At 37.6% G+C, this 288,358-nt stretch overlaps 2 long non-coding RNA genes across 32 annotated transcripts in view; one reads left to right on the forward strand and one right to left on the reverse strand.

The window, feature by feature from the left end:
- The first annotated feature begins 51,403 nt into the window (after nucleotides 1-51,403).
- Nucleotides 51,404-219,285, forward strand: LOC140515336 (uncharacterized). 16 transcript variants are annotated; one of them, XR_011970951.1, is made up of 18 exons: nucleotides 51,404-51,726; nucleotides 52,593-52,644; nucleotides 56,356-56,459; nucleotides 60,024-60,089; nucleotides 63,066-63,212; nucleotides 119,612-119,677; nucleotides 122,989-123,063; nucleotides 126,291-141,440; nucleotides 143,081-143,218; nucleotides 144,007-144,145; nucleotides 144,984-145,118; nucleotides 146,242-146,379; nucleotides 147,168-147,306; nucleotides 147,916-148,058; nucleotides 149,292-149,432; nucleotides 150,759-150,902; nucleotides 151,703-151,843; nucleotides 154,580-213,907. It is a non-coding gene; the product is annotated as an uncharacterized lncRNA (long non-coding RNA). The 16 variants fall into 16 exon arrangements; XR_011970952.1 differs by having other exon boundaries at nucleotides 126,328-141,440; XR_011970959.1 differs by lacking the exons at nucleotides 51,404-51,726; nucleotides 52,593-52,644; nucleotides 56,356-56,459; ... (2 more) ...; nucleotides 119,612-119,677; nucleotides 122,989-123,063 and having other exon boundaries at nucleotides 125,001-141,440; nucleotides 154,580-187,824; nucleotides 188,804-188,857; nucleotides 190,862-213,907.
- Nucleotides 219,286-247,263: 27,978 nt separating this feature from the next.
- Nucleotides 247,264-288,358, reverse strand: part of LOC140515338 (uncharacterized) — a 107,919-nt gene continuing 66,824 nt past the window's right edge. For 7 of the 16 annotated variants that reach the window (XR_011970966.1, XR_011970978.1, XR_011970975.1 and 4 more), the window contains exons 11-14: nucleotides 286,909-287,022; nucleotides 280,515-280,603; nucleotides 261,281-274,226; nucleotides 255,326-259,506 (exon numbers count right to left, since the gene is read on the reverse strand). This is a non-coding gene — a long non-coding RNA (uncharacterized lncRNA). Of the gene's footprint in view, nucleotides 247,942-255,325; nucleotides 259,507-261,280; nucleotides 274,227-280,514; nucleotides 280,629-286,908; nucleotides 287,023-288,358 lie in introns of those variants that run through there. The other 9 variants (XR_011970972.1, XR_011970981.1, XR_011970968.1 and 6 more) reach the window with 9 other exon arrangements.

Here is a 288,358-nt window from a genome sequence, read left to right on the forward strand (position 1 = left end):
TAATTTTTTGGCTAGTTAAGAAATACAAAGAAAATGTAATAAACCAACAATATAAAATGCAATTCCATGAAGATCCCTCTTTGATAAAGACTGCCAGTCATATTATTACTGTTGATAATGAATGTAGAATATTTTCTAACAAAAAAACCCTACTTAATTCTTGAAGCCTAATAAGAGAGAAAACTAATGTAATAATTATCCAACAATGAAATTAAAAGGCAAATCCATGCAGACCAGGGAAGCATAAAGCCTTAGAATACAAAATATCAGCTCTAGGGAGCCTCTTGGTACACTGATATTGGGGCTGCTCCTGAAACCTTTCAAAAATGTATGCTGAAGGGGTCCTGGAGCTGAAAATACGGAATTTCCTAGAAAGGGGATAAGTCCTGCCTCTGAATTTCATATTTTGCATGAAAAACTGAGGATAAGATGGGGGATGGTTCATCATACATAGAATGTATGAGCTTGAAGGAAATTTGGAATTCAGGGTCATGAGAAGGATGAAACTGTAGAATCTGCAAGGCAAGATTTGTGAGGGTCTTGAGAAGAGAAAGGGGGAGATGTATGAGGGCTGGGAATGGATATTTCGGGAACAAAAGGATTTGGGCACATAGTGCCAGGCCTAGGAGTTGCCATGGAGATGAAAATGAGAGAGCTAGCAGTACCCATAGAAGGTGGGACTGCAGAGAAAAGAGAGTCCTAAGGGAAGAAAATGTCAGATCTTGTAGTTTCCTGGGAAACAGTATATGTTATAGGTGGGAGGGTACAGAGAACACAATTCATTTCTTAGAGAAGGGGCCTCCTAGTGGAAATCTCCCTATTCACAAGGATTTATTTTCATATATCTATTGTGTGGGATCAAATATTGGCAATTTTTCACTTATTTAAACAATAAAAGGGTAGATTTTTGGTAGGAGATCATTCACTTATTCCAACATAATTTTTATGGGGCATATATAAGAAAAACAAAGTAACCAAAATCAACAACGACAACAAAAACAACAAAACCCTCTATGTTCAACTACCCTTTTGAACATGTTTAGTGAGATTACTGGCAATATTTGGTTAGTTAAAAAAAAAAAACCTCAAAACCACAACTGCACATCTACAAAAAGGCCATTCACTATATTTCTTTTATTTAGTAAAGACTCCTGCTACTATTGCTATTAATAAAAATGCATAAAAAGCAATTTTGAATAAAAAGACAAGGTTTCAGAATAGAGAGTATATTAGAAAGAAAGCTTCTATTTCTAAATCAGCATATTGCTAGAACACATGCATGTTGCAATAATAAACTAATTAATAAAAATACCTTCACCCAAATTAGCATGAAATGGCTTTATATCCCAAAATGTCATTTCTTTGATATTCCCTAAAACACTAATAGTTTACACTTCCAGGTACCTTTAATGTGGGAATGTTGGAAAGAGTTGGGATCAGAGATCCTGTCTGATCTAGGAGTTAAAAAAATATGCCTCTGAATGTCTTAATGGGGAGTGGAAAGTGAACCCACAATACCAGGTGATCATGGAGGGTACTGGAACCCAACCAGTGTGGGCTTGACAGAAACTTTGAATCTTGAATCCTGAGCATGATTTTGTTGTGGAATCTCCAATGTCAGTGTTTAGATGGACTAGAAGTGGGAGAGTAGGAAATGTTCAGGAGCTGAGAATGGAAATTGTGAGAAACAGGAGGGTTTTAGCACATAGGGTGATATAGCCAAGAGGTAGGAGAGCACTCTGAAGAAGGAATATCAGAGCAGAGAGTGCCCTGAGAATCCAAAGGGCAGATCTTGGGATGTTCTGAAAATCACCGTGTTTGATTGCTAGGTGATCTCTGAGAACAGAAATTATGAGCTCTGAATGGGCCTCAGAATGGAATTGTCATAGATGGCAATGATGTATTCTCAGATACATTCATAGTTGTCCCAAATATGGAACTGTTGTAGGTCATTTAAAAAACAAGAAGGTGGAAGATTTTTCTTATGAGATCAAACAGAAATTCCAATATAATATTTGGTTTACACTGGTTATAGAAAAACGAAAAAATTGGACACCCTTAACCTTAGAAACTTAAAGGTAAAGGCTGAAAAACTATCAATTTCATGTCCACCCAAATTAACACTGCAATCCCCAAATATCTGTACAGGATAAAAAGCAAGATCCTCTGCAAGTGCTACATTGATAAAGACATTCATTCACTGATAAAGATTTTAGAACAGCCAATGTTAGGTCCTGGAAGAACCTTGCAGAAGAGAAGGAGAGATTGCAGGAAGCTTCTAGAATAAGGGATATCTGATCTAAGAGAGAACACCAAAGGTCAGGACTCGCATGTCCTCGAATTTTCCATGTGCCACAGCTCTGAAGGCTCTGGGAACCTACAATAATCAGCTGTAAAATGGGCCTTCAAATGCAAAATGTTGCCATTTCTAGCATTATTTTAAATGCATTCTGAGTGGGCAAAAATATTTTAGTGGGAAAAAATTTTTCACTTCAAGAAACCTAAAGAAAGGAGGAGAATTTAGAAGTTCTAGATGATATCTATCACTTATTTCAATTTACTTTATATTATAACCTTCTGTACCTCAAAAAATATTTCAGTTCTCCCACTACACAACCAAAATGGTTTGGTACAAATACTGATAATATTTTGGCAACTCAAAAATATAATATACAAGCTCCAGGAAGAAAAATGCAATTGTAAAAAAACCAATGATATTGGCATAATTATTATTCATAATAGAGTATTTTTGGACAACAAAAAAAGAGAAAACCTAGATGTTAATTCCCAAAGCCTCATAAGAAACAGAATAAATGTTTCCAGGTCATGAAATCTCTAACTTATTAGGTACAGTGAAATAACATTCCCTTAAAAAAACTTTTTGAAATGAGTTTTAAAGATCATAGAATGGTGTTTCTTTAGAACCAAAAATATTATATGTTGGAATGTCCTTAGCACATTGAATACTGGGGTTTTCAGATCTCATTCAATGATGGTTGTTGGGGATGGCTTAGAATTGGCAAGATGAGTTTCCTAGCTGGGCATAAGCCCCAACTCTGAATGTCCCACATTGGAGTGAGGATATGAGAGCAAAGCAAAGCCTTAGAACACAACAGGTCAGATCTTGTAATGGGCTACAAAACCTCCTCTATGACAGCTAGAAACTCTCTGAGAACATGAAATCAGAATCTGCTCAGCTAGGGGCCTTAAAAAGCAAAATATCATAAATGGCAAGGATTTAATCTTATATATATTGTACCTGAGCCAAAATATTTTCCAGTTCTAGGGAATTTCAAAAATAGGAAGAATGAGATTGCACCTGGGAGAGCAGTCTCTTCTCACAATTTAATTTATATTCCATTGTAGGGATGCTTTGAAACAAATAGCCCATTCACAGCTACACAGCTAAAAGAGTCTGTTGAAAATACTGTCTATTTTTTGGCAATGCAAAAAAAAAACCTCTCCCACACTGAAAACCCTAGGACATCAAACCAAATGTATTTCCCTGTAGGTCCTACTTTGGCCAAGACTGCTAATAATGGTACTAGGAAGGAAAAGGAATGAAGAGTGGGTTTGGGCCAAAATATAAATGCTAGGGACTTGGAAGAGTCATGGGTTAATTTTAGAAATATGAATAGAGGCAAAAATCCATGTTTGTCATAATAATTATCCAATAAAATTTTTTTAAATCCTTATAGAACATAGGAAGGTGTGGCCTTAAAATTCAAAATATCAATTTTTGGTAACCCCTTGGAACATTGAATATCGTGGCTTCCCAGGATCTTTCAAAGACATATGTTGGATTGATCTTGGAGTTTAGAATACAGAATTTCCTAGCTAAGGGATCAGTCCTGCCTCTGAAGATCCAGATTTTGAGTGAAAAACTTAAAGAATCTATGGGATGTGTGATGGTTCATTGCTCATAGAAAGCAGGAGTTTGAAGGAAATTTGAAATTCAAGATCATCAGCTGGCTGAAACTAGAATCTGCAAACCCAGAATTGTGAGGGTCTAGAGAAGAGAAAGGGTGAGATGTATGGGGGCTGGGAATGGACATTTTAAGAAATAGGATAATTTGAGCACACAGAGTGTCAGGTCTGGGAGTTGTCACAGAAAAGAAAATGAAAGAACTTACAATGATCATAGAAGAGGGGTCCTCAAAGCAAAGAGAGCCCTTAGGGAAGAAAAGGTCAGATCTTGTGTCCTAGATTATTTGCTATGTTTAGGTGAGAGGGTTCAAAGAAGAGAAATCATCTGCTGGAGGAAGGGGCCACCCAGTGGAAAAATCTCACAACTAACAAGCATTTATTTTCATGTATATACTGTATGGGCCCAAATATCGACCATTTTTTACTAACTTAAAAAAACCAAGAAATTAGCTTTTTTTGTAGGAGATTCTTCATTTGTTCCAATATGATTTTTATTAGGCATATGTAATGTATAAGAAAAACAAACAAAAACTAAGAGAAAACAAAACAAAAAAGTCATTCTATATTCAACCTGCCTTTCCAAAGAATTGTGAGATTACTATCAATTTTATAGATAGCTCCTCCTGAAAACCACAACCCCTGCACAGCTAAACAAGCACAGATTCATGGATTTCTTTCTTTAGTAAAACTATTGTTTCTACTACTGGTGATGAAAATGCCTATCTAGAAATTCTGGACAAGAAAACATCACGTGAAACATAAAGGGTCCATAAGAAAGACAATGTCTATTTTGAAATCATCATACTGGTAAGACATATGTACATTGTAATTGTTATAGAATTAAAAAAATAAAAAGAATATCTTGACCTAAATTAGCATAATATGGCTTTAGAACCCAAAATACCATGTTTTGGATGGTTGTGCTAACATTAAAGGTTGAGGTATCCAGGTGCCCTTCACATGGCAATGTTCATTGAAAATGTGGATATAGAATGTCTGAGCTAGGAGTTAAACCCCGCCTCTGAATGAACCAATATGGAGTAGAAATTGAAACCAGAATATGCGAACAGGAAGGACTCTTAGAACCTAGAATATCTGACACTGATGAACACTTCTAATCCAGAATCTGGGGCCTTTTAAAACTGTAAAATTTAGAATGTCAGTACTGAGTGTCACTAGAACAGAGAAAGTGGAAGATGGGGCACAGCAGGTAGAGCACCTGCTGTAGAGTGAGGGGGATCTGAGTTCAAATACAAACTCAATTCCTCTTTCTGGAGTCCCAATTTTGAATGGAAAATGATACCAAAGTATCAGATCAGGGAAGATAAATAGAACTTAAAATATCTGAGCTAGAAGGAAATAATGAATCCATGATGATGAAATCAATCATATATTTCAATTTTTCTTTATATTATAAAATTGGGAAACTAAAAAAAATCACATCTTCCACCTCACATCCAAAAAAATTTGATCAAATAACTGATACTTTTTAGTGGAGAAATTCCCAGACAAGGTGATTTAAAAGCATCATTAAAAAAATTCAATTTATAAAAATCCTTCTTTGATAGCCTGTCATTGATATGATTATATTGATAATGAATGTAGAATATTTTTAACAAAAATACCTAGGTTTTAATTACTGAATCCTTATTGACAGAATTAATGTCTCCAGATCATGATATCTGTAAGTCATTAGGTACAGTTTAATAAAAATCCATTGAAAGCTTTTTAAAGTCAACTTTATAAATCATATAAAACATTTCTTTGGAACCAAAAATGTCATGTCTCAGAATGTCCCTAGCACTCTGAATGCCTGGGCTGTCAGTTCCCATTCAAGGGCAATTGAGAGTCAGCACACCAAATTTCCTAGCCAAGCATAAGTCCCAATTCTGAATGTCCCACTTTGGAGTGGGGATATGAGAGGAAAAAAACTTAGAACATAAATGGTCAGACCTTTGAATGGGCTACAAACCACTTTATGTGGGAGATGGAAGCCCTCTGGGAACATGGAACAGAATCTGTCCTGGTAGGTGCCTCAGAATAGAAAATACTACAGTTTATTTTCATATATATGCTAAGTGACCCCAAGTATGGTCTATTTCTAGGGAATTTCAAAAACCAGGAAGGAGATTTTTGCCTAGACAATCAACTCTTTCTCCCAATTTAATTTATATTCTGCCATGGCAATCCTTTGAAACAAATCTCCCTTTCACAACTACACAGCTAAAAGAATGAGGTGAAAGTACTGTCTATTTTCTGACAAGTCAAAAAAAAAAGTCCTGAAACTGAAAACTCTTGGACACCAGTACAACTGTAATTGTCTGTAGGTCCTACTTTGTTCCAGACTGCTGTGTATATTACTAGAATGAAAATGAATGCAGAGTAAGTTTGCATGAAGGTGTAGCACGTTAAGGACTTAGAAGAGACATGAATTAGTTTTGAAAATCTTTAGACAGGTAAGATGCAAGTGCATTGTTATAATTATCCAATAAAAATACAAACAAAAATCCTGATAGGTCATAGGAGGTTATGGCCTTAGAATTCAAAATATATGGTATTTGTAGTCCCTTGGAAAACTGACTATTGGGGCTTCCTGAGTCTCTTCAAGGATATATGTTGGAGAGACACATATTTGTTAGAATACAGAATTTCCTAACTGAGGGATAAGCTCGGGCTCTGAGGGTCCAGTTTTTAAGTGAAAAACTGAGAACCAGTATCAGATGGGGGATGGCTCAAGGAACATAGAATGGATGAGCTTGAAGGAAATTTGGAATTCAGCATCATCAGCTGGATGAGACTGTACAATCTGCAAGGCCAGAATTGTGAGGGCCTAGAGAAGAGAGAGGGGGAGATGTACAGAGTTTGGGAAGATTTTCAGAAACAGAAGGATTTGAACAGTCCTGGTAGTTGGCATGGGGAGGAGTTGATAGTTCCCATAGAAGAGGGGACTTCGTAGCAAAGACAGCCCTTCGGGCAGAAAAGCTCAGCTCTTATACTGAGTCCAAGCCACTACATGTTAGAGTTTGAAAGGCTCAAAGAACATAAGTCACCTACTGGGGACAAGGCCATAGAGTGGAAAATCTCACAAATAGGAGAGACGTTTTCATGTATACACCAAGTTGGCCAGATGACTGTCCATTTTTAATTAATTTAAAAATAAGCAAAAGGTAGATTTTAATCGATTATTTATCTATGACAACATATTTTTTATTGGGCTGCACTTCTAAATAAATAAAACAAAGAAAAACAAAAACAAAAATCTCCCATTTTCAACCACACTAACAAAAGGGTTTGGTGAGATTACTGTCAATTTTTGTGCTAGCTTTAAAAACCCTACAAAACCACAATACAGTACAACAACAAATGAAGTTGCATGTATTTCTTTCCATAGCAAAGATTGATTTTTATTTTACTGTTAAAAATTAATATTGAACAATTTTCTACCAAAAACTCCAGATGTTCAGAATAAAGAGAATACTTCTATTTGGAAGTCATCCTATCAGTAAGACCAGTGTACATTGTGATGTAATCCAATTTGTAAAATTAAAAATAAGAATGGGACACAAGTTATCAAAATATGGCATTAGAACCAAAAATGTCATGTCTTCCATGTTGCCTAGAACACTGAAGGTTTAAGCTTCAACCTACCTCTCATGTGGGAATGTTGGAAATAGTTGAGAGCAGAGATACAGAATTTCTGAGGTAGAAGTTAAAAACTATCTCTGACTTTCCCAGTAAGTAGTAGAAAATGAAGTCAGAATAGTGAGGCCACTGGAACCCACACTGTGTGGGCTTTAGGGAACTATTGAATCCAGAATCATGAACTTGACTTCGCTGTGGAATCTCTGACGTCACTGCTCAGAGGGACTAGAAGGGAGAAAATGGAAGATGTTCAGGAGCTGAGAATGGAAATTGTCAGAAACTGGAGGGTTTTAACACATAACATGGTGTAGTGATGGAGAAGGAAGGAGGTGGGAAATCACTTTGAAGAAGAGATATCAGAGGAGTGAGTTCCCTGAGACTCCAAAGGGCAGATCTTGGAATGTCCTGAAAATCACCATGTTTGATTGCTAGGCAGTCTCTGAGAACAGAAATGAGTAGCTCTGAATGAGCCTTAAAATGGAAAATATCATATTTGGAAAGAATTTACTTCCATATGTACATTGTCCCAAATTTGTAAAATAAGTAGAAAGTAGATTTTATGTGATCAAAAATTAATTATAATTCAAATTGTAGTATGCATTGGTGGTAGGGGAAAAAATCTCACATCCTTAATCACAGAGCCTTAAAGGTATGGTAGAAATACTATTTATTTTATCACCACACAAAAAGACATCGCAAACCCCAAAGATCTATACACTACAAGCTATGCAATCCTCTGTAATTCTGTCATTGACAAAGATAACCATTGATAGTAGTGTTAATGACAATGGATATTCTGCATTATTTGGCCATTATGTAATAAGGACTTATAAATGAAGAAACCTTATGTTTGGAAATCAGGATATATCTAAGATTCAAGAACACTAGTAAAATAAAAGAATAAAATAACCTGAAGCAGGAAAAGTCCCCCCAAAACCTTAGAGATCTTACGAAGCTATTCCTTTGGACATGAGACTCTCATATCCGTGAAAGTCCCTTAGTAAACCGAATGTCTAGACTTCCAGATACCATCTAAGCAGCCAAACTGGTCATAGGCTGGAGTTGAGAATCAAGAATTTAAAAGCATGGAATTAGGGCCCTCTGAATGAAACAATTAGAAATGGATTGTAAAGCCAGAATTCTTGATTAGGTCTTATACTAGGAGCCTTGAATGTTTGAACTTGATGGATTTCTATAATCCTGAATTTATCCTGAATACAATTCAGAAATATATAGTTGTGAAATCCAGAGAAGGATGAATTTGTAGAAATAGGAATGTCATTTGGGGAAGGACTAGAAAAGATAGAATGAGACATGATCAGAGGTTGATGAGGGAAATTGTCTGAAGAAATGGGATTTTAGAAGAGACAACATTAGGTCAGAGAGGAGCATCAGAGAAGAGAATAAGGGATTGAGGAGAGCCTTTAGAAGAAAGGATATCTAATCCAGGAGAGAACACCAAAGGTCAGGACTGGAATGTCCTCCAATTTTCCATATGCCATAGCTAGGAGAGCTCTGAGAAACCTTTATGATCCACTGTGGAATAGGCTTTCAAATGTAAAATATCTTCAATTCCAAGAATTATGTTAGATACATTCATATTAGAAAAAATATTTCCAGTTCCAACTAAATAATGTATAGCATGCTAAGGAATTAGAAGAAAATGTTTAGTAATATAAAGAAAATTCCTTTTGGAACATATGATGGTACTGCCTTAGGATCCAAAATATCAGTTCATGGTAGCCCCTTGGAACACTGAATATCTCGGCTTCCCGGGACTTCGAAAGGATCTCTGTTGCTGGAATTCTAGACCTGAGGATACACATTTTCCCAGCTAAGGGATCAGTCCTGCCTCTGAGGGTACAGATTTTGTTTGAAAAGCTTATAGAGAGTACTAAATCAGGGATGGCTCATGGAAAAAACAAAGTACGGACTTTAAAAAATTCAGGGTCATAAGCTGTCTGAGAATATCGAATCTGCAAGGCCAGAATTGAGTGAGCCTAAAGAGAGAGGGGGATATATACGGAGTCTGGCAATGGACATTTTCAGAAACAGGAGGATTTGACACACAGAGTATCAGGCCTGGGAGTTGCCATGAAGATGAAAATGAGAGAGGTAGAAGTGCCCATAGAAGAGGGGAACTTAGAGCAAACAGAGCCCTTAGGAAAGAAAAGGTCAGATCTTACAGTGTCTTGAAAAACAGGTTATGGGGGCGGAGCCAAGATGGCGGAGTAGAAAGACGCATATACACATAGCTCTGAACCCACAACCCATAGAATGGCTACAGGGAAGTAACTCACGGCGAATTCCGCACCCAGAGGCCACGGAACATTGGAGCGAGGGAGATTTCTGTTCCAGAGAGACCTGCAAACCTCTCGCGGGGGGGTCCTTCGCGCTGCGGACTGGGCGCCGGGACTGGGAGCTGAGTGCAGCCCTGCCGCGGCCGCACCACCGAGAGGAAAAGATCCGAGCAGGCTTCACAGACAGGATCTCCAGCGGCCATGCGGGTCCCTCCACCCACAGAGGGATCTGCAAACCTCTCGCAAAAGGTCCGTCGCGCTGCAGACACAAAGCCCAGCCCAGACCTGCTGTGGCCACGGCTGCGGCACCGAGAGAAACAGATCCGAGCAGGCTTCAGGGACGGGATCTCCAGCGGCCGCACAAGTCCCTCCACCCACAGGTGACAGGGGTGGGTGAGAGAGTCTCTTTGGCGGGTCGAGAGGGGAGTGGGGTGCCCCCATAATTCAGGCCCCCCCCCCGGGAGGTAGAAGCTGAGAGGCGGCTGCAGACAGGGGCTCCCCAAGCGGGCGGGAGCCTGAATCCATTGCGGAAGGTCTGTGCATAAACCCCCTGAGGGAACTGAGCCTGAGAGGTGGCCCTGCCCCGACCTCAGCACCAGAACATAATCTCATACTGAATAGCAGCCCTGCCCCCGCCAAAAGCCCTGAGGCTGGAAGCAGCATTTGAATCTCAGACCACAAACACGGGCTGGGAGGATCAGGAGGTGAGGTGGGTGTGAGGAAAATATTCAGAGGTCAAGTCACTGGCTGGGAAAATGCCCAGAAAAGGGAAAAGAAATAAGACTATAGAAGGTTACTTTCTTGGCGAACAGGCATTTCCTCCCTTCCTTTCTGATGAGGAAGAACAATGCTTACCATCAGGCAAAGACACAGAAATCAAGGCTTCTGTGTCCCAGCCCACCCAATGGGCTCAGGCCATGGAAGAGCTCAAAAAGAATTTTGAAAATCAAGTTAGAGAGGTGGAGGAAAAGCTGGGAAGAGAAATGAGAGACATGAAGTCAAAGCATGAACAGCAGATCAGCTCCCTGCTAAGGGAGACCCAAAAAAATGTTGAAGAAATTAACACATTGAAAACTAGCCTAACTCAATTGGCAAAAGAGGTTCAAAAAGCCAATGAGGAGAAGAATGCTTTCAAAAGCAGAATTAGCCAAATGGAAAAGGAGATTCAAAAGCTCACTGAAGAAAATAGTTCTTTCAAAATTAGAATGGCACAGATGGAGGCTAATGACTTTATGCAAAACCAAGAAATCACAGAACAAAGAGAGAAGAATGGAAAAATGGAAGATAATGTGAAATATCTCATTGGAAAAACAACAGACCTGGAAAATAGATCCAGGAGAGACAATTTAAAAATTATGGGACTACCTGAAAGCCATGATCAAAAGAAGAGCCTAGACATCATCTTTCATGAAATTATCAAGGAAAACTGCCCTGAGATTCTAGAACCAGAGGGCAAAATAAATATTCAAGGAATCCACAGAACACCGCCTGAAAGAGATCCAAAAAGAGAAACTCCTAGGAACATTGTGGCCAAATTCCAGAGTTCCCAGGTCAAGGAGAAAATACTGCAGGCAGCTAGAAAGAAACAATTCAAGTATTGTGGAAATACAATCAGGATAACACAAGATCTAGCAGCCTCTACATTAAGGGATCGAAGGGCATGGAACAGTATATTCCAGAAGTCAAAGGAACTAGGACTAAAACCAAGAATCACCTACCCAGCAAAACTGACTATAATACTTCAGGGAAAAAAATGGTCTTTCAATGAAATAGAGGATTTTCAAGTATTCTTGATGAAAAGACCAGAGCTGAAAAGAAAATTTGACTTTCAAACACAAGAATGAAGAGAACCATGAAAAGGTGAACAGCAAAGTGAAGTCATAAGGGACTTACTAAAGCTGAACTGTTTACATTCCTACATGGAAAGACAATATTTGTAACTCTTGAAACATTTCAGTATCTGGGTACTGGGTGGGATTACACATGCACACACGCTCACATACATAGAGACAGAGTGCACAGAGTGAATTGAAGAGGATGGGATCATATCTTTAAAACAAAATGAAATCAAGCAGTGAGAGAGAAATATATTGGGAAGAGAAAGGGAGAAATTGAATGGGGCAAATTATCTCTCATAAAAGAGGCAATCAAAAGACTCATTAGTGGAGGGATAAAGAGGGGAGGTGAGAGAAAAACATGAAGTCTACTCTCATCACATTCCACTAAAGAAAAGAATAAAGTGCACACTCATTCTGGTAGGAAAACCTATCTCACAATACAGGAAAGTGGGGGATAAGGGAACAAGCAGGGTGGGGGGGATGATAGAAGGGAGGGCATGAGGAGGAGAGTGCAATTCGAGGTCGACACTCATGGGGAGGGATAGGATCAAAAGAGAATAGAAGTAATGGGGGACAGGATAGGATGGAGGGAAATATAGTTAGTCCTATACAACACAACTATTATGGAAGTCATTTGCAAAACTACACAGATATGGCCTATATTGAATTGCTTGCCTTCCAAAGGGAAGGGGTGGGGAGGGAGGGAGGAAGAGAAGTTGGAACTCAAAGTGTTAGGATCAACTGTCGAGTAATGTTCTTGCCACTAGGAAATAAGAAAAACAGGCAAAGGGGTATAGAAAGCTATCTGCCCCTACAGGACAAAAGAGAAGATGGAGACAAGGGCAGAGAGGGATGATAGAAGAGAGAGCAGATTGGTCATAGGGGGCAATTAGAATGCTTGGTGTTTGGGGGGGAGGGGATAAAAGGGGAGAAAATTTGTAACCCAAAATTTTGTGAAAATGAATGTTAAAAGTTAAATAAATAAATTTAATAATAAAAAAAATAAAAAAAAAAAAAAAAGAAAAACAGGTTATGGTATAGGTGGGGTAGGGGGTTCAGAGAACAGAAATCATCTGCTGGGGAAGGAACCTTCCAGGGGAAAATCTCACAAGGCACAGGGATTTATTTTCATGTATATACTGTGTGGGCTCAAATATTGGCTATTTTTTACTCATTTAAAAAATTACAAGGTAGATTTTGGTAGATCATTCATTTATTCCAATATATTTTTATTGGGCACTGGTGATGTATAAGAAACAAAAATCAACAATATCAATGACAAAAATAACCCTTTATGTTGAACAACCCTTTGGAAAGTGTTTAGTGAGATTATTGTTGATATTTTGGTTAGCCAAAAAAACCCCCAAAACCCTCAAACCATAACTGCACACCTACACAAAGGCTTTTTGATGTATCTATTTTATTTAGTAAACACTGCTGTTACTACTACTATTAGTAAAAGTGAATATCTAGCAATTCTGAATAAAAAGACAAGGTTTCAATATAAAGAACACATTAGAGAGAAGGCCTCTATTTCCAAATCGTCATATTGGTGAAACACATGTTCGTTGTAATAATAAGCTAATTAATAAAAAAATAATACTTTGACCCAAATTAGTATGAAACGACTTTAAAACCAAAAAATGTCATTTCTTTGGTGTTTCCTAGAACACTAATGGTATAAGCAGCAAAAAGAAAAAAGAAAAATAATAGAGAGAGAAAAAGAGAAAATCCACTTAAAAATACAGTAAGTAATGTAAAATACTTGGGAGTCTACCTATCAAGGCAAATCCAAGAACTATATGAACACAATTACAAAACACTTTTTACATAAATAAAGATCTAATCAATTGAAAAAATATCAATTGGCTCATGAGCTAATATAATAAAAAGAGAATTCTGCCTAAACTGATTTACCCATTCATTGCCATATCAATCAAACTACCAAAAGATTATTTCTTAGTTAGAAAAAATAACAACAAAATTCATCTAGAAGAACAAAAGGTTAAGAATATCAAGGGAATTAATGGAAAAAAAAACAAAGCAAGGTGGCCTAGCAATACCAGATCTCAAACTATATTATAAAGCAATAATCATCAAAACTCTCTGGGACTGGCTAAGAAACAGAGTGGTGGATTAGTAGAATAGATTAGGTACACAAGACACAGTAGTCAATAACCATAGTAACCTAGGGTTTGATAAACTCAAAGACCCCAGGTTTGGGGATAACAACTCCCTTTTTCCAGAAATTTCTGGCAAAACTGGAAAACAATAGGATACAAACTAGGCATAGAACAACATTTCACACCATATACCAAGACAAGGTCAAAATGGGTCATGATTTAGATATAAAGATTGGTACTATAAGCAAATTAGAAGAGCAAGGAATAGCCTAGCTGTCAGATCTAAGGGGAGTAGAAGAATTCATGATCAAACAAAAGATACAGAACATTAGAAATGTAAAAAATTTTAATTATGTGTATGTCATTTAAAAACAAAAAGTTAGGTACTTTCTTTTGAAACATAAATTCCAATTTAATATTTAGCATTCATTGATGATAGAAAAATTTTAGAATCTGACATCCTTAACCTCAGAGACTTAAGGGTAAGGTGAAAATACAATCAATTTTAAGTCCACCCAAATTAACTTTGCAATCTCGAAATATCTGTATTGGAAACATGTGTGATCCTCTGCAATTGTTTCATTGATAAAGATTTTATAACAGTCAATGTTAGGTGTTTGTGGAGCCTTAGAAAAGAGGAGAGATTGAGGAGAGCTTGTAGAAGAAGGGATACAGATATCTAGGAGAAAACACCAAGGTTAGGACTGGAGTGTTCTTCAGTTTTCTTTATGCCATAGCTGTGAAGGCTCGGAGAACCTTCAGGATCTGCTATAGAATGGGCCTCCAAATGCAAAATATCATCATTTCAAGCATTACTTTAAATATATTCTTAGTGTAAAAAAAAGTATTTACCAGTTCAAGGTACCTAAAGAAAGGAGGAGAAATTAGAGTTTCTAGATGAGATCTGTCATTTATTTCAGTTTATATTATAACCTTCTAAAGTTCAAATATATATATATATATACACATACGTATATTTCACTTCTTCAACTACCCAAGCAACATGGCTTGGTGAAAGTACTGATAGTATTTTGGCAAAAAAATACTCCAAGTATAATATACAAGCTCCAAAAAAACAAATGCAATTCAATGAAGATGCTTAAAGACTGATATTGATATAATTATTATTCATAATGAATATAGAGTATTTTTAATAACAACAAAAAGAAAGCATAGATGTTAATTCTGAAGTCTCAAAAGAGACAGAACATGTTACCAGGTCAAGATATGTCTAAATTATTAGGTACAGTGTAATAAAATTGCCTTAAAAGCTTTTTTTAAAAAGATGGTGTTGCTTTGAAATCAAAAATGTCGTATCTTGGAATGTCCTTAGCACACTCAATGTGAAAACCCAGGGGCTTTCAGATCTCATTCAATGATGGTTGTTGGGGGTGGCTGAAAATTGGCAAACTGAATTTCCTAGCTGGGCATAAGTCCCAACTCTGAATGTCCCACATTGGAGTGGGGATATGGGAGCAAAGCAAAAGCTTTGAACACAAAAGGTCAGATCTTGGAATGGGCTACAAAACCCACTCTATGATAGCTGGAAGCTCTCTGAGAGCATGAATCAGAATCTGCTCAGCTAGGGGCCTTAAAAAGCAAAAATGGCAAGGATTTAATCTTATACATATTGTATCTGAGCCAAAATATTTGACAGTTCTAGGGAATTTCAAAAATAAAAAGAATGAGATTGTGCCTGGGAGAGCAGTCTCTTCTCACAATTTAATTTATATTCCATAGTAGGGATGTTTTGAAACAAATCGCTCATTCACAGCTACACAGCTAAAAGAGTCTGTTGAAAGTACTGTCTATTTTTTGGCAATGCAAAAAAACCTCTCCCACACCGAAAGCCCTTGGACACCAAACCAAATGTATTTCCCTGTGGGTCCTACTTTCTCCAAGACTGCTAGTAATAGTATATGAAGGAAAAATGAATGAAGAGTGGGTTTGGATCAAAATAGGGACTAAGAAGAGACATAGTTTTAGTTTTAGAAATAGGGTTAGTTTTAGAAATATGAGTAGATGTAAAATCCATGTTTGTGATAATAATTATCCAATAAAAAAATTAAAAATCCTTATAAAACATAGGAAGGTGTGACCTTAGAATTCAAATTATTAATTCTTGCTAACTCCTTGAAACACTGCATATTGGGGCTTCTCAGGATCTTTCTTAAGACATATGTTGCATTTCTCTTGGAGATTAGAATACAGAATTTCCTAGGTAGGAGATAAGTCCTGCCACACTAAATGTCCTGATTGTGAGTGATGAGTTTAATGAGATGTAGGATAACTCATGGAACATGGACTGTATGAGCCTGAAGGAAATTTGAAATTCAAGATCCTCATCTGGTTGACACTGCAGAATCTGGAAAGCCAGAATTGTAAAAGCCTAGAAACAGAGAGAGTGGTACGTGTACGGGGGCTGGGAATGGACATTTTCAAAAACAGGAGGATGTGAGCCCACACACAGAGTGTCAGGCAGGGGAGTTGCCATGGAGACAAAAATGAGAGAGGGCTAGCAGGGGAACCTCAAAGCAAAGAGATACCTTAGGCCAGAAAAAATCAGATCTTGCAATGTCCCGGAAATCAGGTTATGCTATAGGTGGGAGGGTTCAGAGAAGAGAGATCATCTGCTGGAGGAAGGGGCCACCCAGTGGAAAATCTCACAACTCACAAGCATTTATTTTCATGTATGTACCGTGTGTACCCAAATATTGGTCATGTTTACTAATTTAAAAAAGAAGGTAGACCTTTCATAGGCAATCATTCACTTATTCCAATATAATTTTTTATTAAGCATCAGGGATGCTTAATAAGAAATACAAATAAACTAAATAATAAATAAACTAAAAACAAAACAAAAAAACCCAAAAGCCCTTCTATCTTCAACCAGAATGTTCAAAGAATTTAGTAAGATTACTGTCAATTTTTTGGCTATCTAGCACCCTCCAACACAACCAAAATCCTTACACAGCTAAGCAAATGCAGTTTCTTGTATTTCTTTAGTAAAGACTGTTCTTTCAATTACTATTAACACAAATGACTATTGAGAATTTTTTGACAAGAAAATATCATGTGAAGTTTCAAGAATTTATAAGAAAGATGACACCTACTTTAAAATCATTTTATCAGTAAGACCCATGTACATTGTAATCATAATTGAATTAATCAAAAGTAATATCTTGACCCATCTGAGTGTGATATGCCTTTAGAACCAAAACTGTCATATTTTCAATGGTACCTAAACCACTTTAGGAACACTTCCTGTGGGAATGACGGAAGTTGATAACAGGGAAACAGAATGTCTGACCCAGGAGTTAAAGCATTCCTCTTGATGTACCAATAGGAAGGGGCAACTGAAGTCAGACTATGTGATCAGGAAGAGCACTTAGAACTTTGAACATAAGATAGTAATGAGTATTTCTAATCTACAATATGGAGCTTTTTTAGGCTGTTAAATTTGGAATGTCTGTATTGAGAGATACTGGAATAGAAATGGTGGGAGTTATGGTGCAGTGGATAGAGCACCAGCCCTGGAGTCAAGAGCTCAAATGTGGCCTGAGACACTTACTAGCTGTGTGACCCTGGGTAAGTCACTTTATAATGTTTGTCTCCAAAAAAAAGTTAAAATATTCAGAAGTTGAGAATGCAATTTATCACAAGAGTGGGATTTTAGTACACAGAATGTCAGGTCTGAGAGTAGCCATAGAGAAGAGAAGAAAAATAGGAGCGCTTGGAAAAAGCTAGATCAGAGCAAGAAGAGGTCTTAGAACATAAAAGGGCAGACCAGGACTGTCCTAGAACCTTCCATATATCAAACATAGGAGGGCCTTGAAAAGAGAAATCATGAGGTCTGGAAGGGACCTTAGAATGGCAAATATCATAAATTCCAGGATTGATGATTATATATTTTCTTGGCTGAAATATTGGTCAGTTTGAAGGAAATTAAGAAACAAGGCAATTTTAGATTTTCCTAGGATGTCAATCTTTTAATCTAATTAAATTTATATTACACTTAAAAGAAAATCTCACGTCTTTAAACAAAATACAAAAGGATATCATGAAAACACTATTTATTTTTGGACTATCTTCTTCTGCCCCCCCAAAAAGCCTTAAATAACTTTAAAAATCTGCACATCAAAAAAAAATATTAATTTCATGCCCTTCCTTCTTAGGTAAAGACTGCATTGATGTTACTAGTCATTCAAATGAATGTAGGGTCTTTTTCCACGCAAAAAAACCCAAGGTATGATATATAATGAGGACTGATAAAGAACAAAACTTATTTTTCAAAATCAGGATATAAGTAATGCTCCTGTGCATTATAATAATGATGATATCAATTTTTTTGAAAAATTAAAAACTTTATAGATTAATAGAGGCTATAACCTTAGAACCCAAAATGTCAGGACTTGGAAGATACTTAGAATACTGAAAATTTGGTTTTCCACTTGTATTTCAAGAGGGTATTTTGGAGATGGCTGAGAGGTTAGACTACAGAATTTTCTTGCTCAGGGTCAATTCCCCCTTCTGGAGGTGCCAATTTTGAATGGAAAATGAAGCCAAAGTCTTAGATCTGGAAAGACACAAAGACGTTAGAATATCTGAACTAGAAGGAAATACTCAATCCAGAATCCTGAAGCACATGAGGTGTAGAAGCCAGAAATTTAGTGTTGGGATGTCCTAGAAGAGAGAGGAGTTGCTCTGCAAGTGATCAAGGAAATGGTCAGAAGCAGTGGGATTTGAGCACACAGAATGACAGAACTTGGGGTATCTGTGGAGAAGCGAAAGAGAGAGGCAGGAGCATACTGGCAAGGAGGGATATTAGAAAGAGAGGAGATCTCTTAGAATATTCAGAACTTGAAGTGCTCTACAAATCACTGCATGGAATAGCAGGGAGGCCTCTAAGAACATCAATCTTCTGCTCTGGAATAGGCCTTAGATTGGAAAATCTCACCTATGTTAAGGATTGATTTTCATTTCTACTTTTAAACCATTGGACAGCAAGGAGATCAAAGCAGTCAATACTGAAAAAAATTAATTCAGGCTGATACTGAAAGAAATTAATTCAGTCAAATACTAAAGGTAAAGTTTGAATACTTTGGCCATATAATGAGAAAATGGGGCTCATTGCTTAAGGCCCTGACACTGGGAAAGACTGAAGGCAATCTTGAAGTTGGCAAAGGAAGAGATGGACAGGTAGTGTCATGGAACCAACAAACATAACTTGCGCAGACTGAAAGAGAGTTGAAAATAGAAAGGAAGGGCCTGGCATGCTATGAAACATGGGGTCAAGAAGAGCTGGACTCCATGGATCAACTGAAGAACAACACATATTCTTAGTGGGTCCAAATATTGGCCACCTCTAATTAATTTAAAGTATAAGTTAGGTTTTTCATGTGAGATCATTCATTTATTCCAACATAAATTACACTATTTATTGATGATGCATAGTAGAAATAAAAAACAAAATCAAAAACAAAAGACTCACACGTTGAACTAAACTCCCAAAAGATTTTGGTGAAATTAGTGTAAATTTTTTTTGCTAGCAAAAAAAATAAAATCCCATAAAACCTGGACACCAGGAGAAGTCCAATTGAATGTATTCCTTTCTTTAATAAACACTGCTATTTCTATTCATATAGAGAGAATTTGATATTCTGTGATTTTGGACAAAAAAGTAGATGTTTAGTATAGAGTTTTTTTGGGAAGAAATCTATTTGAAAGTTATATCAATTAAATCAATGTAAATTGTAATAATAATCCAATTAATAAAACTAAAATTAAGAATTTGACAAAAGTTATCAGCATATGGCTTTAGAACCAAAAATGTCATGTATTTGATATTCCATAGAATGCTAAAGGTTTAGGCTTCCAGGTACTTTTCACGTGGAAATGTTGGAAGAAGTTGAGAGGCAAGATACAGAATGTCCAAGCTAGCAATTAAATCTTGCCTCTGAATGTGCACATGGGAATGGCAAAGCAAAACCAGAATAGGTGATCATGGAGGGTACTGGAACCCATACTGTGCGGGTCTTTGAGGAATACTTTGAATCCAGAAACTTGCACGTGATTTGGTTGTGGAATCTACAATGTATGATTCAGAGGGACTTGTGTTTGTCCTTTGTTCTCAAAGAGGACCATGACATCAAGATGATAACATGACTTGCAACTGACTTTTATTTCAGGGAGGGAGAGTTGTGCAAGGGCACCAATCTCACTTTCTTCTTCTGAGTCATCTGGATCCAGTGGCCTGATATTCATCAAGATGACTAGAGATGGCCCAGGATAGAGGGACTAGAAGTAGGAGAGTGGGAGATATTCAGGAACTGAAAATGGAAATTGTCAGAAATAGAAGGCTTTTAGCACATAATATGGTGTAGTCATGGTGAAGAGAAGGAAGGAGGTAGGAGAGCACTTTGAAGAAGGGATGTCAGAGCAGAGAGTGTCCTGAGACTCCAAAAGGCAGGCCTTGGAATGTCCTCCAAATAACCATGTTTGATTTCTACGTAATCTCTGAGAATAGAAATGATTAGCTCTAAAAGGACCTTAGAATGGAAAATATCATAAATTCTTACTTGGCCCAAATATGGACCTGTTATAGGTCATTTCAAAAACAAAAAGAATGTCAATTGCCCTTGTGAGATCAAAACTAAATTCTAATTTAATTTTTAGGATGCACTGGAGATGCAAAATTAAAAAAAAAAATCTGACATCCTTAACCATAGAGCCTCAAGGATATGGTGAAAATACCATCAATTTTACATCCACCCAAATAGTCTTACAAACCCCTATGTACAGGAAAAACCCATGTAACCTTCTGTTGTTGTTTCATTGATAAAGACAGCTATTGATAGTAGTATGCATGATAATGAATATTTTGTATTTGGGGGCATTACAACTTTGTGTTGTGTAGTAAGGACTTATAAGGGGATAAGACTTCTGTTTGGAAATAAGCATATGAGTAAGATGGAAGTGAGGTGTTAAAATAAATCAATAAATAAAAATTAAGAAAAATACCCAACCAGACCTTAGGAGGGTCTCTCTCTCTGTCTCTCTCTCTCTCTCTCGATATATATATATATATATATATACACACATATATATATATGTATATGTATATATATGTATGTGTGTATATGTATGTATGTATGTGTTGGGGGTGTAAGCTCTGTTTCATGTGGACAGTCTCAGGCAGGTATAGGTGAGGACTTCTATACCTCAGAGTTCTCATGAGGCCCCCCAGGGAACAGCTGGGAATTGAGGCGTGAGACCCGGGCTATCTCATGCATTTCTGCCTCTTCTCCATGGGAAACTTGCTGGGGAGAGCATCCCACCCTTGAGATTAACCCATGGTCTGAGCACACCTGTTGTTGACTAGCTAAAGGCTGAGAGCAGGCATGGTATTCAGGTGCAAACTATGCAGTGGGAGAGCTTAAGTAGGGTCAGGAAAGCCTGAAGGGGCTCTTCGTGCTGAGGGGCCCTTAGAGGACAGAAGGTCCCTCCCCTCTCCCACTCCCATTCTCTTGCTGTACGATCTTTGCCTCCTTGGGAGGAGGAGGATTCCTCTCTCCTGAGGAAGAATTCACCCTGCACACGTAACTAAGATCCTGAATAAAGCCTAACCCTTGTTCGACTCTGGAAAGTCTCTTCTCTCAACACGTTTATCCAGTTTGGCCCACCGAAGACCTGCGACAGGTGAAAGGTAAGACTTGGGTAGCCCTTCGGCCTCAAGGCCGAACATGTATGTATGTAGGTATGTCTTGCCTCCATTTTTATTTTATGGCATAAAGATACCAGCAGGGAGTAGAATACCTCTTTTTCTGATTTCAGGGAATTATGCCTGTTTGCTCTTTCTTCCCAGTTTAGAAATTCCCTAATCTTTTCTCCAATTCAAAATCAAGTTACCTATTTTTTAATGCTGCTTAATGGTTTTCTCATAATTAATTGGATTTTAAAATTGTTTTTGTGTCTAAAAATCTGTCTCCCTCTGTTTTCTGGGTCCATTTAGATGAACATTTCTACTCCAGAATCTGGAGCCTTTTTAAACTGTAAAATTTGGAATATCAGTACTGAGAGTCATTAGGATGGAGAAAATGGGAGATGTGGTGCAACTAGCTGGCACAGTAGATAGAGCATCCACCATGGAGTGAGGAGGACACAAGTTCAAAACCAAACTCAAACTCATCTTTCTGGAGTCCTGATTTTGAATGGAAAGTGAAGTCAAAGAATTAGATAAGAGAAGAGGCATAAAACGTAGAATATCTGAACTAGAAAGAAATATTGAATCTAGAATCCTGAAGCAGTTGAGATACAGTAACTGAAAAGTCAGCATTAAGACATTTTAGATGGGAGAAAGAAAGGAGTTGTTCTGGAGCTGATAAAGGAAATGGTCAGAAGCAGTGGGATTTGAGCACGTAGAATGACTGGACTTGGAGGAACCATGGAGAAGAGAATGAGACAGGAAGGAGAACACTGAGAAGGAGGGATATCAGAGAATGAGGAGGTCCCATAGAAAACAAAAGGTCAGAATTTAGAGTATCCTAGAAAGCACTGTATGTAATAGCTAGGAGGACTCTAAGGAGATCAATATTCTGCTCTGGAATGGGCCTGAGAGTAGAAAATTACACCCCTGCTAAGGGATTCATTTTCACCTCTAGTATTAGTCCATTGGATGGCAAGGACATCCAATCAGTCAATACTGAAAGTTTAATTCAGCCTATTCACTGGAAGGCCAAAACTGAAGTTGAAATTTCAATACTTTGGCTACATAATGAGAAAATGGGTCTCACTGGAAAAGACCCTGATACTGGGAAAAGCTGAAGGCAAAAGCAAAAGTAGATGGCAGAGGGAGAGATGGATGGATAGCGTAAAGGAAACAATGAATAGAACTTGGAAAGACTTCGAGAAAACGTAGAGGATAAAAGGGAAGTACCTGACCTTCTATGGTCCAGAGGTCATAAAATGTTGGACACAACTGAATGACTGAACAGCAACAAATTTTCTTATTGGGACCAAATATTTGATATTCCTATTAATTTTAAAAAGAGAAGGCAAATTTTTCATGTAAGATCATTTGTCTATTCCAATATAAATTATATTATACATTGGTGATGCTTAATAGAAACAAAAAGTAAAAAATGTTTTAAAAAAATCTCAAACAAGAGACCAGACTGAAGCAGACCTCAGGGCGCTGAATGATGGGCAGCTGCTGAGGTTTCCTGATTTCTCAACCCACAAATGCCAGACAGTTTCAAAGATCAGTGAGAAAGCTTTTTCACCTGGTGAGAGGACAGCATGGTCTGGCCCCAGTCCCAACCCCAGGGTGGTGGCAGTTACTGCCACAGCAGCTGCAGCTTCTGGAGTTCTCGGCTTAATGGGTCTCAATTCTGAGTGATGGTCCTGAGGTGAAAAGGAGCGTTGATGTGGTGGAGCTGGTGGCGGCTGTGGAGAGGGAATCCTACTCGCAGTTCCAGGGCAGAAAAGAGTGCTTGTGGTTGCTCACAGACCAGAGAGCAGGGCAGGAGAGGAGTAAACACCTCTCCCTCATTCATACCATTGATCTTAGGAAGGTGTTCCTTTACATATGAGAATCTTCAATCTGTCAAGGTCCTTAGAGAACTGAATGTCTGGGCTTCCAAGTATCCAGGTACAGTGGGCAAGTTGGTGGTAGGCTAGAATTTGGAACACACTATTTCCCAGCATGGAAATAAGTCCCACCTTTGAATAGAACAATTAGAATGGATTTCGAAGCCAGAATACTTGGTACTTAGAATGAAAAATATTATAAAAGACAAAGATATATATACATACACATATATATGTTTATATACACAGGCATATATATACATGTATATATATATATATATGTGTGTGTGTGTGTGTATGTGTGTGTGTGTGTATATATGTATATACGTATATATGTATACGTATATATATAAAAAGTGACCCAAAATATGGCCCATTTCTTGGGAATTTCAAAGGAGGGAGGTTTTGCCTAGGCAATCAATCCTTTCTCTCAATTGAATTTATATACCACCATGTGGTTGCTTTGAAACAAATCTCCCATTAACAATGCATAGCTAAAAGAGTGAGTTCAAAATATTATCTATTTTTTGGCAAACCAAAAAAACCACCATAAAACTGAAAACACTTGGACACCAGAAATAAAATGTAATTGCCTGTAGATCCTACTCTGTTCAAGACAGTTATGCATATTACTATTAAGGAAAAGAAATGCAGACTATGGTTTGTGCAATAATGTGATGGTTAAGAATGTTAAGGATGTAGAAGAGACATGAGTTAGTTCCAGAAATTTTTATATAGGTTAAATGCACATGGATTGTCATAATTATTCAAATAATAAAGAAAATCCTTATAGATTATAAGAGGTTATGGTCTTAGAGTACAAAATATCAGTATCCTTGTAAAACTAAATATTGGGGCTTTTCAGGCCATTTTCAGGATATATGTTGAGGGTTCCTGGAGTTGAGATTAAAGATTTTCCTAACTGGGGAATAATCCCAGTCTCTGAATGTCAAGATTTTAAGTGAAAGGTGGAGAACTACTATCAGATGAGGAATGGCTCATGGAACATAGAATGGATTAATTTGAAGGAAATTTGTAATTCAGGATCATCAGTTGGATGAGATTGTCGAATCTGCTAGACAAGGATTGTGAGGGCCTAGTAAAGAGAGAGGGGAGATGTACGGGGCCTGGGAAAGGACATTTTCAGCAAATGGAGGATGTGAGCACACACAGTGTCAGGCCTGGGAGTTGCCATGGAGATAAAAATGAGAGAGCAGCAGTGCCCAAGAAGAGGGGACTTCAGAGCAAAGAAAGCCCTTAGGCTAGCAAAGGTCAGATTGTACAGTGTCTTGGAAAACAGGTTATGATATAGATGGAGGGATTCAGAGAATAGAAATCATTTGCTGGGGGAGGGGACTCAGAGCGGAATATCTAATAATTCACGAGGATTTGTAGTACACACACACACACACACACACACACACACACACATATATATATTTACAGTGAATACACACGCATATATAGGTAGATTTACAGTGTATACAAACATACATATAGATATAGATACACTGTGTGGGCCCAAATATTGACTATTTTTTGCTCATTGGAATTTAAGTGTTAGAATGCTTTAGCACACAAAATGTCAGGCCTGAGGGTACTATGGAGATGAGAATGAGAGAAGTAGGACAACACTTGGAAGAAGCAAGATCAGACCAGAGCTCTCAGAACACAAAATATCAGACTTGGACTGTCCTAAAAACTTTCATATGCCATACATAGGAGGGTCCTGAGAACAGAAATCATGCGGTCTGGAAGACTCCTTAGAATGAAAAATATCATTAATGCAAGAATTTATGTTCATATGTGCTCTTGGCTAAAATATTAACCAGTTTAAAGGATCTTAAGAAACAAGGTCATTTTAGACTTTTCATACGAAATCAGTCTTTTATTCCAATTGAATTTACATTATGCTTAAAAACCCCTCACATCTTTAAACACAACGAAAAAGGATGCCATGAAAGTACTGCCTATTTTTGACTACTCCAAAGAACCCTCAACTACCCTAAAAACCTACACACCAAAACAAATGCAATTCCCTACAGTTCCTCCTTTGGTAAAGACTTCCATTGATATTACTGTTAGTGATAATTAATAGAGAAAAATTTTGACCAAACTAAAATCACTAACAAGGTCTTATATTTTGAGGACTCATAATGGACAGGGCCACAAAATAATTGTATTATTAAGACCTATATTATCATAATATATTGTTATTGTCATGATAAATTAATAAAATCAATATGCCACTGTCATAATAAATCAATTAAAAACTTAATTTAAAAACAAATTATAGGTGGATGCCCCTCAGATTAGAAAATGTTATATCTTGGATTGGTTTTCAGAATAGTGAATGTCTGGGCTTTTAGGTACCATTCAGGGGAAAAGTTGGAAGTGGCTGAGACGTCAGAATACACAATTTCCTTACTAGGCTCTAAGTCCTGCATCTCAATGTCCCATTTTGGAGGGGAATGCAAAGCTGGAATTTTAGAAGAGGGGAGGCACTTAGAAGCTAGAATATCTGAGCTTGAGGAAATTTCTAACCCAGAATCCAGACCTGGATGAAGTTGTGGCAGTTGGAATATCACTTTTGGGAGGCACAGATAGAGTGGGAGATATTCATGGGCTGAGAATGGAAACTGTCAAGAGAGTGAAAATTTAGCACATAGAATGTCAGGTGTGGGATTAACCTTGGAGAAGAGAATGAGATGTTTAGGAGAGCATTTAGAATAAGACATTTCAGATTAAAGGGAGAACACAAAAGGTCAATATGGGAATGTCCTCAAAACTTCCATATGCTATCCGTGTAAGTGCTCTGAGAACATAAATTACTTCTCTGGAATGGTCCTTAGGATGCAAAATGTCACAAATTTCAAGGATTTGTTTTGCAAACAAACTTTATTTGAACCTTAAAAATTTGCAGAGCACAACATTATCTTAAGATCTAAGGGCAATAGTGTAGAGGAAAAATAATCAAAATGCTATATAAAATGATTTACAATCATCTTTGAAAAAATTAGTTCATAGAAAAACAAATAAAAGCTAAGCAAATGTAATGAAAATATAGCAACTAGCATCTTTAAATATGTTGTTTAAGTTCACATTAATGATCTGCTGGATTTGAGTGTGTGATATTGTCAAGGTTTGTATAAAGGAAACTTTTTTCACCAGTGATATACAAATGATTCTATTAAGTACGTATGCATTGTTTATATCCGGATCTAAGGAAATGGGCATCTTGAGCATCATTCTCACTGTAAATGGTGGTGTCATCTTTCTTCACCCTCTGCCTAAAAAGCCCCAAGAAGATGGCAATCGGAACCAGAGCCCTTTATTTCTTTGTGCCACCAATAATGGTAGAATGTCTGGACAGGATTCCCTCTCCTCCCTCCTGGATTAACAATGTTAAAAAAAAAAAAAGGAAAAAGGAAAATAAAGGAATTCTTCAGATGTTCTAAATCAGATATGGCTGTGGCCCAGGTAGGGGAAGGATGGCAAAATGGTTCCCTATATGATGAAATTCTGCTGCCATCTAGTGACCGAGTAATGTAAAAAGATTCTGGGAACTTGGGTCCACCAGAGCTTTCCTGTACTTGGATGTCTCTCTCTGTTTAGCAACTCAACTTGGAAAATCAAGTTCCCCTTGGCTTTTGACCTGGAAAGTTTCTCTTCAGGCAAAAGTCATCAACTTTTGCTAATTTGGTTTAGATGCTCAAATGTGTCTTTTTTCTTTTTTACTTTAAGACTAAGATGTTGATTTTTTTCTAAATTAGAGGACAATTTACTCTTTATTTTATTATTTTTGTATGTGAAATTAATGAAGTGGTTGGTCAAAAACATGAAGATGAAATACTCCCAGCAGTTTCAATATTGCTAAGCCCTGTCGTTTTTATAAATATCTTTTTTATTGTTACAGGAAAAAAGCAGAAGGAGGCTATTTTATGTCCACAGTTCCAATATATATGGATAAAGCAAAGAAATGAAGTGCCCAGGGAGGTAGTGTCTACTAATTTAATGCCTCATTGATGAGGTGCTAAGATCTGCTATAAAGAATTGTCCAGCCCCATAAGAATTTAAGGGCATTTTAAATGCCTAATAGCCATGAGTAATGCTGTTCACAAAAGGTAGAGGCTTACCCTGTAGCAGCCAGCTATCATTCAACTGTGAGGCTAATATCATCCACAAGTCTCCCTGTTGGCGAATGTTCAGAAGATTCCACCTAACCTCTCTGGGCCTCTTTGCCCATGTATAAAGTGAAATAAGTGGACTAGATGATACCAAAGGCCTTCTTCAGCTCTAAATGCATAGAATTTCAGGCTTGGGAGAAGCCATGGAAAAAAGAACAAGAGAGGTAGGGGGCATTTAGAAGGAATATTGGAACAAAGAGAGCCCTTAGAATACCCTGAGAGAGGTGAGAACTGGTGCATCTTAAAAACTGTTATAGATCATTGCTGGGAGGGCTTAGAGAACATAAATTATCTTTTTGGAAGGGACCTAAGAATGGAAAATGAGAATGGCAAGGATTTATTTGCTATTGATATTACTTTTAATCAGAATGAATAGAAAGTGTTTTGGGCCAAAAAAATAAAAAAAAAAACAAGGTGCTATATACTGAGGATTAATGAGAGAGAAGACTTAGGTTTTCAAATCATTATTGCAGTAAAAGACATGTGAATTGTAATAATAATGTAATAAATTTAAAAACTGAAAAAACCCTTATAGATCACAGGAATGTGTGGCCTTAAAAACAAAAATGTCAGAGATGGGAAGCTTCTTAGAACAATAAATGCCTGGCCTTCCAAGGACTATTCAAGGGGGAGAATTAAAGGTAGCTATGAGTAATGAATACCAAATTTTCTAGTTACGAGGTAAGTCCCACTTCTGCATGTCCCCATTTGGAGTGGAAAATGAAGCGGAAATAATAGATTGGAGAGGGCACCTAGAACCTAAAATATCTGATCTTGATGGGAATTTCTAATCATGAACCTGGATCTGGATAAGGCTATAGAATCTGGGCTGTTGGTGTTGGGAGAGTCTAGAACCAAAGGAATGGTAAATGATCAGAGGCTGAGAATGGAAATTTTCAGAAGCAAGAGGATTTTAGCACAGAGAATATCAGGCCTGGAAGTAGCCGTGGAGAAGAGAATGAGAGATTTAGTAGGGGATTTAGAAAAGAGCATATCAGATCAAGGACCACTCATAGAACAAGGAATGTCAGACTTGGAACATCTTAAAAACTTCCAGATGCCATAGCTAGATGGCTCTGAAAATATAAATCTATTCTGGAAGGGGCCTGAGAAAACACCAGAAATAGAAAGGATTTATTTTCATGTTTATTCAGAAAATGTTGATAAGTTCTAGGTAAATTTAAAAACAAGAAGACTTAGATTTTTCCTATGATATCAGTCATTTATTCCAACTTAATTAATATTCAAAGTGGTAAAGCTTTAAAAAATGCATGTCCTCAACCACATAGTCAAAAGGGTTTGGCAAAAGTGCTGACTATTTTTTGGTTAGCCAAGGGGACTCCCAACAACCCCAAAACCTGTACACTGAAGCAAATGTAATTCCATGTAGTCCCTTCTTTGGTAAATACTGTTATTGATAGTACTATTAATAATAATGAGTATAAAGTATTTTTGGCACTCAAAAACAAAGTGTTATGCTCTTATAAGGGACAAGACATGTTATGAAATCATTTTATCAATAAGACTTGTGCATTATGGTAATAAACCATTAAAAATTAAAAAAAAACATTATAGATGATTGGAGAGTATTCCTTTAGATCACAAACTGTCAAATTTTAGATGGTCTTTAGAACACTGAACATCTATGCTTTCAGGTGCCTTTCAAGGAGGTATGTTGGAAGTAGCCTAGAATTTAGAACACAGATTTTCCTAGCTAGGAGTTAGGTCTGCCCTCTGACTGTCCCAATTAGCAGTGAAGTAGAAGCCAGAGTATTGGGTCAGGAAGGGCACTTAAAACCTATCATACCTAAGCTTGAAGGAAATTTGGAATCTAAAATCAAGAGCTGAATGAGGCTGGAGAACCTGGAATATCAGAGTTGGGAGGCACTGGAACGCCAAGGCTGGGAGATGTTCAAGAGTTTGGAATGAGGATTGTTAGAAGCAGCAGAATCTTAGCAAATAACATATGACCCAGGTCTAGCCATTGAGAGATTGAGGAGAGCCCTTAGAAAAAAAGATATTAGAGTCAGTAGAGTCTTTAGAATCTAGTATATCAGAAAAAGGAGTGTCCTCAATACAATGATATGGAATTGCTGGGAGGACTCTGAAAAGATAAGTCATCAGCTCTGGAGGGTCCTCAGAATGGATAATCTGATAAATTAGAAGATTTAATTTTATTTTATATTTTTCATGGGCTAACATTTTGGCCAGTTTGGATTAAATTAAAAAACAAAGAAATGAGTGTATTAATCATATTTTTCCATTTTAATTTATAATAACCTTGTAGTATTATTTTCCAAAAAAGTGTATGTAAATATATAAACATATATGTGCACACACATATGTATATGTGTATGTGTGCATATATAAATACACATGTGTGTATACATATGTATGTACATATATGTCTATACATACACATGTATGTGTATACATATAAAACATCCTGAACCACACCTTGAAAAAAAGTATAATGAAAGTATTATCTATTTATTGGCTAGACAAAAAACCAAAAACCTGTACCCTGAAACATATGCAATTCCATATGACTCATTCTTTGGCAATGACTATAATGTTTATTATATTTCTAAGAAACAATATAGATTCTTTTGGGGGTATAAAATGTGTTCAACATTGAGGATTTCAAAGGGATACCATATTTAATTCAAAATAATTGTAGTGGGAATTGTGTTTTTATAATATAAAAATCAATTTTTAAAACTTTTTAAAAAACCTGTCTAGACCACAACAGAATATGGCCTATGAACAAAGTATGTTAGGGCTGAGAAGGTCCCTGGAACCATGAATGTTACAGAATGCTTCCAGGAATCTTTCAAGGGGGTATATTGGAGATGTCTGAGATCTTGGAATACAGAATTTTCTAACTAGGATATAGGTCCCACCTTTTCAATGTCCCAATCTGGAATGGAAAGTGCAAAAAGAATATTAGTTTGGGGAGGGGACCTTGAACCGAGAATGTCTGAGCCTATAGGAAATTTTGAACCCTGCATCCAAAGCTAGATTAGGCTATAAAATTTGGGATGTCAGGGTTGGGAAGAGCCAAAATATAGAGTGAAGGCAGTGAAATGCTGAGAATGGAAATGTTAGAAGCAGTGGGATTTTCTCACACACACACACACACACACACACACACACACACACACACACACACACACACAGTGTCAGGCCCAAGAGGAGCCATGGAAAAGGGAATAAGAAGGTTGGGGAGAGGGTGATGGGAGTTAGTAATAATGTGATAATAGTAAAAATGATGTCTGACAGATCCATCATAATATTTTGTGTAAATTCACACAAGGGAAATACAGCTACTAATATGACAAGCAGAACTGTTTTGAAATGAATGTATAGAATTATATACTTAAAGCAAGTGGTATGAAGTAGAATTCACAGTTTCATATACAGTTCTATTATTTTTGCATGTTTTATGTATGGAATTTTTTCTTTATGGTATTGAAACTTAGAGATAAATAAAAAACAGCTATAATTCAGCTTTTTAAAAAATGAAAAGAACATAGGGGAGAGGAGGAGGACTTAGAAGAAGGGATCTCAGAGAGAAGAGAAGCTTTAGAACATAAAAGGTCAGATCTTGGAGTGTCCTAAAACAACTACATCTGATAACTGAGAAGACTCTGAGAACATTATTCATCTATTCTAGAAAGGAACTTAGAATGGAAAATCTCACAAAATACATGGATTTATTTCCACATAAATTCTTAGAAAGGCCAAATATTTGCCATTTCTAAATAATTCAAAAAACCAATAAGAGTAGATTTGTCTTGTGAGATTGATAATTTATTCCAGTTTAATATATAGTAACACAGTGGTGATTCTTTTAAAAAGAATAACCAAAAAAAAAAACCCAAGCCTCACAATCTCAAACATACATCCAAAAGGGCATGGTGAAAGTACTGATAATTTTTTACTGGCTAAAAACCACCTCAAAAAAGGAAAAAAACAGCACATTATAACAAAGATAATTACAAGGACTAGTCCTTCTCTGCTAAAAACTGCTAATGAAATTCTTTTTACTGAAAATATATAATAGAGTATTTTTAGACCAAAAAAGTGTTTCATTCTGTATATTTATAAGGGACATGATTTATGATTCAAAATCATCATATCAGTCAGAATCACGTGCACTGTAATAAGAATCCAATTTTTAAAACTTTAAAAAAATTCTGATAGATCAAAGGGGGCTGGTCCTTGAAGTCTAAAAATCTCATGTCTTAGAAATTCATTAGAACACTGCATGCCTGCACTTCCAAGTAACATTCAAGAGGGAAAAATGGAGAAGAAAGAGAGCTTAGAATCTAGAATTTTCTAGCAAGGAGCTAAGTCTTACTTCAGTATCAGGATGAATAGTACACACTGAAGACTGCATATTAAAAGAAAGAAGTACACTTAGAACCTAGAATTTATGAGCATGAAGGAAATATCAGATCCTGAATCCAGAGCTCAAGGAAGCTTTAGAAGTTGGAATGTCAATGTTGGGAGGTACTAGAACAGAAAGAATAGATGTGGAGAGGGTAAGATTGGGGAATGTCAGAAATGGGAGGTTTGGGGGCACACAGAATATCAGGCCTGGGAGGAGTCATGGAGAAGGGAATGAGAGAGTAGGAAAGAACTTAGAAGAAGAAGGCATATCAGAAGTAGGAAAGCTCTCACAACACAAAAGGTCAGACCTGGAACATCCTAAGATCTTTCATGTGACATAGCAGAAAGGGCTCTGAGAACATACATCATTTGTTCTAGAGGGCCTTAGAATGGAAACATCATAAATGGCCTGGACTTACTTTCATATATATTGAGTGGGCCAAATTTAGGGCCAATTCTAATTAATTTGAAAAATAAGAAAAAAGTAGGTTTTTCATGCGAATAACAATTTATTCCAATTTAATCTATATTATCCTAGTGGCGATTTTTTTAACCCATATCTTCAATCACAAAGCAAAAAACATACTAGAAAATTATTTCTGTTTTCTGATGAAACAAAGAATTTCCTCAAAAAACAAAACAACTGAACTCAAAAATAAGTTTAATTCTATGCAGTTCCTTCTTTGGTAAAGATTACTACTGATACCACTGTTAATGATATTGAATACAGAGTATTTTTGGTCACAAAAACAAACTGCTCATACAGAGGACTTAAAAAGGAGAGGATTTCTGTTTTGAAATCATTTTACCAGTAATATTCATTTACATTTTAATAATAATCTGAGAGATAAAAACTGGAAAAAATTTACACTTCCTAGGAGGGTGTGGGTTCTTGAAGGTCCTTAGATGACTGAATGTCTTGGCTTCCAGGGATCATTTAAGGGGTAAAGCCAGAGGTGGCTGAGAGCTCAGAATACGTAATTCCCTATCTACGAGTTGAGTCCTGCTTCTGAATATCCCAAATTGGACTGGAAAGTAAAGCTGAAAATTTGGCAATCTTAGCAAAATGGACGAATATTCACAAAAATATAAATTGCCCACATTAACAGAAGAGGAAGTAAAATACTTAAATAACCCCATCTCAGAAAAAGAAATTGAACAAGCTATCAATGAACTCCCTAGGAAAAAATCTCCAGAGCCAGATGGATTTACAAGCGAATTCTACCAAACATTTAAAGAACAATTAATTCCAATACCTTATAGACTATTTGGGAAAATTGGTACAGTATAACCAAATTCTTTTTATAATACAAATATGACACTGATACCTAAACTGAGAAGAGTCAAAACAGACAAAGAAAATTATAGACCAATTTTGCTAATGAATATAGATGCAAAAAAATAAAACAAAATATTAGCAAAAAGATCACAGCAATTTATCATGAGAATAAAACACTTTGATCAGGTAGGATTTATATCAAGAATTCAGGGCTGGCTCAATATTAGGAAAACTATCAGCATAATTGATCATATCAACAATAAAACTAACAGAAACCGTATAGACATCTCAATAGATGCAGAAAAAGCTTTTAACAAAATACAACACCCATTCCTAGGAATAAATGAAATCTTCCTTAAAATTTACCTAAAACCTTCAGCAAGCATTATATGTAATGGGGATAAGTTAGATGCATTTCCAATAAGATCACAGTTTCTGAAACAAGGATTTCCAGTATCACCACTGTTATTCAATGTGGTACTAAAAATGTTAGCTTTAGAAATAAGGGAAGAAAAAGAAATTGAAGGAATTAGAATAGGCAAAGAAAAAACTAAGTTATCACTCTATGCAGATGATATAATGATATACTTAGAGAATCCTAGAGAAGTAAAGTAAAAAAAAACACTTGAAATAATAAACAACTTCAGCAAAGTTGCAGGATATAAAATAAACCCACATAAATCATCTGCATTTCTGTATATTGCTAACAAAGCCCAATAGCAAGAAATAGAGAAATCCCATTTAAAGTTACTGTAGATAGTACAAAATATTTGGGAGTCTACCTGCCAAAACAAATCCAGAAACCACATAAACACAATTACAAAACACTTTTCACACAAATAAAGTCAGATATAAATAATTGGAAAATATATCAGTTGCTCATGGGTAGGTCAAGCTAATATAATAAAAATGACAATTCTACCTAAATTAGTTTATTTATTCAGTGCCATAGAATCAAACTAACAAAAATTATTTTATAAAGCTAGAAAAAAAAACATCAAAATTCATCTGAAAGAACAAAAGGCCCATATGAAGGCAATTAATGAAAAGAAATGCTAGGGAAGGTGGCCTAGCCCTACAAGATCTTAAATTCTATTATAAAGCAGCCTGGTACTAGCTAAGAACTAGAGGGGTAGATCAGTGGAATAGGTTAGGTACTCAAGACACAGTAGTCAATGATTATAGCAAACTACTGTTTGATAAACTCAGGGACCTCAGCTTCTGGAATAAGAACTCACTATTTGACAAAAACTGTTGGGAAAACTGGAAAACAGTGTGGTAGAAACTGGACATAGACCAATGCCTGACACTGTATACTAGAATAAAGTCCAAATGGGTACATGGTCTAGGTGTAAAGGCTGGTACTATAAGCAAATTAGGTGAGCAAAGAACAGTTTATCTGTCAGATTTACGAGGAATGGAGAAATTTATGACCAAGCAAGAGATAGCAAACATTATGAAGTGCAAAATGGTAATTTTTATTACATTAAATTGAAAAGCTTTTGCACTTTACAAACTCAATGAAACCAAGATTAGGAGGGAAGCAGAAAACTGGGAAAGAATTTTTGCAACCAGTGTCTATGATAAAGGCCTCATTTCTAAAATATAGAGAGAACTGAGTCAAATTTACAAGAATACAAGTCATTCCCCAACTGATAAATGGCCAAAGGATATGAACAGGCAGTTTTCAGAGGAAGAAAATAAAGCTATCTATAGTCTTATCAAAAATACTCTCAATCACTATTGATTAGAAAAATGCAAATCAAAACAACTCTGAGGTACCACATCACATCTACCAGATTGGCTAACATGACAAAACAGGAAGATGATAAATGCTGGAGAAGATGTGGGAGAGTTGGAACACTAATACTCTGTTGTAAACTGATCCAACCTTTCTGGAGAGCAATTTTGAACTATTCCCAAAGGGCTATAAAAATGTGCATATGCTTTCACCCAGCAATACTACCTCTAGGGCTATATCCCAAACAGATCACAAAAATGGAAAAAGGACCCACATGTACAAAAATATTTATAGCAGCTCGTTTTGTGGTGGCCAAGAAATGAAAATTGAGGGGATGCCCATCAATTGGGGAATGGTTGAACAACTTGTGGTATATGAATGTCATGGAATACTATTGTCCTATAAGAAATGATGAACAGACTTCAGAAAAACCTGGAAAGACTTAAATAAACTGATGCTGAATGAAGTGAAAACAACCAGAATATTGTACACAGTAACAGCCACAGTGTGCGATGACTGATTTTGATTGGCTTAGCCATTCTCAGCAATGCAAGGACCTAAAACAATTCCAAAGGCCTCATGATGGAAAATGGCATCCACATCCAGAGAAAGAACTATAGAATTGGAATGCAGAGGGAAGCAGACTATTTTCTTTTTTGTTTTGTTTTGTTTCTCATGGTTTTTCCTATTCGTTATAATTCTTCTATGCAACATAACTAATGTGAAAATGGAACAGGAATGTATGTGTTATCAGGTTACATGCTGTCTTGGGGAGGAAGGGTGAGAAAATTTAAAATTTATGGAAGGGAATGTTGAAAACTAGAAATAAATTAATTAATTAAAAAAATTTTAAAAATAGGTGATTATAAAAAATTGAGCTATTAACAAAAAAAAAAAAGCCCAGGCAAAGGAGAAAGAATCCAGCCATAGTGAGCTACAATGAAGCAAGGAAACCCTCTTCTACCCCAAAGAGTAATGTCAAATGGGCACCTATTCAAAAAGAATTCATAGAAAAACTTTAAAACTTTAAAAATCAAATGAGAGACACTAGCTCTGAACCCATAGAATATATGTAAAAAAAGAACTCCCGGCGAATTCTGGAGCAGCAGAGGCCACAGAATGGTGGAGCGGAGGAGATGTCTGTTCCAGAGAGCCCTGCAAACCTCTCGCAAAAGGTCCATCGCACTGTGGACACAGAGCCGAGCCCAGCCCTGCTTCGGCCGTATAGCACCGAGAGGAGAAGATCCGAGCAGGCTTTGGGGATGGAATCTCCAGTGGCCACGCGGGTTCCTCCACCCACAGGTGATAGGGGTCAGTGAGAGGATCTCTTTGGCGGGTCGAGAGGGGAGTGGGGTGCCCCCATAACCCAGGCCCCCTCGGGAGGCAGCAGCAGAGGTGGGAGCAGACCAGGGCTCCCCAAGCAGGCAGGAGCCTGGATCCATTGTTGAAGGTCTGTGCATAAACCCCCTGAGGGAACTGAGCCCGTGAGGCAGCCCTGCCCCCACCTGAGCACCTGAACTTAATCTCACACTGAATAGCAGCCCTGCCCCCGCCCAAAGCCCTGAGGCTGGGAAGCAACACTTGAATCTCAGACCCCAAGCACTGGCTGGGAGGATCTGGAGGTGGCGAAGTGGGTGTGAAGAGAATACTCAGAAATCAAGTCACTGGCTGGGAAAATGCCCAGAAAAGGGAAAAGAAATAAGACTATAGAAGGTTACTTTCTTGGTGAACAGGTATTTCCTCCATTCCTTTCTGAGGAGGAAGAACAATGCTTACCATCAGGGAAACACACAGAAGTCAAGGTTTCTGTATCCCAGCCCACTCAATGGGCTCAGGCCATGGAAGAGCTCAAAAAGGATTTTGAAAATCAAGTTAGAGAGGTGGAGGAAAAGCTGGGAAGAGAAATGAGAGACATGCAGGCAAAGCATGAACAGCAGGACAGCACCCTGCTAAAGGAGACCCCAAAAAATGCTGAAGAAAATAACACCTTGAAAAATAGGCTAACTCAATTGGCAAAAGAGGTTCAAAAAGCCAATGAGGAGAAGAATGCTTTCAAAAGCAGAATTAGCCAAATGGAAAAGGAGGTTCAAAAGCTCACTGAAGAAAATAGTTCTTTCAAAATTAGAATGGAACAGATGGAGGCTAATGACTTTATGAGAAACCAAGAAATCACAAAACAAAACCAAAAGAATGAAAAAATGGAAGATAATGTGAAATATCTCATGGGAAAAACAACTGACCTGGGAAAGAGATCCAGGAGAGACAATTTAAAAATTATGGGACTACCTGAAAGCCATGATCAAAAAAAGAGCCTAGACATCATCTTTCATGAAATTATCAAGGAAAACTGCCCTGAGATTCTAGAACCAGAGGGTAAAATAAATATTCAAGGAATCCATAGAACACCGCCTGAAAGAGATCCAAAAAGAGAAACTCCTAGGAACATTGTGGCCAAATTCCAGAGTTCCCAGGTCAAGGAGAAAATATTGCAAGCAGCTAGAAAGAAACAATTTAAGTATTGTGGAAATACAATCAGGATAACACAAGATCTAGCAGCTTCTACATTAAGGGATCGAAGGGCATGGAATAGGATATTCCAGAAGTCAAAGGAACTAGGACTAAAACCAAGAATCACCTACCCAGCAAAACTGAGTATAATACTTCAGGGGAAAAACTGGTCTTTCAATGAAATAGAGGACTTTCAAGCATTCTTGATGAAAAGACCAGAGCTGAAAAGAAAATTTGACTTTCAAACACAAGAATGAAGAGAAGCATGAAAAGGTGAACAGCAAAGAGAAGTCATAAGGGACTTACAAAAGATGAACTGTTTACATTTCTACATGGAAAGAAAATATTTGTAACTCTTGAAACTTTTCAGTATCTGGGTACTGGGTGGGATTACACACACACACATGCACACGCACACACACACACACAGAGACAGAGTGCACAGAGTGAATTGAAGAGGATGGGATCATATCTTTAAAAAATGAAATCAAGCAGTGAGAGAGAAATATATTGGGAGGAGAAAGGGAGAAATGGAATGGGGCAAATTATCTCTCATAAAAGAGGCAAGCAAAAGACTTATTAGTGGAGGGAAAAAGAGGGGAGGTGAGAGAAAAACATGAAGTTTACTCTCATCACATTCCACTAAAGGAAGGAATAAAATGCACACTCATTTTGGTATGAAAACCTATCTTACAATACAGGAAAGTGGGGGATAAGGGGATAAGCAGAGTGGGGGGGATGACAGAAGGGAGGGCATGGGGAGGATGGAGCAATTTGAGGTCAACACTCATGGGGAGGGACAGGATCAAAAGAGAGAATAGAAGTAATGGGGGACAGGATAGGATGGAGGGAAATATAGTTAGTCTTATACAACACGACTATTATGGAAGTCATTTGCAAAACTGCACAGATTTGGCCTATATTGAATTGCTTGCCTTCCAAAGGGAATGGGTGGGGAGGGAGGTAAAGAAGTTGGAACTCAGAGTTTTAGGAACAACTCTTGAGTACTGTTCTCGCCACTAGGAAATAAGAAATACAGGTAAAGGGGTATAGAAAGTTATCTGGCCCTACAGGACAAAGGAGAAGATGGAGACAAGGGCAGAGAGGGATGATAGAAGAAAGAGCAGATTGGTGATAGGGGCAATTAGAACGCTCGGTGTTTTGGGGTGGGGGAGGGGACAAAAGGGGAGAAAATTTGGAACCCAAAAGTTTGTTAAAATGAATGTTAAAAGTTAAATAAAAAAAAATCAAATGAGAGAGATTGAGGAAAAACTAAAAGGAAGAATAATCCAAGAAAAGCAAATTATGAAAATAAAGTTAATCAATTAGAAAAGAAGATCCAGAATCTTAAGAAAGAAAATGACTCCTTAAAAATCAGAATTGGGCAAGGGGAAGCCAGTGAAGTTATAAGAGATGAAGGAATTTTATATATATACATATATTATATTATACATATAATACATACATATTTATATATACATATATAATGAAAAAATTGGAGAGAATGTGAAACATCTCATGAGAAAAACTGATTTAGATAACAGATCAAGAAGAGAAAACATAAGAATAATTGGACTACCTGAAAGCTATGATCAAAAAAAGGATCTTGATATAATAATATAAGAAATAATTTAAGAAAATTTTCCTTAAGCATTAGAACAAGAGGGGAAAGCAGAAATAGAAAAAAATCCACTGATCACCACCTGAAAGAGATTCTACGAGGAACACGCACAAGAATATTAGAGTCAAATTCCCAAAACCCACAGCTCAAGGATAAAATATTACAAGCAAGAAGAAAAAAAATAATTTACATATGGTAATGCCACAATTGTAATGACACAAGACATAGCATTGGCAACACTAAAAGACTGCAGGTCTTGGAACACTATGTATCTAAGAGCAAAAGAATTGGACTTCTGGCTGAAAATCTCATACCCAGCAAAGCTAAGCATAATCCTGAATGAAAAATAATGAATCGTCAGACTTTCAGTACTTTGTTTAAAAAAACAACAAACCTGAATTTAATAGAATATTTGACATATAAGAGTCAAGAGAAATATAAGGTACATACCAAAGACTAATTTTAAAGGACTCAATAAGGACAAACTGTTTACTTTTTATGTATGTAAAATGTATGTCTAAGATTGTTATTATTAATTGGATAGTTCATAAGAAAGATTGGGGTAGACCTGAGCATGCTATGATTTCAAAAAGAAAACTGTTCAGGAACAGCTAAAAAGAATAATTATCTTATACAAATGAAGTGTGAGATACAGAGGAATGAGAGGGGGGAGGAAGGCTGATATTCTGGAAACCTACTTTCACTGGGAATAGGTTCAAGAGGGAACAATACATATGCATTTAGAAGAGTATAAAAGCCTTCTAAATTTAGAAAGAAAACACTAAGGGGATAAGGAGAGGGAGAGGATAAGGGAGGAACTATTAGAGGAGAGGATGAGGGACTAGATTAAAAGAGAGTATAGAAGTTGGAAAAATAAATTAAAATTACTGTAGAGAAAACACAGCCAGGAACTATATAAACATAACTACAATACACTTTTTACACAAATAAAGTCAGATCTAAATAACTGGAAAAATATCAGTTGCTCATGGGTAGGCCCAGCTGATATAATAAAAATGACAACTCTACCTAAATTAATTTACTTACTTAGTGTCAAACCAATCAAACTACCAAGAATTATTGTTAGAGCTAGAAAAAATAATAACAAAGTTCATCTGGAAGAACAAATGGTCAAGAATATCAAGGGAATTAATGAAAAGAAATACAAGGGAAGATGGCCTAGCTGTACCAGTTCCTTTATTCCAATTTAATTTATATTATACAATAGTGAAGCTTAAAAAAAATCTGACATTCCCAACCAAATAGTCATAAGAGTTTAATGAAAGGATGGTCAATTTTTGTCTAACTAAAAATAAACCCCAAACCTGAGCACCACAAAACAAATGCAATTACATGCAGTTCCTTCTTTAGTAAATAGTGTTATTGACATTATTATTAAAAAAATGTTTTAAAGTTCTAGACCATAGCAGGGTGCAGCCTTCCAACAACTTATGTCAAGAGCTGGAAAAGAATGTGATCAACTAGTTCTTTTCTGTCCTTCCAGGTACTTTTCAAGGGGCAATGTTGGAGGTGGCTTAGAGATTAGACTACAGAATCTTTTTTAACTAAGAGGTAAGTCCCTTCTCTGAATGTCCCAACTTGGAGTGCAAAGTGAAACCAGAATATCAGATCCAGGAAGACACTTAAAATCCTGAGTATCTGAGCTTGAAGGAAATATCTGATCTAGAATACTGAGCTGGATAAGGTTATAGAAGCTGGAAAGTCAGAATTCTAGGGACTAAAGTGGGTGATGTTCAGAGACTGAGAATTATTGCTTTATAATACAATTTGAGATCTGATAGAGCTAGACCCCCTTCGCTAGCATTTCTTTTCATTAGTCCCCTTGATATTCTGCACCTTTTGTTCTTCCAGATGAATTTTGACACTATATTTTTCCAGCTCTAGAAAATGATTATCTGATAGTCTGATTGGTATGGCACTAAATAAGTAAATTAATTTAAGTAGAATTGTCGTTTTTATATTGGCTCAGCCTACCCATGAGCAACTGATATTTTTCTGCTTACTTAGATCTGACTTTATTTGTGCAAAACGTGTCTTGCAATTGTGTTCATTTTGTCCCTGGGTTTGTTTTGACAGGTAAACTCCCAAATATTTTATAGTGTCTACCCTAGCTTTAAATGGGATTTCTCTTTCTATCTCTTACTGTTGGGCTTTGTTACTAATATATAGGAGTGCAGAAGATTTGTGCGGGTTTATTTTGTAACCTGCAACATTTCCGAAGTTGTTTATTATTTCAAGTAGTTTTTTATTTGAATCTCTGGGATTGTCTAAGTATATCATAATACCATCTGCAAAGAGTGACAACCTAGTTTTTTCTTTGCCTATTTTAATTCCTTCAATTTCTTTATCTTGTCTAATTGCTACAGCTAACATTTCTAGTACCATATTGAATAATAGTGGTGATAATGGAGACCCTTGTTTCACCCCTGATCTTACTGGAAATGCATCTAGCTTATCTTCATTGCATATAATGCTTGCTGAAGGTTTTAGGTAGATACTGCTTATTATTTTATGGAAAGTTCCCTTTATTCCTATGCTCTCCAGTGTTTTTTAATAGGAATGGGTGTTGTGTTTTGTCAAAAGCTTTTTCTGCATCTGTTGAGATAATCATGTGGTTTCTCTTAGTTTTGTTGTTGATACGATCAATAATGCTAATAGTTTTCCTAATATTGAACCAGTCCTGCATTCCTGGTATGAATCCTACCTGATCTTAATGTATTATTCTCATTATAAGTTGCCGTGTTCTTTTTGCTAAAATCTTATTTAAAATTTTTGCATCTATATTCATTAGAGAAATTGGTCTATAATTTTCTTTCTCCGCTTTGGCTCTTCCTGGTTTAGGTATCAAAACCATATTTCTGTCATAAAAAGAATTTGGGAGGACTCCCTCAATTTTCTCAAATAGTCTATATAGTATTGGAATTAACTGTTCTTTAAATGTTTGATAGAATTCACTTGTAAATCCGTCTGACCCTGGAGAATTTTTCCTAGGGAGTTCTTTGATAGCTTGTTCAATTTCTTTTTCAGAGATGAGGTTGTTTTGTTCAGAGACTGGGAGCTGAAAATGTAAGAAAAGTGGGATTTGAACATACATAATGTCAGGTCTAAAAGTAATCAAGGAAAGGAGAATGAGAGATCGAGGAGAACACTTGACAAAAGGAATATTAGAGCTAGGAGAGCTCCTAGAAGCTAGCATATCAAAAATAGGAATGTCCTCAATACCATGGAATACAATTACTGGGAGATCTCTGAAAAGATAAATCATCTCTGGAGGGTCCTCGAGATAGATAAAATGTTTCATTTTATTACACATTCTTATTGGTCCAAAATGTTGGCCAGTTTGAATTAAAAAACAAGAAGAAAAAACTTTTTTTTCATTTTAATTTATGTTATCCTTGGGATGATGCTTTCATTGTTTTTTAATTTTAGTTTCTCCCCAGTTATATGTCAAGAAAAATTTTAGCATTCATTTTTACATGATTTTGAGTTCCAAATTTTTCCCTCTATCCATCCCTTCCCCTCTTCTGAAAATGGTAGGCAGTTTGATATACTTTATACATGTGCTATCATGTAAAAATATTTCCATATTAGTTACAGTTGTGAAAGAAGACAGAGATCAAAAGAAAAAAACATTAGAAAGAATAAAGTAGGTTTAAAAAATGCTTCAATCTGCATTCAGAGTCCATCAGTTCTTTATCTGGCTATAGACAGCATTTTCCTTCATGAGTCCTTTGTTACTTGTCTTTGATTATTGTGTTGCTGAGAAAAGCTGAGTCATTCATAGTTGATCACCACACAATGTTCACAATGTTTTCCTGATTCTGCTTATTTCACTTTGCATCAGTTTGTACAAGTCCTTCTAGGTTTTTCTGAAATCATCCTATTTATCATTTCTTTTTGCATGAAAGTTACATTCATTATATTCATATGCCACAGCTTGTTATGCCATTTTCCAAGTGATGGGCATTTCCTCAGTTTTCAATATTTTGCCACCACAAAAAGGGCTGCAATAAATATTTTTGTACATGTAGGTCCTTTTCCCTTTTTCAGTGATACTTTTGAGATATAGATGTAGTAGTGGTATTGCTGAATCAAAAGGTATGAACAGTTTGGTTGCCCTTTGGACATAGTTCCAATAGTTCTACAGAACGGTTGGATCAGTTCACAACTCTACCTACAGTGCATTAGTGTCCCAATTTTCCCACATCCTCTCCAACATTTATCATTTTCCTTTTTTGTCATATTAGTCAATTTGGTGTATGACAGAGTTGTTTTAATTTGCATTTCACTAATCAAAAGTAATTTAGAGCACTTCTTCATATGCCTATTGATAGCTTTGAATTCTTCATCTAAAAATTGCCCATTCATATGCTTTGATCATTTATCAATTGGGAAGTGACTTCTTTCTTACAAACTTGACTCAGTTCTCTACATATTAGAGAAAAGAGCCCTTTATCAAAGGCACTTGCTGTAAAGGTTGTTTGCCAGCTTTCTGTTTATCTTGTAATCTTGTTTGCATTGGTTTTGTTTGCAAAGCTTTCTGATATAGTCAAAATTATCCATTTTATATTTTGTAATGCTCTCTATCTTTTGTGTTGTTGTGAATTCTTTCCCTCCCCATAGATCTGACAGATAAACTATTCCTTGCTCTTCTAATTTGTGTATGATGTCACTCTTTATATCATGCACCCATTTTGACCGTATTCTGGTATATGGTGTGAAATGTCGGTCCATACCTAGTTTGTGTCCTATTGTTTTCTATTTTCCTAATAGTTTTTGTCAGAGAGTGAGTTCTTATCCCAAAATCTGGGGTCTTTGGGTTTATCAAACACTAGGTTACTATGTCCATTTACTACTGTGTATTGTGTACCTATTGATCTACTCTGCTATCTGCTTCATCCCATTCACACTCACAGTATGATTACTACCTACATATTTTCATCCTATTCTTCCTCCTGTTTGTCCTCTCTCTCCTTTAACCCTTTCCCTCATTATCAATGTTTTGCTTCTGTCTACCATTTTCCCTGATCTGCCCTACCTACTTGATCTCCTCCCCTCCTACTTCCCTGTCAGGTAAGATTTCTATACTCAATTGATTTTACATATATATATATATATATATATATATATATATATATATATATATATATATATATATATATATATATATATATGTAGGTATGTATGTATGTATGTATGTATGTATATGTACATGTTTCCCTCTTTGAGCCAATATTGATGAGAGTAACGTTCAAGCAATACTCATCACTCACCCTCCTATCTTCCCCTCCACTGCAATTGGTCTTTTGTGCCCTTCATGTGAAATAACTTACCCCATTCTACCTCTCTCTTCCTTCTTTCTCTTCCCTTAATTTTTTTGTCCTTCCCTCAAATTCACCTTATCCCCATATTCTCTGTCTATGTATATTCCTTCTAGCTGTACTATTAGTGATACAATTTTTGAGAATTACAAGTATCATATGCCCATATAGGGAGGTAACAGTTTAACTCTATCCCTAATGTTTTCTTTTCCCTTTTCACCTATTTATGCTTCTCTTGGGTCTTGGTATTAGAGGTCAAATTATTGGTTTAGTTCTGGTCTTCTTATGAAGGCATGAAATCCTTCTATTTCATTGAATGACCATTTTTCCTTGATGTATTATGCTTAATTTTGCAGAATAAACAATTCTTGGCTGTAGTCCTAGCCCCTTTTCCCTTCTAGAATATCACGTTCAGCTGCCAAGTACTGTGTGATCCTAATTGTGACTCTACAGTATTTGAATTATTTCTTTCTGGCCACTTGTAGTATTTTTACCTTGACCTGATAATTCTGAAATTTGGCTATAATGTTCCTTGTAGTTTTTATTTTGGGTTCTCTTTCCTGAAGTGATCAGGGGATTCATTCAATGCCTATTTTGCCCTCTAGTTCCAGGATATCAGGGCAGTTTTCCTTGATAATTTCTAGAAAGATGTTGTCCAGGTCCTCCTTTTGATTATGGCTTTCAGAGAGTCCAATGATTCTGATATTGTCTCTCCTGGATCTATTTTCCAGGTCAATTGTTTTTCCCATGAGGTATTTTACATTTTCTTTCATTTTTTCATTCTTTTGAATTTGATTGATTGATTATTGATGTCTCATATACATTGGCTTCCACTTGCCCAATTCTAACTTTTAAGGTTTTTCCTCAATTAGCTTTTGTACTTTCTTTACCATTTGGCCAATTATACTCTTTAAGGAGTTGCTTTCTTCAGTGGATTTTTGTATCTCCTTTTCCATTTAGTCAATTCTACTTTTTAAAGAGCTTTCCAAACTGTTGAGTCTTTTTTCATAATTCTCTTGCATCACTCTCATTTCTTTTCCCAATTTTTCTACTACTCTTACATGGTTTTTAAGCTCCTTTTTGAGCTCTTCTGTGAGTTCTTTCTGGGCTTGAGAGCACTTCTTATTTTGCTTTGGGGTTTTGCCTATAGGTGTTTTGACAGTGTTGTCCTCTTCTAAGTTTGTATCTTGCTCTTCCCTGTCACCATAATAACTTTCTATGGTCAATTTTTTTTTCTGTTGTTATTTTTTGCTCATATTTTTGGCCTTTTTCCTTTCTTTTAATTTGATCTCTGTTCCTGGGATACTGTCTCAGGCTTCTTGGGCCAGTGGCTACAGGCCCTGGATGTTTACTGTGCTGGAGGCTCAGTAGTGGTGTCTAGCACGTGCTGGGGCCCAGTGGGGTGTTTCTGCATGTTCTGAGGGCTGAAGCACATAGAGGTCTTGCCACTGAATGATTCCTGTTTGCCTGGGAATCTTGGAACCACAATGGTGGTTCTCAGACTCCAGTTCTGAGAACCAGGACCCCACAGTGTTAGCATTTGCCTGTTCTACCACACTGGGGCTCAGGATCTCCCACTGGTTTGCTGAGGTAGGCAGTGCATCTGACTTGCTGGGATGCTTCCTGTCCTGGAAACACTCCCCTTTTACCCAAGTGAGATGGACATTTCTTGCCAATCTCCCAAGTTTCTTGGGCTAAAAGATTGTTTCACCACATCCTTTTTGCTGGTTCTGCTGTTCCAGGATTTGTTTTGGTGGGTGGTATTTTATGGTTATTCAAAGGTGAATATGGAAGAGTTACAGTAATTTACTGCTTATTCTGCCATCTTGGCTCCCAGAAGTCTCCAGTGGTGATGCTTTTAAAAAGCAATCTCACATCCTAAACCACACTACCAAAAAGATATGGTGGAAATCTGGTCTATTTCCATGGCTAGCCAAGAAAACTAGGGAAAAAAATCCTCATACCAAAAGAAATGCAATTCCATGAAGTTCCTTTTTGGGTGAAGACTCCTATTGTTATATCTCTTAATGAAAAGCAATATAGAGACTTTTGGACAAATGAAGAGCTCTGAACAAAGTATTTCAAAGGAACAAAACTTTCACTGCAAAATCATTTTTTTGCCCAAACACTTGTTAAGTGTATAATAACTTGTATAATAATATACAAACAAAATGAAAATTGAAGAAAAAAACAGAAAAAAGAAAGAATGGATGGATGAAAACAACTCTTCTAGATGATAGTAGGTGAAAGCCTTAGAACAAAATGTGTCAAGGCTGGTAAGAACCTTGAATGTTATCAAGCACTTCCTGTTACCTAGAAAGGGGGAATGTTGGAGGTGGCAAGAGCTTAAGATCAGAATTTCCTAGCTAGGAGCTAAGATCCACCTCTGCGTGTTCAAATGTGGAATGGAAAGTGAACTCAGAATATCAGATTGGGGAAGGTACTCACAATCTAGAACGTTTGAGTTTAAAGAAAATTTTGAATTCAGAAACCTCACCTGGATTAAGCTTTAGAAACTGTGATGTCAAAATTGTGAGGAACTAGAAAGGATAGCATAGGAGATGTTTAGAGATCGAGAATCAAATTGTCAGAAACACTTGGATTGTAACCCACACAATGTCAGGTTTGGGAGTCACCATGCAGAGGAGAATCAGAGAACGCTGAAAAGAAGGGATATCAGATGGAGGAGAGGTCTTATAACACAAAATGTCAGATATTGGAAAATCGCTATAGGTGAGAGCTGGCAGGACTCTGAAAAAAGAAATTATTTTCTCTGAGAAAAGAAACTATTTTCTTGGGAAAGCATCTTAGAATGGAAAATACCATCAATGGCAAGGATCGATTTCCATAAACATTCTTAGCTGGCCCAAATATTGGCTAATTCTAGGCAATTTTTTTAAAAAGAAGGTAGGTTTTTAAAAAAATTAAATCAGCCACTTATTACAATTTAAATTTTATTACACAATGTGAGGCTAAAAACAAACAAACAAACAACATCCTCAACCATAAAGCCTAAAGTCTAAGCTAAATGTACTGTTTAATTTTTAGCCAGTCAAAAAGCCCCAGAAAAATAAAAAGCCTTCAAAGTAAACAAATGAAATTCAATTAGCTCCTTCTTTCATGAAGAATTCCATTGCTATTACTATTAATGATGATGAATGTAAATTATTTTGCCCCCAAGACATTTTACTCCAAGTACTCCCAGTAAGGGACATGACTTGTGTTTCCAAAAATCTATATCACTAAGACCTATACCTATGTTAATAGTAAGCCATCAAAATAAACTTTAAAAAATAAATCATAGGAGGGTGTGCCTTTAAATCCAAAAATTAAATGTTCCTTAAAACACTGAATGTCAAGGTTTCCAGATAGCTTTCAGGTACAGTGTGTCCTACTAGGGCTGATCAGACCAATAGGACTCAGAGGGCTCTTCCACAGTTGGGGCACAAATACATCATGTGAACATTTAGAGTGGAGATGTCTCTCAATTTGTGTATTTCAAGTTTCTTTGAGCTACTTCAATCATGTTTTGCTCATAGAGCAGCATCTTCTTTGATGTGGGCATGCCATGCAGGGCAGTCCTATGCCAGTGCATCCCATGTCTCACAAAACATTCCAGAGATCCTCAGAAAGACCTTGAGAGGGTCCTTGTATTTCTTCTTCTGACCTCCATGTGAGCATTTGCCTAGTGTGAGTTCTCTGTAAAATAATATTTTCAGGTAAACATATGTTTGGCATTTGAGCTACTTATCCAACTTATCAGAGTTTCACCCTCTGCAGTAAAATCTGAATGTTTGGCAGTTGGGCTCAAGAAAGGACCTCACTGTCCAGTACCTTATCTTGCCTGATGATCTTCAGAAACTTCCTAAGACAATTTAAATGGAAGTGATTCAATTTCCTGACATGGTGTTGGCATATGGTCCAGATTTCATAGGCATACCACAATGAGGTCAGCATAATGACTCTGTAGACCTTCAGTTGGGTGGGCAGCCTCTTCTCTCCCATACTTTCCTTCAGAGCCTCCCAAACACACTGATCTAGCTCTGGAAATGCATGAACCAGCTCCATCATCTATATGTATTTCCCTGGAAAGTATACTGCCAAGGTAAGTGAATCTATCCACAGCATTCAGAATTGATCATTTTCTGTCCCACATACGTATAATGCAGTGCAGGCTGGTCACCTTCATGGCCTGTCAGAACAAATCATTCACATGTATCTATTCTGCTGGAGAAGTCTTCATATTCTTGGGGTAGACAGTCCCTTTAGTCATCCATGGATTTGAGGTTCTTTGGTAACTTGGTCTAGCCTGTCTGTCTAAAAGGTTTACTTGGGCTGTGGTTGCTGTACATGCCACAGCTTCTTGGAGCCACAGGTGAGAGGTGGGTGGCAGGTGGACACCAAAGGTAGATAAGCAGCCCTAGAAAGGGCTTGGCAACCCTCACACCAGACATGTCAACTCTGAATGTCCCAGTGTGGAATGGAAAGTGAAGTCAGAATACCAGAGTGAAGAAGGGACTTAGAACCTAAAGTGTCTGAGCTTAAAAGAAATTTTGAAACCAGAATCCTGACCTGGATTAGGCTTTAGAAACTGCAATGTCAAAATTGTGAGGGACTGGAACAGAGCTGGAGATGTTCAGAGGCTGAGAATAGAAAATGTGAGAAGTAGGAGGATTTTAGCACACTGAATATCAAGCCTGGGAGTAGCCACTGGGAAAGAGAAAGGGAGAGTTAGGAGAGCTTTTAGAAGAAGGGATAGCAGGGCAAGGAGAGGTCTCAGAACCCAGAAGGGCAGACCTCCAGAATCCTAAATACTTCCATATACCATACCTGGAAGGGCTAGGAGAACATAAATCCTCTGCTCCAGAGGGGGCCTTAGAATGGAAAATGTCATCAATGGCAAGGATTCACTTTTATATTTATTTTAGTGGGTCCCAATATTAGTAAGCTCTATGTAATTTAAAAAACAAAAAGATAGATTTTGATGTATAAGATCAGTCATTTATTCTGTCATATTACATAGTGGTGAAGTGTAAAAAAATATTCACATACTCAACCACAAAGGGGATAGTGAAAGTACTGTCTACTTTTTGTCCAACCAAAAAACAAAACTCCTTCATACTTTCTTTGGTACAAAGTGCTATTGTAATAACTATTAACGATAATCAATAGAGTATTTTTTTTTGCAAATAAACCAGATATTCCATATGATATATTTAAAAGGGACTCAATTTAAATTTCAAATCCTTATATCTTGAAGACACATATGCAGTGTAATACTAGCCAAATAAATGAAAAATTAAGAAAAAAAACCTTCTTGACTATAGCCAGGTGTGGCTTTCAAACAAAACATGTCAGATTTAGGAAAGTCCTTAAAATAATGAATGCTATGGTGTCCTCCCCAGTTACCTTTCAAGGGGGAATATTAAAAGGGGCTGAAAGCTTAGAATACAGAATTTCCTAACTAGGGAAGTAAGTCCTTTCTCTGAATGTCCGAAATTGGAAAGGAAAGTGAAGGCAGAAGATGAGATCCACTTAGAATGCAGAATGTCCAGGCTTGAAAGAAATTTCAGATGTAGAATCCTGAGCTGCGTGAGGCTCTAAAAGCTGGAGTGTCAGTGTTGGGAGAGATGGAGATGTTCAGAAGGCAACAATGGAAACTGTCAAGAGCAGGAGGATTTTAGAACTCAGGTCAGCCATGAAAGTAGCCATGGAGAAGAGAAGGAGTCAATTAGGAGAACACTTAGAAGAAGGGATATCAGAGCAAGGAGAACCTTTAGAACCCAATGTATCAGAAATAGGTGTGTCCTCAATACCGGGGTATGTTATTGCTGGGAGGTCTTTGGGAAGATAAATCATTAGATCTGGGGGAACCACAGAATGGAAAATTAGAAAGTTTAATGTTATTATTTATTCTTAGTGGGCTAAAAGATGGCAGTTAGGCAGCACAGTGGATAGAGTGCCAGGCCTGGAGTCAGGAAAACCTGAGTTCAAATCTGGGCTCAGACACTCATTAGCTGTGTGACTCTGGCTGGACCAGTTGCCTAATCCTGCCTGACTCAGTTTCCTCATCTATAAAATGAGCAGCAGGAGGAAATGGCAAACTACTACAGTATCTTTACTAAGAAAACCCCAAATGTGAGTCACAAAGAGTTGGATAGGACTGAAATGACTGAACAACAACAGTAAGTTAAAATACTGGCCAGTTTGAAATATTTTTTTTTAAAAGAGGAAAGTACATTTGGTGTATGAGATTAATAATTTTTTCCAATTTAATTTGTATTAGCCCAGTGCTGATTTTGTCCCCCCCAAAAAACAACGTAACATTCTGAATCTCATGGGTAGGAATGGTGGTGAATGGATTGCCTCTGTAATGACTAAACAAAAAAAAAAACAAAACAAAAAAACCAACCCTAGGAAAACAAATAAATCAAATAAATTCACTTCAGTGTAGTTTCTTCTTTGGTAAAGACTGCTATTGATATTTTTAATCATTTCAAGTATCTTTTGTTGAACAGCATTTTTATACTGTATCAGAACTAATGAAGAAACTTTTCCCCAGGCTTTGAATGTTCTTTAAATGTGCATGTGTGTACATATATCTGCGAGTGTGTGCGTATAGACGTGTGTACATATATCTGCACGTGCACATATGCATGTGTGTACATGCACGTGCAGGTGTGTGCAAATACGCAAGTGCATTGTGTGTATGCATTGTGCAATGAGCACATGTATGCACATACGTGCGCATGCATGTGCACGTGTGCGTATATCCGCATGTGCGTGCACGTATGTGCAGGCGTGTGTGCACGAGCCGATGTCGCATGTGAATGTTGATGGAAAAAGGAAATGACATGGAGGAGGTAGAAGAGGAGCCGGGACGGAAGGGCCTGCGCAGCCAGAAGCTAACAGCACGTGTCCCTGCTGGCCCTGACTCAGTCCCCGAGGACAGGACGAAGGGGTCCCGGGCCGGGGCTGCTTCCTTCAGACTGCTTGAGACAGACGGGTGCTTCGGGGGTGGGTGCAGGGGAGGGAGCCTTGCCGGGGGTGCCCCGAAGGAGTCTGTCCAGGCGGGCCCCCAGCCCCGTCCCTGGGGCGGAGGCGGGGCTTGCCCAGACACCCCCAGAAAGGCCTTGGTGGCCAGGCCCTAGGACCCCGCGGACACCTGGCAGGCCGACCCCGCCGACCGAAGGTGTGGGTGCGTACCTGCCTTGGAGGGAGCGCCCCTCAGCCTGGTAGGTACCTAGGTACCGCGGTGTCCCATCTCTAGGGTGACCAAGGTCAGGGCAGCCCCGCCGAGTGGGCTCCGACCCTCCGGTGCCGGGCGCCCCCCTCTCCTGACTCCTGCTTTGTCCAGGCCAAGGGTGCGGGGGTTGGAGGGCTCTGGGTGCCAAGGCCCAGGACCGTGAGTGCTCCGTGGGGGCGGGAGGGAGGGAGGAGGTCGCAGTGGTGCCTTTTACGGAGACACCCATGAATGGGAAGCCAAAGGTACTAGGTGCCCTAGACCTGGGAGGGGAGAAGTGGAAGAGCAAGAACATTGAGATCGAGCCCAGGGGCGGGGGGGCTAGGTCCTCAGAGAAAGTGAGAGTGCCCCTTCTCTTATCTCTCCACAGCCTGGGCAGCGGGGTCCTGGACCCTCAAAGCACGGGGGGGGGGGCGTTTGGGGGGTTGGTGAAAGGGGGGCAACAAGGCAGGGTGTTTTTTTACCTAGGAGATGGGTGGAGATTAAAAACCAAGAATTCAAAAGGAGGACTGTAGCTCCCTTCTGGGCTCTGGCTCCAGCTCCACCTGGGAAAAGGGGAGAAAAAAGTGAAGGGAGCAGACAGGGTGACTTGCTTTTTGTCTTGGGGCAGGATGGCTCCCTGCAGTTAAATTTCTGGTTTTATTGTCATTGCTATTAATGCTAAGGAATGGCCCCCAAACCCCAGGTGTCACATGCCCAGGTCTTAAAAGGAACAAGCTTTCTGTGGAGAAAGTAGGATATCCCTGAGACCCCTGTGCATTGTAATCTAATCCAATGAATAATAAATAAGCAAAAAAAAAAAACCCAAATGTCATGTCTCAGAAGGCACTTAGCACAACTGAACGTCTCTACTTCCAGGGGGAAAGTGAGAAGTAGCTGACAGCTTGGGATACACATGTCCTAGCCTGAGGTAAGCCCCTCTTCTAAACATCCCAATGTGGAAGGGAAACTTAAGCCTGAATATTGGATCAGGGAAGTCACTTAGAACTTAGAATGTCTGAGTTTGAAGGAAATTGGAATTCTAAATCCTTAGCTGAATGAGTCTGCAGAAACAGTAATGTCAGTGTTGGGAGGGACAAGATCTAGAGCAAAGAGAGCCCTTAAAACACCAAAGGTCAGACCTTGCAGGGTCCTAGGAGCCCTCTATGTGACTGCTGGGAGGGCTCTGAGAACATAAAGCAAAAGGAGGTAAATTTTTCTTTTGAGATAAGTCATTTACTTCAATTTAATTTATATTATGCATTGGTGATGCTTAAAAAAAAAAACCCTCATATAGTTAAACACACTACCAAAGAAGGTATTGTGAAAGTACTGTGTATTTTTTTGGTTAGGCAAAAGAATATCCAAGACCCCCTCAAAACTGCACACTGAAATAATTTCAATTCTATGCCCTTCTTGCTTTGGTAAAGACTGCTACTGTTATTACTATTAATGATAATGTAATTAGAGTATATTTAGCTAGAAAAATAAGGCCTTAAGTTCTATGGGCTTATAAGAGACTCTTCTTACATTTCAAAGTCAGAATTTATTTCAAAGTCACACCTATGTGCATTGTAATAATAATAAAATTGTTTAAAAAAATTTTTTTAATCACCTTATTTTGATCATTGAAGGGTATGGCCTTAGAACCAAAACTGTCAGGTCTTTGAAAGTCCTTGGAACACTGATGTTCTGGGCTTTCAGGTACCATTCAAGCCAGTAAATTGGAGAATTAAAATACAGAATTTCCTAGCTAGCTGGTTAGTTCTGACTCAAAATGTTCCAATTTGGAGTGGAAGGTAAAACCAATATTTTAGATCAGGGAGTGCTCTTTGATTCTAAAATCTCTGAGTTTGAAGAAATGGCGAATCCAGCATCCAAACCTGGTTCAGGTTTTTAGAAGCTAGAATGTCACTATTGGGAGGAATTAAAACAGAGAATGGGAGATGTTTAAGGCTGAGAATGAAAGTTGTCAGAACAGTAGGATTTTAGTGCAAAGAATGTTAACCTTGGCATTAGCCATGGAAAAGAAAATGAGAGTTATAGGAAAGCATTTCCAAGAGGTTATCAGAGGGAGGAGAGCCCTTAGAACCCAGCATATCAGAAATAGGCAAATCCATAATTCCAGAGTATGTGATTGGTAGGAGGACTCTGAGAAAATAAATCATCTCATGTTGAAAGGGCCTTAAAATGCAAAATATCATAAAAGATAAGGATTTATTTTCACATTTATTTAAGGGCCCAGAATATTGGCCAGTCCTAGGTAAATTAAGAAACAAGGAGAATTAAGGTTTTTTAATATGAAATCATTCCTTTATTTCTAATAAATTCACATTATACAGTATTAAGGTTCTGTTTTTTTTTTATCTCACATTCTGCACACAGCCAAAAGGGTTTGCTCAATACTGACCACTTTTTGGCTGGCTTAAAAATCCCCAGAAAACCTAAAATCTCAGGATAGTGAAACAGATGCATTTCCACAAATCTCCTTCTTTGATAAAGACTGCTATGACTTTATTATTAAATTATTAATGATGATGAATATAGAGTAATTATGTCCAAAGAAACCCAAGGATTCATAAGAGACATGACATTTATCTTGAAATATTTATCTCCATTAGAATTCAGGGGTGGGGAACCTGTGACCTCAAGGTCACAATGTGGCCCTCTAGGTCCTCAAGTGCAGCTCTTTGACTGAATCCAAACATCACAGAACAAATCCCCTTAATAAAAGGATTTGTGCTATAAAACTTGGACTCACTCAAAGGGCTGCACTTGAGGACCTAGAGGGCCACATGTGGCCTCAAGGCCACAAATTCTCTACCCCCGAATTAGATATTATGTGCATTATAATAATAATCCAATAAATTAAAAAAAAAACTTTTTAAACAGAAACTCCAAGATCATATGTTGCTGTGAATTTAAGAAACAAATGTTATGTCTTGGAAGGGTCTTTAAAGACTAAATCTTTGGAGTTCCCATGGACGGTTCAAGTGAAAACAAAAAGTGGCTGAGGACTTAGAGAATTTCCTAGCTAGAAGAAAATTCCCACCTCAGTGTTTGAATTTGGAGTGGAAAGTGAAGCCATAATATGAAAGTGGGAAGGCTCCTGGAAGCTAGAATGCCTGAGCTTGAAGGAAATTTTGAATCCAGAATCCTGAGCTGGATGGAACTGTAGAATGTTGAATGTCAGTGTTGGGAAGGACTAGAACAAGGAGAATGGGAGATATTTAGGGGCTGAGAATGGAAATGATCCAAACCAGTGGGATTTTACCACAGGAAATACCAGAATTTGTTGTAGCCAAGGAGAAGAGAATGAGGGAATTAATATTTAGAAGTAGGAGTGTTAGAACAAATACATCTGTTAGAACACAAAAAGTGAGAATGTGGAGTGTCTTTTAAAAAAACAAAACATCACAGACAGTAGCTGGAAAAGCGACATAAATGCTCAGCTCTGGCAGGAGCCTGAGAATGGCAAACATCCCAAATGGTAAGAATTGGTATTATTTTTATTCTTAGTGGGCCAAGATAGCCTGTTCTAGTTCAACTTGAAAAATTAGAGAACAGTAGACTTTTCATATGAGATAAGTAATTTATTCCAGTTTCATATAGCTTAGGCCATTGTTTACACTTTATAAAGAGAAATCTCACATCCAGAACCACGCAGTGAAAGGGTTTGGTGAAAGTACTGTTTACCTTTTAGATATCAACAAAAAGGCATATCATGACAATGCAAGTCTAGGAGTTTTTCATTGAAGATGACTTCTTGATATTAATAAAAATCATAATGTGTATAGTGTATTTTTTTTTAAAAAAATATGTTCTAGACACAGGTTTTGAAAGGACGTGACTTCTGCTTTGAAATCTTTGTATTGGTTAAACAAATATGTAATGTTATAAAAAAGAGAAATGAGGGCAAAAACCTTAGCAGGATAAGGTCTTAGAACATAAAATATCAGGACTGAGAAGTTCCTTAGAACATTGAGTGTCTGGGCTTTGAGGCTCCCTTTAGAGGAGTGGAATATAGAGCTTTGGAATATAGACTATAGAAATGGTAGGGTAGTGTGAGTTCTGAATGTCAGAACTTGGGATGTACATAGAAGTCAGAATAATCAGAACTGGGAGGTCACTTGAAACAGATATTGTTGGAATTGTGTGGCATTTCTAAACCAAGATGGGGCACTCGAACCTGTCCTAACAGCATAGGGAGGAACCTTAGAAGACAATATGTGAGAGATGTCCAGAGCCTGAGAAAAGAAATTTTCAGAACCAGTGGGACCCTGGTACAAAGAAAGTCAGGACTAGGAATATCCATAGAGCAGAGAAAGACATAAGGAGGAGATCAAGGGCCATTAGAAGTAGGAGAGTGCTTAGAACACAGAATGTCAGATGTCAGAAGAGCCTTGAAGGCAGAGAATGTCTGAGTTGGGGGTGCCCAGAGATGGTAAATCATCAGCTCTGGGACACGAGAGGTTGCTTGGTTATGTGCTCAGTGGGCCAAAGTATAGGGAAGGATCAGATAATTTAAAAAACAAGAAGCCATTGTAATTTTTAGAATGAATTTATTCATTCATATCAATATACTTTATATCAGTCACAGCGTTGATGCTTTGAATAACAACTGACATCTTCATATACACAGATAACTTTACAAGGTGCCTGGACAGTGCTTCATTTATCTGAAAACAATAAAGAAAAAAAGGCAGAAATAGAAAAACTTGCAACAGCCAGCAGTCCCTTCAGCAGGTAAGACAGATAGTGATATTCTTCTTAATGATAATGATGGTGGAGTATGGGGTGGGTGGGGGAGGAGTAAATGTTAAGTCCTTGGAATTAAAAGGAAGAGGATTTGTGCTTTGAAATCATTGTAATGATAAAGCAGAAGGGAAGTGTATTGAAATCAATAGAATTGAGATTTTCTTTTTAAATTATTTTATTTGTTTTCAGTTTTCTACCATTACTACCATATATCTTAGATTTTTTCACCTCCTTCCCCCCCTTCCCACTCCCTCCCCAAGATGGTATACAATCTTACGTAGGTTCTACACATACATTCTTATTAAAAACATTTTCACCCTAGTCATGTTGCGTGGAAGAATTAAAATGAATGGGAGAAACCATAAAACAAAACAAAACGTAACACAAGAGAAAATGGTCTGCTTCATTCTGCGATCCAGTTCCATAGTTCTTTCTCTGGATGTGGAAGGCGTTTTTCCTCAAGAATCAATTGGGAATTTTTTTTAGCTCCTTGATTGCTATGAAGGACTAAGTCTACCAGAAAAATTCCTCGCACACTGTGGTTGTTGCTGTGCACAAAGTTCTCCTGGTTCTGCCCCTTTCACTCAGCATCAGATCATATAAGTCTTTCCAGGCCTTTCTGAAGTCTTCCTGTTCATCATTTCTTATAGCATAATAGTATTCCATTACATTCATATATCACAACTTGTTCAGTTACTCCCCAATGGATGGGCATCCCCTTGATATCCAGTTTTTGGTCACCACATAGAATTGAAATTTTCAAAAGGATAAAAGGACCATCATATATTTGAAGAAGTTGTGGCCTTAGAAACTAGAACCCCAGGTTTGGAAGTATCCTTAGAACCTAGCATGTCTGGCCTTCAAGATGACATTTGGGGAGCAGTATTGGAGGAAGGAGAAAAGAATATTGAGTGTTGCAGGAAATATAGAATACTGAGTGTCCTAGTTAGGATAGAAGTCCTAGTCTGAATGTCAGAACTTGGATAGGACAGAGAAGCCAGAACAGATTTGGGAGGACACTTAGAGCCCTAAATTTCTGAGCTTAAAGAAAATATTTAATCTGAAATCTTGGACTGGAGGACACCTTAGAAGCTTAGTATAAAAGTTAGTAGGAATTTTAGAACTTATAAAGTGGGAGAAATTCAGAGGTTAAACATGGAAATTGGCAAAAGCGGTGGATTTCAGCAGGTAGAATTTGATACCTGGGGATAGTCCTGAATAATAAAATGAGAGTGATAGGAGAACCCTTAGAAGAAAGGGATATCAGAGCTAAGAGAAACCTTAGTGCATCCCTTTGAATCCAAACTTCACAGAACAAATCTGGCCATACTTGAGGACCTAGAGGGCCACATGTGGCCTTGAGGCTGCAGGTTCCCCACCCCTGACCTGTAATATCTAAGTTATAAGGACATTTCAAATCCAGAATCAGAAGTTGTGAGCCCATAGAAACTGGAATTTCAGTGCTGAGGGAGGCTGGAACAGAAAAAATGGGAGACAGGCTGAGAATGGAAATTGTCAGAAGTAATGGTATTTGAGCACTCAGAATGTCAGGCCTGGGAGCAGCCCTGGGGAAGAGAATGAGAGAGGTGGGCACTTAGAAAAATAGATGTCAGAGGGAGATGAGCCCTTACAATCCAGCATCATATCAGACATAGGAATGACCTCAATACCCTGGAATGGAGTTGCTGGCAAGTGTCTAAAAAGATAAGTCATCAGCTCTGAAGGGTCCTCAGAATCAACAATATAAATCCGAAGATTTGATTTTATTATATATTCTTAGTGGGCCAAAATATTGGCCCAGTTGAATTAAATTAAAAATCAAGAAGAAAGTATTTTTTCTTATACAGTTAGTCTTTTTTTTTCTTTTGAATTTGTATTAGTACGATTAGTACGATTAGTACGAGAAGTCTCACACCTGGGCTACACTGCCAGAAGAGCATGGTGAAAGGGAGATCTAGTTAATGGCTAGCCAGAAAATTCCAGGAAAAAAAACCGTCACTGGAAAAAAATGCAATTCCATTCAGGGCCTTTCTTGGTAAAGATTGCTATTGTTATTACAATGAATGATCATCAGTATAACATCTCTTTAACAATCAAACATAGTGTTTTTTTTACGGAGTATTTCAAAGGAGCACAACATACTCATAAATGATTATATTGTCAAGACATTTGTGTGGTGTAATAATATACAAAAAAATAAATAATGGAGAAAAAGAAGAAAGCAAATATAAAGGAAAACCTCTACGCCATAGTTTTTCCACTAAAAGGTCAGGGTTGGTAAGTTCCTTAGTACAGTGAATGTTACTGAGTCCTTCTGGTTACCTTTCAAGGGGTGATATGCAATTGGGAGACACCTTGGAATGCATAATTTCTTATGGAGGAGCTAAGTAAGGTCTTTGAATATGTCGAGGTGGAATGGAAATGAATCCAGAAAATCAGTTTGGAGAAAGGACTTAGAATCTAGACTATCTGAGCTTGAAGGAAATTTTGAATGCGGAAATTTGATCTGGATTAGAGTTAAGAAGCTGCAGTGTCCAAATTGTGAGAGGCTAGGATAGAGAGAAGGGGAAATGTTTGGGGACTGAAAATGGAAATTGTCAGAAACTGGAGGGGTTTTAGCATGTAGAATGGGAACCTTTGGAATAGCCATGGAAAGGAGAACAAGAAAGGAAGGAGGGGACATAGAAGGTGGCATATCAGAGTAAAGAAAGCCCTTGCAACTCACAAGAGCAGATCTTGGAAAATTCTAAAAGTCACTGTTTGATAGCTGGGAGTGATGAGGTTGAGGGGTGCTGGGGACCCCAAAATACCAACAGTCCCGGTCCTGCTCAAATGAATTTGACTCAAGCTTTCTTAAAGCCAAAGAAAATAAGGTTTATTAAAGATTCGCCATCTTAGGTTGGCTTTTAAGGAGCCTAAGCATTTGTCATGCTTGTATTCACAAGCGGGCAAGATAGAATCCCAGCTAGACAGAGTCTGAACTGGATTGAATCTGAGTGCTTTCATGGAGGCAAGATGGAACTAAATACAGAAAAGACTATAGGAGGCATCTGGGGGTGGTCTGGTAGTCTAGAGTGATGGGAGGAGTGATTTAGGGAGGGTCTTGAGGAGCAAAGGTTGGAAACAGCTACAGGCAATCAGGAGATATCAGACCATGGAGGGTTTGGGTGGGAAGCAAGTAGGGCAATCAAGAGGTAACAGATGATGGCCACAGACTTGAGTATGAAAAGCCAGGTTAAGTGGGGAGATTCAAGGAAGTTCCCAGAGTCTGAACCCCATCAGGAGGACTCTGAGGACATAAATCATAAATATTTTTTTCAACAAAAATAAGATGTTAGATACTGAGGACTCATAAAGGAGACAAGTTATATTTCAAAATCTTTATATTCGTAATTTGAAATCATTATAATAGTCATATCTGCATTTTAATTATAATTTATTAAATTAAAAAATTAGGAAAAAATCTTTACAGATCATAGGAAGATGTAACTTTAGAACCAAAAATGTCAGAGCTTGAAAAGTATTTGGAACACTGAATGTCTGGTCTTCCAGGTACCATTCAAGGGAGAAATTTGGATGTGGCTGAAAGCTCAGAATACAGAATTTCCTACCTGAGAGGTGAGTCTCATCTCTAAATATTCCATTTCAGATTGGAAAGTGATATGTTATAGTATGTATTATATTATATTGGGGAATATATTGGGGAAGTCATGTAGAACCTAGAACATGTGAGCAGGAAGGAAATTTCCAATCCAGGATCCAAAGCTGAATGAGACAGTAGAGACTGGAATGTCAATGTTGGGAGGGACTAGAACAGAGAGAGTGGAAGATATTCATGGGTTGAGAAGGGAAATTGTGAGAAGTAGTAGGATTTTAGCACATAGAATGTCAGCTTTGGGAATAACCATTGAGAGGAGAATGAAAGATTTAGGAGAACACCTAGAAGAACAGTTATCAGTGCAAGGAAAACTCTCAAAACATAAAAGGTAAGAGCAGGAGTGTTCTAGAAACATCTCTGTGCCATAGTTGGGAGGCCTCTGAGAACATAAATCATCTTCTCTGAAGGGACCTTAGAGAGGAAAATATCATAATTGTGTTAACTTGAAAACCTGATTAAAGAAAAGAATCAGGCTAAAGGCATGTGTTATTAATTAATTAGTTAATTCCCTCTTAAAGATAACAGTCATAGCGCTATGGAGTGAGGTTACTCTGACTACCTGGTACAGAAGTCATCTGTCTTAAATACATTTTGCTGTGAGAAAGGAACTCTCTTAGTTGAACAAATCATAAATTTAGTAAGATAAGGCAATTAACAAAGTAGTGTCAATTGGGTTTTATGATCCCAAGCTGTGTGAATCTCCTTTCTGTAACATGTCTCTGTGACATAAGGAGAAAATCCCACCACTCTGATGACAGACGTCCTGTCCTAAACAGGCCTTTGAAATTGTGGACACAAGAAAGGGTATCTTAACAGAGTTGACAAAGCTGAAATTACAACCCAGGACATCTGTGTTTTTCCTTATCACTAAGATGCCAGGGGAAGGGTCTGGTAAGGAAGTCCCATTTGCTTGCTTGACACCAGAAGGCATTCTCTGAGTTTAACAAAGGAGACTATTAGGTCCAGGCTCTTCTTAATTCAAACTCTGGCCTTCAGTAAAATCTAAAGTTTATATCAAAAGATTATCAAGGTCCAGACTCTTCAAGCTCTGGCCTTTACTAAAATCTAGAGTTTATATTAAAGGATTATCAATTGGTAAAGATTTATTTCATATGCACTCTTTGCTGACAAAATATTGAACAATCTTAGGTAATTAAAACAAAACCAGAAGTATATACTTTTGATAACCTCAGTCATTTATTTCAATTTCTAATGTAATAGTTGTGAAGCTTTAAAAAAAATTTCACTTTGTAAACCACAAACTATTTTTTGGCTAGTTAGAATAATCTTCGTAGAACCTAAAACCTTCCACATAATCAAATGTAATTCCATGTACTTCTATGATAAAGATTAGTATAGTTGTTAGTATTAATGATAACCATTATAAAGATTTTTTTTAAGCAAAATCATGTTGTTCAAGTATTTAAATGGGATCATACTTCAAAAACATTATATCAATCACCAAGGCACATGTGCATCATAATGATATCTACATGTATAAAACATTGAGAAAAAGAAAACCTTCAATATCCTAACATACTGCAGAGTTAGAACAAAATATAGCAAGGCTGAGAAGGTCCTTAGACCACTCAATTCTCTGGAATGTTTCCAGGAGCCATTCAAGGGGCAGAGGTGACCAAGAGTTTAGAATTGAGAATTTCCTAGTTAGGATGTAATTCCTATCTTTGGATGTCCTCAATTGGAATGTAAATGAAGCTGCAATGTTACATCACTTAGAACCTAGAATGTGTGCACTTGAAGGGAATTTAAATCCAGAGTTCTGAATCAGATCAGGCTGCAGAAGCTGGAATATCAGTGTTGGGAGGGACTAGAACAGAGAGAATGGGAGATTTTAAGAGCCTGAAAATGGAAATAGTCAGAAGTATTGGGATTTTAGCACCCAGAATGTCAGGATTTGATGTAGGCATGATAAAGTGAGTAAGAGAATAGAGCATTTAGAAGTAAGACTATTATTTACATTATTTAGAAGTAAGGCTATTAGACCAAGGAAACACAAAAGGTCGGATCTTGAAGTGTTCTAAAAGCTATTGTAGGAAATAGCTGGAAAGGTTCTGGCAGCATACATCTTCAGCTCTGACAGGGGCCTTAGAATGGAAAATATTATAAAATATAAATCATAAGGATTTATTTTAATATATATTCTTAGGCCAAAATATTGGCCAATTCTGTTTTTTTTTAATATTTTGTAGATTTTTTGTATGAGATAATTAATTTCATTTTATTAAAGCTTAGCCGAGTGTTGATACTTTAAAAAAATAAATCTCACATCTAAAACTGTAATTATAATGATTATAATTTATTTTTAGAAAAAAATAAGGCATCATTTATCCAAGTTTTAAAGGGATACTATATTTGCTTTGGGGGCAGCTGAGTGGCACAGGGAATAGAGTTCCAGGCCTAGACTCAGGAAAACCTGAGTTCATAGCCAGCCTCAGACGCTTATTAGCTATGTGACCCTGGGAAAGTCACTTAACCCTATTTGTCTTATTTTCCTCTTTTGTAAAATGAGCTAGAGAAGGAAATGGAACACTATTCCAGTATCTTTGGGAAGAAAATCCCAAACGGGGGTTACAGTCAGCTATGACTGAAATAACTGAACAACACATGTGGCCTCAAGGCCACAGGTTCCCCACCTCTGACTTAGATCAAAGAACCAAAGAACCATGAGCCATCCTAGCCTTTAGAACACCTAATGTCAGAAGTCAGAGGGTCCTTGAAGGCAGAGAATGTCAAAGCTGGGGATGCCAGGAGATGGTAAATTGTCAGTTCTGGAAAACGAAATATTCTCGCTGGGATGGAGATTCTTTGGGTATATGTTCAATGGCCCAAACTATGGAGAAAGACCAGATAATTTAAAAGACAAGAAGCCATTATAATTTTGGGAAGAGTTTAATCATTCATATAATTTATATCAGCACAGCAGGGATGCTTTGAATGAAAACTGAGGTCTTCACATGCCCAGAGAATCTTGCAAGGTGCCTGGACAGTATGTCATTCACCTGAAAACAAGAAGGAAAAAAAAGATAAGAAAACCTTGAAACAGCCTGCAGTCCCTTCATCAGGTAAGACAGGTATTATGATAATGATTGTGGAGCATTTGGGAGGGGGCAAAGTAGATTTTAGGTCCTTGCAATTAAAAGGAAGAGGATGTGTGCTTTGAAGTCTTTATAATGATAAGGCAGAAGGGAAGTAAGTGTATTGAAATCTATGAACTGCAAAATGTAAAGGAATGAAAGTACCTTTGTATGTTTGAGGAAGTTGTGGCCTGAGAAATCCAACTCCAGGTCTGGAAGTAGCTTTAGAATCCTGCATATCTGACCTTTGAGATGATTTTCAGAGAAGAATAGTGGAGATCACAAGGAACATAAAATGCAGACTTCCCTTGCTAGGATGGAAGTCATTGTGTGAATGCTAGAACTTGAGAGAAAATATCAGAAACCTGAACTAGAGTAAGCCTTAGAACCTCCAATATCAGAGTTCAGAGTGACTTTAAAAATGAGAAAGTGGGAGAAATTCAGAGACTGAACATGGAAATTGTCAGACATAGTGCCATGGAGATGAGAATAAGAGAGGTGAAGGGATATTAGAGCAAAGAAAACCAATATAATACAAAAAGGTCTATGGAATATATAGAATATGTTAGAAACCATCCTACGGGATAGCTGAAGGGGAGCTAAGAATGCAAATCATATACTTTGGAAGGAACCTTAAATGGAAAAATTTCAGAAGTGTCAAGCATTTGTATTCATATGTATGTTCTTACTAGGCCAAAATGTTGGCCAGTTTATGTTAACTGACAAAAAAAGTGAAATTTTCAAATGATATTAATAATTTCTTCCAATTTAATACTACTAGGCTAGTGGTGATTCTTTTAAAAGAAAAGCACTATTCCACAGCTGAACAATGTATGGTGAAATCCTATGAACTTTTTGGCTAGCCAAAAAATCTTCCAAAATCTAAAACACATATATACCAAAACAAATACAATTCCATGCAGTTCCTTCTTTGTTAAAGACTGCCTATTACTTAATAATATTACTATTAATGATAATGGATATCAAGTGGTTATGGCTACAGAAACAAAGTATTAGCATAGAGAAGAACTATAAATATATTTTAATTTAATTTAAAATTAATTTAATTTAAAATAATTACATTTTAAAGTCATTATAACAGTAAGATAAATGTGCATTGTAATAACAATCCAATAAATCAAAAATTTAGGAAAAAACACAATAGAGGACAGAATGTTGTGCCTTTGGTACTAAAAATGTAATATCTTGGAAAGTCCTTAGACCACTGAACATCTGGCCTTCCAAGGACCTTTTAAGAAGTAAAGTGCGAAGTGTCTGGGAGTTTCGAATACTGATTTTCCTACCAAGGTAATAAGATCCTTCTCTAAATGTATCAATTTGGAGTGGAAAGTAAAGCCAGAATTTGAGATCATGGAGGGTACTTAGAAGCTATAATGTCTGAACTTGCAGGAAATTTTAAATCCAAAAACTTGAGCTGAATGAAGATACAGAAACTTTAATGTCGGTGATGGGAGGGACTAGATTATTGTGGTTGTTGGTCCTTCATTCTTGAAGAGGACATCAGGAGGATGATGTCTTGACTTGCAAGTGAATTGGATTTAAGTGAGACAGGACTGTGCAAAGTTGTCAGTCTCATTTTCTTTGCCAGGGTCATCAGAGTCCACCAGCAAGACATAGATCAGGAAGAATAGAGATGGTCCCAGATCCAGTGGGAGACCCAGGTTTTTTTAAGCTAAGGTCTTTCCCAGGTCTCAGTTTGTCTGAGGCAACACCCATTCAGTGATTAAAGTAAAAGCTAGATAAGAATTGAGACAAAAGATGGCCTAGTTTCACTTCCCAAAAGAATCAATCTGACCATAACAGAAACAATTTTTATTTATACTTACTCTGACCCCTCAAAACCTAAACAGTGAGCAAGTGAGACTTGGGCTAGGACCTATTGGTCAGTCTGTAAGATTCCATGTGATTTGGGTTTAAAGGCATAGTCAGGTAGTTCCATATGTATTCCAATTTATCGAAGCCTGGTTTACTAGAGCTGTATTTCAGGAAATCATAAACAGCAACTACATGAGACAAAAGAGTTAATTGTCCGAGTTAAAAAAAAAAAAAAGAAAACCAAAAACCAATGATATAATAAATAAAGAAGGAAAATAAATCTAGCCCACCAAACCCCAAGATGTATTCTGAAGTATATAGAGAGTAGGAGAGGTTAAAAAGCTGAGAATGGAAATCATAAGGAGCAAGAGGATTTTATCACTCAGAATGTCAACTTGGGGGTACACATAGAGAGGACAATGAGAAAGGTTGGAGAATGCTAAAATAAAAAAGTCATGTTTTGGAGTGCCCTTCAAACCACCATATTTGATTGCCTGAAGGGGTCTAAAAACATGAATCATCTGTTCTGGACAGGGGCCTTAGAGGGAAAAAATCACAGAAATGGTAAGGATGTTTATTCATATATATTTTAGAGGGCCAAAATATTAGTCAAATCTAGTTAATGTGACAAAGAAGAGTAAAGCAGATTTTTCATAATATTAATAATTTGTTCCAATTTAATATATACTATACAAGTGATGATTCTTTAAAAAGGAAAGCTGACTTCTTCAACCCCATATTCAAAAAGTATGGTGAAAATCCTATGCATTTTTTGGCTAGCCAAAAATAAATCAAAACAAAACAAAAACCTAAAACATAGACAAACCAAAATAGATACAATTCCATGCATTTCTTTCTTTGATAAAAACCATTTCTATAATCGTTAATACTAATGAGTATCAAGCATTTTTAGTCACAGAAACAAAGTTTTAGGTACAGAACACCTCTCTGAAAAAACACTTATATTTCAAAATCATTATAATAATGAGACACATCATAGTAATAATGATAATACAATAAATTTTAAAAATGAAAAAATATATACATCACAGGAGTAGTGCTGTTAGTAATAAGCATTTTCATATCTTGGATGGTCAGTAGAATACTGAAGGTCTGGTCTTTCACGAACCATTCAAGGGGGAAAGTTCAAGGTGACTGTGAGCTTACAATACAGAATTTCCTAGCTAGGAGGTAAGTCCCCTATCTGAATGTGCCAATTTCAAGTAAAAAATGAAGCCAGGATTTTTGTTCAGGTTGGACACATAGAACCTAGAATATCTCTGAGCTTGAAAGAAATTTCAAATTCAGAATCCTGATTGAATGAGGCTGTAGAATCTGGAATGTCAGTGTTGGAAAGCACCAGAACAAAGAGAGTAGGGGGTGTTCAGAGGTTGAGAATGGAAATTGTCAGAAGTTGTTATCAGTAAGAGAGCACTTAGAAGAATAGATATTAGATGAAGGAGAGACCTAGAACACAAAAAGTCACATCTTGAAGTGTCCTGAAAACTACCATATGTGATACCTGGAACTCTCTGAGAACCTAAGTCATATGCTTTGGCAGGGGTCTTAGAATGGAAAATCTCATAAATAGCAAAGATTTAAATCATATATACATATATGTATATTTATATATACACATATGTATATATGTGCATATGTATGTATGTATATGTATATATGTGTATGTGTGTGTGTATGTATTAGTGGGCCAAAATCTAGTTCATTTTTTAAAAAATAAGAGGAAAATAGATTTTTAATATAACATTAATAATTTATTTGAATTTGATATGAATTCTCATATTGTCAAACTCGGAACTGCAAGAATATGGGTGAAAGTGCTCTCTATTTTTTGGTTAGCCTAAAAACCCAGAAAACAAAACAACAACTGGTGTACTTCAAAGCCAACCCATTTCTCTACATTTCCTTCTTTGATAAAGACTGCTATTTCTGTAACTAGCAATGATAATGAATATGTAGTGTTTTTGGTCACAAAAAACAGGGTGTTAGATACTGAGACTTATATTTTGAAATCATTATGTGTGTATACATATATATGTGTGTCTTAGGAATTTACAATCATATCAGTAATTAAATGTGCATTGTAACAATAATTCAATAAATAAATAAAATATATAGATCACAGGAAAGTGTGGCCTTAGGAGCAAAAATGACAGAGCTGGGAAGGTCCTTAGACACTGAATGTGTTTTTGTTAAAATGAAAATGGCCTTTGTTAAAATAAATACCCTTTGTTAACTGCTAAAACAGAAGAAACCCCAGGTTCAAAAAGGAATGAGTCAGAGAACCATCACACTTGTAAAGATTATAAAAGCATTTAGTATCTGAGATGAAGCTTACCAGCTGGAGCAGAGAAGCAAAGTTCTCAGCTGCTCAAAGGAGAGTGGGAAAAGGGTGAGATATTTATACATATTTGAGATATTTATTACTTTTAAGTGGGAGTTAAGGGAGAAACACAATAAATCAGAAAGTCAGGTGGGAAGTAGGCGGGGTCTAGGGAGCAGATATCTGTAAACATAGTAAACATAGTAGAAAAGCGGATATTTGCTGTTCTTTAGGTAAGTCAGAAAGCAAGATGTTGCTCTCTCTGAGCCTGTCAAGATTGGTTTCAGCAGTTGTAGGCATCTCAGAGTTCAGCTAGTTTCCTCACAAAGGAACACTGGTAGGTCAAACAGTCAAACAGATCTTCTAAAGTCTTCCTGATTGGCTACTTGTTGTGCTACTCCTTTGTTCTGGTTCTCCTGTGAAAAAGGGAAACTCTAGAGTATTTAATGGGTTAGTACAGGCATTATAGAGCCCATGTTCACACCTTCGAGGTACCATTGAAAGACAAGAGCTGCAGGTGGCTGTGAGCAAAGAATACTGAATTTTGCAGCTAAGAGGTGAATCTTGTCTCTGAATGTCTCAATTTGGATTGGAAAGTGAAGCCAGAATATTAGTTCAAGGAGAGCACTTAAAACATGACTGTCTGAGCTTGAAGGACTAATCCAGAACATTGAGCTGGATCAAGTTGTAGAATTTAGAATGTCAGAGTTGGGAGGGAACAAAGTAGAGTGAATGGGAAATATTCAGGGACTTATTAAATATGTTATCAGAAGCATGCAGAATTTGAGCATGCAGAATGTCAGGCCTAGGAGCCAGCCATAAAAAAGGTAATGAGAGATATAGGAGAGCATTTAGAACAAGGGATAGCACATCAAGGAAAACTCTCAGAACAGAAAAGGTCAGAGCTGGATTGTTCTAGAAATTCCTATTTGCCATAGCTGGGAGGGCTCTGAGAAAATGAATCATCTGCTCTGGAACAGGCCTTTCAGTGGAAAATATCATAATGTCAAGGATTTATTTTCATTCATATTCTTAATGAGCCATAATCTTGGCCAAATTTAATTAATTTTTTTTAAAAAGAGGAAGAAAAAGAAGATACCTTTTTTGGTATGAGATCAATCATTTCAATTTAATTTATATCACACAGCTGCAAAGCTTAAAAAAAAAATCTCATCCTCATTACACAGCCAACAAAGAATGATACAAATGCTGACTAGTTTTTGGTAAGCCAAAAAGCAACAACACAAATCTCCCAAAACCTGCATGTTGAAACAAATGCAATTTCTTCTTTGATAAAGACTGCTGATGAGGTTGAGGGGTGATGGTGGACCCCAAAATACTGACAGTCCGGGTCATGCTCGAATGAATTCGACTCAAGCCTTCTTAAAGCCAAAGAAAACAAAGTTTATTAAGGATTCGCCTAATTGGGTTGCCTCTTAAGGAGCCTAAGCTTTTGTAATGCTTGTATTTACAAGCGGGCCAGACACAATCCCAGCTAGACAGAGTCTGAGCTGGATTGCATCTGAGCACCTTCATGGAGGCAAGGTAGGACTTAAATACAGAAAAGAGTATAGAAAGGATCTGGGGGGGGGGGGGGGGTAGTCTGGTAGTCCAGGGTGATGGGAGGAGGGGTTTAGGAAGGGTCTTGAGGAGAATCAACAAACATCAGACACCTAGGTGGGAAGCAGGTAGGGCAATCAAGGGATAACAGACAGTGATCACAGATTTGTGTATGAAAGGCCAGATTCTGTGAGGAGAAGCAAAGAGAGCTCAATTTGAGTATGAAAAGCCAGGTTAAGTGAGGAAATTCCAGGGGAGCTCAAGGAAGTTCCCAGAGTCTGAACCCCATTACTGCCATTGTTATTACTATTAAACATAATGAATGTAGGGTTTTTTGGCCATAAAAGCAAAGTGTTAAATAAAGAGGACTTATACAAGGCATAATTTATATTTGGAAATCAGTATATCAGTTAGGCACATGTGCATTGTAATAATCTCATAAATAAAAAATGGAGGGAGTTACAAAATCTGGAAGATTGAGGACTCAGAAACAAAAATTTCAGAGGTAAGAAGTTCTTCCATCAGTGAATGTTATGTAGTACTTCCAAGTATCTTCCAAGAGGGAAAATTGGTAGAGGTCTGTAAGAGCTTTGAATACAGAATTTCCTATCGGAGAAGTCTCTCTTCTAAGTGCCCCAATTTGGAATGGACCATGAAGCCAGAATAGTAAGATTAATTAAAACTTAGAATGTCTAAGTGTATCAGTAAGTACTCCGACATACAGAGGGCGGTCTGCTATCACAGGTTCTTAGATCTGCATTTATAAAAGGAAAGGCAACCTTTGAGGGGTCAGCAGTCACTTTAATCAAGTGAATGTATCATTTACTTAGTTTAGGGGAAAACCTCAGCACCCTGAACTTCAGAGAAAATACAAAGAAACCTAAATCAACAGACAGTGCTTCCAAACTGTCTGACAGTAAGCAATACATACATCACAATTCAACAAACAGATGCAACTGCCTAACCATACATACATAGTTACCAGAGAGGGAAGCACCAACATCTGGGTTTTCAAAGGGGGACGGGGGGGACGGGGGGGGGGGGGGGGGGGGGGGGGGGACGGTTGCTGCTTAGCGGCTTTCCAGAGTCTCATCTTGCACACAAAGCTTCCTCTAAAAACTAAGCTCAAAAGTAAAACTGCACCTCAGAGTCTTTATACACTTTTTGGAGCCAGAGGGCATCACAACCTTTGAGAACCAGTACCTCATTAACAAAAGGTGTGGGCCTTCTGACAAATCTTCCCAGGCCCATTAGTGGGTGGGAAAGATCTTCTTTAATCACATTATTCAATCAGAGGCACTTTATACTAAAACAAAAACAGCAAAAGATCCTACTTTACTTGTCCTTACACTGAGCTTGAAGGAAATTTCCAGTCCAGAATTCTGAGCTGGATGATGATATAAAAGCCGGAATGTCAGTGTTGGGAGTGACTAGAACAAGGAGTGAGAAAAGTCAGAGGCTGAGAATGTAAATTGTCAGGAGTAGTATAATTATACCACACATAATGTAAGGCTTCAAGGATGCCATGGAGAAGAGAATGAAAAAGGTAGGCAAGTACTTTGAAGGCTATCAGAGAGAGGAGAGCCCTTAGAACACAAAATATCAGATCTGGGATGTCCTAAAAATGACCCTATGGGATAGCTGGGAGGGCTCTGAGAACATAAATCAACTGCCCTGGAAGGGGCCTCACAGGCTAAAATATCCTAAGTGTCAAGGAATTAATTTAATATATTTTCTTAGTGGGCCAAAATTTTGGCCAATTCTCTTTAATTTAAAAAAATAAGAAATTAGATTTTTCATAAGAGACTTAATAGTTTATTGCAATTTAATATAGGCTAAGCTAGTGGTGATGCTTTAAGAAAAATATCTTATATCCTCAACCACACAACTAAAAGGGTATGTTAAAAATACTTGTTTATTTTGTGACTATCAAAAAAAACCCCCAAACACATCGACAACAATGTAATTTCATACAATTTCTTACTTCATAAGGACTGCTGTTTATATTACTAATAAGGATAATGAATGCTGTATGTTTTTTTGAAAAAAAAAAAACAGGTTGCCATGAACATAGGTTTAGAAGAGATATCAACTGTGCTCTTATATCATTATATTCATAAGACATATGTGTATTGTTATTTACAAAGGTGGGGAGGGGAGCCATTAGTCCATAGCAGGATGAGGCCTTAGAACAAAAATGTCAAAAGAGGTTCCTAAAGCATCGCATTCAAGAGGTGGTCTAACAGGGTGGGTTCTGAATGTCAGAACATGGATCGTACCTAGAAGTCAGAATAGCAGAACTGAGAGGTCCCTTAGAACAGGGATTGGCAAAGGTTTGGGTACTTTGAAAATCAAGGATCACATGATATGAGCCTGTACTAACAGCTCTGGGAGAGATTTTTGAAAATAGCATGTGAGAGATGTCCAGAGGCTGAGAATAGAGATTCCCAGATATAATGGCAGCCCAGGAGAGAGAAGGTCAGAACTGGGTGGATCCATAGAGCAGAGATTGGCAAAACCTGGAGAGCCTTGAAGAAGGGACATTAGAATCAGGAAAGCAATCAGAACACAGAATGTCAGAAGTCCGAGGGGACTTAAAGGCAGAGAATGGCAGAGCTGGCGGTGCCAGGAGATATTAATCATCAGCTCTGGTACATAAAATATTATCTCTGCCAAGGAGTTCTCTGGGTTATGTGTTCATTGAGTTAGATTACTGAGAAGGACTAAGTAATTTAAAAAACTAGAATAAAGTGTATTTTTGAGAAGAGATGAAACATTCATCTCCATATTATTTAGATTTCAGATATCAGTAGACAGTGTTGATGCTTTGAATGCAAACCCAGGTCTTCAAAGACCCAGACAAAGGGTCAGGGTGCAAGGACAGTACCTACATCAACAAGGAGGAAAGAGAGAAAGCACTTATATTACCCTGTAGTCCCTTCAACAGGTAAGAGAAGTACTGGTATTCCTCTTCATTGAAATGATTGTGGAAGACTTTTGGACAACAATTAGGTGTTAAGTCCATGAGAATAAAAGAAAAATGATTCTGCTTTGAAATCATTGTAATAATCAGTCACAAGTGAACTATACTGCAATCAATAGAATTGAAAAACTGAAAAGAATAAACCCTTGTGGGTTGGAGGAGGTTGTGGCCTTAATAAGGAGAAGGCCAGGTCTGGAAGCGTTCTTAGATGCTGGCATGTTGGGGCTTCCAGATGATTTTCAGAGAAGAATATGGCTGATGGCAGGGAACTTAGAATACAGACTCTCCTAAGTAGGATGGAGGTTGAGGCTCTGAATGTCTGAAGGTGGATTAGACAGAGCAGCCAGTAATAGGAGTATAACTAATACTATTACTAGCCAATATCTGATCTGGAAAAACACTTAAAACATAGAATGTCTGTGCTCGAGGGAAAGATCTAGTGCAGAATCCTAAGCTGGACAAGGCCTGAGAACCTCCAATATCTGAGTAGGAAGGATTTTAGATGTGAAAAGGTGGGAGAAATTCAGAAGTTGAGGCTGTAAATTGACAGAAACAGTGGGATTTTGGCCCATAGAATGTCAGACCTGGGAGTAAGCATGGAAAAGAGAATGGGAGAAGGAGAAGAGCTCTTAGAAGAAGGGATAGCAGAGAGAGAGCCAGAGACCTTAGAACACAAAAGGTCAGAACTTAGAGTGTCTAAAAAAATATCACATGAGGAGAATGAGGGGTCTGAGAACATAAATTATAAATACTGAAAGGAGCTTCAAATGGAAAAGACCATAAATGGCAACAATTTATTTAAAATATATTCTTAGTGCTGAAAATACTAGCCAGTTTTAGTTAATTTAAAAAAATAAGAAGTAGATTTTTCCTTGAGGTAATTAGGTGGCAAACTGGAATAGAGTGCCAGGCCTGAAGTCAGGAAGACTCATCGTCCTAGATTCATTCTAACCTCAGACACTTCCTAGCTGTGTGACCCTGGGCAAGTCACTTCACCCTATTTACCTGACTTTCTTCATCTGTAAAATGAGCTGGAGAAGGAAATGGCAAACCACTCCAGTGCCTTTGCCAAGAAAGCTCCAATAAGGTCACAAAGAATCGATACAACTGAAAAAATGACTCAACAGCAGCAACAACAATGATAAGCTTTTTCTATGAGATTTGTTATTTACTGCAATATATTATAGATTAATCTAATGATTATGCTTTAACAAAACTCACATTCTCAACCACACTTAACAAAAAGTGGAAGTATTGATTACTTTTTGGGTAGCTAAAAAAAAGGCCACCAACACAGAATGACAGCACACTGGAAGAAACAAAATACCTTACATTTCTGTGGTAATGATTTGCTATTGATATTTAGTCATGATAGTTGATATAGAGTAGTTTTCTCCACAATTTGTAACTCACATCCTAGTATGGTGTTTCTTTAGATCCAAAAATATCGTATCTTGGAGGGTCTTAGAAAACTGAATGTTTCAACTTCTGGATAACCACATCAGGGGCAAATTTGGAGATGGCTGAGAGCATAGAATAAAGAATTTCCAAGCTAGGCAGTTATTCCCACATCTAATTGTTCCAATTTAGAGTGGCAAGTAAAACCAGAATTTGAGATCTGGAAGGGTACTAAGAATGTAGAATGTCTGTGCTTGAAGGAAATACTGAATGCAGAATCCTAAATGGATGAGGCTGGAGAAGCTGAAATGTCAGTGTTGGGAGGGAATAGAGCAGAGAGAGAGAGTGGGAGATATTTGGAGGCTGAGAATGAGAAATATCAGAAGTAGGAGGATTTCAGCATGCCAAATGTCAGGCTTGGGAGTTGCCATAGAGAAGAGAAAGAGAGAGTGAGAAAAACCCTTAGAAGAAGGGATATCAGAGAGAAGAGAACCCCAAAGGACAAACCTGAAGCATCATAAAAACTTCCATATACCACAGCAGGAAGGGCTCAGAAAACATACATTATCTCTTCTGGAAGGAAAATGGTTATTGTCCTTTGTTCTTCAAGAGGTCCGGAATGACATCAGTATGTTAGAGTCAAATTCCAATGCATCCAGCTGTGGCTGATCAGACCAAGATGAGCTCAGAATGCTGTACCACAGGTCAAGCACAAATAGTCCATGTAAACATTTCAGGTGGATCCTCTAAATTTGTGAATTTCACATTTCTTTTGAGCTGCTTCAATTCTGCTTTGCTCATAGGGCACAGTAACTTCTCTGATGGGGGCACACTATGCTGAGCAGTCCTGTGCCAGTGTCTCCCATGTCACACAATCAATTCCCAAGTTCTTAAGAGAGACCTTGAGAGTGTCCTTATATTGCTTGTTCTGACCTCCATGTGAACACTTGCCCTTTGTGAGTTCTCTTTAAAATGGTCTTTTAGGCAAACATATGTTTGTCGTTCAAACAACATGGCCAACTCATCAGAGTTGTGCTTTCTGCAGTACAGTTTAAATACTTGGCAGTTTAATTCAAAATTCATAAAAGGACCTCAGTGTCTGATACCCTATCCTGCCAGGTGATCTTCAGTATCTTCCTAAAACAATTCAAATGGAAGCAATTCCTGGCATGGCACAGGTTTCACAGGCATACGATGAGGTCAGCACAATGGTCCTGTGGACCTTCAGTTTGGTAGGCAATCTAATACCTCTTCTCTTCCATGCTTTGCTTCGGAGCCTCCCAAACACTGAGCTAGCTCTGGCAATGCATGCGTCAACCTCATTGTCAATGTGTACCATCCCTGGAAAGTATATGGCTAAGGTAAGTGAACTTATCCACAGCATTCTCCATTTGCTGTAATGATGGTTCCACGTATGAATGTTGTGGTGGTGGCTGGTAGAGTACCTGTATTTTCTTGGTGTTAATTGTTAGGTGAAAATTAGCATAAGCAGCAAAGAATTGATCCATACTTTGTTGCCTCTCAGCTTTAGAAGTTACATTGAGGGCCCAGTCATCTGCAAACAAAAAATCATGCACCACCAGTCCCTCCACTTTAGTCTTGGCTTGTAGCCTTCTAAAAGTTAATTTACCATCAGTGCAGTAGCTGACCTTGATGCCATGTTCATCTTCATTGAAGGCATTTGACATCATGGCTGAAAACATCATGCTAAAAAGCATGAGAGCAAGTGCACAGCCTTGTTTCACTCAATTAGTGACTGGGAAAGTGTGAGAACATTGTCCATTATCCAGAATCCAGGCAAGCATGCTGTCATGAAATTGACTTACAGTGCTGATGAAATTCTGGTGACCAAATTTTGACATAATTATCCATACGTGCTAAATAATACTGATTTATTTTCATATATATTCTTAATGTATATTCTTATATACTTTCATGTGTATTTGGTGTGAGCCAAGATATTAGCCAGTTCCAGGTAAATTAAAAAACAAGAAAAATTTAGATTTTTCCAATATCAGTCATTCATTCCAATTTAATTTATATGACACAGTGACAGAGCTTTTTAAAAAATCTTTGGTCCTCAATCACATAGCCAGAAAGTGTTTGGAGAAAGTACTATTTTTATTTTTTGACTAGCTAAAAAAAAAACCTAAAACACAGGCAGCATTTTTTTAAACATTTAATTCTACACAGTTCTTTCTTGAGTAAGTAAAGACTGCTATTGAAATTACTACTACTGATAATAAATAGAAAGTATTTCTGGCCCACAAAACAAGATGTTATGCCTGGAGGCCTCATAAGGGACAAACTTATATTTCAAAGTCTTTATATAAGTAAGACCTATATGCATTGTAATAATAGCCTATTAAAAAGTCAGAAATAACAATTATATATATCATAGGATGATATGAGCTTTAAAAGCAGAATGCCGGGTCCTTAGAACACTGAATTTCTCTGTTTCCAGGTACCATTCAAGGGAGACAGATATTTCCAAACCCAGAATCTGGTGCTGGATGAGGTTGTAGGAGCTGGAATGTCAGTGTCAGGAGAGACTAGGACAGAGGGAGAGTGCAGATATTCAGAGTCTGATAACGGCAAATGTCAAAAAATGAGTATTTTGTACATAAAATGTCAGGTCTGGGAGTGGCCTTGGAGAAGAAGGATTTAGGAAAGTATTGTCGCTCAGATCAGGTAGAAACAATGCAAGGTCAGGAGTGCCCTAAAAATGTCCATGTGCATCTGAGAGGGCTCTGAAAACATAAATCATGTGCTCTGGAGGGGCCTTAGGATGGAAAACATCCTAAATGGCAAGGATTTGTTTTCTCATATACTCTTAGTGGGCTAGCATGGTGACGCTACAGTGGGTAGAATACTTGGTGTGGAGTCAGGCAAGAAGACTAGCCTTCATGAATTCAAATCTGGTCTCAGACACTGACTAGTTGTGTGACCCTGGGCAAGTCACTCTGCTTGCCTCAGTTTCCTCATCTATAAAATGAGTTGGAAAAGGAAATGACAAACCACTCCAGTATCTTTGCCAAGAAAACCCCAAATTAGGTCACAAAGAGTCTGACACAACTGAAATGACCAAACAACAACAACTATAATTCTTACTAAATTAAATAATAAGAAGGTCCATTCGTCATTTAGGCTCATTCATTTATTTTGATTTAATTTATATTACACTTTGTTGAAGCCTTAGGCTTCAAATTGACCATAGGCTCAAATGTGAAGGTCTTGGAAGGTCCTTAGAACACTGAATGTCTGGGCTGGTGAGTCAGAATTTCCTAGCTAGTAGGTAGGATTCTAACTGTCCCAATCTGGAGTGGACAGTGAGGCCAGAATATTAAAAGTAGGGAGGATGATTAGAACCTAGAATCCAGAGGAGGAGGAAGCTGTAGAGGCACCATTGTCCATGCTGGGAGGGACCAGAGCACAGAGAGTGGGAGGCTTCTGAAGGGCTGAGAAGGGAAATTGGCCGAAGCAGGAGTGGTTCAGGTTTGGGAGTTGCCATGGAGATGAGAATCAGAGAGGGGAAAAAGTACTTAGAATAGGAATAGCAGAGCAAGGAGAACACAAAAGGCTAGATCTCAGTGTCCTAAAAACCACAGCCCATAATAGCTGGGAGGGTGTTGAGAACAGAAATCAGCTGCTTTGAAAGGGGCCTTAGAAAAGAAAATCTCATAAATAGAAAGGATTTATATCCATACATATTCTTAGTGTGCCAGAATATTAGCCAGTCCAAAATAATTTTAAAAACAAGAATGTAGATGTTTAGAATAATTTATTAATCCAGTCATGATATATATACATATATATAAATATGTATATAATTGGAATAATATATTAATCCAGTCATGATGCTTTTGAAAAAAGTCTCACACTATCACCCTCACAGCCACAAAGGTATGGTGAAAATACTGACTTTTTTGACTAGTCAAAAAAAGCAAACTAACCCAAATTCTTGCACACCAAAACAAATGCAATTCCCTTCAGTCTTGCTTTGGTCAAGACTGCTATTGATATTACTTTTAATTGATAATGAATATTGAATATTTTTGCCCAAAAAACAAGGTGTTCAAAACTGAAAACTCATAAAGGAGAAACCTTATGTTTTGAAGACATTATTGCATTAAGAGATATGTGCATTGTGATAACAATCCACTTAGTGAAAAACTGAAAAAAAAAAAACCAAACCCTTATGGATCACAGGAGGGTGTGGTCTTAGAACCAAAAAGGTCAGAGCTGGGAAAGTCCTTAGAACACTGAATGCCTGGCATTCCAAGGACCATTCAAGGGGGAGAATTGAAGGTGGCTGTGAGCAAGGAATACCAAATTTTCCAGGTAAGCGGTAAGTCTTGTCTCTGAATGTGCCCATTTGGAGTGGAAAATGAAGCTGAAATAAATGATTTGGGAGGGCATCTAGAACCTAGAATAGCTGATCTTGACAGAAATTTCTAATAACAAACCTGGAGCTAGATGAGGCTATAGAATCTGAACTGTTAGTGTTGGGAGAGTCTAGAACAGAGACAGTCAGAAATATTCATAGGGGGAGAATGGAAGTTGTGAGAACTGGGAGGATTTTAATACAGAGAACAACAGGCCTGAGAATAGCCATGGAGAAGAGAATGAGAGATTTGTCAGAGTGTTTAGAAAAAGGGATATCAGATCAAGGAACACTCTTAAAACAAGAAGAGTCAAACTTGAAGCATCCTATAAACTTCCTGGGGCCATAAATGGGAGGGCTCTGAGAATATAAATCCTCTGTTCTGGAAAGGGTCTTAGAATAGAAAATATCAGAAATGAAAAAGATTTCTTTTCATGGCTACTCAGCCATGACCAGTTGTAGGTAAATTTAAAAACAGGAAGAATTTAAATTTTTCCTATGATATTGGTAATTTATTCCAAGTTAGTTAATATTACACAATGATAAAGCTTTAAAAAGACCTTACCTCCTCACCGACATAACTAGAAGTGAAACCCCCAAAACCTGCCCACTGAAACAAATGAAATTCCCTGTAGTTCCTTCCTTATTGTTGATATTACTAGTAATGATGATGAACATGAAGCCCTCAAAAACAAGGTATGTTCTGATGACTTATAAAGGACGACACTGTGAAATCATCATATCATTAAGACTTGTGCATTATGATAATAAACCATTAAGAAACTTTTTAAAACCTTATAGATGATTGGAGAGTATTCCTTTAGATCCCAAACTATCAAATATTAGAGGTTTTCAGGTGCCTGTCAATGTTGGAGGTAGCCTGGAGCTTAGAACACAGATTTTTCTGGCTAGGAGTTAGGTCTGGCCTCTGACTGTCCCAATTAACAGTGGAAAGCGAGGCCAGAGTACTGGATCAGGGAGGGCACTTAGAACCTGTAATATCGAAACTGGAAAGAAATTTGGAATCTTATGACGCTGTACAAGCTGAAATGTCAGTGTTGGGAGGGACTGGAACACAGAAGGTGGGAGATGATCAGAGGCTGAGAATGGGAATTGTTAGTAGCTGCAGAATTTTAGCACCCAGGATATCAGGCCTGGGAGTAGTCATGGAAACGAGAATGACAGAGTTACATGAGCATTTGAAAGAGGGGCTATCAAAGCAAAGAGAGCTTTTAGAACACCAATGATCATGTTTTGGAGTGTCATAAAAACCACCGTATTTGATAGTTGGGAAGGCTCTTAAAATATAAATCATTTGTTTCAGAAGGAAGCATAGAATGGAAAATGTTTCAAATGGCAAGGATTTATTTTCCTATCTATTCCCAGTGGTCCCAGATAGTGGCTGTTTCTAAATAATTTAAAAAGAGGATAGATTCTTATATGAGATTGCCAGTTTATTCTAGTTTAATATGTATTAGCCAAGTGGTGATGCCTGCCAGGCCTAGAGGCCTGAGGGCTACCCGAGTCTTACCTTACCTGTCCCAGGTCTTCGGTTGGCCAAACCGGATAAACGTATGAGAGAAGAGACTTTCCGGAATCGAACAAGGGTTAGGCTTTATTCAGGGTCCTGGTTACATGTGCAGGGGGAGCTCTTCCTTAGGAGGGAGAGAGAAATCTCCCAAGGAGGCAAAGATCTTACAGTGAGAGATTGGAAGCAGAAGTGGAAGTGGGGAGAGAGGGGGAAGGGAGAGCGAAGAGAGGAAAAGGGAAGAGGCGCCTTCTGTCCTGTAAGGGCCCCTCCCGCGCTAAGAGCACCTTCAGGCTTTCCTGACCCTAATTAAGCTCTCCGGCCGCGTAGTTTGCACCTGAATACCGTGCCTGTTAGATAACAATAGGTGTGCCCAGATCCGGGTCAGTCTCGAGGGCGGGGATGCTCCTCCCATCACGTTTCTCACGGGAAGAGGCGGAAATACACGAGATAGCTCGGTCTCACTCCTCGATTCCCTGCTGTTTTCTGGGGGGCCTCATGAGAACTCTAAGATTTAGAAGTTCCCACCTTTACCCGCCCGAGACTGTCCACATGGAATTGAGCTTCCACCCCCAACAGATGCCCTCCTGTTACTTGCCTACCCTCTTCTAAGGATCCCTCCCTTATCCTCCCATTCCCATAGGACATTACTCTTAACGATAATGTATATGGAGTATTTTGGACAAAATAGCAAGGTGTTTCATTCTGTGGACTTACAAAGGACATAACTTATGGAAAATCATTCTATCAGTCAGAACCATGTTCACTGTAATAAGAATTCAATTTTAAAAACATCAATCAAAGGAGGTTTTTTGTTTGTTTGTTTTAGATACAAAGAGGCCATATCTAGGAAGTTCATTAGAACACTGGATGGCTGGGCTTCCAGGCATCATTCAGATGGGAAAGTTGGAGGTGGCTCACAGGTTTGGATATAGAATTTCCTAACTAGGAGGCAAATCTCACTTCAGTGTCACAGTTTATAGTAGATAGCAAGGACAGAATATTAAAACAGGGAAAGTGCTTAGAACCTAGAATTTATGAGGATGAAGGAAATATCAGCCCCTGAATCCAGAGATGAATGAGGCTTTAGAAGTTGGAATGTCAATGTTGGGAGGGATGAGAACAGAGAGAGTGGGAGATGTGGAGAGGCTAGGACTGGGAAATGTCAGAAGCAGGTGGATTTTGGCACACAGAATATCAGGCCTGGGAGCTGCTATGAGCAATAGAAAGATGTAGGAAGACCTTTAGAATAAGCATTTTTAGATCAATGAGATCTCTTAGAACACAAAAGGTCAGATCTTGGAATATCGTAAAACTACCAGATGTTATAACTGTGAGGGTTCTGAGAACATAAGTCACCTTCTCAGGAAGAGTCCTTAGAATGAAAAATATCCTAAATGGCAAGGATTTGTTTTAACATACATATTTTAGTGCCCCAAAATATTGGCCAGTTTTTGTTAATAAAAACATGAGAAGGAAGTAAGTAGATTCTTCAAATGAGATTAATATTTTATTGCAATATAATACAGATTAGCCCAGTGCAGGGGTGGGGAGTCTGTGGCCTTGAGGCCACATGTGGCCTTCTAGGTCCTCAAGTGCAGCCCTTTGACTGAATCCAAACTTCACAGAACAAATCCCCTTAATAAAACGATTTGTTCTGTAAAATTTGGACTCAGTCAAAGGGCTGCACTTGAGGACCTAGAAGGCCATACCTTCGACCCCACCCTTGACCTCATGTTAATAGAGACTTTCCAGGTGTCTTTCAGTTGGGAATGGAGGTAGCCAAGAACTTACAATATAGAATTTCCTCCTAGGGGGATAAGTCCCTACTCAGAATGTCTCAATTTGGAATGGAAATGAAGCCAGAATTTTCAGATCAGGGTAGACATTTAGAACCTTGTTTAGGTGAGCCCGAATGAGGCTTTAGAAATTAGAATGTCAGAATTCCAGGGATTAGAAGTAACAGGGTAGGAGACGTTCAGATGCCAAGAATGGAAATTGTCAGATACAGTGGGATTTTAGCAACAGAATATCAGGCCTGGGAGTAGCTGTGGAGAAGAGAATGAGAGATTCAGGAGAGCACTTAAAAAAAGGGATATCAGAGGGATATAACTCAGTATATCAGACATAGGAGTGTCCTCAATACCATGGCATGAGATTGCTGGCAGGTCTCTGAAATGATAAATTATTGGCACTGGAGGGTCCTCAGAATCAATAATACCATAAATTAGATGGTTTAATTCTGTTATATATTCTTAGTGGGCCAAAATATGCCAGTTTGAATTTAATTAAGAAATCAAAAAGAGAATATATTTTCCTGTGCAATTAGCCCGGTTTTTTCCTTTTAAATTCACTGTTACCCCAAATACACTGTTAACAGGTAATCTCACATCCTGGGCAACATGGCCAAAAGAGAAAGGTGAAAGTGATGTCTATTTAATGACTAGCCAGAAAACTCCAGAAAAAAAAACAAACCCTTAACCAGAAATAAATGCAATTCCATGTAGAGCCTTTTGTGGTAAAGACTGCTATTGTTATTTCAATGAATGATCATCAATATAGACTGTTTGGCAAGTAAACATAGAGTTCCTTACAGAGTATTTCAAAGGGACATAACACATTATCTGGAAATGTTAGTGAGACACTTGTGCAGTGCACTATACAAATAAAAATTTGAAAAAAAAAAAAAAGCAAAACCTTTAAACCATAGCAGGTTATAATACCTTTCCAACGAAAATATGTCAGGGTTGGTCAGTCCCTTAGAACAGTGTATGATTAAGTACTTCCAGTTACCTTTCACTGGGAAATGTAGATTTATGAGAGCTTGGAATGTAGAGTTTCCTAGCTAGGAGCTAAGTCACACCTTTGAATGGCCCAATGTGCAATGTAAATTAATCCAGAAAATCAGTTTGGGGAAAGGACTTAGATACAGGGGTGGGGAACCTGTGGCCTTAAGGCCCACCCCTGAAAGAACCTAGAGTATCTGAAGTTAGGATTTAGTCAAAGGGCTGCACTTGAGGACCTAGAGAGTCACATGTGGCCTTAAGGCCACAGGTTCCCTAACCCATAAAAGAACCTAGAACATCTGAGCTTAAAGGAAATTTTTAATAGAGAAACTTAACCTGAAATGAGCTACAAGTTCAAAACTATGAGAGGCTAGAATAGAGTGGGAGATGTTCAGGGGCCGAGAATGGAAATTGTCAGAAACCAGAGAATTTTAGCACAAAGAATGAGAATCTTTGGAGTAGACGTGAAGAAATTAGAGAGTTCAGAGAGCACTTGGCAGAAGTGGTACCAGAGCACAGAGAGCCCTTAGGACACAAAAAGTCAAAACTTGGAGTGTCCTAAAAACCATCATATTGAAATAACTGGGAAGGCTTTGAAGGAAAAAAATTCATCTCTCTGGAAGTGGCCATAGAATGGAATATCTCATAAATGGCCAGGATTTATGTTTATATATATTCCATAATAGATGGCCAGTTCCAGTTAATGGAAAGAAAAAGAGGAAAGTAGATTTTTCTTCGTATGACATAAATAATCTATTCTAATTTAATTTACGTCAGCCCAGGGATGGTTTAAAAAGAAAACGTGACATTCCTCAACCACAGAGCCAAAATGGACGATGAAAATACTGTAGATTTTCTGGCCTTAAAAACCTAAAACACCTGCTCACTGAAACAAATGCAATTCTATTCATTTCCTTTTTTGATAAAGATTGCTATTGATATTACTATTAACAATAATGAATATTGAGTATTTTGACCATGAAAACAAGGGGTTATAAATAGAGGAGGGGGAAGACTTGTCTTTCAAAATCCTTATAACAGTAAGACATGTATATGTGCATTATAATAATAATTCAATAAATTTTTAAAAAACCGAAAAAAAACACATAGATTACAAGAGGGTCTGGCCTTAGTACCAGAAATATAATAACTTGGAAGGTCCTTAGAATATTGAATGTCTGGCCATCCAGATACGATTAAATGGAAAAAGTTGAAGGTGGCTGAGAGCTTAGAATACAGAATATCCCAGCTAAGTCCCTTTAAGTACAAGCTAAGGTCCTTCAGTCACTGAATGTTGCAGAGTACTTCCAGGTACCTTTGAAGGAAGATTGTTGGAGGTGGCTGAGAGTTTAGAGTGCAGAATTGCCTAGTTAGTAATTAAGTGTCCCTCCTCTGTACATCCCAATTTGTATTGGAAAATGAAGCTAGAGTTTTAGATTAAGGAGGGCACTTAGGACCTAGGATGTCTGGACTTGAAGGAAATTTAAAATCTTGAATCTTGAACCAGATAAAACTATATAAGGTGGATTGTTGTGTTGGGGATGACTAAAACAGAGAGTTGGAGATGCTGAAGGGCTGAGAAGGAGTATTGTCAAAGGTAGTAGAGTTTTAACACAGAGAATATCAATCAGGCTTATGTGCAGCCAGGGAGAAGAGAATGAGAGACATCAGAGAGCACTTAGAAGTTGTATCAGAGGTGTAACTCATGGAACATAAAAGGTCAGATCATGGAGGGTCACAAAAATTACCATTATGTGATAGCTATCAGAGCTCAGAGGACATAAATCATCTGCTCTGTAAGGAGCCTTTAAGTGGAAAATAATATAAACATTTTTTTGGCCAGCCAAAAACACCTAGTAAAGTCCCCAAACCTGCATACCTAAACTGATGCAATTCTACACATTTTCTTTTGTAGTAAAGACTGCTATTGAATGGACTGGTTTTTGTTGTTCAGTCATTTCAGTCATGCCTGATACTTTGTGACCCTTTTGGGGGTTTTCTTGGCAGAGATAATGGAGTGGTTTGCTATTTCCTTCTGTAGCTCATTTTATAAATGAGAAACTGAGTCAAACATGGTTAAGTGATTTGCCCAGGGTCATGCCACTAGTAAGTATCTGAAACTGGATTTGAACTTAGGTCTTTCTGACTCATCCCAGTACCCAGCAATATGACTATTAGTGATAATCAATAAAGAGGTTGTTTTTTTTTAATAAGCAAGGTATTACATACTGAGGATTTCACAGGGACACTATATTTTGAAATCATTATATTGGCAAGACACAAGTATTGTAATAACATCCAAGCAAATTAAAAATTAAGAAGAAGAAAATACCTTCTCGATCATGCAGGTTGTGGCCTTTGAACAAAATGCCAGAGCTAGGAATGTCCTTTGAACACTGAATGTTATAATGGAGTTCCAGGTACCTTTAAAGAGGGGGAATGTTGAAGGTGTCTGAGAGCTTAGAATGTAGATTTCCTAGCTAGTAGCTAAGTCTTTCCTGTAATAATAATCCAATAAAAAAAAACTTTTAAAAATACCTCATAAATCAAAGGGTGTTTCTTCAGAGCCCCAAATACCATGTCTTGAAAGGTCTTTAGAGCACTGAATGCCTGATATATGTACATTTGAACAATAATCCCACAAATAAAACAGTAGAAAAAATAACTTATAGTTCACAGGGATGTGTTGTATGTTGGAAGATCCTTGAAACACTAAATGTCTGTCCTTCCAGGTTACCATTCCAGGGAGGAAGTTGGAGGTTTCTTAGCACTGCAATTATTGGTGCACACCAAAACCAATGCATTTCCCTGTTGCTCCTTCTTTGCCAAAAAATGTTACTGATGTGATTATTAATGATAAAGGCCTCTAGGTATATTACTATTGTTGATAAGAAATAGAGAGTATTTTTGACCACAAAACAAGGTGTTATGTGCCTAGGACTCAGAAGGCAGAAGACTTATGTTCTGGAATCATTACATCAGTAAGTTGTAATTATTATGTCACTAATTACATGTGCATTTTAATAATAATCCCAACAACTGAAAAAAAAATTAAATCACAAAAGGGTCTGGTCCTTGTGTCAGAACCAAAAACGTCAGAGCTGGGAAGGTCCTTAGAATACTGGATGTCCAGCCTTCCAGGTGTCATTCAAGGGGCACAGCTGGAGGCTGCTGAGAGCTCAGAATACTGAATGTCCCAGTTTAAATTGGAAAGTGAGGCTGTTATACTAGATTGGGGAAATCACGTAGAACCTAGGATGCCTGAGCTTGAAGGAAATTTCTTGTCCAGAATCAGGAGCAGGATGAAGTTGTAGAAGCTGAAATGTCAGGGTTGGGAGGACTAGACAAACAGTAGGGGATGTTTCAGGGCCTGAAAATGGAAATTGTCAGAATCGGGAGAATTTTAGCACACAGAATGTCAGCCTTGGGAGTAGCCATGGAGAAGAGAATGAAAGACTTAGAAGAGCACCTAGAACAAGGGCTATCAGATCAAGAAGAACTCTCAGAACAGAAAAGGTCAGATCTGGATGGATACTTCCATGTGTTCTTGCTAAGAAGGCTCTGAGAACATAAATCTTCTGCTCTTGAAGGGGCCTTAAGGTGGAGAATGTCATATATATGGTACTAACCTGGAAGTTTGGTTAAAAGAGGCAAACAAACTGGGTGATATATTTATACATTGTGTACTCCCTTAAGCTAGCAGAATACATGTATACATGGGAGCCAGAAAATAATTCTGACTCAGAGATAAGCAAATTGAGGAAGACCTTTTATACACTTAGAGCAATCCCAACTTAGGATGTCTGTGTCACCTAAAGTTATAGTCTCCATACGTGTTTAACCATAACATTAGGAAGGAATTTTCCTAATTAGATGGGTTGTAAATACAGTAAGATAGAAGTGTTAAAGTGCCAGTTGAAATTATAGATCCAGGATATCTTTTTTTCTTCTATCATTAACATGACATGATACAATATAACACAGCATATGTCCATAAAATACCAAGATAAGAAAAGTTCCATTATTCAACATAGTGTCTGTCCTTAGTAGTCATAAACAGAAGAATGCTCCTGGTCAGCTTCATCCGGCCTTGTAGTTGGTGACACAGGAAGGAACATTTTGAGTTCACCCAGAGAGCAAAGCAAAGCATGTGTGTTATGCCAGAACACACAAAGCATTTTGGTAGGCTAAGCTCAGAGTGGACCAAAATGTCTTTCCTGATTGGTCAATCAGGTCTTGAGGGTTCAAAAGGGTTTGAGGAGGGGTTCATGATGGCAAGGATTATTTTCATATATATACATATATATATATATATATATATATTATTAGTAAGCCAAAATAGTGGCCAATCCTAAGTAGTTTTTTTTAAAAAAGAAGGTAGATTTTTGTATGAGCTCAGTCGTATATTTCCACTTTATATCAAACACTTGTGAAGCTTTAAAAACTATCAATAACTTACATTCTCAATCTGTCAGTGTGTGGTAAAAGGACTATTTTTTGGTTAGCTAAAAAACAAAAATCCCTAAGACACTGGTCCACTGAAACAAATGCAGTTACATGCAGTTCCTTCTTTTTTTTCAGACATGTATTAATAACACTATGAATGATAATGAATATAGAACCTTTTTAGCCATTAAAAAGGTGTTACATAAAGAGTACTTATAAGGGATAAACCTTATGTTTCAAAATCAGCATATTGGTGGAACCTCAGTTAGCTGTAATAATAATCCAGTCAATAAAAAACAAACTTTCTAGATCTTGGCTGGTGTGGCATTAGAAGCAAAAATGTCATGTCTTGGAAATTCTATAGAATATTAAATATTTGGGCTTCTGGGTAACACTGGAGGGGGAAAACTTAGATGGCCAACAACTTAAAATACCCAAGTTCCTCACAAGGAATGAAATGAAATGAAACTATTAATATGGAGAGGAAAGTGAAGCCAGAATATTAGATCAGGGAGAGCACTTATAACCTAGAATGTGTGAGCTTGAAAGAAATGTCAAAACCAGATTCCTGAATGGATGAATTTGTAAGAAGCTGAAATGTCAGTGTCAAGAGGGATTAGAACAGAGAAAGTGGGAGACATTGGATGGGGAATAAGGATGGAAATTGTCAGAAACTGGAGAATTTCACTACATAGCAGGTCGGGCCTACATGTAATCATGGAGAAGAGAATGAGAGGAATAGGAGGACATTTGGCAGAAGGGTTATGGGAGAGAGGAGATCCATTAGAACCCAGCATATCAGAAATAGGGGTATCCTCAACACCATGATATGTGATTACTGGTAGGTCTCTGAGAAGATAGCTCATCAGCTCTGAAGGATCCCCAAAGTGGAAAATATAAAGTGGGACATACACACGCATGTATATACATGTACATATATGTGCATATACACATAGAGTGGGCCAAAATATTAGACAGTTTGAGTTAAATTTTAAAAGACAAAGAAAGGACATTTTTCATGAGATTAATATTTTTTTCCAATTTATTTTCTATTTAGGCTAGTGGTAATACTTTCACAGAAATCCTGAACCAAGTGCAAAAAGATATGGTGAAAATGCTATCTATTTTTTGGCTAGTCAGAATAATCCCCTATGACAAAAAACCTGCCCACTTAAATGCAGTTCCATGCAGTTCCTTCTATGAGAAAGATTGCTATTTATATTACTATTAATGATAATATTAAAACTTCTTAGCAAAACCCATATAGAGTATTTAAGTGGGACAACACTGATACTTCAGAGATATCATATTGACAAAGTACATGTGCATTGTAATAATATCCAAATAAACAAAAAATTGTAAAAAGTAAACCTTTAAGATCATAACAGGATGCAGCCTTAGAATGAAATATGTCTGGGTTGGGAAGGTCCTTAGAACGCTGAATGTTATGGAATATTTCCAGGTAACTTTCAAGAAGAAAGTTGGAAGTGGCCAAGAGCTTAGAATTCAGAATTTCCTAGCTAGAGGGTAATTTTTGCCTTTTCTTATTCAGTGCTATACTAATCAAGCTACCAGATAATTATTTTCTAGAGCTAGAAAAAATTGTATCAAAATTCATCTGGAAGAACAAAAGGTCCAGAATATCAAGATAACTAATGAAAAGAAATGCTAGAGAAGGTGGCCTAGCCCTACTAGATCTCAAATTGTATTATAAATCAGCAATCATCAAAACCACTTGGTACTGGCTAAGAAATATAGGGGTAGACCAGTGGAATAGGTTAGGTACTCAAGACACAGTGGTCAATGGATATAACAATTTACTGTTTGATAAACCCAAGGACTGCAGCTTCTGGGATAAGAACTCACTGTGACAAAAATTGCTGGGAAAACTGGATAACACTGTGGCAGAAACTGGGCATAGACCAATGCCTGACACAGCACACAAGAATGGATACGTGATCTAGGTATAAAAACCGATACTATAAACAAATTAGGGGAGCAGGGAATATTTGTCAGATTTATGGACAATGGAGAAATTTTTGACCAAACAAGAGATAGAGAACATTATGAAGTGCAAAATGGATAATTTTGATTACATTACATTGAAAAGATTTTGCACAAACAAACCCAATGCAACCAAGATTAGGAGGGAAGCAGAAAACTGGGAAAGAATTTTTGCAACTAGTGTTAAAGTGATAAAGGCCTCATTTCTAAATATATAGAGAACTGAGTCAAATTTATAAGAATACAAGTCATTCCCCAATTGATAAATGGTCAAAGGATATGAACAGGCAGTTTTCAGAGGTAAATCAGATCCATAAGAAAATGTTACAGGATCAATTTTATTTATTTCACTATTAATGTTAATTAATATGGAACATTTTTCTCCACAAAAACAAAGTCTTACCTAAGTGGAGTTAAAAGAGACATGATCTACGTTTCAAAATCAGCATATCCATAAGATCCATGTGCATTGTAATAACAATGCAGTCAACAAAAAAACTAAAAAAAGAAAACCTAATAGAACATAGTAAGGTGTTTCTTTGATCCAAAAATGTCATGTCTTGGGAGGTCCTTAAAACACTGAATGTCTCAATTTGGGGGGGAAGGTTGGAGGTGGCTAAGAATTTAGAATACAGAATTTCCAAGCAAAGCAGTTATTCCCTCCTCTAAATGTTCTAATTTAGTGTAGAAAGTGAAGTCAGAATTTTAGTCTGGAAGGTCACTTAGGACCTAGAGTGTTGCAAGGGACTAGATCAGAGAGAATGGGAGATGTTCAGAGGCTGAGAATGGAAATTGTCTAAAGGAGGAGGATTTCAGCACACACAAGAAAGTCAGGACTGGAAGTTGCCATGGAGAGGAGAGTGAGAGAGATAGGAGATTACTTAAACAAAGGCATATCAGAGAGAAGAGGGACCTTAGAACTCAAAAACGCAAACCTGGAGTGTCCTAAAAATTTCTATAGGCCACAGCTGGGAGAACTTCGAAAACATAAATTATTTGTTCTGGAAGGGGCCTTATAAAAGAAAATCTCAAAGATGGCAAGGATTTATTTTCTGAGGGAGGGAGGGAGAGAGAGAGTGTGTGTCCCATATATTTGCTAATTTTAGATAATTGAATTGGTGCAGCTAGGTGGCAGGGTGGATAGAGTGCTAGACCTGAAGTCAGGAAGACTCATCTTCCTGAGTTCAAATCTGTTTTCAGATACTTACTAGCTATGTGACCCTGAGCAAGTCACTTTACCCTGTTGGCCTCAGTTTCCTCATCTGCAAAACGAGCTGGAGAAGGAAACAGTAAACCACTCCAGTATCTTTGCCAAGAAAGCCCCAAATGGGGTCAACAAAGAGTCAAACATAACTGAAAGGACTCAACAGTAACAAGATAATTATAAAAAGAATAAGGTAAATTTTTGAATGAGATAATTTCTTTCAATTTCATTTATAATTAAGCATTGTGATACTAAAAACAAAACTCTCGTCTTCACCCACTTTGCCCATGGGATTTGGAGAGTACCATATACATTTTGACTAGGCAAACAAACAAACAAAAACAACACCCTCCAAAACCAGCACACCAAAACAAATACAGTTCTCTGCAGTTCCTTCTTTGGTAAAGACTGTTCCTGATATTATTATTAACAATAATCAGTGAAGAATATTTTTGGACAAAAAAACGTGTTTCATACTGAGGACTAATAAAGTGCAAGATTTATATTTCAGATACAGTATACTGATATGACCCATGTGCATTGTAATAATAAAACAAAACCTTTATAGATTATAGGATGGTGTGGCTTTAGAACCAAAAATGTCATATTGTGGAAGGTCCTTAGAATGCTGAATGTCTGGGTTTCTAGGAACTCTTCATGTGGGAATATTTATAGTAGCTGAGAGTTTAGGATATAGAATGTCCCATCTAGGTATTAAGTACTTCCTCTGAGTGTAGCAATCTGGAGTGGAAAGTGAAGCTAGAACATTAAATCAGAAAGGGCGCTGAGACCTAGGATATTTGAGATTTCAGGAAATCAGAGCTTGATAAGACTATAGAAACAGGAATGTCAGTGATAGAAGGGATTAGAAAAATGAAAGTTCAGGGGCTGAGAATGGAAATTGTCAGAATTAGTAGGATTTCAGCACAAAATATCAAGCCTGAGAGTAGCCAGGGAAAAGAGAATGAGAGAGAGCTATGAGAGTATTTAGAAAAAAAGAGTATCAGAGCAAACCAAGGCAGTCAGATCCTGAAGTGTCCTAAAAACCACCATGTTTGATAGCTAGGACATAGCTATCTGAGAATATAAGTCATCTGTTCTAGAAGGGGCCTTAAAGTGGAGAATATCACAGATGGCAAGAATTTAATTTCATACATATATTTGTAGTGAACCATAATAGTGGCCATTTCTAGGTAATTAAAAAAAACAAGAGAATAGATTTTTCATATGAGATTAATAATTTATAATATATGAATTTTATAAATGTAAGCCTAGTGGCAATGCCTTAAAATAAATTCACATGCTCAACCATATAACCAAAAGGGTATGGTGATAGTATTAATTACTTTTTGGCTAGCTTAAAACAAACAGAAAGTCTTCACACTAAAACAAAGACAGTTCCAGGGAGTTTTTTCTTTGGTAAAGACTGCTAATGATATTACTCTTAATGATAATGTATATAGAATATTTTTAGACAGAGGGTTTCATTCTGTGAACTTATAAGGGATACAAGTTAAGATTCAATATTATTTCAGTAAAACCATGTGCATTGTAATAAAAATCCAATTTTAAAATCTTTTTTTAAAAAGCCTTATAGATAAAAGGAGGATGTTTCTTTAGATCCAAAGAGATCATTAAGAAAGTTAATTAAAACACAATATCTGGGCTTCCAGGTACCATTCAAGGAGGAAAATGGAAGGTGGCTGAAAATTTAGAATACAGAATTTCCTAGCTTGGAAATTTCCTTGCTTCACTGTCTAAATTTGTAGTGGACAGTGAATACAGAATATTAAAATAGGAAAGGTACTTAGAACCTAGAATGTCCAAACTTCATGGAAATTTCAGAGCCAGAATCCTGAGCTGGAAGAAGCTATAAAATCTGAAATGTCAGTGTTGGGAGGGACTAGAACAAAGAGAGTGGGAGATGTTGAGGGGCTAGGATTGGGAAATGTCATAAGTAGGAGGAATTTAGCAAAAAGAATATGAGGCCTGGTAAGTTGCCATGGAGATGAGAATGAGAAACGTTTGAGAGCAAATAAACGAAAGATTTTAAAGTCAAGGAGAGCTGTTAAAGCAAAGAAAGTCAGATCTTGGAATATTCTGAAAACTACCATATGTTAGAACTGGTTCCTAAGAAAGTTTCCTTAGAAGGTAAATATCCTAAATGGCAAGGATTTTTTCAAATATATATTCTTAGTGGGTCAAAATATTGGCTTTAAATTTTTCATATGAGAGTAGTAATTGATGACAATTTAATAAAGATTACTCTAGTGGTGATGCTATTTAAAAAAACACTTTACATCCTCCACCACATGACCAAAAGGATACAGTGAAATTAATGTTTATTTTTGAGCTGCCAAAATAACCCTCAAACACACTGACCACAATGGAATTCCATGCAGTTTCTTCATTAATAAAGACTTCTCTGGATATTACTAATAATCATAATCCATATAGTATATATTTGGGGGAAAATGATTTAAAAGGATACCAATTAGAGAAGGAAATGGCAAATCACTCCAGTATCTTTGCCAAGAAAACTCCAAAAAAAGGGTCATGAAGAGTCAGACACAATTGGAAAATGACAGAACACATACAACTAATTGTGATTTGAAATCATTACATAAATAAAGCATATTGAGTTATTATAAGAAGGGGGGGACACACCTGGTTGGTCATAGCAGAATAAAGCCTTAGAGTATAAAAAGTCAGAAGTGGGACGTTCTTAGGACAGTGAATGTTTGGTCTTAGAGGTGTCCTTTAAAGGAGAAACTTGGAGGTAGAATGGGCTGACATTATGGGTTCTGAATGTAAGAGCATGGATTGTACCTAGGAATGAGAATATCAGAATTGGGAGGTCACCTACAACAAGGATTGTCTGAGGTTTAGGTCATTTCAAAACCAGTGATGCCTGATATGGAACCTGATCTAAGAACTTTGAGAAGGGCCTTAAAGGACAGAATTTGAGAGATGTCCAGAGCCTAAGAAAAGAAATTTCTAGAGCCAGTGGAACTTTAGGACAGAGAAGGTCAGGACTGGAAGAAGCCATTAAACAGAGATTGACAGAAATGGAAGAGCCCTTAGAAGAAGGGACATTAGAGTCAAGAGAGCCCTTAGACTGTCATTCTGGGAGCCAAGATGGTATAGTAAGCAGTAAATCACTGTAGCTCTCCCATATTCACCTTGAAACAACCATAAAATAGCTCTCCAGAACAAATCCTAGAACCAGAGAGCCAGGTTCTAGGAAAGAGGAGGTATAGCAATCTTTTAGCCTAGAAGACTTGGAGGATCGACAAAAACGGTCTGTCTCACTTGGGTGAAAGGGGAGCACATTCCAGAACAAGAAGCATTCCAGCAAGTAAGCAGCAAGCCCCACCTTATCAAACTAGCAGGAGATCCTGAGCCCCAGTGTGCTGCAGTAGGCACATGCCAACACTAGGATCCCCAACATGCCTTCACATAGCCAGGGAAAGCAGCATACCCCAGTTCCAAAAGTCATCACATGGTTCATTGTAGCCCCACATGGGCAGATGTCCTCTAGCAGCCTAACCTCCACATGCTTAAGCACAGCCCAGAGCAAACAGGAATCTTCCAGGGGCCAGACCTCCATATGATGCAGAGTAGTTCCAGGGAAATGTAGAAAAACTCCACCTGGCTTCAGCAGATGCCAGACACCACCTCTAGGACTCTAGCTCAGCACCAGGTAAGCTGCCAGACCTCTGCAGCCTCCAGTGGCCAACACCTGAGGCCCCAGCACACAAAGCCAGTGATCAGGCTCCTGGCCCCCTGCATAAGAAGCTTGGAACAGTGACTCCTGTGCTCCAGCGGAGAGTTCAACCTTAAAAGTCCTGAAATAGGCAAAAAAAAAGATGAGCAAGAAGCTAAAATGAACATTGAACATAGAAAATTATTATATTGAGAGGGAGGTTCAAAAAACAAACTAAGAAGAGTACATTATTAATATAGCTACATCTGAAACCTCAAAGGGGAATATGAATTGATCTGAAGCCCAAAAGGCATTCTTAGAAGAGCTGAGAAGGATTTTAAAAGTCAAGTAAGAGAAGGTAGAAGAAAAATTAGGAAAAGAAATGAGAATTATGCAAGAGAGAGTCAACAGCTTGGTAAAGAAGCACAAAAGCTGACTGAAGAAAATAGTTCCTTAAAAAATACAGTTGACCAAATGGAAAAATCCACTGAAGAAAACATCTCCTTAAAAAGTAGAATTAGCGAAATGGAAAAGGGGGTACAAAAGCTAACTAAAGAAAATGATTTCTTAATTGGAATTGGGCAATTGGAAGCTAATGACTCTTTGAGACATCAAGAATCCGTCAAACAAAATCAAAAGAATGAAAAAAATAGAAGATAATGTAAAATACCTCAATTAGGAAAACAACTGACCTGGAAAATAGATCCAGGAAAGATAATTTTAAAATGATTGGACTACCTGAAAGCCATGATCAAAAAAAGAGTTTGGACAGGATATTTCAAAAAAATTATCAAGGAAAACTGTCCTGATATCATAGAACCAGTGGGTAAAATAGTCATTTAAGAATCCACTCATCACCTTCTGCAAGAGATTCAAAAATGAAGGAGTACTGTAGCCAAATTCCAGAATTATCAGATCAAAGAGAAAATACTGCATGCAGCCAGAAAATAACAATTGAAATATCATGGAACTGCAGTCAGGATTGTGCAGGACTTAGCAGCTTCTACATTAAAAGATCATAGGACTTGGAATATGATATCCAGGAAGGCGAAGAAACTGGATTACAACCAAGAATCAACTATTTAGCAAAAATGAGCATAACCTTTCAAGGGAAAAGGTAGATTTTCAATGAAATAGGGGACTTTCAATCGTTCTTGATTGGAAAAAAAACAGAGATGAACAGAAAATTAGATCTTCAATCACAAGACTCAAGCATAAAAAGGTAAACAGAAAAGAAAAAAAAAACATGTTTTCAATAAAGTTGAAGATGGTACTTGTAACTCTTGAGAATGCTATCTTTATTAGGGTACTTGGAAGGGGGGGTATACATAGAGAGAGGGTGTGAGAATAAATTTTATCATCACTTTGATGTGATGATGAAAATATTAATTAATGGGTAAAAAAAAGATTGTACTGGGAGAAGAGGAAAGGGGGAGGCAGAAAAGGCTAAATTATATCACATAAAGATGAGCAAAAACCTAGTCTAATAGAGGGAAGGAAGGGGGACAAGCATTGTTTAAACCTTACTCTCTTCGGATTTGACTCAGAGAGGGAATAACATACACATTCAGTAGAAATCTGTCTTGCTCTATGGGGACATAGGAGGAGAAAGGGGAAAGAAAAGAGAGAGGGCTAATAGAAGGGAAGGCAGATTGAAGGAGGTGGTGGACAGAAGCAAAAAACACTAGTGAGGAGTGAAAGGGTGAAAGGAGAGAGAAACGTATAATAGGGGGAAGGGGTTCAAATAGGATGGAAAGAAAGATACAGTTAGAAATCATAACTGTGAATGTAAATGGAATGAACTCTCCCATAAAATGGGAGTGAATAGCAAAGTGGATTAAAAAGCAGACTACTACAGTATGTTGTTTACAAGAAACACATCTGAAGCAGAGAGATAGACACAGAATAAAGATAAAAGGCTGGAGGTGAACATATTATGCTTTGGCTGAAGTAAAAAAAATTAGGGGTAGCAATCCTGATATCAGACAAAGCAAAAGCAAAAATAGATCTGATTAAAATAGATAAGTAAGGAAACTACATCCTGCTAAAAAGTGCCATAGAAAATTAAATAATATCAATACTAAACATATATGCACCAAGTGTTATAGCATCCAAATTCTTAAAAAAAGTTAAGTGAGTTACAGGAAGAAATAGCATAACTATACTAGTAGGAGACCTTACCTTCCCTCTTTTAGAACGAGGTAAATCTAACCATGAAATTACCAAGGAAGAAGTTAAGGAGGTGAATAGAATTTTAGAAAAGTTGGATATGATAGACATCTGGAGAAAACTGAATGGGGATAGAAAGGAATATACCTTTTTCTCAGTGGTATATGGCACCTACACAAAAACTGACCGTGTATTAAGGCATGAAAACCTCACAGTGTAATGTAAAAAGGTAGAAATATTAAGTGCATCCTTTTCAGATCATGATGCAATAAAAATTACATGGAATAAAGGGCAATGGAAAAATAGACTAAAAATTAATTAGAAACTAAATAATCTAATCCTAAAGAATGAGTGGGTAGAACAACAAATCATAGAAACGATAATTTCATCAAAGAGAATGACAATAATGAGACAACATACCAAAACGTATAGGAAACAACCAAAGTAGTTCTTAGGGGAAATTTTATATCTCTGAATGCTTACATGAATAAAATAGAGAAAAAGAAGAGCAATAAATTGGGCATGAAACTAAAAAAGCTAGGAAAAAAAATATTAAAAATCCCCAATTAAATACTAAATTAGAAATATTGAAAATCAAAAGAGAGATTACTAAAATTGAAATTATTGAACAAATAAAACTAAGAGGTGGTTTTATTAAAAAATAAAATAGATAAACCTTTGATCAATTTGATTTTAAAAAAGAAAGAAGACCAGCTTACCAGTATCAAAAATGAAAAGGATAAATTCACCACCAGTGAAGAGGAAATTAAAACAATATTTGCCCAACTGTATGCCAATAAATCTGACAATCTAAGTGAAATGGATGATTATTTACAAAAATATAAATTGCCTGGATCAACAGAAGAAGAAATAAAACACTTAATCCCATTTCAGAAAAAAAAAATTAATACACTATCAGTGAACTCCCTAGGAAAAAATCTCCAGAGTCAGATGGATTTACAAGTGAATTTTACCAGACATTCAAAAGATAGTTAATTCCATTACCATATAAATTATTTGGGAAAATAGGCAAAGAAGGAATCCTACCCACTTCCTTTTTTTTAACAAGAATATTTAATCATCATTTTATTCAGTGAACCAGAGGGCAGTGTCTGGGAATTATATTGAAGCACAGACCAGTTAATGGGTAAAAAAATAAGAACTAAACTTTTCCACAAAGTAGTCAGCAATCTGACACTAGCAAATTCTTTTTATGACATAAATATGGTGCCGACACCTAAATCAGGAAGAGCCAAAACAGGGAAAGAAAATTACAGATCAATTTGTCTAATAACATTGATGCAAAAAAATTTAAATGAAGTATTAGCAAAGAGATGACAGCAACTTTTCATGAGGATAATACATTATGACCAGGTGGTATTTGTGCCAGGAATATAGGGCTGGTTCAGTATTATGAAAACTATAAGCACCACTGACTATATCAATAAAATTAAAAGAAATCATATGATTATCTAAATATATGCAGAAAAGGCTTTTGAGAAAATACAGCACCCATTCCTATTAAAAACAACTAGAGAACTTAGGAACAAATGGAGTTTTCCTTACACTGATGAGTAGCATCTATCTAAAATCATCAGGGAGCATTGTATATAATGGGGATAAGCTAGAAGCATTCCTAATAAGATCAGGAGTGAAACAAGGATATCCACTATCACCACTGTTATTCAGTATTATACTAGAATAATGTTAGCTTTAGCAATAAGGGAAGAAAGAGAAATGGAAGGAATTATAATAGGCAAGAAAGAAACAAAGCTGTCACTCTTTGCAGATGATATGATCTTATACTCAGAGAATCCTAGAGAATCAACTAAAAAACTACTTGAAATAATTAACAACTTTAGCACAGTTGCAGGATATAAAATAAGCCCACATAAATCACCAGCATTTCTATATATTACTAACAATGCCCAACAGCAAGAGATAGAGAAATTTCATTTAAAATAACTATAAACAGTAAAAAATATTTGGGAGTCTACCTGCCAAAATAAACCCCGCAACTATATGAACACAGTTATAAAACACTTCACACAAATAAAGGCAGATCTAAATAGCTTGAAAAATATCAATTGCTCATGGGTAAGCTGAGCTAATGTAATAAAAATGACAATTCTACCTAAATTAATTTACTTTTTCAGTGCTATACCAATATAACTACCAAAAATATTTTATAGAGCTAGAAAAAACAATAACAATTCATCTAGATGAACAAAAATTCAAGAATATCAAGGGAATTTATGAAAAGAAATGCAAGGAAAAGTGACCTAGCCATATGAGATCCAAAATTGTTTTATAAAGCAGCTGTCATCAAAACTATTTGGTACTGGCTAAGAAATAGAGTGGTTGATCAGTGGAATAGGTTAGGTACACAAGACACAGTAGTCAGTGACTATAGTAATCTACTGTTTGATAAACCCAAAGACTCCAGCTTCTGGGATAAGAGCTCACTCAGTATTTGACAAAAACTTCTGGAAAAACAGTAAAATAGTGTAGTAGAAACTAGTCATGGACCAACATCTTGCACTGTATTCCATGATAAGGTCAAAATAGGTACATGATTTAGACATAAAAGGTGATACCATAAGTAAATTAGGAGAGCAAAGAATAGTTTACCTATCAGTTCTATGGAGAAGGGAAGAATTTATGACCAAACAAGAGATAGAGAACATAATGAAATGCAAAATGGATAATTTTGATAACATTAAATTCAAAAGGTTTTGCACAAAGTCAATGCAACCAAGATTAGAAGGAAAGCAGAAAGCTGGGAAACAATTCTTATAGCCAGTATCTCTGATAAAGGCCTCATTTCTCAAATATATAAAGAACTGAGTCAAATTTATAAGAATACAAGCCATTCCCCAACTGATAAATGGTCAAACCATATGAACAGGCAGTTTTCAGAGGAAGAAATTAAAGCTATTTATCCAAATCGCTGTTGATTAGAGAAATGTAAATTAAAACAACTTTGAGGTACCACTTCACACTTATTCAGTTGTCTAATATGAAAAAAGAAAAATGATAAATGTTATAGAGGATTTGAGAAAATTGGAACACTAATGCATTGTTGATTGAGTTGTGACTGATCCAACCATTTTGGAGAGCAATTTGGAACTATGTCCAAAGGGATATAAAACGTTCATACCCTTTGATGCAGTAATACTGCTACTAGGTCTATATCTCAACGAGATCATAAAAAAGGGTAAAGGACCCATATGTACAAAAATATTTATAGCAGCTCTTTTTGTGTCAGCAAAGAATTGGAAATTGAGGGGATGCTCATCAGTTGGGGAATATGAACAAGTTGTAGTATATGAATGTAATTCATATTGTGTTATAAGAAATGAACAGGCAGATTTCAGAAAACCTTGGAAAGACTTACATGAACTGATGCTCAATCAAGTGAGAAGAATCAGGAGAACACTGTACACAGCAACAACAACATTGTACAATGACCAACTTTGGTAGACTTGGCTCTTTTGAGCAATACAATGATTTAAAACAATTCCAAAAGACTCATTATGGAAAGTATTATCCATATTCAGAGAAAGAACTATGGAGTCTGAATACAGATCGAAACAGACTTTTCTCTTTTTTGTTTTTTCTATCTTGTGGTTTTCCTCTTTTGTTCTGATTCTTCTTTCACAATATGACTAATGTGAAAATATTTTAAATATGACTGTACATGTATAGCCTATATCAGATTGCTTGCCATCTTGAGGAGGGGACAGGGGAGGGAGAGTGGGAGAAAAAAATTTGGAACTCAAAATGTTATAAAAGTGAATGTTGAAAAATTTAATTATATATGTACATATTTTTATACATATATTTGTGTATATATACATATATATAAAACAAAATATGTCTGAGGTTCATAGATCATTGAATGTTCTAGATGCCTTTTAAAAGAGAATACTGCAGGTTGCTGAGAGCTTAGCATTCAGAATTTCCTAGCTAGAGGATAATTCCTATTCTTGAATGTCTCAATTTGAAATGAAAAGTGAAGCTGGAATATTAATTCATGGAGAGCACTTAGAACCTAGAATGTCTGAACTTGAAGGAAATTTCAAATTCAGAATCTGGAGCTGGATGAGGCTATAGAGCTTTGAATGTCATTGTTGGGGGAGACAGGACAGAAAGAGTGGGAGATATTCAGAGCCTGAGAATGGAAAGTGTCAGAAGCAGATTGGTTTTATCAAACAAAATGTCAGGCTTGAGAGTAGCTATGGGGAAGAGAGTAAAATATTTAGGAAAAAGGATATTAGAAGGAGAAGAGCCAATTAGAACATAAAAGGTCAATTTTGGAGTATCCTAAAAAACACCATAGGTTGAAGAACTCTAAGAACATCAATCATCTGCTCTGGAAGGAACCTTGGAATGAAAAATCTCATAAATAACCAAGATTTATTTTCATATTTATTCTTAGTGGACCCAAATATTAGCCTGTTCTAATTAATTAAAAATTGAAAATATAGATTTTTTATATGAGATTAATCATTAATTCCAATTTAGATATTATGCAGTGGTGAAGCTTTAAAAAATACATCCTCAACTATATATCTTAAAGAGTCTGGTGAAAGTACTATCTGTTTTTTTAACTAGGAAAACAAAACCCTCCAAGACAAACATCTGCACAACTAAATTCAATTCCATGAAGTTCCTTTTTTGGTAAAAATTATTATTACATTTATGATAAACAATATAGAGTCTTTTGGGCTAATAAACCAGATGTTCTTTATTAAGGATTTCAAAAGGGCAACACTAATACTTTGAAACCATTATATAGACAAGACAAATATGCATTTTTAATGCTATCCAAATAATTTTTTTTAAATTGCTTCTCGGCCATATCAGAATGAGGCCTTCGAGCAAAATATTTTTGAGCTGGGAAAGTCTTGGCTAGGAGGTAAATCTAGCCTCTGAATGTCCCAATTTGGAGTGGAAAGTCAAGCTAGAAAAACAGATTGGCAAGAACCTAGATTATCTGATCATAAAGGAAATTTCTAATGCTGAATCCAGAGCTGATTGAGTCTTCAGAAACTGGAATGTCAGTGCTGGGGAAGACTAGAAGAGATTGAGACATATTAGAGTATGAGAATGAGAATTGTCAGAAACAGTGGGAATTTACCCCACAGAATGTCAGACCTGGGAGTAGCCATGGAGAAGAGCATGAGAGAGTCCTAATTTGGAATAGCAAGTAAAGCTGGAATATTAGATCAGGGAGGTCACTTAGAATCTAGAATATTTGCACTAGAAAGAAATTAGGAATTCAGAATCTTTGAAGCTGTAGAAGGTGGAATGTTAGAGTTAGAAGGGACTAGAACAGAGAAAGTGAGAAATGTTTCAAGGTTTAGGATGGAAATGGTCAGAAGCAGTGGGATTTGGCTGCACAGAATGACGTGGCTTGGAGTAGCTATGGAGAAGAGAATGAGAGAGGTAGATCATTTAGAAGTAGGGTATTAGAGAAAGAAGATCTCTTAGAAAACAAAAGGTAAGAACTTAGAATCTTAAAAACTATTGCAGACAATAGATGAAAAATCTGTGACAACATAAATCATCAGCTGTGTCAGGGGCTTTAGAAGGGAAAATATAAATGGCAAAGATTTATTTTAGTACTTATTCTATTATGCTCCAAAGTGTTGGCTGGTTCTAGGTAATTTAAAAACCCAAAAAGGTATTTTTATATGAAATTAATAATTTATTCCAATTTAATATAGCTTGTTTATGTGCTTAAAAAAAACCTCACATCCATAACCAGGTAGCCCTTTTGTCAAAGGCACACTGAACACAATGCAACTCCATGTATTTTTCCAACGATAAAGAATGCTCTCAGTATTCATAATAATTATAATGATTATCATATATTTTTAGCAAAAAATAAGGTGTCATATACACAAGTTTTAATGGGCTACCACGTCTACTTTGAAATCTGTATTGACTAAGCATGACGTTATAAAAAAAGGGGGGCAGAAAGCTGGCTGGTTATAGCAGGCTGAGACCTTAGAACATAAAATGTCAGGACTGGAAGGTACCTTAGAACATTGAGTGTCTGGGCATTAAGTATCCCTTTAGAGGAGAAACATAGACATGGAAGAGAGTTTGGAATATAACATAGTAGGGCTGGTATGGCAGTGCAGGTTGTGAATGTCAGATCTTAGAATGTACATAGAAGTCAGAATATCAGAACTGGGAGGTCACTTAGGGATTGTCCGAGTTGTGTGGAATTTCCAAATCAAGATGGGGAATTAGAACCTGTGCTAACAGCTTTGGGAGGGACCTGAGAAGACAGAAAATGAGAGATGTACAAAACCTGAGGAAAAAAATTTCTAGAGTCAGTGGCACCCTGGGACAGAGAATGTCAGAACTAGTAGGATATAGAGAGCAGAGACTGGCAGAAGTAGGAGAGCACTTAGCCCAAGGGACATTAAGAGTTATCTTAGCCTTTAAAACACAGAATGTCAGAAGTCAGAGGGACCTTGAGGGCAGAGAATGTCAGAACTGGGGGTGTCAGAAGATGGTAACAGCTCTGGAACAGAAAATATTATTGTTGGGAAGGAAGTTGCTTGATTTTATGCTCAGTGGGCCAAAGTATGGGGAAGAACCAGGTAACTGAAAAAACAAGGAGTCATTATATTTATGGGAAGAGTTTAATCATTCATATAAATATATTTTATATCAGGAATAGCCCTGTTCTTTGAATGAAAACCCAGGTCTTCAAACACACACACACATACACACACACACACACACACACACACGCACACAATCTTTCAAGGTGAAAGAATTTACCTGAAAACAATAAGGACAAAAAGCAAGAAAAGAAAACCTTGCAATACCCTGTAGTCCCTGTTGATGGTGCTCTTAAAAATAATGATTGTAGAGTATGATTTGAAGGAGGAAATATAGCTGTTAAGTCCTTGGAATTAAAAGGAATAGGATGTGTGCCTTGAAATCATTGTAATGATAAGGTAGAAGGGAAGTTTACTGAAATCAACATAATTGAAAAAGTTAAAGGAATAAAAGAATCCTTTGTAGGTCCTAGGAAGTTGTGATTTGAGAAACCAGAACTCCAGATTTGGAAGAGTCCTTAGAACCTAACATGTCTAAGCTTCAAGATGATTTGGGGGGAAGAATGTTGGTGGTCACAAGGAACATCAAATACAGACTTTCCTAATTAGGATAGAATTTGCAGCTCTGCATGTCAGAACTTGAATTGGATGGAGAAGCCAGAATATAATATCTAGGAAGACACTTGAAACTGAGTATTTCTGAGCTTAAGGGAAATATCAAATCCAAAATCTTGAGCTGGAGGAAGCCTTAGAACCTTCAACATCAGAGTTAGGAGATATTTTAGAATAAATAAAATAGGAGAAATGCAGAGGCTGAGAATGGAAATTGCTAGAAACACTGGAATTTTAGCACACAGAATATCAGGTCTGGGAGTGGCCATGTAGAAGAAAATGAAAGGAAGTAGAACCAAAATGACAGAAAACAGGGAGGGACTCACCTGAACTCTCCCCAAAACTTCTCCAAACAACTTCAAATAATTCCTTAAAAAAAATTTTGGAGTGGCAGAACTCAAAAAACAATGAGGTAAAAACAATTTTCCAGCCCAGGACAACTTATAAGCTCAGCAGGAAAGGTCTGTTGCAACAGAATGAAAGTGGAATTCAATCTAAAATAATTGAAATTATCTAGAGTTACATGAAAAAGATATTTGAAATCACTATTGATTAGAAAAATGCAAATTTAAACACCTCTGAGCTACCACTCCACACCTGTAAGACTGGCTAATATAACAGAAAAGGGAAATGACAAATGTTGGAGGGGATATGGGAAAATTGAGACAATAATGCACTATTGGTGAAATTGTATACAGATTCAACCATTCTGTAGAGCAATTTGGAATTATGCCCAAATGGCTATAAAACCATGCATACCCTTTAACCAAGCCATGCTACCACTAGGTCTGTATCCCAAAGAGTTTAAAAAATGAAAAGGAAAAGGACTTCTATGTACAAAAATATTTATAGCAGCTCTTTTTGTGATGGCTTTGTGGTGATGTCCATCCATTGGGGAATGGCTGAACAAGTTGTTGTATATGAATGTAATGGAATACTATTGTGCTATAAGGATGATGAGCAGAATGCTCTCAGAAAAACCTGAAAAGATTTATATGAACTGATGCAAAGTGAAGAGAGCAGAACCAGGAAAACATTATATACAGGAACAGCAGTATGGCATGATGATCAATTGTAAATGACTTAGCTATTCAGCAATACAATGATCAAATATAATTCCTAAGGACTTATGATAAAAAATGGATGCAGATCAAAGCATACTTTTTCTTTACTTTATTTTTCTTGGGGTTTTTTATTATTTTTCACAACATGATTAACATGGAAATATGTTTTTCAGGATTGCACATGAATAACCTATAGTAAATTGCTTGCCTTTTTGATGGTGGGGGTGTGTGTGTAAGAAAATAATTTTTAACTCAAAAATCTTTTAAAAGAATGTTAAAATTGTTTTTACATGTAATTGGGGTAAAATAAAATATTAAATGTTTTTTAAAAGAAGAGAATGAAAGAGGGAGAGCCCTTAGAAAAAGGGATATCAGACAGAGAAGAGACATTAGAAATGTTAGAACATAAAAAGTCATGACCTATATTATCTTTAAAAACCACTGTATGTGATAGCTGGTGGGGGGTAGAGGAGGAGAGGAAAGGGGCCTGAGAACACAAATCTTTAGCTCTGGAAGAGGCATTATAATGGAAAATATCAAAAGTGACAAAAATATATTTAAACATATACTTTAGTAGCCAGAAATATTGGCTAGCTCTAGTTAAATTTTACCATAAGAAAGTAGACTTTTCTTTAGAGATTAATAATTTATTACAGTTTGTTATAGATTAGCCCAATGGTGATGCTTTAAAAAAAATATCATGTCCTCAACCACGCAACCAAAAAGGTAGGCTGAAAGTATTGTGTCTTTCCAACACTAACAAAATAATCCATCACTCCCCCATAGAAAAGAACCACTTTGTACAAAAAATATTTATAACAGCTCTTTTTGTGGTGGCAAATAATTGGAAACTCAAGGAATTCCCATCAATTGGGGAGTGGCTGAACAAGTTATGGTATATAATTGTGATGGAATACTATTGTGATATAAGAAATAATGGTTTCAGGATGGTTTCAGAAAAAAATAGCAAGTCTTATATGAACTGATGCAAAGTGAAGTAAGCAGAATCAGAAGAACCTTATAAACAGCAACAGCAACATTTAATGATGAACTGTGAAATAATTACCTACTCTGATAAGGACAGTTATTCAAGACAATTCCAAAGGACCCATAATGAAAAATGTTATTCACCTCTAGAGAGAAAACTAGTGAACTCTGAGTGTAGATTGAAGTATACTTTTAAAATTTTCTCTTTTTCTTGTGTGTGTGTATGTGTGTGTGTTTTCTTTTGCAACATGGCCACTATGGAAATATGTTTTGTATGACTTCACATGTATAAATGACATCATATTGTTTGCCTTCTCAAGGAGTAGGGAAGTGGAGGAGAGGAGGGAGAGAATATGGAACTCAAAATTTGAAAAAAAATGTTAAAATTTTTTAACCAACTGGAAAACATTTAACAAAATTAATTAATATCTATTTAAAATAAAATAATCCCCCCAATAACCAAAACTTTTCCCCCAGAACCACATGCAACTCCATGCATTTACTTGTATGGGAAAGATTGCTATATAGTTATTTCTATGAATGATAATACAGAGATTTTTTGGCAAAAAAAAAAAGCTGTTCTGTACAGAGGATATAAAATGGATACCACATATAGGAGAGCTCTTCGAACACAAAAAGGTCAGAATATGTGGAGGGGCCTCCAAATTACCCAATGTGAGAGCTGAGAGGGCTCTGAGAACATAAAGCATGAGCTCTGGAAGGGTCCTCTCATAAATGGCAAGTATCAGTTTTCATGTATATACTCTTAATGGACAAAATACTGACCAGGTCCAGTTAATTTTATGAACAAAAAGGAAGTAGATTTTTTAATGATATCAGTCATTTATTTTGCCTAAATTTATATTACCCAGTGGTAATGATTTTTTGAAAATCTCATATTCTCAACCATACAGCCAAATAGATATAGTGAAAGTACTGCCTATTTTTTGGCTAGTCAAGACAATCTACCTATAAAGTAAAACCTTCCAATGAAATCAAATGTAATTTGATACAGTTCCTTCTGTGGGAAAGATTGCTATTTTATGAATATTAATGATAATATAAAGCCTTTTACCAAAATTAAGTTGTTCCATATAGAGTATTTAAATGGCACAATACTTATACTTCAGAAACACCATATTGTCAAGGCACATGTCCCTTGTAATGATATCCAATCAGTTTTTTAAAAATTTAAAGAAATCTTTTAAGATCGCAGCAGGGTGCAGCCTAGCTCAGTATTTGGGAGGCTCTGAAGAAAAGGGTAGGAAAGAAGAGTGATATTAGGCTGTCTACCAAACTCAGATCTACAGAGCTGCTGTGCTGACCTCATTGTTGTACGCCTATGAAACCTGGTCAGTATACCAGCACCATTTCAGAAAGCTGAATTACTTCCGTTTGAATTTTCTTAGAAAGGGTCTGAAGATCACCTAGCAAGATAAAGTACAATGAGTTTCTTTCTCAAGCTGAAACGCCAAGCATTCACACTCTACTGCAGACTGTGCAATTCCAACGAACTGGCCACATTGTTCAAATGCCAAATGTACATTTGCTTTGTTGACCTGAAAGTTTGGTTAAAAGAGACAAACAGGCAAATACACATATATTTGTATTATTTATTCCCCTAAAGCTAGGAGTTAGATGATCATGGAGCCAGAAGGAAACCTCTGACTTCCTTATACAAGGCTTAAATATGTTTTAGGACGATCCCAAGATCTCTGTGTCCCTCAGATTTATGGTCCCCATATGTTTTAACTATACCATGAGAAAGGATTTTACTTAGTTTGAATAGGCTGTAACACAGTGAGACAAGACAATTGACAAGGTAGTCAGTTGGAAATTAAGATCCTAGGATGTTTGTTTCTTCTGTCTCTGCATATCAAGATAAAGAAAAAAATCCTACCACTCTGGTTGTAGGCATCCTGTCATAAACAGGTCTCTGAAGTTGCTGACACAGGAAAGGGCATTTTTAGAGCAAAACAAAACAGTCTGATTGATTAGTTCAGGCTTTGGCCCTTATTAATAAGTCCAAAAATGATATTAAATGTTATCAGCTTAAAAGACTATTTTATAGAAAACTCACACAAGGCAGGTGCTGACGCAGAGGTCAGAAGAAGCAGTACAAGGACACTCTCATGGTCTCTCTGAAGAACTTTGGAATCGATTGTTAGATATGGGAGAAATGGGTACAGGACTGCCCAGCATGGTGTGCCCACATCAGAAAAGTGCTGTGCTTTATGAGCAAAGCAGAATTGAAGTAAGTCAGAAGAAATGTGAGATACTCAAATTGAGAGCCACTTCCAGTCCAAATGTGCCTGATCTGTGGTAGAACCTTCCCAAGCTCATATTGATCTGATCAGCCACAATCAGACAGTACCTGGACCCTAACATAGTGAAGTCATTTTGGTCATATTTGAGCATGAAGGATAAAAACCAATCAACCAGCAGGGTACAGCCTTAAAACAAAATATATCAGGTCTGAGAAGGTCCTTGAACACTAAATATTATGGTAATAGTTCTAGGTACCTTACAAGGCAGAATCTTGGAAGGTGCTGAAAACTTAATATTCAGAATTTCCTAGCAAGGGCTGATTCCTGCCTGTGAATGGTCCAGTTTAATAGAAAGTGAAACCAGAATTTTAGACCCAGGAGGGTATTTAAAATGTAGAATGTCAGAGTTGGAAGGAAATTTCAATTCCAGAATCCTGAGCTAGATGAGGCAGCAGAAGTGCAATGTCAGTGTTGCAAACACAGACAGAGTGGGAGATTCTCAGAAGTGGAAAATGGAAATAGTGCGAAGCAATGGGATTTCACCACATGGAATGTCAGGACTTGGAGTAGCTATGAGAAAGGGAATGAGAGAGTCACTAGAGTATTTACAAGTAAGGATATTAGTGCAAAGAGATCTCTTAGAACCCAAAATGTGGGAAGATGGAGTGTCCTAAAAATCATTGCAGGGGATAGTTGGAAATTCTCTTGACAACATAAATTCTCAGCTTTGTCAGGGTCCTTAAAAATGGAAAATATTTATTTTAATACATATTCTTAGAGGCCCAAAATATTGGCCAGTTCTAGGTAATTTTTTTAAAAAGAATATAGATTTTTCATGAGATTAATAATTTATTCCAATTTAATATAGCTTAGCCAACTATTGATGCTTAAAAACCTCACATCTCTAACCACAGAGCCAAAAGGGTATAGTGAAAGTATGGTTTATTTTTTTTCTGTACCAACAAAACCCCAAAAGTACACTAAAACAGTGCAATCCATGGAAGAAAAGAAAAAGTTGTAGTAGCCTGCAATCCCTTCATCAGATAAGATAGGTATTGATATCCCTTTTAATGGTAATGATAGTGGAGAATTTGGAGTGGGATGGGGTGGAGAGTACATGTTAAGTCTTTGGAATTAAAAGGAAGAGGATGTGTGCTTTGGAGCCATTTTAATGATAAGGCAGAAGCCAGGTGTACTGAAATCAATAAAATTTAAAAAGTTGAATGTATAATAGAACTTTTGTGTATCTGAGGATGTTTGGGCTTTAGGAATTAGAACTGCTGATTTAGAAGTATCCTTAGAACACATATCTGGCCTTCAAGATGATTTTTGGGGAAGAATATTGGAGGTCGCAGAGAATACAGAATATAGACTTTACTAGATAGGATGGAAGTTGCGGCTCTGAATGTCAAAACTTGGAATTGCACAGAGAAGGCAGATAAGATCTGGAAGGACACTTGGAATTGAGAGTGTTTAAATTTAACGGAAATATTAAATCCAGAACCCAGAACTGGAGGAGGCTTTTGAACCTCAATATCAGATTGAGAACTTTAGAACTGAGAAAAAATGAGAATTCAGAGGTTGAGAATAGAAATGATCAGAAGGGATTTTAGCACACAATGTCAAGCCAGGAAGTAGCCTTGGAGAAAAGAATGAGAGAGGTCAGAGAGCACTCAGAAGTAGGGCTTTTGGAGGAGAGAAAGACCTTAGAATATAAAAGGTTAGTACTAGAAGTGTCCTAAAAAAAGGTTCTGATCAACCTTGGAAGGAGCTCATAACAGAAAATACCAAAAATGAAAATGATATATTTAAATCTACATCTTAGTAGCCAGAATATTGGCCAATTCTAATTAATTTTTAAAAATTAAGAAGAAAGTAGACTTTTTCTATGAGGTTAATAATTTATTACAATTAGTTATGGATTAGACCAGTGGTGGTGCTTTTCAAAAAAATATCACATGCTCAACCATGTAGCCAGAAAGGTATGGTAGAAGTACTATTTTTGGCTTGATGTAAAAATCCCCAAAACCTAAAATACTGGCACTCAGAAAGAAATTCAGTTCCATGCATTTCCTTCTTTGGAACAGACTGCTATTAATATTACTATAAATAATAAAGAACAGAGAGTCATTTTGGCCACTAATTAAGGCGTTACATAAAGAGGAATTAAAAGGGACACAACATATGTTTCAAAAATCAATATATCCATAAGACCCATGTACATTTATAATAATAATAACATAATAACGTGAAAAAATTATAAAATTAAAAATTATAGAATAATGTGGTCTTGGAATCAAAAGTGTCACAGCTGGAAAGTTCATAATATTCCAATGCTAAAAAAAACTTAAAGAAAAAATAGTAAATCACAGTATGGAGTTTCTTTAGATTCAAAAATGTCATGTCTTGGAAGGTCTTTAGAACACTGAATGTCTGGGCTTCCAGTTACCATTCCATGGGGAAAGTTGAAGGTGAGTTAGAGCTTAGATTATATAATTTCTAAGCTAGGTGGTAAGTCTAAATTTTAAGTGTTCCAATTGGGAGTGGAAAGTGAAGCCAGAATTTTAGATCTGGAAGAGGATTTAGAACTTAGATTGTTTGGCCTTTAAGGAAATTTCAAATCCAAAATCTTAATCTGGATGAAGTTGTAGCAGCTGAAATGTCAAGAGCTGGAAGGGATTAGAATAGAGAAATTGAGAGATGTCCAGGGACTAAGAAAGGAAATTGTCAGAAGCAGTGGCATTTTAGAACAGAGAAGTTAGACCTATGAGAAGCCATGACAGAGGGAATGAAAGAGTTGGGAGCGCACTTTGAAGAAGGGATATCAGAGGAAGGAGAGCCCTAAAATATAAAAGATCAGAATTGTAGTATCCCAAAACTTCTAAATGGAAGTTGGGGTAGTCTGAGAACATAAATCATGTGCTGCTCCAAAGGAGACCTTAGAATCAAAAATATCACAAGTTTCACAAAGGGGAATCATGGCTGTGGCCACGAGCTTACAACGTAGAATTTCTTAATTCTGAGGTAAGTCCCACATCTGAAAGTTTAATTTTGGAACAAGAAAACAAAGCCAGAATATCAGGTGGGGGAACATACCTCAAGCCTAACATGCATGAGCTTGAAGGAAATTTCAAATCTAGAATCCTGAGCTGTAAGACACTATAGAAGCTATAGAGTCAAAAATGGGAGGTACTAAATCAGAGAGAAGTGGAGATGTTCAAAGGCTGGGAATGGAAATTTTCAGATAGTGGAATTTAGACTTTGGAGTAACTATACAGAAGAGAATTTGAAAGGTAGGACACTTCTTAGAAGAGGCATCAGAGGGAGGAGACCCCTTAGAACACAAAAGGTTTGATATTGTTGGAGTATTCTAAAAACTTTTGTATGTCATAGCTCTGAGAAGGGCTCTGAGAACACAAATCATCCCCTCTGGATGGAACTTATAATATAAAATATCTTAAGTAACAAGAGTTTATTTTCACCTATATTATTAGTGTGCTAAAATATTGGCTGGTTCTAATTAATGGTAATTTAATGTTTTGAGGCCTTAATAAAAAACAAAAATCTCACATCTTCAACCATACAACCAAAAGAATGTGGTGAAAGTAATGTCAAATTTTTGGCCAGCCAAAAAAACCCATTTTTTAAAAACTTCACACAGGAATAATGCAATCTCATGCAGTTCCTTCCTTGGCAAAGAGTTCTATTAATGTTACTATTACTGATAAGGAATATAGAATATTTTAGCCACAGAAACAAGTTGTTATATAAAGAGGACTTAAAAGTGAGATATATGTTTCAAAACTGTGTAATGATATTCTGATCATCAAAAAAATAGATCACAGGAGGGTATTTCTTTAGATATAAAAATAACATATCTTGGATTGTCCTTACAACACTGAATGTCTGGTCTTCCAGGCACCATTCAAGGGGGAAATTTATAGGTGACTAAGAGCTTAGAATATGTAATATCATAGCTAAGAGTTAAGTCCTGCCTCTGCCATATCCCAAATGTGAGTGCAAAGTGAAGCCAGAATATCAGATAGGGAGAAGACACTTAGAACCTAGAATATCTAAGCTTGAAGGAAATGTCTAATCTAGAATCCTGAGATGGATGAGACTGTAAGAAGCTACAATGTCAGAATTGTGAGTGACTAGAACAGAGTCAGAGATATTCTGAGGCAGTGATGTTAGCACACAGAATGTCAGATGTGAGAATAAGCCATGAAGAAGGCAATGAGATGGTTAGGAGACCACTTCGCAGAAGAGATGTCAGAGTGAGGAAAGCCCTTAGAACACAAAAGGTCAGATCTTGAAGTGTTCAGAAAACCACCATATTTGATACCTGGGAGGGCTGTTGAGAGCATAAATCATCAGCACTAGAAGAGGCCTTAGAATGGAAAATCTCACAGATTGCAATTTATTCTTTGTAGGCCAAAATGTTGATAAGTGCCAGTTAATATTGAAAAAACACAAAAAAGTAGCTTTTTTGTATGAGATTAATAATTTGTTCCAATTTAATAATATTAGAGCCGTAAAGATAGTTTAAAAAAAATCTCACATCCTCAACCACAGAGTCAAAAGGATATGGTAAAAGGACTGTTGATATTTTTGCTAGCCTAAAAAAACACCACAAATCCAAAAACCTGCACACCAAAACAAATGCAATTCCATGCAGTTTCTTCTTTGGTAAAGACTGCTATTGTTATTGCTATTAATGATCATCAATGTAGAGTATTTGGGGCCCAAAAACAAGGTGTTACTTAGAGATGACTTATAAGGGAGAACATATGTTTTGGAATCATTTTATCAGTAACACATACATGTGCATTGTAACAGTAATCCAAAAGCTAAAAGAAAAAATGATTTATGATATCATAGGAGGGTATGATGTTAGAACCAAAAACTTAGTATCTTGGAAGGTCCTTAGAACACTGAATGTCTGGCATTCTAGGTATCATTCAAAGGGGGAAAATTGGAGTTGGCTGAGATTTTTGAATACAGAAGTTTCTAGTTAAGAGGTAAGTCACCCCTGTAAATGTTCCAGTTTGGAGTGGAAAACTAAGCAAGAATAGTAAACCAGGGAGGGCACTTAGGACCTAGACCATCTGAGCTTGAAGAAAGTTTCAAATCCAGAATCCTCAGTGAAATGAGGATTTACAATAAATTGTAAAAGCTGGAAGGAATGTCTATGTTGGGAGGGATTAGAACAGAGAGAGTAGGAGATATTCAGGGACTGAGTATGGAAACTGTCAGAATAGTGGAATTTTAACCCACAGAGTATCAGGTTTGGGAGTAGCCATGGAGAAGAAAATGAGAGAGGGAGGAGAGCCTTTCAAATGAGAGATAATCAGAACAAAGAGATCTCTTAAAATAAAAGTCAGAATGTGTAATGTGCTCAAAACTACCATATGTGATAGCTAGGAGGACACTGAGAACATAAATTATCCATTCTTGAAGGGATCTTAGAATGGAAGATGTCATAAATGGCAAAGACTTAGATTCATTCATATATACATATATATATATATATATAACATATATATATATACATACATATGCATACACACACATATTAGTTGCCCAAAGTATTGGCTAGTTCTAGTATTTTAAAAAAAGAAGAAGAAAGAAGATTTTTTTGGTATGACATTAAAGTTTTATTCCAATTTAATGTATATTAGTACAATGGTGATAATTTTAAAAAAATTCTCACATTCTCAACCCCAAAGCCTCAAGGTTATATCTTTTTTAGGGGGTTAGCCAAAAAAAACTGGGAAAAAAATCCTCCAGTATCAGAATAGGAAAGATTTTAGAACAGAGAAAGTGGGAGAAATGGAAATTGCCAGAAACAGTGGGATTTTAGTGCACAGGATGTCAGGTCTGGTAGTAGGCATGTAAAAGAGAATGGGACAGAGGTGAGCTCTCAGAAGAACGAGCAAGGAGAGCCCTTAGAATATAAAAGGTCAGAACATGCATTGTCCTCGAAGCTACCATGTAAGATTGCTGGGAGATTCTGAGAATATAACTCATCAGCTCTGGCAGGAGCCTTATAATGAAAAATAACATAAATGGCAAGGATTTATTCAAGTACATACTCTTAGTGGCCAAAGATATCGGGCAGTTCTAGTTAATTAAAAAATAAGAAATAAATGAGAAGAAAGACTTTTCCTCTGAGATTAATAATTTATTTTAATTTATGATAGATTAGCCTAGAGGTAATATGTTCATGAAAATCTCACATCCTCACCCACACAGCCAAAGGGAATGGTGAAAGTAATTTTTTTTTTGTTTGGCTATCAAAATAATCTCCCTATAACTAAAAACCTTCTCTTGGTTAAAATGCAAATCCATGCAATTTCTTTTGTGGGGAAGATTGCTATTATTTTTGCTATTAAAGATAATCAGTATAAAGACTTTTTAGCAAATAAAACAGTTCAGTACAGAGGATTTAAAATGGACAAAACTTATAGGAGAAACTATAGAAGACAAAAGGTCAGAATGCAAAGTGTTCTCAAAACGACCATATATGTTAGCTGAGAGGGCTCTAATAGTATGAATCATCCACTTAGGAAGGAGCCTGAGATTGGAAAATTTCATAAATGGCAAGGATTTATTTTCATGCATATCTTCTTAGTGGGCAAAAATATTGGCCAGTTCTAGTTGATTTGAAAAATGAAAGAAAAGTATATTTTTCATATAAGATTAATAATTTATTCCAAATGATGATATATTAGCCCAGCAGTAATGTTAAATAACAACAAAAATAGCAAATCTTCAATTACAGCTGAAAAGGTTTAGTGAATATACTATCTATGTTTTGACTATCTAAAAAAATAAATAAAAACACCTGCATACCAATGCAAATACAATTCCATGCAATTCTGGCTTTGCTTAAATCTGCTGTTGATATTACTTTTAATGATAATGAATATAGAGTATCCCAACCCCCAAAAAGCTACTTGTTACTTACCAAGGAGTTATAAGGGATATAATTTTTTTTCTAAATCATTATATCTGTGAGAACTATGTACATTGTAATGATCAGTCAATAAAAAAAAGTAAAAAATAAATCTTAAGAGGGTGTGATGTCAGAAGCAGAAATGTCAGAGCTGGGAAGGTCTTTAGAAGATCGAATGTTAGAATTCCAACTACCTTCCAAGACAGAAAGTTAGAGGTGGCCAAGAGCATAGAATAGAGAAAGGTCTCTTTAGGAGTTAAGTCCCAACTCTAAATATCCCAATTTGGAATGGAAAATTAAACCAGAATACTAAATCAGGGAAGGCACTTAGAACCTAGAATATCTGAGTTTGAAGGACATTTCCAATCCAGAATTCCAGCTAGGCTGTAGAAACTAGAATGTCTGTCTTGGGAGGGACTAGGAGAAAATGGGAGATGTTCATGGGCTAAGAATGGAAATTGTCAGAAGCAGTGGGATTTTAAAACACTGAATGTGAGCTTTTGGAGTGGCCATGGAGGACAGAATGAGAGAATTAGGAAAACCCTTAGAAGAAGGGATATCAGAGCAAGAAGAAATACTATAACATAAAAGGTTCCATCAAAGGGCCTCACTTGAGGACCTAGAAGGCTATACTCAGTCAAAGGGCTGCCCATGAGAACCTAGAGGGCTACGTGTGGCCTCGAGGCTGCAGGTTCCCCACCCCTGCCTTAGATATTACATACAGGATATTAGAATATTATTAGATATTAGACATAGGAGTGACCTCAGTACCATGGTATGTGATTGCTGGGAGGTCTTTGAGAAGATAAATGATTGGATCTAGAGGGTCCTCAGAATGGAAAATATAAGTTTGAAGGTTACATTTTATTATAAATTCTTAGTAAGCCAAAATATGGGCCAGTTTGAATGAAATTTTTTAAAAAAGAAATACATTTTTAATATGAGATTAACAATTTTTTTAGTTTTAATTTGTTAGCTCAATGGTGATACTTAAAAAAAATCTCACATTCTCAACCACACTGCTAGAAGAGTATGCTAAAAATACACTCTATTTAATAGTGAGCCAAAAAAACCCCCAAAATCTTGCACATTGAAACAAATACAATAACCTACTATTGTTATTACTGCTAATGATAATCAACATAGAATTTTTTTGGCAAATAAACAAAATGTTCTTTACAAAGGGACATAACTTATACTTCTAAAACATATAAGGAAGACACATGTGCAGTATAATAAATATACAAATAAAACATTTTGAAAAATTTTCAAAAAAGAAAGAAACCTAATTGACGTTGGCAGTATTTAGCCTTCGAATCAAATATGTCAGAGTTGGGCTGGTCCTTAGAATACTGAATGTTATGGAGTACTTCCAGGTACCATTCATGGGGGAAAGTTGGACATGACTGAGAGCTTAGGATATAGAATTTCCTAGTTAGGAGGTTAGGACCTATGAATGTCCCAATTTGCAATGGAAAGTGAATCCAGAATATCAGATCTGGGAAGACACTTAGAACCTAGAATGTCTGAGATTGAAGGAAATTTCGAATCCAGAATCCTGAGCTGGATGTCAGTGTTTGGAGGGACTAGACCAGAAAAAACTGGAGATGTTCATGGGCTGAGAATGGAAATTTTCAGAAGTAGTAGGATTTCAGCATACAGAATGTCAGCCTTGGGAGTAGCCATGAAGAAGAGAAGGAGAGGATATCAGAGCAAGAAGAGCTCTGAGAACAGAAAGGGTCAAACCTGAAGTGTCCTAAAACTTCCACATACCATAACTAAGAGGGCCCTGAGAACATAAATCCTTAGCTCTGTAAGGATCCTTAGAAAAGAAAATATGAAAAGAGCAAGGATTTCTCATACATATATATGTATATACATACATATATACATAGGTATGTGTGTATATATGTATATGTATATACATACATATATACATAGGTATGTGTGTATATATATGTGTGTATGTATATATATATATATATATATATATATATATATATATATATATATATATATATATATATATATATATATATATATATATATATATATGTGATTTTTTTGGTATGAGATCAATTACTTACTCTAACTTTACATTATTCAGTAGGGATGCTTTAAACAAAAATTTTATGTTCTCAACCACACAGTTAAAAAGGTAAGGTAAAAGTACTATTTTTTGCCTTGCTCAAATAATCCCCACATAACAAAAAACCTTCCCATGGAATCCAGTGCAGTTCCTTCTTTGGTAAAGACTGCTATCATTATTAATTTATGATAATCAGTATAGAACCTTTTTCACAAATAAATAAGGTATTCAGTACTGAGGATTCCAAAGGGACACCACTCATACTTTGAAATCATTACATCAGCAAGAGTACAGTGCAGTAATATCCAAATAAATTAAAATTTTGGGGAAAAAAAATCCTTGTAGACCACAGCAGGATGTGACCTTGGAATAAAAACTGTCTGGGCGGGGAAGTCCTTAGAACCTTGAATGCTATGGAATACTTCCAGGTACTTTCAAGATAGAATGCTATAGGTGGATGAAAACTTAGAATACTGTACAACATTTCTTAGCTAGGAGATAAGTCCTGCCTCTGAATGGCCCAAATGGAAAGTGATGCCTTAATATCAGATCAGGGAGGGTATTTCAAACCTAGAAGGTCCAAGCTTGAAGGAAGTTTCTAATCCAGAATCCTAAACTGGATGAGGCTTTAGAAGCTGGAATGTCAGTGTTGGAAGTAATTAGAATAGAGAGATTTTCTGAGGCTAATAATTGTGAGAACCAATGTATTTTAGCACACAGAATGTCAGGCCTGGGAATAGTGATGGAGAAGGGAGTGAGAGAGGAGGTAGAACATTCAGAAGAAATGATATCAGAGTGAAAAGGTCTTTTAGAACACAAAGGATCAGTAATTGGAGTGTCCTAACATCTACTGCAGGTGACAATGCTGGGAGGGCTCTGACAACATAAATTCATAGCTCTGGGAGGGGCCTTAGAATTGAAGATACTGTAAATAGCAATGACTTATTTTCATAGATATTCTTAATGGGGTGAAATATTGGCCAGTTCTAGGTAATTTTAAAAAATAAGAAGAAAGTAGATTTTTCTTAGGAGAATAATCCTTTGTTCTAGTTTTATGTAGATTAGCTCACTGGTCTCACATCCTCAACCACACAGCCCAGAGGGTATGGCAAAAAGTATTATTTATTTTTTGGCTATCAACCACACACCCCAATTCACACCAAAAACAATGCAGTTTCTCCATTGATACAAATTGTTCTTTAAATTACTATAATTATAATCTAAATTACTATAATTATAATGAATATTTTGCATTTTTTGAAAAAATAAGTTAGGTACACTGGTTTTAAAGGAACACCACTTGTGCTTTGAAATTATTAGTTAAGCACATGTGTATTGTTCAGTCATAGCAGGGTGAGGCCTTAGAACATAAAATGTCAGGACTTGGAGGTTCCTTAGAACATTGAATGTCTTGGCTTCGAGATGACCTTTAAAGGAGAAGCTTGGAGGTGGGAGAGAGGCTAAAATATCACACTGTGGAGCTGGTAGGACAGTAAGACTTTTCTGAACATAAGACCTTGGAATGTACATAGAGATCAGAATATCAGAACTGGGAGGCCGCTCAGAACAGGGATCATCTGAGTTTGGGGGAATTTCCAAATCAGGATGGGGCCATAGAACTTCGTCCTAATAGCTTTTGGGAGGAATGTTAAAAGACAGAAAGTGAGAGATGTCCAGAGCCTGAGAATAGAAGATTCCAGAACCAGTAGAATCTGAGAACAGGAAAGGCCAAGACTGGGAGGAGTCATAGAATGGAGATTGGCAGAGGTAGGAGAACACTTAGAACAAGGGGCATTAGAGGTAGAAGAGTCCTTAGAACACAGAATGTCAGAAATCAGAGTGGCCTTGAAGGCAGAGAATGTCAAAGCTGAATGTGCCATGAGATGGTAAATCTTCAGCTCATGAACACAAAATAGTGTGGTTGGGAAGGAGGTTTCTTGGCTCTGTGCTTAACAGGTCAAATTATAGAGAAGGACCAGATAATTTAAAAAACAAGAAAGTACATTTTTGGTATGAGTTAACCATTTGTATCAGCATAGCAGTGATGCTTTGAGTGAAAACTCAGTTCTTTAAACACTCAGAAAAATAGGAAAGCTTCAGAGTGCCTCATTTAGCTGAAAACAATAAGGAAAAAATAATAAAAACTTTTATTGCCTTGTAGTCCCTTCATCAGGTAAGTCAAGTATTGACATTCTTCTTAATAATGATGATTGTGGAGTATTTTTGTGTTTAAAAAAAAAAGAAGCCTTAAGTCCGTGGACTTAAAAGGAACATGATTTGTGCTTTGAAATCAGTATAATGATCCGGAACAAAAATCAATATAATTGAAAAAGTTAAAGGAATAAAAAAAGCCCTGTAGGTCTGTGGTGCTTAGTAAGGAAAAGGCCAGGGTTGGCAGCGTCCTTAGAACCTGGCATGTCTGGGCTTCAAGATGATTTTCAGGGAAGAATATTGGAGGTCTCAGAGAACACAGAATACAATATTACCTAGCTAGCAAGGAAGTCATTGTTGCAAATATCAAAACTTGGATTAGATTGGATGGAGAAGCCAGAATATAAGATCAGGGAGAACACTTAGAACCTAGAATGTCTGTGCTTGAAGGAAATTTCAAATACAGATTCCTGAGCTGGATAAGGCTATATAATTTGGAATGTCAGTGTTGGGAGAGACTAGAACAGAGAGAGTGGGGGATGTTCTTGGGCTGAGAATGGAAATGATCAGAAGCAGTGGGATTTGATTCCACAATGTCAGGCCTGGGAGTAGCCATGGAGAAGAGAATGAGAGAGGTAGGAAAACATTTAGAAGAAGGGATGTCAGAGAGAGGAGCAGCCTTTCAACAGAAAATGGCAAAAATAGTCCTTAATGCCATTGTATATGGGAGCTGCTAGGGCTTTGAGAAGATAAATCATCAGCTCTGAAGGTTCTTCAGAACACAAAATATCATAAATAGGAAGCATATTTTTTTGAATATCTATTCATGAGCCCAAATTGTTGGAAAGTTTTAGTTAAATTAAAAAAATGAACAAAATAGATTTTTCATATGAAATTATTTTCATAATTAATTAATTTTAATTAATTAATAATCATTTATTCCAATTTGATTCATATTAGCCCCATGATAATGGTGGAGTTTTTTTAAATCCTCATATTCTCAACCATAGAGTCAAAAGTTTATGGTGAAAGTACTGCTTTTGAGTAGCTTACAAAATAAAAAAAAAACAAAATAAAAGTAATTCCACAAACACTGAAAACAAGCAATTCCACGAAGTTCATTAATTCATAAAATCTGCTATTTATATCACAGTTAATGATAATTAATATGCTGGGGTTTTTTTTAAAGAAAAGCTGTTAAGTACATAGGATTTAAAATCATTTTACTGGTAAGAAATTTGTATCATGAATTCTACATAAATAAAACATATTACTCTTGATATGTCACAGCTGGATGAAACCTTAGAACATCAAATTTATTGGTTTTTAGGTAACTTTCAGGGAAGCATGTTGGAGTTGGAAGAGAATTTAGAATACTGAATTTCCTATTTGGGAGGTAAGTACTGGCAATGAATGTCACAACTCATATTGAACATAGATATCAGACCTCGAAGGGAACTTAGACAATGTCTGAGCTTGTATGAAATTTTGAATTGAAGAATACTCAGCTTGATTGGGACCTAGGGTCTGAAATATGTTGGTCAGGACTTTATCACTGATAAATTGAACAGTAGACCTTGGAATGGAAACTGTCAAAGTCAATGGGACTTTAACACATAGATATCAGACCTGGGAGTAACCCTGGAGAAGAGAATGAGAGAAGTAGGACATTTAGAAGAAGGCATATCAGAAAGAGGAGAGCCCTATGACACAGAATGCCATAACTTGGAGTAGCCTACTCAAAACATGATAACTAGTAGATCTCTTAAAATAGATTTCCCGAATTTGAATGGTCTGTAGAGCAAAGAAGTTTTGCTACGTGCTCATAGAGCCAAAATAAATGTACGGGCACTTTAATTTGAGAAGCATTAACAGTATGAATTTGATTTGAGATAAAACCTTTATTTCAAAGTTATATTAACACAGTAGTAATGCTTGAATTAAAACTCACCTCCTAAATCACAGTGTAAAGCAAAAAGTGTAAATACCATGCACATAATCTTGCTACCAAAAAAACCAAACCAAGCAAAACAAAACAGGAAAGCAATATATTTCTTCCCAATTCCTTCATCAGGTAAGACTTCCTTTTAAATTTTTGTATTGATAACGAATGTGGAGCATTTAAAAAGACACATATTAAGTGCCCATTAATTAAAAGGGACACCATTTGTTGTGCTATTAAATTTTTTAAATTAATGATGCCAATGTGATATATACTAAAGGAAAAGCAGAAGAAAAAAAAAGTGAAAAGGAAAAAAAATGCCTGTCACAATAGAGCATGGTTGGGCATTAGAACATAGATTATCAGAACTAGGGATGTCCTTAAAACTACATAATGTCAGACTATGCAGACTTTAAGAACATAAATCTTCAGAGCTAAGAGAGGCCTTAGAACCCTCAATACCATAGCTTGGAAAAAAAAATTTAAATGTTCATGGATTCAAAATATTGGGAAGAACAGTTTTATTTTAAAAAACAATAAATAAAATGTGATTTTGGCATGAGATAAAATGTTTATTTCAGTATAATTTATATCAGTACAGTAAATATACTTTGATTAAAACTCAGGTCCTGAATTACATAGCTAAATAGGAAAGGTGAAAGTATTGTGCTTTATTTGGCTTAAAAAAACATACACACAGAAAATAACGTATTTCCACGCAGTTCCTTCGTTGTATAACACTACTCTTGCTATTAATATTAAAGATAATGAATATTGAGTTTTTAAAAATAATATAAGTACGAAGGAATTAAAGGATCTACCATTCATGATTTTAAATTACTGAACTGAAAGGCACAAAACCCTGAGAAATTATAGCAGGGTTGTTCCTTAGAAGACTGAATGTCAGAGCTTGGGTGGTGACTTTTTAGGAAGAATGTTGGAGTTGGAAAAGAGCTTAGAATACATAATTTCAGAGCTTGGAAGGCAGTTCAGACTGAATGTCAAAACTTGGATCAGAATATGAAGCTACATTAATTTTGGAAGAGGATTCAGAACACACAGTGGCCCAGCTGCATTGGGTCCTAGAACTTGGAATATGAAACATGGCAGGGACTCAAGAAACTGGGAGAATTGTAAAGATTGAGAATACAAATTGCTGAGCTCCTATGACCTTAACACCTAGAATGTCAAGCCTTGGAGCAACCATAGAGAGGAGAATTTCAGAGGTGAAACATCCTTTGAAATCCTTAGTGTCAGAAATAGTAGTATCCTGAAAATCATAGAATGTTCAAGCTCTGAAGGCCCTTAGGCTATTTCCCATATTGTAGGCATGTCTCTAATGTCAGTTCACACTTCACTCAATTTCAATTTGAGGATGAAATGAGGCACTAGTAAATCATTGAAAATTTATCAAAGGAAGTTTACTTTGCCCAAACAAAGCAAGGACATACAGAAAGGATACAGTGGCACTTATCTTCAGCTTTGGTAGGGGAAGCCTCCCCCACATCTGATTAGCAGGTCTTCAGGATATGGTGATTCTCATTGTCTTGGGCACCCACCAAGTCGCAGAGTCCCAAACCACATGCAGCTGGGATGTTTTATGCTTCTTAACCAAAAAGTTCCATGAAAACATTGGGACTAATCAGGTTGTGTGAGGGGAGGAAACTATATCTGGGAATCTGGGGCTGAAGGAAATTGACAGGGAAATCACTGATCCTACCACACTTCGTTACTGGATTTGTGGAAGTTAAAGTCCAATTGCATATTTTTCTCTTGTAGCAGATGGAACCGTAGATTAACCAAGCAAAATAGTGTTCCTTAGGAGTCTAGTCCTTTTAAGTGAGGGTCCATTGGGCAGGGTTTCAGGGTCTGGACTAGAGACTTCAGTCTCTGGAACAGTCACCAACTCTTTATGGATAGAGAATTGGATCTAAAGTCAGGAAAACAACTTCAGTTCAAATACTACCTCAGACAATAGCTTTGTTACCCTGGGTAAGTCACTTTACCTTAGTAAAATGGGGATCATCATAACATCTACCTCACAGGGTTGTGGTCAGGCTCAAGTGGAATCATATTTGTAAAGCACCTAGCACAGTGTTGGACATATATTAGGTGCTCAATAAATGCTTGTTCCCTTGTACCCACTGTACAAGGAATGTAGGATTGTGTGGCTCCTCCCTCTGTTCCCAGAGTGCCTGTTCCATATAACGTCAGTATTTGCCTAAACCATATTGTCCCAATTCCCTGCTCAAATGTCACCTATTGGTCAACCCACACCTGCATGGTTGTTTGTCGGGGAGACCCATAGCTGAAGTCTGAAGCTGCTGTGGTGGGGCTTTACCCAGATCTAATTGAACTTGAGACTGATTGGTGACTGGGTATAGTAGGCTGGGGGGGGGGGGGTGGAACCTCATAAATCCCAATTATCAAACCTATTTCTTTTAAAACTTCACCTCTTTCATCTCTTCATTTTCTACCAGCATGCACTCCTTGAACTGGACTGTACTATGTCCCCAGGAAACTCATCATCCTTCAAGATTGCATCAGCTTACCTTCTGCCTTTCTGACTGGAAGGTTGGAAGGTGGAGCAAAAATATCCTCCTAATGACTCCATTTAAAGAGGACCACCAGGACAGCCATCTCTACATTCCACCCCAATTTGCACTCTTTGCACTAGATTTCACCACCCTTTTGCAGGGTACTTTCTTCTCTCCCAAGGCCCTCTACTCCTTTCATTTTTCCTTTCTTTTGTTTTCCTCCATTAGGTTGTAAGCTCCTTGAGGGCTGGAACTGCTTTATTCACATTTGTATCCTCTGCTTGTAGCTTCATCTGGCAAATGGTAAGTGCTTAATAAATGTTGATTGACCAAGCCTGTCCCTCCCTTGCAGATTGAGGAACTTGTTGCAATGGAAATTTATCTTTAAAAGTGTGAACAACTGTCCATCTTAGCTATTTAAAAGAAGATAAATTGAATTTCTGGCCGTAAACTCTAGTAACTTAAGTTGATTATAAAGGTGGAGTCTCAAAGAATTCCCCAGGCTAGAGAAAATCAGTTACTAAGGCAGCTATTGACTCCAGTGAATTTACTTTGCTCTAATGTAACAAGGCCAAGGTCATAGCTTCCCTGGACTCAGTTTCCTTTTGCCTCTCCTCTCTCTCTCCCATGGGAAACAATAGGGGCAGCAAGGCATCTGAGTCAGAAACCAAGCTAGTGTTGTGGTCTTAATTGTCTAGGGGGCTAGGTATTTTCAAGCCCGTAGGTGATCAAGAGACAACTTCAGGGAACAGGGGAGGGGATGAACAATCAACTGCCAAGGACAGCTTAGTCCTAGCCAAGGTTGGCGCAGGGGTGGGGAATGAAAACTGAAGGCAATCGAATCTCAGAGGCAGCCATGTTGGCTAAGATGGCGGAAAGGGAGTGGGGGAAAGGAAGTTCTTCAGAAAATCCTGGGCCAATCAGGTCTCAGACGCAGCTTGGTCCTTGGTCTATCCCAGGTTTATTGCTAAGGTGGAAGGTGGGTGCGTGGGTAGGAGACTGCAGATCTGACTGCGCCAATCGGGTCTCAGACGCAGCCTATCCCAGCTTGGTCCTCGGCCTATCCCATATCTGTTGCTAAGTTGGAAGTTGGATGGGTAGGAAACTACAGCACTGACTGCACCAATCGGACCTCAGATACAGCTTTGTCCTCGGCCTATCCCATGTCTGTTGCTAAGGTGGAAGTTGGGTGGGCAGAAAACTACAGCACTGACTGCGCCAATCAGGTCTCAGACGCGGCTTTGTCCTCGGCCTATCCCGTGTTTGTTACTAAGGGAGAAGGTGGGTGGGCAGGAAAATGCAGCACTGACTGCGGCAATCACGGCTCAGACGTTGCATTGTCCTCTACCTAGCCAGTGTTTGCTGTGAAGGTGGATGGGGAAGGAGGCAGCTCCACTGATGTGCCTCTGTAAGGTCCCAGAGGCAGCTTTGTCTTCGGCCTATCCAACATGAAGGTGGAAGGGTGGGAGGAATGAAGTGCGGCAGAGAATCCAGGGCCAACCAGGTACCAGAGGCAGCTTTGTCCTCGGCCTATCTCATGTTGGCTGGTAAGGTGGATGGGGAAGGAACCTGCGCCACTGATCTGCGTTAGGTCCAAGAGACAGCTTTGTCCACGGCCTGATTGCTGTGAAATTGGAAGGTGGGTGGGTAAAGTAAGCTTTGCCAGGGAAGTTGGAAGCCAATCAGGTCTCACAGGCAACTTTATTCTAGGCCTAGCTGGTGTTGCTCTCGGAGGGGAAAGAAGAGCAAGGAAAGGAAAGTGCGTCATAGGCAGCTTTTGTCTAGGCTTATTTGGTGTTCATTTCGGAGGTTGAAGGGGGTGGGGGTGGGGGGAGGGAAAGAAAATGCATCATACCATCCGGGTCCTGTCAGTTTTGTGGTAGACCTAGCTGATGTTGGCCGCGGAGGTGGAAGGAGAGGAAGGGAAGGAAAGTGCGTCATAGAATCCAGGGCCTGTCAGTTTTGTCCTAGACCTAGCCAGTGTTGGCGGCGGAGATGGAAGGAGTGCAAGGTAAGAAAAGTGCGTCATAGGATCCCGGGCCTGGCAAGTCCCTGAGGCAGCTTTATTCTAGGCCTATTTAGTGTTATTTTGGAGGGGGAAGGAGTGGGGCGGGGCGAGGAGGAAAAAAATGCATCCTAAAATCAGGGGCCTGTCAAGTCCTAGAGGCAGCTTTGCTGCGAAGGCGGAAAAGGGGTGGTGCGGGGAGGGGGGGCGGGGCGGCGGGGCGGGGCGGGGCGGGGCGGGGCGAGGAGTTTAATTCTGAGTATTCAAGGCCAGTCAGATCATGGGCAGGGCTGAGTCGTCGGCCTATTCACTATTGGCTGCGAAGGTAGAAAGAGGGAGGAGAAAGAAAGTACGTCAGAGAATCCAGGGCCAATCAAGTTGAAGAGGCAGCTTTGTTTTCGGCCTAGCTAGCATTTGTCGAGGAAGGTGGGGGGAAGGGGAGGGGAAAGTGCGTCAGAGAATCTGTGGCCAATCAGGTCCCAGAAGCTGCCTTGTTCTAGACCTTGCCGGTGTTTGTTGCAAAGGTGGAAAAGGGGAGGGGAGTTTACGTCAGAAAATCCAGGACCAATCAGATCATGGGAGGGAGTTGAGTCGTCGGCCTATCCACTATTGGCTGCGATGGTGGAAGGAGGGAGGGGAAAGAAAGTGCGTCAGAGGATCCAGGGCCAATCAAATTGCAGAGGCAGCTTTGTTCTAGCCTTTGCTGCGAAATTGGAAAAGGGGGCGGGGAAGTTTTACGTCAGAGAATCCGGGACCAATCGTGGGAGCCTCTGAGTCCTTGGCCTATCCCCTATGTTTGCTGCAAAGGTGGAAGAGGGTGGGGAAGGGGGCTGTATCTGGGAAGGCAAGGCGAGGCCAAGACGTGGGCCAATCAGAACCCAGAGTCAGCTTTGTCATCTTTGAGGTAAAGCATCCTCTCTTTGTGGATGGGTGGGAGAAGGAAAAATGTGCGCCTCCCTTTACACCTTGAAAAAGGTGCCGGGTTGTTTCTTTTTTTAATGTGCTCAGTGGGCCAAAGAATTGGGAAGGGCAGGTTAATTTAATGATCAATGACATGTTTATGCTTCGATTATACAACATTCATTTCAATATGTTCATATCAGCACAGAAAGTGGTGCTTTAATTAAATACAATGCCGTTTTTGGCTATAAAAACAAAAATGTTGTATGGACAGCCTTAATACGGTAAGCCTGTTAACTCATTATTATAATTGGTAATGAATGGTGATTGTTTTTGAAAAAATAAGATGTCAAATAGGATTTAAAAGGGATACTATTGGTGATTTTAAATCATTGTAATGTTAAGAGATATCTTGAGCTATATGATAAAAATAAATACAAAATTGAAGGAGGGGACCCCAGGAGGTTAGAGCAGGGTGGGGCATTAGAACACATAATCTCATACCTGGGTTGATGGTTTTGTTTTTTTTTTTAATGAGTTGGACAAGGTGTTGGGATTCACACATTAATTTTTTTGAAAAAGGTGCTTTGATATGAAACAGTTATTTCAATATAATTTGTATCAGCACAGGGGTGATGCTCTGAATTAAAACTCTGTTCCAGAACCACACAGCCAAAGAGGAAAGGTGAAAATGCAATGTTATATATTGCTATCCCCCCCCCAAAAAAGGTAATTATTTGCACAGTCCTGATCAGGTAAGACATAATACATGATTAATAATTAATTTGTATTTACTGGGGGGCAGTGTTAGTTATATGAAATTTAAAAGAGATATTTGTTCTCAGAAGTCTGAAGGGATTTTTAAGAAAAATATTCAGTGTCATAAAATAAAAATAAATAGATTAAAAAGTACAAAAATCCTAGCAGACTAAAACTGGATGGGGCCTAAGGCAACTCCTTAAAATACGGAATATCTCAGCTGGAAGGTGCTTTTTGAACAATGAATGTTGGAGCTTGAAGAGAACTTAGAATACAGAATATCACAGCTAAGAAGGCAATTGGTGTTCTAAGTGTCAGTATTGGAGGTGAATATAGAAGCCAGAATATCAGACCTAGCTGGGTTGTTAGAACATAAAATGTCTGAGCTGAGAAGTATTTTAGAATTGTGAGTGTTTGTTCTGAAAGGATCTTGAGAACAAGGAATATTAGACATAGAAAGGACTTTAAAACTCAGAAAGTAGGAGATAACTAAGAAGCCAGAATGACAGAGCCAGTGGAACTTTAGAATAATGTCAGAAGTGGGAGAGCCTTCAAATTAGTGGTATCAGCTGTAAGAAGCCTTTAGACTAAGACTTCTTAAAGTTTTTTCACTCTCTGACCCCTTCAGCATTTCTTAAACTGTGGGTCTCCACCCTGTATGGGACTTAGACCACAGAAAGTCAGAACTACAGGTGTCTTTGAAACTAGACTTTCCTTCAGAACATGATATCATAAGTCAGAAGGGCCTTAGAATACACAGTATCATAATCTTGCTTAGTAAGATATTGAAAGGGATAGGTTACTTTAAAAACAGTGAAGTATATGTTATGATATGCAAAATTTATCCAATTAAAGTTATACCAGCACAGTTTTGATGTTCTAAATTAAAAGTCGGGTCTTAAACTATACTGATAAAGAAGAAAGTTTAGTGCTTTCTCTGAATTAAAAAAAAATTCCTAGTCATTACCTTTATCAGTAGTTAACACTGCTAATGATATTAATGTTACTGATGATGAATTGGTTATATTTGTTGAAAAATAGAAAGTGTTAATGTTGAAAAGGGTCATCACTTGTGCTGGATTGTTAAGAAAAAATTGCAGTGTCATAAAAAGAAAAGAAAATTTCAGTTCAGAGCTGGGTGGGGCTTTTGAACATAGAATGTCTAGGCTGGAAGATGACTTTCAGAGTAAAATAGTGGTGGTAGGAGAAGGCTTAGAATACAGAATCTCAGAGTTGGGGGGGCAGGCTGCACGTTGAATATCAAATTTGGGAGTGGACACAGAAGCCAAAATATCAGACGTGGGAGGGGACTTAGAACATGGAACATACATGTTCCTCCTGTCGCTGGGAGGTATCTTAGCATCCAAAATGCCTCAGCTGAGGCTGTCAGGCCTGAGAATAGCCCTTGAGAGGAAGAATCTCAATAGAACACACAATATCATAACCTGGGCTCCAGTGGTTTTTATTTGCTTAGTTGAGTAAATTATTGGAAGTGACTAGTTAATTTTTTTTTTTTAAAAAGAATAACAAAGCATATTTATTGGGGGAGATGTGAAATATATTTCAACATAATTTATATCAGCATAGTTTTGATGCTGTGAATTAAGTCAGATCCCAGAGAACAGTAATAAATACAGTGCCTTATCTAGCTACTAAAAATCAATAATTTACTGTATGGCCTTGATCAGGTAAGACTGCCCCTGATACCAATGTTATTGATTGAATTTATTGAAAGAAAAAAGTATAATACGTTTCAAAAGGTACACCATTCATGCTTTTAAGTCCCCATGTACAGTGTGATAACATCAAAATGAATAAATAAATGACAAGGGTAAAACCCTAAAAGATCCAAAATGGGCAAAGTCTTAAAGCACACTGTATTATGCCAGGAAGATTCTTAGAGCAGGGAATTTCTGCCTTATAATGTGCCTTTTGAAGGGTGATATGGAAAATAATGGAAGAGAGCTTAGAATACAAAATTTCAGAGCTGGGAAAGCACTGAATGTTAGAAATCTGAGTGACCATAGAAGCCAGGATATCAGACTTGGTTACTCTTATAACATAAAATGTCTGAACATGGAGGCATCTTAGTATCAAGGACAGTTGAACTGAAAGGATCTTGAGAACAGTGAAAATCAGAAGTAGGAGGGACTCTAAAACTAATAAAGCAGGAGATAGTGAGAATCTGAGAACCCAGAATGTCAGAGGTTGGAGAGTCTTAGAAAAAGTGTTAACAGAACTGTGAGAAGCCTTCAAACACAGAAGATTGAGTCACAGGATGTTAGAGCTGGGAGGTCCCTTAGAACATAGATTGTTAGAGTTGAGAGGGAACAGGAAACATCATAGGTGGAAGAGGGTTGTTTTTTAAAAATGCTTAGTGAGGTAAAGTATGACAATATCAAATTATATATTTGGTATGAGATGAAATATTTTTTTTAGTGTAACCTTACCAACACAGTGGTGATAGTCTGAATTAAAACATGTTCTGGACCATATAGTCAAAGGGCAAAGGTAACCTTATTTGGCTACCCAACAAACCCCAGATATAAGACTACGAAGTGACTTTGCCAGGAAAGATTGCTGTTATTATTTCTAAGATATTTAAGCACACAGGATTTTAAATCACTGTATTGCTAAGACATATGTAATTTAATAAAAATAAAAATGAGTGTGTAGATTAAAAGTTAAAAAAAAACCCAAAGATATCAGAGAAATGAGGAGGGGCTTAAGACCACAGTGCTAGGAGTTTCTTTAGAACATGAAATTTCTGACTTGAAGAGATGCCTTTCAAGAGAATATACCAGAGGTTTGCTGTGTTTTAGAATAGCAAGTTTTAGAGGTAATGTCAGAGTGGAAAGGGCCCTTAAAACAGATTATCAGATGTGGGAAGAGCCTTAAAATGTACAATATCATAGCTAAGAAGGAGCTTTTTTTTATCTACTCAGTAGGCAAACATGTTGGGAAGGACAGTGGGCAGAGGTATTGGGTGGGACAGGTAAATTGTAAAAAAAAACAGTTACAGTGTATATTTATGCTTTGAGATGCAACATGTATTTCAATATAATTTATTTCTGCACAATTTTGATGCTCTGAATTAAAAGTCAGGTCCTGAACTACATCGCCAAAGTGGAAAGGTGAACACACAGTGCCTTATTGGATATCCTCCCCCCCCCCAAAAAAAAATTCTAAGCACGGATCAGGTAAGATTGCTATGGATGTTAATATTGTATGATGCAGTGCATAGAATGCTGGACCTGGAATCAGGAAGACCTGAGTTCAAATTTGGCCTCAGACACTTACTTGCTGTGTGACCCAGGACATGATTTGGTTGTATTTTTTGAAAAGTATGAAGTGTTAAATATATAAGACTTAAAAAGGACACCATTTGTGCTTTTAAATCATTGTATTGATAAGCATGTGCAATGTAATCAATAAAAACGAATAAATAAACTAAAAGGAAAAAATGAACTATAGAATATCAGAGAAGGAATAGGCCTATAAGGTTCTTTAGAATATGGGATGTCTAACTTGGAGGTACCTTTCAATACAATATACTGAAAGTTACATGTAGCTTAGAATAATAAATTTCAGAGGTGAGAGTGACCCAAGAATCACAGAATGTGAGGAGGGCCCTTAAAACAGATTGTCGGAGCTGGGAAGACTGGGGAAAAGGTTTTTTTAATGTGTTCAGAGGGCCAGTGTATTGGAAGGGACAGATAAATTTTTAAAAGACAATAATTATGTATATTTATGGTATGAGATAGAATATTTATTTTGCTATAATTTATTTCTGCATAATATTGATGCTCTTAATTAAAAGTCAGGTCCTGAACTACACTGCCAAAATGGAAAGGTGAACACATATAATGCCTTATCTGGATACCCCCCCAAAAAAATTGTAAACACGGGATCAGGTAAGATTGCTATTGAATATTAATGTTATGTGATGCAGAGCATAGAGTGCTTGACCTGGAATCAGGAAGACTTAAATTCCAATCTGGCCTCAGACATTACTTGCTGTGTGACCCAGGACATGAATTGGTTTTATTGAAAAATATAAAATGTTAAGTAAATACATAAGACTTTAAAGGACACCATTTGTGCTTTAACATCATTGTAAACATATGCTCTGTCATAAAATAAAAATAAATAAAAGAAAAAGAAAAATAGTCCTAGAAGGTCAGAGTGAGGTTGGACCATAGTCCAAAATACTGTGAGGTTGGGAGACTGGGGTAGGAATTGTCTTTTAAAGTAGAATGATGGAGGCAGAAGACAGCTTTAACCAACAGAATTTCACAGATGGGAGGTTAGGCTGCACATTGAATGTCAGAACTAAAAGTGGACACAGAAGCCAGGATACCAAACCTGGGAGGAGACTTAGAACATGGAATATAAAAGCTGGGAGGCATCTTAGCATCCAGAAGGCCTGAAGTGAATAGAGCTCTAGAAACTTAGAATAACCCAATTTGGAGGGATCTTCTGAAATAGGACATGTTCAGAGTCCAAGAACCCAAAGTATCAGAGTCCATGAGACCTTAGGACATAGAATGTTACACCTGAAAATAGGGGGCATAGCCCTAGAGAGGAGAGGGGACTTAGAACACACAATCTCAAAAGGTGAGGTACAGTGGGTTTTATTTGCTCAGTGGGCTAAATTATTGGGAATGACAGGTTAATTTGGGGAAAAAAGAATAACAAAGCATATTTATGATAGGAGATGCAACACGTATTTCAACATAATTTACGCCAGCACAGTTTTGATGCTCTGAACCACAGACATAAAGAACAGTAATAAAATGGTGCCTCATCTGGTTACCAAAAAAAAAAAAAAAAAAGACTGCTATTGATCCCATTGTTACTAGGAATTAATTGGTTGAATTTATTGAAGGAAATAAAGTATTAAGTATTCAAGATACCATTTGTGTTTTTAAGTCATTAAATGAGAAAAAAAACGCTTGAAATCGATTTGAATGGCACACAGACTCGTAGGCCCAGAGAGTCCTTAGCACATAGAATAGCTATACAGGATGTGTCTTTTGAAGAGTGAATGTTGGAGCTGAATGTCAGAATTGTCAGTGGCCCTAGAAGCCAGAATATCTGACCTGGGAGGGGCACTTAGAACATTAAAGGTCTGAATCTGGAGACCTCTTAGAATCACGAATACCTGAGGTGAAAGGGTCTTGAGAAGAGGGAATGTTAGAGGTAGGAGGGACCTTAAAACTCATCCAAGTGGGAAATGATAATGGAACATCTGAAAACCCTGAATGCCAGAGCTGGTGGGGCCTTAGAATATGAATCTCATAGCTTGGTAGGCCCGGTAGGCCCTTTCACAAAAGGATGTCAGAATCATGGAGGATGTCAGAGGTAGAGTGGGGCTCGAGCCACAGACTAGAAGAGCAGGGAGGGCCCTCAGAATATTGAGTGTTAGAGTTAGGGGGTTCTTGAGAACAGAGAATATCACAGCTTAGATGGAGGGTTGTTTGTTTTTGTTTTTTGTTTGTTTTGCTCAATGGGCCAAGATATTGCCTGGTTAATTAAAAGAAGACTTACAAACCATACTTACAGTATAAGATGCAACATTCATTTCAATGTAATGTATATCAGCACCATTGATGCTCAGAATTTTCAAAGTCAGGTCCTGAACTGCCCAAAGATAAAGAGAGGTAAAAACATAGAGCATCATTTGGGTACAAAATAAAAATGATTTCTGTGCACTGCTTTGATTGGGTAAGAATAAAATAGATATTAATGTTGTTGATAATTAATTGGTTTTATTTGTTGAAAACCTAAAGTATGCAATATTCAAAAGCCACCACTATTTGTGCTTTTTAAATCACTGTATTGCTAAGAAACATATGCAGTGTCATAAAAAAGTGAAAGGAAAAATCCCTGGGGGGTCAGAGCTATATGAGGCCTCAGAATATAGAGTGTCTGATTTAGGAGGTCCTTAGAACATACAATCACCTGACCAAAGTAAAAATTTGTAAATAGTTATTTATTGGATCAGGCAAAGTAAAAAGGACAAAACTAATTCATATAGTATCTTGGTCACATAAGATTGCTGTTGATATTAAAGTAATGGTAATGAATATGGAATATTTATTTTTTTTAAAAAGGTGTTAACTGCACAGGATCTAAAAGAGACTTATCTTTTTAAATCATTGTATTGCTGAAGATCCATATACAGCATAACAAAAGAAATGAAAAAGCAGAAAAAATCTCTAATATCATCCTGGGGCCAAGTATACTAATATCCTTGTATATACTTAGTATCCTTAGGGTCCTTAGAACACAGAATGTGTAGGTGCCTTTCAAGTGGAGAGGTAGGAGAGAGCTTAAATGGCAGAGTTTCAGAGTTTGGACTGAAAGTCAGAAAGTCTACTGACAGAAAGTCAGTAGATAGAAGAGTGACTATCAGACCTGGGAGGGGCCTTAGACCACAGTGTTAATGAGCAAGGCAATATCTTAGAATGAAGAATACCTGACCTGGAAGGGTCTCTAAAACATGGAATACCAGATGTGGAAAAGACCTTATAATGGACAGAAGTGGGAGATGTTGAGGACCACAGACCAAATTGGCAATAGCCTTGGGAATACCTTAGCATACTGAGTGTCAGGTCTGGGAATAGAGAGAGAAGGGGTAACAGCTATGAGAGCCCTTCCAACACAGAATGTTGGAACTCGGAATGACCATAAAACTAGAAAATTTCAGGGATGGGACTCCTCTTAGAACTTAAAATACAGAGGTGAGTGGGGTCTTTAAACATTTAATAGCAAAGGTAAGAGAGCAGTGTGTTTCCTTTTGTTCTAATCTCATTGAGCCAAGGTATGGTCAGATTGGATTTTTAAAAAGCAGTGATAGAATGATATGAAATGTTTATTTCAATGAAATCCATATCACTAAAATGATGTTCCAAATTAAAACTCAAGTCCTGAACCACACAACCAAAGGGGAAAATACAGAGCCTTATTCCCGCCCCCTTCACCCCCCCCCAAAAAAAAACAAAAACAGAAAAAGTAATTCCATACTATGCCTTAGAGGACTCTTAGAACACAAATTATCCAAACTAGAATGGGCCTTAGAATACACACATCTGGGAAGGATTTTTGTTTATGTGCTCCGTATGCCAAGGATTTGGGGGAGGGACAGGTTAATTAATAATAATAAAGTACATTTATGGTATAATATACATTTATTTCAATATAACATATCAGAATAGTTGTGATATTATATGAATTAAAATTAAAAACCATTCAAAGGGGAAAAGTAAAGTAGCTTTATCTGGCTGCCAGGAAGTAGTATCATCCATGTCTTTGATCAGGTAAGACTTAAGAGAAACAGTGTTTGTAATTAACTGACTATTATTTATTGAAGAAATAAAGTGTTAAGGGTGTGTTTGTAAATGTTTAACAGTGGACTCTGGGAGGGTGGGGATTGACACATGACACACTTTTACATTTAACCTGCTTTAGTAACATTTTTTCTATCTATTTAATCTATTTCTATTTAATAATATTTTTTCTATCACTTTGTCTAGACAATAAACAAAACTCTAAATCAAGCCCTAATTTTTAGCTTTTATCAATTTCCAAGATATACACTAAAAAATTATAACATTAAGGTTTAGCAATCTAGGATGAGCTGGCTACAGCACACCACTATAAGGGAGATGTTTTATGATTTTATATCATTGGATGACTAAGAACCATATTCAGTGTCATAAAATAAAAAATGAGTAAAAAAAATCCCAGCTTGGGTGGGGTCTTAGAATATAGAAGGTGAGGCCTGGAGGTGTCTTTCAAGAAAAAATGTTGGGTGTGGGAGAGATCTTAGAATACAGAATTTCAGAGCTCAGAGGGCACTTAAAACAATGTATGAGCTAGGAGGAATTGTATAGTACAGAATGACTAAGCTGAAATTGCTGCTAGAACAGGGATTGTCAGACAGTGGGGAGAACGTTAGTGGAAAGGTCCTCTGGTTAACAAATTGTCAGAGCTTACAGAACCTTAGGAAACAATAGAATATCTGAGGAATTTTATGAACAAGAATGTCTGGGCTGATGGAACCCTTAAACCTAGAACATACAGTTTGGAAGTACCTTATAACATAAGAATTGGGAGATGGCCAACCTGAGAATCCATACTGTCAGAGCCCATGGGACCTTTGAACACAAGGTCGAATGTGGAAATGGCACTGGAGAGGGAGAGTCTCCATGCTTGGGGGCACATTTAGAACAAAAGATAGATCTAAGAACCCTTAGAACACAGGATATTAGAAAAAGGAGTAGCTTTAAAATCAGAGGATGAGAGCTAGGAAGGTCCTTAGAATATGCTCTAATAGGTGAGAGGGCCCTTTGGACACACTATCCTATCTGGGATGGAGTGTTTGGGTGGTTTTTTGGGGTTTTTTTGGTTTATTTGGTTTTTTGCTTTTTAATTCATAGGCCAAGGTATTGGATGAGACCAGTTATTTCTTTAAAGAATATGGTATGATACATAACATTTAATATAATATGTCAGCACCATTTTAATGTTCCAAATTCAAAGTTGGGTTCTGAACCATAATGAAAAAGGAGAAAGGGATATATATGCTATCTTAACTGACTACCAAAAGAAAAGTAGCTGCAGTGCCTTTATCTGTAATACTGCTGTTGATAGTCTTGTTCTTGATGAGTTGCCCTATATTGGGAAATTTGCATGTAAATAAGATCAAGGCAAATACCATTTGTGTTTTAAATTATTGGGTGTAATAAATTTTAAATTGAAAGAAAACAAAACCAAAACATCAGAAGACTGGAACAGAGAGGAGTTTTTAAACTGAATACCTGGACTGAGCAGTCCTTTCAAGGGAGAATGTTGGAAGTGGGAGAGAACTCAGAATATAAAATTTCAGAGCTGTGAAGGTAGTCCAGACACTAAATGGCAAAACAGGCAGCTCCCTTCGGAAGTGTTCTGGCATCTAGAATGCCTTAGCTGAAAGGAACCCTACCTGTAATAGAGGTGGGAGGTATCTTAAAGTCTAGAAAATAGATGTTGAAAAGAGCCAGAAAACCCAGAATTTTGGATCCAGTGGACCAAGTGGGACCTAGAACACAGAACATCAAACCTGGCCATAGCTTTAAATGGGCGAATATCAGCTGGGAGGGCAGGTCAAATGAAATAACATTTAGAAGTGGCCTTAAAACCACAGATTGTCAGAACTAGGAGGGACCTGAGAACATAAGAAAGTCAAAGCTGGATGGGACTTCAAAAGACGGTGCCATAGCTGGGAAGAAGCTCTGTTTATTATCTGGTATGAGGTATTAGGAGGGACAGGATTTTTCTTTTAAATATAATATAGATATGCAATATTTATCAATATAATATCACCATAGTTTTGATGCTCTGCATTAAAACTAGGGTCCTGCACCACATAAAGAGGGGAGAGGTAAAAAAATAAAGAGGTGCATCAGAATACCCAACAATTCTATTCACTACCTTGACTGGATAAGGCAGCTGTGGGATTTTCATTTTATTGGTAGCAAATTTGCCATATCTGTCGGAAAAATAAATACACAAGATTTATCACCATTTGTGCTTTTAAATCATTGCAGCATTATTTTTTTTAAAAATGCACAGGGCAAAACTTCATTTGGAAAATATTGGATCTTAGAATTTTCAGAACTAGGATAATATTCCAGAGAGGACAGAATGAACACCCACACCAGAGTATCGGAATTGAGAGGACATGTAGAGCACAGAATCTATGAGCTGGGAAGCATCTTACAGTTCAGATTGTGTGAACTAGAAAGGGGTCTATAGGAATGGCAGTGGGAGAAGGAGTGCAAAAACATGAAGTTGGAACTAGTCATATATTATCAGAACTCTTTGGACCTTAAAATACAGACTGTCCAAACTGGAAAGGCTCTTATAAGTATGCTTGAGCTAAATGGGGCCCTAGAAACTGAAATGTCAGGTAGTAGAGACCTTATAACAAGAAATAGGAGATGATCAGAGTTATAGAACACAAATTATCAGTGGGATCTGGGCAAATGGAATGTCAGGGCAGGGAGTGTCAGAAGGCCACAGGGATATCGGACCAGGAGAGCCCTTCCAGCACAGTTTCTGGAATAGAACTGGCCTTAAAATCACATTGGCTGCCCTTGGGAGAAACTTTAGAATAAAGACTATCACAGCCGAGGAGGAATTTTTTTTTAAAATAGCTTAGTGTGTCTTGGTGGTGGTGCTCTGAATTAAAATTCGGGTCTTGAGCCATATAGCCAAAGAGGACAGGAGAAAATGAAAGGCCTTATAGGGCTTAAAAAACAACTTCAACTAGGATAAATAATTTCATACTGTACCTTGTTAGGAAACAGTAGTAGTAGTTTCAGTCCAGGGACCGCCCCTGACAAAGAAGGAACTTTACAACACAGCCAGTGAGAGAGGTGGAAGGAAGCAAAGCATTTCTTTTGTACTTGCTATATAAGAATATCAGCCCTGAAAGGGTCTTTACAGTATAGAATGGGTGACTAGGATGTGACTTCAAAGGGAAAATGTTGAGGGTGGGAGAGTACAGAATATGGAAATTGAAAGTGGATTTAGAAGGTCAAAACTGGGAGAAACAGAAGCCAGAATAGTAGACCATAGCTTTTCTGAGTTGGGAAGTGTCTAAGAATTAAAAATGCCCAACTTGCATGATACCCTAGAACTTGGAATATCAGAAGTGGGGAGGGTTAGAGTTAGAATCGCAATTAGGGTTAGAATTGGATCGGATTTAGGGTTAACCCTAACCTTAAATGTGCTCTAAACCTTACAAAACAATGAGAGCCTAAAAAACATTGTGAAAACATCAGTGGGACTTGAAAACAAATGTTGAACCTAGGAGAAGCCACAGAGAGGACAGTCTATTCTGGAGGGTACATAAAAGAAGGGATATTAGAGTTTGGAAAAAGCCTTTAAAATGTGATGCCTGAAAATCGATTATCATTGATCAGAGAGACTTTACAACATGTGTAGTGCCAGGAGGAAACTTAAAATACACATTATAACTGAGGAGGTTTGGGTTTTTTGCCTGTGTTTAGCTAGTGAAGGTAATAGGATAGGTTAATTTTAAAATAATAATAAAATATATGGTGTGTGATACAACATTTATTTCAGTGTAATTTTTGACAGCACTCTGATGAAGTTCTGAATTAAAACTTGCGTCCTGAGCCTCACAGCCAAAAAGAAAATACAGTACCTTATCTGGCTCAAAGACAAAAAAGAGTAATTCTATTCAATGCCTTGAACAGATAAGATGGCTGTTGATATAACTATTTTTGGTAATGGATGGGGAAGTATTTATTGAAAAAAAAATAAGGTAATTTGTACATAGGATTTAAAAAGAATATTTGTGCTTTTAAATACTGTATTACTAAGATCCATATGAAATGCAAGAAAATAATTCCTGGAAGACCACAGTAGATTGGGCCCTGATACAGAGAATATCTGGGCTAGGAGGTGCCTTTCAAAGAAAGTTGAAGTTGGGAGAAAGTTTATTTCCCAGTTGGAAGGACACTTAGGACAGGGGATGTTAGCGCTAGGAAATCTTTCAGAATGAAGACTGCCAGAAGTAGGGGTAACCTTAAAAGCCCAGAATGCCAGAGATGGGAAGGGTACTGGAACTTCAGTGATCAGAGCTGGGAATGTAGAACAGCATAGTTGGGAAGAGATCTTTTATAATTGCTCCTTTTGGTAGGTTAATTTAAAAAATAATAAAAGGCATTTTTGGCATCTCTGCAACATTTTCTTACAGAATTTATATCAGTGCATTGGGGATGCTGTGAATCCAAACAAAAATCAAAACTGCCAGAAAGGAAAGGAAGGTGTTTGATACCTTCTCTGGCTCAAAAACAAATAAGTAATTTCTAGGCAGTGTCATAATCTGGGGAAACTGCTAATATTATTATTATTATTATTATAGGTAATGAAGAAGCAATATTGGTTAAAAAATAAGGTGTCAAATCCACAGAATATTAAAAGAACACTTCTTTTAAATAACTATTGCTAAGAAACATTCAGTGTAAAAAATAAATGATAGAAAAAATAACCAATATGTCAGAGGAAGATTAGAACTTAGAAAACAAAATGTCAAGATGGAGAGGGTTATTAGAACAGAGGCAACTAGATGGAATCAGGAAGGCCCGAGTTCAAATCCAGCCTCAGACACATTCTTGCTGTGTGACCTTGGGCAAGTCACAATATCTGCCTCAGTTTTCTCAATGTGATTAATAGTAGCACCCATCTCACAGGTGTGTTATGAGGATCAAATGGAATAAAATGAGAAAACAGTTGTCAAACACTTGGCAGAGTGATTGGCATATAGTAGGTAATAATGCTTGTTCCCTCCCTTAGAACTGGTCTGGGAGGAACTTTTCAAGACATAATGTTGGAGGGAGGAAATAAAGTGTAGATTTTGAGAGCTGGGAGTCCCATCTAGGCACCTAATATCAGGATAGGGAGTGGATAAAGAAGCCAGAATATCAGACCTGGGAGGGTACTTAAAATAGGGAATATTTGAGCTGGGAGTTGTTTTAGAATCAAGAATTCATGTGATGGGAAGGGCCCTAGGATTTGGAATACCAGGGGTAGGAGGGAAGTTAGAACATGAAATAAGAGGTGTTTAGAGCCTGAGAACACAAACTATCTGAGTGGGGAGGCTTAGAGCCAGAGAGAAGGGAATGTCAGACAGATAAGGTGTTTAGAACTAGCATATCAGAGCTCGGAGAGCTCCTACACCACAGAATGTCAGAGCTGGGAGGAACCTTAGAGTGGAGATCCTCAAACTTGGGAGGTGTTTTAGAACAGTGGTATCAAACTCAAAAATGAATCCCTACCAAGCACATGCTGATCTAGTGACATTGGAATTGTGCCTGCGCTCCAGAATTTTACTGGCCTGAGTTTGATGCCTATGCTTTACCACACACTTCCCACAGCTGAGAAGGAAGGGAGTTGTTGCTTTTTTTTGGGGGGGGGTGATGTTCAGTGGGTGAAAATAATGGAATAATCAGCTTAATTTATAAAATGAAATGTATATGGTACACTATGCACCTAAATGATCAGTATCATTTATATCAGCACAAGGGTGATGGCTCTGAATTAAGATCAGGTACTGAATCACAGAGCCAAAGAGAAAACGTGAAAATATATTGCCGTATATGATAAAAACAAAATACCCTATAAAAAATAATTCCATGCAATGTTTGAATCTAATAAGATTTCTATTGATATTCTTGATGATGGAGCGTATTTATTGAAAAAAATGTACATAGGACACAAAAGGGTCATAATTTACCTTTTAAATCATTTTTTAAGATACATATGTGTTGTGATAGAATAAAATTAAAAGAAAAAATATTTCTGGAAGAGCAGAGATGGATAGGCTATCGGAACATAAAATATCAATATTAGGAAGTCTATCACACAGAATGCCTGGGCCAAGAGATGTCTTTCAGTGGAAAATATTGGGTTTGGGAGGTGATTTGAAATTCATTCAGGATGCTAAATATCAGAAGGGAAATTTGAAATACGAGTCAAAATAGCAGTCTTTCCAGATCACTTTAGAACACATGCTTTCCAAGCTCTGAGTTCTCTAAGAATAAAATACTTCTGAGCTGGAGAATATAGGAAGTGGGAGAGGCCTTAGGAGACAATGGGAGATATACTGAGCTGCTGGGACTGTGGGCATTGGCAGGAGAATGTTGGGGTTCTGAGGGCTCTTAAATTAAAAATATGCAGACTTGTGAATGCCATTAAGACAGACAATATGAAAACTGAGAAGTTTTTTATTTTGTTTTTTAATGTACTTAGTCAAGGCATTGGGAAGAACAAGTAAATCTAAAAACCAAAAATATATTTATGGTATGATATACAAGATTAATTTCCATATAATTCCTGCACCATGGTGAGGTATTCTTTATTAAAACTCGGGTCCTGAACTAACACAACCAAATGGGATTGGGGAAAATGCAGTGCATTATTGAACTCCAAAAGAAGAAAAAGGAAAAAAAAACCAGACGAAAAATAATTGCATGTAGTGCCTTGATCTGGCAAGATATTGCTGTTACTGATAAGAAACAATAAGTCTTTATTGAAAACAATTAGGTGTTAAGTACATGGGTTTTAAAAGGGACATCAATTGTAGTTGTGCTTTTAAAAAATTGTATTGCTAGAACAAATATGCAGTGCACTGAAATACTAAGAAATGAAAAGGAAAAATCTCTAGGATGTCAAAGCAGAAGAGGTTCTAGATGTCTAGGCTGGAGGAGCCTTTCAAAGGAAAATGGTGAAGATCGGAGAGAGCTTAGAATAGGGAATATGAGAGCTGGATGGCAGTCCTGCCTCTGAATGACAGGACATTTTGGGAGCACACAGAGAAACCAGAATAGCAGAACCTGGAGAGTATTTAGAAGGAGACATCTATGTGAGCTGGGATGCCATTTGAATCCAGAATGTCTTGAGCTAGGTGGGACCCTGGAAGATGCAATATCAGAGCTGGGCTGTCACAGAACTAGCCTATAACATAGAAAGTAGGAGACAATCAGAGCCTAGGAAAATGTCAGAGCTGGAAGGACACATAGAACAGAGAATGGTAGGAGCCTTAGTGTAACAGAATAACAGTGGTGGAATGAGCCTTTTTGCACAGAACTTCTGGCCTTCAAAGGGCTTTAAAAGAAACAATGCTAAAAATAAATAAAAATCAAAGAAACAATGACAATGGATGTCATGGGAAAGGATATTTTCCTTTTCAATGTGCTCAGTGGGTCAGTGTATTGGGACCAAGAAGTAAATTAAAAGAAAAAACAACTACAAAGTATGTTAATGGTAAATATTCAACATTAATTTTCAATATAATTTATTTCAGTGAGGTGGTGCAGCTCTGTATCAAAACTCAGGGACCGAACAGCCAAAAGGGATTGGTGAAAATGTAGTGCCTTATTTGGCTCCACAAAAGAAAAAAAACGGGCAAAAAAGTAATTCCATTCAGTGCCTTGATCTGGTAAGATCATATTACTATTCATATTACTATTATTGGTAATGAATGACAAGTCTTTGTTGAAAACAGTAGTGTTAAGTACGTAAATTTTAAAAGGGACACCATTTATGCTTTTAAAATACTATATTGATAACACAGTTGGATGTTCAGTGGACATCTTAAATTCGGCATGTCCCAAACAGAACTGATAATCCTCCCACCTTCCCTATTATTGTAGAGGGCAATACCATTCTCCCAGTCCCTCAGCATCAAACCCTTGGAGTTATCCTGGACTCTTCCTCCTCTCTTACCCCCCAATACAATTCATTGCCAAGGCCTATCAATTTCACTTTTGCAATATCTCTTGAATATGTGCCCTTCTCTCCTCTGACTCTGCTACCACCCTGGTGCAGACCCTCATCCCCTCAAGCCTGGAATATTACTTGATGGTTGGTATGGCTGCCTCAAGTCTCTCCTCACTCCAAACCATCCTCCATTCAGCCACCAAAAGTGTCTGTGGTGAAGCTCAGATGCAACCACATCACTCCTCTGCTTGATAAACTTCAGTGGGTCCCTATCACCTCCAGAATCAAACACAAAATCCTGTTTGGTCCCCAGCATATACTCTTCAATCCAGTGACACCTGCCTCCTTGTAGTTTCACGAACAAGACATGGCTCTGAGCATTTTCTTTGGCTATGATCATCCCCTATGCCTAGAATGCTTTCTTTTCCTCGTCTTAACCTCCTGGCTTCCAAGTCCCAATTAAAATCTTGTCTTCTACAGGAAGCCATTCATAGCCTCTCTTAATTCCAGTGCTTTCCCTCACTTTACTTCTTATTTAGTCTGTATAAACTTGTTTGTACATATCAGATTGCTTATTGTCTACCCCAGTTAGACTCTTTGAGGGAAGGAACTGGTTTTTGCCTTTTTTGTATCCCCAGGCCTTTAGCACTACTTGGCACATAGTGCAGTAGGCATCTGATAAATGTTTATTGACTGACAGTATTGTAGTGTAATAAAATAAGTATTAAGAAAAGTTCCTAGCATGTCAGATAATGCACTGTCTAAACTGGTAGGTAGAGTCGGTAGTCCAGGCTCCATAATGTTAGAAGTGTTACGAGCAGTGAGGGAAGTCCTAACCCTGAACAGCAGACTGGTAAAGGGCCAAAGAAGCCAGAAATGCAGGCCCTGCTGGGCATTTAGAAGCTAGCATTTATGAGATGGGAGGTATTTTAGAATCCAGAATGCCTAAAGCTGAATGGGGCCCTAGAACCTGGTACGTCAAGGGTGAGCTATGGGATATGTTCCAACATAGAAAGTGGGAGATGGTCTGAATCTTAGAACACAGAGCCACGAAGAGCTTAGCACACAGAATGTCAGGCCTAAGTGTACACACAGAGAGGAGAATGTCTGAGCTAGAAGAACAGGTCAGGATGAGGAGTGCCCTGAAAATCACAGACATGGGGCAGCCTCAGAACATACATCTTCTGAACTGTGAGAGGCTAAAGAACACGCAATACTGGAGTGGGGAAAGTGCTTCTGTTTTGTTTTTTAATGTGCTCAGTGGGTTAAAGTACTGGGAAGCCCCAGTAAATTATAAACAATAAGAAAGTGAAATTATGCCATGATATGTAACGTTAATTTCCATATAATTCATTTCAGCTCTGTGGTGAATCTTTGAATTAAAACTCAGGTACTAAACCAATACAGCCAAAGAAAAAAAGGGGTCTGATGTGCATATTATGGCTCTAAAATAAGGAAAACCAGGCAAAAAATAATCCCATGCAGTGCCTTTTTCTGGTAAGTCTGCAATTAAAATCCCATTATTGGATAGTGAATGAGGAATCTTTGTTGAAAACAATAAGGTATTAAGTTTTAAAAGCAATACTGTGTTTCTAAGAAATGTACGCAGCATGATATAATAAATATTAAGAAAGGAAAAGAAAAAATCCCTAGGATGTCAGAGGAGGCTAGGAGGTTAGGATGCTAGCTGCTGGACTGGGAGCTGCTGTTAAAAGGAAAATGTTGGGTTGGGAGAGAGCTCTGGAGGGCACTCCTGCCTCTGAATGGCAGTATATGTAGGGGGTACCCAGAGAGGCTAGAATAGCAGAGCTGGGAGAGCATTCAGAAGGACGGAGCTGGGAGCTGGGTTCAAATCCAGAATATCTGAGCCAGGTGGGGCCTTAGAACCTGCAATATCAGAGCTGGGTGTTCAGGGGACCCTATAAGACAGATAGTGGGAGATGATGAGAGTCTGAGAACACAAACTGTCAGACTCTAGGGACCTTGGCACAGAGAATGTCAGGGTTGGGAGCTGGATAGAGAGAACATCAGAACCAGTAGGCAGAGCTGGGTGAGCCATCAGAACACAGACTGTCAGAAGTAAGAGCGGCCTTAAAATAACAATGTGAGTGACAGGACAGCCTTTACAACATGTCTGACTTTGGAGAGCTTTAGAAGAAATAATAACAGCGAGGAATGAGTTGTTTTTAATGTACTCACTGGGTCACACCAATAAATTGAAAAACAATAAGAAAGAGAAGTTATGCCATGATAGGCAACATTAATTTCCATGTAATTCATTTCAGCTCAGTGGTGATCCTTTGAATTAAAACTCAGGTATTTGTCCAATACAACTAAAGAGCAAAGAGGGAAATGCTGTGCCTTCTGTGGCTCTAAAATAAGGAAAATCAGGCAAAAAATAATCCCATGCAGTGCCTTGATCTGGTAAGTCTGCGACTTACATTACTATTATTGGATAATGATGAGGAATCTTTGTTGAAAACAGTAAGATGTTAAGTATATATGCATATGGTCTTTGAAATTACTGTATTGCTAAGACACATGCATGTGCACACGTGTCACACATGAAAATAAACATTGAAAAATAAAAAGAAAAAATCTCTAGCACGTCAGAAATTGATAGGACCTTAGATCATAAATATCCAGGCTGGGAGATGCTTTTCAAAGGAGAATGTTGAAGGTGGGAAAGAGCTTAGAATAGCAGATTTGCAAGCTGGAGAGCAGTCCTGCCTCTGAATGTTGAAACCTGGAATGGCTATAAGAATCTAGAAAGTCAGATCTGGCAGAGCCTTTAGAACATAGCATTTGTGAGCTAGGAGGTATGTCTGAATCCAGAATGTCTGAGCTGGGTGATCAGGGGACCCCATAACTCAGAAAGTGGAAGATAGAGTCTGAGGAGACAACAGTACTGAACCTGGGGCATCTTAGCACACAGAACATTGGATCTGCAAGTAGTCTTGGAGAAGAGAATGGCAGAACTGGGAAGGCACTTTGAACAATTGATAACAAAGCTCATGAAGCCCTTAGAACAGAGTATCAGGTCGGAGTGACCTTAAAATCCCAGAATATCGGAGATGGAATTACCCTTAGAACACAGATCTTCTGACCTGTGAAGGGATTTAGAATGAACAGTCTCATATATGGGAAGCAGTTTTTCTTATGTGCCCAATGGGTTACGGTATTGGGAAGCACCAGTAAATTTGAAAACAGAGTGAAATTATGCCACAATATACAGCATTAATTTATGTATAATTCATTTCAGCTCTGTGGTGATCCTTTGAATTAAAACTCAGGTACTAAACCAATATATCCAAAGAGGAAAAGGGGGAAATGCAGTGCCTTCTCAGGCTCCATAAATTGGAAAAAAAACGGGTAAAATATACAGTGCCTTGATTTGGTAAGACTGCTATTATTGCTTTTGCTGTTGTGGGGACTATTTAATGAAAGCAAATTATAGTGAGTAGTACATAGCATTTAAAAGGGACAGCATTGGTTCTTTTAGATCATTGTCTTTGTAGTGGAATTTAATGAAAAGTAATAAATGAAAACCTTAGATATTAGAAAAGAGTGAAACCTCAGGACAAAGAATGACTGCTGGGAGGATCCTTAGAACCTCAGATGTCTGGGCCAGGAGGTACCTGTCAACACAAAATAAAATGTTAAATGTGGGAGAGAGCTTAGAATAGAGAATTTGTATGCTGGGAGGGTTCTTGGCTCTGAATGGTAGAATGGGCCGTAGCCGTCAAAGCCAGAATATCAGATCTGGGAGAATCTTTAGAACATAACTGTTCTAGTCTGGAAGGTATCTTAGAATCCAGAATGCTGGAGTTGGATGGGGCCTAAAACCTGGGATATCAGAGGGAGTCAGTTGTTCAGGGGACCTTAAAACACAGAAAGTAGGAGGTGGCCAGAATCTGAGAACACCGATTTTCAGAGCTTGGGGAAACTTGGCACCAAAATGTCAGGCTAGGAGTCAGCTTTTCTGAGCTAGGAAGTGTCTTAGAGTCAGTGATGCCTGAGTGAGGGGAGGGGTTGGGGAAAGGGATGGGGTGGCTTATTATAAGTAAAGTGAGAGATGGTCAGAGTATGAGAATACAAATTGGCAGAGCCCAGAGGATCTTAGCACAGAAAATGCCAGGCCTGGGAGCTCTAGAGAGGAGAATGGCAGAACCTCTAGGGCACTTTGAACAAGAGGCAGGAGAGAACAGGCTCTAGGAGAACCCTTAGAACACAGTACAGGAGAAGTAAGAGTGACCTTGAAATTCTAGAATGTCATAGATGATGCCCTTAGAAGATCAATCCTCCCAATAAATCAGTAAACACCTACTATGTATATATTCTGACATTTGAGGGGCTGTTCTAAAGAACACTTAATATTGGAGTGGAAAAAGTGCTTCTGTTTTGTTTTTTAATGTGCTCAGTGGGTTAAGATATTGGGAAGCACTGGTAAATTTATAAACAGTAAGAAAGTGAAATTATGCCATGATATGTAATATTAATTTCCATATAATTCATTTCAGCTCTGTGGTGAACCTTTAAATTAAAACTCAGGTACTAACCCAATACAGCCAAAGAAAAAAAGGGGACCGATGTGCATATTATGGCTCTAAAATAAGGAAAACCAGGCAAAAAATAATCCCATGCAGTGCCTTTTTCTGGTAAGTCTGCAATTGAAATGCTCATTTTTGGATAATGAATGAGGAAATTTTTGTTGAAAACGATAAGGCATTAAGTTCATAGGTTTTCAAAGCAATACTGTGTTGCTAAGAAATATAGAAAGCATAATATAATAAATATCAAGAAAGGAAAAGAAAAAATCCCTAGGATGTCAGAGGAGGCTAGGATGCTAGCTGCTAGACTGGGAGTTGCTGTTGAAAGGAGAATGTTGGGTTGGGAGAGAGCACTGGAGGGCAGTCCTGCCTCTGAATGGCAGTATATGCAGGGGGTATCCTGAGAGGCTGGAATAGCAGAGCTGGCAGAGCATTCAGAAGGATGGAGCTGGGAGCCAGGTTCGAATACAGAATGCCTGAGCAGCCCTAGAACTTGCAGTATCAGAGCTGGGCATTCAGGGGACCCTATAAGACAGAAAGTGAGAGATGATGAGAGTCTGAGAACACGAACTGTCAGACTCTAGGGACCTTAGCACAAAGAACGCTGGGCTTGGGAGCTGGATAGAGGAGAATGTAAGAGCTAGGGTAACCTTTAGTAAAGGGAATTTCAGATGTAGGAGTGGCCTTAAAATCAGAAAATATAAGAGATGGGCAGCCCTTAAAACATAAATCTTATGACCTATGAGGAGATCTAGAACAAATAATATCTTATTCGAGGAGGGGTTTCTTTTTAATGTATACATTGGGTTGAGGTATCGGGAAGCAGGAAATTTTAAAACAATGAGAAAGTGAAATTTTGCCAGGATATACATTACTTTCTATATTATTTCTTTCAGCTCTGTGGTGATCCTTTGAATTAAAACTCAGGTATCAAACCAATACAGCCAGCAGGAAAGGGGAAATACAGTGCCTTCTCAGGCTCCATAAATAGGAAACAAAACGGGTATTAAAATTTCTATACAGTGCCTTGATTTGGTAAGACCACCATTATTGATATTGCATGATTTTGCATGTCTAATTGATATCATTATTGCATGCATTCTTAATGGAGGGGTGTAAGGGAGGGAGAAAATTTGGAACTCACATCTTAAAAATATTAATGTCAAAAAATAAATAAGTGAAAATTTAAAAAAGTCTGAGCTGTGTAGGGTTGAAGGATCTGGAATGTCAGAGGTGGAAAGACTGAGTTGATGCTTATAACAAAGAAAGTAGGAGATGAGAACAGAAATTGTTAGAACTCAGGCAGTCTTAGCAGTCTGAATATCAGTCCTGATTGTTGCATAGAAAGGAAAGGCAGAACTTCTAGGCCACTTTGAACAAGAGACGTTAGCGCTAGCAGAACCTTAGAACACAGAATGTCAAAAATAAGATTGGCATTAGCATCATAGAACATCAGAGATAGGTTAGTTCTTAGAACAGCTCTTCTGACCTCTGGAACACAGATAACATATTGGGGAATGGAGTTTGGTTTTTGTAATGTGCCCAGGGGTTAAGGTATTGGGAAGCCCCAGTAAATTTATAAACAATAAGGAAGTGAAATTATGCCATGATATGTAACGTTAATTTCCATACAATTCATTTCAGCTCTGTGGTGAACCTTTGAATTAAAGCTCAGGTATTAAACCAATACAGCCAAAGAGGAAAGGAGGAAATGAAGTGCCTTCTCTGGCTCCATAAACAGGAAACAAAACGGGTATTAAACTATTCCCATGCAGTGCCTTGACTTGGTAAGAACACTATTATTGCTTTTACTTCTATGGGAACTGCTTAATGAAAGAAAATAAAGTATTTAGTACATAGGATTTGAAAGGGACAGAATTGGTTGTTTTAGATCAGGCCTGCGCAACCTGCAGCCTACAGGCCAGTGGGTCGCTTGCAGCACGCCAAAGGATCTTGGGCAACTGGTGAAAAATGGATAGAACATTTGGGCTGCCCATTATTGTCTTGCTAAGCCTCACGTGCAGTGGGACATAATAAAAATAAATGGGAAAAAGCCCACCTCAGATATTAGAAAAGAGTGGGCCCTCAGAACAGAGAATGACAGTGCTGGGAGGACCCTTAGAACCTCAGATGTCTAGGCTGGGGGTGCCTTTCAACACAAAACTTCAAATGTGGGAGAAAGTTTAGATAGAGAATTTTTTTGCTAGGAGGGTTCTGGGCTCTGAGTGGCAGAACAGGCCATAGCCATCGAAGCCAGAATATCAGATCTGGGAGAGCCTTTAGAACATAGCTGTTCTGATCTAGAAGGTATCTCAGAATCTAGAATGCTGGAGCTGGATGGAGCCCAAGAACCTCAAATATCAGAGGTGAGGGTTTGGAGCCCTCACCAGGGCTCCCATGCATGTGTACTTAAAGGGGAAGCTAGGTAGCACAGTGGATAGAGCTCAGAGCTTGGAATCAGGAAGGCCTGAGTTCAAATCCAGCCTCAAACAGGTACTAGCTGTGTGACTCTGGGCAAAAGTTGCTTTACCCTGTTTGCCTCAGTTCCTCAGCTGTAAAACTGAGCTAGAGAAGGAAATGGGAAATCACTCTTGTATCTTGGCCAAGAAACTGAAATGGCTGAACCCAAAAAAACCCCAGTGTTATTCAGAAAGTTGGAGATGGTCATAGTCTGAGAATACAAATTGTCACATCTTAGGGGACCTTAGCCCAGAGGAATGACAGGCCTGCAAGTTGCATGGAGAAGAAGGTACTTAGAACTAGGAAATCACGCTGTTAGGCGAGCCCTTAGAGAAGTAGGAGTGATCTTACAACAAAAGAATGTCATCAGGACAGCCCTTAGAAGATAGTTCTTCTGACCTTGGGAGGGGTTTTACAGCAAAGAATATTCTGTTGGGGACTTTTTTTTAAAATGTGCTTAGTGGGTTAAGGTATTGGGAAGTACAAGTAAATTATAAGCTAATTAGAAAGTATAATCATACAATGATATGTAACATTAATTTCCATATAATTCATTTCAGCTCAGTGGTGAACCTTTGAATTAAAACTCAGGTACTTGTCCAATACAACTCAAGAGCTAAGAGGGAGATGCTGTGCCTTCTGTGGCTCTAAAATATGGAAAAAACAGGCAGAAAAGTAATTGCACACAATAACTTTATCTGGTAAGAATGTTATTGATATTATTAGTAGTAGTCATGAAAAAGACGTTGAAAATCAATCAGTAAATATTCATTAAGTGCCTACTATGTTTTAGGCACTGAGTTAAGCCCTGAGAATAAAAAAAGAGGCCAAAGACAGTCCCTGCCCTTAAGAAGTTTACAGTCTGTTGGGGGAAACAACATGAAAACACATATGTGTAAAGTAAGCTTTATGCAGGATAAATAGGAAATAATGAGCAGAGGGAAGGCACTGGAATGAAGAGGAGTTGGGGAAGCTTCCTGTGGAAGGGGGTATTTTAGTTGTAACTTACAGGAAGCCAGGGAGGTCAGTAGTCAGAGCAGAGAAAGGAAAGCATTCTGGGCATTGGGATCAGTCAGAGAGAATGTCTAGAGAAGAGAGATGGAGGGGCTTGTTCCTGGAACAGCCAGGAGATCAGGGTCACTGGGTCAAAGAGAATGTGTTGGAGTATAAGGTTTAAGAAGACTGGAGATATAGGAGGGGGCTGATGATGAAGCGCTTCAAATGCCACAGCATTTTGTATTTGATCCTTAAAAATAAGCTTTTATAAACATGGGTTTTAAAGGGGATACCAGTTGTGCTTGTAGAATACTGTATTACTGACACACAGATGCAGTATATTCAAATAAATATTAAGAAATGAAAAGAAAAAATCCCTACAATGTAACACCAGGGAAGATTCTAGATGTCTAGCCTGGAGGTGCCTTTCAAAAAAGAGTGTTGAAGATGAGAGCTTAGAATAGAGAATGGGAGAGCTGGATGTCAGTTGCACCTCTGAATGGCAGTATATACAGGAGGCACCCAGAGAGGCCTGAATAGCAGAGCTGGAAGAACATTCAGAAGGAAGCATCTAGGAGCCAGGTTCAAATCCAGAGTGTCTGAGCTGGGGCTGGGGGCAGGGGAGGGGAGCTGCAGTGCTAGAACTTGCAATATCAGAGCTGGGAGTTCAGGGGACCCTACAACACAGAAAGTGGGAGATAGAGCCTGTGAGCGCAAATTGTCAGGGCACCTTAGCATAGAAATGTCATGCCGGGGAGTAGACATGGAAGACTGTCAGAGATAGGAGGGTATTTAGAACAAGGGATTTCAGAGCTAGTCCTCCTTAGAACACGGAACAATTTCAGTGCTGGGACAGCCCTACATAGAATGTCAGACCTGTGAGGGGCTATAGAACAAATGATATCATAGCGGAGAATAAGGTTTTTAGTGTGCTCTGGGTGTTAAAGTCTTAGGGAACAACAGGAAATTGAAGAATAGTAAGACAGTGATGTCATGATATACACCATTAATTTCTGTATCATTTCTTTCAGCTCTGTGGTGATCCTTTGAATTAAAACTCAGGTATTAAACCAATATTCAGCCAAAGAGGAGGGGGTAAATGCATATCTTCTCAGGCTCCATAAAAAGGAAACAAAACGGGTATTAAAATTATTTCCATGCAGCGCCTTGATTTGGTAAGACTACCATTCTTGATACTGCTACTATGGGGACTGTTTAATGAAAAATAATAAGATGTTTAATACATAGGATTTAAAAGGGGACCTACCTCATTTTTACTTTCACATCATTGTCTTGCTAAGTTCTATGTGTGGTGGAACATAATAAGAATAAATGAAAAAGAAAAACTTTGGATATCAGAAATGAATGGGGCCTCAGAACAGAGAATGACAATGCTGGGAGGGTCCTTAACCTGGGATGTCTAGGCTGGAAGGTGCTTGTTAACACAAAATGTTAAATGTGGGAGAGAGCTTAGAATGGAGAATTTGCATGGTGGGAGGGTTCTATGCTCTGAATGACAGAACAGGCCATACTCAGCAAAGCCAGAATATCAGATTTGGGAGAACCTTTAGAACACAGCTGTTCTGATCTGGAAGGTATCTCAGAATCTAGAATGCTAGGGCTGGATGGGGCCCTAGAACATGGAATATTGGGGCAGGTGAGACTGAGGAGATGATCAGAGTATAAGGATACAAATTGTCAGAGCCCAGGTGACCCTAGCACTCCACAGGTCAGGCCTGAGCATTTCATCAGGAGGAGAATGTTAGAACCTCTGGGCCACTTTGAAGAAAGCCCTTAAAATACAGAATATCAGAGATGGGATGAGCTTTAGAACAAACAGTATCATAGCAGGAAAGAAGTTTTTTAAAATGTGCTCCATGGGTCTGTGTATTGGGAAATATAAGAAAGATTTGAAAGTAACAAAACATTATATTTCTGGTATCTGCAAAATGAATTTTCATATCATTTATTTCAGCGCAGTGGTGCAGCTCTGTATTAAAACTCAGGGACTGAACCAATACAGCCAAAGGGGATTGGTGAAAATGAAGTGCCTTATTTTGTTCCACAAAAAGAAAAAAAACGGGCAAAAAAGTAATTACAGAAGTGCCTTGATCTGGTAAGACAGTGATTAATATTGCTATTATTGGTAATGAATGACAAGTCTTTGTTGAGAACAATAAGGTATTAAGTACATAGGTTTTAAAAGGGAAGCCATTTGTCTTTTTAAATTATTGTGTTGCTAAAACATATATATATATGTATATATATACACATACATATATATGTAATGTAACAAAATAAATATTAAGAAATTAATAGAAAAAAATTCCTAGGATGTAAGACCTTGGGCTGAGGTGTGTTTTCAAAGAGAAGGTTAAAGATGAGAGAAAGCTTAGAGTAGTGAATGTAAGAGTTGGAAGGCAGGCCTGCCTCTGAATGGCAGTATATGCAGGGGATAGCCAGTGAGGCCAGAACAGCAGAACTGGGAGAGCATTCAGAAGGAAGGAGCTAGGAGCTGGGAGCCAGGTTCAGGTCCATAATGTCTGAGCTGGGTGGGGCCTTAGAACCTGCAATATAAGAGGTGAACATTCAGGGGACCCTATAAGACAGAAAGTAGGAGATGATGAGAGTCTTGAGAACACAAACTGTCAGACTTTAGGGACCTCAGCACAGAGAATGTCAGGCTTGGGAGCTGGATAGTGAGAACATTAGAACCAGTAGGGCAGGAAGAGGAAGGGAAACCAAAGGTAGCAGCCCAGAAGATGCTAAAAGTAAGAGTGGCCTGGACATCACGGAATGTCCCAGATGAGATGGCCTTTAGAACAGAAGTCTTTAGACCTCCAAGGCCCACAGTGCCATAGCTGGGTTGGAGAGTTGTTTTTGTTTTTGTTTTTTTAATATGCTCAGTGGACCTAGTTATTGAGAATCACAGGTTAGATTTTAAAATACTGGCAGACTATTAGAACATAGAATCTCTGATGTAGAAGTGGCCTCAAAAAAAGATCATAGAATGCCTAGGTTGACTTGAACCTTCTGAGCTGAGAGACACCCTAGCACACAATAGAGCTGTGAAGGAGGTCTTTTTTGTCCTCAGTGGGAGGGACAGGTTCATTATATAAAGGAATTATCAAAGTTTATTTATGTTATAAAATGGAATATTTATTTAAACATAATTTATATTAGGATTGAGGTGATGCATTGAATTACAACTCAGATCTTGAACCAGATAGCTAAAAAGGAATGATGAAAATATTGTCTTATGTGGCTTGAAAATAAAGGCAAAAAAATGAATACATGCAATTTTTGATGCGGTAAGATCGCAACTGAAATGACTACTTTTCATAATGAATGAGAAATATTTATTGATTTCTATAGTGTGTTAAATACCGTGTATTTAAAGTTAAAAAATTGCTTTTAAATAATCCCACTGCCAAGATATTTAGACTGCAGTAAGATAAAAATAAGTTCAAAAATGAAAAAAAATCCAAATTTGAGAGGAGAATGGTGATATAGAACATGGATTGTCAGGACTGGGAGTTGGCTGGGGAGGTGTCATTCAAGGAAAACTGTTGGTGGAGAAGACATTAGAATACAGATTCTTAAAGCTGGCTAAGCAGATCTAGGAGTGGAAAAATGAAGCCAAGATAGATTATAGATGGAGAAGGGTAAGTGGTGTAGAGAATATCCAAGCTGCATGAGGAACTACAGTCTGGCTTCTTTCAGGTGGAAGGGGCCTCGGAACCCAGAAAATGGGAGATGGTAAGAAGCTGAGAACACAGATTGTTGTGACCAGTGAGAGCATAACAAACAGACTTAGCAGATTAGGGAATAGCCAAAGAACACAGAATGTCTCATCTGGGAAGTGTCTTTAAAAAAACAAAAACCAGAATGTCGGAGATGAGAGAGGACTATAGCACTGGGAGTAGAGATCTCAATGTAACCTTTGAGAAGATGAGTTTTCTGATGGCCTTAGAAGGCCAAAGATTGGAGAGACAGCTGGGCTGAAAACCCAGAAACAAAGGATATTTGTGGCTTACATTATTATATCAGTACAGTGGTAATTGTCAGAATTAAAATTTAGGTCTGAGACCACAGAGCCAAAAGTATAAGTTTAAAATCTTGGAACCTTACATGGCTCCAAGAAATAAAAATCCCCTTACAAGAGAAGTGCTAAGGTCTTGATCAGGTAATACTGTTGTAATTCATTTTTTTAAAAAAGGGGGCATTGATTTGATTAGATACAGTTCCTTAATTACTTAATACTGCTATTGGTAATAGGGAGTATATATTTAATAGTGCAATAGTAATTGTGAAATGCAGTGTACTTAAAAAGATACAGATTGGCATCTTATTGCTAAGATATTTAAAGTGTGAAAAGACAAAAATAACCAGATGAAAAAGAACTTGAATTTTAGAGCAAAGTGGGCCATAGAACATAGAATGTCATAGCCTTTCAAAGGGGAATAATGGAGGGGACAGAGAAGACGACTTTAGAAAAGTGAAGGCAGTTTGAACCTTGAATGTCACAAATAAGAGAGGACATTGAAGACAAAATATCAGATCAGAGAGCATATTATAATATAAAATACCTGAGCTTGAAAGACATTTATGATCCAGACTGCCAGATCTGGGACCAAGAACCTGTGTTATACGAGATAGAAGGGACTTTAGAAGAAAGAGAGTAGGACATGGACAGAGCCATTGGACAGAGCCAGTCAATGGGGTCTGAATTTCTGCTGTGAGAAGGTTCAAGAACAAAGCTTATATAGAACCAAGATTTTCAGATCTGGAAGGTGTCTAAGAACTCTTAGTGGATTCCTTGAGAAGATCAGTTTTTTTTTTATGTTCTCAGGGAGCCGAGGAATAGAGAGAGACAGGGTAATTGGAACTCCAGTAAGAGCTTGGAAGAAATTTAGAATCCAGACTGCCGGATCTGGATGAACCCTGGAACTGGTAATATAAGAGGTAGGAGGGACTTTAGAAAACAAAAAGGGGGAGATGGACAGAGCCATAGAAAAGAAAATAGTATAAGCCAGTAGGACCTTAGTAGGTAGATGAGGGGATCTGAGGGTAATCATAGAGGAGGGAATATGAGAGCTGGGAGGGCACCTGAAACAAAGGATGTATCAGAATAGTACATGAAATGTTGCATTTCTGGTTTGGAACTGAAGAAAGAACAGCTGGAAGGTGCCATAGAACCTAGATTTTATGAACTGGAAAGGATCTTGGAACACTACATCACAGCCTTGAGAACATGGGTTATTTTATGTTCTCTGGATGACAAGGCATGAAGAGAGACAGGATAATTGGTGATGGTCTGAATTAAAGCTCAGGCCCTGAGGAGCATACAGCCAAAGGTAGAAATTTATAATCCAGTACCTTATATGGCTCTAAGAAATAAGAACAGTCCCCCAGGATAAGAGATTCTTTGTAATACACTAATCAGGTTAGACAAAAACAAATGATCATCAATTGGATTTCTTTCAGTTCCTTGATTACAAATGGTAATGACTAGAGAATCTTTATTGCTCACAATAACTTCTGAAAGACAGAGCACATTGACTGCTGAATGTCTGATCTCTGAGGGGAATGAAACTAGAGAGCTAAGGGGATGACAGCTTATATTTTCAGAGGCAGTATGGGCCATAAAACTTTCAATGTCTTCCTTGAGAACATGTTTTTCTTTGTTTTATTTTTGTTTTGTTTTATTCTCAGCTGACCAATGGATAGAGAGAGACGGGTTAGTAAAAATTCCAGTGAGATCTTGGAAGAAATTTATAATCCACACTACGGGAACTTGATGAGCTCTAGAACCATGAATATGTGAAGCAGGAAAAAATTTCAAAGACAGAAAGTGGGAGATGGACAGTGCCAGGGAATTAAAATTCAGGCCAGTGGGACATAGACTCTGGTACCTGAGGGAAGACATAGATATGAGATAGAATATGAGAGGCAATAGAGCAGAGGGAAATTAAAGGGGTAAGGAGGATGGGGACCTAGAACAGGAGATAACATCAGGAGAGCCCAGAGAATTCTGAATTTCTAGTTTGGAACTGTTCTGAGAGAACAGAGCTAGGAAGTCCTAGATTTTCAGCACTGGAATGGGCCTCAGAACTCTCAGTGGTATCTTTGAAAACATGGGTTTTTTACATTCTCAGGCTACCAAGACATTCTGAGAGACAGGTTATTTGAAACTCTAGTAACAAAGGATATTTGTGGCTTGAAATGCTACCTTTATTTCCATATAATTTATATCAGGAGAGTGGTGTTTATCTAAATTAAAACTCAGGTCCTGAACAACACACCAAAGGTATAAGTTTATGATCAAGTATCTTATGTGACTCCAAGAAGTAAAAAAATCCCACAAGAGAAGTGCTTACTTTTTGTGTTCTGATCAGGTTAGATTTCTATTAATGTTCGTGTTATTCAGAATGGATCAAGATCATTTACTCACTAACAGAAGGTTTTAAGTATAAAGTCGTATTTCAGAGGCAATATATACCATCACTTTATAGTGACAGTGCAATAAGAGAAAAATAAACCTTTAAATGCAGAGAGCACCATTAGAGGGGTCACCTTTGAACATACAGTGACAGAACCATGAAGGTCTTTAGCACACAGAAAGTCTGGACTAGGAGGTGCCATTCATGGCAGAATTTTCCAGGGAGAAGAGAGCTTAGAGAACAGACATTAGAGCTGGGAGGGCAGAAAGGCATCTTAAAAAAGACAAAATCAAACACACAAAATAATAATCAACAATTTCATTCCATGCAGATTGTTAATTCCTCAATACTGCTATTAGCAGTGACCAAGGAACATTTATTGTCTATGATAGATTTTGAAATACAGTAACTTTAACAAGAAACACATCAAATGCTAGGAGGTGTCTGAAATTTCAGAGGTAAGAGGAACAATAGGATTTAGCCAGAGTGGGCCTGAGAAGTTTTAATTTCACCCTTGGGAAGATGTGTATTTTTATGTTTTCAGAAGGCCAAGAGAGAGAGATTAATTGGAAGTCCATTAAGATCCTAGAAGGAATTTAGACTTGAAATTGTGGGATCTGGATGACCTGTAGAACCTGGAGTATGAGAGTTAGGAGGGAATGTCACAGAAAGAAATTGGGGAAAGGACAGAGAAAAGAACAAAAATAGTTTGAGCCAGTGGGACTTTACTAGGTAGACTCTGAAATATGAGAGAAGAGAATGGGAGAGATATGAGAGAAGAGAATGGGAGAGATAGGAGGGCACCTAGAAGGAAGACATCTTTCTGAGCAAGAGAACCCATGGAATGCTGAGTTTCTTGCTTGGAACTGTTCTGAAAGAACAGAGCTAGGAGGGTGCCACAGGACCTAAATTTAGCATCTTTGAGAACATGGGTTATTTTATGTTCCCAGGTCAACAAGGCATAGAGAGAGACAAGATAGTTGAAACCCTAGTAAGAAATGATATTTGTGACTTAAAATGTACCTTTATTTCCATATAATTTATATCAGGAGAGTGGTGATTGTCTGAATAAAACCTTAAGTCCTGAACAACACAGTCAAAGGTTTAAGTTATAGTCCAGTACCTTGGCTCTATGGCTCTAAAAAATAAAAACAAGTGATTGCTTGTAGTACACTAATCAGGTTAGACAAACAAACAAACAAAGGTCATCGTTTTGATTCCTTTCAGTTCCTTAGTTACTTAAGACTGCTAATGGTAACGACTAAGGGAATATTTCTTACCTACAATAACTTCTGAAGAATAGAGCATTTAAAACGGAGCACACAGAATACTGAATGTCTGATCTCTGAGGGGGATGAAATTAGATAAAAGGGGCAATAGAACTTGCATTTTCAGAGGCAGGATGGACCATAGAACTCTCATCCTTGAGATCATAGGGTTTTTTAAAAAAATTATTGTCAGCTGGCCAGCGAATACAGATAGGTTAATAGACATTCCAGTGAGATCTTGGAAGGAACTTAGAATCTAGATGGGATCTAGAACAGGGGTGGGGAACTTGCAGCCTCGAGGCCACATGTGGCCCTCTATATGGATCACATATGCACTATATGTGCAGCCCTTTGACTGAATCCAAACTTCACGGAACAAATGCCCTTAATGAAAGGATTTGTTGTGTAAAAGTTGGACTCAGTCAAAAGACCATACCCAAGGACCTAGAAGTCCACATGGGATCTTGAGGCCACAGGTCCCCTACTCCTGATCTAGAACCTGGAATATGAGAGGGAAGAAAGATTTTTGAAGACAGAAAGTGGGAGATGGACAGTGCCAGGTAACTAAAATAGTTTGAGTTAGTGGGATCTTAGTACATTAGAATGTTGAATTTGGGGTTTGGAACTAGGAGGTGACATAGAACCTAGATTTTCGAGAATTTTATGTTCTCAAGTCAACAAGACATGGAGAGAGACAAAATAATTGGAACCTTAGAAATTATATTTGTGGCTTTAAATGCTATCATTATTTCTGTAGACTATATCTCAGGAATGTAGTGATAGTGTGAATTGAAAAGCAAATATCAGACCCCACAGCTGAACATGTAAGTTTATCATGAAAGACCTTATATGTCTCTAAGAAGTAAAAACAGTCTTCCGACAAGACAAGTGATTCCTTGTAGTGCCCTGATCAGAGTGAACTTCTAATGATATACCTAATGCTATTCCAGTTATATGATATTCCTGGGCATAGATCAAGCATGTGTACTCAATTCTACAAGGTATTAAGTAAAAGAAATTCAAAGAGAGACCATTTGTGCTGCAATTTTATGACTAAGACCTATGGGCAGTGCAAAAGAGGAAAATAAACCAATAAATAGAATATCATAGGAGGGTCTGTTGGGGATTCTGCGCACATCAAAAATCTAGACTAGAAGGTACCATTCATGGGAGAATTTTCCAGAAAGAAGAGAGTACAGAATATAAGAGTACAGATTATTAGAGCTGGGAAGGCAGATCTGCACAATATTAAATAAACAAAAAATGAAAACCAAACCCAAGCAGTCATTAATTTGATTCCTTGCAGATCTTTGATTCCTTACGACTGCTATTGGGAATAAGTAGGAACTATTTTACATAATAACTTTTGAAGAAGAGAGCATTTAAAAAGGAGCACATCAAACACTGAATATCTGATCTTGTGTGGGTCTGAAATTCAAGAGCTCAGCAGATTGATAAGCCTTAGATTTTCAAAGGGAGTTTAGGCCAAAGAACTCTCCATTTCACCCTTGAGAAAACGAGTTACTTTATATTCTCAGAGCACCAGGGCATGGAGAGAAACAGATTAAATGAAAGCCTAGTAACATAGGACATTTGTGGTTTAAAATGCTATTTATCCTATATAATTTATATCAGGAGAGTGGTAGTTGTCTGAATTCAAACTCAGGTTCCAAATCACAAAGTGAAAGGTCTAAGTTTATCATCAATTATCTTCTGTGGTTCCAAATAATAAAACAATCCTTTGACAAGAGAAGTGATTCCTTGTAGTGCCCTATTAATATTTCTGTACTGAATATAAGACGTTTCAAAGAGAAACCATTTGTACTGTCACTTTATTATGAAGACCAATGGGCAATGCAATAAGGGAAAAATAAATATTGATAGAATAACAAAGAAGGGTTTGCCTTTTACAGGTAATTTGTCAGAAATCCAAGGATCGTTAGCATACAGAAAGGCTTGCTTGTGAGGTACCATTTGTTGGTAATTTTCCCAGGGAATAGAGAGCTTAGAATAAAGACTATTAAATCTGGGAGGGCAGAACCACATCATACAAAAAACAAAACCCCACAAAATGATGGTCATCAATTTCATTGTATGCAGATCCTTAATTACTCAGTTCTTCTGTTGTTAATGAGTAAGGAGTACTTACTTATAGTAAACTTTTGAATATTTAAGTGGGCATTCCTAGAATGCTGAATGCCTGATGTAAGAACAGTATGATCTTTAAGAGGAAAGAGGGGCAATAGAACTTAGATTTTCAGAGCCAGCATTGGCCTCAGAAAATTCAGTGCCATCATTGAGAAGATCATTTTTTTATGTTCTCAGTTAGCCAAGGAATAGAGAGACAGATTGAGTCTCCAGTAAGATCATAGAAAAAAAATTTAGAATCTAGACTGCAGGTTGTGAATAACCCGTAAAACTTGACATAAGAAAGGTAGGAAAGAATTTCATCAAAAGAAAATGGAAGAAGGGCAGAGCCATACAATAGAAATAGTCTGAGCCAGTGGGATCTTAGTAAATAGGCTATAAGAGCTGAGAGAAACCATCAAGAATATAATATTAGAGCTGGGAGTACGCATCATAGAATGTTGAATTTCAGGTTTGGAACTGTTCTGAAAGAACAGAGCTAGGAGGTAGATAGAGCCTAGACTTTAAGAGCTGGAAGGGACCTTAGAACACTCAATGGCATCCTTGAGAACATGAGTTATTTTATGTTCTTAGGCCGACAAAGCATGGAGAGAGAGATAGAATAGTTGAAACTTAGTAAGAAATTATATTTGTAGCTTGGAATACTACCTTTATTTCCATATAATTTTTGTGAAGAGAGTGGTGATTGTCTGAATTAAAACTTAGCTTCTGAACCCACAGAGCCCAAGGTAGAAGTTTACAATCGAATGCCTTATTTGTGTCTATAAAGCATAAAATAATCCCCCAAGACCAATGTTTCCTTATAGTGTACCAGTCAGGTTAGACTTCTCTTAATGCTCCTCACGTTGGGAATGGATGGAATGTATTTACTCACTACCATAAGGTTTTAAGTACAAGGCATTTCAAAGAGACCATTTGTGTTATCACTTTATGACTAACACAATACAAGAAAAATAAACAAATCAATTAAATGAATATCATAGGAAGGTTTGCCCTTGGATATATAGCTTCAGAGCTGTGAGAGTTCTCCTCAGCACTTAGACCAGTTAGAGAGCTGCCATCCAAGGCAGAATATTCCTGGCAGAAGAAAGCTTAGAGACTCTCAGATGTGGAGGGGCAGAACTGCACCATCTAAGGAAAAAAATTAAAAACACAAAAGATGGTCATCAATTTTATTCCATGCAGATTCTTAATTACTCAATACTGCATTTGGGATTAACTAGGTAGTATTTATTGCCTTCAGTAACTTTTGAAGAATAATACATTTAAAAGGAAGTGCAGGGAATACTGACTCGTATCATCTAGGAGGGCAAGGAATGAAATTGGAGAGGTAAGAGGGGCAATAGAACTTGACTTTTCTGAGACAGTAGAACTCTCCATGTCATCCTTGAGAAGATGGAATGTTTTTGTTGTTGTTGTTTTCAGTTGGCCAAGTAATTGAGACAGGTTAATTGAAATTCCAATTCTTAGAAGAAATTTACAATCCAGACTGTGGAATGTAGATAAGCCATAGTAACTGAATTGTGAGAGGTAGGAGGGACTTTGGAAGACAGAAAGTAGGAAGATGGACCGTACCAGGAAACCAAAATAATTTGAGCCAGTGGGAACTTAGTACATAGACTATTGGATCTGAAAGTAGACATAGATAAGAGAATATAAGATTGGCCAAGGAAGAAGGGGAGAGGTGTAGAGCAAGGGATATCTCAAAGCAACAGATCCCACTTCAATTTTGTCTTTCTACTTTAGACCTGTTCTAAAAGGACAGAACTAGGAGGTGTGATAAAACCTAGACTTTTAGAGCTAGAAGGGAACTCAGAACACTCAATAGTATCCTTGAGAACATGGCTTAATTTATGTTATCAGGTAGAAAAGTCATAGAGAGAGACAGAATGGTTTAAAGTCTTGTAAGAAGTAATATGTGACTTGAAATGCTACCGTTATTTCATATATATATATATATCACAAGAATGTTAATTATCTGCATTAAAATTAAGGTAGCAGAACACACAGCCAAATGTATACATTTATCTATAAGAGCCTTATTATGTCACTAAGAAGTAAAAGCAATTCCCAACAGGACAAGTGATTCCTTGCTGTGCCCTGATCAGGTTGGATTTCTGTAGATATTCCTGTTGAAAGGCATCAAGCATCTTTACCCACTACCATAAGGTTTTAAGTACAAGTCTTGTCAAAGAGAGAGCATTTAGTGCTATTACTTCATGAGTAAGACTAAGGCAGTGCAAAAAGAGAAAACTAAAACCATAAATGGAAAGAGTATCATAGGAGGGTTAGCCCTTAGAAGAGACCGTGTCAGAGCTATGTGGTTCCTTATCACATAAAGAGGTTTTTTGGGAGGTGTCATTCATGAGAGAATTTTCCAGATAGAAGACAACTTAGACTATTAGAGCTGGCAGTGCAGAGCTGCACAATGGAAAAATGGCAAAATGAAACAAAAACAAATGGTAATCAGTTTTCTTTGCAGATCCTTGATTGCATAAGGCTGCTATTGGTAATGACTAGGGAGTGTTTGCACACAGTATCTTTTGAAGTGCAGTGCCTTTAAAAGGGAGCACCTGGAATGCTGAATGTCTGATCTTAGAGGGATGTGAAGTTAGGGAAGTAAGAGGAACTATAGAACTTGGATTTTCAGAGGCATTGTGGACCATAGACTTCTCCATTTCCTCCTGGAGAAGATGGGCTGTTTTATGTTCTCAAGGCACCAGAGCCTAGAGACAGACAAGTTAAATGAAACCTTGGTAGCAAAGGATATTTGTAGCTTGAAATGCTACCTTTGGTCCCATACAATTTATATCAGCAGAATGGCAATTGTCTGCAGTGAAACCCAGATCCTGGACTACAGAGCCAAAGGTGTAAGTTTATCATCAAGGGATTTATATGGCCCCAAGTAATAAAAACAATCCCCCAACAAGGCATGTGATTCCTTGTAGTGCCCTGATCAGGTAAAACTGCTATTTATAGTCCTGTTATTGGGAATGGCCAGAGATGTGATACCAAAAGGTAGTTAAGTCCAAGACATTTCAAAGAGTGAGCATTTTTGCTGTCACTTTACAACTAAGGCCTATGGGTAGTTCAATAAGACAAAAATAAACAATCAATAAATTGATAGAATATCATAGGGAAGGTCTGCCCTTAGAAGATAATATGTAATAGATATGAATGTCCTTAGCACAAAGAAAGCCTTGACTGCCATTCAAGGGAGAACATTCTAGGGAGAATTTTATAGGCATGAGAAAGCTTAGAGTATTATAGATGGGAAGCCAAAAGTGCACAATATAAAAAGAGAAAAGAGGTTATCAATTAGATTCTTTTCAGTTTCTTTAGTTACTAGGGAGTGTTTATGGCCTACAATAATTGTGAAGTTGTTGTTCAGTTGTTTCAATTGTGTCTGACTCTTCATGACCCCATTTGAGGTTTTCTTAGCAAAGATATTGGAGTGGTTTGTCATTTCCTTCTGCACCTCATTTTACAGATTGAGAAACTGAGGCAAACAGGGCTAAGTGACTTGCGCAGGGTCATATAGCTAGTAAGTGTCCGAGGCTGGATTTGAACTTAGGAAGATGAATTTTGCTGACTCCAGGCCTGGCGCTCTATCCACTGCAGTGCCTAGTATCTTTAAAGGGAGCACATAGATCGATAAATATCTGACATAAGAGAGGTCAGAAATTAGAGAATTAGAAATCAGAGGGACAATAGAATTTAGATTTTCAGAACTAACATGAGACCTTAAAAATCTCAGTGTCATCTCTTTGAGACAGTGAGGTTTTTGTTTTGTTTGTTTTCCAGGAGTCAAGGAATATAGTGAAACAGATTAATTAAAACTCCATTAAGATCAAATTTAGTAACTAGACTACAGGTTCTGGGTGAGCCTTAGAACCTCGACTATGAGAGATAGGAGAGAGTTTCAAAGAAAGAAAGCAGGAGAAGAAGAGAGTCATAAAATGAGATTTGTCTGAGCTAGTGGGGCCTCAGTATATAAACTATAGGATGTGAAAGAAGCCATAGAGAAGGGAATGTTAGGTCTGGGAGGGCACCTAGAAGAGGGGATATCAGAGCACTAGGAGACATCAAATGTTGAATTTCTGGTTTGGAATAGAACTAAGTGCTATAGAACCAGGACTTTCAGAGTTGGAAAGGTCCTATGAATTCTCAGTGGCATCCTTGAGAATATGGGTTATTTTATGTTCTTAAGCTGATAAGGCATGGAGAGCGACAGAATAGTTGAAACCTTCATAAAAATTGTATTTGTGACTTGAAATGCTACCTTTATTTCCATATAGTTTATATCAGGAGAGTGGTGATTAAATTAAAACTTAGCTCCTGAACCACAGAACCCAAGGTAAAAGTTTATATATATACCTTATTGGTGTCTATAAAGTATAAACAGTCCCCCAAAACAAGTGTATCCTAACTGATCAGGTTAGACTTCTATGGAATGGATGGATAGTATTTACTCACTACCATAACAGTTAAGTATAGATATTTCAAAGAGAAACCATTTGTGCTGTCACTTTACTACTAAGACCTAAGGGCCATGCAAGAAGAGAAAAATAAACAAGTTAACACATCAACAGAATATCATAGGAATGTTTGCCTTTAGAAGACTATGTGTCAGCGTTATTACTCAGTACTATGATTGCTTATAGCTTACAATAAAATTTGAAGGACAGTGCCTTTAAGTGGTACCACATCAAATGCTGAGTATGTGATATTTATGGGGTCTGAATGAAATTAGAGAGGTAAAAGGCAAGAGAACTTGCATTTTCAGAGGCAGTATGGGCTATAGAACTCCCAGTGTCTTCCTTGAGAACATGAGATCGGTTTATTGTTTTGTTTTTGTTTGGTTTGTTTTGTTCTCAGCTGTCCAAGGGGGGAGAGAGAGAGACAGATAGACAGACAGACAGACAAGACAGATTAATAGACAAGATCTCAATAGAGATCTTGGAAGAAATCTAGAATCCAGATTGTGGGATCTGGATGAGCCCTAGCACCTGGAATGTGAGAGGAAAGAAGTACTTTTGAGGATAGAAAATGTGAGATGCTGCCATTATTTCCATATTTATATCAAGAAAATGGAGATTGTCTGAATTAAAATTCAGGTCCCAAACCACACAACTAAAGGTATATGTTTATAATAGAGTACCTTATTTGTCGCTAAGAATTACAACATTCCTCCAAGAAAAGTGCTTCCTTGTAGTATCTTGAACAGGTTGGATTTCTTTTAATTTTTTCTCAATTACATGTAATTTTTTTAAACATTTCTCTTTTAAAGTTTTTAGTTCCAAATTCTGCCTCCTTCCATCCTTCCTGAGAAGACAAGCAATTTGACATAGATTATACGTGTAAAATCATGAAAAACATATTTCCATATTATCCATGTTGCAAAAAAAAACACAGACCAAAAATAAGGACAAAGAAAAAGGGAAAGTTAAAAAAAAGTATGCTTCGATCTATGCTTCGATCTTCATTCAAACTCTATCAGTTCTTTCTCTGGAGATCGATAACATTTTTCATCATACATCCTTTGGAACTGTCTTTAATCATTGTGAGGCTCAGAATTGCTAAGTCATTCACAGTTGATCATCATAGAGTGTTGCTGTGATGTTCTCATTGTTCTTCTCACTTCACTTTGCATGTTTTTTCTGCATGTCTTTGCAGGTTTTTCTGAAACCATCTTGCTTGTCATTTCTTATAGAACAATAGTATTCCATCACAATCATACCATAGTTTGTTCAGCCATTCCCTGATTGATGGGCATCTTCTCAATTTCAATTCCTTGCCATCACAGAAAGACGTTTTTCCTTTTTCCTTTATCTCTTCTGGATACCAACCTAGTAGTGGTATTGCTGGGTCAAATGGTATGCATAATTTTATAGTTCTTTGGGCGTAGTTCCAAATTGCTCTCCAGAATGCTTGGACTAGTTCACAACTTCACCAACAATGCATTGGTGTCCCAATTTTTCCATATCCCCTGTAACATTTGTCATTTTTCTTTTCTGTCATAGTAGCCCATCTGATAGATGTGAGGTGTTACCTCAGAGTTGTTTTTATTTGCATTTCTCTAGTCAGTAGTGATTTGGAATATTTTTTCATATGACTATATAGAAAGCAGTGATTTCTTCTTCTGAAAACTGCCTATTCATTTCCTTTGACCATTTATCAATTGGGAAATGATGTGTATTCTTATAAATTTGACTCAGTTCTCAGTGTGTTTGAGAAATGAAACTTTTATCAGAGAAACCTGCTGTGAAATTTTTCCCAGTTTCTGCTTCCCTTCTAATCTTGCCTGCATTGGTTTTGTTTATGTAAAACCTTTCTAATTTAATGTAATCAAAATTATCTTCTTTTCATCCTGTAATGCTCTCTGTTTTTTGTTTGGTCATAAATTTTTTTCCCTTATTTATAGATCTGACAGGTATAATTTTCCATGCTCCCCTAATTTGCTTATTATATCACCCTTTTTGTCTAAATCATGTACTCATTTTGACCCTATCTCACCATACAGTCTGTATAGTTTCTGACAAACTTCTTTCCAGTTTTCCTAGCAATTTTTGTTAAATAGTGAATTCTTGTCCCAGAAGCTGGGTTCTTTGAGTTTATCAAACACTAGATTACTGTGGTAATGTATTACTGTGTACCTAATCTATTTTGCTGATCCACTACTCTTGTTTCTTAGCTACTATCAGATAATTTTAATGATTACCACTTTGTAATACAGTTTGAGATCTGATATACTAAGCCACCTTCCTTCACATTTTTAATTGATTTCCTTGATATTCTTGACCTTTTGTTCTTCCAGATGAATTTTGTTATGATTTTTTCCAGCTCTATAAAATAATTTTTGGTGATTTGATAAGACACTGAATTAGTAAATTAGTTTAGGTAGAACTGTCATTTTTATTATGTTGACTTGACTTACTCATGAGCAATTAATATTTTTCCAGTTGTGTATATCTGACTTTATTTGTGTGAAAAGTGTTTTATAATTGTGTTCATATAGTTTCTGAGTTTGTCTTAGCAAGTAAACTAACACGTATTTTGTATTGTCTGTAATTATTTTAAATAATGGAAATTCTCTTTCTATCTCTTCCTTCTGGACTTTGTTGGTTTTATATGTAATATTTAATTGCTAATTATTTATGGTTTGTAGTAAGTCCTACAACTTTTTTGAAGTTGTTAATTATTTCAACAAGTTTTTTAGTTGATTCTCTAGGATTCTCTAAGTGTACCATCATGTTGTCTACAAAGTGTGATCATTTTGTTTCCTCATTACCTGTTCTAATTCTTTCAATTTTTTTCTTGTCTTATTGCTATAACTGATGATAATGAGCATCCTTGCTTCACCCGTGATCTTATTGGGAAGGTTTCTAGCTAATCTTCATTATAGATAATGCTTGCTGATGGTTTTAGATAGATACTACTCATCATTTTAAGGAAAGTTCCATTTATTCCTATGCTTTCTAGTGTTTTAATGGGAATAAGTATTGTATTTTGTCAAAAGCTTTTTTTTTTTTGCTTCTGTTGAGATAATCATGTAACTTTTGTTAGTTTTGTTATTGATATGATCAGTTATGCTGATAGTTTTCCTAATCTTGAACCATCCCAGCATTCCTGGTATAAATCCCACCTGGTCATAATGTGTGATCTTTTTGACATATTGCTATAATCTCCTTGCAAGTATTTTATTTAAAAATTTTGCATCAGTATTCATTAGGGAAATTTGTCTATGGTTTTCTTTCTCTGTTTTTGCTCTTCCTAGTTTAGGTATCAGCCCATGTTTGTGTAAAAAAGAATGTGGCAGGACTCCTTCTTTGCTTGTTTTACCAAATAGGCTATAGAGTATTGGAAGTAATTGTTCTTTAAATGTTTCTAGAATTCACTTGTGAATCCATCTCATCCTGGAGGTTTTTCTTAAGGAGATCATTGATGGCTTGTTCAATTTCTTTTTTCTGAGAGAGAGCATTAAATATTAAGTATTCTACTTTCTCTTTTCTTACTCTGGGCAATTTATATTTTTGCAAATATTCATCTATTTCACTTAGATTGCTAGAAGTATTGGCATGTAATTGGGCAAAATAGTTCCTAATAATTGCTTTAATTTCCTTTTCATTGGTAGTCCTTTTCATTTTTGATACTAGTCATTTGGTTTTCTTCTTTCTTATTTTTAATCAAATTAGCAAATAGTTTATCTATTTTGTGGATTTTTCCTAAATCCAGCTCCTAGTTTTATTAGTTCAATGTTTTTCTTACATTCAATTTTATTAATCTCTCCTTTGATTTTTTTCAGGATTTACAATTTGATGTTTAATTAAAGATTTCTAAGTTATTTTTTCTAGGGTTTCTTTTTTAATTGTATGCCCAGTCAGGTTAGATTTCTAATGATATGCCTGTTTTTGGAATGGATCCAGATTATTTACTCCCTACCATAAGTTTCTAAGTATATGAAGCATTTCAAAGAGTGGTCATTTGGGCTGTCACTTTAAGACTAAGAACTATGGGCAGTGCCACAAGAGAAAAATTAAGCAAATAAGTGGTTAGAATATCATAGTCAAGTGTCCCTTAGAAGAGAATGTGTCAGAGCTATGAGGGTCCTTAGCACATAGAAAGGTTTGGTTGGAAGGTTCAATTCATGGGAGAGTTTTCCAGGTAGAAAAGAGCTTCGAGTACAGAATATTAGAGCTGAGAAGGCAGAACTGCATGATATAAAAAGAACAAAAAAGAAAGAGGTCATCAGTTTGACTTTTGCAGATCCTTGATTACTTCTTTTGGTAATCACTAGGGAGCATATATTGCCAGCAACTTTTCAAAGAGAATACCTAGGATGCTGAATGTCTGATCTTGAAAGGGTCTGAAATTAGAGAGTTGGGGGAAGGGCAATAGAACTTCGATTTTCACAGGCACCCTCCATGTTTGACACTTGAGAAGATGGGCCAAAGGTATACATTTCCTAGTTATGGCCTTGTATTCTCAGGGTATCAGGACATAGAGAAAGACAGGTTGCATGAAACCCTACTAACAAAAGATATTTGTAGCTTGAAATGTTACCTGTATTTCTATCAAGAGAGTGGTTATTGTCTGAACTAAAGCTCAGATCCCAGATCACATGGCCAAAGTTATAAGTTTGTCATTAAGATTTTATACAGCTCCAAGTAACAATCTGCCAACAAAATACATGATTCCTTTTGGTGTCCTTATTGGTTAAGGCTGCTGTGGATATTCCTGTAATTGGGAATGGATGGAGAATATTGACTCACTACTATAAAGTACTAAGTATAAAGCATTTCAAAAAGAGACCATTTGTACTGTCCCTTTAGAACTAAGATCTATGGGCAGTGCAGTAAAAAAATAATAAGCCACTAAATGGATATAATATCATAGAAGAACAGGTAGTATCAGAGCTAGGAGGAGCCTTAGCACATAGAAAATCTTGACTGGGAGGTGCCATTCAAGGGACAATATTCTAGGTAATAATGAGTTTAGAGTACAGACTATTAGAGCTCAGAAGAAAGAAATGCAAAATAATGAAAAAGAAAAGAAAAAAGGTCATTAATTTGATTTCTTGCTGACCCCTAATTACTCAATATTGCTAATTACAGGCAATGACTATGAGTATTTATTGCCTCTAATAGTTTCTGAAGAACAGTACACTTAAAAGGGAGCACACAGAATGCTGAATGTTCAATCTCAGAGGGAAATAAATTAGAGAGATAATAAGGATGATACTACTTAGATTTTCAGAGGCAGTATGGGGCATAGAACTCTCCATTTCATCTTTGAGAAGAAGAGTTGTTTTATGTTTTCAGGGCCCCAGGGCACAGAGATAGGTTATATGAAACTCTCATAACAATGGATGTTTTTGACCTGAAATTCTACCCTTATTTCCATACAATTTCCGTATAATTTATATAAGGAGAGTGGTGGTTGTCTGAATTAAAATTCAGGTCACAGACCACAGAGTGAAAGGTATAAGTTTAACATCTTGGGCCTTATATAACTCCTGGAATTAAAAAAAAAAATTCCCTTGACAAGACAAACAGTTCCTTGTTTCCCTAAGAAGGGAAGGTTGGTGCTACTATTCCTATTATTGGGAATGGATAGAGAATATTTATTGCCAACAATAGCTTTTGAAGAACGGTGAATTTGAAAGGGTACATTACTAAATGTCTGCTGTAAGAGGGGTAACAGAATTTAGTTTTTCAGAGCTACAGAAATTACAGTGTCATCCTTGGGAAGACAGGTTTTATTTTTATGTTCTTAGAGACAGAGAGAAAGAGACTCCAGAAATTTAGAGTGTAGACTGCAGGATCTAGATGAGAACTGGAACCTGGAATAAGAGAGGTAGGAAGAAATTTCAGCAAAAAGAACGTGGGAGGACAGAGCTATAGAACAAAATTGTCTGAGTCAGTGGGACTTAGTACGTACACTGTTGGACCTGAGAGTAGCTTTAGAGAAGTGAATGTGAGTGCTGGGAAGGTTCCTAGAACACAGGCTGATATCAGAGCAGGAGAGCCCGTAGAGTATAGAATTTCTGTTTTGAAACTGTCCTGAAAGAACTGAGCTAGCATATTCAATAGAACCAAGATTTTCAGAGCTAGAAGGGGCCTTAGAATTCTCATTGGCATTCTTTAGAACTTTTTTTGAATGTTCCCAGTTTGACAACACATGGAGAGAAACAGGTTAATTGAAACCCTAGTAAGAAAGAAATGATACTTGTTTGAAATGCTACCATTATTTCCACATAATACATACATACATCCATATACACACACACACACGCACACATATGGAGAGTGTGATTGTCTTGAGTTAAAACTGAGATGTCAGACCTCACAGCCAGACGATTAAGTTTGATGTTGAGGGTTTTATGTGTCTTCATAAAATAAAAACAATCCCCCATCAAGACAAGTGATCCCTTGTTGGTTCCCTTATCATGTTAGATTTCATTCATATTCCTCTTAATCTGAATGTATCCAGAATATTTACTCACTCCCATAAGGTTTAAAACAAGACATCTCATGGAGAGATCACTTTATGACTAAGATATATGGGCATTTCAGTAAGAAAAAAAAATAAACCAATAAATGGATAGCATATCATAGATACTTGCCTTTAGAACATATAGTGTCAGACCTATGAGGATCCTTAGCACATAGAAAGTCTTTTGCCTCCAAAAACTTTTGAAGAATAATCTTTAAAGGAAGCCCACCGAATGCTATCTGATGAATAATGCTCTCAAATTAGAGAAGTCACAGGGGCGTAGAGCTTAAATTTTCATTGAGAAGGTAAGGGTTTTATGTTAACGGGTAGCCAAGAAATAGCAAAAGACAAATTAACTGAAATTCAGTTAAGGTCTAAAAGAAATCTGAAATCTAAATTTTCTGATCTGGATGAGCTCTAGAACCTGAAATATAAGATATAGGAAAGAGTTTTCAAGACAGAAAGCAGAAGAAAGACTTAGAGACTAAAAAACCATAGTATGAGCTTGTAGGACCTTAGTACTTATTAGACAATGGGGCTTGAGAGCAGCCATAAGGAAGAGAATGTGACATCTGGGTGGCCATCCAGGACAAGGGATATCAGACAAGGAAAGCTCATTGAATGGTAAAATTCTGGTTTGGAAATGTTCTGAAAGAATAGAGGTAGGAGATGTTATAGAATCTAGATTTTCGGAGCTAGAATGCGTAGAAATCTCAATAGCATTCTTGAGAACATGGTTTTCTTTATATTCTCAGGCCATCAAGGCATGAAGACAGGATAATTGAAACCCTAGTAACAAAGGATAGTTGTGGCTCAAAATGCTGCCTTTATAACCATATATGGAATTTATATGAGGAGAGAGGTGATTGTCTGACTTAAAACCCAGGGTCCAAACCACCAGCCAAAGGTGTAAGTTTATAATCAATTATCTTATAGGCTTGAACAAGTAAAAACAACCCCACTCCAAAAGGTGATTCCTTATAGAACACTGATCAGGTAAGATTGCTATTGCTGTTCTCCTTATCGGGAATGGGTAGAGAGCATTTACTCCCTGCTATCATATTTTAAGTACAAGTCATGTCAAAGAAAGGCTGTTTGTGCTGTCACTTTACAATTAAGACTTACAGGCAGTGCAAAATGTGAAAATTAAACAAAGCACAAAATGAATAAGATATCATAGGAGAATCTGCTCTTAGAAGAGAACGTGTCAGAGCCATGAGGGTCCTTAGCACATAAAAAGGCCTGCTTGGGAGGCACAATTCATGGGAGAATTTTCCTAGGAGAAGAGAGCTTTGAGTACAAAATATTAGGTGGAAGGGGGCAGGGGCTGGGGTGTAGAACTGCACATTATTTAAAAAGAAAAACAAGAAAAAGGTCGTTAATTTGATTCTTTGCAGACCCTCAATTACTGAAGACTGCTACTAATAATGACTAGCAGTATTTATTTCCCACAGTAACTTTTAAAGAACAGTATATTTAAAAGGGAACCCATAGACTGCTCATTGTCTGATCTTGGAGGAGTCTAAGATTAGAGACAAGAAAGGAGCGATAGAACTTGGATTGTTAGTGGCATTGTGGGCCATAGAACTCTCCATGTTATCCTTCAAATGATGGGCTATTTTATGTTTTCAGGGCACCAGGGCAGGGAGATAGATTACATGAAACCCTAGTAACACAGGATATTCCTGTCTTGAACTGCTACTTTTATTTCCACAAAATTTATATCAGGAATATGGTAGTTGCCTGAATTAAAACAAAGGTCTTTGACAAAAGAGGCAAAGGTATACATTTCTCACTGAGGACCTTATATGGCTCCAAGTAATAAAAACAATCTCCCAACGAGACACATAATTACTTGCAGTTCCCTGACCACTGTTATTAATATCCCCATTATTGGGAATGGGAGTGAGTACTGACTCACTATCATTTGGTATTAAGTAAGGAATTTCAAAGAGAGACTATTTGAGCTGTGATTTTACTACTAAGACCTATGGGCAATGAATTAAGAGAAAAATAAACTAATAAATGAATAGGAGAGTCACTCCTTAGGAAAAATGTGTTAGAGTTCTGAAGGCCCTTAGTACATGGAAAGCCTTGACTGGGAGGTGCCCTTGATGGCAGAATTTTCCAGGGAGAAGAGAATTTCGAGTACAGACTATAACTGCATCATATAAACATAGGAAAAAATATGGTCATCAATTTGATTCCTTTCAGTTCCTTGATTACTTAAGACTGCTAATGGTTTTGACTAGGGAATATTTATTGCCTACAATAATTTCTGAAGAACAATACATTTAAAAGTTAGCACATAGAATAATCAGAAGCAAACACTATTGTGGGAGGACAGGTCAAGGGAGAGAATGGAATAAATGAAGAGCAGGATAGGACACAGGGAAATGTGGCTAGTCTTTTTAAACATAACTGTTATGGAAGTAGTTTGCATTGTTACACGTGTGACCTATATTGAATTGCTTGTTTTCTCAATGAGGGTAAGTGGGGAGGGAGGGAGAGAATATGGAACTCAAAGCTTTAAGAATGAATGTTAAAAATTGTTTTAGCATGCAACTGGAAATGAAGCCATACAGGCAATGGAGTATAGAAATCTATTTTACCCTACAGGAAAATAGAAGGGAAGGGGGATGGGTGAAGCGTAGGTAATAGAAGGAAGGACAGACTGGAGGAAAGAGTGAGTGGGGTACATGCTGTCCTGGGATGGGGAATGGGGGGAGAGATGGGGAGAAAATTTTGAATTCAAATTCTTGTGGAAGTGAATGTTAAGAACTGAAAAATAAATAAATTATATATTGAAAAAATAATAAAAATAAAAAATAAAAAAATAAAAGTTAGCACATATAATTCTGGAAGTCTGATAAAAGAAGAGTCTTAAATTAGAGAGGTAGGAGGGACAATTGAACTTATGAGAGTCAACATAGGCCATGGAAATCTCATTGTCATCCTTGAGAAATAGAGAGGCAGACTAATTGAAACTCCATTAAGGTCATGGAAGAGATGTAAAATCTAGCCTGCAGGATCTAGATAACCTGTAGAAGGGAATTGCACAGAAAGAGGGAGGACAAATCCATAGAACAAAAATAGTCTGAGCTAATGGGACTATGTTTATAGACCAGGGGACCTTAGAGTAACAATACAGAAGAGAATGTGAGAGCTGGGAGATCAGCTAAAACAAGAGATATCAGAGCAGGAGAGCCCATAGAATGTTGGATTTCTGGTTTGGAAATTCAGAAAGACCAGATCTAAGAAGTGAGATAGAACCTTGATTTTCAGTGCTCCAAGGGACCTTACTATACTCAATAGCATCCTTGAGAACCTGGGTTTTTCAGTGTTCTCAGAGCACCAAGGTATGGTTAATTGAAACCCTATTAAAGAAAAATAACTTGAAAGGCCATCTTTATTTCCACATAATTTATATGAGGAGAATAGTGATTGCTTGCATTAAAACTCAGGTTGCAGAACAGAAAATCACATATAAGTTTACTATCTAGTTCCTTATACAGCTCTGAGAATTAAAAACAATCCCTTGACAAGATTAGTCATACCTCATAGTGCCCTGATCAGATAATACTACTGTTTTTATTCCTGCAATTGGGAATGTTTGGAGAGTATTTACTCACTACCGTAAGGATTAAGTGCATTTCAAAGAGAGACTATTTGTGCTATCACTTTATGACTAAGCCCCATGAGCAGTGCAGTAAGAGAAAAATTTAAAGAAAGATAAATGGATAGAATATCATAGGACGCAGAATGTCAAGGATGACATTCCTTAGCACAAGGAAAGACTTGCTTGGGAGCCAAGGAGAAGAGAGAGGTTAAATAAAACTCCAGTTAGAGCTGGACAAAATTTAGAGAGCTGATTACTGGATCTGGATTAGCCCTAATCCTGGAATATCAGACATTTGGAGAGACTTTGGAAGAGAAAAGTTGGGATATGGACAGAACCAAGGGATAAAAAAATAGCTGGAGTCAGGGACATAAGTATATAGAACATGGGTCATGAGAATAACCAGAGAGGAGAAAATTTGAGAGCTTGGAAGATGCCAAGAACAAGGGATGTCAGAGGAGGGGAGCACATAGAATGTGAAATTTCTGGTATAAGAGGGTTCCAAAAGCACAGAGCTCTGAGGTACTATAGAATCTGTATAGATTTGGTTTATGCTCGCAGGACACCAAGGCATGTAAAGATATAGGTTAATTGAAACCCTAGAATGAAAGAATATTTGTGGTTTGAAACGTTACCGTATTTTCCAAATAATTTATATCAGGAGAGTGGTGATTATCTGAATTAAAACTCAGAACCCCATTCACACCGCCAAGGGTTTAAGTTAATAATAAACCTTATATGGCTCCAAGACAAGTGATTCTTTGTAGTGAAATGCTGATCAGGTTAGTCTTCTGTTGATATTCCTGTTATTCAGAAAACATCCAGAGTATTTATTCACTATCATAGTGTTTTAAGTACAAGTCATTTCAAAGAGAAGCCATTTCTACTGTCATTTTATGACTAAGACTTATATGGGCAGTTAGAAAAACCAATAAATGGATAGAATATCAGAGGTGCATTTATATTTAGAAGTCAATGTATCAGAGCTATAAGATTCCTTAGCACACAGAAAGGCTTGGTTGGGAGATGCCATCCATTAGAAAACTTTCCAAATAGAAGAGAGCTTAAAGTACAGAGTCTTAGAGCTAGGAGGGCAGAACAACACAGTATTAAAAAGAACAACAAAATGATCATAGATTTGATTCCTTGCTGATCCTTGATTACTCAGTACTGCTATTGGTAATGACTAGGGAGTCTTTATTGCCTGGAATATCTTTTGAAGTTCAGTGCATTTAAAATGGAGCACCTGGAATGCTGAATGTCTGATCTGCTAGGGGTGTGAAATTAGAGAGGGGAGAGGAGGAAGGATAGAACTTGAATTTTCAGAGGCACTGTGAGCCTCTGAACACTCCATATCATCCTTGGTAAAATGAGTTACTTTCTGTTTGAACATCAACAAGACATGGAGAGAGGCAAGTTTAATTGAAGCCTTAGTAAGAAATTATATTTGTGGCTTGAAATGCCATCATTCTTTCCATACGGTACGTATCAGGAGAGTGGGATTGTCTGAATTACAGTTCAGGTACAAGACCACACAACCAAAAATCTAAGTTTGTCATTGAGAGCCTTGTGATTCCTTGTCCTGATCCTGTCCAGCCCTGATCAGGTTACACTTCTGTTGATATTCCTGTTATTCATAATGGAGCAAGATATTGACTCACTAACATACAGTGTTAAGTACAAAATATTTCAGAGAGAGACCATTTGTACTGTCGCTTTATAACAAAGACCCATGGGCAGTGCAATAAGAGATAAAGAAACAGAAGAATGAACAATCATTGGAGGGTCTGCCATTAGAACATGTAGTATCTGTTCTTAGCACATAGAAAAACTTGGCTGTCATTCAAGGAAGAATTCTCCAGGTACAAGAGCTTAAAAACCATTAGAGTTGGCAGGGCAGAACTGGATAATAGAAAAATTTTAAAGCCTCCCCTCCCCCCATGAAATGGTCATCAATTTGCTTCCTTTCAGTTCCTTAATTACTTAAGACTGATATTATTTATCAAGGAGTATAATAACTTTTGAAGAACGGTGTCTTTAAAAAGCAGCACATTGAATAAAATTTAGAATCTAGACTTCTGAATCTAGATGAGCCTTAGAGAGGTAGGAAGGAGTTTCAAAGACAGAAAGTGGGAAAAAGACATAGATACCAGAGCAAAGAGATACCAGAGCAAAGGAGCACATAGAAAGTAGAATGTCTGGGGTAGAAGAGTGTGAAAAGGACAGAGCTAACATGATAGAACCTTTATTTGTTGTTCAGTTGCTTCTTTTGTGTCTGACTCTGAAACCCCATTTGGGGTTTTCTTGGTAGAGATATTGAAGTGGTTTGCCATTTTCTACTCCAGTTCATTTTATAGATGAGGAAATGGAGGTAAATAGGATGAAGTGACTTACCCAGGGTCACACAGCTAGTAATTGTCTGAGGCCAGATTTGAACTCAGGAAGATGAGTCTTCCTGATTTCTGGCCTGGTACTTCCACTGCAGCACCACCTACCTGCCTATATAGATAGAACCAATATTATCAGAGCTGGAAGGTACGTTACAAGTCTAAATGGCATCCTTTAGAAGATGGATTTTTAAAAATGTTTTCAAGGCATCAAAGCATAGAGAGAGGCAGGTTAACTGAAACCCTAAAAACAAAGGATATTTATGGCTTGAAATGCTACCTTCATTACTTTATAATTTATATCAGGAGAGTGGTAATTGTCTGAATTAAAACTCAAGTCTCCAACCACAGAGCCAAATGCATAAGTTTATAATCTAGTACTTTATACGCCTCCAAGAAATAAAAACAGTCTCCTAAGACACATAATTCCTGGAAATATAATGATCAGGTTAGACTTCTATTGCTGTTCCTAGTATTGGGAATTAATCAGTAGTATTTACTCACTACCATAAGGTTTTAAGTCCAAAGCATGTCAGAGACAGACTGTTTGTACTACAAAGGCCCATAGGCAGTGCAATGAGAAAAAAAATCAAACTGATAAATGGATAGAATATGATAAGGGTGGGGGTTCTCTTTTAAAATGAACAGAGCTAGGGGGCTTTTGCTACGTAGACTTTGGGACCTAGGAGTCGCCATAGAGAAGAGAATATGATAGCTGGGAGGACACCTAGAACAAGGAATGTTAGAGAAGGAGAATATACAGAATGGGGAATTTCTGATGTGGGAGGATTCTGTAAGAACAGAGCTAGGAGGTGTGATAGAATCAAATTTTCGGAGCTGAAGGGGCCTTAGAACTCTCATTTTCAAGATTAAGAAAGATCATGGAAGATGTGGAAAGAAAAAAGATCATTGGATTTAATCATTAAACCATTATTAAAGGAAGGGGAGGGCTACAGAAGGAAAGTTAAGTGCTATAAGAACAAAATACACCAATAAGATTATTTAAAAGATAAAAAAGAACTCTCATTTTCATCCTTCATAACATGGGTTTTTTTTAAAGCTCTCAGAGTGCAAAGGCATGGAGAGAGACAGATTAAATGATACATTAGTAATGAAGGACATTTGTGGCTTGAATTGGTACCTTCGGTTCCGTATATATATTATGAGAGTGGTAACTGTCTGAATTAAAACTGAAGTCTCAGACCACAGAGCCAAATATATGTTTACAATCAAGAACTCCAAATTATAAAAAACACAAATGTAAAAAGATGATCATCAATTTCATTCTATCCAGATCTTTGATTACTCAGTACTGCTGTTGGTAATGTCTAGGAAATATTTATTGCCCACAATAACTTTTGAAGTACAGTTCCTTTAAAAGGGAGCACATTGACTACTGAATTTCTAAAATTAGAGAGGTAAGAAAGACAGTAGAAGTTAGATTATTTTCAGAGCCTACATGGGCCATAGAAATCTCAGTGTCATCCTTGACAAAATGAGTTTTTATGTTCTTAGGGGACCAAGGAGTAGAGGAGATGGGTTAATTGAAACTCCAGTTAGAGCTGGACAAAATTTAGAGGGTAAACTATTAGATCTAGATGAGCTCTAAATGTAAACTATCAAAATTTACATTTCTGGACAGAGCCAGAAAATGAAAAATAGTGTGAGCCAGTAGGCATAAGTATATAGAACAGGGGCCTTGAGACTAGTCAGAAAGGAGAAAAAGACAGAACTGGGAGGTTACCTAGAATATGGGATATGAGTGATATTTTAAGACTGCTCTTGAAATTCCTGTTATGGGAAAGTGATTGAGAGTATTTATTCACCACCATAACTTAATGCATAGGGAGTGCAATAGAGAAAAACCACCTATGAAATGGGTAGAATTTCATAGATGTGTTTGCCTTCACAATATCCTGTATCAGAACCAGGACAGTTCTTAGCACATAGTCTGGACTGGGAGGTGCCATTCATGGGAGAATATTCCAGCGATATATTGAATCAGGACTACCCAATCAAGATGAGAACCTAGAATGAGACATAGGAGGGACTTTAGAACACAGAAAGTGATAGTTGGACAGAGCCACAGAACAAAAATATTCTGAACCAGGGGGCCCTTACTGCTTAGAGTAAGGGACCTGAGAGTAACCATAGAGAAGAGAATGTGAGAGCTGGGAGGGCACTTAGACCAAGGGGTGTAAGAGCCAGAGAGCACAAAGAATATGAGTTTCTGGTGTAGGTGGTTTCTGTAAGAACAGAGCTAGGAGGTGTGATGGAACCTAGATTTTCAGAGGTAGTAAGGGGCCTTATACCTCTCAGTGGTATGCTTGAGAAGATTTTTTAAAAAATATTTTTAGGGCACCAATACATAGAGAGGGACAGGATATTTGAAACCCTACTACCAAAGGAAATTGGAGGCTTGAAATGATATATTTATTTCCGAATAACTTCTGTCAGGAGAGTGGTGACTGTCAGAATTGATTTTTTAAGTCCCAGATCATAGAACCAAAGGTATAAATTTATAATCTAGTACCTTATATGACTCCACAAAATAAAAACAGGCCCCAACAAGACATATGCCCCAGTCAGGTACGACTATTGATTTCCTGTTTGGGGGCATGACTGGAGAGTATTACTGTTTACCATAATCTTTAAAAGACAGACTGTACTGTTATTTTATAACTAAGATCCATGAGCAGTGCAGTAAGAGAAAACTAACACAACAAATGGATAGAATATTATAGAAGGGTTCACCCTTGGAACATATATCGTCAGAGCCATGAGGACCCTTAGCACATAGAAAGGCTTGGTTGGGAGGTGCCATTCAAGGGAGAATTTTCCAAGTAGTAGAGAGTTTAGAGTACTATCATTACGAGCGAGGAGGACAGAATTCTGTAGGGCATCCTTAAGAACATGGGTTATTTCATATTCTCAGGGTACCCAGGAATGAAGAGAGCCAGGTTAATTGCAATTCTAGTAATGAAGTATTTTTGTGACTTCAAAAGCTACATTTGTTGTTGTTGTTCAGTCATGTCCCACTCTTTGTGACCCCATGGACCATAACACACTAATACAGTCCATGGGGTTTTCTTAGTAGAGATTCTAGAGTGGTTTGCCATTTCCTTCTCCACTGGATTAAGACAAACACGATTAAGTGACTTTCCCAGGGTCACCCAGCTAGGAAGTGTCTGAGGCTGGATTTGAACTCAGGTCTTCCTGTCTCCAGGCCCAGCACTCTCTATCCACTGAGACACCTAGCTGCCTCTAATTTAGCACATAGAAAGTCTTGGTTAGGTGGTGCCATTCAAGGGAGAATGTTCCAGGTAGAAAAGAAATTAGATTACAGAATATTAGACCTAAGCTGGAAGAACTGTACAATACAAAAAAAGAAAAAAAACTCATCACTTTTATTCAGTGCATTTCCTTGATTATTTAATACTGCTTTTGATCATGCCTATAGGCATTTATTGCCTACAATAACCTTTGAAGAATAGTGCATGTAAAAGGGAGATCACTGAATGCTAAATGTCCCATGTGGAGGTATCAGAAATTACAGAGATAAGAGGATCCAGGGAACTTATATTTTCAGGGCCAGTAGGAGTAGCAGAAGTCTCCATATCATCATCCTTGAGAAGTTGGGGATTTTTCCCTCAAGGGTGCCAAGGCCTGGGGAGAAATAGGTTCATTGAAACCCCAGAAACAAAAAAATATTTGTTGTTTGAAGTGTAAGATTTATTTCCATTTAATTTATATCAGGAGTGTGGCATTTGTCTGAATTAAAACTCATGTCATGCATCGCAACACTAAAAGTATAAGTTTAAAATACAGTCCTTCATATGGCTTAAAAACTTTTTAAATAAACCTCCCAACTAAACAAATGACTCACTATAGAGCCTTGATCAGGCAAGATTGGTATTGATATAATTATTATTGGGAATGGACAGAGAGTACTGATTGATTGCCATGAGGTACTAAGTACAGTGCATTTCAAAGGGAGATTGTTTGTGCTGTCACTTTATTACTAGGACCCATGGACAAGTCAAGAAGAGAAAAATAAACCAATAAATGACAAGAACATATCACAGGAAGATTTATCCTGCAGCTCCTTGGCACATTGGGAAGTGTCATTCAGGGGAGAATATTCCAGGCAGAAGAGAGCTGGGAGGGCAAAAGTGGATGATAGAAAAAACAAAAATTCCCCCAAGTGGTTATCAGTTTCGTTCCATGCAGATCCTTGATGACTTGAGATTGCTATTGGTAATGGAGAGCCAGTATTTTTTGCATAACAATAACTTTTCAAGGGCAGTGTATTTAAAGGAGACATGAGGTTTTTTTAATTGTATTGCTAACATATATTTGTAGTCTACTAAAACAAACAAACAAATACAAAGATAAAAAGGCCTAGATTTTAGAGCAGGATGGGGCATAGAATTAAGACTGTTAGAGTCCTTAGCACACAGAATGTCCTGGCTGGAAAGTACCTTCCTAGTGAGGGGAAGGAAGATAGCATAGAGAATTTCAGAACAGGGATAGGCATAATGTCACAAATGAGAGTGTATATTGAAGACAGAATATCAACCAGAGAAAGTATGTAGAAGATAGAATATCTGGGCTTGACTTAAATGTAAAATCCAGACTGGGCCTTAGACCCTGGATATGAGAGGAAAGAGTGACTTGAGAAGACAAAGTGGGAGAGAGAGCTGGAGAGTAAAGATGTTCTGAGCCATTGGGACCTTAGTACACTATGGATCCTGAATGCAGCCAGAGAGAAGAGGATATAAGAGCTGGGAGGGCACTTAGAACAAAGAACAACAGAGCAAGATAACACACAGGATGCTGATTTTCTGGTAACAACAGAGCTTGGAGGTGTGATCAAACCTAGATTTTCAGAGTTGGAAAGTGCCTTACAACTCTCAATGGCATCCTTGGGAACATGGGTTTTGTCATGTTTTGAGGGTACCAAGACATAGAGAGAAATAGCTTAATGGAAATTCTTGTAACAAGGGATGTTTGTGGCTTGAAAATATCATTCATCTTGTGAGAGTGGTGATTGTCTGAATTAAAAGGCAAATAAATCCTGGCTCAGACAGTCCAGGGTATAAGTTTATCTTGGAGTGCCTTCTATAGAAATAAAGACAAGAAATAAAGACAATCCCTGACAAGTGAAGTAATCCTTGGAGTACTGTGATCAGGTAAGACTACTATTCATATTCCTGTTATTGAGAATGGATGGAGAGTATCTGTTGACTACTCCAAGGTATTAGAAGTGCATTTTTAAAGGAGACCATTTGTGCTGTTACTTTTTGACTAAGACCCATGGGCAAAGCAATAAGAGAAAAATACACAAATTGATAAATCTATGGAATATCCTCAGAGAGTTGGCCCTTAGACCACAAAATGTCAGGGCTTTTACAGTTCTAAGCACATAGAAAGTCTTGGTTAGGCAGTGCCATTTAAAGGAGAAAGTTTGAGGAAGAGAAGAGCTTAGAGTATTAGAATATTTGAGTTGGAAGGGCAGAACTGTATAACAAAACAGATGAAAGCAAACAAACAAACAAAGGGGAATCAGTTTGATTTGATCTGTTTCCTGAATGCTTAGGACTGCTACTGATAAAAAATAGGGAGTATTTCTTGACTAAAAGAAGGTGTAAAGGACAGTGTATTTAAAAGCAACAACATTGATGCTATTAAATCATCATTTCTAGGATACATTAGCAGTGTAATTAGATAAAAATAAATAAATAGATAAAAAAAGAACAAAGATTTTAAAGCAGGGCAGAGTCTTAGAATATAGTATTCAGAGCTGTTAGAATCCTTCAAATATAGAATGTCAGAAAGTACCTTTCACGGGAAAATATTGGAAGTGGGAGAGAAGATTGTGAATTTTACAACAAAGAAGTCAGTCTGGGCCTTGAATTTCCAAACTGGGAATAGACATTGAAGGCAGAATATAAGACCTTGGATGGTATGGAATACAGAGGGTGTCTGAGCTTGGAGGAAATTGAGAATCCAGAATGCCCTAGACCCTGGTATATCAGAGGGAGAAGGGACACTAGAAGACAGAAAGTGGGAGATGGACAGAGCCAGAGAGTAAAAATAATCTGAGCCATTGGCACCTTAGCACACAGACTAGGAAATCTGCGAATAGCCACAGAGAAGAGAATGTCAGACCTGGGAGGGTACTAAAAAGGCTAGCAGAGCTAAGAGATCGCATAGAATGCTGAATGTCAACTTTGGGGGAGGGGGGTGACCTGAAAACCATATAATATTCAAACTGAGAGTTGGCATGGGCCTTTGAATACAGGATCACAGTGGAGAAGGATTTCATTTTTATGTGCGCAGTGGACAGTACATGGGGAACAAAAGGGTAATTAAAAGCAATAATATAGTTTATTTATGGTAAGAATTGTGGGAGAGTATGATTTAGATTAACATAACAGTGATGTTGTGAATTACAACCCAGTTCCCCACTCATATCAGGAAGATTCAATGGTTAAGGTACAGGGTCTTATCTGTTTCAAAAATTAGAAAAAAAATTTTTTGATTCCTTGAAATGATAATACTGCTAGAGGTAGAGTATGAGCAAAACAGAATTGTGGTAATTCAAAAGAAATGTAAGATGCACCAATTTGGAGACATCTCCCTCCTAAATATGCACAGACTGTTTGTGCCCAACCTGTTGTAGAGCCTTCCAAGCTCGTATTAGTCTGATCAGCCACAACCAGACATGCTGTACATTGACACCTGACACAATGATGTCGTTTTGGTCCTCTTTGAACATGAACACCACAGTTATATTTAAAAGATACAATATTTCTTCTTTGAAATCAGTGTCTTGCAGAAACATATAAAGTTCCCTGAGACAAAAAGAAATACAAAAATGAAAAGAAAAAATGTAGAATTTTAGATCAGGTGCTACCTTAGACCAGTGATGTCAAACTCGCATATTAATAGGAGCCATAAAACTGTACATAAGGATCCCTGGGGGCTGCATATTGACTTAATTTTAAAAAGTAATGTTATATATGTTTTATTGTATTTTATTTATTTTTTTAAATATTTCCATTTTTACATATTTTCAAATTTCCACATTTACATTTTAATCTTATTTGGCTGTACTTCAAATATTGTGGACCAGAGCTGGGAGGTACCTTAGAACTCAACATTATTGTAGAGAAGATAGGTTTTTGTAATGTATTCAGTGGTCCAAGGTATGGAGAGGGATAGTCTAATAGAAAACTCAGTAACAAAAGATATTTGTGGTTTGAAATGGAAAATGTGTTTCCATATTATTTATGTCAGGAGAGTGGTGACTGTCTAATATACTTGACCATACACTGAATTAATTAATCTCTTAGTTAATCTCAGTTTCCTCAATTGTAAACTGCCAATGACAACAACACTTACATCATAGGGTTGTTGTGACAGTAAAAATAATATATTTAATGCACTTGCACAGGGCCTGGCATGTAGTAGGCACCATATATATGATTATTCCTTTCCCTTTCCCCTCTCTTTTTAAGTCATTGTATTACTGAGGCATAATCAGTTTAATAAGATAAAATTAAATGCACAAGTGAAAAGAAAATTCTAGAATTTTAGGATAGGGTGTTGCCTTTGACCATAAACTTATCAGTTATTAGTCTTGACCTTGAAGTGTTATTGAAAGAAAAATGGTGTAGCTAGAGGAGAGTTTAGAATACAGAGTACTAGAGCTGGCTGAGCAGAACTGAGAACAAAGCCAGAAAATGAGACCTGGCAGTGTATGTGGTACACAGCATTGAGCTGGCAAGAAATTGACAATGAAAAATGCCTATGCTGAACAGGGCTCTGCAACCTGTAATATCAGACGTGGGAGGTACCTTAGAGCACAGAAAGTAGGAGACAGTGAGAACTTGGGAACAGAAACAGTGAAATCTTAGCACACAGGATTTCAGGCCTGAGAGCAGCCATAGAACCCACAGTGTCTGACCTGGGAGATGTCTTAAAAACCAACAACAGAATATTGGAGCTGAGGCAGGGGCATAGAATCCAGATCTTCAGAGCCGAGAAGAGTCTTAGAATTCTTAGTGTCATTACTAAGAAGATGGGGTTTTTATGTACTCAGTGGACTATGACATGGAGAGGGACAGTTTAATTGAAAACTCAGTGACAATAGATATTTGTGGTTTGAAATGGAATATTTATTTCTATATAATTTATGTTAGGATAGTGGTTATGATCTAAATTAAGGAATCAGGAAGACCTGAGTTCCAATTTGGCCTCAGACACTTTACTATTTCTGTGACCCTTGGCAACTCACTTAACCTCATTTTGACTCAACTTCCTCAGTTGTAATATGAGGATAATAATAGCACCTTTCTCAAAGAATTGTTTTGAGGATCAAATGAGATATTTATAAAAGTGTTAGTGCCTGGCACATAGTAGGCACCATATAAATGCTTATTCCCTTATGAAACTTAAAAAACTAAAAACAGCTTCCAAAATAACCAGTGATTCCTTGATCATTTAAGACCAATATTGAGATTACTGCTATTGATAATAGATGGAGAGTATTTATTGACAACTATAAGGTATTAAGTTCAGTCTATTTCAAAAAGAAACCATTTGTATTGTCACTTATTGTCTTCATAGTAGCACGTGTAGCGTAATCAGAGAAAAACAAAACTCATAGGAGGATGTAATCTTAGAGCAGATAGTGTCAGGATGGGAAGGGCCAATAGAACAGGGAATGTCAGAGTTTAGAATAGTATGACAGAGCTGGAATGGGTCTCAGAACAAAGACTGTCAAAGCTGAGAGGGGCCTTAGCACAGAGAAAGTCTGGTACTTTTCAAGGAAGATTATTGGAGGTGAGAGACAAGATACACTAGAGAATTTCAGAACAAGGAAGGCAGTCTATACCTTGAATGTCACAACTGGGAGTAGACACTGAAGTCAATATCAGACCTAGGAGAGTATGTGATACATAGAATATCTGAGCTTAGAGGAAATTGGGAATCCATACTGTCAGATCTAGATGGGGCCTTAGAGCCTGAAACATGAGAGGTTTATGAAGAGACTTTAGAAGACAGAAAATGGGAGATGGCTTAAGCCTGAGAATACAAAGGGTCTGAGCCAGTAGGACCATAATACATTGGAAGTGGCCATAGAGAAAAGAATGTGAGAGCTGAGATGGCATCTGAAGCAAGGGATGGCAGAGCAGGAGAGCATGTGGAATACTGAATATCTGACTTAAGAGGAGACTTAAAAAACCAAATGTCAGAGCTGAGGGGCTGAAAGGTCATAGTAGATTTTCAGAGCTGGGTGGTGCCTTACACCTCGATGTCATCCTTGAGATTTGTTTTTTTTTTTTTTAGTGATCAGTTGGCCAAGGCATGAAACATTTATTTCCATATAATTTATATCAGACAGTGTTGATGATCTGAATTAAAACTCAGGTTCTGGACCACAGAGCTTAAAGGTATAAATTTAAAATCCAGTCTCATATGTGGCTCCAGAAATAAAAAAAATTCTTGACAAGACATATGGTTTCTCATAGTTCCCTGATCAGGTAAGACTGCTAGTGATATTATTATTATTACTGAGAGATGAAGAGTATTGATTGACTGCTAGACGGTATTAAGTGCAGTATGTTTTAAAGGGAGACCATTTGTGCTATTGTTGTTTGTTTTTTTTCTAAGACCCATATGCAGTATAATAAGGGAAAAATAAATAAGTAAATTTAAAACCCTGGCATGTTATAAGAGGAATGAGCCTTAGAACTTAAAATGTTAGGGTTGAGAGAATACTTAATACATAAAATGTCTTAGCTTGGATGTTCCTTTCAAGGGAGATTGATTTAGAGAAGTTGGAATAGAGAATATTAGAGTTTGGAGAACAGTCTTGGCTCTGCATGTCTGGACTTTTAATGGGTATGGAAAACATTTTATCAGTCCTGGAAGGTTTTGTACAATATCCAAGCTCATTGCAACTTTCAAATCAAGAATGCCTGTGCTCTTTGGGGCCCCCGAGCTCAGGTATCACATGTGAGGGGAACCATGAAACACAGACAGCAAAACATGGGCAAACCTGAGAATACAAGCTGTTCTGTTCATCATGACCTTAGCACGCAGAATATCAGGCTTAGCGAGTAGCTGTAGAGAAGAAAATGTCAGAGGTGCTTGGATCCTTAGAACAAGTAATCTCAGAGGCAGGAAAGCTCTTGAACACAGAATGTCAGAACCAGCAATGACCTTAAAACCACAAAATGACAGAGCTGGGAAGAGCGTTAGGAGACACAATATCATATCTGGAAAGGAAGTACAGTTTGGTTTATTAAATGTTCTCAGTGACCAAGGTGTTATGAGAGAGAGGTAAAATTTAAAATGATTTATGGTTTAAGATGCAATATACAGTTCAGTATAATTTATGTTAGAAAAATGGTGATGTCCTGAATGAAAACTTAGATCCTGAACCACTCAAAGAGGAAAAGTAGACATACAGAGCCTATTCTGACTCCCCCTCCAAAAAAATATAGGAAAGAAAAGAAAAAAAAAGAAAGTAATTCCATGCAAAAATGGGGAAAGATTGCTATGATTATTACTATCATTGCAAATGAATAAATAGTATTTATTGAAAAAATAAGGTAAGTACACAGGATATAAAAGGGTTTAAAGGTACATACCATTTGTGATTTTCAGTCATTCTACCATTAAGACCATAAGTAATATAATAAAACCAAATAACTAAATGAAAAGAAAAAAACTTTGAATATCAGAGGAGGATGAGGGCCTTAGAACATTAAATGTCAGTGCTGGATTAAGCTTTAGAATATAGGAAAGCCTTAAGGACACAATGTCAGGAAGAGGATCATCCTTAAAACTACAGTGTCTAAGCTGGGAGGGCTCTTAGGACATGGATTAGATAATTTATGGGGGCTGGTCCTTAAAACAGCCGTTATTAGTGATGGGAAGGAGATTTTCATGGTTTTGTTTTTTTCAAGATGCTCAGTGGTCAAGACATTAGGAGGGACAGGTCAATTTTTTAAGTGATGAAGTATCTTTATGGCATGAGATGCAACATTTATTTGAATATAATTTATATCAGCACAATAGTGATGCTCTGAATTAAAACTCAGGTCGTGAACCACACAAAGAGGAAACGTGAACATACTGTGCCTAATCTGGCTCCCCCCCTAAAAAAAAAAAGAAAAGAAAAAAACCTGACAAAAAAGTAATCCCATGCAGTGCCTTGAAGGGTAAGACAGCTGTCGCTCTTCCTATTATTCTTAATGAATGGGGAGTATTTATTGAAAAAAAAATAAGGTAAGTTCACAGGATTTAAGTGGGACAATATTTGGGATTTTAAATAACTTTATTTTTAAGACTTGTATCTAAATTTATAAAATCAATAAATGAAAAGGGGGGAACCCTTGACTGTCAAAAAAGGGAGGAGACTTAGAACCCCAAATGTCAGGGCTGGGAGGTTCTTTAGAACTTGGAATGTCTGACCTTTCAAGAGAGCATATTGGCAGATGGACAGGGCTTAGAGAATTTCATCACTGGGATAGTAGTCATGCCTCTGAATGTTGGAGGTTTAAATAGATGCCAGAATATCCAATCTGGGAGGGCACTGAGACTATCTCAGCTTGGAGGCCATTTTAAATTGAATTGCCTGACCTAGAATGGGCCTCCAATCTGCAATATGGAAGGGGGGAGGGAGTTTAGAACCCAAATTATCTGACTCAGTAGAACCTGAGCCTATGGCAGGCCTGGGAATAGCCAGAGGGAAGAGAATGTTAGAGTAGGTAGGGTGGTTCTCTGGGATATCAGAGCCAGGAGATACTTTACCATACCGAGTCGCCAAGTGGAGTGGGTAGCTGAGCTGAGAGGAGGGGCTCTTAGAGCACAGATTAGCGGATTGGAAATGGGCCTGAGAACACACAGTATTATCCCTGGGAAGGAGTTTTGTTGATGTTCTCAGGAGTCCAAGATATTAGGGGTCACAGGTAAATTTACAGAATAACAAAAATGCTCTTTATCATATGAGATACACATTTATTTATTTTAGTATGATTTCTAGCAGCACAGTGGTGACTGAAATAAAACTCAGGTCCTGCTGTACTTATTCAAAGAGGACAGGTGACAATACAATGCCTTTAACAGCCCTTCCCCCCACTCCTACCCCCACCAAACAGCCCTGAAAAAATAATTTATGCACTACCTTGCTCTGGTTAGGCTATCAGCATTCCTATTGCCAGTGAACGGAGAATATTTATTGGAAAAAATAAGGTAAGTATGCAAGATTCGAAAGCAACATCATTTGGAATTTTAAATTATTATATTGTTAAGATACATATACTGTAGTAAAATAAAACTTAGCAAATAAGTTAGAAATAAAAATGCCCCCAAAACATGATCAGAAAGAGGTCCTTGAACACATAGAATGTCTGGCAATGGGTGTGCCTTTGAAGAATATAAACTGGAGGTGGGAGAAAGTTTTGAACATACAACTGGAGTGGTGGCCCAGCCTAAATGTCAGAATGGGTTGTTGCTGGGAAAGCCAGAACATCAGTCCTGGAAGATAATGTAGAACATAGAATGAATGAGCTCAGAGGAGACTTAGAATCAAGAAGGCCTGAGCTGGATGGCAATCTGGGAACAAGACAGTCTGATTCTGCGGGAGTGAAGTACACAGATGTCAGGTTTGGGAGGAGCTGGAGAGAAGAGGTCAGAGCCAGCAGGGTACGTAGAACAAGGCACACCAGACTCAGGAAGGCCATTAGAAGACAGAATATCAGAGCTAGGAGTGGCCTTAATGTCACAGTCATGGAAGGGCAAGGCTTGGAAGGCTCTTAGAACAGAAATTGGCAAATTTGAAATGGTCCTGAGTACACACAGGAGCATCCCCTTGGGAAGGAGTTTTGTTGATGTACTCAGGGGTCTGAGCTATAGGATGGGGAAGGTAAATTTAGACAATGATAAAGTTTATGTTATGAGATACAGCATATGTATTTCAGTATGATTTATATCAGCAAGTGATGATGCTCCAAATTAAAATCCTGGTCCTCAATCACATTGTCAAAGGGGAAAGGGCAAAAGACATTCTTATCTTACTTAGGCAAAAAAAACATTGAAAAAGCCTTGACAGAAATAGTAATTCCAATGTACTGTCTTAATCTTGTCTGACTACTATTTTGTTAATCCTATAATCGGTAATGAATGGGGAGTGTTTATTGAAACAAGGTGCGTAGGATTTAAAAGGCACATTTTCTGTTTTAAATCGTTATGTTGACAAGACTCATGTACAATGTAATAAAATAAAAATAAGTAGATAATAGAAAAGGAAAAGAAATCCTGAAATATCATAGCCAATTGTGGCCATGGAACATAGAATTCCAGACCTGGAAGGGAGGGACCTTAGAGTGCCTGGGTTTGTGAGACCAGAGAGCTTAGAATGGAGAATTTCAGAGCTGAGAGTGGACATAGAAGCCAGAGTATCAGACCTGACAGGGTACTTAGAACACAGAATTTCAGAAGTTGGAGGAAATATAGAATCAAGGATGCCTTAACTACATGAGACCCTGGAACCTAGAATATCTGAGCTGGTAGGTCCTTTAGGCCAATGATGTCAAACACTGGGCATGCCCACCATTCCCCAGTGCTTCCCTAACCAGATTAAAATGGAATTGGGAACTACTTAACAAAATCAATAAAAATACAGTAAAACATGGATAACATTGCATTTAAAATCAAGTCAGTATGTGGCTCTTAGGAATCCTTATGTATGAACTAGTGGCCCTCATTCCTATTGAGTTTGGAACCACTGCCTTAGACCATAGAAAGTGGGAGATGGTCAGAACCTGCAGACACAAATTGTCCAAGTTATCAGGATCTTAGCAAACCCAATGCCAGAGCTGAGAATAGTCACGATGTCATAGAGGCAGAAATTTCAGGCTAGCAAGGCCCTTCTTTAGAAGAGAATCTGAGAGCCAGGAGAGCCATTCTCATATACAGTGTCAGTACTAGGAACTTCCTTAAAACCACAGAATTGCAGAGCTCATAGAAAAGAGATTTTGAGGCACGAAAAAGGTCTTAGAACACATAATGTCATGTGGGAAGGAGAGTTGTTGTGTGTGTGTGTGTGTTTTTTTAATTTACCCTATAACATAGGTATTGGGAGGGATAGGTAAATTAATTTTTAAAAATACGAAGTATATTTATGGTATGAGATGCAACATATATTTCAATATCATTTCTATCAGCACAATTGTGATACTCTGAATTAAAACTCAGGTCCTGAACCACACAGCCAAAGAAGAAAGTTGAACATACAGTGCCTAATCTGGTTCAAAAAAAAAAATGAAAAAAAATGAAAAAAAAAAGTAATTACATTCATTGCCATGATGGGGTAAGACTGCTGTTGATATTGCTGTTATTGTTAAAAATGTGGAATATTTATTGAAAAAATAAGGTAAGTACACAGGATTTTAAAGAAACATCATTTGAGATTTTAAATCATTGTATTTCTAAGACAGATATGGAATATAATAAAACTTAGTAAGTAAGTGATAAGATTAAAACCCCCAGACTGGCAGATGAAGCATGAACTCAGGGAAGCCAGAATAGCTGAGCTAGGACCTGCCTTTCAGGATAAGACATTGGCTAGAACTTGGGAAGGTAGTCTGGGTCTGAATGTCAGAACTGGGTGTTGACACAAGCCAGGACATCAGATGTAGAAAGGGATACAGAGCAAGACCTGTGTGAGTGTAGAGGCAGTTCAGAATCAGACATGCTTGAGCTGGATGGGGGCCCAGGAAGCTGGAATTTCAGAGGTGGAAAGGGAACCTCAGATACAGAAAGTGAGAGATGGCTAGAACCTGAAAACACATCGTTACAGTCATTTACATAAGCCCAGCAATGTTGTTCTTAATTAAGACTTATCCTGAACTACATACCCAAAAAGGAAAGGTAAAATATAGTACTTTATCTGGTTTAAAAAAAAATTAACTCCATGATCTGTCTTGTTCCGGTAGGACTGCTATTCACATTTATATTATTGGTAATGAATGAGGAATATTTTTGAAACAAATAAGGTAGGTGTTAAGTACAGAGTATTTAAAAAGGGACCCAATTTTTGCTTTTAAATCATTATATTGATAAGAGATATGCTGTATTGTAAAATAAAAGAAAATGAAAATGAGAAGAAAAAAACACCTTAGACTCTCATACAAGCATGTGGCCTTATATCATCATTCCAGAGCTTTGAGGGCCCTTAGACCATAGATTATCCGGACTGAAATATGCCTCTCAAAATGAAATATAGGGACTGGCAGAGAGCTTGAAAAGCATTCAGGGTTCTATGTGACAGAAATTGAAGTTGACAAACATAGAAGCCAATATCAGACCAGGGACGTCACTTAGAACATAGAATGGCCCAGTGTGGAGGAGATTTAGAAACAATAGTGCCTGAACCTGATGGGGTCCTAGAGCCTGGAATATCAGAGGTTGGAGGGACCTTATATCCCAGAAAGTAGGAGATGATCTGAACCTGAGAACACACATTATGCAAGTCAGTGGCATGTTAGTCAAGAAACTGGTGCCTGGGAGAAGCTGTAGAGAAGAGATTGTCAGGGCTGGTAACGGCCTTAGACTGAATATCAAAATGGAAGGAATTTGCTTTGTTAAATTCCTTGTTAAATTGTTAAATTTGTTAAATGCTCAGTGGGCAAGGTGTTTGGTGTGAAAGGTAAATTAAAGGAAATAATAAATAGCAAAGTATATTTATAGAATTAAATAGAACATATATTTCAGTGTAACTTACCTCAGCACAATGGTGATACTGGAAATTATAACTCAAGTCCTGAACCCCACAGACAAAGAGCTGAGGTGAATACACTGGGCCTGATGAGGCTTAAAAAATATCCAAAAAGTGAAGTAAAAAAAAAAATCAACAAAAAAGTAATTCCATACAGTGACTTGATGGGGTAAAATTGCTGTTGATATTACTATTTTATTGTTAATGAATGGAGACTATTGTCAGAAAACATAAGGTAAGTACACAGGATTCAAAAGGACACCATTTGTGATTTTAAATCATTATTTTGCCAAGACATATGTAACATAATGTAACAAATAAACAATGAAAAAAATCCTATATTGTGAGAGGAAGGAGCAGCCTTAGAACATAATATAGTCATAGACTGTCTAGTCTTGGTGGTAGTTTTCAAGAAAATATATTGGAGGTTGGCTAGAGTTTAGAAAAGAGAATTTCAGCACTGAGGGAGCACATCCAGGCCTGAATATCAGAACTAGGAGTTGACATAGAAGCCAGAATTTGAGACCTGGGAGGTCACACAGAACATAACATATCTGAGCTTGCAGGAAATCTGGAATCAAGAATCTCAAAGCTGAACGAGGCCTTAGAACTTGGAACACAAGAGGTAGAAGGGAATTTAGAAGACAAAATGGCAGTTGGACTGAGGCTGAGAACACAAATTGTTTGAGTCAGTAGGACCGCAGCACACAGAATATCAAACCTGAGACTAACCATAGAATACGTGAGAGCTGGGAGGCACACAGAGCAAGGGAGGCTAGAGCTAAGAAAGCTGTAATTTATATCAGCACAGTAGTGATGCTCAAAATGAAAATTCATGGTTCCAAACCCAGCCAGGGAGGAAAGGTTAGCAGTATCTAAAATAAAGCAATGTAAGGAAAAGAAAAGAAGAGACCAAAAAAGTAATTTCATGCAGTATTTTGAAGGGGCAAGGGCCCTGTAGATGCCACTATTATTTTTAATGAACATGGAGTATTTATTGAAAAAAGTTAACAATTCTAAAGGAATACAATTTTCTTATTTTAAATCATTATGCTGACACCTAGATGTAATTTAATATAATAAAAAGCAAAAAACAGAAGGGAGGGAATTTTGAACATAAAATGACAGGGCTGGGAAGATCTTTACAAAATAGAATGTCTGACTTGGCCAATGTTGACTTGAGCTAAGAATAGAGGCTTTCCGCCCTGGGAAGGCAATTCTGGCTCTGAATGTCAAAACTGGACATTGACATAGAAGTCAGAAAATATCAGACTTGTGAGGACATGTAGAAGATAAAATATCAGCATGAAGGCAATTTAGAATCAAAAACACCTGAGCTGCATGGCATCCTGGGAGCTAGAATATCAAGAATGAGAAGGACCTTAAAACACAGAAAGTGAGAAGAGGCCAGGGCTTGAGAACACCAGTTCAATTCAGTGGGATCTTAGCATGTAGAAGGTCATACATGGGAGAAACCAGAGAGAAGAGAATAGCTTCGCCCTCAGGGAAGATTAAACAAGGGATATCAGAGGCAGGAAATCCTTCCAACATACAATGTCAGGACTAGGTGTGGCCCTAAAAGCAGATATTGTCAGAGCTGGCATGGTGCTGAGAATATACACCATCATTACTGGCAAATAGTTTATGTGCTCCTAGGGAGGGATAGGTATATTTTAAAATCATATTTAGGGTGCAAGAGGCAATATATGTTTCATGAATGATGCTCTGAATTAGAATTCACATACTGAATCACAAAACCAAAGTGGAAAGGTGACCATATGGTGCCTAATCTGACTCCAAAAGACAACAAAGGAAAAAAACAAAAACAAAAAGTAATTTCATGCAGTTTCTTGAAGGCTAAAGGTTGCTGTAAATATTACTGTTATTGTTAATGGAAGGGCTGTATAAAAATAAGGTAAGTACACAATATTGAAAAGAGAAACAATTATGATTTTAAAGAACTATATTGCTAAGACACATATAATTGGATAAATAAGTGAAAAAGAAAAAAGACCCTAGATTATCTGAGGAGGGAGGGTCTTTGAAAATAAAATCACAGGGCTGGGAAGGTTTATAGAACCCAATTTTTTACTCGGAGGCACATTTCAAGAACATATATTGGAGGTTAGACTAGAACAGGGTATTTCACACTGTGGGCTCTAAATGTCAAAACACAAAAGACAGTACCAGGTCTTGAAAAATATGTCAAACGTTGATTATCATAAAATGAATGAACTTGAAGCCAAGTTAGAATCAAAAGTCCCTGAGCTGGATTGGACCCTGGAACCTGGGATATCAAACCTGGGAAGGACTTTAGAGCAAAAAACGTGAGAGATGATCAGAGCCAGAGAACAAAAATTGTCCAACTGGATACCAAATGTAAGGCCTGAGAGAAGGCACAGAAAAGAGAGTGTCAGAGCTGGCATTAATAACAAGGGATACCTGGCTAGGAAAGCCCCTAAAACATACAATTTCAGAACTAGTTTTGGCCATATCAGCCAGTCAGAGCTGAGAGGGCTCATAGAACATAGATTATTAGACTTGAGTTGATTCTGAGAACACACAACATCATCACAGGCAAAGAATTTTACTTATGTGCTCAGGGTTCTAAGCTATGAATGTCAAAAACAATGACTAAAGCTATTTTTAATATGAGATGCAACACATTTCAATATAATTTATAAAAGAACAATGGTGATGCTCTGAATTAAAGCTGTTCTTGAAACACAAATTGGATAATTAAAAATACATTCCCTTTGCTGACTGAAAACAAAAACCTGTTAAACTAACTCCGTGCGAAAAAAAAATGTTCTGGTAAGACTACAATTCATCTTGCTTTAATTGGTAATGAATAAGGACTGTTTTATTGAAACAAGGCGTTTCAAAAAGCCCACTTTGAAAAATGGGACACCATTTGTGATTTTAAATCATTGTATTGCTAAGATATATGTAATTTGCTGTAATAAAATAGAATAAATAAGTGAAAAAGGAAAGAAAAATCACCCTTGAATGCTACAGGAATGAGGAGTCTTTGAACATAAAATGACAGAGCTCAGAGAGTCTTTAGGACATAAAATGTCTAATATAGAAGTGCATTTTGAGAGAATATATTGAAATTTAGAAAGAGTTTAGAATATAAAATTTCAGTCCTGGTAGGGCAAGTGGGACAAAGAATGTCTGAACTTGGAGGAAACTTAAAGTCAAGAATGCCTAATATGAGTGGTGCTCTGAAAGCTAGAATAGTAAAATTAGGAGAGATCTTAGAACCCAGAAACTGAGATGTTCAGCTTGGAAAGGAACTTGTCTAATTTCATGGGATGGGAGCACATGGAATGTCAGTCCTGGGAGAAGCCATAGAAAAGGGAATATCAGAGTTGTTTGTAAAGCACTTCAGCATAGTGCCTAGCACATAGTAGGCACTATATAAATGTTAGATTAGCTACTAGGAAAGCCTTTAGAACATACAACTTCAAGATCAGAAGTATCTTTAAAAATTGAGTGTCAGAGCTGAGAAGGTCCTAAGAACATAATATCATTGCCAATAAGGGGTCTTCTCAATGTGCCCCGAAGTCCAAGTCATGGAGAGAAACAGGAAAAAATTTAAAATAAAAGCATATTTATGATATATGGTACAATATATATTTCAATATAATTTAATATCATCACAATGATGATGCCCTGAATTAAAACTCATGTCCTGCATGAGTAAAGATGATCATCCAGTGCCTAATCTTGCTCCAATTAAAAAAATAATTGAAAGTACACTAATTACATGGGGTAATTTCAAGAGTTAAGACTGCAGTGGGTATCACTATTAATGGTCAGATTTACCAAAAAAATAAAGTACAGGCTCTGAATGACAAAGCTGGTAGTTAACAAGGAATTCAGAATATAAGAACTCAGGATATATAGAACATAGAATGTTATTAAATTAATGAACTTGGAGGAAATTTAGAATCAAGGCCTCAGCTAGAAGGGCCCCTGGCACCTGGATCATAGAAAGTGATGGAATCAGACAATTTTGGGATGTAGGTATACAGTGTTGTATCTGGGAGAAGCTAGAGAGAAGAGAATGTCAGAACAGTCAGAAAACTTAGAAAAAAGGATATCAGAGCCAGAAAAGCCCTTAGAACATACAATGTAAAGGAGTAGGAGTGGCTTTAAAACACCAGAGTGTCAGAGCTACGGAAACTTAGAACCCTGATATAACTCAGATGGTCTTGAGAACACACAATACTGCTGCTTAAGAGTTTCCATTTATGGGGAGAGACAGGTAAAAGTTAAAAACAATAAAGAATTTTTAAGGTTTGACATGCAGCATAATACTGATGCTGTGGTTTCAAAGTCAGGTCCTGAAACACAGTCAATAAGGAAAGGTAAAATATTTTTATTACCCTAGCTGACTGAAAATCCAAAATATTTTCTAAACTTAATTATATGCACTGCCTTAGGCAGGAGTACTACAGATAATCTATTGATATTGGTAATGAATGGGGAGTGTTTAACTGGAACTAATAAGGTGTTAAGTGCCCAGTTTTAAAAGAAACACCATTTGCGATTTTAAATAATTGTATTGCTAAGACATGTAATATATTAAAACTGAATAAATAAGTGAAAAGTTGGGGGGAACCTTAACTATCACTACAGTGAGGGAACTTGAACATAAAAATGAGTCTTTAGAACATAGATTATCTGATTTGGAGAGACACTGTAAGAGAATGTATTGGAGGTTTAATAGAGATTACAGTGGATAATTTCTGCACTGCGATGACAGGCCAGTCTCAGAAGCAAGAATATCATACCCGAGAAAGCCTGTACAATAGAATAGAATGAGCTTAGAGGCAAGGAAATATCAAGAGTGCCTGAACTGGATGGGGACCTCCTACCCTTAATGTCAGAGGAGTGAGGGACCTAAAAACACAGACTGTGGGAGATAATAGCCAGAAAAGAAATGTCTTATTTGGTACAACCTGAGCACATAGTAGGTGGGATTCAGGAGAATTCAGAAAGTAGGATTAGCAGAGCTGGGAAGGCATTTAGAAAGGGGCTATCAGAGCTCCAAAAACTCGTAGCACATACAGTTTCAGGACTAGCTTTGGCCAAAAACAACAACAAAAAACACTGTCAGAGCTCAGCTGACTCTTACAACAGTATCACAGCTCTGGTGATCATTCAGATCATCATGAAGGAAGAAAAAACAAATTTAAAAAACATTTTAAAGTATGTTAATGGTATGAAACAATACATTTCAATATATCTATTAGCACAATGGGGATCCTCAATTAAAGCTCATGTCCCAAATCAGATAGCCAAAGGGGATATTTTAATTTAAAGTGCCTACACTGGATTAAAAAGAAAACAATGAAATGAAAAACAAAATAACTAACAAAACAAAAGCATGCAATCCATTAAAGGGTCTATTAAAGGGAGTAAAGCTGCTGTAGAAATTACAATTATTGTTAATGAATGGGCCGAATTTATTGAAAAGAAAAAAGGTAAGTACCCAGGATTCCCAAGGGAACCAATCTGTGATCTTAATTGTATTACTAATACACATTTAATATACTAAAACTAATCAAATAAATGAAAAGTAAAATTATTGTAGAATAGCAGAGGACAAGCTTTAGAACATAAAATAATTAAGATGGGAGGGACTTCAGAAACTGATATCTGAGGAAGGCACTTGGAGGTGCCTTCCAAGAGAACACTAGAGGATGAATAGAGGTTACAATAGAGGATTTTAGGGCTGGGAAGACATTCTAGGCTCTGAATAGCAGAATTGGGAGTCCACATAGAAGCCAGATTATGAGACTTGAGAAGGTATGCCCAACATAGAATGTCTGAGCATGGAGACAATTAAAAAACAATGGGGCCCTCCAACCTAAAATGTCAAGCCCAGAAGTGACCTCAGAACTCAAAAAGTGAGACAGGGTCAGAGCCACAGAAGGGAAATTGTCTGATAGTCCAAGATGTGAGCACACAGTATGTCAGATGTGGGAGAGACTGTGAGAGCTGGCCGGGCAGGTAGAAGAAGAGAAATCAAAGTTCAAAAAAGCTCCTGCAGCCTAAAATCTCAGTAGTAGCTTTGGCCATAAAACTTCACAATGTCAGGGCTGGAAGGGCTCTTAGGACATGGACTATCAGAGCTCAGATAGGCCTTAGGACACACAATAAGTTTTGTTTCTGTGCTCAGAGGTTAAATGGGAAAATGTAAACAACAATGATAAAGTATACTTATAAGCTAAAACATTTAATAATATAATTTATATCAGCACAAAGCTGATCTTCTGAATTAAAACTTATACTCTACTTCACAGAATCAGAAAGAGGAAGGGTAAGCATACTGTGCCAAACCTGCTTCCATTTTTTTTAAAAAGGTAAAAATAGTTGCATGTACTATCTTAAGACTATGTTAGATATCATTGTTATTATTAATGAATGATCAATATTTATTGAAAAAATAAACAATTTGTACTCTCAAATAATTGTATTGCTAATATATACATATATGTGTAATTTAATATAGTAAAACAATAAGTGAAAACAACCCTAGAGAAGAGGTAGAAGGCAAATTTAACAAAATGACAGAAATGGTTCTTAGAGAATAGTATCTGAATTAGAGTTGTCTTTCAAGAGAATAGTTTGGAGACTGGATGGAGCTTAGAACGGAGAGTATCAGTGCTGAGTTGACAGTCCAGACTTGAATATCAGAAATGAACATTGGCATAGAAGTCAGAATATGAGATGAGTTCAGAAATATGATGTCTGGACTTGGAGGCAGTTTAGAATCAACAGGACAAGAGCTAGATGGGATCCTCCAAATTAGAATTTCAAATTTTGGAGAGACTTAAGATCAAACAAAGTAAGAGATGGTCAGAGCCAGAGAACTAATGCTTCATTCACTGGGATCTAGACATGTGGAACGTCAGGCCTGGGAAAATCCAGGAAGAAGAGAATGTCAGAGCTGGGAAGACAAATAGAGCAAATGATAGGGCAAAGAATGTCAGGACAAGAAGTAGCTTTAAAAGCTTGGTGTCAGAACCAGGGAAACAAAACAGATGGTCCTGAGAACATACAATACCATTTCAGGAAAGAAGTTTTGTTTCTTTGCTCAGAGTTCCAACTTATAAGGAGGATCAGATAAAAAATAATTTAAGTATATTTAGTGTAAGAGATATATCATATTGCAGTATAATTTATGTCAGCATACAGGACTGAGATGGCAGTGCAGGCTCTGAATATTACAATTGGGAGTTGACAAAGAAGCCAGAATATGAGTATTCCAACATAGAACATCTGATCTGGAGGAAATTTAAAATCAGTGTCATCCTCCAACCTAGAATATCAAATTTGGGAAGGACTTTAGAATACCAAAAGTGAGAGATGATCAGAGCCAGAGAATATAAATTTTCTCCATGGGATATGGGCATAGAGTGTGACAAGACTGGGAGAAGCAATAAATAAGAAAAGATCAGCTGAGAAGATCTGTAGAACATGGAATTTCCAAACAAGCTTGGGCTATAACACCACACAGTGCCAGAGCTGGGAAGGCACTTAGAACATGGATTATCAAAGCTCATGATCCTGAGAACAAAAAAGATCCTTGCAGAGAACAAGTTTTGTTTTCTCTGCTCAGAGCTTCAACTTATGAGGTAACTTTTAAATGAAAATAATAAAGTATATTTACAGTACTAAATGCAGTAGATGGTTCAGTATAATTTGTCAGCATAGTGGTGAACCTGTGAATTAGCTCTTATGGACCCTGCATCACACAGTTAAAAGAAGTGAGTTAAAGAACATACTAATCTGGTTCCAACAAAAAGAAGTGAAAAAACTAACAATAGTAATCACATGAGGTTCTTGAAGTGTTAAAATACTGTAGATATCCCTGTTCTTAATGAATTTTCACTATTTATTTAAAAAATCAAGTACTCGAAATTCAAAAGAAACAATTAGTGCTCTCAAATAATTACATTGCCAATACATGTATGTAATTTAATATACTAAAAAAATGAAAAAAAAAACAAAACAAGAATATTGGGAGGTAGGTGACTTTGGCCATAATATGACATGACAGGAATAATCTTTAGAAAATAGAATATCTAGTTTGCCAAGAGAATATATTGGAGGTTGAATTAGAATTTCCTTAGAATTTCAGGGTTTGGATAATAGTCTGGGCTCTGGGTATCAGAACAGAGAGTGGACCCAGAAAGGCAGAATATCTGACCTAGGTGAGAATGCAGAACCTAAAATGAATGAACTTGGAAGTAATTTAGAATTGAGAATGCCTGACCTGGATGGGGGCAGGAATCAAGACTATCCAGTGTAGGAAAGACTCCATACTATGGAAAGGACTTTCATGGGGTGTGAGCCCAGGAGAAGCCAGAGAGAAAGAATACAAAGATGGCAAGACAGGGAACAAGTGTTAGCAGAATCAGGAAAGACCAGAGACCATTCAGCAACATCACTAGGAGGGGCCTCAAAACCTCAGTATGGCAGAGTAGGGAGAACAGCAGAGCTCAGATGGGCCTAAGGATCCTCCAAGTCGTTACTCATTGCTGGGGAGGAGTTTTCCTTCTGTGCCTGGAGTTCCCATTTATGGGGAGGAACTGTTAAACAAAAAAAAACCCTAGTATTTGGAGTATTACATGCAACATATTTTGATATAATTTATATCAGCACCACACTGATGCTGTGATTTTAAAGTCTAGTCCTGAGATATAGTCAGTGAGGAAAGGTAAAAATATATTACTTTCTATGGCTGAAAATCTGAAAAAAAAAACCTGATGAGGGAAAAACTAATTTTTCTCACTACCTTAATCTGATAAGAATATTATTGAATTGGTAATAAATAGGGAGTGCTTGTTGAAAACAAGGTTTTTAATTACCCAGTTTTGAAAAGTTAAATATTTGTGAATTTAAATAATTATAGTTCTAAGACAACTATGTAACTTAATATAATAAAGCTAACTGAATAAAAAAGAAAAAAAAATCATTGAATAACACCAGAGTGAGAGTCTTTGAACACAGAATGACAAAGCCAGGGGAGTTTTTAGAACACAGACTGTCAGACTCTGAGATCCCATTTCATCAGAATTTGGGAAACTGGATAGATATTAGAACAGAATTTGTGCAGTGGGCTTGGTATTCTAGGTTCAGAATGTTAGAGGCCAGACTATGTAAAACAGACAATGTCTGCGCTTGGAGGCAATTTCAGATCCCCAGTGCCTGAACCAGATGAGTCCCTGCTCCCCTTAATACCAAAGGGGGAAGACACCATCAAAACACCTAATGTGGGAGGGGAGTGGAGGAGAGGAAAGAACAAGCTGAGTTGCCTAAGTGGAACTGGCCAGCTGGGTCCCCATTCAGATAGCTTGGACTACTCACAGGCTGTGGTTTGTCCTTTGTCCTCAAAGAGGACCATATCATCAGGGAGATGATGACATGATTTCTAATTGACTTTGATTTGAGTATATCTGAGTTAGAGCTATCTTCCAAGAGAACCCATTGAAAGATGGATGGATCTGAGAATAGATGATTTCTATGCTGGGATGGCAGTCCAGACTGACTGGCAGAACTGGGAGGTAGGATAGTATCCAGAATATGAGACTTGGGAAGGTATGTCCAACATAGAATGTATGGGCTTGGAGGCAATTTCGAATCAATGGGGCTAGAGCTAGATAGGGCTCTCCAGCCTAGAATATCATACTTGGAAACTGAAATTGTCTGATTCCATGATATGCAGAATGTCAGGCCTTGGAGAAGCCATAGAGAGGGGAATGTTGGAGCTATCAAGGCAGATAGAAGTAATGTCAAAGCTAGTAAAGCCCATAGAAGATACTATCTCAGGACTAGCTGTGGCCATAAATTCACATGGTATCAGAGATAGGAGGGTTTTAGAACATGAATTATCAATGCTCAGATGGTCCTGAGAATACACAGTATCGTTGCTGGGAGCAAGTTTTGTTTCTGTGTTCAGGGAAGGACAGGTAAATGAAAAAAACAATAATGCTACATATTTAGCATAGGAGATATATAATACAGTATAATTTATGTCAGCACAATGGTGATCCTCTGAATGAAAACATGTCCCACACAGAAAGGTAGGCATACCATGCCTAATTAGGTTCTACCCACCGCTCGAAAATAAAAGGAAAAAGAAAATAAAAAAATAACTGAAAACACAGTAAATAATATGCATTGTCCTGACAGGTTACGGCTGTTTTAAATATCACTGTTAATGAATAGTCTGTATTTATCTGAAAAAAAATAAGTACAGAGAATTAAAATGAGAATGTGTTCTCTCAAGTAAATACATTGCGCATATATATATATACATATATATATATATACACACACACACACACACACAGCTTAATATAGTAAAAGTGAATAAATAAGTGAAAAAGAAAAGGAACCCTAGAATATCAGAGTCAGGGCTGGAAGTGCCTTTCTTTAGAAAATAGAATGACTGACATGGAGGTGCCTTTTAAGCGAAGGTATTAGACATTTGAACTTAGAAGAGAATTCCACTATTGGGATGGCAGCCCCATGTATGTATGTATGTATGTATGTATGTGTGAAAAGCAGGAGCTGATATAGAAGGCAGACTACCAGACTTGGGAAGGCATGTAGAATATGAAATGAATGAGTTTGGAAGCAATTTAAAATCAAAAGTGCATAAACCTGGAATATCAAAGGAAAGGGGGAGCGTAGAACACAGACGGTAAAAAGTAGTCGTAGAAAGAGAACAAATTGTCTGATTCCCTGGGATGTGAGCACGCAGTAGGAGAAGAGAATGTCAGAGGAGGCAGGGTGGGTAGAACAAGTGATGTTATAGCCAGGGAAGCTCTTAGGACATATAAGTTCTAGACTGATAGAAAACCACAGTGTCCAAGCTGGGATGGTTCTTAGAACACAGATGGTCTGTCCCACAGTATCATTGCTGGGAATGAGCTTTGTTTCTCTGCTCAGTTTCCACATATGAGGAAATACAGGTAAAAGTAAAAAATATACTTAGGGTATGAGATACACTATAATTCAGCATAATTCTAGAAGCATGATTGAATTAAGACATATCCTGCCTCACACAGTTGTAGAAGAGATTTGAATATACAGAGCCTAATCAAGATAATAAGTAAGCTGATGAACAAAGTAACTGACAAAAAAGTGAATGTGTGCAGTGTTGTCAAGGGATAAGGCTGCTCTTTTGTTAATGAATGGGCAGTATTTATTGGAAAAAGGTAAGTACACAGGACTCATAAGAGAAACAATCTATGATCTTAAATATGTGTATCGTTATAAACATGTCACTTAACATACTAAAACTGATTAAATATGTGAAAATGAAAAAAAAAGCCCTAGAATAGCAAAGTAACAAAATAACCAGGAAGTGAGAAACTGTAGTAAATACGGTGTCTGACTCAGAGGTGCGTTTCAAGGGCATATATTGGAGGCAGGATAGAAGTTGGGATGGAAGATTTCCGGGTTCAGATGGCAGTCGAGGCTCTGAATATCACAACTGGGAGCTTACATGGAAGCCAGAATATGAGACTTGAGAAGGTATGTCCAACATGGAATGTCTGAGCCTGGGCATCTTAGAATCAATAGGGCCTTAGGTCGATTCCATTCTATTTAATAAGCTTTTAATAAGTACATACTGTGTGCCAGGCACTGTGCTAAACACCAGGCATACAAATAAGAAAAAAGAAAGTTAATCCCTACCCAGGAGGAGTTTACAATCTAAAGTGAGAAGATAACATAAGAGGGAGCTAGGGGACTGCAGGGGTTTGGAAAGGCCAGAGGACACCAGGAGGTAGAGGGGGCAGGAGGAGGCAAGGAAATCTTGTTCCACGGAGTTGAGACCAAGTAGAGCCAAGGTTGCAAAGTAGAGTGAGCTACAATGTCCAGGTCTAGACTTTTATAAAGGGAAACTTTGGGTGGAGTTTACTGTTCCACTCTCCAAACCCTCCAATGAGAACCTTAAATCAGATTGATGTCTGATTCCATGGGATGTGAGTGCCCAGAATGGGGGGCCTGGAAGAAGGCAGAGAGGACAATGGCAGAACAAGCAGGGCATTTAGGAGATCTGAGCCAGGAAAGCCCTTAGAATGTAGCACTTTGGGACAGTTTCAAAGCTGGGAGGGCTCTGAGAACACAGAGATCCAATTTGGGAAGAGCAATGACTAAATTTATGAATCCATATGTGTGTTCACATATGTGGTATGATATGCAACATATGTTTCAATGTAATTTTTATCAATATAATGCTGATGCTATCTGATTTAAAAGTCAGGTCCCAAGACACTGGATGATAACAGGAAAAAAGAAAAAAGATGCTGAGGGAGAAAAAATTCCATGCACTTCCTTTCTCCCTATTACTTGTAATGAATAGGGAGTGTTTTCTTTTAAACAAAGAACATTATAGGTACCTACTTTTAATAGGAATACCACTTGTAATACTATTAATACATATATGTAATTTAATATAATAAAACTGAATAAGAGAAAAATAAAAAATGTTGAATATTACTGGAGTGATGTGATTTTAAATTAAAAAAAGATGGTACATTCTTTAGAAGATATATTTTACTTAGTAATCTATTTCAAGAGAATATATTAGAACCTGGATATAGAGCTTAGAATGGAGAATTTCTGAATAGCTATGGTAGTCCAAACTTAGGTGTTGGAAATGTTTTCAAACTGAAGCCATAATAGCCAAGTTCAGAAGGGACATGAAGAGCAATACTATGAAAGGTATGAGGGACCTTAAAAATACTGAATGTGAGAGATGTTCCAAGCCTGAGGACAGGAGCTGTCTGACTGAGTGAGATGGGAGCCCACAGAGGGCAGGCCTGGGAGAAGCCAGAGGGAAGAGAAGGGGAGAGCTGGCAGAAGACATAGAGAGCACACAGTGTCAGGAATGGCTTGAGCCATCAAATTCATCAGAAGTCACTGATGCATCCACAGTAGCAGAGCTGGGAGGGATCTTAGAATATTGATTATCTGAGGCCAGATGGACCTGAGAATATGCAGTATCATTGCTGGGAAGGAGTTTTGTTTCTGAGCTCAGAGTTGCAAAGTTATGGGGATAGATGAGTAAATTTGGACAATATAAAAAAGTTTTTTTAGGGCACGAGAATCAATTTATATTACATTATAATTTATGTTGCATTATGGTAATTCTCATAGTTAAAACATGGCCAAAGACTAAAGGTGATTGTGCAGTGCCTAGGCTGATAGTGATTGAAACAAAAAGAAAGAATAAGGAAAGGAAAAAAATAAATATAAACTATAATTGCACACAGTGTCTTACAGGGTGAAGGCTGCTGTAGATAGCACTATTACTGTTAATGAATGGTCAGTGTTTATTGAAAAAATAAAGTCACAGAATTCCAAAGAAAAATCAATTCATGCTCTCAAATGACTATCGCAAGTACATATTTTGTAATATAAATTTGTAATTTAATATATCAGAAGGGAAAAAATAAGTAAATAGGAAAAAATCCTTAGAATCAGAGGAAGAAGACTGACCATAATATGCTCCAGCTGAAAAGGAATATTGATAATGGTGTCTGACTTGGGGGTACTTTTGAGAGAATCCACTTGAGGCTGGAGAGAGCTCAGAATAGACTTTTCCAGCACCAGGACAGCAGTCTGGCTCTCAGTATGACAAGCAGGAGTTGATAAAAAGCCAGAATATCAGACCTGGGAGAGAAAATGAATGAGCTTGGAGGCAGCTCAGAATCAAGAAGGTCTGAGTTGGGTGGGGGCCTGGAACTTGAAATGTCAAGTATGGGAGGAACTTGAGAACACAGAAAGGCAATCAGCAACAGAGAAGAGAAAGGGTCCGATTCAGTGGGATGTGAGCAGACGGAATGGAGGGCCTGGGAGGAGAGAGGGAGAAGAGCATGTCAGAGCAGGCAGGACACTTAGAAGAAGGGACAACAGAGCCAGGAAAACTCTTAGAACATGATTTCAGGACTAGCTTGGACCTTTATGAAGCCACACTGTCAGAGCCAAGAGAACTCAGAACGAAGATTATGAGAGTTGAGGACACATAATACTATTGTTGGGCAGGAGTCTTGTTTGTGTGCTCAGGGGCCCAAGTTATGGGGAAAGCAAGCTAAAAAAAAAGGTTTTTAGTATATTCATAGGATAAACTATAACATTTATGGCAGTGTAATAGCAATAAGCACAATGGTGATCCTTTGAATTAAAACTCATGTCCTGAATTACACAACCAACGTGGGCATTTGAATATACAATGCCTAATTTGGATTAACTGGAAAACATTGAAAGGGGGAAAAAAAGCAACAAAAAGGAAAAGCATGGGGTTTTTCCAAGGGTTTCTATTGTCGTTAATTAGCAGGGCATATTTATTGAGGAGAAAATATGGTAAGTATACAGGATTCACAGGGGAAACAATTTGTATTTTTAAATAATTGTACTGCATATATGTCATTTAATTTATTAACACTGAATAAATAAGTGAAAAAAGAAAAAAAAATCCTTTGAATAACACTGCAGTGAGTGGACTTTGACCATAAAATGATAGAGGTGGTAAATAGATGAGCACATAGATTGTCTGACTTGGAGAGGTATCTCACGAACATATATTCAAGGCTGGTGAGCTTAGAAGGGAAGATTTTCCACACTGAGATGCCAGTCCAGGCTCAGAATGTTGGGAGGCTACATGTAAACCAGAATTTCTGAGCTTGAAGACAGACTCCCAGGACATCCCCTCTATAATATCAAAGGTGTGAGACTTTACCACACCAAAGGTAGAAGATGATTGAGTGAGATGGGGGCCCACAGGAGACAGGCCTGGGAGAAGCCTGAGGGAAGAGAAGGTGAGAGCTGGCAGAGGACATTGAGGAAGGACTAGAAAGCCAGGAAAGGCATATACACCTTCAGGACATGCTTGGGCCATTAAACCACACAGTGTCAGAGCTGAGATGCCTTCTAGAACACTGTCAGAACTCTGATGATCCTGATAATACCTAATATCATTGCTGGGAAGAGGTCATGTTTCTGTGCTGAGGGATGCAAGTCTTGGGAATGGAGATTTTTTTTTTAAATTTACATATATTTATGGCAGGAAATGCTGCATATATATGCACAGCTATATGCACAGTGGTGATCCTTTAAATGAAAACTCATGTCCTGAATTACACAGGCCAAGTAGAACTTTGAATATTCCATGCTTAATCCAGATTTAAAGGGGGGGAAATGGGGAAAAAAATAGAACTGACAAAAAAAAGCAATTGCAGTGTTTTCAAGGAGTTAGACCATTATACATAATACTATTATTGTTAGTGAATGGGCCATATTTGTTTATTCAAATATAATAAAGACACAGAAATAAAAAAGTTATCTAAATAACTATATTCTTAATAAACATCTGGCATTTAACATTCTAAAGCTGATTAAATGAAAAGAAAAAATATCCTAGAATTATCAGAGAAGGAAGGTGCTGTTGACCATAAAATAACTAGGCTAGGATAGTCTTTAGAAAATAAGATGTCAGACTTGGAGACCCCTTTCCAGAGAATGTATTAGAGGCCAGACAGAGCTGAGAAGGGAGAATTTACGGACTGGGATAGCAGATCAGTCTCTGACCATCAGAACTGGGAATTGAGATACCTTCTATGGTCAGAATAGAATGTCTGAATTTGGTGACATCTTAGAGTCCAGAGCTGGATGAGACCTTCTTGTGGGCATCATCAAACTTGGGAGAGATTTTAGAATACAGAAAGTGAGGGATGTTCAGAGCCAGAGAAGAGCAACAGTCTTATTCCAAGGGATATGAACACACATAATGTCAGATCCGGCCTAAGCTAGAGAGAAGAAAATGGCAGGGTACTAAGAATAAATGACTATCAGAGGTAGTAAAAGTCTTAGAAACTGCAGTCTCAGGACTAGCTTTGGCCATAAAACTGTACAGTGTCAGATTTTCAGACCTTGGATGGGCCGAAGAACACATAGTATCAAAAGTGCTGGACAGGATTCTGGTTTCTATGCTGAGAGGTACAATGTTGAGGAAGTGAGATTTAAATTTTAAAAATAATGCAAAATACATTTATTTCTATCAGTACCATATAAATGCTCTGATTTAAAATTTGGATCCCAAAACACAGTCGTAGAGGAAAGGCAAAATACTCAATCAGGATAAAAAAATCTGAGGACAACAAAATAGATGTATGTGTGTGCATATGTAATATAAGCACAAATTCCATGCATTGCCTTAATGTGCTAAGACTGCTATTAATGTTTCTATTGATAATGAATGGGGAGTGGCTTTCTTTTTAAACCAATAAGGATTTAAGCATACAATTTTAAATAATTGTACCATTAAGACACATATGTAATTTAATATAATAAAACTGAATAGATAACTGAAAAGAAAAAAATTAAAATCCTTGAACATGACCAAAGTGATGAGGAGACTTTGAACTTAAAATAACATAGCTAGGATATGTTTTTGAACCCAAAATGTTGCCTTAGAGATCCATTGCAAGAGAATATACTAGTCAAGGCTGGCTAGAGCTTAGAATGGCAAATTTCTGCACTGAGATGGCAGTCCAAGCTCAGGATGACAGAAATGGGTTCTCGAAAAGGAGCCAGAATTGCAGATGGTGTAGGGCAGGTAGAACAAATAATACTGAAAGGGGAGGGACCTTAAAACCCAAAATGTGGGAGATTTTCAGAGGCTGCAATCAAATTGGAAGATGTAGGCATTCAAAATGTTGGGCCGGGGAGGAACTATGGAGAACGGAATATCAGAACTTGGAGGAAGGGCTAGGAGAGCCAGGAAAGGCTTTAGCACACACAATTTCAGGACAAGCTTGGGCCATCCAACCTCACAGTGTCAGAGTTGGGAGGGCTCTTGGAACATGGGTGATCAGAGCCCTGATGATCCTGAGAACACATAATAGCATTGCTGGCAAAGAATTTTGTTTCTGTGCTCAGAGCTGCAATTTACAGGGACAGACAGGAATGGTAAGCAGTAATAATGAAGGATATTTACAGTTTGAGATGGACCCCATATTTCATTATAACTGATATTATTAGCACAATGATGAACCTCTCAATTAACTCTCAAGTCCTGCATCACACAGTCAAAGATGGAGGGTGAATATAAAGGCTTAATCTGGTTCTGATAAAAAAAAGGAAAGGAAAAGATCACACAATAATTGCATTTAATGTCTTGAAGGGTTAAGGCTGCTAAAGATATCAATACTATTGTTAATGGTCAGTATTCACTGAAAAAATAAAGCAAATATACCGAATTCAAAAGAGAAACACTTTCTGCTCTCAAATGATTGCGTTGCTCTTGTATTGATATAGATAGATAGATAGATAAATAGATAGATAGATAGATCTGTATATGTCATTTAGTAGTTTATTATATATATAGTTTATATATTTTTAATATAATAAAGCAGAAAGTGCAAAGTCAAAATAACCTTAGAATATCAGAAGAAGAAGGGGACTTTGATCATAAAGTGACATGGATGAAAGTGTCCTTCCATAGTAGTGTCTGATTTGGTTGTGTCTTTCAAGAGAATATATTGGAAGTTGTATAGAGACTTCCAGTGGTGGGACAGTGGTCCCCACTCTAAGTGTAAAAGGCAAGAATTGACCTGAAAGCCAAAATATCAGACCTGAGAGAGCAGACAGAACATAGAAAGAGCTGAAGACTGTTTGAGCCTGCATGGGCCCTAGAACCTGGACTAGCAAACATGGGAGGGACTTTAGATAACAGAAAGGTAGTGACGTTCAGAACCAGAGAACAGAAATTGTCTGATTATGTGGGATCTTAGCACACGGGATGGGAGGGCATGGGAGAAGCTAGACAGGACAGAATGTCAGAGCGGGCAGGGCACTTAGAAGAGATAGCAGAGCCAGGAAATCTCGAGAACATACAACATCAGGATTAGCTTTGGACAAAACTGCACAGTGGCAGATCAGAAAATGCTCTTAAAACACATTAGCAGAGCTCCAATGGCCTGAAAACACACATTATCATTGCTGAGGAGTCTTGTTTATATGCTCAGAGGCCCATTTATGAAAATGGTAAGTTAAACTTTAAAACATTTAAAAAGTATAATTATGAAATGCAGCATATTTGTCGATATAATATCTCTAAGCATAATAGTAATCCTCTGAATTAAAACTCATGTCCTGAATCACACAGCCAAAATGGAAATTTGAACATGCAGTGCCACATCTGGATTAAAAAGGAAAGCAATGAAAGAAGAAAATAACTGATAAAAAAAAAGTAAATTCATACATCATTTTAAAGGACCCCACACATAATCTTGCAGTGGCAGATCTAGGTGACAAAAACCAAGAGCAAGCCAGTATCAGTGGCTCTGAACCTACAGAACCACTCAGCAGACTAACAGAGACACAAGCCAATGGATCCAAACTCAGGAATTTGCAGAGCACAGACCAGAAAGGCAGTGAACCACACCTCTCTCTCCTCAGATCACACTATTTTGGAAGAACTGAAAAGTTTAAGGTCCCTAGACTGAGCTGGGAAAGCAGCAGAAGGACATACAAGACTGAAGCTCAGGCCAGTCGTTCCCCCTGAAGGTGAGTAGAGCCCAACTATAACAAGTCAAAAGTCAAGAAATAGACTGGAAAAAATGAGCAAACAACAAGAACCCAGCCATAAACAGCTTCTGTGGAGACAGGGAAGCTCAAGCAACAAAGTCAGAAGAAGACAATGATTTGAAAACATCTATAAGTAAAGACTCAAAGAAAATGCAGATTGAACATAAGTCCAACAAGAATTCCTAGAAGAGCTAAAGAAAGAGATTTTTTTAAAAGAGACAGCAAAGAAAATGATTTTAAAAATCAAATAAGAGCAGAAGAGGAAAAATTGGGAAACGAGCTATGCAAGAAAATTATGAAAAGAGATTTAACTTTAGTAAAAGAAGTACAAAAAATACTGAAGGAAATAATTCCTTTTAATTCAGAATTGTCCCAGTGGTAAAGAAGTACAAAACCTCACTGAAGGTAAGACCTTAAAAATTAGAACTGACCAAGAAGCTAATTACACCAGAAACATCAAGAAACAGTTAAACAAAATAAAAAAACTAAAAAAGAAGAAGAAAAGAAAAATGTAAAATATTTCATAGGGAAAACAAGTAACCTGGAAAACAGATCAAAAAGAGATAATTTAAGGACCAGTGGAACACCTGAAAGCTATGAACCAAAAAAAAGACTCTACAGGCCATGTTTTAAGAAATCATAAAGGAAAACTTCACTAACATCTTAGAAATTCACATCACATCCTGAAAGAAATCCTAAAATAAAAACTACATCCCATAAAGAGCCTTTGAAGCACAGATTAAAATTAACTGGAAACTAAATAACCTAATCCTAAAGAATGAGTGGGTCAAATAACAACTCATAGAAATAACCAATAATTTCATTAAAGATGACAACCATGAGACAACATGCCATAATTTATGGAATGCAGTCAAAGCAGTATTCAGGGGAAAATTTATAACTCAGTGCTTACAGCAATAAAAGAGGAAAAGATGAGGTCAAAGTGTCAGGCATGCAACAACAAAAACAAACAAACAAAAAAAACCTAGAAAAACAAAAATTTTAAAATCACAAACATCAAAATAATTCTGAACATCAAAGGAGAGATTAATAAAATTGAAAGCTTAAAAATGATCTAATGAATAAAGCTAGAAGAGTTTTTTAGTTATTAAAAAATAAAAAAGATAAGCCTTTGATTTAAAAAAGTGGATAGAGTATTGACTTTGGAGTCAGGAGGAACTGAGTTCAAATGTGACCTCAGATACTTACTAGCTGAGTGACCCTTGGAAAGTCACTTAATCTAACTGCCTCCTCTCTCCACCCCTGAAAAAAAGGGGAAAAAATTACCAGTATCAAAAATGAAAAGAGTGAATTCACAACCAATGAATATACAATAAAAACCATTATTAAGAGCTATTTTGCTCAAATATTTGCCAATAAAATTGAACATCTAAATGACATTTATTGAATATTTACAAAGATGTAAATAGCCCATATTAACAGAACAGGAAATAGAATACTAAAATAACTCTACCTTAGAAAAAGAAACTGAAAAAGCCAAAGATGCCCCCCCCAAGGGAAAAAAACCACAGAACTAGATGAATTTATAAGTGAATTCTACCAAACATTTGAAGAACAATTAATTCTGATATTATACTAACAGCTTAAAAAAATAAAGGAGTTCTACCAAATTCCTCCTATGAAACAAATATGATCTTAATACCTAAACCCAGAAGAACCAAAACAGAGGGGGAAAAGGACCAGTTTCCTTAATGAACAATGATGCAAAAATTTTAAAAAAAGCAAAAACAAATGAGATTATCACAAAGATCATACACCATGACTAGGCTGGATGTATACCAAGAATGTAGGGTGAGTTCAATATGTATTAAACTATAAGCATTTCTATATAATACCAACAAAACCCAGCAGGAAGAGAGAGAGAAATTTCATTTAAAATAACTACAGACAATATAAAATATTTGAGAGTCTACCTGCCAACATACACATGTACACACACAAGCACATAAACTATATGAATACAATTACAAAACTGTTCACACAGACATCTAAATAACTGGAGAAATATTAATTATTAATGGGGAAGCCAAACCAATATCATAAAAATGACAATACTACCTGAATTAATTTACTTAGTACCATAACAATCAATCTACCAACAATTACTTTATAAAGCTAGAAAAAAATTCCACCTGGAGGAACAAAAAGTCAAGAACATCAAGGGAATGGATGAAAAAAAATCAGAAGGAAGGGAACTCAACAATCCTAGATCTCAAATTCTACTACAAAGCTGTAATCATCAAAACCATTTGGTACTAGATAAGAAATGGAGTGTTTAATCAGAGGAACAGATTAGGTATACAATGTGCAAAAGCAAATGAGCACAGTATCTACTGTTTGATAAACCCAGAGATCCTATAGATAAAAATTCATTATTTGACAAAAACTGCTGAGAAAACTGGAAAGTAGTCAGACAGAAATTAGGCATAATACAACATCTCACATCATATACAAAAATAAACTCCAAATGGGTATGTGATTTAGACATAAAGTGTAGTAACAAATTAGGGGAGCATGGAAGAAATTACCTATTAAATCTTTGGATAAGGGGAAGAGTTCATGACCAGACAAGAGAAAAAGAGGTTCCCAGGAGGTAAAATGGATAATTTTGATTACATAATACAAAATACATAATGCAGAAATTACATAAAATTTTAAAAAGTTTTGACCAAAAAAAACACAGGAAACTTGTGGAGGGATATCTGTGCAGTGACTTTCTCTGATAAAAGTCTCATTTCTGAAATATAAGGGAACTGAGTCAAACTTATAAAAATAAGAGTCATTACCCAATTGTTAAATGGCCAGACAGTTTTCAGAGGAAGATATCAAAGATATAAATAGACATAAGAAAAAATATTCTAAATTGCTAGTAATTGGAGAAATATAAATGAAAATAACTCTGAGGCAAGATTAAAAAAATAGTGACAATACTGGAGGGGATGTGACAAAAGCTTTCTTTGATAATGGTGGAACTAGGCACTACTACAACTATTCTAAACTATTAAACCATGCATGCCCTTTGACCTAATAGTGCTACTATTGGATCTATACCACAAAGAAATCAAAGAAAAAGGAAAATGACCCATAAGAACCCCAAAATACTTATAGCAGTTCTTTGTGGTGGCAAAGAATTGGAATACTGTTGTGCCTGTAAGAAATGATGAAGGGACAGTTTCATAGAAACCTGGGAACACTTCAAGGAATAGATGCAAAGTGAATTCACAGAACCAGGAGAATGATATACACAGTAACAGCCATTTTGTAAAGATAATCAGCTGTGAAAGACTTAGTAACTGATCGACACAATAACCTACCACAGTTCCAAAGGACTCATGATGAAACGTTATCTGTCTCCACATAGAAAACTGATGGACTCAGTATAGATTGAAGCAGATTTTTTTCTCTTTATTTCTTTTTCTTGTGTGTATGTGTTTTTTTTCCAGAATGTGGCTAAGGCAAGGCAGAAATTTGTTTTCAATGACTTCATATTTGTAAAAGGTTTTGTATGTTTTACCTTCTCATTGGGTGGAGGAGAGGGGGAGGGGAGGAGAAAATTGAAACTGAAAATAAAACTGAATTAAAAAAACAAACAAACAAAAGAAAATAGAATGTCTGGCTTGGAGGTGCCTTTCAAGAGAACATATTGGAGAATTCTAGCCAGAGCTTAGAATGGAGAATTTCAGTGATGGAATGGCAGTCCAGGCTTAAAATGTCAGAACTGGGAGTTGACAGAGAAACCAGAATGAGACCTTGCAAAGGTATGTACAACATAGAATGTCTGAGCTTGGAGGTAATTTAGAATCAATGGGGCCTGAGTTACATGGGACCCTCCAACTTAGAATATCCCACTTAGGAGAGACTTTAGCACACAGAGAGTGGAAGGTAGTCAGAGAACTTGTCAGAGAAATTGATTCTATGGGATGAGAGCATACAGAATGTAAGGCATGGGTGAATTCATAGAAAAGAGTGTCAGAACTAGCAAGGCACTTAGAAGAAGGGATATCAGCACCAGGAAAGCCCTTAGAACATGTAATTTCAGGACCAGCAACGGCCATAAAGCCATGGTGTCAAAGCTGGGAGGGCTCTTAAAACAAAAATGATCACATCTCAAATGGATCTGAGAACATAAAATATCGTTTCTAGGAAGGAGTCTTGCTCATATATCCAGGTTATGGGAAAGACAAGTTAAATTTTAAAAACATTTTAAAAGTATGTTTATTATATAATATGCAACATAGATTTTGATATAATATCTGGAATCACAATGGTGATCCTCTAAATTAAAACTCCTATCTTGAATCACAATAGTCAAAGTAGAAATTTGAATATGCAGTGTCCAATCTGGAATCAGAAAACAATGAAATGAAAAATAAATGACCAAAAAAGTTAACACATGCAGTGTTTTCAAGGGGGCAGGCTGCTATTCTTATTCTTGTTGATGATGATGATGAATTGGGTATATTTATCGAAAAAATAAGGTAAGTAATCAAGTTTCACAAGAGAAACAATTTGTGATCATAGCTAATAGGCAACAAACATTGATTTAAGCTCCTACTATGTGCAGGCACCATGCTAAGCTCCAGGAATGCAAATACAAAAAGACAGTCCTTATCCTCTGGGAGTTTATAATCTAATGAGGGAAGCTGAAAAGGGGGGATTGGGGCAGGTTGGGAGGGGAGGTACCAGCTGTTGGGGCATGGTGAAGTCAATCCCATAATCCCAAAGTAAAGCAGCCAGGTGAGATTTCTGCCCTGACCCCCTGCCTTAAATGGAGGTTTGGGGTTTATGACCCTCCCCTCTGACCAGGCAGAGGTGGAGGACCAAGGTTGATGAGATCTCACAGGACATAAAGTGGTCCCCATAATGAGCTCCCAGGGACATGATGGAGAAATCAGATAGGTCCAAAAGCAGTGCAAGCCAGGTGAGAAATGATTGTATTTCTAATGTACATGTATCATTTACCATGTGAAAGCTGATTAAGTGAAAAGAAAAAAAAGACCTGTGAATATGAGAGGATGGAAAGGCTTTTGAATATAAAATAACTAGAATGGGATGATCCTATACAATATGTGACTTGGAGGTGTCTTCCAAGAGAACATTGAAGGATGGAGAGGGCTTAGAAAGGAGAATTTCAAGGCTTGGGATGGCAGTTGAGGCACTGAATATCAGAACTGATAGGTTATATGAAAGCCAGAACATGAGATTTTAGAAGGCATGTCCAACACAGAATGTCTGAGCTTAGAGGCAATTGAGGATCAATAAGGCCCGAGCCACCTGGGACTTCCAACCTGGAATATCAAACTTGGGAGGAGGGACTTTGGAACACACAAAATGAGAAGAGTCAGAGAACAAAAACTGATTGCATGGGAATGTAGAATATAAATTGAATATAGAATATAGCATATGGAATGTAAGATCTGGGAGAAACCACAGAGAAGAGAATTCAGAACAGGCAGCACACATAGAAGAAGCAATAGCAGAGCCAGTAAAGGTCTTAGAATATACCATTTCAGGACTAGCCTTAACCATGAAGCCACACAGTGTCAGAGGGGAGAAGGCCCTTAGAGCACAGATCAGAGCTCAGATGGTTCTGGAAAAATGCAGCATCTTTACTGGAAACAAGTTTTGTTTCTGTCCCCAGAATTACAACTAATGAGGAAGGGCAGGCAAATCATCATGACAAAGATAAAGTATATTTGAAGTATGAGGTGCCACCTATATTTCATTATATTTTATATTAGCAAAATGGTAATCATCTTAACTAAAACTCATGCCTTATATCACACAAAGAGACGCACATAAAGTGCTTGATTTGAGAAAGGAAAGAAAGGAAGGAGAAGGAAGAGAAAGAAGGAAAAGAAAAATAATCAATGACACATTAATGTATGAAGTGTCTTGAAGGATTAAGGCTGCTGTAACATTATTGTTAATGAATTGTTAGTACTCATTGAAAAAAATAAAGTACACAATTCAAAAGAGAAATAATTTGTGCTCTCCAATAACTATTGCTAATCAATCAATAAATAGTTATTAAGTACCTACAATGTGCCAGGCATAGTGCCAAGTGCCACGGATACAAAAAGAAAAAAGAAGTCCCTGCCCTCAAAGAGTTTACAATTTAATTGGATAGACAATATACAAGCAAATATATACAAAGGATTACAGAGGGAAGGTAACTAGAATTAAGAGGGGTTGAGAATGGATTACTGTAAATGATAGGATTTTAGGTGGGACTTACAGGAATACAGGCAAGTCAGTAGGCAGAATTAAAGAAGGAGTCCATTTGAGTCATGGAGGACTGCCAGAGAAAACATAAGGAACTGAGAGATGGAGTGAATTGTTCATGGAACAAGGAGGCATGTGTCACTTGGATCGAGAGTACCTGCTAGGGAGTAGGATATAAGACAACTAGAAAAGGGGAAAAGGAACTAAATTATGAAGGCCTTGGATACCAAACAGCATTTTATATTTTATCCTGGAGATAACAGGGAGCCTCTGGAGTTTATTGAGTGGAAGAGTGACATGGTCAGTGACCTATGCTTTAGGAAAATCTTTTTTGTGGCTGAAAGGAGGATGATGTGGAGTGGGGAAGACCTGAGACAGGCAGACCCATCAGTAGTTATTGTAATAGACCAGGGGTGAGATGATAAGGGTCTGAAGTAAAGTGGTGGTAGTGTTAGAGAAGAGAAGGGGATGTATTAGAGAGATGCTGTTGAGATGAAATCAACAAGTTTTGGCAACATCTTGGATTGTGGCGGGGGTGGGGGTGGGGGGGTGAAAGAGAATGATAAGTCCAGGATAAATCCTTGGTTGTGAGTTTGAGGTACTGGAAGGAAGGTGTTATCCTAGACAGTAGTAGCAAAAATAGGAAAGATCATGAGTTCTGTTTTGGATATGTGGAGTTTAAGATGTCTTCTGGAATCCAATTCAAGATGTCTGCATCAAGGTAGTTGAAGATGCAAGACTGAAGGTCAGGAGGGAGGTTAGGGTAGGAGAGATGGGTTTGAGAATTATCAGCATGAAGATGGTAATTAAATCAAGGAGAAGAGAAGAAAACCCTGAGGGACATTTGTGGTTAGAGGTCATGATCTGGAGGAAGATGCTAATACACATATGTCATTCAATATATTAAAACTGAAGAAATAAGTGAAAAGGAAAAATCAATCCTAGAAAACTGGGGATTTTATCCATAAAATGATAGGGTAGGGAAGGTCAAGAGAATATATTTAGACTGCAGTTCAGACTCTTGATATTAGAATTGTCACTGAAGCCACAAAATGACTGAGCTTGGAGCCAGAGAACTCAAAATGTCTAATTCCATGAGATCTGAGCACCCAGAATGTCAGTCCCAGGAGAAACCAGAGGGAAGGGATGTCAGAGCTGGGAAGGAAGCACCAAGAAGGATTATCAGAGTTCCCCAAACCCTTAGAATCTGCCAGCTCAGGATGAGCTTTGACCATAAAACTCCAGTGTCAGAACTGGGAGGGCTCTTAAAACATAGATCATGAGATGGTCCTGCGCATACACAATGTCACTGAGAGAAGTAGTTATGCTTCTGTGCTCAGAGTTCCAGTTTATTGGTAGGGACAAGTCAATTTAAAACACAACAAAATATGTATTTTTGTGTAATTTATATCAGCAATGTGCTTACATAGACAATGAGGAAAAGTAAAAATATACTTCTTAAGCTGGATGAAAATTGGGAAAAAATTAAAATGCATAGAAAAAGCTAATTTCATGCACTCTCTTACTCTGGTAAGACTGCTTCTGAGATTCCTTTTATTCATAAGGAATGGAGAGTGTTTTTTTTAAACAGGGTGTCAAGTATCCAGTTTTAAAAGGGATTGTCATTTTATAAAATTTGTTGCTAAGACATGTAATTTAATATACTAAAACTGAATAAACAAATGAAAACAAAAGAAAAAAATCCTTGAATATCATAGGAGTAAAGGGGACTTTGAACAAAAAATGACAGTGAGAAGATTCTTCATTTTCTTTTTCTTCTTTTTTATTTTTTTATTTTCAGCTCCCAATTCTCTCCCTTCTCCCACACCTGCCCCAGCCACTGAGAAGGCAAGAAATGTAAATTCCATTACAAATATGGAATCATTCAAAACAAATTTCCACATTAGCCATGTTAGGAAGGAAGGAAGGAACGAAGGAAGGAAGGAGGAAAAAAGCTTCAATTTGCACTCTGAGTTCATCAGTGCTCTCTCTGTGGGTGGATTGCATTTTTCATCATGAGTCCTTTGGAAATGTCTTGGATCGTTATATGTGTCAGAGTTATTATTAAGTCTTTTACTACTGATTATCTTTATAATACTGCTGTTACATTTAAATTGTTCTCCTGATTCTGCTCACTTAAATTTGAATCAATTCATGCAGCTTTTTCTAGGTTTTTCTGAAACAATTCCCATCGTCATTTCATACAGAACAATAGTATTCCATTACAATCATATAACACAGGAGATGCTTTAGAAGGTACAGCATCGTACTTGGGGATGAACTACAAGTGACTATCTCAGAGGCTGGGTAGAGTTTCAAATGCAGAATTTCTGCACTGAGTGATCCAAGCTCAGGACATTAGAAATCAGTTTTCATACAGAAGACAGAATGTTGGGATTGGGAGGGGCATATAGAATAGGGAATGTCTAAGCCTGGAAGCAATCTGACCATCCAACCCATAATGTTAAAGGTGAGAAGGGTGAGCACCCAGAGCATCAGGCCTGGGAGAAGCCAGAGAAGTGAATTTCAGCCCTAGCAGCACACTTAGCAGAAGGCATATAAGAGCCAACAAAGTCCATACCGTTTCAGGAATAACCTGGCCATAAAACTGTGCAGTGTCAGAGCTGGGAGGACTCTTAGAACATGATGACCCTGAAGACACACAGTGTCATTGCTGGGAATAAGTTTTGTTGTGTTTTGGGTTTTTTTTTCTTGTGCTCAGTGTTGCAACTTATGGGGAAGGGCAGGAATACGTAAACAAATATAACAAAGTATCTTTAGGATATGAGATGTCACATATATTTCAGTATAATGGATATCAACACAGTGGGGATCTTCTGAATTAATTCTCATGTCCTTCATTACACAATCAAATATGAAAGGTGAACATACAGTGAACAAGCTGGTTCTAATAAAAAAAAAAGGAAAAGAAAAAGTAGTTGACAGTAATCCCAGGCAGTGTCCTGAAGGGTTAAGGCTGCTAAAGATAGCACTACTACTATTGATGAATGGTCAGGATTTATTGAAAATAAATCATTACAATTCTAAAGAAAATAATTTTTGCTCCTAAATTGTTGCACAGTATTAATACATATATGTAATTTGATATAATATTCTTTTGTTATATATAATTAATATAATCTAATATTAAATTTCTTCTAAACTGAAGAAATAAGAGAAAAGGAAAGAACTGCCTTAGAATAACATGCCCTGGCTGAGAGGGAATATCAATAATAGCTTCTGACTTGGAGGAACTTTTCAAGAGAATCTATTGGAGGCTGGAGAGAGCTCAGAATAGAATCTTCGAGTACTGGGACAGCAGTCCTGGATCTAAGTGTGAAAAGTATGAGTTGACAAAAAGTCAGAATATTAGATGTGGGAGAGAATGTAGAACGTAAAATGAATGAGCAACTTAGAATCAAGAAGATGGAGGCAAGATGGCAGAAGAGAAGTAGAAATTTTGCCCTACCTTCACATTCCCCTTCACAATGACCTACAAAATGGACCAAACCAAATTCTGATCAGAATCCATGCCCCACTACCACCACCATCACACACTCCCTAAGCTCCAGCAATTCCCAATTTCCTCCAGGATAAATTGCAAAATGCTCTATTTGGCATTGGAAGACCATTATTACCTAGTTCCCTCCTATCTTTCCAGTCTTCTTAACTCTCAGACACATATCAATCAACTGACAACAGCCTCCTTCTTGTTCCAAAAACAAGATATTCCATCTCTCAGCTCTGGGAATTTTCTCAGGCTGTCACCCACGGCTGAAATGGTCTTCTTCCCTTGCTCTGACCTCTCTGGTTCCTTTTAAGTCCCTACTAAGATCCCATCTTTTACTGGAAACCTTCCCCAACCCCTCTCAATTCTGGTGCCTTCCCTCTGTTAATTATTTCTTATTTATTCTATATATATATATCTTGCTTTGTGTATATGTTCTTATGTTTTCTCCCCCAAAAGGATGGTCTTTTGCCTCATTCTATATCACAAGTGATTAATATACTTCCAGGAACATAGTAGGAGATTAATAAATGCTGACTGACCTGAAAGTCATTGGGGGGAAAGAGCCTAGACATCATATTTCTAGAAACACAAAGGAAAAGTGCCCAGATATCTAAGAACCAGAGGACAAAGTAGAAATTTAAAGAATCTACCAATTATCTCCTGAAAGATATCACAAAATGAAAAATTCCAGGAATATTATAGTTGAAATTCAATTTTGAAGTTAAGGAGAAAATGCAGAAAGAAAAAAAAGCAGCCAGAAAGAAATAATCCAAATACTGTGGAACCACAGTCAGAATCACATAAGATTTAGCAAGTATTGCTCTAAAGGAACAGGGATCTTAGAATGCGATATTCCAGAAGGCAATGGAATAAGGATTACAACCAACAATAATCTAGCCAGCAAAACTGAACATAAACCTACCATGGAAAAAAATGGACATTTAATAAAGTAGAAGACATGAAAGATGGATTCATAACCAATAAAGATGAAAAAAGCAATTATTAGGAGCTATTTTGCCCAATCATATGGCAATAAAGCTGACAATCTAAATGAAGTGGATGAACATATACAAAAATAAAAATTGTTTAGGTTAATTGTCTACACAGCTAGGTGCTGCAGCAAATAGAGCACTGGCCCTGGAATCAGGAATATTTGAGTTCAAATCCAGCATCAGATACTACACCCTCACACACACACAATTAATAGAAAAGAAAATAGAATAAGTAAGTAACCCAATCATCGAAAAAGGAAGTGAACAAGTCATAAATTAACTACTTAAGAAAAAATCCCTGGACCAGATTTACAAGCAAATTCTAAAAAAAAAAAATTGAAGATCAATTTTAATACTACATCAACTGCTTGAAAAAATAGGTAAAGGAGTCCTACCAAATACCTATTATTATGTAAATATGTTCTCAATAACTAAAACAGAGCCAAAACAGAGAGAGGTTAGATGGTTTACACAGAGAATCCTAGAGAGTCAACTGAAGTACTAGTCAAAATAATTAGCAACTTTAGCAAAGTTGCAGAATATAAAATAAGCTCACATAAATCATTAGCATTAACCCTACAGGAAGAGCTAGAAAGAGAAAGTCCTTTTAAAGTAACTGGAAATAGTACAAAATACTTGGGATTCTACCTGCCAAGACATACACAGGAACTATGGAAACACAATTAGAAAACACTTCATACAAATAAGGGCAGATCTAAGTAATTGGAGAAGTATTAATTGCTCAAGAGTAGGCCAAGCCAACAGAAAAAAATGACAATATTACATGAATTAATGTACTTGTCTGGTGCCATACCAATCAAACTGCCCAACAATTACTTTATAAAGCTAGAAAAAACAATAACAAAATTCATCTAGAGGAATAAAAGGTCAAGAATATTAGGGAGATCAGTGGAAAAAAAATCAGAAGGAAGGGGCTAACAGTACCAGATCTCAAATTATCTGCAAAACTGTAATCACCAAAACAATTTGGGATTAGATAAGAAATAGAGTGTTTAGTCAGAGGAACAAGTTAGGTATACAGAAGCAAATGAGCACAGTAACCCCGGGTTTAATAAACTCAAAGATCCCAGCTATTTAGGACGAGAATCCACTATTTGCCTGGAAACCAGTCAGACAGAAACTAGGCATAACCAACATCTCACATCATATACCAAAATAAACTCAAAATGGGGTCCATGATTTAGACATAAAATGTGATAACATAATCAAATTAGGGGAGTATAGAAGAAATTGCCTGTCAGAAAATTCATGACCAAACAAGAGAGAGGACCATGGAAGTTAAAAGGAATAATTTTGACAACATAAAATTAAGAACATTTTGCACAAACAAAACCAATGCAGCCAAAACTAGAAGAAAAGCAGAAAGCAGGGGGAGGGATGACAGGAGGAATTCTATGTAGCAAGTTTCTCTGATAAAGTTCTCATTTCTCAAATATATAGGGAACTGAGCCAAACTTTTAAGATTAAGAGACATTCCTCAATTGACAAAAGGTCAAGGAATATGAAGAGGTAGTTTTTAGAGGAAGAAATCAAAGCTATAAATAACCATATAAAAAAACCTCTAAATCACTAATAATTAGAAAAATGCAAATTAAAACAACTCTGAGGTATCACCTCATATGCATCAGATTGGCCAAAGTGACAGAGAAGGAAAATGACAAATGCTAGAGGGGATGTAGCAAAATAGGCACATTAACGTACTGCTGGTAGAACTGTGAACTAGTCCAACCATTCTGGACAACAACTTGGAACTATTCCCCAAAACTTATTAAACTGTGCATACCCTTTGACTCTGCAAAACCCTACCAGGTCTATATGCCCAAAGAAATCAAAGAAAAAGGGGGAAAAGACCTCATATGTATAAAAATATTTATAGCAGCTCTTTTTGTGGTGGCAAAAAATTGGAAACTGAAGGAATACCTATCAACTGGAAAATGGCTGAAAAAGCCAATTTATATGAATCTGATGGAATACTATGGTGCTACAAGAAATGATGAAGGGGATGGTTTTAGAAAAAACTAAGAAGACATATATGAACTGATGCAAAGTGAAGTAAGCACAACCAGGAGAACATTGTTGTTTGTCCTTCATTTTTGAAGAGAACCAGTGATATCACAGGGTGATGACTTGTGTGTGAAAAGGATTTAAGTAAGGCAGAGTTGCACAAAGTCATCAGCCTCACTCTCTCTTCCCAAGTTATCAAAGTCCAACAGCACGACAAAAGTCAAGACAACTGGCAATGGCCTGGGATATAGCGGATGATGACCTTGGCATCTTCAGTGTCGGACCAAGCTCTAAGTGCTCCACAGCACCTGGTTCAGTTGCCTTGGTGGCTATTTAAACAAATTGTTCTCATCCATCCATTTTGCCAGGGGAAGTTTTCACATTCTTGGAACAGACATCCCCCAATTCACCTACAGATTTGAGGTCTATCAGTTACCCTCAACCTGATTTAGCCTGTCTGACATGGTTTACCTGGATGTGGCCTATGTGCATGCTACAGCTTCGTGGAGTCTCAGGTGAGAGTTGAGTTTTAGTAGATACCAAATGTGGATGACAGCCCTGAAAAAGTGCTCAGCAAGCCCTCTCACCAGAGGTGCTAGTCCTCTCAGAACACCTCATACATCCCATCAAGAGAACAATACACACTCTAACAGCAATATTATAAAGATAATCAATTGAAAGGCTTAGTAACAGTGATCAACACAATGAGCCCCCCTACAGTTTCAAAGGACTCATGATGAAAAATTGTACCCACTTCAAGAGAGAGAGCTAATGAACTCAGTGCTAAGTGAAGCAATTCATTCTCATTCTCTCTCTCTCTCTCTCTCTCTCTCTCTCTCTCTCTCTCTCTCTCTCTCTCTCTCTCTCTCGGAACACAGATAAGGAGAAAGTGTTTTTGAATGATTTCATATTTGTAATGGATTTTGTATATGCTGTGTTTTCAATGGATGTTGGAAGGGATGGGAAGAGGGAGAGAATTTAGAATGAAAAATAAAATGAAATTGAACAAAAAGAATTTTTTTTAAAGAGTGACTGATACAGATGCAACCTGAAGCCAGGAAAATCAAATGTGGGAGGGATTTAGAAAACAGAAAGTTAAAGGTGGTCAGACCAAAAGAAATTGTCAGATTCTGTAGGATTTGCATAAACTAGTGTGGCGGTCATACAAGGATAGAATTTCAGAAAATGCAGGAGACTTAGAAGAAGGGAAATCAGAGACCTTAGAATGGGGAATCTAAGGATAAGCTTTGGCCATAAAATCACAGTGTCAGAGCACTCGTAGAACAAAGATTATCAAAGTTTTGATGGGACTGAGAACACTTGTTATTAGTGCAGGGAAAGAGTCTTATTTATGAGCTCAAGGGGCTAGGTTACTGTGAAGACAATTTAAATTTTAAAAAATTCTAAAGGTATGTTTATGGTATGAAACATAACATTTATGTTAATATAATATCCATAAGCACAATGTTGAATCTCTGGATTCAAACTCACACAAATCAAAAATTTGAAGATACATTGCCAAATATGAATTTAAAAGAAAATAAAGAAAAAAAATAACTGACAAAAATGTAAATACATGTAGTGTCTTCACATAATATTAAAATAAAAAAGTCATAGTATACGTATAGTATAAATACAGCAATAATAATGATATTACTGTTATTGTTAATGAATGGGTCATACTTATTGAAGAAAATTTTATAAGGACACAGGAATCACAAAAGAAACAACTTGTGATCTTATGTAATTGTATTGCTAATAACAAGCAGCAAGGTGGCACAGTGGATAGAGCACTGGGCCTGGAGTCAGGAAGACCCGAGTTCAAATCCAGCTTTAGATATGTACCAGCTGTGAGAACCTGGGCAAATCACTTAACCCTGTCTGCCTCCATTTCCTTATCTTTAAAATGAGCTGGAGAAGGAAATGGCAAACCATTCCAGTGTCTTTGTCAAGAAAACCCCTAATGGGGTTTGGACAAGTTGGACATGACTGAAACAACTGAACAGCTGTTAATAAACACATGGCATTTAATATAGTGAAAATGATCAACTGAAAAAAAGAAAAGAAACCCTAGAATATAAGAGAAGGGAGATACTGCTGAAAATAAAATGAAGAGGAAGGCGGGCTCTTTTGGAAACAGACTGTCTGACTTGCAGGTGCTTTCCAAAAGAATTTTATAGGATGGGCCTGAGAACACACAATATTAGTGCTGGGAAAGAGTCCTGTGTATGTGCCCAGGCCTCTAAGTTATAGAGAAAGCAAATTAAATTTAGAAAACATCTTCCAAAGTCTTTTATGTCATAAAATACAAGATATATGGCAATATAATATTAATAAGCACAATGTTGATCCTTTGGATTCAAAATCCTGTCCTGAATCATACAGTCAAAGTGGAAGTTTGACTAAATCATTCCTAATCTGGATTTTAAAGGAGGAGAAATAGATGGAAAATATTGGCTGCAGGGCTTTCAAGGGAGAAAGGCTGCTGTGTATTTTATTGTTATTATTAATGAATGAGCCATATATATCCAGAAAAAGGTAATATACACGACTCACAAGGAAAACAATTTGTGATTTTAAATAATTCTTAATAACTATGTGCCATATAAGACATTAAAATTGATTAAACAAGGAAAAGGAAAAAAGTGATCTATCAAATGACAGAAAGGCTTTTGATCATAAAATTCCAGCGCTGGGAGGGTCTTTAGAAATTAGGATGTCTGACTCGGGGGTACCTTTCAGACCATATATTGGATGATCCATAGAGCATAGAATAAAAATTCTCAGTTCTGGGATGGCAGTATAGGCTCTCAGTATCAAAACTGGGAGGTGACATGGAATTCAGAATATGAGAGAGGATATGTCTAACATAGAAGTAATTTGGAATCCATGGGGCCTGAGCTAGATGAGGCCCTCTACCTTAGAATATCAAACTTGGGAGGAACTTTAGATCACCAAAAGTAAGAGATGGGTAGAACCAGAGACCTGAAATTATCTTATTCTGAGGAATCTGAACATACAGGGAATGTCAGAGCTGGGCAGACACTTAGAAGAAGGGGTATCAGGCCTGGCAAAACCCTCAGAACACACATTTCAGGACCACCTTTAGTTATAAAACCATGCAGTGTCAGAGATGGGAGGGCTCTTATAACATATGATCCTGAGAAAATACAATATTGTCCCTGGGAAGGAGTTTTGTTTCTGTGCTGAGTTCCTTGTTATGAGGAAGGGCTGGCAAACAAACATAACAAAACAAAGTCTATTTAGCGTAGACAATCCCAAATACATGTCAGTATAACAGACGTGAGCACAACGGGGATCTTCTAAATCACAAGTCGCTTCCTGTATCACCCAGTCAAAGATCAAAGGGGTACATACAGTGCCAAAGCTGCTTTAATCAAAACAACAAAAGAAGTGGGGGAAAGGGAAAACCTAGCGGACAACACAGTTACTAGTTGCAGGACCTTGAACAATTAAACCTGCTGTCAGTATCACTATTAACGTTATGAAGTGGTCAGTAATCATTGAAAAAAATATAGTAAATACACATAAATCAAAAGACAAAGAAATTGTGCTCTCAAATAATTAACACTGCTGGTTCAGAGATGTAATTTAATGTATGAAAACTGAAGATATAAGCAAAAAGAAGAAAACAAATGCAGAAAATAAAAGGTAGGAGGGGCTTTTAACCTTAAAATGATAGGCAAGGGAGGGTCTTTAGAAAATCGAATGTCCAGCTTAGAGTTTCTTCTCAAAGAATGTATTTGGACCCCATTCTAGGCTCTGAATATCAGAACTGAGTATTAACTATGAAGTCAGACAAGAAACTATGTCCAACATAGAATGTCTCAGCCTGAAGGCAACTTGGAATCACTAGAGTCTGAGCTAGATGGGGCCATATGGTTTAGATTATCAAATGTGGGTAGGTCTTTTGATCACAAAAAGCACAAGGTAGTCGGAGGCAGAGGATAGAAATTGTGAGGCCCAGGAAAAGCCAGAGAAATGGAAAAACCAAAGCCAGCAGAGCACTTAGAAGGTGGAACATCTGAGCCAAGAAAGCTCTTTGATCATCGTCAGAGTTAAAAGGGCTCTAAGAATGAAGGGGATCAAAGCAAACTCAGATAAGCCTGAGAACATACTCTCATTGCTGGGAATTAGTCTTGCTTATGTCTTCAGGGTTATGAGAAAGTTATGAGGAAGACAAGTTAAATTTTTAAAACTTTAAAACATATTTATGGTATTAAATGCAACGTCTGTGTCAATATAACATCTATAAACACAACGGTCATCTTCTGAATTAAAACACATGTCCTGAATCAGAAATTTGCATATGCAATGCATAATTTGGATTAATAAGAACATGATAAAAGGATAAAAAGCTGCCCAAAAAATAATTGCGTGCTGTGTTTCCAAAGGGTAAGCCTGTTGCATATATTACTAAAATTGTTACTGAATATTTGCTGTATTTTTAAAAACACTACAGTAAGTACCCAGGATTCACAAGGACAAAGATTTGCGATTTTAGACAATTGCATTACTAATATATAGACATCACTGAACATACTAAAAAACTAGTTAAATAAGTAAAAAGTGGGGGAAACCTTTAGATATTAGAGGAGGAAATGGCCTTTGATCACAAAATCCTAAGACTGGGAGGGTCTTTAGAAAATACAATGTCTGACTTGGATGTGCCTTTCAAGAGCATTGATAGAGAATGGAAATAGAATAGAATGGAAAAATAAGAACGGAAATTGCAGTTCTGGGTTGGCAGGTGAGGCTCTGAATATCAGAATTAGAAGCTTTTATATGTATATATATGCCAGAATTTGAGACTTGAGGGGGTATGTCTAGCATAGAATGTCTGACCTTGAATGCAATTTAGAATCAATGCACCCTAAGCTATAGGGGAACTTCCAACCTAGAAAAACAAACTTGGGAGAGACTTTAGAGTGGAGGGTGATCAGAGCCAGAGAATAGAAATTGTCTGGTTCCAGGAGATCTGAGCATACAAATGTCAGGCCCAAGAGATGCCAGAGAGATGGGAATGACAGAGCTGGAAAGGCAGGTAGGACAAGTGTTATCAGATCTAGTAGAGCCCTTAGAATATACAAGTTCAGAACTAGAAGTTGCCTTAAAATTTCAGAGTATCAGAGCTCGTTAGAATCTTAAAAGAGATTATTAGAGTTCTAATGGTCCTGAGAATATCTCATAGTAGGGCAGCTAGGTGGCCCAGTGGAGGTCCTGGAGTCAGGAGGACCTGAGTTCAGATGTGACTTCAGGCAGTTACTAGCTGTGTGACCCTGGGCAAGTCACTTGACCCCCCTACCCTGCCTAAAAAAAAAATTCTATACCCCAGCTACAAAGGAGTTTTGTTTGTTTGCTCAACTTTGGTACTGACCAAAATATAAATATATTAAAAAGTATATTTAGAATAGGATATGCAACATGTATTTCAGCATAATTTACATCAGCACAATAATGACTGTTAGTACTAGAATGGAAGTCCAGCCTCCAAACAGCAGAAGTGGGAGATGACGTATAATCCAAAATAGGAGACTTGAGAAGGTGAATGTGTGAGCCAAGAGTCAGCTTAGAAACACTGGGGTCTGAGCTGGATGCAGCCCTACAGTGGAGAATAGCAAACTTGAGAAGGACTTTAGATCACAGAAAGAGATGGTCAGATCCAGAGAACAGAAATGATTTGATTCCCAGGGATCTGAACATACAGCCATTGAGAAGGGAATGATAGAGCTGGAAAAGCCCTTACAAGAAGCAATACCAGAGTTCAAAAAGCCCAAAGAAAATGCAATTTCAAGATTAACTTGGGCCATATGACCACAGAGTTTCAGAACTCAGAGGGCTCTTGGTACCAAGATTATCAAAGCTTAGTTGGTACTATGAATACACAATATTTTTGCTAGAAAGGAACTCTGTTTCAATTTATTGGGAAAGAAAGTTAAATTTAAAAAATATCAAAAAGCATATTTATTGTAGGAAATGCCATAAATGTCAATATGTGTCAATAAGATATCTATAAGTACAATGGTAATTCTCAGAATTCAAACTCTTTATCCTGAATCACTAAGCCAAGGGAAAGTTTCAGTATACTGTGCCTATTCTGGATTAACAGGAAAACAATGAAAAGAAAAAAAGTGATAACAAAGTAAAAGCATAGGGTGGTTTGAAGGGGTACATATTAATGTTCACGAATGGGATGTGTTTATTGGGAAAAAGTTAGATAAGTACATAGGATTCACAAAGGAAACAAGCTGAGCTCTCCAGTAACTGTATTGCTAATAAACATGTCTAACATATAAAATTTGATAGAATAAGTGAAAAGGAAAATCAGAATATCAGAGGTGGGAAAGAAATTTGACCATGAAGTTATGACTTCATGAAATAATGAGCAGCAAGTGCCTGATCTGATTCCAATTTTTTTTAAAAAAATACTTATTTAGTTTTAGTTTTCAACATTTGCTCTATAAGCTTTTGAGTTTTAAATTTTCTGATTCCAATTTTTTTTAAACGGAAAGAAAAACAATGCCTGAAAATATAATAAGTTCATTTGACACCATGCCAATACTCTTCTATAAATGGCAAGTCTTGAAACAGCCAATGAAAAAAGTGAAAAATATAGCACTTCAGTGGAAAGAAAATCAGAACACACATAAAAAGAGCCTGACAAAAAAAAAGAATTCCATTCGCTGCCTTAACCTGGTAAGACTGCTACTGATGTTCCTATTATTGGAAATGGACAGGGAGGGTTTTTTAAAAAATGAATAAAGTGTTAAATACCCTTTTATAGTTTTATATATTTATTTATATGTATTTAAAAATAAAGTTTTAAAAGGGACATCATTCACGATTTTAAATAACAGTATTACTAAGCCCTATGTGTAATTTAATATAATAAAACTGAATAAATAAGTGAAAAGGAAAAAAACCTCTTGAGTATCATAGGAGTGGGGGAGGGGGAAGGCTTAGAACATAAAATGACAGAACCGGGAGATCTTTTGGAACATAGACTGTAACTTGGATGTGAATTGCAGTAGAATATACTGGAAGCTGGAGAAAGCTTAGAATGGACAATTTCAGTGCTGAGATGGCGATCCAGATTCAGAATGTTAGAAATAGATATTCAAATGGAAGCCAGAATTGCAGGCTGGGGAGGATATGTAGATCTTAAAACAAAGAATGGCAGAGATGTTCAAAACCTGAGAACAGAATTTGTCTGATTCTGTTGGATACAAAGGCACAGAATGTCAGACCTGGAAGAAGCCATAGCAAAGAGAATGTTAGAGCTGGCAGAGAACTTGGAAGAAGGGCTATGACAGCAAGAAACGCCGCCATAAAACATGCAATTTCTGCACTAGTTTGGGCCATAAAACTGCACAGTATGAAAGGTGAGACGTCTTTTAGAATATAGATGAGCAAAGCTCAGATGGTCGACACCACACAATATCATCGCTGAGAACAAGTTTTGTTTCTATCCTCAGATTAATAGGACTCAGTGTTCAGATTCTGATTTTGTTTTTGTTTTCTTGTACTTTTTTTTAGAATACCTAGTATAACTGCTGGAAAGAAGTTTTGTTTCTATGATCTCCCAATTTTGGGAGAGCCATACATAAATTTAGGGGCATCTAGGTGGTGCAGTGAATAGAGTACTGGAGCTGGAGGCAGGAAGACTCCTCTTCCTGAGTTCAAATATGGCCTCAGATACTTACTAGTGGTATGACCCTGCGCAAGTCACTTAAACCTGTTTGCCTCAGTTTCCTCATCTGTAAAATGAACTGGAGAAGGAAATGGCAAACCACTCAAATATTTTTGCCAAGAAAACCCCAAATGGGGCCACAAAGAGTCAGACACAATTGAAACAACAAATAAGTCAATTAAAAAATCAATATCAAAATATACTTCGGGTATCACATGCAATATTTTTCAGTATAATTTCTATCAGTATTGTGCTGAGGGCATGACTTAAAAGTCAGTTCCTGAAACATAGCTAATGAGGAAAGGTAAAAATATGTTAGCCAGATAGAAATCAGAAAAAATTTAGAAAAAGATATGATGAGAAAACAAAATTCCATGTACCGCCTTAATCTTGTTAGGCTGCTATTGATATTTCAATTATTAGCAATGAATGGAGACTTTTTTTTAACAAATAAGATGTTAAGCACCCAATTTTACAAAGGAAGCCATTTGTGATTTTAAATATTTGTATTGCTTGAACACATATGTAACAATATAATCATATTGAATAAGTGAAAAGAAAAAAAACCTTTGAATAGCACCTGAGTATGGCGGCTTTGAACAAAAAGTATCAGAACTGACAGATTCTTTACTGAGTGAATATCTTGAAGGCTGGAGAGAGCTTAAAATGGAGGATTTCTACACTGGGATGGAAATGTAAACTCAGTATGATAGAAACGGGTGTTCAAATAGAAAGCAGAATGGCAGACTTGAGTGGGGGTGTAAAATAAATAATATCAAAGGTATGAAGGGCCTTCAACACCAGATTCTGATTCATTAAGACGTGAGCTGGGGAGTAATCCTAGAGAAGAGCAAACATAGGAGGGACTGAGGAACACAGAAAGTTAGAGATACTCAGAACCAGAGAACATTGTGTCTAATAAGGATTTAAGCAAGAAAGAAGGAAAGAAGGAAGGAAAGAAAAAAGGAAGGAAGGAAGGAAAGAAGAAAGAAAGAAAGGAAGGAAAGAAGGAAGGAAGGAAAGAGGGAAGGAAGGAGGGAAGGAAAGAGAGAAAGAAAGAAAAAAGAAAGAGAAAGGGAGAGAGAAAGGAAGAAAGAAAAAACAACTGACAAAATAATTGCATGCAATGTTGTTCTGAGGAAAGGCTGTTATACACATTACTATTTTCATGAATGATTAAGCAATATTTATTTTTTAAAATGACACAGGATTCACAGGGGAAGCAATTTGTGAATTTAAATAATTGCATCACTAATACACATAAACCATTTAATATACTAACTATATTGATATATTAAAACTGATTACATAAGTGAAAAGGAAAAAAAAATGTTGAAAATTAGAGAAATGGAATAGGAAGGCAGTCTTTAAAAAACAGAATGTCTGACTTAGAGGTGGCTTTCATGTAAACATATTGGAGGATGGACAGAGCTTAGAATGAGAATTTCAGTGCTGGGATGACCATCTAGGCTCTGAACAGCAGAACTGAACAGCAGAGTGGGCAGAGTATCCAGAATATGGTACTTGAGAAGGTCTATCCAACACAGAATGTCTGAGCTTCTAGGCAATTTTCTATCAAGGGGGCCTGAGCTAGACAGTCTCCACTAATCTAGAATATCAAATTTAGGAGGGACTGAGAGATGGTGAGAGCCAGAGAACTGAAATGTCTGATTCCATGTGATGTGAACACATAGAATGTCAAGCCCAGGAGAAGCAATAGAGGGGAATGTCAGAGCTGGGAAGGCTCTTAGAAGAAGGAATATCAGAACGAGGAAAGCCCTTCAGGCAGGCAATTTCAGGACAAAATTCTGCCATAAAACCATGCAGTGTCAAAGCTGGGAAGGCTCTTAGAGCATAGATTATCAGAACTCAAGTGGTCCTGATTTAATTGAATTCAATAAACATTTACTAAATGCCTACTATGTGCCAGGCACTGTGCTAATTACTGGGGATACAAATAAGAAAAACAGACCTTGTTGTCAAGGTCCTTATGTGGTCCTAATGGGGGAGGATAATCCACAAATGGAGGCAGAAAGAGGATTGGCAAGGGGGGCCCCTTGTTCCCTGGAATTGAAAGCAGGCAGAACAGTGAGGCAAAGTGCAGTTGGCTGAGTCCAACTTCAGCCAGCTATAAAGAGAAGAATGTGGTCCTTTGTCCTCCAAGCCCTCCAGACAGGGAAGAGGAAGCTGAGGGAAATGGTGTCAAGGCTGGAGTTAGCCACATAGTGATGAGATCAGAAACGATGAGCTTATCCTGGGGTAGGGGTGGGGCATCTCCTTGGTTGGAGTTGAAACCAGGTAGACCAGCAGATGCAAAGGGGAGAAAACACCATGTTGTTGCTGGGAACAAGCTTTGTTTCTGTCGTTTGTTATGCGGAAGGGCAAGTAAATTGAAACAATGATAAAAAAGTTTATTAAGGTGATATGAGTGTATGGTTTAAATCTACACAGTGGTGATTCTCTGAATTTAAAACTCATGTCCTGAATCATCCAGCTAAATTTGGATGGATAGAAATTTGGAATATCCAGTACTTAATATATACAGTGGAAATTTGAATACACAGTACTTAATCAAGGTGGTGGGGGGGGAGAGTGACAAAAAAGTTAAAGCATACTATTCCATCCAGGGGTAAGGCTGTTTAGACATATTACTATTATTGTTAACAAATGGGTCATATTTATAGAGAAAATAAAGTACACAGGATTCACAAGGGAAACAATTTGTGACTTTAAATAACTATTGCTGATAAACAGATGCTGTTTAACATACTAAACCAATAAAATAAGTGAAAAGAAAAAAAAACTTTGGATTTCAGAGGATGGAGGGGGACTTTGACAATAAAATAGAGGGGCTGAAGGGTCTTTAGAAAATAAGATGTCTGACTTGGAGGTTCCTTTCAAGAAAATATATTGGAGGATGGATAGAGCATAAAATGGGGAATTGCAGGGTTAGGACAATAGTCAAGGCTCTGACCATTCAGTCAGAACTGAACTGGGAGTTTATAAAGAAGCCAAAATATGAGACTTGAGAGAGTACGTCTAATGTAAAATGTCTGAGCTAAGAGAAAATGGACAGTCAATGGAGGCCTGAGTTCAACGGGGCCTTCCAGGATAGAATATCAAATTTGCGAGAGACTTTAGATCACAGAAAGTGAGAGATGGTCAGTCAGAGGACTGAAATTGTCTGATTCCAGGGGGTGTGAGCACTCAGAATGTAGGACCTGGGAAAAGCCACAATAAAGAGAATATCAGACCTGGAATGATAAATAGAAGAGCCATGATATTTCAGGACTAGTTTTGGCCATAAAATCACAGTGTCAGAGCTTGGGGAGTGAGAGTATGGCCCTGAGGCCACAGATTATTAAAGCTCAGATGATCTTGAGAACAAAAACTATCATTTTAGGAAGGAATCTTTTCCCTCTGCTCAGGGTTACAAGTTATTATATTAGTATATGGTATAAAGTTTAACATATATATATCAATAGATTGTCTATAAGCAGAATGATGATCCTCTAAAATTCATGTCCTGAATCACACAGCCAAAGGGGAAGTCTGAATGTGCCAGGATTAATCTGGATTTACAAGGGAAAAAATGAACAAAAAAGTCATTGCCTGCAGTGTATTCAAAGGAAAAGGCTGCCATACATATTACTATTATTCTAAATTAATAGGTCATATTTATTTAAAAAATTAAGGTAAACCAAAAGAACTCACCAGAGAAATAACTTATGATTTTTAAATAACTATTGATAATAAGCATATACCATTCAATATACTAAAACCAATTAAATAAATGGGGACAAACCTAGCATATGAGAGGATGGAAAGGCTTTTGAACAATAAAGATCTAAGCTAGGAAAGTCTTTAGAAAATAGAATGTCTGACTTAAAGGTACCTTTCAAAAGCATATTTTAGAGTAGCTAAAATGGAGAATTTCAGGACTGGGATGGCAGCCGAGGCTCTATCACACCTGTGAGTTGACACAGTATCCAGAATACAGGACTTGAGAAGGTATGACCAACATAGAATGAGCTTAGAATCATAGAATCTTAGGGCCTGAGTGGATGAGAGACCCTCCAATCTAGAAGATCAGTTCAATCTCAGGAAAGACTTTAGATCACAGAAAGCAAGAAATGGTCAGTCACAGAGCTGAAACTGGCTGATTCTGAGAGATCTGAGCACCCAGAATTTCAGGCTGGGAGAAGCTATAGAGAATGACAAATCTGCGAAGACACTTACAAAAAGGGATCTCAGAGCTGGCAAAGCCTTTAGACCGTGCAGTTTCAGGACTGGCGTTGACCATAAAACTGCACGGTGTCAGAACTTGGAGGGTTCTGAAAAAAGAGTATCAGAGCTGATGTGGTCCTAAGAAAACATGATATTGTCCCCAAAAAGGAGTTTTGTTTCTCTGCTCAGAGTTCCAGTTTATGAAGAAGATCTGGCAAATTTACACACACACACACACACACACACACACACATACACGCACACACACACACACACACTCCCACATATATTTCAGCATAATTGGTATCAGCATAATCATGATCTCTGAATTGAAATGCATATCTTGTATTACACAGTCAAAGATGAAAGGTAAACATACAGTTCTTAATCTGGTTCCAATAAAAAAAAGAGGAAAGAAAAGGAAAAATAACCAACAACTGCTTAATTGCTTTCAGTGTCTTAAATGGTTAAGGCTGCTGTATATGTCACTGTTATTGTTGATCACTGTTGGTCACTATTCATTGAAGAAATAAAATCAATAGAATTCAAAAGAGATAGTATTTCTGCTCTCAAACTGTTGTGCATTACTAATGCGTATATATTTAATATGCTAAAACTGAAGAAATAAATGAAAAGGAAAAAAAATAACCCTAGAATATAAGAGACAGGAAGGGATTTTATCCATAAAATGATATGCCTTGAAGAGTCTTTAGAGAACCAAAAGTCAAACTTGGAGATTCCTTCCAAGAGAATAATATATTTGGACCCTAGTCCTGGCTCTGAATAACAGACCTGACTGCTAACGGAGAAGTCAGATAAAGATATAGAAGAGGATATGTCCAACACTGAACGTCTGAATTTGGAGGCTATTTAAAAGCAATGGGGTCTGAATTGAATGGAACCCTCTAATCGAGATTATCAAATTTGGGAGGAACTTTAGATCACAGGAAGTGAGAAATGGTCAATCGGAGAAATGAATTGGTCTGATTTCATGGCATGTGAGCATGTGAGCACAGAGAAGGTTGGGCCTGGGACAAGCCTTAGACAAAGGATCATTAGACTAGGTAGGGCACTGAGAAGACAGAACATGAAAGCTCACAAGGCCCTAAAACACACAATTTCAGGACTACTTTTGGCCATAAAACAGCAAAGTGTCACAGCTGGGAAGGCTCTTAGAATAGACTACCAGAGCTCATAAGGTCCTGAGAATATACAATAGCATTACTTGGCAGGAGTTTTGTACCTGAACTCAGAGGTCTAATTGGGGAGGAGTCATAAGTCAATTTAAAAATCATTATCAAAATGTTTGGTTATTGGCATGCAGCATGTGATTCAATATAATTTCTATCAGTACCATATTGATGTTCTCATTTAAAATTCAGGACCTAAAACATAACCAATGAGGAAATGTAAAAATGTATTACCTTAGCTGGGTGAAAATCATAAAAAAAAATTCTGCTGAGAAAAAAAATTTCCACATACTGCCTTAATGTAGTAAGACTTATGGACATTTCTACTCTTGATAATGAATGGGGATTGTTGTGGTTTTTTTAACATATAATGTGTTAAGTACCCATTTGTGACTTATATAACTGTGACTTATATAATTGCTAAGTCAGGGCAGCAAGTTGATGCAGTAGAAAGAGTTCCAGGCCTGGAGTCAAGAAGACTCATGAGACTCATCTTCATGAGTTCAAATCTGGCCTTGGACACTTACTGGCTGTGTGGCCCTGGGCAAGTCACTTCACTCTGTTTGCCTCAGTTTCCTCATCTGTAAAATTAGCTGGAGAAGGAAATAGCAAACCACTCTAGTACATAAATAATTGAAAAGAAACAAAACCCTTGAATATTATCAGACTTGGGAGACTTTGAACATGAAATGACAGGGCTGGTGGATTCTTTAGAATGTAGAATGTTTGACTTGGAAATGCATTGTACAAGAATATACTGAAGGCTGGGTAGAACTTAGAATGACGAATTTCTGTGCTAAGATGGCAGTCTAAGCTGAGGATGTTAGAAATGGATTTTTAAATAGAAGGTGGAATTGAGGGCTTGGGAGAGTGTAGAACAAATAGCATCAAAGGGTTGAGAAAGGGACTGTACAACACTAAATGTGGGAGATGTTCCGAGCCTGAGGACAGGAGTTGTCTGATTGAGATGGGAGCCCACAAAGGGCAGGCCTAGGAGAAGCCAGAGGGAAAAGAAGGTGAGAGCTGGCAGAGGACATTGAGGAAGGACTAGGAGAGCTAGGAAAGGCCTCCTCACACACAGTTTCAGGACAGACTTGGGCCATCAAACCACACAGAGCTGAGTGGGATCTTAGAATATTGATTACCCAAGCTCAGATGGTACTGAGAGCACATCATTGCTGGGAATGAGCTTTGTTTCTGTGCTCAGAGATGCTTATTATGGGGAAGGACTGGTAAATGTAAATTAGAGTAAAAAATTATAGTAAGTGTATGAAATGCAACCTAGTTTACTATATCATTTTTATCAACATAATGGTAATCCTCTGAATTAAAACTTGTACTCTGAATCAGACAGCCTAAGTGAAATTTGAATATTCAGTGCTTAATCTGGATTGAAAAGAAAACGATTAAAAGGAAAAAAAATAGCTGACCAAAATAAAAGCATGCAGTGTTTTCAAGGGATAAGGCCGCCGTATATGTTACTACTGTTATTAATGAATAGGCTGCATTTATTAGAAAAAATGAGCTAAGTACACAGGATTCACAAGGGGAAAAACTGATCTGAGACAACTGTACTGCCAATATACAGATGAAATTTAATTACTAAAACGGATTAAATAAGTTAAAAGGAAAAAAATACATCAGAGGAAGGAGGAAACTTTGATTAATAAAACAAAAGGGATGGTCAGAAAGTAGAAAGGTATTTCTAAGGGATTCTTAACCAGAGTAGTATATGTAGTGATCACCTGAGTTAAACTCGCCCATTCCCATACGTTTAAGTTCACTGATACCCAAGATACCAATGTTTAATCTTTTCATCTTTGAGTTACTTATCAAGAAAATATATAGGAGGGCAGAGAGAACTAATAATGGGATACTTGAGTGTTGGGATTGGGGACAAGTGAGCATTAACAAAGAAACAAAGAAATATGAGACTAGAGATGAGAAGTCCAACACACAATGTTTGGGCTGGAAGAGAATTTAGAATGAACAGGGCCTAAACTAGGTCCTCCAACATAGTATATCAAACAGGGAATAGAAATTGTCTGATTCTGTGGTTCTGAGCATGCAGAATCTTAGGACTTGGACAAGTCATATAGAAGGGGGTGTTAGAGTAGGCAGGACACGGAGAAGAAGGAATAGCATAATTAAGGAAGCCTTTAGAACAGACAATTTCCAGACTAGTTTGGGTCAGAGCTGGGAGGCCTCTTAGAACACAGATGATCACAGTTCAGATGGTCCTGAGAACACAGTAGCAGTAATGGAAAAGAATCTTATTTATTTGTTTAAAATTTTTGAAAATCTGTTTATGGTATAAAAGGCAATATATAGTTGAATATATTACACAGGGGTAATACTCTGAATTAAGAACAACACAGCCACAGTGGAAGTCTAATATGAATTTAAAGAAAAAATGAAAAAAAAACCACTGACAATAAATTCCATACAGTGTTTTCAATGAGTAACGTGCTTTAAATATAATGATTACTGTAAAAGAATGGATTGTATTTATAGAAAAAATAAGGTAAGTACATAGGATTTACAAGGGATACAATTTCTGATTTTATTGATAATAAACATTCATTTTACACCTTAAAATTGGTTAAATAAGTGAAAAGGAAAAAAAACTCTAGAATATCAGAGACTGGAAAAGCTTTTAAACATAAAACAACTAAACTAAGGTAATAACTAAGACTTTTTTAAGGGTATTTACAAAATAGAATCTCTGAGTTGGAGGTGCCTTCCAAGAGAATAGATGAGAGGATGAACAGAGATGAGAAGGGTGAATTTCCAGGCTGGGATGGCAGGCCAGGCTCTGAAAATCACGATTGGGAGCTGACACAGTATCCAGAGAGAGAGGCTTGAGAAAGCACATCCAACAAAGACAATCTGAGCTTGGAGAGAATTTAGAAACAAAGGGGACTGGCCTAGATGGAACCCGCCACATCAGAATATCAAACTTGGGAAGAACTTTAAATCACAGAAAATGAGGCAGAAAAGAGGAATTATCTGAAGCTGTGGTAGGTAACTACATAGAATGTCAGGCCCGGAATTGAGAAGAGAATGTCAGATAGAATAAGTGATATCAGAGTCAGGAAAAGTCTATAGAACATTTAATTTGAGAATGAGTTTTTGCCAGAAAATGACAGTGTCAGAGCTGGGAGGGCTCTTAGAACATCTATTATCAGAGCTCAGATGGACCTGAGAACAGGCAATAGCATTGCTGGAAATAAGTTCTATACTGAAGGGTCTGAATAATGGCAAAGAAAGTGAAATTTTAAAAACATTAAAAATTATATTTGGATGATAAAATGTAATTTACATGTTAATATGATACCTGTAAGTACACTGGTGTTCCTCTGAATTAGAACTCATGTTCTGAATCACACAGTCAAAAGGGAAATGTGAATATACAATGCCTAATCTGGATTGAAAGCAAAACAATGAAAAGGAAAAAAATGACTGAGAAAAACAAAAAAGCATGTGATGTTTTCAAGGTTGCTGTACATATTACTATTATTGCTATTTTACCATTATTGTCATATTATTTTTCTAAATAATCATACAGCTAATTAATTAAATAGGTTAAAAGGAACAAACTCTAGACTATCAGTTAGATGAATGCTTAGAACATTCAATTTTAGAGCTAGCTTGGGCCAGCGGGGAAGGCTCTTGGAACATGGATTATCAGAGCTTAGATCGTCCTGTGAACACACAACAGCATCACTGGGAAGCAGTTTTGTTTATGTACTCAGAGTTTCTAGTTTGGGGGAAGGTAAGTTAAAATTTTTAAACATTTAAAATGTATATTTATGGTATAAAATATAAGACTCTTATCAATATAACATCTATAGGCCAAATGGTGATACTCTCAATTAAAACGTGTCCTGAATCACACAGCAAAAGTGGAAATTTGAATAGAGTACCTAATTTGTATTAATAGGAAAACATTAAAAAGAACATTGACAACAAAGGAAAAAGCATGTGGTGTTTTCAATAGTTTCTATTTTTTTTAATGAATGGAGCATATTTATTGAAAAAAGCTTTACTGAAAAAATTTTTGTCATGCCCATTTTGGCATGAAGTGTTCCCTTGTTATCTCTAATTTTCTTGAAGAGCTCTTGTCTTTCCCATTCTATTGTTTTCTTCTCTTTCTTTGCATTGCTCATTTAAGAAAACCTTATCTTTCCTTGCTGTTTTCTAGAATTCTACATTCAGTTGGATATAGCTTTCCTTTTCTCCTTTCCCTTTCCCTTTCCTTCTTTCCTCAGCTTTTGTAAGGCCTCATCAGAGGGCCATTGGGCTTTCTTGATCTATTTCTTTGGGATGTTTTTGTTGCTGCCACTGTACAATATTGCAAACCTCTGTCCAAAAAAAATTTATTGAAAAAACTAATATCAGCACACAGGATTCACACTGAAAATAATATATGATATTAAATAATAGTATAGCATATATATGTGTGTGCATGTGGGTGTATGTGTGTGTGTATGGTGTGTGAGTGTGTGTGTGCGTGTATCCCCTCCTGGATCACTGCCTTGCCGCGGCGGAGGGGCTTGTGTAGCTCAATGAAGCTATGAGCTGTGCCATGCACAGTTACCCAGCATGGACAGGTTATAGTGGAGAGTTCTGACAAAACGTGATCCACTGCAAAAGGAGATGGCAAACCCACTCCAGCATCTTTGTCAAGAAAACCCCATGGACCATATTAAAATTATAAAAGAGATGGACACTGGAAGATGAGCCCCTCAGGTCAAAAGATGTCCAACAAGCTACTTGGGAAGAGCAGAGGACAACTCTCAGTAGTTCCTGAAACAATGAAGCAGAAAGAAAACTCGCATGGGGATGTATCTGGTGAAGAAAGGAAAATCCAAGGCTGTAAAGATCAATATCACACAGGAACCTGGAACTATGGATCTATAAAGCAAGGTGAGCTGAATGTGGTCAGACAGGAGATGGAAAGACATCTTGAGTGTCAGTGAACTGAAATGGATGGGAATAGGTGAGTTTAATTATAGTGATCACTACAAACACTACTCTCGTTAAGAATCCCTTAGAAGAAACAGAATAGCCCTCATAGTCAATAAAAGGGTGGGAAAAGCAGTCTTGGAGTGTAATCTCAAAAATGACAGAATGAGATCTGTTTGAATCCAAGGCAAACTGTTCAGCATCATAAGCAATATAAATCTATGCTCTAACCACTGATGATGAAGAGGCCCAAGTTGATCAGTTCTATGAAGACCTACAGCATTTTCTAGAAATAACACCAAAAAAGCCACGTTCATCATAGGGGATTGGAATCCTAAAGTAGGAAATCAAAAGATTTGGAATAACAGGCCTTAGAGGACAAAATGAAGCAGGGCAGAGACTGATAGAGTTTTATCCAGAGAACTTGCTGACCATAGTAAATACTCTTTTTCAACGTTACAAATGATGACTACGTATGAACATTAACAGATGGTCAATATCAAAATAAGATTGATTCTATACTTTGCACTCAAAAGTGGAGAAGCTATACAGGCAGTTAATTCAAGACCTAGAGCTGACCTTGACTCAGATCATGAGCTTCTTATTGCAAAATTCAGGCTTAAATTGAAGAAAGAAGGGAAAACCATCAGATCGTATAGGTATGACCTAAATTACATTCCTTATGAATATGAAGTGGAGGGGATGAACAGATTTAAGGATTTAGGTCAGATAGACAGAGTGTCTGAAGAACTATGGACAGAGGTTTGCAATATTGTACAGGAGGCAGCAACAAAAACATCCCGAAGAAAAAGATCAAGACAGCCAAATGGCGGTCTGATGAGGCTTTACAAGACTTGAGGAAAGAAGGAAATGGAAAAGGAAAGGAGAAAAGGAAAGATATACCCAACTGAATGCAGAATTCCAGAAAACAGCAAGGAGAGATAAGGTTTTCTTAAATGAGCAATGCAAAGAAAGAGAAGAAAACAATAGAATGGGAAGGACAAGAGAGTTCTTCAAGAAAATTAGAGATAACAAGGGAACACTTCATGCCAAAATGGGCATGATAAAAGACAAAAGTGGTAGGAACTTAACAGAAGTAGAAGAGATTAAGAAGAGGTGGCAAGAATACACAGAACTATACAAGAAAGACCTTAACATCACTGATAACCACTATGGTGTGGTTACTGATCTAGAGTCAGCCATCCTGGGGAATGAAGTCAACTGGGCTTAGGAAACATTGCTAACAAGGCTGGAGGAGGTGACGGAATCCCAGCTGAGCTATTTAAAACCCTAAAAGAGGATGCTGTTAAAGGGCTGCACTCACTATACCAGCAAATTTGGAAAACTCACCAGTGGCCATTGGACTTGAAAAGATCAGTCCATGTCCTAATCCTAAAGAAGCGCAAGACCAAAGAATTTTCAAATTACCAAACAATTGAGCTCATCTCACATACCAGCAAGGTTACACTTGATTAAGTTTCAGTAATATGTGAACCAAGAATTACCAGAAGTGCAAGTTGGTTTTTGAAGAGTCAGAAACCAAATTGAAAACATTCACTGGATCATGAACAAAGCATGGGAGTTCCAGAAAAACATCTGCTTCTGCTCCATTGACTACACTAAAGCCTTGGATGGTATGGATCACAACAAAATGTGGCAAGTCCTCAAAGAGATGGGAGTACCACATCATCTTACTTTTCTCCTGAGAAACTTGTATATGGGCCAAGAAGCTACACTAAGAACCAAATATGGTACAATTGATTGGTTTAAGATTGAAAAAGGAGGCAATAAGGCTGTATATTGTCACCTTATTTATTTAACTTATATGCAGAGTACATCATACCAAATGACAGGCTAGATAAACCCAAAGCAGGAATAATGTTGTCAAAAGAAATATTAACAATATCAGATATGCAGATGATACCACTCTGATGGCAGAAAGTGAAAAAGAATTAAGAAGAAAAGAGCTTAAAAGCTGGCTAGAAGCTTAATATAAAAAGAAATTATGATCATGGCAAGTGTTCCCATCACTTTTTTGCAAATGATGAAGAAATAGAAGCAGTGTCAGATTTTATATTCTTGGGTTCAAAGATCACTCCAGACAGTAACTGGAGCCATGAAACTAAATGATGCTTGTTCCTTGGAAGGAAAACTGTGCAAATCTGGACACTATACCTTACTGACAAAGGTATGCACAGTCAAAGCTATGGTTTTTCCAGTAGTAATCTATGGCTGTGAGAGTTGGACTATGAGGAAAGCTGAGCCCTACAGAACGGATGCTTTCAAATAGTGGTGCTAGAGAAGACTTTTGAGAGTCCCTTGGACAGCAATGAGATCAAATCAGTCAATACTTATGGAAATTAATTCAGACTAGTCTTTGGAAGGACAAATACTAAAGCTTAAATACTTTGGCCACACAAAGAGAAGCCAGGACTCATTGGGAAAAAAAACCCTGATGTTGGGAAAGATTGAAGGCAAAAGGAGAAGGGGACAGCAGAGGATGAGATACATAAAGAGTGTCATGGAAGCAATGAAAATGAGTTTGGACAAATTTCTGGAGATAAGGATAGAACTGTCTAGTGCGCTATGGTCCATGGGGTTACTGAGTTGGACATGACTGAAGGATTGAATAGCAATAAAAACAACTCTGTGTGTATGTGTGTGTATGTGTGTGTGTGTGTGCACACATATATATATATGTCATTTAATATACTAAGACTGAATAAGTAATTGAAAAGGAAAAAAATTCCTTGAATAATACTCTAGTGAAGGGATTTCAAACCTAAGAGGACAGAGCTTGGAAGGTCTTTAGTACATAGATTATCTGATTTGGAGATGCATTTCAATACCTCAGAATTTAGAATTTCTGCACTGGGACAGCAGTCCAAGTCCAGGATGTTAAAAATGAATTTTCAAATAGAAGTTGGGATATCAGACTTGGGTGGGGACAGGTAGAACAAAGAACCTCTGAGCTGGGAGACAAACATGGATGGGGTCCTCCAATGCATGCTGCCAAAGGTGTAAGAGACTTTAAAAGAACAGCATGGGGGGAAATGTTGAGAGCCAGACAACAGAAATTATCTGACTCTATGGGATGTGATCACTCAGAATATCAGGTCTAGGAGGAGCTGGTGGGATACTTAGAAGAAGGAATACCAGAGATAGAAAAAAGACCTTGGAAGATACAATGTCAGGAAAATAGATTTGACCATAAAGCCTCAGTGTCAGAGGTGGGAGAGCCTCAGAAGCAGGCACTGTGGGATACTTAGAGCTTGGTCAAACACCAAAGATGCCAAGCTCATCTACTGAATCCTGAGCCATCATCAGTTTTGTCTTGCCACTGAGCTCTGATAACTGGAAGGGAGAATGAGGCTGACGACTTCATGTGACTCTGCCTCACTTAAATCCAATTTACATGTGAGTCAAAAGGTATCACCTATAATATTTTTATTTTACTATTTCATTGTTTTATTATTTCATTTCTTTAATTTTATTATTTAATTTGTTATTTTATTACTATTTTGCTATTCCATAATTTTACAATAATTGTAATAATTTGACAATTTTATAATTTTACTATTTTATTATTTATTATTTTACTATATTACTCTCTTACCATTTTACCTACATTGAAGTACTGTGGTTAAGGGTTGGTGATGAAGCAGCAGGTACAGATACACTGGGAGTTGTAGTCACTCTCTTGCACAAAGACAGCCCAGGTCATAGAGTTCTCTTCTCACTGGCCTGAAGCAGCAGTGGGATTTGGCAGCTCCCTGGGTACCTGAGTAACCTTTTTAAAGACCACACTACTTACTTCCTAGTGTGGGAAAAGGGCTATAAAAGGTGTCTTAAAAATTGTCTGTTTCGGCGGAGTTCAGAAAAACCTGGAAAGACTTACCGTAACTGATGCTAAGTGAAGTGAGCAGAACCAGGAGAACATCGTATACAATAACAGCAACATTGTGCAGTGATCAACTATAATAGACTTAGCTCTTATCAGCAATACAATGATCAAAGACAGTTCTAAAAGACTCATGATGGAAAATGCTATCCACATCCACAGAAAGAACTATGGAATCTGAATGCATATCAAAGCAGACTATTTTCACATTTTTTCTTTCTCATGGTTTTTCTCTTTGGTTCTAATTCTTCTTTCACAACATGACTGATGTGGAAATATGTTTAACATGATTGTACATGTATAACATATATAAGATTGCTTGCTATCTAAGGGAAGGGAGAGAGGAGGGAAAGAGGGAGAAAAATTTGAAACACATAATCTTATAAAAATGAATATTAAAAACTATCTTTACATGTAATTGGAAAAAATAAAATGCTTTTAAGTGGAAAAATAAAAGACTAGAAAAAATTGTCAGTTTCACATAACCCTGGCCTGCTTACTATGGCAGGTAGGAATCCCACCCTTCATTCAAAACACACACACACACACACACACACACACACACACACAAAGTACAAAAACTTTTGTAAAGGTGATTCCATTCATCATTGGTACATGGGATGTGCACAAAATCCCATTGACCTGAAAGATGAACAGCTCTTGTTGGATGAGAATTCAGCAGGTATTATACTCAAATAGCAGCCTTGAGTGAAACAAGGCTTGCAAATGAAGGCCAGCTTACCAAAGTTGGAGCTGTATACACATTTTTTCTGGAGTTGCCACAGTGATAGGAAGAACCAAGAAGCTGGTGTAGATTTCCAATCAAATCTAATCAAGTCAACAAGCTTGTATGCCTCCCAAAAGGAGTGAACTATAGGCTCATGACAATGCGATTACCACTTGCAGGAAAACACCATGCCACCATCGCCACCATCATCAGTGCCTATATTCCCACCATGATGAACCCTGATGAGGTCAAAGAAAAATTTTATGAAGACCTGGAGACCCTCATCATCAATGTGCCAAAAGAGTACAAGCTTGTAATTTTGGGCAATTTTAACACTATGGTAGGCACAGACTATCAGAAATGGAGTCCTTGGGAAGAATGGAGTTGGAAACAGCAACAACAATGGTCACTTACTACTGAAGATTTGTATATCTCATAACCTTGTCACCAACACTGTTTTCCATTTACCTAAACACAATAAAACTTTTTGGATGTACCCTTGCAGCAAACATTGGCATTTAATTGACTACATCATTGTAAGGAGAAGAGACAGACAGGATGTGGGAGTGAGGAAGGCAATATGTGGTACAGAGGGCTGTACCAGAGACTCAGCCTCTCCAAACTAAACATTTGCATTCATTGTAAACAGTAACCCCAAGGCATGACAACTAAAGAAGACTCAACCATCAGCAGATTAGAGCACTTCTGTGTGAACAGTTTGTTACTGATTTGGAGAGAAAGATAAGCCAACACACTGTTGGGCAGTTTTCAAAGATTTATTCATTTATTCATCTGGGTCAGAAGAACCAGAAAAATCAGGATTGCTTTGATGAAAATGACAGGGAAATTCAGAAGTTACTGAATAAAAAAACCCAGGGTTTACTAGTAGGATCATTCATCTGTTTCTGAGAAGGCAGTATTTAACTCCATCAAAAGTAAAGTGCAAGTGAACTCAGATAGAAGATTCTTGGCTCAGTAAGAAGGCAGAGATCACATTCAGTTTTAAACTGAGAGTAACAATCCAAAGCATTTTTACAAGGCCTCAAAGGCTATTTATGGGCCAAAGACCTACAGTGCTTCTCAACTACTCAGTGCTGATGAAGCCACATTGATCAGTGATAAAGAGGTCATTTTGGAGAGATGAGCTGAACGCTTCCATAGTATTCTCAACAGACTGTCATCAACCAATTCTGAAGCTACTGACTACTTACCTCTTGTTGAAGTCAATCTCTCTCTAGCCAAACTTCCAACTGAAGAAGATGTTTGCAGCATCATTAGGCTCCTCTCATGCAGCAAAGACCTGGTGCTGATTCCATTTCAGCAGGGATCTATAGGGCAGGTAGTCCACTGCTCATACAGAGGCTGACTGAAATCTTCTGGGTTATATGACAAGAGGAGGTTATCCTGTAGGAGTACAAGGATGCCTTCACTGTACATCTCTATGAAAGAAAAGGAAATAAGTGGTCCTGTGACAAAATTCTTGCCAGAGTCCTCCTTAATAGGTTGATCCTTCACTTGGAAGATTATCATCTACCTGAAAACCAGTGTGGCTTCAGAAATGGAAGAGGAATCATTGATATGGTATTTTCTGTCCAACAACGCCAGGAGAAATGCCACTGATTGTGACACATGGGAGACACTGGCACAGGACCACACAGCAGAGCCTGCATCAAAGAAGGCACTATGCTCTAGGAGCAAAGCAGAATCACAGTAGCTCAAACAAAATGTGAGATGCACAAATTTAGAGACATCTCCCTCTCAAATGGTCACATGGACTATTTGTACCCAACCTGTCGTAAAGAGTCTCTTGTGTATGATCAGTCATTCACACTCTGTACATTGACCCCAACATTGTGATGTCACTTTGGTTCTCTTTGATCATGAAGGACAAACAAAACCACTGGAAATGAAAGGGGAGGGTTTGTTTCTTTTTAAAGGGACACCATTAGTGATTTTAAATAAGTGCATTGCTAATTCACATATATAATTTAATATAAGAAAAAATGAATTAAAATTGAATATAACTGGACTGAAAGGACTGTGAGCAGAAAATAAAAGAGATGAGAGAGTTTTTAGAACATAGAGTATCTGACTTTAGTTGTACTGCAAGAGAATATCTTGGAGGCTATATAGCCCTTAAAATGGAGAATTTTCACACTGGGATAACAAACAGCCCAGGTTCTGAATATCAGAACTGGGAGTTCCCATAGAAGCCAGAATATCAGACTCAGGAGGCCATAAAGAACATAGAATGTCTGAGGTTGGAGGCAATCTAAGATCTTGAGCCCCCAAATGAATGGGGCCATCCAGCTCATGTTATCCAAGGTGGGATAGAACTTAAAACGCAGATTATGGGAGATGTTCAGAGCCTGATAGCACTATATTTGTTCATGAATAGTATCTATTGAATAGATAAAGTATACAGAATTCAAAAGAAAAACAAGTTGTGCTTTCAAATGACTGAATTACTAATATATATTATTTAATACAAAAAATGAGAAATAGAGAAAAGAAAATAATCTAGAAAATCAGATGTATGAGGGGACTTTGATCAAAAAAAGACATGGCTTGTTATATATTTAGAAAACAGAATGTCTGACTTATTGGTGCCTTCCCAGAGAATATACTAGAGTTTGGAGAGAGCTTAGAGGGGAGAATTACTGGGCCAGGAGGACAGTCCAGACTCTGAATATCAGAACTAGGAAAGAGCCTGAGAAGTATGTTCAATATAGAATGAGCTTGGAGGCAATTAAGAATCAACAGAACCTGAGGTGGATTGGTCCCTCCAACCTAGAATATCAAACATGACAGGAACTTTAAAACATAGAAAGCGAGAGATGGTCTGAGGCCAAAAACTGCAATAATCTGCAGTTAAGATGTGAGCATAGGAGAATGTCAGGCCCCAGAGAAGCTATGGAGAAAAGAATGTCAGACCTGGCAGGAAACACAGAAGGAGGAATGTCAGAGCCAGGAAAGTGCTTAGAACATGCAACATCAGGACGAGCTTTGGCTATAAAACCAGAACAGCAGAGTAGGGAAGGGTATTAAAAGAGTTATCATTACAGATCTGTTGATCCTGACAACACACAGTATCATTTCTATGAAGGAGTCTTTTACATGTTCAGGAGTAAAGTTATAGGGAGTTGAATTTAAAAAAAAAAATTTAAAAAGTCATTTATGGTATAAAAGGCAACATTTATCTCAGTAGAATTTGTCTAAGCACAAGACTTATGCTCTTATTTAAAACTCATGTTTTAAATCGAAATCACATAGTCAAATTACAGATTTGAATATAGAAAGCCTAATCTGGCTCCAAAGGAAAACACTGAAAAGAAAAATAAATAACAAAAATGCATGCAGTGTTTTCTAGAAATAAGGCTTCTATAAATATTGATATTAAGTTAACATATGGGCCACATTTATTGAAATATAATGTAAACATACAGGATTTACAAAGGAAACAGTTTGTGATCTTAAATAATTGGATTATTAAAATATATGCCATTTAATATATGAAAACTGAACAAATGAGTGAAAGTTAAAAAAAACCAGATCCTTAGTATATGGGAGGAAAAAGGAGACTCTGACCAAAAAAAAAATTACAATAGTGGGAGAGTTTTTAGAAAAAAGGATTTCTGGCATGGTGGTATGCTCAAAGAGAATATCTGGAAGGCTGGATGGAGTTCAGAACAAAGGCTTCCTTCCAGGTCTGGGATAGCCATCCTGGCTCGCAGTGTGCCAGAAAAGCCAGACTATCCGGCCTGGGAGACAAAGCAGAACATAGCAGGAATGGGCTTTGGAGGCATCTTATAATCAAGAAGGACTGAGCTAGATGGGACCCTGAAATGGGCCACATCAAATGTCGGAGGGATCTAGAGAGAGAGGAGGGACCTTACAGAAAGGGAGTGGTGGTCAGAACCAGAGAACAGGAAGTTTCTGATTCCATGGGATGTGAGCACATAGAAGGGAGCACTTGGAAGAATCCACAGAGGAGTGAATATCAGAGCAGGCAGGGCACTTGGAAGGAAGGATAGCCAAGCTAGAAAAACATAAAATTTCAGGACTAACCACACAGTGTCAGAGTCAGATAACATCTAAGACTGAAGATTATCAGAGCTCAGACGGGACTGAGAACAGACAATATCAGTGCTGGGAAGGACTCTTGTTTATGTGCTCTGGATCTTCAGTTATAGGGAAAGAAAATTAAATTTCACAAACATTAAAAAAGTACATTTATTGTTATATGGTAATAAACCTATGCCATTTAACATACTAAAAAATCATAAATGACTAGTAAAAAAGGGAGGGAACCTAAACTATCAGAGGATAGTCAATATCAAATAAATAAGAAAGTGGGAGTATCTTTAGAAACCAGGATATCTGACCTTGAGGTGGCTTTGAAGAGAACGTATTAGAGAGTAGACAGAAAGTAGAATGGAGATTTTCAGTCCAAGCTCTGAATATCAAAACTGGAAGGTGACATGGAAGATAGAGTATGAAACTTGAGAGGGTATGTATAACATAGAATGTTTGAGTGTGGAGGTAATTTAGGATCATTGAGGTCTGAGCTAGGACAGAATATTTCTAACCTAGAATATCAAACAGAGAGAGATTTTAAAACACACAAGTGAGAGATGATCAGAGCCAGACAATAGAAATCATCTGATTCCATGGAATGTGAGCACAGAAACTGTAAGGCTTGGGAGGAGTCGCAGGGAAGAGAATGCCAGAGCTGGGAATGCAGTTGGGAAATGTGATACTAGAGCCAGGAAAGCCCTAAGAATGTCCAGTTTCAGGACTATTTTGGCCATAAAACCACATGGTATCACGGCTGGGAGGGCTCTACTTATATAGATTACCAGACCTCAGATAATCCTGAGAACACAGTATTGTTGCAGGATACAAGTTTTGTTTTGTAAAGAGCTCTACTTTTACAAGGAAAGATAAATTTATATAACAAAACCAAAGTATATTTAAGGTATGAGATGCACCATATATTTCCGTAAAATTTATGTCAGCATAATAGTGATTCTCTGAATTAAAATTCAGAGACTAACATTACATAGTCACAGAGGAAAGGTCAACATACAGGACCTAATTTGGGTCTCACAAATAAAATGAAAAGACAGGGAAAAAATACATGAAATACATCCACGCAGTGTCCTGAAAGGTTAAGGATGCTGTAAATATCACTATAATTGTTGCTGAATGGTCACTATTTATTGAAAAAATAAATTATGTACACAATAATCAAAGTATAAAATGTGTGCTCTCCAATAACTGTGTTGCTAATACATATGTTTAATTTAATATATGAAAACTGAATAAAAAAGAAAAAAAATGCATATAAGAGTTTTGTTTCTGTGCTCAGTGTAACCATTGAAGAGGAGGGACAGTAGCCCAAGGAAAAAATAGTTCCATTCATTGCCCTAATCTTATCAGCAGTAAGACTGATACTGATATTCCTATTACTAGGAATATCTAGAATTACTAGGATTTAAAAGAGAAGTTTTTTTTAAGCAAATAAGGTTTTAAATACCCATTTTTACAAAGGACATCATTTGTGATTTTAAATAAGTATACTGCTAAGACCCAGATGTAATTTAACATAAGAAAACTGAATAAATAAGTGAAAAGAAAAAATTGACCATAACCTGAGTGAGGAACATAAATGACAGAGCTAAGAGAGTTTTCAGAATGTAGACTGTCTTACTTTAGACACATTGCAAGAGAATTGCAAGAGAGTATCTTGGCAGCTGGATACAGGGTTTTTTGTTGTTTTTTCGGTCAAGTCCAACTCTTCATGACCCAATTTGGGATTTTCTTGGTGAAGATAGTGGATTGGTTCTGTTACTTCCTTCTCTAGCTCATTTTACAGACTGAGGAAACTGAAGCAAATGGGGTTAAGTGATTTGCCCAGGGTTACACAGTTAGATGTATCTGAAGCCAGATTTGAACTCAGGCTTTCCTTACTCCAGGCTCAGAGCTCTATCTACTAGGCCTCCACCTACTTCTTGGATAGAATTTAGAATGGTAAATTTCTGCACTGGTTTGGTCATTCAAGCTCAGGATGTTAGAAATTGGTTTACATAATAGAAATCAGAACATGACTTGGTAGACCACATAAAACAGAATGTCTGTGTTTGGAGGCAATCTAAGACCATGAGGGACTAAGCTGATGCAGCCATTCAACCCAGGACATAAACAGTGGGATAGAACTTAAAACATAAATTGTGGGAGATGTTCAGAGCCTGAGAAGAGAAATTGCCTGAATCTCTGGGATGTCAGCACAAAGCCTGTCAGACCTGGGAGAAGGAAGAGAGAAGAGAATGTCAGGGCTGGCAGGGCATTTAAGGAGAAAGAAAATCAGAGCCAAGAAATCCCTTAGAATACACAATTCCAGTACTAGGTCTGACCATCAAAATACAGTGTATGAGAGTTTAGAGGGGTCTTAGATCATTGCTTATCAGAAAGCCTTTGGTTCTGAGGCCTGAGTTGGCATCTTCATTGTGAATGGGAATGGGATTGATTCATCCATAAAACAGGGAAAATGGCAGAATGGAGATGACCCAACTGACAGATCTGGGAGAATCTTTAGAACTTCAAATGTCCAGTATGGAGATGCACTGCACCAGAACATACTGGGGGCTAAATAGATCTGGTCATTAAAAAGTTCTGTACTGGGATGCCAGTCTACACTCAGGATAGTAGAAGTGGTCATTTTCAAATAAAACCCAGAATATTTACCTTAGGAAGGCATACAGAACATATCATATCAGCATGTGAAGGACCTTAAAAACATTGAATGTGGGAGATATTCTGAGCCTGAGGACAGGAGTTGTCAGATTGAGTGAAATGAGGGCCCACAGAAGGCCTGAGAGTAGCCAAAGAGAAGAGAAGGGGAGAGCTAGCAGAAGACATAGAAGAAGGGCTAGGAGAGCCAGGAAAGGTGTCAGCACACATAGTTTCAAGACTGGCTTGGGCCATCAAGCCACACACAGTGTCAGAGCTGAATATTGATTATCTGAGCTCAGATGGGTCTAAGAATATACAATATCATTGCTGGGAAAAAGTTTTGATTCTGTGCTCAGAGTTTCAAGTGACAGGGAAGGACATATGAGTTTGAACAACAATAAAAACATTTGTGAAGGATATATGATGCCTCTGAATCATGCAGCCAAAGTGGAAATCTGAATATACAGGGTCTGATTTGAATCAACAGGAAAACAATGAAAAGGAAAAAAATGACAGCAAAGTAAAAGAATGGGGTATTTTCAAGGGAATAGACTCCTAGAAAAATATATGGCCACTGCTATTGATGGATAGTCCTTAATTACTGAGAAAAAAAATAAGTACACAAGAAAAGCAATGTGTGATAATAAATCTGGCTAACAAACACATGTGATTTAACATACAAAAAGCAGTTTAATAAGTGAAAACATAGAATGTGAGAGGAGGGAGAAGACAATGACTACTGAATGTTAGAAGGTCTTTAGAAAATATGATGTCTGAGAACACAGTGGAGCATGGGTAGAGCTTAGAATGGAGAATTTCAGGCTTGGGACGTTAGTAAAGGCAACGAATATCAGAACTGGGAGTTGACACAAAATCCAGAACATGAGATTTGAGAGAGTATGTCTGACATAGAGGCAATTTAGAATCAATGAGACCTGAGCTTGAGGAAGCCCTCCAACCTAGAGTATCAAATTTGGAAGGAACTTTGGATACCAGAAAGTGAGAGATGTTCAGAGCAAGAGAACTGATGCTGTATCATTCTCAGATCTGGAAGAACAGAATGTGAGGCCCAGGAGAAGCCACAGAGCCTAAGGGAATGATAGAGTAGATGGTGATCAGAGAACAGAAATTGTCTGAATCCATAGGATGAGAGCACACAGAATTCAGGCCCAGCAGAAGCCATAGAGAAGGGAATATCAGAGGTGACAAGGCAGATAAGATGAAGTACTAATAGAGCTAGCAAAGCCTTTAGAATATAGTTTCAGTACTAGTGTTGGCCAGTACTGTCAAAGATAGGAAGGCTCTTAAAACATCAATTGTAAGAGCTTCTATGACTCTGAGAACATACAATGTCATGGCTAGGAATGAGTTTTGTTTCTTTTCTCAAGGGTCCAAATTATGAGGAAAGAAAGTTAAAATTTTTAAACATTAAAAATTATATTTTGGGTATGAAATGCAACATAAATGTTAAGCAAAATGGTGATGCTCTGAAGTATAAATCATGTCCTGAATCACATAAGACAAAGGAGAAATTTGAATACACGGTGCCTAATCTGGCTTAAAAGGAAAATAACATGAAGAAAAAAAAAAAACCTGACAAAATATTAAAAGCATGTTGTGGTTTCAAGGCTACTATATATATAAATATATATTTATATATACATATATATACACATACACACATATATATTATTGTTCATGTAACAATTGATAAAATATGTGCATGTAATATTATGCAGGTAATAATGGGGAAAATGAGAAAAATACACTGGATTAAAAGGGAAGCAATCTGTGATTTAAATAATTGTATTGCTAAAATACATATGTCATATAATATGCTAAAACTAATTAAATAAGTTAAGTGGAAAAAACCTTCTAGTGTGAGGTAAAAGACTCAGACCATAAGTCTTTAGAAATTAGACTATTTGACTTGGATGTGCCATCCAAGTGAATATATTGGAGGATGCATAGAAGTTACAATGCAGATTTTCAGGGCTGAGATGGCGATCCAGGCTTCGAATCTCAGAACCATTAGATGATATAGTATCTATAATATGAGACTTAAGAAGCTATGTCCAATATAGGATATCTAAGCTTAAAGAACATTTAGAATAAAGGAGGCCTGAGCTAGATGGGGCCCTCCAATCTAGAATATCAAACTTGGGAGAGACTTAGTGACACAGAAAATGGAAGGTGGTCAGAGTGAGAGAAGAGAAATTGTTGAATTTGGTGAGATATGAGCACACAGTATATCAGACCCGGGAGAAACCAGAGAGAAGAAAATGGTAGAGGAAAGGCAAATTTAGGGTTAGTATCAGAGCTACCAAAGCCCTTGGAACATACAATTTAAGGACTGGTTTTGACCATAAAATCACACCATGTCAGAGCTGGGAAGACTCTTCAAATACAGATTATCGTACCTAAGATGATTCTGAGAACAATCAATCAAGAAAGCTCGATTAAGTGCCTACTATAGGCCAGGCACTGTGCTAAATCCTGGGGATACAAAAAGAGACAAAAGACAGACCCTCCCCTCAAAGGGATTACAACCTAATGGGAAAGACAACATATAAGCAAATATATACAGAGCAAACAATATGCCTGATACACATGAAATAATTAACAAAAGGAAGACACTAGAATTAAGAAGACTTCCTGTAGAAAGTGGGATTTTAACTGTAACTTAAGTGAGAAAGGGAGGTCAGTAGTCAGGACAGAGGAAGGAGAACATTCCAGGCATGGGGGCCAACAGGGAAAGTAGCTGGAGCCAGAAAATAGAGAATTAAGTTCATGGAACAGCCAGGAGGCCATTGTTACATGATTACAGAATACAGGTCAAAGACAGAGGTGTAAGAAGACTGGAAATGTAGGAGGGGGCTAGCTTATTAAGGTCTCTGAAGGCCAAACAGATTATTTGTATTTGATTCTGGGAACAATAGGAAAACACCTTAACCTTTCTGGTAATGAGTTTTATTTCAGTGATTAGAATGTTAACTTATGAAGAAAGATAAATTTACAAAACAAAAACAACATATGTTTAGTGGATGAGATACAAGTAAGTGCCATTGCTGGAAATGAGTTTTGTTGCTATGCTCAGAGTTTCAATGTATAAAGAAGGACAGGTTGTGGTTGTTGTATTTGTCCTTCGTTCTTGAAGAGACCATGACATCAGAGAGATGATGATAGGACTTGCAGTTGACTTTGATTGGAGTGAAGGAGGGCTGTGCAAGGTCACCAACCTCACTTTCTCCTACAGAGCCATCTGGGTCTAGTAGCCAGATATCTATCAGGATGACTGGAGATGGCCTAAGATACAGTGGGAGACCCTACCCCTTTTAACTAAGGTCTTTCCAGGTTCTCATTTTGAGTGAGGCAACACCCATTCAATGAATAGGCCTCTTTAAGAAGTGAGTCAAGGGATAGCCCCTTTAATTAAAAAAAAAATTAAACTAGAAGGGGAAGACCTTCAGGATTGCTGACCAAAAGAGAAACAGTTATTATTCAGATTCACTCAGAGCCAGGAGGAACAAATACCTGGAAACCACAATTTTAAAAAATGTATTTAGGATATGAAATGCAACAAAATATAATATGATTTGTACCAGTAAAATGGTGATCCTATGAAACTTATGTGGTGAAAGACAAAGTCAATGAGAAATGGTGAACATGAAGTGCCTAATCTGATACCAATTTTGTTAAAACAGAAAAATATCTAAAAACAAAGAAAGTACAGGATATGACTTGAAGGTATCACTATTAATTTTAAAAATGGTCACTACTGAAAAAGAAAACAAAAAATTCAAAAGATTCAATTTGTGGGCTCAAAAAAGTGTACTGCTCATGCATAGGTGTAATTTAATATGCATGCATTATATTTTTTAAAAAATAATATTAGCACAATGCTAATGTTCTTTAGTAAATGCCACATCCTAAAATACAGCTGATGAGAAAAGAGAAAAATGTTACTTTGGTGAGATGAAAATCCAAAATGTGTGCGTGTGTGTGTATGTGTGTGCGTGTGTTCACACCCTAAAAAATATTCCCTGTACTACCTTAATCTGACAAGACAGCTGCTGATGTGATTATTGTAAATAAGTGATGTGGTGCTTTAAAAAAACAAGCTATTAAAAACCTACTTTTAAACAGTACACTATTTGTAATATTAAATAACTGCTAAGACCAATATGTAATTTAATATAATTCATGAATACAATTTGAAGATCTGTTCTTTCCTCCTTTTTATCAATACAAACATTTACAGTTGTATATTTGCCCCTAAGTATTGTTTTCTCTGCATCTCATAAACTCTCATTTTTGTCATTTACTTTAATGAAATTATTGAATCTTCCTATCATTACTTCTATGATCCATTCATCCTTTAGGAGTATATTATTTGGTTTCTAACTAATTTTAACCTATGTTTCAAAAGCCCTTTATGAAATTATTTTTCATTGCATTATGGCCCCAAAAAGTCTATTTAAGATTTTTTTTTATTTTCTGCATTTTTGTGAGGCTTTTATGTTCAAATATGTAGTCAGCTCTTCCAAAGTTACCATGTAGAGCTGAGAAAAAATTATACCAATTTCATGGCTATTCAGTATTGTCCAGAAGCCTAATATATATATGAATTTTCTAAAATTCTATTCATCTCCTTATTTTCTATATTGGCAATTTTATAATTATATCTATCTATGTCTGTCAAGGGGTAAACTATTACACTATTATAACTTTACTTACTACCTCCTGATTTAACTTTTCCTTCTTCTCCTTTAACTTTTCCATTAACTTTTCCTAATTTTTCCTTCAAGAATTTGGAAGCAATGCCATTTGATGTATATTTATTTAGTACTGCTAGTATTAATTCCTGGTCTAGCGTGCCTTTAGGCAAAATATAGATTACCTGAATAGCTCTTTAAATGAGGTCTATTTATACTTTTCCTTTTCCTGAGATGATGACTGCTACCCCTGCCTGTTTTACTTCTGCTGAAGCATAATAGACTCTGCTCCAACCCTTTATTTTAAGTCTGCATGTGTCTTTGTTTCATATCTCTCTTCCTCTACCATTTTATGGGTGAGGTCATACTTCACCTTCACAGTTAGGATTACTAATTCTGTATTTCCCTCCACTTTATTCTCTTCTATTTACCCTTTTCCTTTTTATCCTGAATATGAACAGTAATATGAAATAACAGTACAAAAGTCTCTTTTGCTCTGGATCATTGCCTCCCTTGATATCCCTTTCTTCTCATCATACCCCACCACCACGTTCTCTTAGCCCCTTCCCAATCTACTTCCCTATTAGGATGAATTTCCATACCAAACTCTGTGCATATGTGTGTACACGTACATACATGCACACACACACAAACATACTCTTCTCTCATGGAACCAGTTCAGATGAGAATAAAGGTCAAATATTGCCCACTCCCTGCTTCCCTATTTTTCCTTGTAAAAATGCTCAAAAGCCTTTTTTATGAGTTAACTTTCTCTATTCTTTCTCCCCTTTCCCCCTTCTCTCAGTACATCCTTTTTTCTCACCCTTCCATTTTTCCTTAGAGACCGTATTAACATAATAGACCCCCACCAATTCCCTCTGCCTTAGTAGCCCCCTTCTAACTGCCATAGTGATGATTTTGTTCTTAGGGGATACATATATCATCTTCCCACATGGGAATGTAAACAGTTCAATCCCGTTAAATTGTTATAATTTCTCACTCATGCTTACATATTTATACTTCCCTTGCGTCATATGTCTGCATGTCAAATTTTCTAATCAGCTCTGCCTATCAAGAATGCTTCAGGATCCCTGATTTAATTAAGCATCAATTTTATCCCCTGTAGGATTATACTGAGTTTTGTAGGGTAGGTTATCTATGATTGCAATCCTAGCTCCTATGCCTTCTGTAAAAATAATATTCAAAGCCCTACAATCACATATAAATCTTCTGTGATACTGTGGCTCCATAGTATTTGAATTCTTTCTTTCTGGTTGCTTGAAATATTTTCCCCAAGACCTGGGAGCTCTGGATTTTGCTTAGAATATTTGTAGGAATTCTCATTTGAGGATTTCTTTAAAAAGGTAAACAGGAGATTATTTCAATTTCACCTGTGCTCTTTGGTTCTCAGACCTGATCATTTTTCCTTTAGAATTTCTTGAAATAGGCTGTCAAGGCTCTTTTTATATCATGGCTTTTAGGTGTGATTCTTGAATTGTCCAGTGATTCTTGAATTGTCTCTCTTTGATCTTGTTTCCAGGTAAGTTGCTTTTCCTAGGGGATAATAAACATTTTATCCTACTTATCATTTTGTATTACTACTTTTAATGTCTCATGGTGTCCTTACTTCCCAATTGTCCAATTCCAATATTTAAAGAGTTATTTTCTTTCTTACAGTTTTATGTACTGTCACCATGAGGCCAAACCTGATGTCTAAAGAATTGTCTTCTTCGATTTTTGGGATGCTTTTTTGTAAACTCAATGCTCTTTTCATAATTTTTTGCTCATCTTTCAATTATTTTCCCAATTTTTCTTATATCACTCTTCTTTCCAAGACATTATCTCCTGAGCTTATGTGCTGAGCTTTTCTGTCACCATGGTTGTTCTATATGGCCAAGTTCTTTTTTTGTTTCCTTCTTTTTCTAGCATACACTGGTCTGCATTTCTGTCTATTATGTCCTTCTGCTTTGACAAGTAGACCTAGGGATCTGTAGGTTTTTGATGCCTTCAAAGTAGTGTAATCCAAAGAGAGGTTTGGTCACTGTCTTTCTGACCTGGGCTCTGGTCCTTACTCAGGTAGGGCAGCTGCTTCCTCATGACTATCACTACTTCTCTCCACCTTGGAACTGTGAATCAGCACTGTATAATGAATGGGAGAGCTAACAAATGGCACCTGACCTGTGCCCAGGATTGAAAAGGAATCCACTTAGTAATCCCCTTTCCCTCCTGGGCACTGCTGCAGCTGTTGCCATCACCACCTCTACGATGCCTGCCCAAGGGCACTCTTAGGTACCACATCCGTCATGCCAAGGGCAACCTATACTCCAGTGTCTGCATGTTTCTCTTCCATCTTTTTCATCTGCTTGGGGACTCACTGTGACTTCTTGGCTTTCCAACTCAGAAATCTATTCAGTATTTTCTGGGGTCTCTTTGTATGGGAGGTTTTGGAAGAGGTTTAACTATTGTGACCATTAAGTCTCCCACCCTCACTCTGCCCCCCAACATGGAATTGTGCATATACTGTGCCTAATCTGAATGTAAATGAAAAAAATTTAAAAAAATAACGGCCTTCAAAAATTTAATCAAAGGCAGTCTTTCTAACAGGAATGGTTGTTTCACAGGTTATTGTTATGGTGAGTGAATGGGCCGTATTTACAGAAAAAATAATGCAAGTACATATGATTCACAAGGGAAGCAATTTCTGATTTTAAATAACTCTGCTTCTAAGGTATACAAGGATTTAATATACTAAAAACAATTACATAACTGAAAAGGAAAAAACATGTGAAGAATAGCAGAAGAGAAAAGACCTTTGAACGTGAAATCACTATCCTGGAATGGGTTTTAGAAAGAGCTTAGGGTGGAGAATTTCCAGGCTGCGAATTCAGAGTCTGGGCTCTGAGCAACAAAACTGAGAGGTGACATAGTGTCTAGGATACAACACAGAAGAAGGCACATCCAACATAGCATCTATGAGAGACTGGGGGCTATTTGGGATTCATGGGTTCTAGCTGGATAGTGCCATGCAACCCAGAACATCAAAGATGGCAGGGAATGTGGAACACACAAAGATGATCAGGGCCAGAAAAGTGACAGTGTCTGGTTCAGTAGGATCTCAGCACACAGGAGGGAGGGCCTTGGAGATGCCAGAGAGGGACAAGAGAATGGCAGAGCTAGCAGGATACATATTGCTATTTTTCAGTGGTGTCTGACTCTTCTGGACCCCTTTGTGCTGTTATTGGCAAAGAATATGGCAGTGGTTTGCTATTTCCTGCTCTAAGTTATTTGACAAAAGGGAAACTGAGGCAAACAGGGTTAAGTGACTTACCCAGGGTCACTCAGCTAAGAAGTGTCTGAGGTCAGATTTGAACTTGGGTCTTCCTGACTCCAGGCCCAGTGATCTATCCGCTGTGCAACCTGGCTCAAAATAAATGGGAAGTATCTGTTGAAACAAATAAGGCTAGCATATAGTATGCATTTTTAAAGGTTCAACTTTAAAAGATTTAAACACTGTATTATCATGATTTGACGTAATAATATGTTGTAACATGTACTTATTTAACAGACATGAAATTTAACATGATAAACCTGAATAGAAAAGCAGAAGAGGAGAAAAAAGTCTTATCACTTTAGTGAGCAGAATTTGAACATAAAATGGCAAAGCTGGCAGATGCTTTAGAACAAGATTGATGGACATGAATATACATTTCAAGAAAATATATGATAGGATAGATAAAGAGGAGAAGGGAGAATTTCAGGACTGGGATGGCAGTGAGTTTCTGAACATCAAAACTGGGAGTTGACACAGAAGCCAGAATGTGAGATAGTAAATGTAGATGTAAAAAGGAATTTCTGAGCTTTGACCAAATTTAGACCAAAGGAGGTAGAGCCCTTCAACCTAGAATATCCAGCTTGGGAGGGGCTTTAGGACACAGAATCTGGAAGGTGGTCAGGGTCAGAGAACAAACAGTGACTGAGTCTGTGGGATGTGAACATGGGTTATATCAGGCATGGGAGAGGTCAGAGAGGACAGAGTGTTAGGGCTGGGAAGGCAGGTAGCAAGGCTTGGAAGGCTCTTCCATTACAGACTATAAGGCCTCGGATGGTCCTGAGAACAACCAATCGATTGATCAACCTTTACATAGTCAGTAGGCAATGACTACGTGTCAGGCACTGTGCTAAGAGCTAGGGATACAAAACAGAGACAAAAGATATTCCTGCCCCAAAGAGCTCACACCTCCATCTGACACACAGCATGCAAGTATATGTATACAAAGCAACATACAGGATAAATGTGAAATGATTAAAGGAAGGAAGGCACTGGAATTAAAAGGGGCTGGGGAAGCATTCCTACAGAATGTGAGGTTTTAGTTGCAACTGAAAGGAATGACTCTTTTTTCTATGCTCAGAGTTCCAGTGTATACAGAATTACAAATAAAGGGAAGCCAATTGTCATAAATATATTTAGTATATGAGGTACAACATAAAATGTAATATAATTTATTTCAGTAAAATAGTGATCTGAAAATATACGTCCTGAGGGACCATCTTTCAGGAGTGGTGAATATCAAGTGCCTACTCTGGTTCCAAATTTTTTTTTGAAAGGAAAACATGTGTGAAAACAAAAAAGAGCCCATGCTGTGTCTTGAAGGGTTAAGGCTACTGTAGGCATCACTATTGTTTTCAATAAAGGATCACGATCTATTGAAAAAGAAACAGGCAAAAAATTCAACACATAACATTTGTGTGTTCAAGAAAGTATCCTGTTCATACGGAGATATAATTTAATACACTCAAATTCAAAAAGAAGTGAAAAAGAAAATTGGAAAGTTTAACAAATTCTAAAATGTGTATTTGCAAGACAATTGAAAACCTCGCATTGCCATTGCTTATAACAATTTATAAATTTAAGAAATTCCAAAAATTGGGATGAAAGTCTAAAACACACACACACACACACACACACACACACATAGATTATATATAGAGAGACTTATATATATATATATATATGCACATACACATATATATATATGTGCCCTCTGAAAAAACTAATTAACTGCACTGCCTTAATCTGACAAGACAGCTGCTGATTTGTGATTATTGTAAATAAAGGATGAGGTGCTATATAACTGCTAAGACCAATTTGAATATAATTCATGAATACAATCTGTTGATCTCTTCTTCCCTCCTTTTATGGATATAAGCATTTACAGTTGTATATTTGCCCTCAAGTATTGCCTATTCTGCATCCCACAAATTGTGGTATGTTATTTCATTTTTGTCATTTTCTTTAATGAAATTATTGGTGCTATCTTTACTTCTTTGATCCACTCATTCTGTAAAAGTAGATGACTTGGTTTCCAACTAACTTTTAACCTATGCATCAAAAGTCCTTTATTATATGTATTTTACTGCATTATGATCCCAAAGGGATGTCTTCAAGATTTTTTCTTTTTGGCCGTTTTTCTGAGGCTTCTATGCCCAAACACAAGGTCATTATTTTGTAGCTCCCATGCAGATCAGATAAAAAATGCTATCCTCCTTTTTATTGCCATCCAGCATTCTTCAGAAGTCTACCATATCTAACGTTGCAAAATTCTATTTATCTCCTTATCTTCTCTTTCTGATATTTAATAAATTAAATTTATCTAGGTCTGTCAGGTGGTAAATTGATAGGCCCTGCTATCAGACTGTTACTGCCTATTCCCTGCTATAGCCTTCAAGAATTTGGATGCTATACCATTTGATGTATATATTTTTCAGTATTGATATTAATTCCTCGTCTGTGGTGCCTTTTGGAAAAATGTAATTTCTCTGAACACCTCTTTTAATTAGCTGCCTTTGTATTTTTCCTTTGCCTCAGATGACTGCTACTCATGCCAGTTTTACTTTTGCTGAAGCATAACCGATTCTGCTCCAACACCTTGTTTCAACTCTGTGTGTGTGTGTGTGTCTCTATTTCCCATCTCCCTTGTAAACAACACCTTGTTGGACTCTGGTTTCTCATCCATTTTCCTGTCATCTACCATTTTGTGGGTGAGGCCATCCATTCACATTCACAGTTAGGATTGTTAATTGTCTATTTCCCTCTATACTCTTCTACTCATCCTTCTCTATTTTCTCCTGCGAATTTTCTCCGAACATGAAGTAACAGTATAAGAGTCTGTTTTGTTTCTGAGCACTGCCTCCCTTAACCATCATTCCCTCTTATTGTATCCACCTCCACTTTCTCTTAGCCCATTCCCCTCCTACTTCATTGTTGAGATTGATAAATTAGTTTCCTGACCCAAATTTGTGTGTGTGTGTGTGTGTGTGTACGTGTACGCGTGTATGTGTGCATGTGCAAACATACACACACACACACACACACACACACACACACACACCCACACACACACCCTCTTCTCAGATTCAAGCAGTTCAGATAAGAGTAAGGGTCAAATATTGCCTACTCTGTGCCCCATACTTTCCTTCCATTGTAAAAACTCTCCTTGAGAGTCTCTTTTATGGAAGTTAACTTTCTCCATTCTTTCTCTCCCTTTCCCCTTCCCCCAGTGCATACGTTTTTCCCACCCTTCTTCTTTGGAGATTATACTAACATAAGAGACCCAAACCCATGCCCTCTGCCTTAGTAGACTCCTTCTAAGTGCCATAACGATGATTATGTTCTTAGGGGTTACATGCATCATTTTCCCACATGGGAATCTAAACAGTGTAAACTTGTTCAATTGCTATGATCTCTCACTCATGTTGACATTTTTATATTTCCCTTGAGTCTTTTGATGGAATGTCAAATTTGTTATTCAGCTCTGGTCTTTTCTTCAGGAATGCTTGAAGGTTCTCTATTTCATTAATTACCCATTTTTACCCCTGTAGGATTATACTCAGTTTGGCTGGGTAGGCTCTCTATGGTTGCAATCCTAGCTCCCGTGCCTTCTGGAAAGTCATATTCCAAGCTCTCCAGTCCCACATACCATATTTCAGTGCATGACGGTCACAGATTTTCAGACAAAATGTTTTGCGGAAAAGTGGGGTGCAACCATTATGTAAAGGTTTTGAAAAAAAAGTTGTACCAGGGTTACCTAAAAATCATTTAGTACAAACTGCCTTTGGTGCAAGAATAAGAATGTATGGAATACTCATGAATATAGGTTAAAATTGGGAAGATGCAAGTCTTACCATTTCAAGTGCCTGACCATGGTGGCTTCACCTGCCTACCACTTCCCCTGCCACTTCAGTTTTTCACTGGGTTGAGTAACAATACCATTAGTCCTGGAGCCCTCTAAAGAAACCACACAGGTTGGCTCTGGGAAAGACACTGACAATGCCTGTGTGCTAAGAACTCTAGGCTCCTAGCTCACAATGTGGGGGAGATAAATGTGCACCCATATGCCACTGGGGAATACCTTGCTCCTTTGTAAACTTTTTTGTGAACAGAATTATGCCACGTGATTACACAACGAAAGGGTATAAATCAAGTTTTGCACTAAATAAGCAACAACAGGCTGTGACAATTATGCGGTGGCAACAGTTATGCAGTGTAATACGGTACAATCTTGTGTGATTCTGAATGTGGCTGCAGAGTATTTGAATTCTTTCTTTCTGGCTGCGTACAGTACCTTGACCTAGGAGCTCTGGATTTTGGCTAGAATATTACTGGGAGTTCTCATTTGAGGATTTCTTTAGCAGGGGGACCAGGAGACTCTCAATTTTAGCTCTCCTCTTTGGTTCTAAGATACTTGGCCATTTTCCATTTATGATTTCTTGAAATAGGATACCAAGGCTCTCTTTTAAACCATAGCTTTCAGGTGGTGCCCAGATTCTTGAATTACCTCTCTCAGCTCTGTTTTACATGTCACTTACTTTTCCTAAGCTATATTAAATATTTTCTCCTATTTTCCAGTCTCTTCACTTTGTTTCTACTATTTTTTGATGTCTCATGGAGTCATTAGTTCCCAATTGTCCAATTATCATTTCTAAGGTGTTGTTTTCTTCATGGAGGTTTTCCATTTTTTTTTTTTTTTACCAGTAGGCCAATTCTGATTTCTAAGGAATTATTTTCTTTGGTATTTTTTTGGGAGATTCCTCTTCTTGATTGTTAATTCTCTTTTCATAAATTTTCGCTCATCCTTCAATCATTTCCTCAATTTTTCTTATATCACTCTTGTTTTCAAGACATTGTCTTCTTCTGAGTTTTTCTGCTGAGCTTTCCTGTCACCATAGTAGCTTTGTATGCTCAGGTTCTTTTTGTTTGCTCATTTCCTTAGCCTCCATCTTCACTTTGGATTTTATGTTAGAGTTGGGCTCTGCTCTCCTCTGGAGGGGAGGACTGGGCCGAATTTCTGTCTATTATGTCCTTCTGCTTTCACAAGTAGACCTAGGGATCTGTAGCTTTTTGATGCCTTCAGAGTGGTGTGATCCCATGACAGGTCCGGTCACTGTCCTTATGACCTGGGCTCTGGTCCTTACTCAGGTAGGGCAGCTGCTTCCTCATGACTACCACCACTCTTCTCCACCTTGGAACTGCGACTCAGCACTGTGTAATGAGTGACAGAGCTAACAATTGGCACCTGACCCTGCGCCCAGGAATTGAAAAGGAATCTACTTAGTAATCCCCTTTCCTTCCTGGGCACCGGTGCCGCTGCTGCCATCACCACTGCTACGCTGCACTGCTGCTGCCTGCCTAACAGCACCCTCAGGTGCCACATCCGCCATACCAAGGGCAACCTACACTCCAGCGTTGGCACGCTTCTCTTCCATCTTCTTCATCTGCCTTGGGACTTAATGTGACTTTTTCTTGACTTTCCTACCCAGAAATCTATTCAGTGTTTTCTGGGGTCTCTTTGTACGGGAGGTTTTGGGGGAGGTTTGACTGTTGTGATTATTCAGTCTGCCACCCTCACTCTGCCCCCCAACATGGAATTGTGAATATACTGTGCCTAATCTGAATGTAAATGAAAAAAATGTAAAAAAATAACGGCCTTCAAAACTTTAATCAAAGGCAGTCTTTCTAACAGGAATGGTTGTTTCACAGGTTATTGTTATGGTGAGTGAATGGGCCGTATTTACAGAAAAAATAATGCAAGTACATATGATTCACAAGGGAAGCAATTTCTGATTTTAAATAACTCTGCTTCTAAGGTATACAAGGATTTAATATACTAAAAACAATTACATAACTGAAAAGGAAAAAACATGTGAAGAACAGCAGAAGAGAAAAGACCTTTGAATGTGAAATCACTATCCCGGAATGGGTTTTAGAAAGAGCTTAGGGTGGAGAATTTCCAGGCTGCGAATTCAGAGTCTGGGCTCTGAGCAACAAAACTGAGAGGTGACATAGTGTCTAGGATACAACACAGAAGAAGGCACATCCAACATAGCATCTATGAGAGACTGGGGGCTATTTGGGATTCATGGGTTCTAGCTGGATAGTGCCATGCAACCCAGAACATCAAAGATGGCAGGGAATGTGGAACACACAAAGATGATCAGGGCCAGAAAAGTGACAGTGTCTGGTTCAGTAGGATCTCAGCACACAGGAGGGAGGGCCTTGGAGATGCCAGAGAGGGACAAGAGAATGGCAGAGCTAGCAGGATACATATTGCTATTTTTCAGTGGTGTCTGACTCTTCTGGACCCCTTTGTGCTGTTATTGGCAAAGAATATGGCAGTGGTTTGCTATTTCCTGCTCTAAGTTATTTGACAAAAGGGAAACTGAGGCAAACAGGGTTAAGTGACTTACCCAGGGTCACTCAGCTAAGAAGTGTCTGAGGTCAGATTTGAACTTGGGTCTTCCTGACTCCAGGCCCAGTGATCCATCCGCTGTGCAACCTGGCTCAAAATAAATGGGAAGTATCTGTTGAAACAAATAAGGCTAGCATATAGTATGCATTTTTAAAGGTTCAACTTTAAAAGATTTAAACACTGTATTATCATGATTTGACGTAATAATATGTTGTAACATGTACTTATTTAACAGACATGAAATTTAACATGATAAACCTGAATAGAAAAGCAGAAGAGGAGAAAAAAGTCTTATCACTTTAGTGAGCAGAATTTGAACATAAAATGGCAAAGCTGGCAGATGCTTTAGAACAAGATTGATGGACATGGATATACATTTCAAGAAAATATATGATAGGATAGATAAAGAGGAGAAGGGAGAATTTCAGGACTGGGATGGCAGTGAGTTTCTGAACATCAAAACTGAGAGTTGACACAGAAGCCAGAATGTGAGATAGTAAATGTAGATCTAAAAAGGAATTTCTGAGCTTCGACCAAATTTAGACCAAAGGAGGTAGAACCCTTCAACCTAGAATATCCAGCTTGGGAGGGGCTTTAGGACACAGAATCTGGAAGGTGGTCAGGGTCAGAGAACAAACAGTGACTGAGTCTGTGGGATGTGAACATGGGTTATATCAGGCATGGGAGAGGTCAGAGAGGACAGAGTGTTAGGGCTGGGAAGGCAGGTAGCAAGGCTTGGAAGGCTCTTCCATTACAGACTGTAAGGCCTCGGATGGTCCTGAGAACAACCAATCGATTGATCAACCTTTACATAGTCAGTAGGCAATGACTACGTGTCAGGCACTGTGCTAAGAGCTAGGGATACAAAACAGAGACAAAAGATATTCCTGCCCCAAAGAGCTCACACCTCCATCTGACACACAGCATGCAAGTATATGTATACAAAGCAACATACAGGATAAATGTGAAATGATTAAAGGAAGGAAGGCACTGGAATTAAAAGGGGCTGGGGAAGCATTCCTACAGAATGTGAGGTTTTAGTTGCAACTGAAAGGAATGACTCTTTTTTCTATGCTCAGAGTTCCAGTGTATACAGAATTACAAATAAAGGGAAGCCAATTGTCATAAATATATTTAGTATATGAGGTACAACATAAAATGTAGTATAATTTATTTCAGTAAAATAGTGATCTGAAAATATACATCCTGAGGGACCATCTTTCAGGAGTGGTGAATATCAAGTGCCTACTCTGGTTCCAAAATTTTTTTTGAAAGGAAAACATGTGTGAAAACAAAAAAGAGCCCATGCTGTGTCTTGAAGGGTTAAGGCTACTGTAGGCATCACTATTGTTTTCAATAAAGGATCACGATCTATTGAAAAAGAAACAGGCAAAAAATTCAACACATAACATTTGTGTGTTCAAGAAAGTATCCTGTTCATACGGAGATATAATTTAATACACTCAAATTCAAAAAGAAGTGAAAAAGAAAATTGGAAAGTTTAACAAATTCTAAAATGTGTATTTGCAAGACAATTGAAAACCTCGCATTGCCATTGCTTATAACAATTTATAAATTTAAGAAATTCCAAAAATTGGGATGAAAGTCTAAAACACACACACACACACACACACACACACACACACACATAGATTATATATAGAGAGACTTATATATATATATATATATGCACATACACATATATATATATGTGCCCTCTGAAAAAACTAATTAACTGCACTGCCTTAATCTGACAAGACAGCTGCTGATTTGTGATTATTGTAAATAAAGGATGAGGTGCTATATAACTGCTAAGACCAATTTGAATATAATTCATGAATACAATCTGTTGATCTCTTCTTCCCTCCTTTTATGGATATAAGCATTTACAGTTGTATATTTGCCCTCAAGTATTGCCTATTCTGCATCCCACAAATTGTGGTATGTTATTTCATTTTTGTCATTTTCTTTAATGAAATTATTGGTGCTATCTTTACTTCTTTGATCCACTCATTCTGTAAAAGTAGATGACTTGGTTTCCAACTAACTTTTAACCTATGCATCAAAAGTCCTTTATTATATGTATTTTACTGCATTATGATCCCAAAGGGATGTCTTCAAGATTTTTTCTTTTTGGCCGTTTTTCTGAGGCTTCTATGCCCAAACACAAGGTCATTATTTTGTAGCTCCCATGCAGATCAGATAAAAAATGCTATCCTCCTTTTTATTGCCATCCAGCATTCTTCAGAAGTCTACCATATCTAACGTTGCAAAATTCTATTTATCTCCTTATCTTCTCTTTCTGATATTTAATAAATTAAATTTATCTAGGTCTGTCAGGTGGTAAATTGATAGGCCCTGCTATCAGACTGTTACTGCCTATTCCCTGCTATAGCCTTCAAGAATTTGGATGCTATACCATTTGATGTATATATTTTTCAGTATTGATATTAATTCCTCGTCTGTGGTGCCTTTTGGAAAAATGTAATTTCTCTGAACACCTCTTTTAATTAGCTGCCTTTGTATTTTTCCTTTGCCTCAGATGACTGCTACTCATGCCAGTTTTACTTTTGCTGAAGCATAACCGATTCTGCTCCAACACCTTGTTTCAACTCTGTGTGTGTGTGTGTGTCTCTATTTCCCATCTCCCTTGTAAACAACACCTTGTTGGACTCTGGTTTCTCATCCATTTTCCTGTCATCTACCATTTTGTGGGTGAGGCCATCCATTCACATTCACAGTTAGGATTGTTAATTGTCTATTTCCCTCTATACTCTTCTACTCATCCTTCTCTATTTTCTCCTGCGAATTTTCTCCGAACATGAAGTAACAGTATAAGAGTCTGTTTTGTTTCTGAGCACTGCCTCCCTTAACCATCATTCCCTCTTATTGTATCCACCTCCACTTTCTCTTAGCCCATTCCCCTCCTACTTCATTGTTGAGATTGATAAATTAGTTTCCTGACCCAAATTTGTGTGTGTGTGTGTGTGTACGTGTACGCGTGTATGTGTGCATGTGCAAACATACACACACACACACACACACACACACACACACACACACACACACACCCTCTTCTCAGATTCAAGCAGTTCAGATAAGAGTAAGGGTCAAATATTGCCTACTCTGTGCCCCATACTTTCCTTCCATTGTAAAAACTCTCCTTGAGAGTCTCTTTTATGGAAGTTAACTTTCTCCATTCTTTCTCTCCCTTTCCCCTTCCCCCAGTGCATACGTTTTTCCCACCCTTCTTCTTTGGAGATTATACTAACATAAGAGACCCAAACCCATGCCCTCTGCCTTAGTAGACTCCTTCTAAGTGCCATAACGATGATTATGTTCTTAGGGGTTACATGCATCATTTTCCCACATGGGAATCTAAACAGTGTAAACTTGTTCAATTGCTATGATCTCTCACTCATGTTGACATTTTTATATTTCCCTTGAGTCTTTTGATGGAATGTCAAATTTGTTATTCAGCTCTGGTCTTTTCTTCAGGAATGCTTGAAGGTTCTCTATTTCATTAATTACCCATTTTTACCCCTGTAGGATTATACTCAGTTTGGCTGGGTAGGCTCTCTATGGTTGCAATCCTAGCTCCCGTGCCTTCTGGAAAGTCATATTCCAAGCTCTCCAGTCCCACATACCATATTTCAGTGCATGACGGTCACAGATTTTCAGACAAAATGTTTTGCGGAAAAGTGGGGTGCAACCATTATGTAAAGGTTTTGAAAAAAAAGTTGTACCAGGGTTACCTAAAAATCATTTAGTACAAACTGCCTTTGGTGCAAGAATAAGAATGTATGGAATACTCATGAATATAGGTTAAAATTGGGAAGATGCAAGTCTTACCATTTCAAGTGCCTGACCATGGTGGCTTCACCTGCCTACCACTTCCCCTGCCACTTCAGTTTTTCACTGGGTTGAGTAACAATACCATTAGTCCTGGAGCCCTCTAAAGAAACCACACAGGTTGGCTCTGGGAAAGACACTGACAATGCCTGTGTGCTAAGAACTCTGGGCTCCTAGCTCACAATGTGGGGGAGATAAATGTGCACCCATATGCCACTGGGGAATACCTTGCTCCTTTGTAAACTTTTTTGTGAACAGAATTATGCCACGTGATTACACAACGAAAGGGTATAAATCAAGTTTTGCACTAAATAAGCAACAACAGGCTGTGACAATTATGCGGTGGCAACAGTTATGCAGTGTAATACGGTACAATCTTGTGTGATTCTGAATGTGGCTGCAGAGTATTTGAATTCTTTCTTTCTGGCTGCGTACAGTACCTTGACCTAGGAGCTCTGGATTTTGGCTAGAATATTACTGGGAGTTCTCATTTGAGGATTTCTTTAGCAGGGGGACCAGGAGACTCTCAATTTTAGCTCTCCTCTTTGGTTCTAAGATACTTGGCCATTTTCCATTTATGATTTCTTGAAATAGGATACCAAGGCTCTCTTTTAAACCATAGCTTTCAGGTGGTGCCCAGATTCTTGAATTACCTCTCTCAGCTCTGTTTTACATGTCACTTACTTTTCCTAAGCTATATTAAATATTTTCTCCTATTTTCCAGTCTCTTCACTTTGTTTCTACTATTTTTTGATGTCTCATGGAGTCATTAGTTCCCAATTGTCCAATTATCATTTCTAAGGTGTTGTTTTCTTCATGGAGGTTTTCCATTTTTTTTTTTTTTTACCAGTAGGCCAATTCTGATTTCTAAGGAATTATTTTCTTTGGTATTTTTTTGGGAGATTCCTCTTCTTGACTGTTAATTCTCTTTTCATAAATTTTCGCTCATCCTTCAATCATTTCCTCAATTTTTCTTATATCACTCTTGTTTTCAAGACATTGTCTTCTTCTGAGTTTTTCTGCTGAGCTTTCCTGTCACCATAGTAGCTTTGTATGCTCAGGTTCTTTTTGTTTGCTCATTTCCTTAGCCTCCATCTTCACTTTGGATTTTATGTTAGAGTTGGGCTCTGCTCTCCTCTGGAGGGGAGGACTGGGCCGAATTTCTGTCTATTATGTCCTTCTGCTTTCACAAGTAGACCTAGGGATCTGTAGCTTTTTGATGCCTTCAGAGTGGTGTGATCCCATGACAGGTCCGGTCACTGTCCTTATGACCTGGGCTCTGGTCCTTACTCAGGTAGGGCAGCTGCTTCCTCATGACTACCACCACTCTTCTCCACCTTGGAACTGCGACTCAGCACTGTGTAATGAGTGACAGAGCTAACAATTGGCACCTGACCCTGCGCCCAGGAATTGAAAAGGAATCTACTTAGTAATCCCCTTTCCTTCCTGGGCACCGGTGCCGCTGCTGCCATCACCACTGCTACGCCGCACTGCTGCTGCCTGCCCAACAGCACCCTCAGGTGCCACATCCGCCATACCAAGGGCAACCTACACTCCAGCGTTGGCACGCTTCTCTTCCATCTTCTTCATCTGCCTTGGGACTTAATGTGACTTTTTCTTGACTTTCCTACCCAGAAATCTATTCAGTGTTTTCTGGGGTCTCTTTGTACGGGAGGTTTTGGGGGAGGTTTGACTGTTGTGATTATTCAGTCTGCCACCCTCACTCTGCCCCCCAACATGGAATTGTGAATATACTGTGCCTAATCTGAATGTAAATGAAAAAAATGTAAAAAAATAACGGCCTTCAAAACTTTAATCAAAGGCAGTCTTTCTAACAGGAATGGTTGTTTCACAGGTTATTGTTATGGTGAGTGAATGGGCCGTATTTACAGAAAAAATAATGCAAGTACATATGATTCACAAGGGAAGCAATTTCTGATTTTAAATAACTCTGCTTCTAAGGTATACAAGGATTTAATATACTAAAAACAATTACATAACTGAAAAGGAAAAAACATGTGAAGAACAGCAGAAGAGAAAAGACCTTTGAATGTGAAATCACTATCCCGGAATGGGTTTTAGAAAGAGCTTAGGGTGGAGAATTTCCAGGCTGCGAATTCAGAGTCTGGGCTCTGAGCAACAAAACTGAGAGGTGACATAGTGTCTAGGATACAACACAGAAGAAGGCACATCCAACATAGCATCTATGAGAGACTGGGGGCTATTTGGGATTCATGGGTTCTAGCTGGATAGTGCCATGCAACCCAGAACATCAAAGATGGCAGGGAATGTGGAACACACAAAGATGATCAGGGCCAGAAAAGTGACAGTGTCTGGTTCAGTAGGATCTCAGCACACAGGAGGGAGGGCCTTGGAGATGCCAGAGAGGGACAAGAGAATGGCAGAGCTAGCAGGATACATATTGCTATTTTTCAGTGGTGTCTGACTCTTCTGGACCCCTTTGTGCTGTTATTGGCAAAGAATATGGCAGTGGTTTGCTATTTCCTGCTCTAAGTTATTTGACAAAAGGGAAACTGAGGCAAACAGGGTTAAGTGACTTACCCAGGGTCACTCAGCTAAGAAGTGTCTGAGGTCAGATTTGAACTTGGGTCTTCCTGACTCCAGGCCCAGTGATCCATCCGCTGTGCAACCTGGCTCAAAATAAATGGGAAGTATCTGTTGAAACAAATAAGGCTAGCATATAGTATGCATTTTTAAAGGTTCAACTTTAAAAGATTTAAACACTGTATTATCATGATTTGACGTAATAATATGTTGTAACATGTACTTATTTAACAGACATGAAATTTAACATGATAAACCTGAATAGAAAAGCAGAAGAGGAGAAAAAAGTCTTATCACTTTAGTGAGCAGAATTTGAACATAAAATAGCAAAGCTGGCAGATGCTTTAGAACAAGATTGATGGACATGGATATACATTTCAAGAAAATATATGATAGGATAGATAAAGAGGAGAAGGGAGAATTTCAGGACTGGGATGGCAGTGAGTTTCTGAACATCAAAACTGAGAGTTGACACAGAAGCCAGAATGTGAGATAGTAAATGTAGATCTAAAAAGGAATTTCTGAGCTTCGACCAAATTTAGACCAAAGGAGGTAGAACCCTTCAACCTAGAATATCCAGCTTGGGAGGGGCTTTAGGACACAGAATCTGGAAGGTGGTCAGGGTCAGAGAACAAACAGTGACTGAGTCTGTGGGATGTGAACATGGGTTATATCAGGCATGGGAGAGGTCAGAGAGGACAGAGTGTTAGGGCTGGGAAGGCAGGTAGCAAGGCTTGGAAGGCTCTTCCATTACAGACTGTAAGGCCTCGGATGGTCCTGAGAACAACCAATCGATTGATCAACCTTTACATAGTCAGTAGGCACTGACTACGTGTCAGGCACTGTGCTAAGAGCTAGGGATACAAAACAGAGACAAAAGATATTCCTGCCCCAAAGAGCTCACACCTCCATCTGACACACAGCATGCAAGTATATGTATACAAAGCAACATACAGGATAAATGTGAAATGATTAAAGGAAGGAAGGCACTGGAATTAAAAGGGGCTGGGGAAGCATTCCTACAGAATGTGAGGTTTTAGTTGCAACTGAAAGGAATGACTCTTTTTTCTATGCTCAGAGTTCCAGTGTATACAGAATTACAAATAAAGGGAAGCCAATTGTCATAAATATATTTAGTATATGAGGTACAACATAAAATGTAGTATAATTTATTTCAGTAAAATAGTGATCTGAAAATATACATCCTGAGGGACCATCTTTCAGGAGTGGTGAATATCAAGTGCCTACTCTGGTTCCAAAATTTTTTTTGAAAGGAAAACATGTGTGAAAACAAAAAAGAGCCCATGCTGTGTCTTGAAGGGTTAAGGCTACTGTAGGCATCACTATTGTTTTCAATAAAGGATCACGATCTATTGAAAAAGAAACAGGCAAAAAATTCAACACATAACATTTGTGTGTTCAAGAAAGTATCCTGTTCATACGGAGATATAATTTAATACACTCAAATTCAAAAAGAAGTGAAAAAGAAAATTGGAAAGTTTAACAAATTCTAAAATGTGTATTTGCAAGACAATTGAAAACCTCGCATTGCCATTGCTTATAACAATTTATAAATTTAAGAAATTCCAAAAATTGGGATGAAAGTCTAAAACACACACACACACACACACATACACATAGATTATATATAGAGAGACATATATATATATATACATACACATATATATATATGTGCCCTCTGAAAAAACTAATTAACTGCACTGCCTTAATCTGACAAGACAGCTGCTGATTTGTGATTATTGTAAATAAAGGATGAGGTGCTATATAACTGCTAAGACCAATTTGAATATAATTCATGAATACAATCTGTTGATCTCTTCTTCCCTCCTTTTATGGATATAAGCATTTACAGGTGTATATTTGCCCTCAAGTATTGCCTATTCTGCATCCCACAAATTGTGGTATGTTATTTCATTTTTGTCATTTTCTTTAATGAAATTATTGGTGCTATCTTTACTTCTTTGATCCACTCATTCTGTAAAAGTAGATGACTTGGTTTCCAACTAACTTTTAACCTATGCATCAAAAGTCCTTTATTATATGTATTTTACTGCATTATGATCCCAAAGGGATGTCTTCAAGATTTTTTCTTTTTGGCCGTTTTTCTGAGGCTTCTATGCCCAAACACAAGGTCATTATTTTGTAGCTCCCATGCAGGTCAGATAAAAAATGCTATCCTCCTTTTTATTGCCATCCAGCATTCTTCAGAAGTCTACCATATCTAACGTTGCAAAATTCTATTTATCTCCTTATCTTCTCTTTCTGATATTTAATAAATTAAATTTATCTAGGTCTGTCAGGTGGTAAATTGATAGGCCCTGCTATCAGACTGTTACTGCCTATTCCCTGCTATAACCTTCAAGAATTTGGATGCTATACCATTTGATGTATATATTTTTCAGTATTGATATTAATTCCTCGTCTGTGGTGCCTTTTGGAAAAATGTAATTTCTCTGAACACCTCTTTTAATTAGCTGCCTTTGTATTTTTCCTTTGCCTCAGATGACTGCTACTCATGCCAGTTTTACTTTTGCTGAAGCATAACCGATTCTGCTCCAACACCTTGTTTCAACTCTGTGTGTGTGTGTGTGTCTCTATTTCCCATCTCCCTTGTAAACAACACCTTGTTGGACTCTGGTTTCTCATCCATTTTCCTGTCATCTACCATTTTGTGGGTGAGGCCATCCATTCACATTCACAGTTAGGATTGTTAATTGTCTATTTCCCTCTATACTCTTCTACTCATCCTTCTCTATTTTCTCCTGCGAATTTTCTCCGAACATGAAGTAACAGTATAAGAGTCTGTTTTGTTTCTGAGCACTGCCTCCCTTAACCATCATTCCCTCTTATTGTATCCACCTCCACTTTCTCTTAGCCCATTCCCCTCCTACTTCATTGTTGAGATTGATAAATTAGTTTCCTGACCCAAATTTGTGTGTGTGTGTGTGTGTGTGTACGTGTACGCGTGTATGTGTGCATGTGCAAACATACACACACACACACACACACACACACACACACACACCCACACACACACCCTCTTCTCAGATTCAAGCAGTTCAGATAAGAGTAAGGGTCAAATATTGCCTACTCTGTGCCCCATACTTTCCTTCCATTGTAAAAACTCTCCTTGAGAGTCTCTTTTATGGAAGTTAACTTTCTCCATTCTTTCTCTCCCTTTCCCCTTCCCCCAGTGCATACGTTTTTCCCACCCTTCTTCTTTGGAGATTATACTAACATAAGAGACCCAAACCCATGCCCTCTGCCTTAGTAGACTCCTTCTAAGTGCCATAACGATGATTATGTTCTTAGGGGTTACATGCATCATTTTCCCACATGGGAATCTAAACAGTGTAAACTTGTTCAATTGCTATGATCTCTCACTCATGTTGACATTTTTATATTTCCCTTGAGTCTTTTGATGGAATGTCAAATTTGTTATTCAGCTCTGGTCTTTTCTTCAGGAATGCTTGAAGGTTCTCTATTTCATTAATTACCCATTTTTACCCCTGTAGGATTATACTCAGTTTGGCTGGGTAGGCTCTCTATGGTTGCAATCCTAGCTCCCGTGCCTTCTGGAAAGTCATATTCCAAGCTCTCCAGTCCCACATACCATATTTCAGTGCATGACGGTCACAGATTTTCAGACAAAATGTTTTGCGGAAAAGTGGGGTGCAACCATTATGTAAAGGTTTTGAAAAAAAAGTTGTACCAGGGTTACCTAAAAATCATTTAGTACAAACTGCCTTTGGTGCAAGAATAAGAATGTATGGAATACTCATGAATATAGGTTAAAATTGGGAAGATGCAAGTCTTACCATTTCAAGTGCCTGACCATGGTGGCTTCACCTGCCTACCACTTCCCCTGCCACTTCAGTTTTTCACTGGGTTGAGTAACAATACCATTAGTCCTGGAGCCCTCTAAAGAAACCACACAGGTTGGCTCTGGGAAAGACACTGACAATGCCTGTGTGCTAAGAACTCTGGGCTCCTAGCTCACAATGTGGGGGAGATAAATGTGCACCCATATGCCACTGGGGAATACCTTGCTCCTTTGTAAACTTTTTTGTGAACAGAATTATGCCACGTGATTACACAACGAAAGGGTATAAATCAAGTTTTGCACTAAATAAGCAACAACAGGCTGTGACAATTATGCGGTGGCAACAGTTATGCAGTGTAATACGGTACAATCTTGTGTGATTCTGAATGTGGCTGCAGAGTATTTGTATTCTTTCTTTCTGGCTGCGTACAGTACCTTGACCTAGGAGCTCTGGATTTTGGCTAGAATATTACTGGGAGTTCTCATTTGAGGATTTCTTTAGCAGGGGGACCAGGAGACTCTCAATTTTAGCTCTCCTCTTTGGTTCTAAGATACTTGGCCATTTTCCATTTATGATTTCTTGAAATAGGATACCAAGGCTCTCTTTTAAACCATAGCTTTCAGGTGGTGCCCAGATTCTTGAATTACCTCTCTCAGCTCTGTTTTACATGTCACTTACTTTTCCTAAGCTATATTAAATATTTTCTCCTATTTTCCAGTCTCTTCACTTTGTTTCTACTATTTTTTGATGTCTCATGGAGTCATTAGTTCCCAATTGTCCAATTATCATTTCTAAGGTGTTGTTTTCTTCATGGAGGTTTTCCATTTTTTTTTTTTTTACCAGTAGGCCAATCTGATTTCTAAGGAATTATTTTCTTTGGTATTTTTTTGGGAGATTCCTCTTCTTGATTGTTAATTCTCTTTTCATAAATTTTCGCTCATCCTTCAATCATTTCCTCAATTTTTCTTATATCACTCTTGTTTTCAAGACATTGTCTTCTTCTGAGTTTTTCTGCTGAGCTTTCCTGTCACCATAGTAGCTTTGTATGCTCAGGTTCTTTTTGTTTGCTCATTTCCTTAGCCTCCATCTTCACTTTGGATTTTATGTTAGAGCTGGGCTCTGCTCTCCTCTGGAGGGGAGGACTGGGCCGAATTTCTGTCTATTATGTCCTTCTGCTTTCACAAGTAGACCTAGGGATCTGTAGCTTTTTGATGCCTTCAGAGTGGTGTGATCCCATGACAGGTCCGGTCACTGTCCTTATGACCTGGGCTCTGGTCCTTACTCAGGTAGGGCAGCTGCTTCCTCATGACTACCACCACTCTTCTCCACCTTGGAACTGTGACTCAGCACTGTGTAATGAGTGACAGAGCTAACAATTGGCACCTGACCCTGCGCCCAGGAATTGAAAAGGAATCTACTTAGTAATCCCCTTTCCTTCCTGGGCACCGGTGCCGCTGCTGCCATCACCACTGCTACGCCGCACTGCTGCTGCCTGCCCAACAGCACCCTCAGGTGCCACATCCGCCATACCAAGGGCAACCTACACTCCAGCGTTGGCACGCTTCTCTTCCATCTTCTTCATCTGCCTTGGGACTTAATGTGACTTTTTCTTGACTTTCCTACCCAGAAATCTATTCAGTGTTTTCTGGGGTCTCTTTGTACGGGAGGTTTTGGGGGAGGTTTGACTGTTGTGATTATTCAGTCTGCCACCCTCACTCTGCCCCCCAACATGGAATTGTGAATATACTGTGCCTAATCTGAATGTAAATGAAAAAAATGTAAAAAAATAACGGCCTTCAAAACTTTAATCAAAGGCAGTCTTTCTAACAGGAATGGTTGTTTCACAGGTTATTGTTATGGTGAGTGAATGGGCCGTATTTACAGAAAAAATAATGCAAGTACATATGATTCACAAGGGAAGCAATTTCTGATTTTAAATAACTCTGCTTCTAAGGTATACAAGGATTTAATATACTAAAAACAATTACATAACTGAAAAGGAAAAAACATGTGAAGAACAGCAGAAGAGAAAAGACCTTTGAATGTGAAATCACTATCCCGGAATGGGTTTTAGAAAGAGCTTAGGGTGGAGAATTTCCAGGCTGCGAATTCAGAGTCTGGGCTCTGAGCAACAAAACTGAGAGGTGACATAGTGTCTAGGATACAACACAGAAGAAGGCACATCCAACATAGCATCTATGAGAGACTGGGGGCTATTTGGGATTCATGGGTTCTAGCTGGATAGTGCCATGCAACCCAGAACATCAAAGATGGCAGGGAATGTGGAACACACAAAGATGATCAGGGCCAGAAAAGTGACAGTGTCTGGTTCAGTAGGATCTCAGCACACAGGAGGGAGGGCCTTGGAGATGCCAGAGAGGGACAAGAGAATGGCAGAGCTAGCAGGATACATATTGCTATTTTTCAGTGGTGTCTGACTCTTCTGGACCCCTTTGTGCTGTTATTGGCAAAGAATATGGCAGTGGTTTGCTATTTCCTGCTCTAAGTTATTTGACAAAAGGGAAACTGAGGCAAACAGGGTTAAGTGACTTACCCAGGGTCACTCAGCTAAGAAGTGTCTGAGGTCAGATTTGAACTTGGGTCTTCCTGACTCCAGGCCCAGTGATCCATCCGCTGTGCAACCTGGCTCAAAATAAATGGGAAGTATCTGTTGAAACAAATAAGGCTAGCATATAGTATGCATTTTTAAAGGTTCAACTTTAAAAGATTTAAACACTGTATTATCATGATTTGACGTAATAATATGTTGTAACATGTACTTATTTAACAGACATGAAATTTAACATGATAAACCTGAATAGAAAAGCAGAAGAGGAGAAAAAAGTCTTATCACTTTAGTGAGCAGAATTTGAACATAAAATGGCAAAGCTGGCAGATGCTTTAGAACAAGATTGATGGACATGGATATACATTTCAAGAAAATATATGATAGGATAGATAAAGAGGAGAAGGGAGAATTTCAGGACTGGGATGGCAGTGAGTTTCTGAACATCAAAACTGGGAGTTGACACAGAAGCCAGAATGTGAGATAGTAAATGTAGATCTAAAAAGGAATTTCTGAGCTTCGACCAAATTTAGACCAAAGGAGGTAGAACCCTTCAACCTAGAATATCCAGCTTGGGAGGGGCTTTAGGACACAGAATCTGGAAGGTGGTCAGGGTCAGAGAACAAACAGTGACTGAGTCTGTGGGATGTGAACATGGGTTATATCAGGCATGGGAGAGGTCAGAGAGGACAGAGTGTTAGGGCTGGGAAGGCAGGTAGCAAGGCTTGGAAGGCTCTTCCATTACAGACTGTAAGGCCTCGGATGGTCCTGAGAACAACCAATCGATTGATCAACCTTTACATAGTCAGTAGGCACTGACTACGTGTCAGGCACTGTGCTAAGAGCTAGGGATACAAAACAGAGACAAAAGATATTCCTGCCCCAAAGAGCTCACACCTCCATCTGACACACAGCATGCAAGTATATGTATACAAAGCAACATACAGGATAAATGTGAAATGATTAAAGGAAGGAAGGCACTGGAATTAAAAGGGGCTGGGGAAGCATTCCTACAGAATGTGAGGTTTTAGTTGCAACTGAAAGGAATGACTCTTTTTTCTATGCTCAGAGTTCCAGTGTATACAGAATTACAAATAAAGGGAAGCCAATTGTCATAAATATATTTAGTATATGAGGTACAACATAAAATGTAGTATAATTTATTTCAGTAAAATAGTGATCTGAAAATATACATCCTGAGGGACCATCTTTCAGGAGTGGTGAATATCAAGTGCCTACTCTGGTTCCAAAATTTTTTTTGAAAGGAAAACATGTGTGAAAACAAAAAAGAGCCCATGCTGTGTCTTGAAGGGTTAAGGCTACTGTAGGCATCACTATTGTTTTCAATAAAGGATCACGATCTATTGAAAAAGAAACAGGCAAAAAATTCAACACATAACATTTGTGTGTTCAAGAAAGTATCCTGTTCATACGGAGATATAATTTAATACACTCAAATTCAAAAAGAAGTGAAAAAGAAAATTGGAAAGTTTAACAAATTCTAAAATGTGTATTTGCAAGACAATTGAAAACCTCGCATTGCCATTGCTTATAACAATTTATAAATTTAAGAAATTCCAAAAATTGGGATGAAAGTCTAAAACACACACACACACACACACACATAGATTATATATAGAGAGACATATATATATATATACATACACATATATATATATGTGCCCTCTGAAAAAACTAATTAACTGCACTGCCTTAATCTGACAAGACAGCTGCTGATTTGTGATTATTGTAAATAAAGGATGAGGTGCTAAATAACTGCTAAGACCAATTTGAATATAATTCATGAATACAATCTGTTGATCTCTTCTTCCCTCCTTTTATGGATATAAGCATTTACAGGTGTATATTTGCCCTCAAGTATTGCCTATTCTGCATCCCACAAATTGTGGTATGTTATTTCATTTTTGTCATTTTCTTTAATGAAATTATTGGTGCTATCTTTACTTCTTTGATCCACTCATTCTGTAAAAGTAGATGACTTGGTTTCCAACTAACTTTTAACCTATGCATCAAAAGTCCTTTATTATATGTATTTTACTGCATTATGATCCCAAAGGGATGTCTTCAAGATTTTTTCTTTTTGGCCGTTTTTCTGAGGCTTCTATGCCCAAACACAAGGTCATTATTTTGTAGCTCCCATGCAGGTCAGATAAAAAATGCTATCCTCCTTTTTATTGCCATCCAGCATTCTTCAGAAGTCTACCATATCTAACGTTGCAAAATTCTATTTATCTCCTTATCTTCTCTTTCTGATATTTAATAAATTAAATTTATCTAGGTCTGTCAGGTGGTAAATTGATAGGCCCTGCTATCAGACTGTTACTGCCTATTCCCTGCTATAACCTTCAAGAATTTGGATGCTATACCATTTGATGTATATATTTTTCAGTATTGATATTAATTCCTCGTCTGTGGTGCCTTTTGGAAAAATGTAATTTCTCTGAACACCTCTTTTAATTAGCTGCCTTTGTATTTTTCCTTTGCCTCAGATGACTGCTACTCATGCCAGTTTTACTTTTGCTGAAGCATAACCGATTCTGCTCCAACACCTTGTTTCAACTCTGTGTGTGTGTGTGTGTCTCTATTTCCCATCTCCCTTGTAAACAACACCTTGTTGGACTCTGGTTTCTCATCCATTTTCCTGTCATCTACCATTTTGTGGGTGAGGCCATCCATTCACATTCACAGTTAGGATTGTTAATTGTCTATTTCCCTCTATACTCTTCTACTCATCCTTCTCTATTTTCTCCTGCGAATTTTCTCCGAACATGAAGTAACAGTATAAGAGTCTGTTTTGTTTCTGAGCACTGCCTCCCTTAACCATCATTCCCTCTTATTGTATCCACCTCCACTTTCTCTTAGCCCATTCCCCTCCTACTTCATTGTTGAGATTGATAAATTAGTTTCCTGACCCAAATTTGTGTGTGTGTGTGTGTGTACGTGTACGCGTGTATGTGTGCATGTGCACACATACACACACACACACACACACACACACACACACACACCCACACACACACCCTCTTCTCAGATTCAAGCAGTTCAGATAAGAGTAAGGGTCAAATATTGCCTACTCTGTGCCCCATACTTTCCTTCCATTGTAAAAACTCTCCTTGAGAGTCTCTTTTATGGAAGTTAACTTTCTCCATTCTTTCTCTCCCTTTCCCCTTCCCCCAGTGCATACGTTTTTCCCACCCTTCTTCTTTGGAGATTATACTAACATAAGAGACCCAAACCCATGCCCTCTGCCTTAGTAGACTCCTTCTAAGTGCCATAACGATGATTATGTTCTTAGGGGTTACATGCATCATTTTCCCACATGGGAATCTAAACAGTGTAAACTTGTTCAATTGCTATGATCTCTCACTCATGTTGACATTTTTATATTTCCCTTGAGTCTTTTGATGGAATGTCAAATTTGTTATTCAGCTCTGGTCTTTTCTTCAGGAATGCTTGAAGGTTCTCTATTTCATTAATTACCCATTTTTACCCCTGTAGGATTATACTCAGTTTGGCTGGGTAGGCTCTCTATGGTTGCAATCCTAGCTCCCGTGCCTTCTGGAAAGTCATATTCCAAGCTCTCCAGTCCCACATACCATATTTCAGTGCATGACGGTCACAGATTTTCAGACAAAATGTTTTGCGGAAAAGTGGGGTGCAACCATTATGTAAAGGTTTTGAAAAAAAAGTTGTACCAGGGTTACCTAAAAATCATTTAGTACAAACTGCCTTTGGTGCAAGAATAAGAATGTATGGAATACTCATGAATATAGGTTAAAATTGGGAAGATGCAAGTCTTACCATTTCAAGTGCCTGACCATGGCGGCTTCACCTGCCTACCACTTCCCCTGCCACTTCAGTTTTTCACTGGGTTGAGTAACAATACCATTAGTCCTGGAGCCCTCTAAAGAAACCACACAGGTTGGCTCTGGGAAAGACACTGACAATGCCTGTGTGCTAAGAACTCTGGGCTCCTAGCTCACAATGTGGGGGAGATAAATGTGCACCCATATGCCACTGGGGAATACCTTGCTCCTTTGTAAACTTTTTTGTGAACAGAATTATGCCACGTGATTACACAACGAAAGGGTATAAATCAAGTTTTGCACTAAATAAGCAACAACAGGCTGTGACAATTATGCGGTGGCAACAGTTATGCAGTGTAATACGGTACAATCTTGTGTGATTCTGAATGTGGCTGCAGAGTATTTGTATTCTTTCTTTCTGGCTGCGTACAGTACCTTGACCTAGGAGCTCTGGATTTTGGCTAGAATATTACTGGGAGTTCTCATTTGAGGATTTCTTTAGCAGGGGGACCAGGAGACTCTCAATTTTAGCTCTCCTCTTTGGTTCTAAGATACTTGGCCATTTTCCATTTATGATTTCTTGAAATAGGATACCAAGGCTCTCTTTTAAACCATAGCTTTCAGGTGGTGCCCAGATTCTTGAATTACCTCTCTCAGCTCTGTTTTACATGTCACTTACTTTTCCTAAGCTATATTAAATATTTTCTCCTATTTTCCAGTCTCTTCACTTTGTTTCTACTATTTTTTGATGTCTCATGGAGTCATTAGTTCCCAATTGTCCAATTATCATTTCTAAGGTGTTGTTTTCTTCATGGAGGTTTTCCATTTTTTTTTTTTTTACCAGTAGGCCAATCTGATTTCTAAGGAATTATTTTCTTTGGTATTTTTTTGGGAGATTCCTCTTCTTGATTGTTAATTCTCTTTTCATAAATTTTCGCTCATCCTTCAATCATTTCCTCAATTTTTCTTATATCACTCTTGTTTTCAAGACATTGTCTTCTTCTGAGTTTTTCTGCTGAGCTTTCCTGTCACCATAGTAGCTTTGTATGCTCAGGTTCTTTTTGTTTGCTCATTTCCTTAGCCTCCATCTTCACTTTGGATTTTATGTTAGAGCTGGGCTCTGCTCTCCTCTGGAGGGGAGGACTGGGCCGAATTTCTGTCTATTATGTCCTTCTGCTTTCACAAGTAGACCTAGGGATCTGTAGCTTTTTGATGCCTTCAGAGTGGTGTGATCCCATGACAGGTCCGGTCACTGTCCTTATGACCTGGGCTCTGGTCCTTACTCAGGTAGGGCAGCTGCTTCCTCATGACTACCACCACTCTTCTCCACCTTGGAACTGCGACTCAGCACTGTGTAATGAGTGACAGAGCTAACAATTGGCACCTGACCCTGCGCCCAGGAATTGAAAAGGAATCTACTTAGTAATCCCCTTTCCTTCCTGGGCACCGGTGCCGCTGCTGCCATCACCACTGCTACGCCGCACTGCTGCTGCCTGCCCAACAGCACCCTCAGGTGCCACATCCGCCATACCAAGGGCAACCTACACTCCAGCGTTGGCACGCTTCTCTTCCATCTTCTTCATCTGCCTTGGGACTTAATGTGACTTTTTCTTGACTTTCCTACCCAGAAATCTATTCAGTGTTTTCTGGGGTCTCTTTGTACGGGAGGTTTTGGGGGAGGTTTGACTGTTGTGATTATTCAGTCTGCCACCCTCACTCTGCCCCCCAACATGGAATTGTGAATATACTGTGCCTAATCTGAATGTAAATGAAAAAAATGTAAAAAAATAACGGCCTTCAAAACTTTAATCAAAGGCAGTCTTTCTAACAGGAATGGTTGTTTCACAGGTTATTGTTATGGTGAGTGAATGGGCCGTATTTACAGAAAAAATAATGCAAGTACATATGATTCACAAGGGAAGCAATTTCTGATTTTAAATAACTCTGCTTCTAAGGTATACAAGGATTTAATATACTAAAAACAATTACATAACTGAAAAGGAAAAAACATGTGAAGAACAGCAGAAGAGAAAAGACCTTTGAATGTGAAATCACTATCCCGGAATGGGTTTTAGAAAGAGCTTAGGGTGGAGAATTTCCAGGCTGCGAATTCAGAGTCTGGGCTCTGAGCAACAAAACTGAGAGGTGACATAGTGTCTAGGATACAACACAGAAGAAGGCACATCCAACATAGCATCTATGAGAGACTGGGGGCTATTTGGGATTCATGGGTTCTAGCTGGATAGTGCCATGCAACCCAGAACATCAAAGATGGCAGGGAATGTGGAACACACAAAGATGATCAGGGCCAGAAAAGTGACAGTGTCTGGTTCAGTAGGATCTCAGCACACAGGAGGGAGGGCCTTGGAGATGCCAGAGAGGGACAAGAGAATGGCAGAGCTAGCAGGATACATATTGCTATTTTTCAGTGGTATCTGACTCTTCTGGACCCCTTTGTGCTGTTATTGGCAAAGAATATGGCAGTGGTTTGCTATTTCCTGCTCTAAGTTATTTGACAAAAGGGAAACTGAGGCAAACAGGGTTAAGTGACTTACCCAGGGTCACTCAGCTAAGAAGTGTCTGAGGTCAGATTTGAACTTGGGTCTTCCTGACTCCAGGCCCAGTGATCCATCCGCTGTGCAACCTGGCTCAAAATAAATGGGAAGTATCTGTTGAAACAAATAAGGCTAGCATATAGTATGCATTTTTAAAGGTTCAACTTTAAAAGATTTAAACACTGTATTATCATGATTTGACGTAATAATATGTTGTAACATGTACTTATTTAACAGACATGAAATTTAACATGATAAACCTGAATAGAAAAGCAGAAGAGGAGAAAAAAGTCTTATCACTTTAGTGAGCAGAATTTGAACATAAAATGGCAAAGCTGGCAGATGCTTTAGAACAAGATTGATGGACATGGATATACATTTCAAGAAAATATATGATAGGATAGATAAAGAGGAGAAGGGAGAATTTCAGGACTGGGATGGCAGTGAGTTTCTGAACATCAAAACTGGGAGTTGACACAGAAGCCAGAATGTGAGATAGTAAATGTAGATCTAAAAAGGAATTTCTGAGCTTCGACCAAATTTAGACCAAAGGAGGTAGAACCCTTCAACCTAGAATATCCAGCTTGGGAGGGGCTTTAGGACACAGAATCTGGAAGGTGGTCAGGGTCAGAGAACAAACAGTGACTGAGTCTGTGGGATGTGAACATGGGTTATATCAGGCATGGGAGAGGTCAGAGAGGACAGAGTGTTAGGGCTGGGAAGGCAGGTAGCAAGGCTTGGAAGGCTCTTCCATTACAGACTGTAAGGCCTCGGATGGTCCTGAGAACAACCAATCGATTGATCAACCTTTACATAGTCAGTAGGCACTGACTACGTGTCAGGCACTGTGCTAAGAGCTAGGGATACAAAACAGAGACAAAAGATATTCCTGCCCCAAAGAGCTCACACCTCCATCTGACACACAGCATGCAAGTATATGTATACAAAGCAACATACAGGATAAATGTGAAATGATTAAAGGAAGGAAGGCACTGGAATTAAAAGGGGCTGGGGAAGCATTCCTACAGAATGTGAGGTTTTAGTTGCAACTGAAAGGAATGACTCTTTTTTCTATGCTCAGAGTTCCAGTGTATACAGAATTACAAATAAAGGGAAGCCAATTGTCATAAATATATTTAGTATATGAGGTACAACATAAAATGTAGTATAATTTATTTCAGTAAAATAGTGATCTGAAAATATACATCCTGAGGGACCATCTTTCAGGAGTGGTGAATATCAAGTGCCTACTCTGGTTCCAAAATTTTTTTTGAAAGGAAAACATGTGTGAAAACAAAAAAGAGCCCATGCTGTGTCTTGAAGGGTTAAGGCTACTGTAGGCATCACTATTGTTTTCAACAAAGGATCAAGATCTATTGAAAAAGAAACAGGCAAAAAATTCAACACATAACATTTGTGTGTTCAAGAAAGTATCCTGTTCATACGGAGA

This window comes from Notamacropus eugenii, chromosome X (genome assembly GCF_028372415.1).
Source record: "Notamacropus eugenii isolate mMacEug1 chromosome X, mMacEug1.pri_v2, whole genome shotgun sequence".
NCBI classification, from domain to species: Eukaryota; Metazoa; Chordata; class Mammalia; order Diprotodontia; family Macropodidae; genus Notamacropus; species Notamacropus eugenii.